Below are 259,718 nucleotides of genomic sequence, written 5' to 3' on the forward strand. Positions count from 1 at the left end.
AGGAGTCCTTGGAAAAGGGACATATTTGTCCATCTTTGTCCCCTCTGGGAGCAGGTTTTTTTTTCGTGGCAAAAAAAGATGGTTCCCTGAGGCCTTGTATAGATTATCGCCTTCTGAATAAGATTACAGTCAAATATCAGTATCCATTGCCATTATTGACTGATTTGTTTGCTCGCATTAAGGGGGCTAGGTGGTTCACTAAGATAGATCTTCGCGGTGCGTATAATCTTGTGCGGATAAAGCAGGGTGATGAGTGGAAAACCGCATTTAATACGCCTGAGGGCCATTTTGAGTATTTGGTAATGCCTTTTGGACTTTCTAATGCTCCTTCAGTCTTTCAGTCCTTTATGCACAATATTTTCCGTGAATATCTGGATAAGTTTATGATTGTGTATTTGGATGATATTTTGGTGTTTTCTGATGACTGGGAGTCTCATGTTCTACAGGTCAGGAAGGTGTTTCAAGTCCTGCGGGCCAATTCTCTGTTTGTGAAGGGCTCAAAATGTCTCTTCGGAGTCCAGAAGATTTCTTTTTTGGGGTACATTTTTTCTCCTTCTACTATTGAGATGGATCCCGTCAAGGTTCAGGCGATTTGTGACTGGACACAACCTACATCTGTTAAGAGTCTTCAGAAGTTCTTGGATTTTGCTAATTTTTATCGTCGGTTCATTACTAATTTTTCCAGTGTTGTTAAACCTTTGACTGATTTGACTAAAAAGGGTGCTGATGTTGCTAATTGGTCTCCTACGGCTGTGGAGGCCTTTCAGGAACTTAAGCGCCGGTTTTCTTCTGCTCCTGTGTTATGTCAACCAGATGTTTCACTTCCTTTTCAGGTTGAGGTTGATGCTTCCGAGATTGGAGCGGGGGCGGTTTTGTCACAGAGAAGTTCCGATGGCTCGGTGATGAAGCCATGTGCGTTCTTTTCTAGAAAATTCTCGCCCGCCGAGCGCAATTATGATGTGGGTAATCGGGAGCTTTTGGCCATGAAGTGGGCATTTGAGGAGTGGCGTCATTGGCTTGAGGGTGCTAGACATCGTGTGGTGGTCTTGACTGATCACAAAAATCTGATTTACCTTGAGTCTGCCAGGCGTCTGAATCCTAGACAGGCTCGTTGGTCGTTGTTTTTTTCTCGTTTCAGTTTTGTGGTTTCATACCTGCCAGGTTCAAAGAATGTGAAGGCAGATGCTCTTTCCAGGAGTTTTGTGCCTGACTCTCCTGGAGACTCTGGGCCTACTGGTATCCTTAGGGATGGGGTAATATTGTCCGCCGTCTCCCCAGACTTGCGACGTGCATTGCAGGAGTTTCAGGCGGATAAACCTGATCGTTGTCCACCAGAAAGACTGTTTGTTCCGGATGATTGGACCAGTAGAGTCATCTCCGAGGTCCATTCTTCTGTGTTGGCTGGTCATCCTGGAATATTTGGTACTAGAGACTTGGTGGCCAGGTCTTTTTGGTGGCCTTCCTTGTCAAGGGATGTGCGCACCTTTGTGCAGTCTTGTGAAGTGTGTGCTCGGGCTAAGCCTTGCTGTTCTCGGGCCAGTGGGTTGTTGTTATCCTTGCCTATCCCGAAGAGGCCTTGGACGCACATTTCCATGGATTTTATTTCAGATCTCCCTGTCTCACAGAAAATGTCCGTTATCTGGGTTGTGTGTGACCGCTTTTCTAAGATGGTTCATTTGGTACCCTTGCCTAAGTTGCCTTCCTCCTCTGAGTTGGTCCCTTTATTTTTTCAGAACGTGGTTCGTTTGCATGGGATTCCGGAGAATATCGTTTCTGACAGGGGATCCCAGTTTGTGTCTAGATTTTGGTGGACGTTTTGTGCTAAGATGGGCATTGATTTGTCTTTCTCATCTGCATTCCATCCTCAGACGAATGGCCAGACGGAGCAAACTAATCAGACCTTGGAAACTTATTTAAGGTGTTTTGTTTCTGCTGATCAAGATGACTGGGTTGCCTTTTTGCCACTGGCCGAATTTGCCCTTAATAATCGGGCTAGTTCTGCTACTTTGGTTTCTCCTTTCTTTTGTAATTCGGGGTTTCATCCTCGTTTTTCCTCTGGTCAGGTGGAGCCTTCGGATTGTCCTGGAGTGGACGTGGTGGTGGACAGGCTACATCAGATTTGGAATCAGGTGGTGGACAATTTGAAGTTGTCTCAGGAGAAGACTCAGCAGTTTGCTAATCGCCGTCGCCGCGTGGGTCCCCGACTTCTTGTTGGGGACTTGGTGTGGTTGTCTTCTCGTTTTGTCCCTATGAAGGTCTCTTCTCCTAAGTTCAAGCCTCGGTTCATCGGTCCTTATAAGATCTTGGAGATTCTTAACCCTGTATCTTTTCGTTTGGATCTCCCAGCATCGTTTGCTATTCATAATGTGTTCCATCGGTCGTTTTTGCGGAGGTATGAGGTGCCCGTTGTTCCTTCGGTTGAGCCTCCTGCTCCGGTGCTGGTGGAGGGAGAATTGGAGTATGTTGTTGAGAAGATCTTGGATTCTCGTGTTTCCAGACGTAAACTCCAGTATTTGGTTAAGTGGAAGGGTTATGGTCAGGAGGATAATTCCTGGGTGGTCGCCTCTGATGTTCATGCGACTGATTTGGTCCGCGCCTTCCATAGAGCTCATCCTGATCGCCCTGGGGGTTCTCGTGAGGGTTCGGTGACCCCTCCTTAAGGGGGGGGTACTGTTGTGGATTCTGTTTTTGGGCTCCCTCTGGTGGTTACAGCTGGTACTGGGTGACTTTGGTGGGTTGCGGTCTCTGGTTTCCACCTGTCCATCAGAGGCTGGGTGTTTCCTATTTATCCTGGCTTTCCTGTCATTCCCTTGCCGGCTATCAATGTATCAGTGTGTCTCTGTTACCTTTGCTACCTGCTCCTAGGCCTTCAAGACAAGCTAAGTCTGGATTTCCCTGTTTCATGTTTGCTTTCATGTTTTTAGTCCAGCTTGCAGATATGTAATTCTCTGCTGCTGGTTGCTCTAGTGGGCTGAAATTACCACTCATGTACCATGAGTTGGCACATGAGTTCAAGTAATTTCAGGATGGTATTTTGAAGGGTTTTAAGCTGACCGCGCAGTTCACCTTTTGTATCCTCTGCTATCTAGCTTAAGCGGGCCTCATTTTGCTGAATCTGTTTTCATAACTACGTTTGTGCCTTCCTCTCATTTCACCGTCATTATATGTGGGGGGCTGCTATTTCTGTGGGAATATTTCTCTGGAGGCAAGATAGGTCTGTGATTCTTCTGATAGGGGTAGCTAGATCTCCGGCTGGCGCGAGACGTCTAGAGTCCCCCCAGGAACGTTCCCCGGCTGCTGTTAGTTGAGTGTTGAGGTTCAGGATCGCGGTCAGCTCAGGTTCCATCACCCTAGAGCTCGTCCTGTTTTTGCCCGTGTTATGTGTTTAATTCCCTGCCATTGGGAACATGACACGGAAGGTATGAAACCACGAAATCAAAACGGGAGAAAAACAGCAACCATCGAGCTTGTCTAGGATTTAACCGCTTGGCAGACTCGAGATAAATCAAATTCTTGTGATCCGTCAAGACCACCACGTGATGCTTGGCTCCCTCAAGCCAATGTCGCCACTCCTCGAATGCCCATTTCATTGCCAACAACTCCCGATTACCAACATCATAATTCCGCTCGGCAGGCGAAAACTTTCTAGAAAAGAAAGCACATGGTCTCATCACCGAGCCATCAGAGCTTCTCTGTGACAAGACAGCCCCTGCTCCAATCTCAGAAGCATCAACCTCGACCTGAAAGGGAAGAGAGACATCAGGCTGACGCAAGACAGGAGCCGAAGAAAACCGACGTTTCAGCTCCTGAAAGGCCTCAACGGCCGCAGAAGACCAATTAGTCACATCAGCACCCTTTCTAGTCAAATCCGTCAAAGGCTTAAGCACACTAGAAAAATTAGTGATGAAGCGACGTTAAAAATTAGCAAAGCCTAAGAACTTCTGAAGGCTCTTCACCGATGTAGGCTGAGTCCAGTCATAGATGGCCTGGACTTTAACTGGATCCATCTCGATAGTAGAAGGGGAAAAAATAAAGCCCAAAAAGGAAACCTTCTGGACTCCAAAGAGACATTTAGAGCCCTTCACAAACAAGGCATTGGCACGCAGGACCTGAAACACCATCCTGACCTGCTTCACATGAGACTCCCAATCATCAGAAAAGACCAAAATATCATCCAGGTACACAATCATGAATCTATCCAGATACTCTCGGAAGATGTCGTGCATGAAGGACTGAAAAACGGAAGGGGCATTAGAAAGCCCAAAAGGCATCACCAAGTACTCAAAATGACCTTCGGGCGTATTAAATGCTGTCTTCCATTCATCGCCCCGCTTTATACGCACAAGATTATAAGCTCCTCGAAGATCTATCCTGGTGAACCAACTAGCCCCCCCTAATCCAAGCAAACAGATCGGACAGCAGAGGCAAAGGGTACTGAAATTTGACCGTGATTTTATTTAGAAGGCGATAATCTATACAGGGTCTCAGAGAACCATCCTTCTTGGCCACAAAAAAGAACCCTGCACCCAAAGGTGACGAGGAAGGACGAATATGCCCTTTCTCCAAAGACTCCTTTATATAGCTCCGCATAGCGGTATGTTCTGGTACAGATAAATTAAAAAGTCGACCCTTAGGGAACTTACTACCAGGAATCAAATTTATGGCACAATCACAATCCCTATGAGGAGGTAGGGCACTGGATTTGGGCTCATCAAATACATCCTGGTAATCCGACAAAAATTCAGGGACTTCAGAATCAGTAGAAGAAGCAATTGACACCAAAGGAACATCGCCATGTACCCCTTGACATCCCCAACTTGACACAGACATCGCTTTCCAATCCAGGACTGGATTATGAACCTGCAGCCATGGCAGACCCAACACGACAACATCATGCAAATTATGTAACGCCAGAAAGCGAATAACCTCCTGATGTGCAGGAGTCATGCACATAGTCACTTGAGTCCAGTACTGAGGCTTATTCTTGGCCAATGGTGTAGCATCAATTCCCTTTAGTGGAATAGGGAATTGCAATGGCTCCAAGATAAAACCACAGCGCCTGGCAAATGACAAATCCATCAAATTCAGGGCAGGGCCTGAATCCACAAAAGCCATAACCGAGTAGGATGACAAAGAGCAAATCAAAGTAACAGACAAAATGAATTTAGGCTGTACAGTTCCAATGGTGACAGACTTAGCGAACCTCTTTGTGCGCTTAGAACAATCAGAGATAACACGAGTGGAGTCACTACAGTAAAAGCACAACCCATTCTGACATCTGTGATTTTGCAGTTCAATTCTGGTCAGAATCCTGTCACATTGCATAGACTCAGGCCTCTGCTCAGAAAACACCGCCAGATGGTGCACAGGTTTGCGCTCCCGCAAACGCCGATCAATTTGAATGGCCAAAGACATTGACTCATTTAGACCCGCAGGCGTGGGGAACCCCACCATAACATCCTTAAGGGCTTCAGAAAGACCCTTTCTGAAAATCGCTGCCAGGGCACACTCATTCCATTGAGTGAGCACAGACCACTTCCTAAACTTCTGACAGTAAACCTCTGCTTCATCCTGACCCTGAGAGAGAGCCAGCAAAATCTTTTCTGCCTGGTCTACTAGATTAGGTTCCTCATAAAGCAATCCAAGCGCCAGAAAAAACGCATCCACATTTAGCAATGCAGGATCTCCTGGCGCCAAGGAGAATGCCCAATCTTGAGGGTCACCACGCAACAAAGAAATAATAATTTTAACTTGCTGAGCAGGGTCACCAGAGGAATGAGGTCTCAGAGAAAGAAACAATTTGCAATTATTTTTGAAATTCAAAAACCTAGATCTATCTCCAGAGAACAGCTCAGGAATTGGTATTTTAGGTTCTGACATAGGACTGCGAACTACATAATCCTGAATGCTTTGTATCCTTGTAGCAAGCTGATCCACACAAGAAGACAGACCTTTAATGTCCATATCTGCAGCTGAGTCCTGAACCACCCAGAGATTAAGGGGAGGAGAGAGGCTAAACACACTGCAAAGGAAAAAAAAAACCTCAGAGCTTCTCTTATCCCTCTTTTGCGATGCATTAACACTTTACGGGCCTGCTGTACTGTTATGATCCTGGTGGTAAGGAACACATGAACTGACCTGATGGGTAAACCAAAAATAAGGACAAGCTCCGGGAATGTGGGAACTTTACTGACCGCAATTCTGATCCTATCAACAAACACTATAGGCAGCCGTGGAGCGTTCCTAACTCGGCCTAGACGCCTCGTTCACAGCCTGAGAAACTAGCTACCCCTATAGAGAAATAAAGCCTCACTCGCCTCAGAGACATTTTCCCCAAAGTGTAAGCAGCCCCCCACAAATAATAACGGTGAGTTTAAGGGGAAAACACAAACATAGAAATGAAAATAGGTTTTAGCAAATGAGGCCCGCTAGTAACTAAATAGTCAGAAGATAGCAAGGAATCTGTGCGGTCAGTATAAAATACTACAAAAGTATCCACGCAGAGAATACAAAAAGACCCCCACACGACTCACGATGTGAGGGACGCAACTCCGCACCCCAGAGCTTCCAGCTAGCAATCAAATAGCATATAAGCAAGCTGGACTGAACTCATAACATACTGAGACACATTTTCAAATAGCAATGAACAAAAATGGACTAGCATGAACTTAGCTTCTCCACGGGGAGACAGGTCACAAGGGAAGTCCCAGAGAGATCTGAACCAGTACTGAATACAACGACAGCAGGCAACAAGTAAAGGTCCAGATGGAGTTAAATAGGCAGCAGGCCTAGCAGGAAACGAGGCAGCTGAAGTCCAGCTACAGACCAGCCGTAACACTAAAAGCCACCAGAGGGAGCCCATGAACAGAACTCAGAAAGTACCACTCATGACCACAGGAGGGAGCCCGAGAACGGAATTCACAACACATACCCCTGCGATGGTATTGATATTGAGCTTAAGATATTCCTGCACCATCCTCTCCAGTCATTCACTGTGTGTCAGACTTGTACTCTGTTCTGCTGGTGCACGGGCTAGTCTAAAAAATGTGTGAAATGATTCACAGAAATTTCTTTTGTCACTTACACTGCTACTGCTAATGTTTTTGCACTGACGACTCAATGTTCCCAGGGTTGGAAGTCTATAACTGTGATGCACACTGTGTGCCTCACTGCTGTCTTGGGAAAAAACACTCTTAAGATTGTCTATAAGCATATTTCGATACTCCAGCATGTGTGAGTCCCTTTCCAGGAGGATAAGCATCTGGCAAAATTTACTCTTGTACAGTGGATCTAACAAAGTGGCAATCCAGTAGTCAGCACTATTTCTAATCCTAACAATACAGGCATCAAGTTGCAGATAGTGCAGCAAGAAGGCCCTCATGTGTTGGGCGCTTACATGAGGTCCAAATCCCTGGTGTGTTGGGGGCGGGGTAACACTCAAGCTTGCTTCCTCCATCCCCTCCTGCTAATCACAACAGAGAGGGGATCGTTATCCTCTTCATCTCCTGACTGTTGCTCGCCCATTACCTCTTCCTCCTCCATTTGTTCCTCGGCTCCTACACCTTCACTAACAGTTTGTCTGGTACAATGAGCCACAATCGATCGCTGTAATCCACCTTCCCATGGCACCCACCTGTGCGACGACAGTCCGGAACTTAGAGATATTGTTATCCCTTCCACATCCTCCTCTGCTTCCTCCTCTTGTTCTGGGACCACCATCTTCTCCCGCAGACTATTCAAAGTGTGCTCCAACATGTAGCTGACAGGAATAGTGATGCTGATGATGGCATTGTCAGAAGCTAACCATCTTAGTATGCATTTCCAAACTGTGCAGAAGGGTGAAGAGGTCCTTCATCTGTTCCCACTGTGTAAGCGTGATTTCCGCCATGTTCGTACTGCATTGCCCCAGGCTATGCAAAAAAACATACTGCACTAGGGCTTGTCGCTCCTGCCACAGTCTCTGCAACATATGGAGAGTGGAATTCCACCATGTCAGCACATCGCATATCAAATGGTTAACCGGTAGGCCAAAAGACCTCTGTTGCGATTTAAGTTGATGACCTGCGGGGTGCGATCGGCAGAAGTGACTACACAGTGACCGTGCCTTCATCAGCAGTGCACCCAGACCAGGATAGTGGCGGCGAAATTGCTGTACCACCAGGTTGAGGACGTGAGCCATGCAAGGCACATGTGTGAGGTTGCCCTTGCTGCCACCATGTTCGCACCATTATCGCACACTGCCTTCCCTGTCTCCAGGTTCAGTGCAGACAGCCATTGCACAAACTCTGCCTGGATAGCCGTCCACAACTCTTGAGCTGTGTGACTGCAGTCTCCAAGGCATATTAATTTAAACATTGCCTGATTGCGGTGAACCCTGGCTGTGCACTACGGAGGTGGGGGGGATTCTCTCTGCACCGTTGACAAAAGCAGAAGCCAAAAAGGTGGACGCATCCTTGGGACTTTCCTGGACCCCATCGCACCCGCTATTTGCTTTCAGGTAGATATTACATGGTATTATAGCAATTTTGTTCACGTAATGGCCACACTTTCTTTTGCACTGTCCATAAGGCCACCAATGAATAAAAGTGACAGCATTTTTCTTCTCTGCCACATATTACATTTATTTTTTTTGTGGGTCCACCCTTACTGATTTCTCTGTCACATTTGCAGCACCTTATTTTTGTATATTGCGCCTTATTCAATGTTTCACTATACTGTGCCATGCTGACAGCAGTAATATTTATAACATTTACTTATTTGTCCCTTGTGCATTTTGTCCCCTTTCTTGTTTCTAGAGCATCTGGCTCCTCCCTTACCCTTGTTTTATTATATTAAAAAAAATAAAATATCTCTTTTTTACTTTATTGGGTATAAATTCAGTCTTTTTCTTTTGTTTATCATTTATCTAGGCTCATCATTATATCCATGTTACACATGTGGTTGCACTATTAAGTAAATACTTAATCGGTTACTATTAATTACTATTGCTGTTATCCATCTCACATGTGTATGTTATTTTGTTGAGATCATTGAGATTAAATTACCGTTGGAACTTGTCTCTCATTAAGGCCAGTCTCACACGTCCAGATAATTTCGATACCGGAAAAAATCGGGACCGGAGTTATCCGTGTCCGTGTGTCCGTGAGCTCACGTAGGCCATCCGTGTGGCACACGTGCGGCAGCTGTGTGCCACCTGGGTACCACACGGACCGTGCAGGAGAGACAGCGCTAAAGTTTCGCGCTGTCCCCTGCATCGTGCTGAAGCCGCGATTCATATCTTCTGTGCAGCAGCGTTTGCTGTAAAGAAGAGATGAATAATCCATTTTTTAGTGGTATTTCGTGTTTAAAATAAAGCTCCATGTCCCCCCCCCCTGTGCGCCCCCCCCCCCCGCTGTTCTGAAAATACTCACCCGCCTCCCTCGCAGTGTCCTGTCCTGGCCGCAGCTTCTCCTGTATGCGGTCACGTGGGGCCGCTCATTTACAGTAATGAATATGCGGCTCCACCCCTATGGGAGGTGGAGCCGCATATTCATGACTGTAATCAGCGGCCCCACGTGACCGCATACAGTAGAAGGTGCGGCCAGGACAGGAAGCAGCGACAGCCAACGAGGGAGCCGGGTGAGTATTTTCAGAACAGCGGGGGGGCGCACAGGGAGTGGGGACATGGAGCTTTATTTTAAACACGAAATACCACAAAAAAAATGGATTATTCATATCTTCTTTACAGCAAACGCTGCTGCACAGAAGATATGAATCGCGGCTTCAGCACCATGTGGGGGGGACAGCGCTTACTGGAGCGCTGTCTCCTGCACGGCACATGGAGAACGTCCATGTGCGGTACGTGTTTTACACGGACCCATTGACTTTAATGGGTCCGTGTAATACGTGCGCTCCCACGAACACTGACATGTCTCCGTGTTTGGCACACGGAGACACGGTCCGCAAAAAATCAATGACATCTGCACAGATGCATTGATTTTAATGTGTCTACGTGTGTCAGTGGCTCCGGTACGTGAGGAAACTGTCACCTCACGTACCGGAGCCACTGACGTGTGAAACCGGCCTAAGCGAGAGGTTGAGGGTTCAGGCATAGGCCCTAGAGGATATGGAAGCAGAAGTAGTGGAGGAAGTGTTAGACACAAGTTTGTCCCTCAAGCCTTGGGGGTGCGAAGACTTGGTGTCTATTAACACTTTGGTGTCTAGTGGTTTTGTTCACTATCTCTTAGGCTAGTTTCACATTTGCGTCTATGTGCGCAGCGTATCATCCGCAACTGCAAACACATGCAAAAACACATGCAAACGCATGATAATGCTGCATTTTTTATCCGCATCAGCTTACACATGACGGCAAAAAAACGCAGCATTTGTATGCGTTTTTACATGCGTTGGTGTCTTTTTATGCACATGCGTTTGATATTTCCAGGAGGGCGTGTCTCAATGGGCATGTCTAAATCAGTTCCTGGACATGCACAGTCCAAAGTATGCAAGTGCATCAAACGTGTTCCCATAGACAGTAATGCGTTTTTTAATGCACTCATCCGCATGCGCATGCCTGCGCATATTTGACAGAAATTTGCGCCTCAAAAATTCCAACATGGTGCGTTAGCCGCGCCCTGCTGCACACTGTGAAAAAAACGCATACGTAAGCAAAAGCGGGCGAACGCATGTAAACGCATGCACCTGCGTCTACAATGTTAAAGATAGGAAATCAAGACGCATGCGGATGTATGCGTCAGAAACACTGTGGACACAACTGCAAATGTGAAACCAGCCTTAGGCCGGTTTCACACGTCAGTGGCTCCGGTACGTGAGGTGACAGTTTCCTCACGTACCGGAGACACTGACACACGTAAACCCATTAAAATCAATGCATCTGTGCAGATGTCATTGATTTTTTGCGGACCGTGTCTCCGTGTGCCAAACACGGAGACATGTCAGTGTTCGTGGGAGCGCACGTATTACACGGACCCATTAAAGTCAATGGGTCAGTGTAAAACACAGACCGCACACGGACGTTCTCCGTCTGCAGTCCGTTTGCGTGCAGGAGACAGCGCTACAGTAAGCGCTGTCCCCCCCACATGGTGCTGAAGCCGCGATTCATATCTTCTCTGCAGCAGCGTTTGCTGCAGAGAAGATATGAATAATAGTGTTTAAAAGACAGATCTATCTGTCCGCCGCCCTTCCACCCCCTGTGCGCCCCCCCCCCCGCTGTCCTGAAAATACTCACCCGCTCCCTCGTTGGCTGTAGCTTCTTCCTGGTCTGACCGCGGCTTCTCTACTGTATGCGGTCACGTGGGGCCGCCGATTACACTCACGAATATGTGGCTCCACCTCCAATAGGGGTGGAGCCGCCTATTCATGAGTGTAAATGAGCGGCCCCACGTGACCGCATACACTAGAAGCCGCGGCCAGACCAGGAAGAAGCTACAGCAAACGAGGGAGCGGGTAAGTATTTTCTGACCAGCGGGGGGGCGCACAGGGGGTGGGAGGGCGGCGGACACATAGATCTTTATTTTAAACACTATTATTCATATCTTCTCTGCAGCAAACGCTGCTGCAGGGAACATATGAATCGCAGCTTCAGCACCAGATGCTCCTACGTGTGGTACCCAGCACGGTGCGTGTGGTACCCAGTGGGAACACGGGCGGCACACGTGTACCGCAAGTGTGACACACTGATGTACACAAGAAACGTAGGGGCACACGGACACGGATAATTCCGGTACCGATTGTTTCCAGTACCGGAATTATCTGGACGTGTGGGACAGCCCTTAGTTTGAAGTGGTTTAGTTCCTTATCCCCTGGTGTGTAGTGGTTTAGTTCTCCAACCCTAGGTATTTAGTAGTTTAGCAATCCAACCCCTGTTCTCTAGTAGTTTAGTTCTTCTTCTTGTGTGTAGTGGTTTAGTTCTCCAACCCTAGGATTTTAGCAGTTTAGTTCTCAAACCCCTGTTGTCTAGTGTTAAATATGCTTGTTTTGCACATTTATTTAATCAGGACTCTTTACCAGATGCGTTACTCTTAAAGAAAAAATGTCATGATATTTTCATTAAAAATGTAGTGATTTATTGTCCACAGAAAATCCACATTGCAGCAAAACATAAAATAGGTGAAATAGTTACGAACAGATTGTCCATTTGTTCCTGAGATAGTAAAAAGCATCTGTCTGTCATGGAGTAGAAATCATCATGGCTACAAGTTGTTCATTCCTTCTGTGAGTAGTCTGAAGTCCATGGAGAATGATGGAGAAGCAGGCAGGAGGTGACAGCCCCACGTAACAGCCCCATGTGACCGTCCCTCCACCTCCTAAGAGACGTGATTATATATACAGTTATATGAAAAAGTTTGGGCACCCCTATTAATCTTAAGCTTAATGTTTTATAAAAATTGTTTTTTTTTTGCAACAGCTATTTCAGTTTCATATATCTAATAACTGTTGGACACAGTAATGTTTCTGCCTTGAAATGAGGTTTATTGTACTAACAGAAAATGTGCAATCTGCATTCAAACAAAATTTGACAGGTGCATAACTATGGGCACCCTTATCATTTTCTTGTTTTAAATACTCCTATCTACTTTTTACTGACTTACTAAAGCACTTTTTTGGGTTTTGTAACCTCATTGAGCTTTGAACTTCATAGCCAGGTGTATGCAATCATGAGAAAAGCTACTTAAAGTGGCCACTTGCAAGTTGTTCTCCTGTTTGAATCTCCTCTGAAGAGTAGCATCACGGGCTCCTCAAAACAACTGTCAAATGATCTGAAAACAAAGATTATTCAACATAGTTGTTCAGGGGAAGGATACAAAAAGCTGTCTCAGAGATTTAACCTGTCAATTTCCACTGTGAGGAACATAGTAAGGAAATGGAAGAACACAGGTACAGTTCTTGTTAAGGCCAGAAGTGGCAGGCCAAGAAAAACATCAGAAAGGCAGAGAAGAAGAATGGTGAGATCAGTCAAGGACAATCCTCAGACCACCTCCAGAGAGCTGCAGCATTAACTTGCTGCAGATGGTGTCACTGTGCATCGGTCAACTATACAACGCACTTTGCACAAGGAGAAGCTGTATGGGAGAGTGATGCGAAAGAAGCCGTTTCTGCAAGCACGCCACAAACAGAGTCGGCTGAGGTATGCAAAAGCACATTTGAAGAAGCCAATTTCTTTTAGGAAGAAGGTCCTGTGGACTGATGAAACCAAGATTGAGTTGTTTGGTCATAAAAAAAGGCGTTATGCATGGCGGCCAAAAAACACAGCATTCCAAGAAAAACACTTGCTACCCACAGTAAAATTTTGTGGAGGTTCCATCATGCTTTGGGGCTGTGTGGCCAATGCCGGCATCGAGAATCTTGTTAAAGTTGAGGGATGCATGGATTCCTCTCAGTATCAGCAGATTCTTGACAATAATGTTCATGAATCAGTGACAAAGTTGAAGTTACACAGGGGATGGATCTCTCAGCAAGACAATGATCCAAAACACCGCTCCAAGTCTACTCAGGCATTCATGCAGAGGAACAATTACACTGTTCTGGAATGGCCATCCCAGTCCCCAGACCTGAATATCATTGAACATCTGTGGGATCATTTGAAGAGGGCTGTCCATGCTCGGCGACCATCAAACTTACCTGAACTGGAATTGTTTTGTAAAGAGGAATGGTCAAAAATACCTTCATCCAGGATCCAGGAACTCATTAAAAGCTACAGGAAGCGACTAGAGGCTGTTATTTTTGCAAAAGGAGGATCTACTAAATATTAATGTCACTTTTCTGGTGAGGTGCCCATACTTATGCACCTGTCAAATTTAGTTTGAATGCAGATTGCACTTTTTCTGTTAGTACAATAAACCTCATTTCAAGGCAGAAACATTACTGTGTCCAACAGTTATTAGATTTATGAAACTGAAATAGCTGTTGCAAAAAAATTTTTTTTTTATAAAACATTAAGCTTAAGATTAATAGGGGTGCCCAAACTTTTTCATATAACTGTATGTCCCACAGAGCACGTGTTCTCTCTATATGGTGTTATCTTACTCTGAGCTATATACAGAAATAACTCATGTAATGTCAGCGAGAGGCAATGTGCTCAGTACAGAACTGAGAATAAGAATAATTCAATTAAATATTAATATTTAACATCTAGGGCCAACAGCCCGAAACACCGTGTCTGCGAATTGAGATACTGATTTGGCTTTTATCCTAAGTCATATTGCACGACTCGTTAAAGGGTTGATTGTGGCTTGTAGGATCGCTACTTCCAACAGGTGGCGCTATAGAGTTTAGTCCTCTTTTTCTCAGAAGAGGCAATTTGCATATTTAATTTCCCAGAGGAGCATTGCACGGCGAATAAGCCTCCTTACCTTGACAAGCCAGATGGTATGTCACTCTCCATAAGGAGAAACGTTACCCCTTAAACCCCAGTCCGGAGCCTCTCACCTAGCCAAATCAGTTCTCATGCTTCGCACTGACGAGGGCCAACAGCCCGAAACACCGTGTCTGCGAATTGAGATACTGATTTGGCTGTTATCCTAAGTCATATTGCACGACTCGTTAAAGGGTTGATTGTGGCTTGTAGGATCGCTACTTCCAACAGGTGGCGCTATAGAGTTAAGTCCTCTTTTTCTCAGAAGAGGCAATTTGCATATTTAATTTCCCAGAGGAGCATTGCACGGCGAATAAGCCTCCTTACCTTGACAAGCCAGATGGTATGTCACTCTCCATAAGGAGAAACGTTTCCCCTTAAACCCCAGTCCAGAGCCTCTCACCTAGCCAAATCAGTTCTCATGCTTCGCACTGACGAGGGCCAACAGCCCGAAACACCGTGTCTGCGAATTGAGATACTGATTTGGCTTTTATCCTAAGTCATATTGCATGACTCGTTAAAGGGTTGATTGTGACTTGTAGGATCGCTACTTCCAACAGGTGACGCTATAGATTTAAGTCCTCTTTTTCTCAGAAGAGGCAATTTGCATATTTAACATCTAGTAATTTAGTTCTCCATCCTCTGGTGTGTAGTGGTTTAGGATTCCATCCCAAGCACCCTGCAAGCTTTGAGAATTCAAAGACTTGTGGAGCAGACCCTTCTCCGCCTGCCCCCACAGCTACCATTCACCCAGTGCCCAGTCACCGAGATGTAACGCCTCTGGCCATGCTTGCTCATCCAGGTGTCAGTGGTGAAATGCACCCTGTCAGACATAGATTTTTTCAAGGAGCGGGTGATGTTGTCTGCAACATGCTGGTGTAGCGCATGCACATCTTTCTTAGAAAACTAACAGCGAATGGGCAACTGGTACTGGGGGACTGCGATGGCCATCAGCTTTCAGAAAGCTTCTGCATACACCAGTCAGAAAGGCAGCATTTCCGTGGCCAACAGATTGGAAATGATGAACTTAAAGCTCTTAGGTTTGGCATGTGTAGGGGAAAAAAATCTTTTACGTGACCACTGCGGGACCCAGGGCTGGCCGCTGTGCTGAGAGAGGGTGGAATAGGGTGAACACAACAAACTGCTGGACTGTGAATGAGGCGCAGGTGGAGATGTTATGGTGGATTAAGAAATATGTGTTGTGCTCAGTTTCTGAGATTGGTCAAAAACACCAGGCATGTCCACTTCCGTAACAGCTGATGGGCTCTCAATCACCCTGACTGTAGCGGGTAAACAAGTGGAGGTCCTACAGTAGGACCTGTGCGGGAACACTTACCATGGTGACCTAGGAGGAAAAAGCAGCAGATGCTGTTGTTAGGGCGGCCGGTAGTTGGCTAGGTCACATATTAGCGCAGTGAGATTACCAAACTAACGCATTTTGATGCATATAGTAGTCAAATTATTGGAATTTTTGTCTCTACTGAGTCTTTTTTTACAAAGTTGGCAGATTACATGAGAAGGGTCATCCTTTTTGGTCTCAAAAAAGGCTCAGGCTAGGCAACCCTTGCTGCTCATAAGAACTGCAGCCCCCCAACCACTGCTAGACACAGCCAGAGTTGGGTTCAACTCAGCCAGAGTTCCCACTGGGTTCACACCAAGTGGGATCTACAACCTCATTGTCATCCTCTCTGTTCTCCCACTTTTCGCACTTAGAGTTTCCCTCCTCCTCTTCCTGCCCTGACAGCACAGTAGAGTCTGCTTGCGCCTCAGGTATCTGAATCTTATCAGAATCACCTCCACCCCCGGAGATTAACGTCTGGTGACGAGGGTCTGGATTCTCCTCAGACCCTACTTTGTCTGGCCCGGGATCCAATTTAAAAAAAATTTGGCCATCAGTGCAGAAACTTTCCTCCTCTTGAGTCTGTGAATCTTTTGAGATCTCTGATGCGCATGAAAAGAATTTGTGAACAGCTCTGCAAACTTGCCCATCTATGGTTCCCCACAGTCATTTAGGCGTTTGGAGAGTTGCAAGCGGGGGAAAACAAGGGGAATTGGGATGCAACCTCTCAGAACTGTACTGTGTGTGATGTTAAGGTGGAGGAGGAGAAGCCATTTGATGCGGGCGTCCCACAAGCTTGCTGCCTTGAGGTAACCCTGGACTCTGATCTCTCCTTCAAAACACATATCCATGCCCTTTCCACTTCCTGCTGACTATAACTCAAACATATTTCCCAAATCCGTACATTCCTTAATCAAGAATCTGCAAAAACCCTAGTCCATGCACTCATCATCTCCTGCCTCGACTACTGCCATCTTCTGCTTTGTAGCCTTCCTTCCAACAGTTTTGCACCCCTCAAATATGTCCTACACTCTGCTGCCTGACTAATTCACCTATCGCCCCGCTATTCCCCAACCTGTCCTCTCTGTCAATCCCTTCAATTACTCCCAATTACCCAGAGACTCCAGTTCAAAACCCTAACCATTGCATACAAAGCCATCCACAACTTGTCTCCACTATACATCTGTGACCTAGTCTCCCAGTACTTACCTGCATGCAACGGCCGATCCTCACATCATCCCTTTTCTACTCCACTCTTGTCCTCTCTTCCAACAATCACATACAAGATTTTACCCGTGCATCCCCTCTACGCTGGACCTCTCTACCCCAACATATCAGACTTTTGCTTACCATGAAAACCTTAACTCCTTCATGGCCGGAGCTTTTTTTGTTTTTTTCCGTTTTTGTTCTCCTTCCCAGAGCCATAACGTTTTTTTAATTTTTCTGTCAATATGGCCGTGTGAAGGCTTGTTTTCTGCGGGACGAGTTGTCCTTTTGAATGACATGTACTAGAAAATGGGAAAAAAATTCCAAGTGCGGTGAAATGGCAAAAAAAGTGTAATCACACACTTGTTTTTTGCTTGGCTTTTCTAATAGGTTCACTAAATGCTAAAACTGATCTGCCATTATGATTCTCCAGGTTATTATGAGTTCATAGACACAAAACATGTATAGGTTCTTTTCTATCTAAGTGGTGAAAAAAATTCCAAACTTTGTTAAAAAAAAAAAAAATTGCACCATTTTCTGATACCTTTAGGGTCTCCAGCTTATTTTTATTAGAGCTTATTTTTAATGATACCATTTTAGTGCAGATATGATCTTTTGATCGCCCGTTATTGCATTTTAATGCAATGTCGCGGCGACCAAAAAACGTAATTCTGGCGATTTCACTTTTTTTTTTTGCTACACCATTTAGCAATCAGGTTAATTCTTTTTTTTATTGATAGATCAGGCGATTCTGAACGCGGCTATTCCAAATGTGTGTATGTTTGATTTGATTTTTATTGTTTTATTTTGAATGGGGCGAAAGGGGGGTGATTTGAACTTTTTTTTACTTTTGGCATGCTTCACTAGTCTCCATGGGAGACTACAATCAGAAAGGAAACCAATTGTATATAAAATTATGCTTGTCATGCACTAGTTACCACAAAAAATCCTCCACAAAAAATGTGCAATAAAAGACAATATTTTACTCAAAAATTTTTTAAACTTTATTGAAAAGTAATATCACATATAAAAATTAGTATTTCTATTTTTCTATACAGCTGATAATAGGAGCCCATATAATAAAGGTACCGAGCGAGCCCAATATTTAAAAAAAAATGTACAAACATACCATGCTAAAAAAATGTAAATATAAAAGGATATATATATAAAAATATATATAATATATAAGAATTTGTATAAATAATACACTAGCACACAATGTGAAATAAACTTTTGTCAAACATAATAAATATATCAAAATCTAGTGGAAAAGATAAAAAATAATAAATAAAAATATACTGCATATAAATAATTATAATTAATAATATATATTATCAAATGTGCAACTGCGCGAAATCATGTGCCAACTGTGCTTGATACCACAATAAAGGTTAATAAAAAAGGCAGTGGTGCTAATGTTGTAAATGACACTGGGTAAATCTCACAATAAATGTGATAAAAATGTCCAACTGTGCAAAATCATGTGAAAACTGTGCTTGGTACCACAATAAGGGTTAACAAACAAAGGCAGTGGTGCTAATGTTATGAATGACACTGGGTAAATCTCACAAGGAAGGAAGCACTTAATAAGCAGCAATGCTGTATAATGAAAGTGCTATTGTGCTGTGCAAATGCTCATATAAAGTGCTACAGTGCCAAAACAAAATATACAATAGAATAGCAGGTAAATACAAAGACAATTCAAGGACTCCTCATACCTATAGCGCTATTAGGAGCACTATAGGTATGAGGAGTCCTTGAATTGTCTTTGTATTTACCTGCTATTCTATTGTATATTTTGTTTTGGCACTGTAGCACTTTATATGAGCACTAGCTGAAGAGCCCGGCGTTGACTGGGCATAGTAAATATCTGTGGTTAGTTATAGCACCTCACTTCTCTTATTTTCCCATCATGCCTCTCATTTTCCCCCTCACATCTTTCATTTTTCCCCCTCACATCTCTCATTTTCTCCCTCACACCTCTCATTTCCCCCCACTCCTCTAATTTTCCCCCTCACTCCTCTCATTCCCCCCTCATTCCTCTCATTCCCCCTAACACTTGTCATTTCGACCTCACATCTGTCATTTTCCGATCACTCCACAATTTTCCCTCACTCCTCTCATTTTGCACTCACACCTTTTCATTTTCACCTCACACCTGTCAGGACTCTGAACATTTTTTTATTACCTTTTGTGCATTACTGCCCTTTTCCAAGATGGCGTCTTTGGTCTAATGTGCACTGTGTCTTCCTGCTATAAAACTCCACCCCAGCCTTCAGTCTGTGCTAGAGTATTCTGCCTTGCATCCAGCTCCTGACCTCTGGTGACTCCCTGGCTATATACCTGCTCCTGTGAACCTGTGGGGTTATCCTGCTACTCTGCTCTGAGTTCCTGCTGCATACACCAGTTCCAGTAATCCTCCTTTATCTGCTGCTCGTGTTTACTTCCATCTGCATTTGCTGGACATGTAAGCTGTTGCTGCTCTGCAAGAACCTGAGACTATTACCCAGGCCTCCCTGGTTGAGCTAAGATATTATTTGAACTGCCTTATAAACATATCTATCTGTGTTTTGGACTAAGCAAGGACTTATTCGTGTCAAGTATCCTCAAGAATAATTGTGCTTCATAGACTTTCTGCGTGATTGCATTTTCCTCTGAAGTTTCCTATAGACTGCTAAGCTGCGTTTAATATTTACTCCAAGTGTTGTGGACTTGAGTTTCTCTCTGCACCTGTTTGAATCACCATGTGATAATATAGACTTTACCACTTATAAAACTGTGTCCTGTAGTTGTCTTGTTCCATGCAAAGAGTCTCCTGAGTTATCCCCTATAATTATTGCAGGATACTCTAGCCTAAAAAAAAAAAGGAGACTGCTGGAACAATGACTGCAGAAAGCAGACTAGAGCTGGTGTTTTCCATAATTAGATCACTGCAGAAAGATGTGGAAGATCTGCAAAAGAAGTTTGGAAGCTTTGAACACAATCAACAAGTGTTTGGGACAAACTTTGCAGGACTTAAGCACCCGTATGGCAGCCCAGGAAAACAAACTTGCTGGCATAGAGTCCCAGTATGGACGGGCTTTTCAGGACATAAGCACGCAAATATCTGCACAAGCGACTTTTCCCTCTGGGCAACCGCCACCAGCTAGCCCACCTAAGTTGCCCCCATTCAGATTTAATGGTGATCACGACAAATTTCATGGCTTTGTGAATCAATGTATGCTATACTTTGATGTGCATGCTGACCGTTTTTCTAATGATAGATCCAAAGTATTGTGTGGAATAATGCTGCTGACCGCACGAGCGCTCGCCTGGGCGAATCCGATGATTGAGTCTCGTGACCCATGGTTAAATAACTTGGATGATTTCTTGGCCGCTATGGCATTAATGTTTGATGATCCTAATCGCCGTGCAACCGCTGAATCTGCTTCATTGTCTTTACACCAGGCAAAACGTTCTGTTATTGAGTATGCTACTGAATTCAGGAGATTAGCGGTAGATACCAATTGGGACAGTTATGCACAATTGCCTATTTTTAAAAGGGGTCTGTCTAGTATTGTAAAAGATGAACTAGCTCGCTCTGAGTCACCACAAGAGCTAGAGACATTTATACAGCATTGTGTGCGCATTGACATTCGCCTTACTAAGCGTAGGCAGGAGAAGTTTGCTGCATATAACCGTATTTCTAACTTTTCCCTTCCTTCCAAAGAGCCTGCAGGTAAAACATCTCGGGAGGTGGAGGAGGTGCCCATGCAAATTGATTCCGTTCAGAGGAGCGAGATCAATGAGCGCCGGGAGCATCGCCTTCGTGAAAGTCTATGTTTCTACTGCAGCCAGTCTGACCACTTCTTGATCAATTGTCCTAAGTGTCCTAGACGGCCTAACAAGGTGCTAGCAGCAGTAGGGGAGTATGGCAACTGTGATGATGAATCTGACATCTCTGAATGTAGCCTGCCTTTAAACGCTGTATTCCATACACTTTCTATGACTTCACCCCCCAAGGAGCTTAAGGAAAAGAACTCTCACTGTTCTCTCCCTATTAAGATCCTGTGTTCAGGACAGTGGATTTCCAGTGCAGCTATGATTCACTCTGGTGCAGGTGGCAATTTCATGGACATCGCATTTGCCAAGGAACATGGTATTGAAATTCAGAAAAGAGCCTCTCCAATTACCATGGAAACAGTGGATGGGTCACCTTTAATCTCTGGGCCTGTGGATCAAGAGACCGTACCCCTTGAAATTTTGTTGGAGCCTAATCATCAGGAGCAACTTTCTTTCTTGCTAATTTCTTCTCATTTTCCTGTGATTTTAGGCATTCCTTGGTTGCGTTCTCAGAACCCAATTATCAACTGGGAGACCAAGGAGATTATCTTTCCAACAAGGAGCAACTCAGCGTTAACAGAAGCTGTCCCTGAGTCCACGGCTACGGAACCACATGTACAGGTATTTTCTTTACCTCCAGCATATAAAGAGTTCTCTGACATCTGTGACAAGAAGAATGCAGATCAGCTTCCTCCACACAGGCATTATGACTGTCCCATTGAGTTGCTTCCTGGGTCAGCTATTACTTTTGGTAACGTATACACTTTGGCGGCACCTGAGCTTCAAGCCTTAAAGGAGTATATTGATGAAAATCTGGCCGAAGGCTTCACACGTCCTTCTTCCTCACCAACAGGGGCACCTATCTTTTTTGTAAAAAAGAAGGATGGGACCCTGAGACCCTGTGTTGACTATCGGGAATTCAATAAGGTAACCGTACGAAACCGTTACCCTTTGCCTCTGATTCCCGAATTACTGGAAAGAGTCCGCCATGCTAAGGTGTTCTCTAAACTGGATCTTCGTGGGGCTTATAATTTGGTGCGTATTCGTCCAGGGGATGAGTGGAAGACAGCATTCAGATGCTGGTATGGACACTTTGAATCTCTTGTGATGCCCTTCGGGCTTTGTAACTCCCCTGCAATGTTTCAACTCCTTGCAAATTACATTTTCAGAGATTTGTTGGACCAGTTTGTAGTGATCTATTTGGAAGATATACTAATCTTTCTGACTCTCTACAGGAACATGAAGAACATGTCAAAACTGTTTTAAGACGTCTGAAAGAGAACCATCTGTATATTAAGCCGGAGAAATGCGAGTTCCATTGTTCTGAGATACAGTTCTTAGGTTATATCATCTCTTCCCAGGGGCTGAACATGGAATCTGGTAAGATTCAGGCTATCCTTGACTGGCCGGTACCCAAGAACGTTAAGGAGGTCCAACGTTTTATTGGTTTTGCAAATTTCTACAGACGCTTCATTCGAAATTTTTCTGATATTGTCCGTCCCATTACTTCCTTGACAAAGAAGGAAAAGCCCTTTAAGTGGTCACCACAGGCTCAAGAAGCTTTTGATCGGCTTAAAGGGACTCTGTCACCCCCTCCAGCCGTTATAAACTAAAAGAGCCACCTTGTGCAGCAGTAATGCTGCATTCTGACAAGGTGGCTCTTTTAGTTATTGGTGCAGTCAAAGCAGAAATAAAGCGTTTTATAATTTCGCAAAAATACCTGTCTTTAGCCCTGGAGGCAGGTCTTAACCCCCCTGCTGCACACACCACACTGCCGTCACTCAAGGCTTCTTCGGCGCCGGGCACCGCCCTGTTATGACCCCAATGGCAGAGGGTCTCAGGAATAAATACCAAGTCTGCAAACACAAAAAAAACAGCTCATAGGGCAGTGGTAACTGGGCTGATCATATATCTAATCCTAGCACCACAAATAGAAGTAGTCGGGGAACGTGCCTACGTTGGTTCTAGACGTCTCGCGCCAGCCGGAGAACTAACTAACCCTAGAAGGGAAAAGAAAGACCTTTCTTGCCTCCAGAGAAAAGACCCCAAAAGTTGGATACAAGCCCCCAACAAATAATAACGGTGAGGTAAGAGGAAAAGACAAACATAAGAATGAGCTAGGTATTTAGCAAAGAGAGGCCCACTAGCTAATAGCAGAATATAGTAAGATGACTTATATGGTCAGCAAAAACCCTATTAAAATATCCACGCTGGATATTCAAGAACCCCCGAACCGTCTAATGGCCGGGGGAAGAACACCAGCCCCCTAGAGCTTCCAGCAAGGTCAGAAATCACATTTAGTACAAGCTGGACAAAAATAGTAGCAAAGCAAGTAACTCAAAAAACAAAGAAGCAAGACTTAGCTTAATTTTGCAAGAGCCAGGACCAGCAGTCAGGAGCAACAGAAGGATCTGATTACAACGATGCCAGGCACTGGACTAAGGATCCAGGAAGTTAATATAGCGACACCCCTGGACTAACGACCCAGGTGAGTGCCAAACAGAAAAAAGACAATCCCAGAGTAATACCACTAGTGACCACAAGAGGGAGCCAAAAAGTCTAATTCACAACAGTACCCCCCCCTTAAGGAGGGGTCACCGAACCCTCACCAAGACCACCAGGGCGATCAGGATGAGCAGCGTGAAAGGCACAAACTAAATCGGCCGCATGCACATCAGAGGCAACCACCCAGGAATTATCCTCCTGACCATAGCCCTTCCACTTGACCAGATACTGAAGCCTCCGCCTGGAGAGACGAGAATCCAAGATCTTCTCCACCACGTACTCCAACTTGCCCTCAACCAACACCGGAGCAGGAGGCTCAACAGAAGGAACCACAGGTACAACGTACCGCCGCAACAAAGACCTATGGAACACGTTGTGAATGGCAAACGACACAGGAAGATCCAAGCGAAAGGACACAGGATTAAGGATTTCCAATATCTTGTAAGGACCGATGAAGCGAGGCTTAAATTTAGGAGAGGAGACCTTCATAGGAACAAATCGAGAAGACAGCCATACCAAATCCCCAACACGAAGTCGGGGACCCACACCGCGGCGGCGGTTGGCAAAACGCTCAGCCTTCTCTTGTGACAACTTTAAGTTGTCCACCACATGATTCCAGATCTGCTGCAACCTATCCACCACAGAATGTACCCCAGGACAGTCAGAAGGCTCCACATGTCCCGAGGAAAAACGAGGATGGAAACCAGAGTTGCAGAAAAATGGCGAAACCAATGTAGCGGAACTAGCCCGATTATTAAGGGCAAACTCCGCCAACGGCAAGAAGGTCACCCAATCATCCTGATCCGCAGAAACAAAACACCTCAAATAAGCCTCCAGAGTCTGATTAATTCGCTCCGTTTGTCCATTAGTCTGAGGATGAAAGGCAGACGAAAACGACAACTCAATGCCCATCCTAGCACAAAAGGATCGTCAGAACCTGGAAACAAACTGGGATCCTCTGTCAGACACAATATTCTCAGGAATGCCGTGTAAACGAACCACATTCTGAAAGAACACAGGAACCAGATCGGAAGAGGAAGGCAGCTTAGGCAAAGGTACCAAATGGACCATCTTAGAAAAGCGATCACATACCACCCAGATGACAGACATGCCCTGAGACACCGGGAGATCTGAAATGAAATCCATGGAAATGTGTGTCCAAGGCCTCTTCGGGACAGGCAAGGGCAAGAGCAACCCGCTGGCACGCGAACAGCAAGGCTTAGCTCGAGCACAAGTCCCACAGGACTGCACAAACGACCGCACATCCCGTGACAAGGAAGGCCACCAAAATGACCTAGCCACCAGATCTCTGGTGCCAAAAATTCCCGGATGCCCTGCCAACACCGAGGAATGAACCTCGGAAATGACTCTGCTGGTCCACTTATCAGGAACAAACAGTCTGTCAGGTGGACAAGAGTCAGGTCTACCAGCCTGAAATCTCTGCAACACACGTCGCAAATCCGGAGAAATGGCTGACAAGATAACTCCCTCTTTAAGAATACCAACTGGTTCTGCGACTCCCGGAGAGTCAGGCACAAAGCTCCTTGAAAGAGCATCAGCCTTCACATTCTTTGAACCTGGTAAATATGAGACCACAAAGTCAAAACGGGAGAAAAACAATGACCAGCGGGCCTGTCTAGGATTCAGGCGTTTAGCAGACTCGAGATACATCAAATTTTTGTGATCAGTCAAGACCACCACACGATGCTTAGCACCCTCGAGCCAATGACGCCACTCCTCAAATGCCCACTTCATGGCCAACAACTCCCGATTGCCAACATCATAATTCCGCTCAGCAGGCGAAAACTTCCTAGAGAAAAAGGCACAAGGTCTCATCACAGCGCAACCAGGGCCTCTCTGCGACAAAACGGCCCCTGCCCCAATCTCAGAAGCATCCACTTCAACCTGAAAGGGAAGTGAGACATCAGGCTGGCACAAAACAGGCGCCGAAGTAAACCGGCGCTTCAACTCCTGGAAAGCCTCCACGGCTGCAGGAGCCCAGTTAGCAACATCAGAACCTTTCTTGGTCATATCCGTCAAAGGTTTAGCAATGCTAGAAAAATTAGCAATAAAACGACGGTAGAAGTTAGCAAAACCCAAGAACTTCTGAAGACTCTTAACTGACGTGGGTTGAGTCCAATCATGAATAGCACGGACCTTGACTGGGTCCATCTCCACCGCAGAAGGGGAAAAAATAAACCCCAAAAAGGGAACCTTCTGTACTCCAAAGAGACACTTTGAACCCTTAACAAATAAAGCATTCTCACGCAAAACCTGAAACACCATCCTGACCTGCTCTACATGCGAGTCCCAGTCATCAGAAAAAAACAGAATATCATCCAGATAAACGATCATAAATTTATCCAGATACTTCCGGAAAATATCATGCATAAAGGACTGAAACACTGAAGGAGCATTAGAGAGCCCAAAAGGCATCACCAAGTACTCAAAATGACCTTCAGGCGTATTAAACGCGGTTTTCCATTCATCTCCTCGCTTAATGCGCACAAGGTTGTACGCACCACGAAGATCTATCTTGGTGAACCACTTGGCACCTTTAATTCGGGCAAACAAGTCTGACAACAGAGGCAAAGGATACTGAAATTTAACAGTGATTTTATTCAAAAGCCGATAGTCAATACAAGGTCTCAAAGATCCGTCCTTCTTGGCCACAAAAAAGAATCCCGCACCAAGAGGGGAAGAGGAAGGACGGATATGCCCCTTCTCCAGAGATTCCTTGATATACGAACGCATAGCGGTATGCTCAGGTACAGACAGATTAAATAGTCTTCCCTTAGGAAATTTGCTACCTGGAATCAAATCTATGGCACAGTCACAGTCCCTATGAGGAGGCAGAACACTGGACCTGGACTCGCTGAACACATCCTGATAATCAGACAAATACTCAGGAACTTCCGAAGGAGTAGAGGAAGCAATAGACACCGGCGGGGAATCACCATGAATACCCTGACAGCCCCAACTTGAGACAGACATTGCCTTCCAATCCAAGACTGGATTATGAGTCTGTAACCATGGCAACCCCAAAACGACCAAATCATGCATTTTATGCAGAACAAGAAAACAAATCACCTCCCGATGTTCAGGAGTCATGCACATGGTTACCTGTGTCCAAAACTGCGGTTTATTTTCCGCCAATGGCGTAGCATCAATACCCCTCAGAGGGATAGGATTGACCAACGGCTCAAGAACAAAACCACAGCGCTTGGCAAATGACAGATCCATAAGACTCAGGGCAGCACCTGAATCCACAAACGCCATAACAGGGTAGGAGGACAATGAGCAAATTAAAGTCACAGACAAAATAAATTTAGGTTGCAAATTACCAATGGCGACAGGACTAACAACCCTTGTTAGGCGTTTAGAGCATGCTGGTATAACATGTGTAGAATCACCACAGTAAAAACACAACCCATTCTGACGTCTATGATTTTTCCGCTCATTTCTGGTCTGAATTCTATCACATTGCATCAAATCAGGTGTTTGTTTAGACAACACCACCAGAGGATTAGCGGTTTTGCGCTCCCGCAAACGCCGGTCAATTTGAATAGCCAGCGCCATGGAATCATTCAGACTTGTAGGAATGGAGAAACCCACCATCACATTCTTAATGGCTTCAGAAAGGCCATTTCTGAAGTTTGCGGCCAGAGCACACTCATTCCACTGAGTAAGCACGGACCATTTCCGAAATTTTTGGCAATACACTTCAGCTTCATCCTGGCCCTGAGAAATAGCCAGCAAGGCTTTTTCTGCCTGAACCCCAAGATTGGGTTCCTCGTAAAGCAATCCGAGCGCCAGAAAAAACGCATCAATATTTGCCAATGCCGGATCTCCTGGCGCTAGCGAGAAGGCCCAATCCTGAGGGTCGCCCCGTAAAAAAGAGATAACAATTTTAACTTGCTGAACTGAGTCTCCAGATGAACGGGGTCTCAGGGATAGAAACAATTTACAATTATCCCTGAAATTCCTAAACTTAAATCGGTCTCCAGAAAACAGTTCAGGAATAGGTATTTTAGGTTCAGACATAGGACTACTGGTAACAAAATCTTGTATGCTTTGCACACGAGCAGCAAGCTGGTCCACACTTGTAATCAAGGTCTGGACATTCATGTCTGCAGCAAGCTCAAGCCACTCAGAGGTAAAGGGGAGGAAGAGAGGGAAAAAAAAAAAAAATTCAAAATTTCCTTTCTTATATCCCACTTCTGCAATGCATTAAACATTCAATGTAGGCCTGGCATACTGTTATGACCCCAATGGCAGAGGGTCTCAGGAATAAATACCAAGTCTGCAAACACAAAAAAACAGCTCATAGGGCAGTGGTAACTGGGCTGACCATATATCTAATCCTAGCACCACAAATAGAAGTAGCCGGGGAACGTGCCTACGTTGGTTCTAGACGTCTCGCGCCAGCCGGAGAACTAACTAACCCTAGAAGGGAAAAGAAAGACCTTTCTTGCCTCCAGAGAAAAGACCCCAAAAGTTGGATACAAGCCCCCAACAAATAATAACGGTGAGGTAAGAGGAAAAGACAAACATAAGAATGAGCTAGGTATTTAGCAAAGAGAGGCCCACTAGCTAATAGCAGAATATAGTAAGATGACTTATATGGTCAGCAAAAACCCTATTAAAATATCCACGCTGGATATTCAAGAACCCCCGAACCGTCTAATGGCCGGGGGAAGAACACCAGCCCCCTAGAGCTTCCAGCAAGGTCAGAAATCACATTTAGTACAAGCTGGACAAAAATAGTAGCAAAGCAAGTAACTCAAAAAACAAAGAAGCAAGACTTAGCTTAATTTTGCAAGAGCCAGGACCAGCAGACAGGAGCAACAGAAGGATCTGATTACAACGATGCCAGGCACTGGACTAAGGATCCAGGAAGTTAATATAGCGACACCCCTGGACTAACGACCCAGGTGACTGCCAAACAGAAAAAAAGACAATCCCAGAGTAATACCACTAGTGACCACAAGAGGGAGCCAAAAAGTCTAATTCACAACACCGCCCCCTCCGCGCTGTTTTCAAATCAAATCCGGCGCCTGCGCTGTTTTGTTCTGCCTGGGGCAGGCGCAGTGAATGCTGCCTGTCTGACCTCAGATGCAGTCTCGCAGACTGCGCCTGTGCGGCCACCCAGCTTGTGAATCCCAGCCCCGCAGTGTGTTATGCATTATGCATAGTGCGGGGCTGGGATTCACAAGCTGGGTGGCCGCACAGGCACAGTCTGCGAGACTGCATCTGAGGTCAGATGGGCAGCGTTCACTGCGCCTGCCCCAGGCAGAACAAAACAGCGTAGGCGCCGGATTTGATTTGAAAACAGTGAGGAGGGGGCGGCGCCCGGCGCCGAAGAAGCCTTGAGTGACGGCAGTGTGGCGTGTGCAGCAGGGGGGTTAAGACCTGCCTCCAGGGCTAAAGACAGGTATTTTTGCAAAATTATAAAACGCTTTATTTCCGCTGTGGCTGCACCAATAACTAAGAGAGCCACCTTGTCAGAATGCAGCATTACTGCTGCACAAGGTGGCTCTTTTAGTTTATAACGGCTGGAGGGGATGACAGTCCCTTTAAGAACTGTTTCACATCAGCACCGCTGTTGATACACCCAGATCCAACACTTTCTTTCATTGTGGAGGTGGACGCTTCTGATAATGCTTTGGGGGCTATTCTCTCCCAAAGAACTTTAGAGAAGGGTCTGCTACATCCTTGTACTTTCTTTTCCCGTAGACTAACCTCAGCAGAGAAGAATTACGACGTGGGAGACAAGGAATTGCTGGCTATTATTGCGGCTTTCAAAGAATGGAGGCATCATCTGCAAGGAGCTGCACAACAGATCATAGTGCTAACTGACCATCGCAATTTAGTTCCTTAGATCCTCTAGATGTCTTCCTCCTCGTCAGGCTCGTTGGAACTTATTTTTAAATCAATTTAACTTTGTTATCTCGTACTGTCCAGGTTCTCGTAATGCGAAGGCTGATGCTTTATCCCGAATCCATGCTGTGGATTCCGTACCTGGAGCCCCATCCAAGACCATTCTATCTGATGGCAATTTCATCGGAGTTATCCACGATCAGGACTTGTGGAAGGAGTGCAGGGAGGCCTATGACAGTGATGTATTTCTGGCCAACCCACCTGTGGATATTAATCTTGTCTTTAACCCCTTCATGACCGTGGGATTTTTCGTTTTTCCGTGTTCGTTTTTCACTCCCCTCCTTCCCAGAGCCATAACTTTTTTATTTTTCCGTGTGAGGGCTTATTTTTTGCGGGACGAGTTGTACTTTTGAAAGACATCATTGGTTTTACCATGTCGTGTACTAGAAAACGGGAAAAAAATTCCAAGTGCGGTGAAATTGCAAAAAAAGTGCAATCCCACACTTGTTTTTTGCTTGGCTTTTTTTGCTAAGTTCACTAAATGCTAAAACTGACCTGCCATTATGATTCTCCAGGTCATTATGAGTTCATAGACACCTAACATGACTAGGTTATTATTAACCTAAGTGGTGAAAAAAAAATCCAAACTTTGCTAAAAAAAAAAAAATTGCGCCATGTTCCGATACTCGTAGCGTCTCCATTTTTCATGATCTGGGGTCGGTTGAGGGTTTAATTTTTGCGTGCCGAGCTGGCATTTTAATGATTCCAATTCGGTGCAGATACGTTCTTTTGATCGCCCGTTATTGCATTTTAATGCAATGTCGCGGCGACCAAAAAAACGTAATTCTGGCGTTTCGATTTTTTTTCTCGTTACGCCGTTTTTTCAGGTTAATGCTTTTTTTTATTGATAGATCGGGCGATTCTGAACATGGCGATACCAAATATGTGTAGATTTGATTTTTTTTTTATTGATTTATTTTGATTGGGGCGAAAGGGGGGTGATTTAAACTTTTATATTTTTTTTATTTTTTTCACATTTTTTTAAACTTTTTTTTTAACTTTTGCCATGCTTCAATAGCCTCCATGGGAGGCTAGAAGCAGGCACAGCACGATCGCCTCTGCTACATAGCAGCGATCTGCTGTTCGCTGCTATGTAGTAGAAAATCAGGTGTGCTGTGAGCGCCGACCACAAGGTGGCGCTCACAGCTACCGGTGATCAGTAACCATAGAGGTCTCAAGGACCTCTATGGTTACAATGGAGAAGCATCGCCGACCTCCGACCATGTGACGGGGGTCGGCGATGCCGTCATTTCCGGCCGCCCGGCCGGATGCGGTAGTTAAATGCCGCTGTCTGCGTTTGACAGCGGCATTTAACTAGTTAATAGCGGCGGGTGAATCGCGATTTCACCCGCCGCTATTGCGGGCACATGTCAGCTGTTCAAAACAGCTGACATGTCCCGGCTTTGATGCGGGCTCACCGCGGAGCCCTGCATCAAAGCAGGGGAGCTGACATCGGGCGTACTATCCCGTCCGATGTCAGTAAGGGGTTAAGGGTTGCATGTGGTTCAGAGATCGACGTATCTATGTCCCTGAGGTCGTCCGTCTGCAGATCCTCAAGTTGGTACATGACTCCAAGTTGGCTGGTCACAGGGGGGTACAGAAGACACAAGAGTTACTGAGCCGATTCTTCTGGTGGCCAGCTTGCCTGAAGGATACCAAGGACTATGTTCTCTCTTGCGAGGTATGTGCTCGTTACAAGACTCCTCATGTGGCACCTACGGGTCTTCTACAACCATTACCTGTTCCGTCCCACCCTTGGGGGTCTATATCAATGGACTTTATTGTGGAGCTGCCTACATCGGGGGGCATGAATACAATCATGGTGGTAGTTGATCGCCTGACTAAAGCTGCTCATTTTGTTCCGTGCACCGGCCTCCCCTCAGCTAAAGATACAGTGAACTTGGTTATACAGAATGTATTTCGGTTGCATGGGGTTCCGGATGAGATCATCTCTGACCATGGAGTGCAGTTCACTTCAAGATTCTGGAAGGGGTTTTGCTCTGCACTCAATATTAATGTCTGTCTCTCTTCCGCTTACCATCCCCAGACAAATGGTCAGACTGAGCGTACCAACCAGACGCTGGAACAATATCTAAGATGCTATGTCAGCCATCTCCAGGATGATTGGTTGGAGTTGCTGCCGTTAGCCGAATTTTCATATAACAATTCTCAGAGCGCCTCCACTAAATTTACACCTTTCTTTGCCAATCTGGGTTATCATCCGTGTATCTTACCAAGGTCTCCAATTAATTCTCTGGTTCCGGCAGTGGAGGAAAGGCTAACTGCGATGAGGCAAAATCTGGAGGTTCTGAAGGAATCCCTGACCACAGCTCAAGAACGTTATAAGAGATCGGCTGATAGATTCCGTAAACCTGCACCCATGTTCAAGGTAGGAGATTCCGTGTGGTTAGCAACTAATAATCTGAAGTTAAACGTTCCTTCACAAAAACTTGGACAGAAATTCATTGGCCCTTTCAAGATCAACGGTATTGTGAGCTCTGTGGCCTGCCGGCTGAAGCTGCCTAGGACTATGAAGGTACACCCAGTTTTTCATGTATCTTTACTAAAGCCTGTATCGCCTAATACCTTCCAGGGATGTGTTGTGCCACCTCCGCAGCCTGTGGTGATTGATGGGCAAGAACAATTTGTGGTGGAGGAAATTGTTGATTCCAGGATTCGCAGGAATCGGCTCCAATATCTGATAAGATGGCAGGGATATCCCCCTGGGGAAGACTCTTGGGAACCTGTGGAAAACATCAATGCCCAACAGAAGATTTCTTGTTTTCATCAGAGATTCCCTGAGAGACCAGGTCCAGGATCGTCCTGAGGCCACTTCTAAGGAGGGAGTAATGTCAGGACTCTGAACATTTTTTATTACCTTTTGTGCATTACTGCCCTTTTCCAATATGGTGTCTTTGGTCTCATGTGCACTGTGTCTTCCTGCTATAAAACTCCACCCCAGCCTTCAGTCTGTGCTAGAGTATTCTGCGTTGCATCCAGCTCCTGACCTCTGGTGACTCCCTGGCTATATACCTGCTCCTGTGAACCTGTGGGGTTATCCTGCTACTCTGCTCTGAGTTCCTGCTGAATACACCAGTTCCAGTAATCCTCCTTCATCTGCTGCTCCTGTTTACTTCCATCTGCATTTGCTGGACATGTAAGCTGTTGCTGCTCTGCAAGAACCTGAGACTATTACCCAGGCCTCCCTGGTTGAGCTAAGATATTATTTGAACTGCCTTATAAGCATATCTATCTGTGTTTTGGACTAAGCAAGGACTTATTCGTGTCAAGTATCCTCAAGAATAATTGTGCTTCATAGACTTTCTGCGTGATTGCATTTTCCTCTGAAGTTTCCTATAGACTGCTAAGCTGCGTTTAATATTTACTCCAAGTGTTGTGGACTTGAGTTTCTCTCTGCACCTGTTTGAATCACCGTGTGATAATATAGACTTTACCACTTATAAAACTGTGTCCTGTAGTTGTCTTGTTCCATGCAAAGAGTCTCCTGAGTTATCCCCTATAATTATTACAACACCTCTCATTTTCCCCTCAGTATATACATGTTTGTCATCTCCCTTATATATAGTATACACCTGTATGTCATCTTCTGTAAATAGTATATACCTGTATGTCATCTCCCCTGTATATAGAATATACCTGTATGTCATCTCCTCTGTAAATATTATATACCTGCTGTATGTCATCTCCTCCTGTATATTGTATATACCTATGTGTCATCTCCTAATATATAGTATATACCTGTATGTCATCTCCTGTATATAGTATATACCTGTATGTCATCTCCCCTGTATATAGTATATACCTGCTGTATGTCATCTCCTCTATATACCTATGTTTCATCTCCTCTTTTATATAGTATATACCTGTATGTCATCTCCTCCTGTATATAGTATATACCTGTAGGTCATCTCTTCCTATATATAGTATATACCTGTAGGTCATCTCCTCCTATATATAGTATATACCTGTATGTCATCTACTCCTGTATATGGTATATAACTGTGTGTCATCTGCTCCTGTATATAGTATATACCTGTGTGTCATCTCCCCTGTATATAGTATGTACCTGTATGTCATCTCCTCCTGTATTAGACCTCGTTCACATGTTATTTGGTCAGTATTTTTACCTCAGTATTTGTAAGCTAAATTGTCAGCCTGATAAATCCCCAGCCAACAGGAAGCCCTCCCCCCTGGCAGTATATATTAGCTCACATATACACATAATAGACAGGTCATGTGACTGACAGCTGCCGTATTTCCTATATGGTACATTTGTTGCTCTTGTAGTTTGTCTGTTTATTAATCAGATTTTTAGTTTTGAAGGATAATACCAGACATGTGTGTGTTTTAGGGCGAGTTTCATGTGTCAAGTTGTGTGTGCTGAGTTGCGTGTGGCGACATGCATGTAGCGACTTTTGTGAGATGAGTTTTGTATGGCGACATGCGTGTAGCAACTTTTTGTGTGTCGAGTTGCATGTGACAGGTTAGTATAGCAAGTTGTGTGCAGCAAGTTTTGCGCATGGCGAATTTTGCGCGTGGCGAGTTTTATGCGTGGTGCGTTTTGAGTATGTGCAAGTTTTTTGTGAAGCAACTTTTGCATGTGTTGCAACTTTTGTGCATGTGGCGATTTTTCCGCGTGTGCAAGTTTTGCGTGTGGCGAGTTTTCCATGAGGTGAGTTTTGCACGTGAAGCTAGTTTTGCACGTGAGGCTAGTTTTGCATGTGGCGAATTTTGCGCGTGGCGAGTTTTGAGCGGTGACTTTTGTGTTTCGACTTTTATGTGGCGAGGTTGGTGTATGTGTGGTGAAATGTGTGCTGAGGGTGGTATATGTGTTCAAGCACGTGGTAGTGTGTGGCGCATTTTGTATGTGTGTTCATATCCCCGTGTGTGGTGAGTATCCCATGTCGGGGCCCCACCTTAGCAACTGTATGGTATATATTCTTTGGCGCCATCGCTCTCATTCTTTAAGTCCCCCTTGTTCACATCTGGCAGCTGTCAATTTGCCTCTAACACTTTTCCTTTCACTTTTTCCCCATTATGTAGATAGAGGCAAAATTGTTTGGTGAATTGGAAAGCGCGGGGTTAAAATTTCGCCTCAAAACATAGGCTATGACGCTCTTGGGGTCCAGACGTGTGACTGTGCAAAATTTTGTGGCTGTAGCTGCGACGGTGCAGATGCCAATCCCGGACACACACACATACTGTACATACACACATTCAGCTTTATATATTAGATTTGCACAGCACAATAGCACTTTCATTATACAGCATTGCTGCTTATTAACCCCTTTACCCCCAAGGGTGGTTTGCACGTTAATGACCAGGCCAATTTTTACAATTCTGACCACTGTCCCTTTATGAGGTTATAACTCTGGAACGCTTCAACGGATCCCGGTGATTCTGACACTGTTTTCTCGTGACATATTGTACTTCATGATAGTGGTAAAATTTATTTGATTGCGTTGCGTTTATTTGTGAAAAAAATGGAAATTTGGCAAAAATTTTGCAATTTTCCAAAATTTGAATTTTTATGCAATTAAATCACAGAAATATGTCACACAAAATACTTAATAAGTAACATTTCCCACATGTCTATTTCACATCAGCACAATTTTGGAACCAAAATTTTTTTTTGTTAGGGAGTTATAAGGGTTAAAAGTTGACCAGCAATTTCTCATTTTTACAACACCATTTTTTTTTAGGGACCACATCTCATTTGAAGTCATTTTGAGAGGTCTATAAGATAGAAAATAACCAAGTGTGACATCATTCTAAAAACTGCACTCCTCAAGGTGCTCAAAACCACATTCAAGAAGTTTATTAACCCTTCAGGTGTTTCACAGGAATTTTTGGAATGTTTAAATAATTCTCAGAAGAGGCAATTTGCATATTTAAATTCCTAGAGGAGCATTGTACGGCAAATAAGCCTCCTTACCTTGACAAGCCAGAGATGGTATGTCACTCTCCATAAGGAGAAACGATACCCCTTAGACCCCATGTCCAGAGCCTCTCACCTAGCCAAATCAGTTCTCATGCTTTGCACTGACGAGGGCCAACAGCCCGAAACACCGTGTCTGCGAATTGAGATACTGATTTGGCTTTTATCCTAAGTCATATTGCACGACTCGTTAAAGGGTTGATTGTGACTTGTAGGATCGCTACTTCCAATAGGTGGCGCTGTAGAGTTTAAGTCCTCTTTTTCTCAGAAGAGGCAATTTGCATATTTAAATTCCTAGAGGAGCATTGTACGGCAAATAAGCCTCCTTACCTTGACAAGCCAGAGATGGTATGTCACTCTCCATAAGGAGAAACGATACCCCTTAGACCCCATGTCCAGAGCCTCTCACCTAGCCAAATCAGTTCTCATGCTTTGCACTGACGAGGGCCAACAGCCCGAAACACCGTGTCTGCGAATTGAGATACTGATTTGGCTTTTATCCTAAGTCATATTGCACGACTCGTTAAAGGGTTGATTGTGACTTGTAGGATCGCTACTTCCAATAGGTGGCGCTGTAGAGTTTAAGTCCTCTTTTTCTCAGAAGAGGCAATTTGCATATTTAAATTCCTAGAGGAGCATTGTACGGCAAATAAGCCTCCTTACCTTGACAAGCCAGAGATGGTATGTCACTCTCCATAAGGAGAAACGATACCCCTTAGACCCCATGTCCAGAGCCTCTCACCTAGCCAAATCAGTTCTCATGCTTTGCACTGACGAGGGCCAACAGCCCGAAACACCGTGTCTGCGAATTGAGATACTGATTTGGCTTTTATCCTAAGTCATATTGCACGACTCGTTAAAGGGTTGATTGTGACTTGTAGGATCGCTACTTCCAATAGGTGGCGCTGTAGAGTTTAAGTCCTCTTTTTCTCAGAAGAGGCAATTTGCATATTTAAATTCCTAGAGGAGCATTGTACGGCAAATAAGCCTCCTTACCTTGACAAGCCAGAGATGGTATGTCACTCTCCATAAGGAGAAACGATACCCCTTAGACCCCATGTCCAGAGCCTCTCACCTAGCCAAATCAGTTCTCATGCTTTGCACTGACGAGGGCCAACAGCCCGAAACACCGTGTCTGCGAATTGAGATACTGATTTGGCTTTTATCCTAAGTCATATTGCACGACTCGTTAAAGGGTTGATTGTGACTTGTAGGATCGCTACTTCCAATAGGTGGCGCTGTAGAGTTTAAGTCCTCTTTTTCTCAGAAGAGGCAATTTGCATATTTAAATTCCTAGAGGAGCATTGTACGGCAAATAAGCCTCCTTACCTTGACAAGCCAGAGATGGTATGTCACTCTCCATAAGGAGAAACGATACCCCTTAGACCCCATGTCCAGAGCCTCTCACCTAGCCAAATCAGTTCTCATGCTTTGCACTGACGAGGGCCAACAGCCCGAAACACCGTGTCTGCGAATTGAGATACTGATTTGGCTTTTATCCTAAGTCATATTGCACGACTCGTTAAAGGGTTGATTGTGACTTGTAGGATCGCTACTTCCAATAGGTGGCGCTGTAGAGTTTAAGTCCTCTTTTTCTCAGAAGAGGCAATTTGCATATTTAAATTCCTAGAGGAGCATTGTACGGCAAATAAGCCTCCTTACCTTGACAAGCCAGAGATGGTATGTCACTCTCCATAAGGAGAAACGATACCCCTTAGACCCCATGTCCAGAGCCTCTCACCTAGCCAAATCAGTTCTCATGCTTTGCACTGACGAGGGCCAACAGCCCGAAACACCGTGTCTGCGAACTGAGATACTGATTTGGCTTTTATCCTAAGTCATATTGCACGACTCGTTAAAGGGTTGATTGTGACTTGCAGGATCGCTACTTCCAATAGGTGGCGCTGTAGAGTTTAAGTCCTCTTTTTCTCAGAAGAGGCAATTTGCATAAATAAAAATGAACATTTAACTTTTTTTCACAAAAAATTTACTTCAGCTCCAATTTGTTTTATTTTACCAAGGGTAACAGGAGAAAATGGACCCCAAAAGTAGTTGTACAATTTGTCCTGTGTACGCCGATACTCCATATGTGGGGGTTAACCACTGTTTGGGCGCATGGTAGAGCTCGGAAGCGAAGGAGCGCCATTTGACTTTTCAATGCAAAATTGACTGGAATCGAGATGGGACGCCATGTTGTGTTTGGAGAACCCCTGATGTGCCTAAACATAGAAACCCTTCACAAGTGACACCATTTTGGAAAGTAGACCCCCTAAGGAACTTATCTAGATGTATGGTGAGCTCTTTGACCCATTAAGTGATTCACAGAAGTTTATAATGCAGAGCCGTAAAAATAAAAACTCATATTTTTTCACAAAAATTATCTTTTCGCCCCCAATTTTTTATTTTCCCAAGGGTAAGAGAAGAAATTGGGCTCAAAAAGTTGTTGTACAATTTGTCCCGAGTACGCTGATACCCCATATGTGGGGGTAAACCACTGTTTAGGCACATGGGAGAGCTTGGAAGGGAAGGAGCGCCGTTTGACTTTTCAATGCAAAATTTACAGGAATTGAGATGGGACACCATGTTGTGTTTGGAGAGCCACTGATGTGCCTAAACATTGAAACCCCCAACAAGTGACACCATTTTGGAAAGTAGACCCCATAAGGAACTTTTCTAGATGTGTGGTGAGCACTTTGACCCACCAAGTGCTTCACAGAAGTTTATAATGCAGAGCCGTAAAAATAAAAAATCATATTTTTTCACAAAAATGATCTTTTCGCCCCCCAATTTTTTATTTTCCCAAGGGTAAGAGAAGAAATTGGACCCCAAAAGTTGTTGTAAAATTTGTCCAGAGTACGCTGATACCCCATATGTGGGGGGGGGGACCACCGTTTGGGCGCATGGGAGAGCTCGGAAGGGAAGGAGCAACATTTGGAATGCAGACTTAGATGGAATGGTCTGCAGGCATCACATTGCGTTTGCAGAGCCCCTAATGTACCTAAACAGTAGAAACCCCCCACAAGTGACCCCATATTGGAAACTAGACCCCCCAAGGAACTTATCTAGATGTGTTGTGAGAACTTTGAACCCTCAAGTGTTTCACTACAGTTTATAACGCAGAGCCGTGAAAATAAAAAATCCTTTTTTTTCCACAAAAAATATTTTTTAGCCCCCAGTTTTGTATTTTCCCAAGGGTAACATGAGAAATTGGACCCCCAAAGTTGTTGTCCAATGTGTCCTGAGTATGCTGATACCCCATATGTTGGGGTAAACCCGTTTGGGTGCATGGGAGAGCTCGGAAGAGAAGTAGCACTGTTTTACTTTTTCAACGTAGAATTGGCTGGAATTGAGATAGGACACCATGTCGCGTTTGGAGAGCCCATGATGTGCCTAAACATGGGAAACCCCCAATTATAACTGAAACCCTAATCCAAACACATCCCTAACCCTAATCCCAACGATAACCCTAACCACACCCCTAACCCTGACACACCCCTAACCCTATTCCCAACTGTAAATGTAATCCAAACCCTAACCCTAACTTTAGCCCCAACCCTAACCCTAACTTTAGCCCCAACCCTAACTGTAGCCTTAACCCTAGCTCCAACCCTAACCCTAGCCCTAACCCTAGCCCTAGCCCTAACCCTAATGGGAAAATGGAAATAAATACATTTTTTTATTTTTTTTTATTTTTCCCTAACTAAGGGGGTGACGAAGGGGGGTTTGATTTACTATAGTTTGATTTTTGTGAGGCAGAATGACCAAAAACCAGCTATTCATGAATTTGTTTTGGGGGAGGCGTTTATACCATTCCGCGTTTGGTAAAATGGATAAAGCAGTTTTATTCTTCGGGTCAGTACAATTACAGCGACACCTCATTTATATCATTTTTTATGTTTTGCCGCTTTTATACGATAAAAACTATTTTATAGAAAAAATAATTATTTTGCATCGCTTTATTCTGAGGACTATAACTTTTTTATTTTTTCGCTGATGATGCTGTATGGCAGCTCGTTTTTTGCAGGACAAGATGACGTTTTCAGCGGTACCATGGTTATTTATATCCGTCTTTTTGATCGCGTGTTATTCCACTTCTTGTTTGGTGGTATGATAATAAAGCGTTGTTTTTTGCTTTTTTTTTTTACGGTGTTCACTGAAGGGGTTAAATAGTGGGACAGTTTTATAGGTCGGTCGTTACGGACGCGGCGATGCTAAATATGTGTACTTTTATTGTTTGTTTTTTTTAGATAAAGAAATGTATTTATAGGAACTATATATTTCTTTTTATTTATTTTATTTTTTTAGGAATTTTTTTTAAATTTTTTTACACATGTGAATATTTTTTTTTTTACACTATAACATTGCCCCAGGGGGGGCATCATGTTATAGTGTAAGATCGCTGATCTGACACTTTGCTGTGCACTGTGTCAGATCAGCGATCTGACGTGCACTCCTGCAGGCTTACCAGCGCTTGCTCTGAGCTGGCACTGGTAAGCCACCTCCCTGCAGGACCCGGAAGGCCCCCCGTGGCCATTTTGGATCCGGACCTGCTGCAGGGAGGAGGTGATAAAAGACCCTCGGAGCAACGCGGTCACATCGCGTTGCTTCGGGGGTCTCAGGGAAGCAAGCAGGGAGCCCCCTCCCTGCGCGATGCTTCCCTATACCGCCGGTACACTGCGATCATGTTTGATCGCAGTGTGCCGGGGGTTAATGTGCCGGGGGCGGTCCGTGACCGCTCCTGGCACATAGTGCCGGATGTCAGCTGCGATAGTCAGCTAACACCCGGCCGCGATCGGCCGCGCTCCCCCCGTGTGCGCCGCCGATCGCTATGATGTACTCTTCCGTCGGTGGTCATACGGGCCCACCCCACCTCGACGGGATAGTACGTCACATGTCAGAAAGAGGTTAAGTGCTTCCTTCCTTGTGAGATTTACCCAGTGTCATTCATAACATTAGCACCACAGCCTATTAACCTTTATTGTGGTATCAAGCACAGTTTGCACATGATTTTGTGCAGTTGTAAATTTGATAATATATATTATTAATTATAATTATTTATATGCAGTATATTTTTATTTATTATTTTTTATCTTTTCCACTAGATTTTGATATATTTATTATGTTTGACACCAGTTTACTTCACATTGTGTGCTAGTGTATTATTTATACAAATTCTTATATATATATTATATATTTATATATATATATATATATATATATATATATATATATATACATATATATATATATATATATATATATATATATATATATATATATATATATATATCCTTTTATATATACATTTTTTTAGCATGGTATGTTTGTACATTTTCTATTAAATATTGGGCTCACTTGGTACCTTTATTACAGTATATGGGCTCCTATTATCAGCTGTATAGAAAAATAGAAATACAAATTTTTATATATGATATTACTTTTCAATAAAGTTTAAACATTTTTTGAGTAAAATATTGTCTTTTATTGCACATTTCTTGTGGAGGATTTTCCATGGGAGACTAGAAGTTGCCACAACCCGATCGGCTCTGCTACAAAGAGGCGATGATCAGATCGCCTCTATATGGCTGGGGTCACACTAGCGAGGAATACAGACGAGTGCTATGCTATAAAAATCGCATAGCACTCGAAACACTGTTAATCTATGGGGCATCTCCCATCACCGTGTTTTTTCTCGGTCGTATTATACGTGCAAGTAAAATCGCAGCATTCTGCAATTCTACGCGTATATCGTCCGAGACTCGGCAATGCAAGTCTATGGGTGCGAGAAAAAAAAAAAATCGCACACCACATGGACCATCCATGTGATTGCGAGAAATACGCACCGGTGTCTTAATTTAAACTTAAATTCAAAGCTCTAAATGCTGGCCCACACCATGATACCTACTGCATGGCCATGGCTGACTGCTGCTGTGCCATGATCAAATTTTTACTGTGGGTCAATTGATGATGTCTGCCCCTAATTTTTAGAAACGTTTGTACTCCAAGTTTGGTCTCCTTCATGTGTGTTGCATGAATTTAGCAGGGCTAAACTCCTGGATATGTGAACATAGCCTAACATTGAAGTCTATGGAAAACAGATGCGTTAATTAGCCATCCGTTTTTTGCTTATTGGATCAGTAACAAAGAGAGGATTACTTGAACGTCCATACTTCCAGTAGTACCGTATATGTTAAATATTATTTTTCCACCTTCAGTAAGAAAAAAAAAGATCCTTTTTAAAGAGAATAACGGAGGGCTATTTAAAGGATCTGTTTTCCGTAGACTTCAACATTAAAAAAACTGATCCACTTGCAATAATTTTTTTCAGGTGGACAAAAGAGTTGTGACTGCACAACTGTTGTCAATGAATAGCTAGTGGATACTTTCTAAAGGATGATGACTGGACATGTGAACATAGCCTAATAGTACAGTGTTACAATTTACCAGAGCTGTCACTCAAAGAGGAGAGCATTTCCTGCTAGAGACAGCCAAGGAGACTGCATTGCTTTGAACTGCTCAAGAGACTTGCAAGTACCTCTTTAACCCCTTCACCCCGAACCTGTTTTTACCTTCATAACCAGCCAAATTTTACTATTCTGACCATTGTCACTTTATGACGTAATAAATCTGGAACACTTCAATGGATTCCACTTATTCTGAGACTGTTTTTTCATGACTTATTGTACTTCATGATAGTGGTAAAACGTACTGGATATGACTTGAGTTTATTAGTGAAAAAAAATGAAAATTTGGTGAAAATTTTGACATTTTCAAACTTTTAATTTTTATGACCTTAAACCAAAAAGCTACAGGTACTTCTCACAAAATTAGAATATCATCAAAAAGTTAATTTATTTCAGTTATTTAATACAAATAGTGAAACTCATATTATACAGAGTCATTACAGAGTGATCTATTTAAAGTGTTTATTTCTGTTAATGTTGATGATTATGGTTTACAGCCAATGAAAACCCAAAAGTCATTATCTCAGTAAATTAAAATACTTTATAACACCAGGTTGAAAAATTATTTTAAAATCCAAAATGTTGGCCTACTGAAATGTATGTTCAGTAAATGCACTCAATACGTGTTCGGGGCTCCTTTTGCTTCCATTACTGCATCAATGCAGCGTGAAAGAACCAAAAACAAATAATGTAGGGGTATACTCACTCTATAAACCAAAAAAAAAAAACAACCCTAAAAAATGTATCCTTAATAAACCATGTTAAAAATCTACATATGAATAATAATAACCAACACCAAAACCTAAGATCAGAGCGGGGTATTGATACAGCAATATATATATATGCCAGGGAGTCCTAATATGGAACAGGCAGTCCTAACTTATCCCTAATTGCTTCCTATTGGACTGAACCTTCCTGGCAGTGGAGGATGGCACCCTAAATTCGGCATGGCGCCCCCACTCTGCGTCGGCTGTCCCTTCTGGCCCTATACAGACCCTAACCACTACCCACGCCCAAATCCCAACACCATACACACAACCACAAATACTTGGTCAAACTAAAAAGACTCGTTAAGTAAATTTGCACAAGATAATGTATTGCACTGAAAGCCTATTACACTTGTGTCCGCTTTTTATCCAGGATTGTTCCCTGAGCTCGCCCTTTGTTCAAAACAGGATGTATATATAGTAACCTAGATTGTCAAGGGCATAAAGAGGAAGCAAAAAGATCTTCAAAGTCCAACTTTTTGCAAAAAAAAATATAAAGTGCTCTTGTGCTCAGAAACTATTTACATTCTACTGCCATAATTGGCTGCATAGTTAAGTCATCACGACCAAGTAATGTATTTATAGCAAGCTAGAAGGAAACATCACATATATATAGTTTCACTAGTCTCTCATGGCCACAGCGCAACATATTGTCATGTTTATAGATATCACTGCCATAGTAAAACAAAAGCATGCTACTGGAACCATAATAAGTTACTTATCTGAATGATATGACATGATTTGTCCAATGTCTCCGTCCCTATGTGTTTCGCCCCCTCCTAGTATAGGGGCTCATCAGGGGACCGTGTTTAGGAGCAAGCCATAGTGGCATCATAGTGGATGTGAATGACTAGAGGCGATCATAGTCTCTTTATAGACTCTGTTATCGTAGTCCACCTAATTGCCTATCATTTCAGAGTGCTTGGTTAATAAATCTGTCCTATTGTCAATTCAGGCACTTGCGCTCATATTTAGTAAGATATGGTACGCTCACCTGTGCCATCAAGTGAGACACACGCTGTCTTGTACTCCAAGCCTCCTTCTGTGTACTACGTGTGGACTTCTGGTATTGCGCCCCACGTTTCCTTATAATGGAACGCAAATGCGTCTCAGAGTTGTGGACATGCACAGAACGGCCCACCGTGCAGAGCGCACGCCCACCAGTATTCCACGCCTCCAAAAACCTCCCAGTTATCGGCTTCTGCTACAACGCTAGATAATACCTTGCCATGGGTATACCAAACACCTCCCCTCCATGGGTATACGCACATATGGCAAAGTATGGAGCCTGCCGGAAAGATACCATGAATACATTTATACAGATTATAGGCAGGCATCGGTGCAGGTAGCCCAGCTTAAAAGATATAGATGCGTGTTTGCTCTTATATTGCCAAAATAATTCTAGCAGCTGGTATCCACATCCAAAATTGCAGATAAGTAATCCTGCATATCTTGTTGTAACAATGAGGGTCTAAGACCAGATTTAGAAATACCCTCATCGGCTAAATGGTGTAAGTAACGCTGCATGAATAAAATTAAACTGCAGCCAGAAAAAAATCTAAATCAGTTTACATTTGGACTAAATGGGTAAACTACCATAAATAAAATCCCAATATGAAACAGTTTTATATGAAGCATGTATAGGTGAGATACTCATTTATGCCTCCAGGGCTCATGCTCTCCATCCAAAAAATCCACCTGCACTCACGCTGAAGGAATTTTGTTGTCCCAATCCCCCTGCCTAGTTGAGGGACTAACCACCTCAATAATCTTAAAAGTAATGCTCTCCATGTCACCATTATGTACAGAGTTTACATGCCTCGCCAGGGGGGTGTCTCTCTTGTTTCTGATGTCACCCAGATGTTCCCCTATCCTTACACGTAATTGCCGTTTAGTTTTTCCCACGTAATCCATGGGGCAGGAACATGTGCAGACATAAATAACTCCCTCTGTTTTGCAATTTCCAAAACACTTATTTTTATATATCCTTTTTGTGACTGAGCTTTGAAACGTGTTGGATGGTGTAATGCACTTACAGAAGCTACAGTGACCGCACTTAAACGTACCCACCGACCTGTTGGCTAGCCATGTCTCCTCTTTCTTGGGGGAATTATAGTGACTCCTCACTACAAGGTCCCTAATGGATTTCCCCTTCCTGTACGTAACCGAGGGGTAGGGGGAAATCCATTTGTTCAAGTCCGGGTCCGTTCTTAATATACCCCAGTGTTTTCTCAAAATCCCCATGACTTTTGTCTGCTGGTCATCAAACGTACCAATTAGCCTAGTTCTTGATATTTCATTATCTCGCACACGTGGGTGAAGTAATGTGGCTCTATCAGTCATTCTGGCATTATAACATGCTTCGTCCAGTAGAGCTCTAGGGTAGCCCCGGTCAGAGAACCTTTGTTTAAGGTCCCTGGCTTTGTTGTTATAATCCTTGCTCTCTGAACAGTTCCTTCTCAATCTCAGGAACTGTCCCTTGGGTATACCGCGCTTCAGATGGGTGGGATGATGGCTTTCCCATCTTAATAGGCCATTGGCTGCCGTAGGCTTTCGGAACAGGGTAGTTTTAATTGAGCCATTTCTCAATTGATAATCTCACATAAAAGAAGGCTATATCATCTCCTCCCATTTCATATGTGAATTTGAGGCCCAATTAATTGTCATTCAGGGATTCCATAAATGAACGGAAGGCAGGTACATCTCCCGTCCAGAGGACGAGGATGTCGTCTGTATAGCGGCCCCAAAATTGAATATAGGGCCCCCAGACGGTATCCCCGTCCCTGAAGACCACTGTGTCCTCCCACCAGCCCAGGAGCAAATTTGCATAAGTGGGTGCACAAGGGCTACCCATTGCGGTGCCCCTGAGCTGGTGGTAGAACCTGCCATTGAACAGGAAAAAATTGTGATGTAGGATATAATCCAAAAGTTCCAGCACAAAATCATTATGTGGAACAAGGTGATTCCCTCTCATATTCAAAAAGTACTCCACTTCCTTCAGCCCCGCATCATGGTGTATGCTGGAGTATAGGGCCTCAACATCAACTGAAAACAGTGTCGTGCCTTGTTCCACTATTATCCCATCCAATTTTGTTAACAAGTCAGTTGTATCTCTTGTGTAAGAAGGCAAGGCTTCAACAAATGGTCTCAAAATTTGGTCGAGATAGAAGCTACTGTTCTGGGCCAGGGCGTCTATTCCCGACACTATAGGTCTCCCTCTCAGCAGTGGGTAGCCCTTGTGGATCTTTGGAATTGCATAAGAAGTTGCAATCACAGGGTTCTTGGGTAAGAGATAATTAAATTCATTCTTTGAGATCAAGTGGGCTTCTTTCGCTCTAGTTAGAATATCATTCAACCTCTTTTTATAGGTGGGCGAAGGGTCCTGACGTATAACTTCATAAGTGGTCTCATCTGATAATATGTCCATACACATTTTGACATATTCTAGTCTATTCATCAGCACAGTATTACCCCCTTTATCTGAAGGTTTTATTATTAATGAAGTGTCAGATTGAAGACTTTTTAAGGCATTTTTTTCTCCCTCAGATACATTAGAGATAGCGGGTCTATATCTGATATTAATCCTTTTGATGTCCTCCACAATCAGTTTTTGGAAAGTGTCTATGATCCCTTGGTCCCCCAATGGTGGCATTTTAGTACTATTTAACTTAAGATCGGTGAAAGGACCTTCCCCCAGATTCCTGGCTCCCTCATCCGCCAGGTCTGCAAGGAGGCGTACATAATCATTATCCGGCATTATGCCTAGCTGTTGACATTTATTGCGATCATTATGGGCAAAGAATTTTTTCCATCTGATCTTCCTCAGAAATAGATTAATGTCTTTAAACCACAGGAAGGGATCAAACTTGGTTGTGGGGACAAATGACAGACCTGCCTGTAGTATAGTTTTTTCCTGCCTTGTCAGGACATGATCTGATAGATTGATAATATTTTTTCCTTCAGCCCCCCTATGTCGTTTTGAAATCACATCATCAGTAAGCCCAATCATTTGTGTGTCACCGTTCATCCCCGGAGGTGATAGCGTATGTACCTGTTCTCTAAAAAACATGGCGTTGTTGAAGAGGTACCAGAAGATGATGGCATACCAGTGTCCCCACATTCTGGTCCCCGCCATCTTGCTGTATTACCTCTCTTCCCTTTCCCCTTAAACCTTCTATATGGCCTAAAGGTTTCCCTCGGTTGGTAATTAGGATCCGATGACTCAATGTCAGAGGAAGAGACTTCAGCTGTGGTGGGTGGTCTACCATTGTTAGTGGTGTTTTCTGAAAAAAAAAGTAGGCTCTTTTTTCTTTAAATTCAGTTAGATCCCTTAGGAATTTTTTATGTTTTCTGTCCTTGAGAGCAGTTTTATATTTCTCTATTGCTGTTTTCAAATTGTCTTCCTTACTGGCAAAATCACCTGTTAATTTGTATTTCAGAATCTCATCTATTTGTTCTTTTAATTTTTTTAGACGAGATTTCAAAAGTACCTTTCTTGGAGGAGAAACGTACTTTTGAAATCTCGTGAATTAATTTACCGTATATACTCGAGTATAAGCCGACCTGAGTATAAGCCGACCCCCCTAATTTTGCCACAAAAAACTGGGAAAACTTATTGACTCGAGTATAAGCCTAGGGTGGAAAATGCAGCAGCTACCGGTGAATTTCAAAAATCAAAATAGATGCTCCATACCGTTCTTTATGGCCCCATAGATGCTCCATATAAAGCTGTGCCACATATAATGCTCTGCACCGTTCATTATGGCCCCATAGATGCTCCACATAAAGCTGTGCCATATAGAATGCTCTGCACCGTTCATTATGGCCCCATAGATGCTCCACATAAAGCTGTGCCACATATAATGCTCTGCACCGTTCATTATGGCCCCATAGATGCTCCATAGAAAGCTGTGCCATATACAATGCTCTGCACCGTTCATTATGGCCCCATAGATGTGCCATAGAAAGCTGTGCCCCATATACAATGCTCTGCACCGTTCATTGTTGCCCCATAGATGTGCCATAGAAAGCTGTGCCCCATATACAATGCTCTGCACCGTTCATTATTGCCCCATAGATGTGCCATAGATAGCTGTGCCCCATCTATAATGCTGCTGCTGCTGCAATAAATAAAAAAAAATGACATACTCACCTCTCTTGCTTGCAGCTCCTCAGCGTCCCGTCTCGGCGTCTCTCTGCACTGACTGTTCAGGCAGAGGGCGGCGCGCAGGTTAGTGCGTCATCGCGCCCTCTGACCTGAACAGTCAGAGCAAGAGGACGGGAAGACAGAAACGCGCCCAGCGTGTGGAACGGGGACAGGTAACTATGTAATACTCACCTGCTCCCGGCGTCCCTGGCTCCTTATCCCGGACAGATGGTCTCCGGGTGCCGCAGCCTCTTCCTCCGTCAGCGGTCACCGTTACCACTGATTAGAGGAATGAATATGCGGCTCCACCCCTATGGGAGTGGAGTCCATATTCATAACTTTAATGAGCGGTCCCACGTGACCGCTGAACAGGGGAAGAGCTGCGGCACCGAAGACCGTGGGACGGGCAGGGGGAGCACCAGGACTAGGTGAGTATGCGACAGCCTCTCTCCCCCTCACCCGCCGACCCCACCGCCGATGATGACTCGAGTATAAGCCGAGAGGGGCACTTTCAGCCCAAAAATTTGGGCTGAAAATCTCGGCTTATACGCGAGTATATACGGTAATTATCTCTTACCCAAGAACCCTGTGATTGCAACTTTTTATGCAATTCCAAAGATCCACAAGGGCTACCCACCGCTGACAGGGAGACTTATAGTGTCGGGAATAGATGCTCTGGCCCAGAACAGTAGCATCTATCTTAACCAAATTTTGAGACCATTTGTTGAAGCCTTGCCTTCTTACACAAGAAATATAACTGACTTGTTAACAAAATTGGATGGGATAATAGTGGAACCAGGCACAACACTGTTTTCAATTGATGTTGAGGACTTATACTCCAGCATACACCATGATGCGGGGCTGAAGGCAGTGGAGTACTTTTTGAATATGAGAGGGAATCACCTTGTTCCACATAATGATTTTGTGCTGGAACTTTTGGATTATATCCTACATCACAATTTTTTCCTGTTCAATGGCAGGTTCTACCACCAGTTCAGGAGCACCGCAATGGGTAGCCCTTGTGCACCCACTTATGCAAATTTGCTCCTGGGCTGGTGGGAGGACACAGTGGTCTTCGGGGATGGGGATGTCATATGGGGGCCCTATATTCAATTTTGGGGTCGCTATATAGACGACATCCTCGTCCTCTGGACGGGAGATGTACCTGCCTTCCGTTCATTTATGGAATCCCTGAATGACAATCAATTGGGCCTCAAATTCACATATGAAATGGGAGGACATGATATAGCCTTCCTGGATGTGAGAATATCAATTGAGAAAAATGGCTCAATTAAAACTACCCTGTTCCGGAAGCCTACGGCAGCCAATGGCCTATTAAGATGGGAAAGCCATCATCCCACCCATCTGAAGCGCGGTATACCCAAGGGACAGTTCCTGAGATTGAGAAGGAACTGTTCCGAGAGCAAGGATTATAACAACAAAGCCAGGGACCTTAAACAAAGGTTCTCTGACCGGGGCTACCCTAGAGCTCTACTGGACGAAGCATGTTATAATGCCAGAATGACTGATAGAGCCACATTACTTCACCCACGTGTGAGAGATAATGAAATATCAAAAACTAGGCTAATTGGTACGTTTGATGACCAGCAGACAAAAGTCATGGGATATTGAGAAAACACTGGGGTATATTAAGAACGGACCCGGACTTGAACAAATGGATTTCCCCCTACCCCTCGGTTACGTACAGGAAGGGGAAATCCATTAGGGACCTTGTAGTGAGGAGTCACTATAATTCCCCCAAGAAAGAGGAGACATGGCTAGCCAACAGGTCGGTGGGTACGTTTAACTGCGGCCACTGTAGCTTCTGTAAGTGCATTACACCATCCAACACGTTTCAAAGCTCAGTCACAAAAAGGATATATAAAAATAAGTGTTTTGGAAATTGCAAAACAGAGGGAGTTATTTATGTCTGCACATGTTCCTGCCCCATGGATTACGTGGGAAAAACTAAACGGCAATTACGTGTAAGGATAGGGGAACATCTGGGTGACATCAGAAACAAGAGAGACACCCCCCTGGCGAGGCATTTAAACTCTGTACATAATGGTGACATGGAGAGCATTACTTTTAAGATTATTGAGGTGGTTAGTCCCTCAACTAGGCAGGGGGATTGGGTCAACAAAATTCCTCAGCGTGAGTGCAGGTGGATCTTTTGGATGGAGAGCACGAGCCCTGGAGGCATAAATGAGCATCTCACCTATACATGCTTCATATAAAACGGTTTCGTATTGGGATTTTATTTATGGTAGTTTACCCTTTTAGTCCAAATGTAAACTGATTTAGAGTTTTTTCTGGCTGCAGTTTAATTTTATTCATGCAGCGTTACTTACACCATGAGGGTATTTCTAAATCTGGGCTTAGGCCCTTATTGTTACAACAAGATATGCAGGATTACTTATCTGCAATTTTGGATGTGGATACCAGCTGCTAGAACTATTTTGGCAATATAAGAGCGCTGGCCCCAGAGCCCTGGTCGTTGCAGTACTGGTGCTCCGCCGCTAAGGGGGGCTATGGTACGTCTGATGGCACTGAAGGAGTTCATCTGACCAGGTATCACAGACACCAATACACTTCACAGTCTGGCCTCCAGGGGGAGCTAAGGGTGCTATGTATTAGGCCACTCCTCACAGTCTGGTAAAACTGGGGGTTGGATAGGAAGTTAGTTCAGAAAGCTGACTGGGTTGGAACCAGGCAACACCTTGTGGCAGAGGGTGTTGTAGGGGAAGATTCAGAGGGGTCCCTGTCAGGGGTGGGATCCTGACAGAGGCCTAGCGACCAGAGAGAACGTTACGGGACCGCGCCTGCACGATATAGCGGCGGTACCCCAAGAAAGGACAAGAAGCGAGGTTTATTGTGCTGAGTGAGAAACGAGATCAACGCAACAAGGAGAATACCAGTAGGAGTCGTGCTGTAAGACGAGGCAACATCCTACTGAGGCGCGTAACCGGTGGCCGGAACGCCGAGGAAGTATAGAGCTCCAGGCCAAACTTCAAACCTACGGCAGGACAGTCAGTTATAGGCGGGCTGTCTCACCCAATTGACCTAGGAAGACACAGGGGGGTAACAACAGGAGTGGGGCGACGCTAGAGTCCCGAAAGAGCTCCGAGCCTCCCCATCATATGGGTGCGTCCTAACCATAAGATCTGGGGGGACGTGGAAGAACATCAGAATTGAGTTGTGAGGGAACACGAGAAACAGACACAACAGTTGTGAGGACTATCCCGTGGTGCTTAGCAGGGAAGGACTACAACACACAAGCGCTAGAAGGTAGGCACAGATTTCCACCTGCAAAGGGAGCTCTGGATGTGCCATCGGACCGGCCAGGCTTGCGCAGCCCAGTTAACCGTATTCCGGATTGAGGATCCTGAAGCCTTCAGTAAAGAAGTAAAGAGACTGCAACCTGGTGTCCTCGTTATTTACTGCAACCTGCACCGCACCACTACAACATCATCACCATCACGCACACCTATCATTGTACGCCCCTCAGCAGGGTCACGGACCGGGTCTAGCCACCGTGACAACCCCAGAACAGAGACTCAGAGGCCCGGTACCGGGTACCCCTCGGCCCTGCGGCAGTGGGGGCGCTACAACTTGGCGTCACGAACAGGATCTACTTAAGCCTGAAGAATCAGGTCATGTGTGCCTTGGAACTGTGATTTATTATACTTAAACTGTGACTTATTGCAAAGACTGTGCAGTGCCACTTGCCGCCAAAAACCGCCGCCATTACAGCGTTAAGGAGAGCGCAGGAGAAGAAGAGGGACGTGGAAGTGGGCGTAAACAAGCTGAAGAGCGCGAAAGACAATGGCCGCCCAGTCTAAATATTTCTGCACCGTGAGGACGAGTCCGTCAGCAGCCAAGATCCGCCTCCTGATTCTCAATGGTGGGCGGAGACAGAGAAAATGAAACCGCCCACGAAGGAGAGAGCGGGAAAAGGATCAGGAAGCGACCTGCGTGGAGGACGCCATGGCCAGCAGCTCGGGACCCGAATGTGGGGTTGAAGCAGAAGTCTCCCCCAACTACCCGGACGAGCACCGCAGCCCATTCTCCACGGACAGCGCTGATCTCTTGCAGGCTGAGATGGGGGGACTTGATCCACCAGCTCCTTCAGCTGAACGTGAAGGCCCAGGCTCCGCACCAGGTAGCACCGGAAGGAAGTCCTCTGACATCGGATCCTGTACCACTACCGGAGTTGTTGCAGAGACCTTCGCCGACACAGCCAGCGGAACCCGCCGCGGAGTAGGAGCCTGCATTGGCTGGTGAGTCCGCCGACCCCGTCCCACTGGCAGAGGGCTTGTTAGTAGGCCCCGTTGCGGCACCCCCTCTCCCTGGGACCCATAGACTCCAGCGCCTGTTACCATGGGGGGAGGCAACGGGTATGGAATACCTCCTGAAAGCCCCGATTCCGCCAACTACCCTGCTGTGTGAGGCCCATGCGGAGCACACGGTATGCCGCTGGGTGAACCCAGGATCCAACCTCATGGGGTTCCCCGGGGTGAAGACACGGGAAGGGGAGATGGTGCAGGCCCTGAGCTGGGAGGAATACCAGACCCAGCTGGAACAGCAGTGGGAGGAGAAGGAAAAGGCGTACCAGGCCGGGCTGGAGACCCACCATCAAAAAGACCTGGCGGTCAAGGACCGGGCCCGCAAGGACCCCACCGCTCACCAGGCCCCGCGCAGGCAGGGCACTATTGTCGCCTTCAAGCTCCGCGGAGGCTGGGGCTTTATCAAAGAGCCGGGCCTATACGCCGAAGTCTTCGTTAACCGGCGGGATGTGGAGTCGCATCTCAGAGAGGGCCACCCAGACCGGGATCTCTACCCGGGGGACGAAGTCACCTACACCCGGAATTTTGGGGAAAAGGGGTGGTTCGCCCTGAATGTCCACAAAAAGCGCAGCCCCGTGACACCCTCAACTAAGGTGTCGGCGAAACTGTCCCCCATAGCCAAGGTGCTCCCTTATGATCAGCCCACGGTCATCACCAAGACAACCGTGGTCAATCCAACGTGCACTATGGTCAAGACCACGACCTGCAGCATCGTCACCTCAACCACCCTCGTGGCCAAGGAGGCGCCACTTCAGGTGGGCGGTGCCCCTGCTGCTCCAGAACTGAAGACAGTGGGTACGCAGACCCCCAGATGGGACAACACTTCCCCTTACGCAGTACTAGGCGGTGCGCAATATCCTAGGGGGTTGCCTCCGCCGGTGCTGCCTCCTGAGTGGTTCAAGTAAATATCTTAACACTTTGCCAATGTAAATAGTTGACTGTTTGTTTCCTGTTTTTGCTGCTACAACCCGATCAGGGTTAACTCTTAAAGGGATCCCTTTGTTTACCCGGGATCCCTTATTTTGCTTTTTGTTTTGTTTTCTGTTTATTCATCATTGAAAGAACTGCTGAATCATGAACAATGCATGATTACAAACTTTTTGTACATAGTTTGCACCTTCTTAAAGGTGCTCTCTACTGGTTTTACACAAGGAAAGGACTCTTTGCGAAGACACTGGTCTTGGAACCAGCACCGGAGTCCTTGCTGCGAACAGACTTGCAGCTTGAGAAGTTGCACTACCTCATAGAGACTTGGTTCCCTCTTAAAGGGAATGTTCACATATTGCACTTATGAACAGTGTTGCCTTAAGATGGTTAAATGGCAATAATGTCTTGAAAGAAGAAGTTAAATGTAGCTAACTAGTTGATTGTGAGAAATGTTTAATGATGTTGATAAAAGAATGAGGACAGAAAGTGAACCCGTACGGGGTTAATCAGTGAGTCCTCCTAGGAGCCATACAGAGATGGCTCAGTAATCCTGAACTGAAAGATGGATGATAAGTTCTATACCGTGTATAGTAGTGGAAAGGCAGTAGGCCCGGGCAGAAAGGGGCGGTCCTGTAACAGAAAGGAGAGGCAGTAGGCCTGGAGCGGATAGGACAGGCGGTCCTGCAGATGTAAAGAAGGAGAATGCAGAAAAGTTGATTAGCCTTATAATGTTTTATAAGAGGGTCTTTAGTGGATTTAGCGAGTACGTCCTTAAAGGCAATGTTAAATTATTATTCAAAAATTTTGCACTTAGTAGAATACCCGGTTGGGTGAGAAAAGTTATTTATAGTATGTTATTTAATGTATTTAACCATGTTTGTAACGTTCAAGTGTCCTCACCTCCCATAAAGGGAAGCTCTGTTAAAAAAAAGTTTACTTGTACTTGCATTTTCAAAATTGTATGTCTTTTTGCTGACATGTATTGTTGTTTTCTTCCCAGTCCAGGAGTACTGGATTTAACCGGGGGGGAGTGCAGCGCCCCAGAGCCCTGATTGTTGCAGTATTGGTGCTCCGCCGCTAAGGGGGGCTATGGTACGTCTGATGGCACTGAAGGAGTTCATCTGACCAGGTATCACAGACACCAATACACTTCACAGTCTGGCCTCCAGGGGGAGCTAAGGGTGCTATGTATTAGGCCACTCCTCACAGTCTGGTAAAACTGGGGGTTGGATAGGAAGTTAGTTCAGAAAGCTGACTGGGTTGGAACCAGGCAACACCTTGTGGCAGAGGGTGTTGTAGGGGAAGATTCAGAGGGGTCCCTGTCAGGGGTGGGATCCTGACAGAGGCCTAGCGACCAGAGAGAACGTTACGGGACAGCGCCTGCACGATATAGCGGCGGTACCCCAAGAAAGGACAAGAAGCGAGGTTTATTGTGCTGAGTGAGAAACGAGATCAACGCAACAAGGAGAATACCAGTAGGAGTCGTGCTGTAAGACGAGGCAACATCCTACTGAGGCGCGTAACCGGTGGCCGGAACGCCGAGGAAGTATAGAGCTCCAGGCCAAACTTCAAACCTACGGCAGGACAGTCAGTTATAGGCGGGCTGTCTCACCCAATTGACCTAGGAAGACACAGGGGGGTAACAACAGGAGTGGGGCGACGCTAGAGTCCCGGAAGAGCTCCGAGCCTCCCCGTCATATGGGTGCGTCCTACCCATAAGATCTGGGGGGGACGTGGAAGAACATCAGAATTGAGTTGTGAGGGAACACGAGAAACAGACACAACAGTTGTGAGGACTATCCCGTGGTGCTTAGCAGGGAATGACTACAACACACAAGCGCTAGAAGGTAGGCACAGATTTCCACCTGCAAAGGGAGCTCTGGATGTGCCATCGGACCGGCCAGGCTTGCGCAGCCCGGTTAACCGTATTCCGGATTGAGGATCCTGAAGCCTTCAGTAAAGAGGTAAAGAGACTGCAACCTGGTGTCCTCGTTATTTACTGCAACCTGCACCGCACCACTACAACATCATCACCATCACGCACACCTATCATTGTACGCCCCTCAGCAGGGTCACGGACCGGGTCTAGCCACCATGACAACCTCAGAACAGAGACTCAGAGGCCCGGTACCGGGTACCCCTCGGCCCTGCGGCAGTGTGGGCGCTACACAAACACGCATCTATATCTTTAAGATGGGCTACCTGCACCGATGCCTGCCTATAATCTGTATAAATGTATTCATGGTATCTATACCCATGGAGGGGAGGTGTTTGGTATACCCATGGCAAGATATTGTCTAGCGTTATAGCAGAAGCCGATAACTGGGAGGTTTTTGGAGGCGTGGAATACTGGTGGGCGTGCGCTCTGCACGGTGGGCCGTTCTGCGCAAGTCCACAACTCTGAGACGCATTTGCGTTCCATTATAACGAAACGTGGGGCGCAATACCAGAAGTCCACACGTAGTACACAGAAGGAGGCTTGGAGTACAAGACAGCATGCGTCTCACTTGATGGCACAGGTGAGCGTACCGTATCTTACTAAATATGAGCGCAAGTGCCTGAATTGACAATGGGACAGATTTATTAACCAAGCACTCTGAAATGATAGGCACTTAGGTGGACTACAATAAAAGAGTCTATAAATAGACTATGATCGCGTCTAGTCATTCACATCCACTATGATGCCACTATGGCTTGCTCCAAAACACTGTCCCCTGATGAGCCCCTATACTAGGAGGGGGCGAAACGCGTAGGGACAGAGACACTGGACAAAAATCATGTCATATCATTCAGATAAGTAACTTATTATGGTTCCAGTAGCATGCTTTTGTTTTACTATGGCAGTGATATCTATAAACATGACAATATGTTGCGCTGTGGCCATGAGAGACTAGTGAAACTATATATATGTGATGTTTCCTTCTAGCTTGCTATAAATACATTACTTGGTCGCGATGACTTAACTATGCAGCCAATTATGGCAGTAGAATGTAAATAGTTTCTGAGCACAAGAGCACTTTATTTCTTTTTTTGCAAAAAGTTGGACTTTGAAGATCTTTTTGCTTCCTCTTTCAATCTAGGTTACTATATATACATCCTGTTTTGAACAAAGGGCGAGCTCAGGGAACAGTCCTGGATAAAAAGCAGACACAAGTGTAATAGGCTTTCAGTGCAATACATTATCTTGTGCAAATTTACTTAACGAGTCTTTTTAGTTTGACCAAGTATTTGTGGTTGTGTGTATGGTGTTGGGATTTGGGCGTGGGTAGTGGTTAGGGTCCATATAGGGCCTGAAGGGACAGCCGACGCGGAGTGGGGGCGCCATGCTGAATTTAGGGTGCCAACCTCCACTGCCAGGAAGGTACAGTCAAATAGGAAGCAATTAGGGATAAGTTAGGACTGCCTGTTCCATATTAGGACTCCCTGGCGTATATATATTGCTGTATCAATACCCTGCTCTGATCTTAGGTTTTGGTGTTGGTTATTATTATTCATATGTAGATTTTTACCATGGTTTATTAAAGATACATTTTTTAGGGTTGTTTTCTTTTTTGGTTTATAGATCAATGCAGCGTGGCATGGAGGCAATCAGCCTGTGGCACTGCTGAGGTGTTATGGATGCCCAGGTTGCTTTAATAGCAGCCTTCAGGTCATCTGCATTGTTGGGTCTGGTGTCTCTCACCCTCCTCTTGACAATACCCCATAGGTTCTCTATTTTGCTGACCAATCAAGCACATGATGCTGTTATTTTTAAACCAGGTATTGGTACTTTTGGCAGTGAGGACAGGTGCCAAGTCCTGCTGGAGAATGAAATTTCCATCTCCAGAAAGCTTGTCGGCAGAGGGAAGCATGAAACTCTCTAAAGTTTCCTGGTAGACAGCTGCGCTGACTTTGGTCTTGATAAAACACAGTGGACCCAGTACACCAGTAGATGAAATGGCTCCCCAAACCATCATTGATTGTGGAAACTTCACATTAGACCTCAAGTAGCGTGGCTTGTGTGACTCTCCACTGTTCCTCAAGACTCAGGGACCTTGATTTCCAAATGAAATGCAAAATTTACTTTAATCTGAAAACAACACCTTGGACCACTGAGCAACAGTCCAGTTCTTTTTCTTCTTGGCCCAGATAAGACGCTTCTGGCGTTGTCTATTGGTAAGAGTGGATTGACACAAGGAATGCGACACTTGTAGCCCATGTCCTGGATATGTCTGTCTGTGGTGACTCTTGAAGTAATGACTCCAGCAGCACTCAACTCCTTGCGAATCCCCCCAAATTTTTGAATGGCTTTTTCTTAACAATCGTTTTAAGGCTGCGGTTATCTCGGTTGCTTGTGCACCTTTTTCTACCACACTTTTTCTTTCCACTCAAGTTTCTATTAATATACTTGGATACAGCACTCTGTGAACAGCCAGCTTCTTTAGCAATGATCTTTTGTGGCTTATCCTCCTTGTGGGGTGTGTCAATGACTGCCTTCTGTACATCTGTCAAGTCAGCAGTCTTCCCCATGATTGTGGAGCCTACTGAAACAGAATAAGGGAATTTTGAAATGCTTAGGGAGCCTTTGCAAGTGTTTTTTTGGTAATTATTCTAATTTACAGGCTGGGAGGGGGGTGCAATTTCCATGGCTCTTTACCAGTCTAAGAATACAAGCCCCCAGCTGTCTGCTTTTGGGAGGCTGATTGTCAAAAATGGGGGGACCCCCACATCGTTTTTTTAATTATTTATTTAAATAGTTACAAAATATGGTGTGCGGACCCCTCTATTTTTGAAAACCAACCTTGCAGAAGCTGACAGCTGAGGGTTGAAGCCCCCAGCTGTGAGTTTTGCCTGGCTGGTTATCAAAAAACGGGAACCCACACAGGTTTTTTTTAACTTATTTATTTACAGCGCAGGAGCGGCTGATGAATACTCTCATTAGCCGCTCCTGCTCTCGCTGCTATTAGCGGCAGCAGGAGTCGGCTGAAGGGAGCAGTTGTCGTATCAGCTGACACCAGTGACAGGAGGTAAACTTTATACCTCTAATCACAGCTGCTGGCTCACGCTGTCTTTTTACAGAGTGGGAATCGCCGCTGTCTGACCGGCAGTGATGATTTTACCACCGATCAGAAGTGGTGTTTGCTGCGTTGTCATGCACATGACAGCGTGGCAAACACTGGATGTTCGAGCCCCCCATTCAAGTGAATGGGGTTCGGGTCATCTGCTTAGCATCTCTGCTGGATGACAGGCTGTATGGTCGCATCATGCAACCTGCCATCTAGATGCAGCAGTAGCAGACTGTGAAGTCACATCCTGCTGTCCTTTACTTTTCTGCAGCAAATACGCTGTAAAAAATTATACCTGCATTTTTGCAGCGTTTTTTTCACCACCCATTCAGGTCAATGGGTGAAAAAAGCTGAAAAAACACTGAAAGAAGTGACATGCTCTATGTCCAAAAAAACATGCACAGCACAAAATACTGATGACAAAAAAAACAATGTGTGTCCAGGAGATTTGTGAAATCTCATAGGTTTTACTGGTACTGTAAAAAGCAGCTGAAAATTAGCATAAAAAAACCAACAAAAAAGCACATCAAAAATGCCCAATATGAACATAGCCTTATAAAGCATATCAATGCACAAGCATTGCTATGCTTTATAAAATGTCAGTTCTATACCGACACACAAACTTGTTAGACCATGCTCTGAGCATGGTGTAACAAGTTTGCTAACACTGGTGACCTGGATGTCGTGACCTCTGCAATTACGTCACAGGGGCGTCGATGTGAGTGCAGAGGGGGCTCTCTGTTATGACCCCAATGGCGAGGGTCTCAGAGGAACGAGGAAGTCTGCAGAATACAAAAATCCAGCTCATAGGGCAGTGGTAACTGGGTTGACCATATATCTACTCCTAACGCCAACACTAGAAGTAGCCGGGGATCATTCCTACGTTGATTCTAGATGACACGCGCCAGCCGGAGAATCTAGCTACCCCTAGTAGAGGAAAACAAAGACCTTTCTTGCCTCCAGAGAAGGGGACCCCAAAGCTGGATAGAAGCCCCCCACAAATAATGACGGTGAGGTAAGAGGAAATGACAAACACAGAAATGAACCAGGTTTAGCACAGAGAGGCCCGCTTACTGATAGCAGAATAAAGAAAGGTAACTAATATGGTCAACAAAAACCCTATCAAAATCCACACTGGAAATTCAAGAACCCCCGAACCGTCTAACGGTCCGGGGGGAGAACACCAGCCCCCCTAGAGCTTCCAGCAAAGGTCAGGATATAGTTTTGGAACAAGCTGGACAAAAATACAAAACCAAAACAAATAGCAAAAAGCAAAAGGCAGACTTAGCTGATATAACTGGAACCAGGATCAGTAGACAAGAGCACAGCAGACTAGCTCTGATAACTACGTTGCCAGGCATTGAACTGAAGGTCCAGGGAGCTTATATAGCAACACCCCTGACTAACGACCCAGGTGCGGATAAAAGGAATGACAGAAAAACCAGAGTCAAAAAACTAGTAACCACTAGAGGGAGCAAAAAGCAAATTCACAACAGCTCTCTCCGCCTTCTAAATGCTGCGAACAATATCAATTGCAGCTTTTAGTGGGTTAAACTGCTGGGAGACTTATATATACTTCATCGGTCAGGAATTACTTCCCAACCATGACGTACACATACTCAACATGGCAATTTTCCATTTTTGTGCTATGTTTTTCTCCTCTGTTGTGAATCTGGATTCTGGGCTCCCCCGGTGGCTACTGGTGGAATTGAACTGGTGTCTTCATCTTCTCTGTTCACCTGTTCCCATCAAGATGTGGGAGTCGCTATATAACCTTGCTGCTCTGTTAGTTGCTTGCCGGTCAACAATGTTATCAGAAGCCTCTCTGTGCTTGTTCCTGCTCCTAGACAACTACTAGATAAGTTGGACTCTTGTCCATGTTTGTTTTTGCATTTTTGTTCCAGTTCACAGCTGTAGCTTCGTTACTGTGTCTGGAAAGCTCTTGTGAACAGGAATTGCCACTCTGGTGTTATGAGTTAATGCCAGAGTTTTAAAGTAATTTCTGGATGGTGTTTTGATAGAGTTTTTTAGCTGACCATGAAAGTGTCCTTTCTGTCTTCTGCTATGTAGTAAGTGGACCTCAAATTTGCTAAACCTATTTTCATACTACGTTTGTTATTTCATCTTGATTCACCGCCAATACATGTGGGGGGCCTCTGTCTCCTTTCGGGGTATTTCTCTAGAGGTGAGCTAGGACTAATATTTTCCTCTGCTAGCTTTATTTAGTCCTCCGGCTGGTGCTGGGCATCTAGAATCAACGTAGGCATGCTACCCGGCCACTGCTAGTTGTGCGTTAGGTTTAGTTCATGGTCAGCTCAGTTTCCATCTTCCAAGAGCTAGTTCCTATATATGCTGATGCTATGATCTCTTGCCATTGAGATCATGACAGTTTGACCGGCCCACTAAAGGGTTAAAATCCTTGGCTGAGAAAGGAGAGAAATAAGTAGTCTGCTGAAATTTTTTTTTTTTTTTTTTTTCTCTCCTTTGAATGGCTCTGTGTTCACCTGTTTGCAATGGATCTTCAGAGTGTAACTGCAGGTTTGAATAATCTCGCCACGAAGGTACAAAATTTGCAAGATTTTGTTTGTCATGCACCTGTATCTGAGCCGAGAATTCCTTTGCCGGAATTTTTCTCGGGGAATAGATCTGGGTTTCAGAATTTTCGAAATAATTGCAAATTATTTTTGTCCCTGAAATCTCGCTCTGCCGGAGACCCTGCACAGCAGGTCAGGATTGTGATTTCCTTGCTCCGGGGCGACCCTCAAGACTGGGCTTTTTCATTGACACCAGGGGATCCTGCGTTGCTCAATGTGGATGCGTTTTTTCTGGCCTTGGGGTTGCTTTATGACGAACCTCATTTGGAGCTTCAGGCAGAAAAAACTTTGATGTCCCTATCTCAGGGGCAAGATGAAGCGGAAATTTACTGCCAAAGATTCCGTAAATGGTCTGTGCTTACTCAGTGGAATGAGTGCGCCCTGGCGGCGACTTTCAGAGAGGGTCTCTCTGATGCCATTAAGGATGTTATGGTGGGGTTCCCTGTGCCTGCGGGTCTGAATGAGTCCATGACAATGGCTATTCAGGTCGATAGGCGTTTGCGGGAGCGCAAACCAGTGCACCATCTGGCGGTGTCCACTGAGAAATCGCCAGAGAGTATGCAGTGTGATAGAATTCTGTCCCGAAGCGAGCGGCAGAATTTTAGACGGAAAAATGGGTTGTGTTTCTATTGTGGTGATTCTACTCATGTTATATCAGCATGCTCTAAGCGCACTAAAAAGCTTGGTAAATCTGTTTCCATTTGCACCTTACCGTCTAAGTTTATTCTATCTGTGACCCTGATTTGCTCTTTGTCATCTATTACCACGGACGCCTATGTCGACTCTGGCGCCGCTTTGAGTCTTATGGATTGGTCCTTTGCCAAACGCTGTGGGTATGATTTAGAGCCTTTGGAGACTCCTATTCCTCTGAAGGGGATTGACTCCACCCCATTGGCTAATAATAAACCACAATACTGGACACAAGTAACTATGCGTATTAATCCGGATCACCAGGAGATTATTCGCTTTCTGGTGCTGTATAATCTACATGATGATTTGGTGCTAGGATTGCCTTGGCTGCAATCTCACAACCCAGTCCTCGACTGGAAAGCTATGTCTGTGTTGAGCTGGGGATGTAAGGGGGCTCATGGGGATGTACCTGTGGTTTCCATTTCATCATCTATTCCCTCTGAAATTCCTGAGTTCCTGTCTGACTATCGTGACGTCTTTGAAGAATCCAAGCTTGGTTCGTTACCTCCGCACCGAGAGTGCGATTGTGCCATAGATTTAATCCCGGGTAGTAAATACCCAAAGGGTCGTTTATTTAATCTGTCTGTGCCTGAACATGCTGCTATGCGTGAATATATAAAGGAGTCCTTGGAAAAGGGACATATTCGTCCATCGTCATCTCCCTTAGGAGCCGGTTTTTTCTTTGTGTCAAAAAAAGACGGCTCTTTGAGACCATGTATTGATTATCGGCTTTTGAATAAAATCACTGTTAAATATCAATACCCATTGCCGTTGCTGACTGATTTGTTTGCTCGCATAAAGGGGGCCAAGTGGTTCTCTAAGATTGACCTTCGTGGGGCGTATAATTTGGTGCGAATCAGGCAGGGGGATGAGTGGAAAACCGCATTTAATACGCCCGAGGGCCACTTTGAGTATTTAGTGATGCCTTTTGGTCTTTCAAATGCTCCGTCAGTTTTCCAGTCCTTTATGCATGATATTTTTCGCGATTATTTGGATAAATTTATGATTGTGTATCTGGATGATATTCTGATTTTTTCGGATGACTGGGACTCTCATGTCCAGCAAGTCAGGAGGGTTTTTCAGGTTTTGCGGTCTAATTCTTTGTGTGTGAAGGGTTCTAAGTGTGTTTTTGGGGTACAGAGGATTTCCTTTTTGGGATATATTTTTTCCCCCTCTTCCATTGAAATGGATCCTGTCAAGGTTCAAGCTATTTGTGATTGGACGCAGCCCTCTTCTCTTAAGAGTCTTCAGAAATTTTTGGGCTTTGCTAACTTTTATCGTCGATTTATTGCTGGTTTTTCGGATATTGCTAAGCCATTGACCGATTTGACTAAGAAGGGTGCTGATGTTGCTGATTGGTCCCCTGATGCTGTGGAGGCCTTTCGGGAGCTTAAGCGCCGTTTTTCCTCTGCCCCTGTGTTGCGTCAGCCTGATGTTGCTCTACCTTTTCAGGTTGAGGTCGACGCTTCTGAGATCGGAGCTGGGGCAGTGTTGTCGCAGAAAAGTTCTGACTGCTCCGTGATGAGGCCTTGTGCCTTCTTTTCCCGTAAATTTTCGCCCGCTGAGCGGAATTATGATGTTGGGAATCGGGAGCTTTTGGCCATGAAGTGGGCTTTTGAGGAGTGGCGCCATTGGCTTGAGGGGGCCAGACATCAGGTGGTGGTATTGACTGACCACAAAAATTTGGTTTATCTTGAGACCGCCAGGCGCCTGAATCCTAGACAGGCGCGCTGGTCATTATTTTTCTCTCGGTTTAATTTTGTGGTGTCATACCTACCGGGTTCTAAGAATGTTAAGGCGGATGCCCTTTCTAGGAGTTTTGAGCCTGACTCGCCTGGTAACTCTGAGCCCACAGGTATCCTTAAGGATGGAGTGGTATTGTCAGCCGTTTCTCCAGACCTGCGGCGGGCCTTGCAGGAGTTTCAGGCGGATAGACCTGATCGTTGCCCACCTGATAAACTGTTTGTTCCTGATGATTGGACCAGTAGAGTCATCTCTGAGGTTCATTCTTCTGCGTTGGCAGGTCATCCTGGCATTTTTGGTACCAGGGATTTGGTGGCAAGGTCCTTCTGGTGGCCTTCCCTGTCACGAGATGTGCGAGGCTTTGTGCAGTCTTGTGACGTTTGTGCTCGGGCCAAGCCTTGTTGTTCTCGGGCTAGTGGATTGTTGTTGCCCTTGCCTATTCCTAAGAGGCCTTGGACGCACATCTCGATGGATTTTATTTCAGATCTGCCTGTTTCTCAGAAGATGTCTGTCATCTGGGTGGTGTGTGACCGTTTCTCTAAGATGGTCCATTTGGTTCCTCTGCCCAAGTTGCCTTCTTCTTCCGAGTTGGTTCCTCTGTTTTTTCAAAATGTTGTTCGTTTGCATGGTATTCCTGAGAATATCGTTTCTGACAGAGGGACCCAATTCGTGTCTAGATTTTGGCGGGCATTCTGTGCTAGGATGGGCATAGATTTATCTTTTTCGTCCGCTTTCCATCCTCAGACGAATGGCCAGACTGAGCGGATTAATCAGACCCTGGAGACATATCTGAGGTGTTTTGTGTCTGCTGACCAGGATGATTGGGTTGCTTTTTTGCCATTGGCGGAGTTCGCTCTCAATAATCGGGCCAGCTCTGCCACTTTGGTGTCCCCGTTTTTCTGTAATTCGGGGTTTCATCCTCGATTTTCCTCTGGTCAGGTGGAATCTTCGGATTGTCCTGGAGTGGATGCTGTGGTGGAGAGATTGCATCAGATCTGGGGGCAGGTGGTGGACAATTTGAGGTTGTCCCAGGAGAAGACTCAGCTTTTTGCTAACCGCCGTCGTCGTGTTGGTCCTCGTCTTCGTGTTGGGGACTTGGTGTGGTTGTCTTCTCGTTTTGTCCCTATGAGGGTCTCTTCTCCTAAGTTTAAGCCTCGGTTCATCGGCCCGTATAAGATATTGGAGATTCTTAACCCTGTTTCCTTCCGTTTGGACCTCCCTGCATCCTTTTCTATTCATAACGTTTTTCATCGGTCATTATTGCGCAGGTATGAGGTACCGGTTGTGCCTTCCGTTGAGCCTCCTGCTCCGGTGTTGGTTGAGGGTGAGTTGGAGTACGTTGTGGAGAAAATCTTAGACTCTCGTGTTTCCAGACGGAGACTCCAGTATCTGGTCAAGTGGAAGGGATACGGCCAGGAGGATAATTCTTGGGTGAATGCATCTGATGTTCATGCCTCTGATCTGGTTCGTACCTTTCATAGGGCCCATCCTGATGGCCCTGGTGGTTCTGGTGAGGGTTCGGTGCCCCCTCCTTGAGGGGGGGGTACTGTTGTGAATCTGGATTCTGGGCTCCCCCGGTGGCTACTGGTGGAATTGAACTGGTGTCTTCATCTTCTCTGTTCACCTGTTCCCATCAAGATGTGGGAGTCGCTATATAACCTTGCTGCTCTGTTAGTTGCTTGCCGGTCAACAATGTTATCAGAAGCCTCTCTGTGCTTGTTCCTGCTCCTAGACAACTACTAGATAAGTTGGACTCTTGTCCATGTTTGTTTTTGCATTTTTGTTCCAGTTCACAGCTGTAGCTTCGTTACTGTGTCTGGAAAGCTCTTGTGAACAGGAATTGCCACTCTGGTGTTATGAGTTAATGCCAGAGTTTTAAAGTAATTTCTGGATGGTGTTTTGATAGAGTTTTTTAGCTGACCATGAAAGTGTCCTTTCTGTCTTCTGCTATGTAGTAAGTGGACCTCAAATTTGCTAAACCTATTTTCATACTACGTTTGTTATTTCATCTTGATTCACCGCCAATACATGTGGGGGGCCTCTGTCTCCTTTCGGGGTATTTCTCTAGAGGTGAGCTAGGACTAATATTTTCCTCTGCTAGCTTTATTTAGTCCTCCGGCTGGTGCTGGGCATCTAGAATCAACGTAGGCATGCTACCCGGCCACTGCTAGTTGTGCGTTAGGTTTAGTTCATGGTCAGCTCAGTTTCCATCTTCCAAGAGCTAGTTCCTATATATGCTGATGCTATGATCTCTTGCCATTGAGATCATGACACTCCTCCCCTTCTTCCAAGAACCACAACTTTTTCATATCTCAGTCTACATAGCCATACGCTTGATTTTTGCAGGACATGTTTCGGTTTTGAATGACACAATTTGTTTTACTATTCAATGTACTGGCAGACAGGCAAAAAATTCCAAGTTCAAAGAAATTGTGCAAAAAAAACACAGTTCCACTTTGTTAGAGCAGTATGATTACGGTGATAAAAAAAAAATCAAACAATTTTTGGTAAGTGAAAAAAAGTTTGATAATTTCTCAATTTTTTTGAGACCGAAGCGTTCTCTCTTTTTAGTCATTGGAGCTGTTGGAGGGCTTATTTTTGCATGGCAAACTAATGTTTTTGATTACCGTATATACTCGAGTATAAGCCGACCCGAGTATAAGCCGACCCCCCTAATTTTGCCACAAAAAACTGGTAAAACGTAATGACTCGAGTATAAGCCTAGGGTGGAAAATGCAGCAGCTACCGGTAAATTTCAAAAATAAAAATAGGTACCAATAAAAGTAAAATTAATTGAGATATCAGTAGGTTAAGTGTTTTTGAATATCCATATTGAATCAGGAGCCCCATATAATGCTCCATACAGTTCATGATGGGCCCCATAAGATGCTCCATATTAAAATATGCCCCATATAATGCTGCACAAAGGTTAATAATGGCCCCATATGATGCTCCATAAAGATATTTGCCCCATATAGTGCTGCACAAACGTTGATTATGGCCCCATAAGATGCTTCATAGAGATATTTGCCCCATATAGTGCTGCACAAACGTTGATTATGGCCCCATAAGATGCTCCATAAAGATATTTGCCCCATATAATTCTGCACAAACGTTGATTATGGCCCCATAAGATGCTCCATAAAGATAATTGCCCCATATAATGCTGCACAAACGTTGATTATGCCCCTAAGATGCTCCATAGAGATATTTGCCCCATATAGTGCTGCACAAATGTTGATTATGGCCCTATAAGATGCTTCATAGAGATATTTGCCCCATATAGTGTTGCACAAATATTGATTATGGCCCCATAAGATGCTCCATAAAGATATTTGCCCCATATAGTGCTCCACAAATGCTGAATATGGCCCCATAAGATGCTCCATAGAGATATTTGCCCCATATACTGTTGCTGCGATTAAAAAAAAATCACATACCTCTCGTCGCTCAGGCCCCCGGCACTTGCAATACTCACCGGTCCTCATTCCGGCGTCGCTGTGTCTTCCGCGTCCTCTGCACTAACGTTCAGGCAGAGGGGGCGCACTAACCACGTCATCGCGCCCACTGACCTGAGTGTCACTGCAGAGGACGCGGAAGACGGAGCGGCGCCGGAACCAGGAGAGGTGAATATCGCGCAGTGCTCCCCCTCCCCATTATACTCACCTGCTCCTGGCACGGATCCTGCATCTCCGGTCTCTGACAGCTTCTTTCAGCGTTGAGCGGTCACCGTTACCGCTCATTACAGTAATGAATATGCGGCTCCATCCCTATGGGAGTGGAGTCGGGTCCATATTCATTACTGTAATGAGCGGTACCATGTGACCGCTCAACGCTGGAAGAAGCTGTCAGCGCCCAGAGATGCAGGGACCTCGCCAGGAGCAGGTGAGTATGTCACAGCCGCCGCTCCCCCTCCCCCCGCCGACCCCCTGGGACAATGACTCGAGTATAAGCCGAGAGGGGCACTTTCAGTCTAAAAAAATGGGCTGAAAATCTCGGCTTATACTCGAGTATATACAGTATACCATTTTTTTGAAAGATACAGTGTTTTGATCACTTTAAGGTGACATTCACACTTTCAGTATTTCACATCAGTATTTGTAAGCCAAAACAAGGAGTGGAACAATCAGAGGAAAAGTATAAGGCCGGGATCACACATATGCAAGATACGGCCGAGTCTCGCAGGTGAAAACCCTCCTCTGGCGCCGGCACTCTGGAGCGGAGCGTGTTGCTATATGTATTGCTGTGCGGCTGCACACTCCGCTCCAGAGTGCCGGTGCCAGAGCTGGGTTTTCACCTGCGAGACTCAGCCGTATCTCGCATATGTGTGATCCCGGCCTAATAGAAACACGTCACCTCTTCATCATTTATTACCCACTCCTGGTTTTGACTTACAAATACCGAGATAAAAAGACACTCAATGTGTGCACGTGGCCAAAGAGTATAATTGGAGGTGGAATGATTATGAAAGTTGATTATGGCTAGGTCAAAGGGATTGTGAGGGGGGATGGGGAAGCTGCTTGGAGGTTGCAGCTCATTTACTAAAACCACCCACTCCTGGTTTTGGCTTACAAATACTGATGGAAAATACTGACCAAATACTGAATGTGTAAACATGGCCTTAACTGCATCCTTTTGGCAGGAGTTGCGGCAACAGTAGAAAAAAAAAATAATTTCTTGTGTATCAATTTTTGAATTTCTTTTTATGGCATTTGCAGGTTGCTTAATTTAACATTTTGATAGATCAAACTTTTACAGACGCGGCGATACTATATATCTTATTTCATTTTAATGGCAAAAAATGAACATATACGGTACATTTCTGTGTGACGTGCTGTTCTTATGTTCAGTCTTTTGAACGCAAGATACGAAATAGTTAAAGAGAAACTGTTACGTGAAAAAAATGCGATTAACCTACAGATATGGGGTTAATCTGCAGGTTAAAGGGACTCTGTCACCTGAATTTGGCGGGCTATGTAAATGCCCTGTGTCCGGTCCGATGTTTCTTCTTTTTGCCTCCACCCCATCCTTCCCCGCTGTCCACAATATTTTACAGAATTGGAGTAGGTGTCCTCCATACTTCGTGCGTGCACAATACAATCTTGTCTCGCGCATGCACAGTATGCTTTGCCCATCTGTGGGCAAAGCCGAAAAGCATTACTGCGCATGCGCCAGCGCACTATGTTCCGGAAGTATTTCTCTGTGTTCCGGGACATAGTGCGCCGGCGCATGCGCAGTAATGCTTTTCGGCTTTGCCCGCAGATGGGCAAAGCATACTACACGTACGCGATAAAAGATTGCATTGCACACGCGCGAAGTATGGAGAACACCTACTCCAATTCCGGAAAATATTGCGGACAGCGAGGAACGATGGGGTGGAGGCAAAAAAAACCCACTGCCCGTCGGACCGGACACAGGGCATTTACATAGCCCGCTAAATTCAGGTGACGGAGTCCCTTTAATAGTGTTCTGAACCTACCCAGCGCCTGCACTTAGCCCCCTGGGAGGAAATGAACTTCATTCCTCCCGGTAGCTAGGTTTCAGTCAGTGGGTGGCACCGATGCAGGATCAGACACCACCCAGTGTATAGAGAGCGGCTATAACCGCGCCCAGGGTCACACATTTGCGAGTGCAATGCAAGAAACGCACGTAAGTCTCTCACCTCAATACCTGGCACTGCTGCCGATGGTTCGGACCGGAGTGTTCAGCTGCATAGAAATACATGCAGCCGCACACTCTGGTCCCGAGTGGCAGGTATTGATGAGCGAGTTTCTCGCATTGCACTCGCAAGTGTGACCCAGGCCTTAACCTGGAGATTAACCCAATATCTGCAAGTTAATAGCATCTTGGATGTGACAGGTTCCATTTAAATGAAGGGATCTGATTATACTTCAGCTTGGAAGCCACTCGCTAATTAAAGGGAACCTGTCACCCCTCTCAGGCGTTTGTAACTTAAAAGAGCCACCTTGTGCAGCAGAAATGCTGCATTCTGACGGTGAAGGTGGCTCTTTTAGTTATGATGCCTGCACATGCTGAAATAACCGTTTATAAAATGTGCCCCCACATACCCTGAAATCGTCCCGGGGGCGGGACTTTCCTTCCTAATTAGACGCAGCACAGCCGTCACTCCGGGCCTGTGCGCGCCAGCGCCGCCTCCTCTTGCAGCATTATTTTCCCCGGCACCTGCGCATTACGGTTTTTTTTCAGGCGTGCGCAGTTGCGCTGCCCCGTTGTACTTACAGCACAGGCGCCAGGGACGATAATGCAGCAAGAGGAGGCGGCACCCGGTGCGCACAGGTCCAGAGTGACAGCTGTGCTGCGTCTGATTAGGAAGGAAAGTCCCACCTCCGGGAACATTTCAGGGTAAGAGGGGGCACATTTTATAAACATTTATTTCAGCATGTGCAGGCATCATAACTAAAAGAGCCACCTTGTCAGAATGCAGCATTTGTGCTGCACAAGGTGGCTCTTTTAGTTACAAACGCCTGAGGGGGGTATTCCTTTAATACAAGTTAAAAAAAACAAAACAAACAAAAAACACCAGTAGCCAGACACTGTAAGGGCTGTCCCACACGTCCAGATAATTCCGGTACCGGAAAAAATCGGTACCGGAGTTATCCGTGTCCGTGTGCCCGTGAGCTCACGTAGGCCATACGTGCGGCACACGTGTGCCGCGTGGGTACCACACGGAGCGTGTGGTACCCACGCGTGTGGTACACTGCATCGTGCTGAAGCCGCGATTCATATCTTCTGTGCAGCAGCGTTTGCTGCATAGAAGATATGAATAATAGTGTTTAAAAGAAAGATCTATGTGTCCGCTGCCCCCCCACCCCCTGTGCGCCCCCCCGCTGTTCTGAAAATACTCACCCGCTTCCCTCGTTGGCTGTCGCTGCTTCCTGGTCTGACCGCGCCTTCTACTGTATGCGGTCACGTGGGGCCGCTCATTTACAGTCATGAATAGGCGGCTCCACCCCTATGGGAGGTGGAGCCACCTATTCATGACTCTAATCGGCGGCCCCACGTGACCGCATACAGTAGAAGGGGTGGCCAGCACAGAACACTGCGAGGGAGGCGGGTGAGTATTTTCAGAACAGCGGGGGGGCGCACAGGGGGTGGGAGGGCGGCGGACACATAGATCTTTCTTTTAAACACTATTATTCATATCTTCTATGCAGCAAACGCTGCTGCAGAGAAAATATGAATGGCGGCTTCAGCACCATGTGGGGGGGACAGCGCTTACTGTAGCGCTGTCTCCTGCACGCCACACGGACTGCACATGGAGAAGGTCCGTGTGTGGTCCGTGTTTTACATGGACCCATTGACTTTAATGGGTCCGTGTAATACGTGCACTCCCACGAACACTGACATGTCTCCGTGTTTGGCACACGGAGACACGGTCCGCAAAAAATCAATGACATCTGCACAGATGCATTGATTTTAATGGGTCTACGTGTGTCAGTGGCTCCGGTACGTGAGGAAACTGTCACCTCACGTACCGGAGCCACTGACGTGTGAAACCGGCCTAAGGGTGTGGGTGTGTGCACACGTATTTTGGAGCTCTGCGGATCTTTCTGGCAGCGATTTGTGAAATCCGCATGTAAAAGGCACTGCGTTTTACCTGCAGATTTCCTGCGGAATTACTGCCGATTTATTGCAGAATTAGTACGGATTCCACTGCGGTTTTACACCTGCGGAAGCCTATTGAGGAGCAGGTGTAAACCGCAGTGGAATCCGCACAAAGAATTGACATGCTGCGGAATATAAACCGCTGTGTTTCCGCGCGTTTTTTTCCGCAGCATGGGTACTGCGGATTGTGTTTCCCATAGGTTTACATTGTACTGTAAACGCATGGGAAACTGCGGCGGAACCGCTGCGGATCCGCAGCAAAATCCGCAGTGTGTGCACATAGCCTTAAAAGAGGTTCTAGGAAAAACTAAAAATGATTAAAAAAAAGTTTATAGAAGCTCAGCTCCCTAGCATGCATCGAATAGGGGAGCCCTAGCTGATGTATCAGGTGGTCAGGAAAGTCTTAGGGTATGTGCACACGTTGCGGATTTGCTGCGGATCAGCAGCGTTTTTTGAGGTGCAGAAACGCTGCAGATCCGCAATTGATTTACAGTACAATGTAAATCAATGGAAAAAAATAATGCTGTGCACACTTTGCGGAAAATCCGCTGCGGAAATGCTGCGGTTTAAAAGAAATAGCATGTCAATTCTTTTTTTGTGAATCTGCAGCGTTTTTGTAACCACTCCATTATAGAAAACCGCAGGGGTAAAAACCGCAGCAAATCCGCAAGAAAACCGCAGCAAAAATGCACAAAAAAACGCAGGTGTTTTTTCTGCCAGGAGAGGCAGAATCCGCACCAGAAATTCCTAAGCCTAATCCGCAACGTGTGCACATAGCCTTAATCTGATTATGCTTGTTTGATTATGCTTGCTCATCAGGTGAAATGATCTTTTCGTGTGTACAATCCATTACAGTTCGCTCAGTGCACATCATTTAGGCCATGTGCACACGTTCAGTATTTTTTGCGTTTTTTTTGCGTTTTTTCGCTATAAAAAAAGTGATAAAAACGCGAAAAAAACACTTACATATGCCTCCCATTATTTCCAGTGTATTCCGCATATCTTGTGCAAATGTTGCACTTTTTTCCGCGAAAAAATCGCATCGCGGAAAAAAAGCAACATGTTCATTAAATTTGCGGAATTGCGGGGATTCCGCACAACTAGGAATGCATTGATTTGCTTACTTTCCGCATGTGGCTATGCCCACCATGCGGGAAGTAAGCAGATCATGTGCGGTTGGTACCCAGGGTGGAGGAGAGGAGACTCTCCTCTACGGACTGGGCACCATATAATTGGTAAAAAAAAAGAATTAAAATAAAAAATAGTCATATACTCACCTTCGATGGCCCCCCGGAGTCTTCCCGCCTCTCAGGTGCACGCTGCCACTTCGGTTCCTATAGCTGGTGTGTGTGAAGGATCTGCGATGACGTCGCGGTCACGTGACCGCGACGTCATCGAGGGTCCTGCACACACCATCTATAGGAACGGACGCCGCTGAGGAGATCGGCTGTCTGCAGAAGGTGAGTATAACCATTTTTTTAAATTATTTTTAACATTCTATCTTTTACTATTGATGCTGCATAGGCTGCATCTATAGTAAAAAGTTGGTCACACTTGTCAAACACTATGTTTGACAAGTGTGACCAACCTGTCAATCAGTTTTCCAAGCGATGCTACAGATCAATTGGAAAACTTTAGCATTCTGCAAGCTAATTACGCTTGCAAAATGCTAAAAAAAGTGAAAAAAACGTGAAAAAAATGCAAAAAGAAACATGCGGATTTCTTGCAGAAAATTTCCGGTTTTCTTCAGGAAATTTCTGCAAGAAATCCTGACGTGTGCACATACCCTTACTGCCATCTGCCTATATAAATAGGATATTAGACGACTGCGAAACAAGCAGATGATCGCTGGTCGTTTCGTGTCGCTGACTGGTTATCGCAAACGGACTCACTTCCGCATCAGAGCGGGAATAATCGCTAAGGCTACTTTCACACTTCCGTTTTCTGGGGTCCGTCGTGGTGCAGTAAAGAGAGAGAGAGACTTGAAAATCCTTCCGGGCATGCTCAGAAGGGAAAAAATGGATCCGTCGCTGGATTCCAGTGTGTGACGGTCAGTGACGGATCCTGCGTCCCTAGGCTTCCATTATAGCCGACGACGGGCAGCGCAGGATGCGTAGCTGAACGATTTTCCGACGTGCACAAAAAATGTTACAATGAACGTTTTCTCTGTCCGACGGACCGCTATTTTACGACGGATCCAGTGCACGACGGAGGAAACGGATGGCCATCCGTCACAATCCGTCGCTAATACAAGTCCGTGGGAGAAATTTTTTTGCAGGATCCTGCATTCTCAAAAACTGACGGATTGTGACGGATCTGAAAAGACGGAAGTGTGAAAGTAGCCTAATGGGTTAACCCTAATACCGCTAATAATAAACCCTAACCGCTAATAATGGGTTCTCTATCACAACCACCCACATCCCTTTTAGGGCCCTCATACGTGACAGATGATAAAACATCTCCCGCCATGGTGGAGCCTGTGGTGGCCATGCACTACACGGAGCCAGGCATGTGAATGGAATATAAAGGAGCTATGGCGCACCTGGCTGCAAACACGCCATGTGTGTGGCGATTGATTTACCACTCTTATTAAACCATAAACTCTACAATTTTTGTTTTCACAATTGCCCTTGTAACGCATTAACCCCCTCCAATATAATCTTTGGAGTGGGCCCACTATTTATGGAGCTTGAGCTGACCAAAGGCCGGCTCTTGTCAGAAAGAGTCCATATCTGCAGGCTTATCAGTGACTGAGGTAGATAATCAGCGCACTATCTGAAGTGCAAGGTTACGTCAGGGGACGCCATTTCTCAGCTAGGACACCTGATGACTGGCTTGTCCCGCCCGCTGTTCAGAGAGGACGGTAAGTGGGTGACGTCACGACTTTCGCTCATTACACAGAAACTCTGCTTCGGTGGCTCACTGCTTTCCCGCTCTTTTTTTTTTACAGCGTGCGCTCCTTTCCACATACACACCACGCTTCCGCGTCAGAGACAGCTGCAGCGTCCTGTCAGCTTGTCCACTTCTCTGCTACCCGCTCCGCCCTCCTCAAATTGGGAGCGCGCTGACCGCAGAGGGCACAGGTGCTGCTGCGCTGACAGGTGAGTGTCCGGCCTGCCATGCAGCCATGACTGCGGCGGGAGCTGTCCGTGTGCGCATCCTTCTAGCCCCAGCTCTGTATTACGTGCATGACTCCATGATTAACACCTCTGTGGTTTTTTTCTTATTTGTTTTATTTTGGACACTTTACACCTCACAGAAAGACTTGACAAAGCAAAAAAAACCTTCAGTTTTTTTCTGCTGGCCCCAAAATGGCACCAACACGCTACTACCCCAAAATGCTGTATTGTTTTACACAGTTTAGGATAAGCTGCTCCTTTTTAAAGGGAACCTGTCACCCCGTTTTTTCGGTATGAGATAAAAATACCGTTAAATAGGGCCTGAGCTGTGCATTACAATAGTGTAGTTTGTGTACCCCGATTTCCCACCTATGCTGCCGAAATACGTTACCGAAGTAGTCGTTTTCGCCTGTCAATCAGGCTGGTCAGGTCAAAAGGGTGTGGTGTCTTCCCCCAGATCTTGCGTAGTTTTCCGTTGGTGGCGTAGTGGTGTGCGCATGTCCAAGGTCCCGAATCCTCTGCCAGGGGTGTGAAAACAACAGCGATGTCCGTTATTCCATTGGTGGTCGGTGGGCGCGGCCATCTTGCTTTGGCCGCAGAATCGGCGCTCTGCTGGCCGCGGCTTCAGGAAAATGGCCACGGGCATCCGCGCGTGCGCAGATGGCTATCGCGGCGGCCATTTTTGTGAAGCCGAGATGCGAATTCTGCTTCACGAAAATGGCCGCCGCGATAGCCATCTGCGCACGCGCGGATGCCCGCGGCCATTTTCCTGAAGCCGCGGCCAGCAGAGCGCCGATTCTGCGGCCAAAGCAAGATGGCCGCGCCCACCGACCACCAATGGAATAACGGACATCGCTGTTGTTTTCACACCCCTGGCAGAGGATTCGGGACCTTGGGCATGCGCACACCACTACGCCACCAACGGAACACTACGCAAGATCTGGGGGAGGACACCACACCCTTTTGACCTGACCAGCCTGATTGACAGGCGAAAACGACTACTTCGGTAACGTATTTCGGCAGCATAGGTGGGAAATCGGGGTACATAAACTACACTATTGTAATGCTCAGCTCAGGCCCTATTTAACAGTATTTTTATCTCATACGGAAAAAACGGGGTGACAGGTTCCCTTTAAATGGGCTTTTTATGGTAACATAGATGTGTGAGGGCTTTTTTTTTTTTTTTTTTTTTTTTTTTTTCCCTTTTCTTTGCAGGGGGAATTGTAGTTTTGAATCTTACCGTTCATTTTATCATAAAATATACTGGAAACTGGTGGTGGGAGTGGATAAAGGGAGGAAAGGCTCCAATTCTGCCGTTCTTTGGGTTTTGTATTTATGGCATTTGTGGTGCGGTTAAAAACAAACGATCTGGCATCAGATGTCCTGGTCGGTGCAGTTACAGCGATGCAACACTTTGTATTTCACAAGTGTTGCCGATTTCTGAAACTTTCTTCTGTCAGTTGGAACTGGTTTTAAATATATAATTTTTTATTTTTTTTTTCTTGTGGGAGTGGGGAACTGCTGTGACTGAAAAGAGGCATTTTAACTTTTTTTTTTTTGTGTGGTAATTTAATTTAAAGTGTCTTTTTAGGTCATTCCATTTCTATTGATCCAAATCCTTATTTTATTTTTTTTTTTTTTTTCCTCCGTATGCGGATAAAGGCACAATAAGGAAAACTGCTACAGGATGGGCCATTGTTAGAAGAAGGGAACCAGGATGGGCACATTGCTACAAGATGAGGACTAGGATGGGAACTTTACTACAAGATGAGGCCCAAAATGGAAAAAGAATAGTCAGCTCACCTGAGTATAAGCTTTTCCTCATCTGTTTCTGCACAGAAAAGGGTTGAGCAGCCGGTTCAAACTGAAAAAATAGATGATGTATCCAGCAGGAACAATAGCTAAAAATCCAATTTTTATTCATCAATAGTAAAAAAGGGTTATTCTTACGGAAAACCACATGAAAAATATGAATAAATCACAGCATTATGCACATATCTGTGTTTTACCAACTCGTTTCGACAAAAGTCTTAATCATGGCATGCATAGAGTGAGACAGGATGAATCTTATACTTTACTCTTAGAAGTCATCACAGCTGATTTAGCTTCGATTGATTCCCCTTTAATTGACGCCCTATGCTAGCTGTTCCAATTTATGCTTAGATTTAAAACCAAAACCAAATTACAATATACCATATTCAAACTAAGTAGTCACCTATTGATTAAAAACAAAGAAAAGTGTATAAAAGCATGACTGAAGAAAAACATTGTTTAATAACAACATTTAATATTGCAGAATCAAATCCTGTCTATGATTCAGACCATGCAGATTTCCAAGGTGAAGATCCAGAAGGATTCCCTATTCAGTAGTTTCCTTCTGTGATCTCCACCTCCATACGGTTTATATACTTTTTCTATTGCGCAGAATGGAAATCAAGTTGTATTTCCCTTATGGACATTAGCAAAATGTTTTGATACGGAGTAAGATGAAACAGCTGCTGAATTGGGTACCCACATCAGACAAATGTTGGCGAATTCTTGTTTTTAAGGTACAGGTTGTACACCCCACATATTACAGCTTGAAAGTGGTGCATTCAATCAAATATACCACATAGGTGTCATTACAATTCATAAAATGTTTGATGCAAAATTCTTTTAAACTGTTGTGATTGAAATATATTCGACTTTGAAACAAATTCACATACTAGACATCGTTGGTCTCCACACTTAAAAAATCCTGTAAGATTCAGCAAAGTATTTTTTTCCTATTTTTAGTATTATTATTAAACAATCTTGGCGATAGAATAGAGCCTAAGGTAGGGGCTTTTTTGGCCACATATCGTATGTCTTTTGAAATTATGCATTTTAGTTTATCTTGATTTAGCATAGGGATATATCTTTTTATTATATCAACTATATCTTTGAATTGGGGACTATAATCTGTTGTCCCCATGAAGTATTTTTACTATATTTTCTATTATCCTTAAATAAGTGTTCCTATCCACCCCATCAATTCGGGCTTTTGCTTTATTCAAAGTCCAATTTGTGTGTCGTCTACTAGCAAGTCTATTACAGACTTTTTCCCTTTCCAATTGAAACGTTACTGGGTCTGAACAAATACATTTGGTTCTGATCAACTCCCCATATGGTATAGTATTTTATGTGTGGAGGATGACATGAAGTTGCTGCTAAATATACTGTTACTCGCTGTGGGTTTTTTGTAGGGGGTAATGTGGACTCCAGATTGTCTATCATCAGCAATTTTAGATCTAAAAAATAAATTTTGACTTTATCATAGAAATAAGTAAATTTAAGATTAAAATTGATGTTCAAATATTCAGCAAATTTTACCGCCTCTATCTGCGTGCCTAGCCATATAAACAGCAGGTCATCTATAAATCTACCAAACCATATGATGTTTCTAAAAGTGTTGTAATAATAAATGTTATTATTATACATCTTAAAGCGCCATTAATACCATGGCGCTTTACATGTGAACGGGGCAAATATAGACAAGTACAATAAACATGAGTAAAACAAGGCACACACAAGTAAAGGAGGAGAGAGGACCTGCCCACGAGGGCTCACAGTCTACAGGGAATGGGTGAGGATACACTGAGAGGGATAAGTATGAGATTGTGTAAGTATGTTTCCTCCCATATCGCCATTACCAAATTATCTAGCTTGGGAGAAAATTTAGGTTCCATGCTCACGCCTTTCCTGCGTTCTGCGCTGCTGTCTTCTGGGGAGCATTGGCGTGGTGTCTTCTGGCGGCAAATGAGAAACCAACCTTACAATCGTTAGTAACAGAAACACCAAGCCACATAAGACATTTAAATTTGTAGTAGTAATCTTTGAAAACTTTATTTGGGAAAAAGAATACAGTTGGCTATCGTGTTATGTGGATGGACTTTATCCCTCCATTTCCCGTGATATAGCTAGGACCAGTTTATCATACCATTTAGACAAATTCAGTCTGTAGGATAGTTACAAAAGATTTTTTTATCTCACCAATTTATTGAAACATAACTACTCTAATTTTGATCGCTTTTTTTTTTTTTTCTACAAAACAGGCATGAGCATGGGAGTGATTTTTTTTTTTTTTTTTTTTTTCTCCCATGCTAGCTAATTTGGTAATGGTGAAATGGGAAGAAACATTTAAACAATGATGACCACCCTTTCAGAAATATATGGTTTGGTAGATTTAGACAACTTGCTGTTTATATGGAAAGGCACGCAGATGGAGGCGGTAAAATTTGCCTTCCCTTCCTCCATCAGATGGACCATGGCTGACTCCTCTTTGAGAGGTTCCTCAGCCAACAGCCAGCCCGTGCAATGGGCTCAGGGGGATTGTGTGCATGTCCAATCCTTCCCCCTGTCAAGCAGCCCAGGGTGGAAACTCCCCGGCGGCGAGTCCCTCAGCCCCAGAGACCAGTTGAGCGGACGTGCTCCTGGGTAGAGCAGCTTCCTCCCAATGGGGGGCTCTTGGCTTGGACGCCGGCCGGCAAAACACTGCTATTTCCAGAAGTCGCATGGTGGAGAAGGCCGTTGTGCTTCCGGTGACGTCAGAGCGGGGCGCCGGAACATAAGGTTGGCGTTAGTGATCTGTAGAGGAGGATCTTCACTACTTATTATCATGAACATAAACTGCAGCACAGATTCATCTCGGCTAAAAGTCTAGACCTTAGATAAGGAATAGGACAGACATTTATAGGACATTGCATAACTTTCCCAAATTCTCATGAAAAAAATATTCCCTACAAACTGCATTGGAATACTGTACCCAATTTATTATACATTTTAGGAGTCCATCCATTTTATACAGACTCAGACTCCACAGCCCTGCAGTAAATCAGTCATGTCACACAAAATGGTTAATAAATAACTTTTCCCATGTCTCCTTTACATCAGCACAATTCTTGAAACATTATTTTTAATAGGAAGTTAGAAGGGTTAAGTTGACCAAGGTGACTGTTTTGACTCATTTGCCAGAAACGAGCAGCAGTGGATGTTGCTAAGTGAAAACTGCAAATTTGCCATTGTAGTGCCTGTACATTGTGCCTAGCTCATGGTACTGGAGACACTAACCCCTTTCTGACCTCGGACGGGATAGTACGAAGCTTTGATGCGGGCTCCGGCGGTGAACCCGCATCAAAGCCAGGACATGTCAGCTGTTTTGAACAGCTGACATGTGCCCGAAATAGGCGCGGGCAGAATCGCAATCTGCCCGTGCCTATTAACTACTTAAATGCCGCTGTCATACAGACTGCGGCATTTAACTGCCGCTTGCGGCCGGAAATGATCGCATCGCCGACCCCCGTCACATGATCGGAGGTCGGCGATGCTTCAGCATTGTAACCATAGAGGTCCTTGAGACCTCTATGGTTACTGATCCCCGGCAGCTGTGAGCGCCACCCTGTGGTCGGCGCTCACAGCACACCTGCATTTCTGCTACATAGCAGCGAACATCAGATCGCTGCTATGTAGCAGAGCCGATTGAGTGGTGCCAGCTTCTAGCCTCCCATGGAGGCTATTGAAGCATGGCAAAAGTTTAAAAAATGTGAAAAAAATAAAAAAATATAAAAGCTTAAATCGCCCCCCTTTCGCCCCAATCAAAATAAATAAAATAAAAATCAAACCAACACATATTTGGTATCGCCGCATTCAGAATCGCCCGATCTATCAATAAAAAAAAAAGCATTAACCTGATCGCTAAACGGCGTAGCGAGAAAAATTGAAACGCCAGAATTACGTTTTTTTGGTCGCCGCGACATTGCATTAAAATGCAATAACGGGCGATCAAAAGAACGTATCTGCATCGAAATAGTATCATTAAAAACGCCAGCTCGGCACGCAAAAAATAAGCCCTCAACCGACCCCAGATCATGAAAAATGGAGACGCTACAAGTATCGTAAAATGGCACAATTTTTTAATTTTTTTTTTTTTTTCACCACTTAGATAAAAAATAACCTAGTCATGTTAGGTGTCTATGAACTCGTACTGACCTGGAGAATCATAATGGCAGGTCAGTTTTAGCATTTAGTGAACCTAGCAAAAAAGCCAAACAAAAAACAAGTGTGGGACTGCACTTTTTTTTTTCAATTTCACCGCACTTGGAATTTTTTTTGCCCGTTTTCTAGTACACGACATGGTAAAACCAGTGATGTCGTTCAAAAGTACAACTCGTCCCGCAAAAAGCCCTCACATGGCCAAATTGATGGAAAAATAAAAGTTATGGCTCTGGGAAGGAGGGGAGTGAAAAACGAACACAGAAAAATGGAAAATCCCAAGGTCATGAAGGGGTTAAGTTGTAAATTAGGCAGGCTTCCATACAGAAATGCCAATGTGGATGCTAACTGCGGTTTTAAGCACTGTAAGGCTACTTTCACACTAGCGTCGTGCACTGCACGTCGCAATGCGTCGTTGTGGATAAAAAACGCATCCTGCAAAGTTGTCTGCAGGATGCGTTTTTTCTCCATAGACTTTTATTAGCGACGCAGTGCCACACGTCGCAACCGTCGTGCGACGGTTGCATCGTGTTTTGGCGCACCGCTGCCACAAAAAAAGTTACATGTAACGTTTTTGTGCGTCGGGACCGCCATTTTCGACCGCGCATGCGCAGCTGAAACTCCGCCCCCTCCTCCCCGGACCTTACAATGAAACAGCGGAAGCGTCTTACGACTGCTTCCGCTGCCAATGTCGGGCATTTTCTTCACAGTATGCATTGGTACATCGGGCCGACGCAGCGCGACGGCCCCGTACCGACGCTAGTGTGAAAGTAGGATTGATGGACCTGAGTGAGGGCTTGCGTTTTTTTTTTTTTTTTTTTATTGGAACGTTTTTTCAAAATGCTTGGGATCACATTTATCCAGTGTTCTATGCTGAGCACTTACATTGGGGTTTCCATCTTCGTTTGCTGCCCTGAAACTGTCATCAGTGACGCTAGTTTCAGGGGCTGGTCCCTTCGATATCTTACTTGACCAATGTCTCCCTTGTGCAATGTCTGCCTCAGCACCCTGTGCAATGAACGCAGTGTCCTGTCTGTTGTCTGCTTAGCTGAATAGTAATTGCTGTATTCGTATTAGCAATCAAAGCTGGAATAGTTGATGTACCGGGACTAGGTAAAGAAAAAAAAAAAATCCAACAAATTACACATTTGTTATTGCCACATTCGGAACGACCAATCCTATAAAACTCACAATATGTAAGCCCTTCAGTGAACACCGTAAAAATAAATAAAATTAAAAAATGTCAAACTACCCCACAGCATTATGGATCCTCCATCATGCTTAACTGTTGGTAGTGTTCTTTACCTTTTAAATGCTTCATTGCGCTGTCTAAACAAACTGTTGCTTTGCATTACCAAAAAGCTCTATTTTTTGTTTCCTCTGTCCACAGAAGATTTTTCCCAGGATTGTGGTTTGTCAAGGTACTCTGCTAAAAATCAGTCTTTACTCTTTCTTAAGCAAAGGCTTCTTCCTTGGCCTTCGCCCATAAAGCTCTGCTTGGTTTAGTGTGTGGCGTATGTTACTTGTTTAAACCATGAACCCAGACTGTTCCAGGCTGGCCTTCAGGTCTTTAATAGAGATGAGCGAATATGTTCGAAAACTATCGCCAAAAATAAATTCAGCACGAATATGGTACATTCGGATTCATGATTGGAAACGCAAGGAAAAATTGGTAACATTCGTTAAAAAGTGCGCGGCAATATTTGCGTTGCCACTAAAATATTTTGAGTGCTTTGCCTAGGATAGTGGTGGTGTACAATGAGTGTGGGGCACGTGTCTCATGAGGGTAGGGGGTGGGGAGAGTTCAGAGGCGCGGCATGCTTGTAACTTTTTTTTTTTTTCTTCCTAACTTTGCAGCTCGTGCACACAATCAGGGCGCAGGTAACATCCACAATGTCCTGACACAATGGCTTGTATCATTGGCTGCTGAAATGGCATGTCCCTCTCCATGAAAAAAGCAGACATCTTGTTTTATCTCCGTTTTGTCACTAGCACAGCGCAGAGAGGCTGTTCCTGACACTAGGTCTGGGTGCTGATAGATTTTAGCTACTTAGCTAGGTGGTTGTTTGTAAGGGTACCGTCTCACAGTGGCACTTTTGTCGCTACGACGGTACGATCCGTGACGTTCCAGCGATATCCATACGATATCGCTGTGTCTGACACGCAGCAGCGATCAGGGACCCCGCTGAGAATCGTACTTCGTAGCAGATCGTTTGGAACTTTATTTCGTCGCTGCATCTCCCGCTGTCATCGCTGGATCGGTGTGTGTGACACCGATCCAGCGATGCGTTCGCTTGTAACCAGGGTAAACATCGGGTTACTAAGCGCAGGGCCGCGCTTAGTAACCCGATGTTTACCCTGGTTACCATCGTAAATGTAAAAAAACCCAAACCGTACATACTCACATTCCAGTGTCCGTCAGGTCCCTTGCCGTCTGCTTCCCGCACTGACTGTGACTGCCGGCCGGAAAGTAAAAGCAGAGCACAGCGGTGATGTCACCGCTGTGCTCTGCTTTCACTTAACGGCCGGCAGTCAGTCAGTGCGGGAAGCAGACGGCAAGGGACCTGACGGACACCGGAATGTGAGTATGTACTGTTTGTTTGTTTTTTTTACATTTATGATGGTAACCAGGGTAAACATCGGGTTACTAAGCGTGGCCCTGCGCTTAGTAACCCGATGTTTACCCTGGTTACCCGAGGACTTCGGCATCGTTGGTTGCTGGAGAGCTGTCTGTGTGACAGCTCCCCAGCGAACACGACTTACCAACGATCACGGCCAGGTCGTATCGCTGGTCGTGATCGTTGGTAAATCGTTTTGTGTAACGGTACCCTAAGTCAGATAGTTTAGATGGCTAGTGTCCTGTGTGGCTGTGAAATCAACCTTTCCAGTTTTTTTTTTTTTTTTGTGCTATTACCGAGGTCCATAGACATCAGGCACATTTCATAGAAGTGTGTTGTGCATTGCTTCTATTGTGTTCCATGCAAGAGTAAGCCTTTCTAAATCTGACTTTCTGTTGCTAAATGTGAAAAAAGCACGCCATATCCCCCCCCATGTCATTTTGTGGTGGTGAAATTGTTCCGACAAACATGATATATCAGGCTAGATCAAAATTTGAAATTGTTTTTGGAGCATATCTTAGTCATACAGGTCTCATCCACACTGAAACAATTCTTCTGTGACTAACGCGACTTAGCATACCATATTTCACCTTGTCATTTAGTGCCGCTGAAATTTAGCTGTGTAGAGCTGGTGCAGAGTAAAATCTTATTTTTTGTGGGCTATTACTGTGCTCCTACCAAACTATCTGAGCAACATGACGGGAAAAAGCAAGATCGTGGTGGAAGGGAGATTAGGCTTGGTGTATGTGGGGTAGGTGGTAATGTTAGTGAAAGCACTAGTGAACCAACAATGTCACATCCTTTGCAAAGACAGTTGACAACTTCTGTTACTGGTCAGGCTACTCCACTACCTTATGGCAGTTGCACATCGATACGCCATGTTGTTGAGACCCAGAAAGGGCATGTGCTCGAGTGGATGGCAAGTGCAGCTTCAAAAGGCCTCTGCTTCTCTTCCTCCTACTCAACATCACACACAGTACAGTTCACTCTGGTTCGTGTTTGGGCGGGGACGAACGAAACAAGCATCAGTTACCCAGCCACCTACACAGCAGCGGCTTGGAACTCATGGAAGAGCCTTACACAACCTTAAGAGAGGTTTTCTCCAAGACAGCAGTGAGACTGTGTGCATCACAGAGCGACTTAAGACCTCTGGCACATCAATTCATCAACACCAAAACATTAGCAGCAACAGTAGAGTAGGTGGCAGAAGCCCTTTGACCATCTCATGCTCCAGCACAAGAGTCCAAGTCTGACACGAATGCTGAAGATGGTGCAGGAGTATCTAGAACTGAATATCCATGCCATCAGAGTTTGGACCCTTTCACATTTTGGTCTTCAAAAATGGATGAGTGGCCTGAGCGTGCCTCTCATGCCTTGGAGGTTTTATCATGCTCGGCAGCTAATGTTCTCTCGAAACAAGTCTTCAGCTCTGCTGGTGGTGTCCTGACAGATGAGCGTAGCCGGCTGCCCCCTGAAAGTGTAGAACGCCTAACTTTTATCAAGATGAACAAGTCGTGGATCTCCACGAACTTTTGCACCCCCTATTCATGGTCAATACAGACTAAGCTATGTTGTTTTTGTGTGCTAAACTGAACTTGCATAATTGCGTCTGTGATATCTTTAGTGGGACTTCTGTGCCTACTGTTGCTGCTGAAGATTTTTACACTAATTTGTGGAAATGTCAACAGTCCTGGTTGGGTCTCCATGTGCTGGGTTGGCTGTAGTGGAAGACGTGTTGGTCCCTATTATAGCTATTTTTAATCTGGTAAAATTGAAGGCACTTTGGTGTCTACCCCTAATTATTTGAAATTTGAAGACTCTTGGTTGGGTCTCGTGTGTGTGTGTGTGTGTGTGTGTGTGTGTGTGTGTGTGTGTGTGTGTGTGTGTGTGTGTGTTGCCTGTAGCAGTAGTCCTCCGAGACCAGCAGGACTCCACTTCCTTTGATTCAATTGCCCGTGTTACTATCCTTACATTTTTTCCCTATGAATAGGAAGGTGGAGAGCCTGCTGAAAAAATCCTGGGAGACCTCCACTTCTTCACTTATGATGAATATAGCTTCCACCTGTGTTGCTAGATCCCTCTTTCGGTGGATGGATCAGTTGGAGAGTCACATATATCGAGGTACCTCGAGAGGGGAGTTGTTAGACTCCCTTCAGCTGCTTAAAAATGCAACTGGATTTTTGGCAGACTCCTCTCCTAAGTCGGTTTGCATTGCTACTAGGTCCCTGGTCCAGTCCAACTGTGCTAGGAGGGCCCTGTAGTTTAAAATGTGAAGTGGGGATGTCCCTTCTAAGATTAAACTTTGCTCCATCCCCTTTAAGGGTGAAAATGTATTTGGACCAGCCCTTGATGACCTACTGGGAAAAGCCACAGATAGACTCTTCCTGAGCGGAAACCTGCCAAGAAGCGGTTTTTCCAGGACGTCCCTCCTGACAGCACCACCAGGAGGTTGTCCTTCGTATCCTTGATAGGGACAGGAACACAGAAGATGTTAAATAGCCCCTCCACCCTTCAGTGTTATTCCTGTCCCTATCAGGGACAAACGCAGGAGAGAGTTCTCCAGAAGAGTACCTGGATTTCAGGGAGCAGAGGCTCCCAAAGGTGGTCCTTGCTCCAGGTGCGGGCTCCGGACCATGGGGGTCCTGATGGAGGGATTCCTGCAGGATCGCAGCAAACCGACGGAGGTCCCTCGACCCAGGTAGAGCTATGTGCTCCCATCAGCTGCCTCATCCCTTCATCAAAAGGGCTCTGAGGCAGCAGCTGCTGCAGCGGTGCCGGCAGGTCCCGGGCCTGTGCTCCATGTGCGGCAGCATTCCCCTGAACTTCCGGCTCCGGGGGCATCTACCAGGACTTCCGGCACTTGAGTCGGAGAGGGCGCGCTGGGGGATTGCTTTCGGGGGCGTGGCCAGCCAGATTCAGCGTCGCTGGCGTTTTCTGACATGAGGAGCCCGAACATGGCGCTGGATAGTAGGGGAAAGCCCGGGACGCTGAAAATTCAGAATCCCAGGCCGGTCTGTGCGCGTTACACATGACGCAGGCGCAGTACAGCTGGGACCGTCAATCACCGGGAATCTGCAGCAGCTGAGCTCGGAAGGAGGACTAATCAGATGATTAGAAGACAGGTGAGGTAGACTATTTAGGCACGGACAGTTGACAGCCCATTTGACCCAGTAGTCATGGAAGGTGCTAGTCAAGACGTGAAGTCCTCAGAGCTCGCCCCTGAACATGTAAGTGATACATAGTGGTGTTTAATTAGGACTAGTTGGATACAAACGACAGGGCCCTCTTATATGTCTATTGCAGGATAAAGAAGCGCCCAAGCGTACAGCAGCGGTGACTAAGCGTAAGACTGTTACATCATATGTCCTTTATGCTCAAGCAGACTACCAGAAGGACATACTAAAAAAACTAACGTTTGTATGTCAGGACTTTTCAAAGAAGAGCAGACCTCCTTTCTAGACAGCATTAGAAGTATGATCAGAGAAGAGGTACAGACTACGGTATCATCTATGATGCCAGCTGAATCCCCCCATCCTAAAAGACCCAGGTGGGAGCAGGATATTTCCTCAGAAGGAGAGATCTCAGTCCACTCTCTCAGACTCTTGGGAAGGCGAAGGTCCGTGAACCTCGTTCCCAGAAGAAAGGAAGAGCTATAGATTCTCTTCCGAAAACACGGACATACTCCTGCAGGCTGTTAGAAACACCATGAAGGTGGAAGAAGCCACAGAGCCTCTTAACAGTTCAGGATGAAATGTTTGGCGGGCTTGGAGCTTGCAGGAACAGAGTATTCAGAGTAAATCACCATATAACGGAGATGATTCTGGAAGAGTGGTAGGACGTGGGGAAGAAACTCATAGTCCCAAGAGACTTCAAACACCGTCTCCCGTTTGACCCAGATGAGACCAGAGTATGAAAATCTGTACCAAAAGTGGATATACCAGTGGCTAAGGTCTCTAAGAAGACAGCCATACCGTTTGAAGATTCGTCTTGTCTCAAAGACCCTGTGGATAATTGATCAGAAGCTCTCCTTAAAAAAGCCTGGGAGGCGTCGTCAGCCATCATGAATGCTAATATTGCAGCTACTTCAGTGGCCAGGTCAATGTCTCTATGGGTAGAGAAACTAGAAGACCAAATTAACAATAAAGTCCCTAGAGAGGAGATCCTAAAGTCGTTACCATTGCTGAAGATGGCGATGGACTTTATGGCTGACGCTTCGGCAGAACCAGTTAGTTTTGCAGCAAGGAACAATGCCTTATCCAGTGCAGCAAGGCGGGCTCTATGGCTCAGGTCATGGTCCGGGGACACACAATCAAAGAACAAACTCTGTTCAATACCATTCTCTGGCCTTCATGTATTCGGACCTGTATTGGATGAACTGCTTGAAAAAGCGGACAAGAAAAAAGGCTTTCCTGAGGAGAAACCAAAGAGTACGCCGCCATTTCGTAGGACTTGTTCCCATCCCAGACAGGACTATAGAGGGAAAGGGAAAAGTGGACGATGGAGCTGCCCGAAAGGGGGTAGAGGTACCTTCCAAGATCAAAAACAAACATCCAACAAACAATGACGCCAGGACAGTGGGTGGAAGACTCCAATACTTCCTACAGGGCTGGCAAGAAATTACTCAGCATTCATGGATCCTAAGTACGATAGAGCAAGGATACAGGATAGAATTCAGCCAGTTACCTCCCAAGAGATTCTGTCTGACTCAGACAGTCTCCGACAGTCCACCAGAGACTTCTAGACGATATACAGGACCTTCTCGAGTTAAAAGCCATTATCCCGGTACCCAACTCTCAAAGATTCAGGGGACACTACTCAAGCCTGTTCTCTATAAAGAAACCAGGCGGAGAACATCGTACAATCATAAATCTAAAACCACTGAACCAGTGGGTATCATACAAACAATTCAAGATGGAGTCCCTCAAATCTGTGATACCTCTAATTCAAAAAGGCTCAGTAATGTGCACACTAGACCTAAAAAGTGCCTACTACCAGGTCCCCATCTACTCTTCTCATCAACAATACCTAAGATTTGCTATAAGGAACCGAAACCACATAGAACATTTCCAGTTCAGGTGCCTGCCATTCGGCCTCTCATCTGCTCAAAGAGTCTTCACCAAGCTGGTGCCAGAAGTGATGGTCTTCCTCCGAGAGAGATTCTAATCGTTCTTAACCTGGACAACATTCTTCTTATAGCAGACTCCCCTCAACAGCTGGAAAGACATCTGGCAACAACCAGGTCAGTCCTAGAAAATCTGGGATGGCTAATCAATCTAAAAGTCAGATCTCAAACCAGAAACAAGGAAACTGTTTATCGGAGTGATTTTGGACTCCATCCAGGAACACTCATACCTCCCACAGCACAAACAAGAATCCATCAAAAAAGAGATTCAGATATTTCAGAGACGGAGGTATACCTCCATAAGGAAAAGGCCATGAGGGTGCTGGGCTTGATGACATCATGCATTACCAGTGTCCAGTGGAGTCAGTACTATTCGAGACCCGTACAGCAAGAAGTCCTTTCACTATGGGACGGCAGAGACTCATCTCTAGACAGCAGTGCTCTTATCCAGACAGGCAAAAAGATCACGGTCATGGTGGACCGAGGAAGTAAACCTTGAAAGGAAGACCCTGGAGAACATATCCATGTGTAAACATCACCACGGACGCAAGCCTCAGTGGCTGGGGAGCCCATATGGAAGGAAACTACTTGCAAGGGGACTGGCCGGAGTCAATAAGCAGCAGGTCTTCGAATTACAGAGAGCTCAGAGCAGTCTGGGAAGCCCTAAAGAGATATCAGGGAAATCTAAAGTGCCAACACGTTTGTGTCTTCTCGGACAATTCAACAACAGTAGACTTCCTACTTCATCAGGGAGGCCCAAGACCTCATCACTTACAGAACTTGTCAGACATAATCTTCTGGGTGGAACGCACAGTGAGGTCAATAACGGCAGTTCACCTGAAAGGCACCGAAAATCAAGTAGCCGACTTTCTGAACAGAAAAAAACTGTCCCACAGAATGGTCCTTAAACCACGAGGTCTTTCTTCAGTTAACCCAACGCTGGGGCTTCCCGGAAGCAGATCTATTTGCTTCAAGACAAAACACAAAGACAGAGACGTTCTCTCTAAATCCAGGAGACAGGCAGTCAGGGATAGACGCCTTGGCCCAGAAGCGGGACATGAACTTAGCTTATGCCTTTCCACCATTGGCTCTAATACCAAGAGTACTGAGATTCAGGAGAACCAAGCATCAGTAATCCTAATCGCACCATACAGGCCCAAAAGGAGCTGGTTTCCCTTACTGAGATGGATGTCCCTAGAAGAGCCAGTTCATCTACGACTAAGACCGGATCTTTTATTTCAGGGCCCTCTAGTTCATCAGAACCCGGGCCTACTACAGTTGGCAGCTTGGATCCTGAAAAGGAGATCCTGAGGTAAAAGGGCTTTTCAGAACCAGTCATTTCTACCATCCAGAATAGCAGAAAGCCGGTGACTTCTGCAGTATACAGGAAAATATGGAAGAAATTCTGCTCCTAAAATACATCTCCTGTATCAGTATCTGAGGGCCCAGATATCCCAAGAATTCTAGACTTTCTTCAATCAGGCTTTGATAAAGGTTTAAGACCCAGTACGCTAAAAGTACAAATTTCAGCTCTCAGTTCTTTACTGAGGTACCTCCCTGGGACCTCAGCCTAGTCCTGAACGAACTTTGTAAAGAACCATATAAACCACTAAATCAAGCAGATTTGAGAGCAGTAACCGTTAAAGCCCTCTTAGTGGCAATAACATCAGCGAGGTGTATTGGGGAAATTCAATCCTTCTCCATTAGAGACTCATATCTGATGGATTCAAGATGACTGCATCATCCTTAGACTGGATCCTGCCTTTCTTCCCAAAGTGGTATCTGACTTCCATATAAATCAAGAGATCGTTCTACCTACCTTTTGCCAGAACTACAGTAATGAGAAGGAGCGTTCTCTGCACACATTGGACGTTAAAAGAACAATACTCCACTACTTAGAAATCACAGACAGTTGTCTGGAAGAAACAAGGGGAAGAAGGCGTCCAAAGCTACACTAGCCAGATGGATTAAGTCAGCTATTAGTGCGGCCTATATCTCTACTTGGAAATCCCCACCAGAAAGCCTCAAAACGCACTCGCTGAGGGCAGTCTCAGCTTCATGGGCAGAAAGTGCTGGTGCTTCTATGGACCAGATCTGCAGAGCCGCAACTTGAGCTAGGTAAAATACCTTTTGTAAGCATTAAAGGTTGGATGTCATAGCAAACCAACAAACTTCATTCGGGAGGAAAATCCTCCAGGCTGTAATCCCACCCTAAATTAAGGAGTTATTTGGGATTTCTCCTGGTGGTGCTGTCAGGAGGGACGTCCTGGAAAGTAGGAATTAGTCCTACCGGTAATAGTGTTTCCAGGAGTCCATCATGACAGCACCCCTTATATACCCTCCCTTGAGTTTCCTGTCTGATAGTTGATGTAAACATGTGTAGGAAGGAAGTTCAATAAAATAGCGTTGCATCCATCCTGGTGTGGAACTTGGGAAAATCACTGAAGGGTGGTGGTGGGGAGGGGCTATTTAACCTCTTCTGTGTTCCTGTCCCTATCAAGGATACGAAGGACAACCTCCTGGTGGTGCTGTCATGATGGACTCCTGGAAACACTATTACCGGTAGGACTAAGTCCTACTTTTTTTGCTCCTCTCTTCCTCAGACCCCTTAAGCCAGAGGTAAAGGGAAGACCGGGAGGTGGAGCTACGCTAAGGGGAAAGGCAAGAATGTCCTTGTTCCCGAGCAGCAGCAGCACCAGGACGAGCTATGACTCCGACGCTGTGGGGCGGAAGCTTTCTAGATTATTCCATGAATGACTGGCGGTTTCCAATTGCCAGTGGGTCCTCAATGTTGTCAGGGAGGGCCTCCTTATAGAGTTTGAATCTTCCCCTCCTCTGGGTCTAAGAATCACCTCCCCTAGACATACTGATTTCAGGTCTCCAAGGTCTACTAATTAATCAGCTAGTGGTGGAATCCAACTAATATAACATGTATAGCGATATGGATTTAAAAAGTAACCTATAATTTATTAAAAATCTGCAACGACCATAAATGACAAACCAAATGAAAATTTGTGCAAGGTGCGAAAGACAAAGAAAGTACTTGCGGGATGCATCATACGCATATTAATAATACCAAATCACCCCTAATTTATGCAGTCTCCACATAAGGATGATCAGACACCCATTACTGTGTAAATAAATAAAAAATAGAACCACAGTAGAAAAAGCATTTCAAATGGGTGTAACTTATACTAGTCCAATGACTCTGTACATCCTTTTAGGGCCCAAGACCCTCCACAGAAAAGCCCCTCTCTTAAGACCACATCAAAAAATCAGGGTCCAAAATAAACGGGGTAACAATGTCAAACATGTCAATGTAGAGGTGATGTAAATTAATGCAACTATTTTATAGCTTATGTATATTCAGAGATTACCACCTTCCCCCTTAGAACCTCAAGGGGATTGACAAAGTAAACAAGGCATCCTAGAAAAACTGGAAAGGTCTCACCCGCATTAATGTCACAGGGACATAACCTTCATCCGGATACAGCGGTGGACCACTTCAAAAGAACTCTACCCGACGCGTTTTGCTTATGCTCTTCAGGGGATATAGTGGTGCCAGCATACTAGTGCCATCATAGAGACGCTGTAATAGTGTGTGGGCAGGCGAGAGTTGTCCGAACTTATACTCGTGCCCTGCAATCAAATGCTGCCATACCTCTGGTCATTACCATGCGTCATTTCCGCTCTTGAAATACATGCAAGATCCGGAAGTATGTGTGGAATGCAAGTCCAACCCGGAAGTTAAAGAAACTGTGTCTCCGGGTCCACTGTGGAACGCAAGCGCTGCTATAACAAACAAGCGCAGTCCACGGGTTCGCGCATGCACAACGCGCTGCTAGGTACTATACCCAAATGGATTGCTTTCCAAGAGAATTGCCCCTCATTTATAACGGCACATAAAATCAGCTGCTGGGCATTGTTATAGGTCATAAAAACACAATCCATAACAGTACCACTTTATGTGCAGGTTTGACACCAAGGAAATCACTATATAAGAGATCTAGGACAGAATGCTGTAAGACAGGGTTATTTGGGAGAAAAAAGTAATATCCCAACAAATTCCTTAAAAGGGAAATAAAATAAAGGTACAATATTGGAAAAACACCGGATTACGTACCGGTAATGCTCTTTTATAGAGCCACGACAGCACACACTGAGAGGGGATCCGCCCCTAGGAACAGGAAACCCTACGGAGAGATAAAAGGGGCGGTCCCCCTCGCTCCCACAGTTTGGGTTACAGAGATTGCGAGGAACTGCCCACCAGTTTTAGTAGGTCATTCTATATTATCATTTTATCTTAACTTAATTACGTATATTTACAAGAACCAATCACCCTTAATAGTGCTCATATGCAAACTAATATATAAGGGAGGGAAGTGAAGGGGTGCTGTCGTGGCTCTATAAAAGAGCATTACCGGTACGTAATCCGGTGTTTTCTCTTCGCCACGACAGCACCCACTGAGAGACTTTCAGAGATAGTTATTTGTGGGGGATTATTGTGTTAAGAACTGATCTACCGAAACACAAGTCAGTGGAGGCAGATAGATCTAGTCTATAGTGACTATAGAAGGTAGTAGGAGAAGACCAAGTTGCGGCCTTACATATGAGATCTATTGGAACCTCTGCCCGCTCAGCCCAAGATGATGCTATCGCTCTGGTGGGGAATGTGCCTTTACAGTCTCAGGTGGATCTTCCCCTTTAAACGAATAGGCCAGGTATATCGCCTCCCGAATCCATCGGGATAAAGTGCCTTTTGTAACACCAGCTCCTTTCCTTTGACCCTGAAAGGAAACAAAGAGAGCCCTGCTCTTCCTCCAGGCGCTAGTCCTGTCTAAGTAAGTCATTACAGCCCTTTTCACATCTAAGGTATGGTACTTCTCCTCTTCCTGATCTGTAGGGTTATTATAGAAAGTAGGAAGAATTATTTCTTGAGATCTATGAAATTTAGTACACATTTTAGGTAGGTAGGAAGGGTCTGTTTTCAGGACAATTCTATCTGGAAATATTGACATAAAGGGAGGAGCTACTGATAGTGCCTGTATGTCACTTACCCTTCTTGCCGATACTAAAGCGACAAGAAGAGCAGTCTTGAGGGAGATGTGTTTAATGTGAGCTGAGTGTAAGGGCTCAAACGGGTGATCTGTCAAGGCTTCAAGGACTAGATTAACATCCCAAGGAGGTAAGTGGGGAATTTGAACTGGTTCTGATCTCTGGCAGGCTGAAATAAATCTGGCTATCCACCTATCACCCGCAATGTTGTGACTATACAAGGCTCCTAGTGCAGAAACTTGTACTTTTAAGGTACTAACTGAAAGGCCTAAATCACGTCCTCTCTGGAGAAATTCGAGAATAATAGAGACCGGAATTTCATTTGACAGGGCTGATGGATAGAGGCTTAAGAATTTTTTCCACACTCTTACTTAGATAGATGTAGTGGATCTTTTTCTACTTAGCAATAAGGTATCAATTACTTTATCAGAGAAGCCTCTTAGTTTTAACAGCTGCCTCTCAAATTCCAGGCTGTCAACCGTAGTCCCTTCACATGAGGGTGGTTGAAGGACCCCTGGAAGAGAAGATCCTGATCCTCTGGGAGAATCCATGGATCTGAGATGGACATGGCTCTGAGCAGGGAAAACCATGGTCTCTTTGGCCAAAACGGGGCAATCAAGATTATATTCGCTCTGTCCTCCCTTATCTTCCTGATTACTGTTGGAAGAAGAATCAACGGAGGAAAGGCATATGCCTTCTGAAATGTCCATGGAACCTGGAGGGCATCGAGAACATCGGGGTTGTCGGTTCGGAACATTGAGGCGAATGTTTTTACCTGCCTGTCTCTTGTAGCGAAGAGATCTATGTCGGGTATACCCCATATTGTGGTTATCATCTTGAATATCTGATGATTTAACACCCACTCCCCTTGGTGGAGGGTATGACGACTGAGAGAGTCCGCTTTTGAGTTGTCTACTCCTCGGACATGTAGCGCTGACAAGGACAGAAGATGATTCTCGGCTAGAGTTAAGATGTCTTCGGCTATAGACATGAGAGTGCCTGATCTTGTTCCTCCTTGATGATTGATGTAAGCCACTGATGTCATGTTGTCTGAAAGAACCCTGGTATGTGTCCCGTGTAGCTGTGGAAGGAATTCACATAGGGCATGATAGATAGCTTTTAGCTCTTTTATTAGATGAGTCGTCTGACTCCGTAACCGACCATAGCCCTTGGACTATCTGGTCCCCTAAGTGTGCTCCCCAACCATTAGGACTGGCATCCATAAATATTATGTTTGAGGATTTAACCACCCAGGGAACCCCGCTAGTTAGATGATTCGGATCTAGCCACCAGGTTAGAGATTGGATTACGTCACTGGAAAGGGAAATTTTACCGTCTAATCGCCCTTGTAATTTTATCTCCTCATGTAAAATTGCATACTGTAAACACCTTGAATGGAACTGAGCCCATGGAACAGCTGGTATACATGACGTGAAGGAGCCAAGTAGGGACATGCCTTCCCGCAGGGAAATTATAGGTTTATCTAATACAGACTGAACCTTATTTCTAAGTGTTATATTTTTGTTTTCTGGGAGGAAACATTTCTGTTTTAGAGTCTAATATAATCCCCAAAAATGTTTGCAGAGTTGTTGGGACTAGCCTAGATTTTTCCGAATTTATTAACCACCCTAACTTCTGCAAAGATGAAATTATATCACACAATCGTTGCTGACATTGTGAAGGGGATTTTCCCACTACCAAGAGGTCATCTAGGTATGGGATTATGAGGGTGTCTTTTGATCTTAGATATGACATTACCTCTGACATCAGTTTAGTGAACACCCTTGGAGCTATTGATAGTCAAAAGGGCATCGCTGTATACTGAAAATGTCGTATACACCCATTTAGTACAATTGCCACGCGGAGATATTGTTGATGTTCCCTAAAGATTGGTAGATGGTAATACGCATCTTTCAAGTCAAGAACCGTCATAAAGCAATGGGGAAACAGGAGTTTTATGGTGGACCGGATGGATTCAATTTTAAAGGTTTGATTTTCTAAGAAGGTGTTCAGCTTTTTAAGATTTATAATGGTTCTGAATGATCCATCAGGTTTTGGAATTAAAAATAAAGGGGAATAGAACCCTTTCCCCTCCTGAAGAAATGGAACTTCCACCAAAACTCCTTTTGACAAAAGATTCATTACTTCTTGTTCTAATGCCTCCTGTTGAGACGGCGATTTTAAAGAAGTCAATAGAAATGAGTCCGGAGGGACTCGGGCAAATTTTAACTTTAAGCCAGAGGTGATGAGACTATTTGCCCAAACGTTTGATGTTATTTTCCTCCATTGGTTTGAGAAGGAGGACAATCTACCTCCCACAGGTAGATCTGCTCTAACGGGGTTTGTCTTCAGTTTTGAAAGGGCGCTTCCCAAAGAATGCACCCCTTTGTTTGGTATCTCTAGGGGTCCAGCGGTCTTGGTTCTTAAACTCCTTTTCTTTTATTAAACACGGGCTTCCGGAACGCTCTCCCTGACATGGGAGGCCACATAATTTGGATTTCGACTGGGGATCACCCTTCCAGCCATTAAGCCACAGGGCTCTACGTGCTGCATTCGTGAGACCTGCTGACTTGGCTGCCAAGCGTATGGAGTCGGCAGATGAGTCCGCCAGGAAGGCTGTAGCACCCCTAATTAAGGGTATAGAGGACCTCAATTTGTCTCTAGAAAGACCGCCTTTTAGTCCTTCCTCTAAGTCATTTAGCCAGACTAACATGGACCTAGCGGTGCATGTTGCCGAAATAGCCGGTCTAAAAGCTCCCGTACATGACTCCCAGGCTCTTTTTAACAGAGTCGGCTTTACGGTCCATTGGGTCCTGTAATGAGCCTGAATCCTCTACAGGTAGCAAGGATCTTTTTGATGTGGATGCTACTGCTGCGTCCACCTTCGGGGCTTTTGTCCATGCTGAAAACTCTTCATCATTGAAGGGATAACGCCTTTTTGAGGATGGTGGTAATCCCCTTTGTCCCTGACTCTCCCACTCTTTTTTGACTAGGTTTTTTACCGCTGCTATTATCGGAAAGGAGGGTCTTTTCTTTTCCGATAAACCAACGAACATTATGTCCTGCTGCGTTTTAGGGACTTTCGAATCCTCGATGCCCATGGTGTTACAAACGGACTTCACAAGGTTATCGATACTATCGGTGGGAAAGCCTGTATCCTGATCCTCATCTGAGGAAACATATTCGTGGGTAATATCCGAGTCTGCCTTCTCCATATCAGAAGACTGATCAGATACAGGGGACACGTACCCCTTTTTTTCCCTTGGTACGTGGCTCCTTATCAGAACTATGTAGGGCTCGTAATTCCTGTCTAATCATGAGTCTGATATCTTCTGATTTAATTGCGGCTTCATCCCGTAAGGTAGAATTAATGCATGATTTACAAAGCCTCTTTTTGTAACTATCCGGAAGGGGCTGGATACATAACGCACATTGCTTGTGTTTCGTCTTTTCAGTTTTCTTTGCCTAGGGTGTATAGAAGGAGAGGGAACAATAAGCAGCCTATCAGGGTAGATGCACACTCACCCCAGTGAAGCTGTCTGTTTAAGGTACCGACTGACGAGGAGGAGACTGTGGCAGAGAAATAGCTCGGTCCGACTTCTTCCTAGAAGATCTGCTCTGATTAGAGCGACTGCTGCCGATCCGGGTGGATTTCCATGAGCCAGGAACCCCTGCAGTTCTGGCCTCATGGTGCCTGCCAGCAGAGGGGGGACGCTGAGAAGAGGACCCCCGACGCTGCATCCAGCTCTGGAGCCCTTGCCGTCCTCACAGGTAAACTGCGCAAGCGGCATCCAGGCTAGGCATCCTCTTCTCCGTGGATTCCCATAGGAACAGGAAACCAAACTGTGGGAGCGAGGGGGACCGCCCCTTTTATCTCTCCGTAGGGTTTCCTGTTCCTAGGGGCGGATCCCCTCTCTCAGTGGGTGCTGTCGTGGCGAAGAGAAAAGAAAGATGGACCATATGGGCCATGAGCCAAAATTAAATTGTAGGTATAAGGTAGTCAAACCGTACGTGCGCTTCCGACCGACCCCTCGGGCCCTTTCGTGCATAAACAAATAAGTCAGGACAAGTGTGGGAGATGGGCGTAAACTTACCCTAGTGCGTACTATACTATCTGCACCCTGCCTAACGCGGAGGTTGGCACCCTAAACCTTCGCAGTGGCGCCCCCACTCGACTACTGCTGTCCCCCTCTACAGTCCCTAAGTACCACTGACCTATAGGAAAGAGAAGGAAAGTTGGTCATTAAAGGGACTCTGTCACCCCCTCCAGCCGTTATAAACTGAAAGAGCCACCTTGTGCAGCAGTAATGCTGCATTCTGACAAGGTGGCTCTTGGTGCAGTCAAAGCAGAAATAGAGATTCTGTCAATACCTACAAACTTGATCTTATTTGGATTACCCTGATGATATCTGTTAGCATGATTGGATATTGATGTATCCCTCTTGTTGACAACATGTCACGTACATGTTCTCTAATCCTTCTACAGAATTCTCTTTTTTTTTTTCCTGCATATTCCAAGCCACATTCGCATGTGGCCTTGTACATGACCCCTCTTGTGTGGCAGTTGATAAATTGTCTAATCGAATATACTACCTGTATTATTCCCCCTGGATGTTTAACTGCTTTGTGGGGAGCCACATTCCCTGCATTTACCACACTTAGGCTATGTGCACATGTTGCGGATCCGCAGCGGATCTGCAGCTGCGTATCCGCAGCAGCTTCCCATGCGTTTACAGTACAATGTAAACCTATGAAAAACGCAATCCGCAGTGCCCATGCTGCGGAAAAAAACGTGCGGAAACGCTGGGGGTTACATTCCGCAGCATGTCAATTCTTTGTGTGGATTCTTCAGCGGTTTACACCTGCTCCATAATAGGAATCCGCTGGTGTAAAACCGCAGGTGGAATCCGCACAAAATCCGCAGGTAAAATGCAGTGGGGGGGGGGTGGTATAGGTGTGAGCAGAGCATTTCAATCCCTAGTAAGAGATGATCTATATGCCTCGTTCAACACATTGTCCGGGTACCCTCTCTTCCGAGACCTTTCTCTCAAATCATCTGCCTGTAATTTAAAATTAGTCAGATTGGAGCAATAAGATATTCTCCTTTGGAATTCCCCTTTTCAGAGGCGCTTAGGATGACAACTCTCCCACCTCAGAAGGGAGTTAGTGGCAGTTAGTTTGCGATAGGTCTTCGTGATGATTTCACCACCCACACCCCTCTGGACCAGGACATCAAGGAACGCAAGCATCAATCTGTTTGCCTCAAAGGTGAATTGTATTCCCAGATAGTTAGCGTTTAGGCCCTCCACAAAATCAACAAAATCAATCTCCGTGCCTCTCTAAATGACAAACACATCGTCAAGATAGCGCAACCACAGCGCTATTCTGTCCTCTGTGACAGTAGAGGCATCGTTAAACACGACTTTTTCCTCCCACCAGCCCGGGAACAAATTTGCATACGTAGGCGCACATGGACTCCCCATTGCAGTGCTCCTGAGCTGGTGGAAGTATTTGCTGTCAAGCAGAATTCTAAGGCCTTCAGTATGAACTCATGTCTCTTAAATTGGCATCCTCTTGTTTGCAGGTCCACAGCCATTAGACCCATTTTGTGAGGAATAGATGAATATAGGGCCTCAACGTCAATGCTCCCCAAAATCATGTCAGTATCTAAGCAAATGCCGTCGAGTTTCCCAATGAGGTCGTCGTGTCGCGCACGTACGAGTTAAAGGCCATAACAAACGGTCTAAGAATCTGATCAACGTAAAGGCCAAGATTGTCATACCCTTGATCCCTGCCACTATTGGTCTGCCCTTTTAAAGGATTGATACCTTTTATGGACTTTTGGTAGGCAGTAGAAGGTAGCCATAGTGGGATGGATAGGGATCAAAAAGTCTCATTTGTGTCTAAAACGCCCATCTCATAGCTCTCATTAACAACATCCTTAAGTTTCCTCATGATTTCATGAGTGGGATTGTATAATAGTTTTATACCCATCTAAATCTGCCAGTAGTGATATACAGAGTCCTATACTGGGAGTTATCCATCACCACCACATTGCCCCCCTTATCGGAGGGCTTAATTGTGATGCTCTGATCTTTTTCCAAATTATTCAAGCTCAATACCTCTTCCCTAGAAAGATTCCGTCCCTTAAAGTTCACTGATCTAGGTAATCTCAAGAGTTCTTCCGACACCAGGTTGACAAAAACATCAGGGATTCTCCAGAGCAGTTCAGAGATTAAAGCCTTTAATAAGGAAATTTGTCCCGCCTTGGGACCTTAATGATTTATGCAGACACCCGTATGATCTAGCAGAGTACCTGGAAATCAGCAGATTTTCAATTAAAACTGCATTTTTAGTGGCAATTAAGGCCATGTTCACACGTTGCGGTTTTTACCGCGGATCCGTGGCATTTTTGACGCTGCGGATCTGCAGCAGTTTTCCATGCGGTGTACAGTACCATGTAAACCTATGGAAAGCCAAATCCGCTGTGCACATGTTGCGGAAAAAATGCGCGGAAACGCAGCGTTGTTTTTTCCCGCAGCATGTCAATTCTTTGTGCGGATCTGCAGCGTTTCTGCACCCATTGACTTGTATTGAATCAGGCACTTCCGCAGCAAAACCGCAGATATAAAAAAGATCTGCGGTTTAGCTGTGGTGAAACGCTGCAGATAGGGAGGGGGGACGAGTCTGGGCGGAGACTGTGGGGGTCTGTGCGGGCCTCTCGGGGGTCTGTGTGTATGTGCAGGCATCGTCCGATGGGACTACAAGTCCCATCGGGCTATGCCTGCTACAATGACAGTGATTGACCATTAGCCAATGATGGGACAGTAGTAGTCCCATCATCCGGCGAATGTGTTGAATGTAAAAACAAACAAACGCGTACATACAGTACATATAACAGAGTACAAACTCACCATCACTTGTCACTTTGATCCCCGAAGCCAGTGTCACCTGTAAAAAATATTAAAATAATAAACACTATACTCCCTCATCTGCAGATATCCAAAGGAGTGTCCCACGACGATCTCCCGTGGAGAGCATCAGCTGATGCGACCGCTCTCTAGGGGCTCCAGGAATACAATGATGGGAGGTATCCTTCTGCACTGTATTCCTCCGCTAAAAAATAGTCCCTAGTCTCACTTGTGGCATTGCTGTGAGAAAGTTCCCACGCAGCAATGGCATAAAGTGAGACCAGTGAACTAAGGTAACCTCTCAGTGATGCACTCAGGAGCCATTGTCTCCTGTCAGTGTGTCACTGGAGGTCCTATAGAGCAGTGACATCACTCGGTCACTGTTCTATAGGGGAGATCGTCGTGTGGCCCTCGTTATTAATTGGACTGCGTCGGACAGGGGATATACGGTTTATTTTATGTTTTTTGCAGGCGCTCAAGTATGGTAAGTAATGGTGAAACTAAGAATAATAAAATACTTTTTTATTCGGACTCCCATGACAGCACTACGAGAGAGGGGATCCGCCCTTCAGGAACAGGAAACCTGCAGATATAAAAGGGCGGCACCTCTCCCTATGCATCAGTTGGTTTCCTGTTCCTGGAGGGACAGATGCCTACAGATAAATCCTAAAGGCCCAGGCCGGCCGGCCGAATCGGGTAGCGAGGGGTCTCCTACCTCGGCCGGTGCGGGAATCCCTGGAGACGCCACGGTGGTCCTGGCAGGACTGCACGGCGGTGGCGTGTTGCAGCAGGGAGCAGAGTCCGGAGGATTCCTGATCTCTAGCGCCGGTAAGTCCAACGCGGCTCGTAGAGCCTTATGGTTGAAGTGTTGGTCTGGTGACATTCAATCGAGGTCCAAACTCTGCGCTATCCCCTGCAAGGGGGAATATCTCTTCGAGCCAACTCTGGATGAGTTACTTGAGAAAGCAGGGGATGACAAGAAAAAGTTCCCTAATTTGCCTTCAGCATCTTACCGTCGTCCTTTCAACAGAAGGAGATTTGGCCGTGGAAGAAAACGCGTATCCTCACCTTCTAGAGATAATTTTAGATGGGAGGATAGACGCAGGAGAGGTACGGGCTACATGTTTCGCCGTTCCTCAAAAGAACGTAAAAAAACAGACCAATGACTAGCAATCCCTGTGGGAGGGAGATTGGCAGCCTTCTCTTCCGCATGGTCTGACATCACAAGTAGTGACTGGGTCCGAGGCATTATTTCAGACGGTCTGAGACTGGAGTTTAATCACTGGCCTCGTGATAAATTTAAATTAACCCCCTTACGTTCCTCCACTGTTGAACAGACAGCTTTGGAAGCAGAAGTCATGAATTTATGTCTTTAAAAGAGTGTTGATTGAAATCCCAGATTCAGAAAGAGGAAGTGGGTTCTACTCTCCTCTATTTCTGATTCAGAAACCCGATAAATCATTTAGAACGATCATTAATCTTAAGTCCCTTAATGAGTTCCTGGTTAATAAAACCTTTAAAATGGAGTCAATCAGTTCTACAATAAAGATGTTGTTCAAACACTGCTTCATGGTAGTTGTAGATTTAAAGGATGCATACGATCATATACCTATCCATGAGAACTTCCAGAGGTTCCTAAGAGTTGCGGTGTCTATAGGGGGAATTGTTCGTCATTTTCAATTTAGAGCCCTTCCCTTTGGCATTTCAGCAGCACCTAGGGTGTTTACTAAAGTAGTTGCTGAGGTCATGGCGCATTTACGGGAATTCAATATCCTCATTATTCCTTATCTGGATGATTTCCTTATTGTGGGGAATTCAGCAGATCATTGCCTTTAACAAGCAAAGACCGCTACGACCAAACTAGAACGTCTGGGCTGGATTATAAATTATGAGAAATCCCGTTTACAGCCCCTAAAAATTCAGAGATTCCTTGGGGCTGTTATTAAATCCAGAGACCCAACAATGCTGTCCTCCACCTGATAAATTGCTCCACATTCAACAACAGGTGTTAAAGATTAATAGACCGTCCATGACCCTTAGGCAGGCTATGTCACTGTTAGGATCCCTAACTTCGTGTATTCCCGCCGTCCGTTGGGCCCAATTCCATACCAGACCTTTACAGTTTGAGGTTCTGGATAATGATGGAGCCTTACAGGGGTCCTTGCAGGGTCAGGTAACGTTAAGTCCTGTAGTTCTTACATCTCTCAGATGGTGGCTAGAAGAAAACAATCTGTCAGCAGGAGTTCCCTGGGTGACACATGTGACTCGTGTAATAACAGACGCCAGCCCTACGGGGTAGGGGGCACACATGGGTGACATCGTAGTTCAGGGGCTATGGGACCCCTAAACATCTGCCTCTTCTAATCAGAGAGAGTTAATGGCAATTGAAGTTTCAGTTAAGGAACTCCTCGTATATATCTACAGGGTCACCATGTCAAGATCCTCTCCGACAACCAGGTGGCAGTGGCCTACGTAAATCACCAGGGTGAAACACATTCCGAATCTCTGATGGAATTAGCGGACCGCCTGCTCCAGACAGCAGAGAGCCATTTACTATCTTTAACTGCACTGCATTTAAGAGGGAAAGAAAATATAAAAGCAGACTTTCTAAGCCGCAACACCTTAAGACAAGGGGAATGGTCTCTGAACAGACATCTTCAATCAGATTGTCCACATGTGGGGTCATCCAGAGGTGGACCTGTTTGCTACCAGGGACAACAGAAAAACAAAAAAGTTCTGTTCCCTAAATCCCAGGGAGAATCCGTTGGCAGTGGATGCTTTCCTGATCAGATGGGATATCCATTTGGCTTATGCATTCTCCCCACTGGGCCTATTGCCTCTTGTGGTCAGAAAGATAAGGGAGGATCGAGCAAGAGTCATACTGATCGCCCCGTTCTGGCCCAGAAGGGCTTGGTTTGCCTGGCTCAGGACCATGTCGGTGGAAGACCCCTGGCTACTCCCAGACATTCCGAATTTACTCCATCAAGGTCCGATCGGCCATCCGCAAGTGAAGGGGCTCCATTTGACGGCATGGAGTTTGAGAGGTCGTTGTTAAAAAACAGAGGTTTTTCCCCAAATTTAATTGATACCCTTATGAAGAGTAGGAAACATATAACAACAAAGATCTACTCTAGAACCTGGAGGAAATCGAAGAAGGGATACCAATTAACCAGATTTTAGAATTCCTGCAGAAAGGGTTAGAGCTAAATCTATCTACAAGTACGTTGAAAGTACAAGTCTCAGCCCTAGGGGCCCTGTTTTCTTGTAACATTGCTAATAATTATTGGGTATCAAGGTTTATAAAAGCATCTAGTAGAGCTAGACCTATACACAAGAACAGGTCGGTGCCTTGGGATCTCAACCTAGTCCTTTCAGCCTTGACTAGAGAACCGTTTGAGCCCTTACATTCAGCCTCAATTAAATTATTGTCCCTCAAAACAGCTTTTTTAGTAGCAATAACATCTGCTCGTAGGGTAGGGGACATACAAGCGCTCTCTAGACTCTTCCCTTATACAGAGTTTCTACAGGACAGAGTAGTCCTCAAACCGGACCCAGCCTATTTGCCAAAAGTGGCCTCACATTTTCACAGATCACAGGAGATAGTTTTATCATCATTTCTCCCTAATCCTTCTAATACTAAGGAAGAACTGCTCCATACATTAGATGTTAGGAGATGCCTGTTAGAATATATCGCAGTCACTGACGCTTGGAAGAGAGAGAATGCGTTATTTTTATCCTTCCAAGGTCCTAGTAAAGGGCTTAGGGTACCGTTACACTAAACGATTTACCAACGATCACGACCAGCGATACGACCTGGCCGTGATCGTTGGTAAGTCGTTGTGTGGTCGCTGGGGAGCTGTCACACAGAGAGCTCTCCAGCGACCAACGATGCCGAAGTCCCCGGGTAACCAGGGTAAACATCGGGTTACTAAGCGCAGGGCCGCGCTTAGTAACCCGATGTTTACCCTAGTTACCATCGTAAATGTAAAAAAAAACAAACAGCACATACTCACATTCCGGTGTCCGTCAGGTCCCTGGCCGTCTGCTTCCCGCACTGACTGTGAGCGCCGGCCGTAAAGTAAAAGCAGAGCACAGCGGTGACGTCACCGCTGTGCCCTGCTTTCCGGCCGGCACTCAGTCAGTGCGGGAAGCAGACGGCGAGGGACCTGACGGACACCGGAATGTGAGTATGTGTTGTTTGTTTTTTTTTTTACATTTACGATGGTAACCAGGGTAAACATCGGGTTACTAAGCGCGGCCCTGCACTTAGTAACCCGATGTTTACCCTGGTTACAAGCGAACACATCGCTGGATCGGTGTCACACACACCGATCCAGCGATGACAGCGGGAGATCCAGCGACGAAATAAAGTTCCAAACGATCTGCTACGACGTACGCTTCTCAGCGGGGTCCCTGATCGCTGCTGCGTGTCAGACACAGCGATATCGTATGGATATCGCTGGAACGTCACGGATCGTACTATCGTAGCGACCAAAGTGCCACTGTGAGACGGTACCCTTAGAGTATCGAAATACACACTAGCAAAATGGATTAGGGAGGCTATCTCTCTGGCTTATACTGCAGGTGGAGGTCCAGCTCCGCAGAATCTGAGAGCGCATTCCACCCGGGCCATGGCTACACCTGGGCGGAAAGATCTGGAGTATCAATCGACGACCAGATATGTAAGGCAGCTACGTGGTCGTCCCCTTCCACCTTTTTCAAACCCTATCGGTTGGACTTGGGGTTGTCCTCTGATCTCACCTTCGGGTTAAGGGTGCTACAAGCTATAGTCCCTCCCTAAGGTAGTTTTACATCTCTGTAATTCTCTCGTAGTGCTGTCATGGGAGTCCGAATAAAGCATTAAGCTACTTACGGGTAGCGGCATTTTTCGGAGTCCCATGACAGCACCCTTAGTTCCCTCCCTTTTCACGTGGGGGTTGCACTTCCTATAATGTATATAATGAGATATATAGATCTCACGTGTGGTATCTAGTTATAATGCAATGGATTAATTTTGTATATAAAGCGTATATAATGTATATTTGTGTGCTACTAACCGCGGTTAGTCCTCTCAGGCTCTAATATACAACTGATGCATAGGGAGAGGTGCTGCCCTTTTTGTATCTGTAGGTTTCCTGTTCCTGAAGGGCGGATCACCTCTCTCGTAGTGCTGTCATGGGCCTCCGAAAAATGCCGCTACCCGTAAGTAGCTTAATGCTTTCTGGCCGTGTCTTAATTTTTGTTAACTCTTTCACTACTCTAGGATTAATAATGGATAGGCGTCTTATTGACGCCTCTCTATTATTAACCCGGCTTAATGTCACCTTACAATAGCAACGTGACATTAACCCCTTATTACCCCATATCCCACCGCTACTCGGGAGTGGGAAGAGAGGGGCTAAGTGCCGGAATTGGCGCGTCTCACAGATGCGCCATTTCTGGGGCGGCTGCGGGTTGGTATTTGTAGCGGGGGGGGGGGGGGGCAATATCCATGGCCCCTCTCTGGGCTATGAATATCAGCACGCAGCTGTCTGTGTAACCTTTCTGGCTATAAAACATAGGGGGACCGGGGACCCCACGTCATTTTATTTTTTTGCGGGGTCCCCCTATTTTAATAGCCAGTAAAGGCTACGCAGACAGCTGCAGGCTGATATTCATAGCCTGGGAGGGGCCATGGGTATTAACCCCTTCCCAGGCTACAGATATTGGCCGTCGGCTTTCCCCCTCTGGCGCAGAAAATTGCGCGGGAGCCCATACGCGTTTTTTTTTTTTTTTGTTTTTAATGAAACGTTCATTAAGAAACATCGGCCTTGCAATTATATATCTATCTATAGATATATTTATAGATACATAGATGTATCTATCCATATATCTGGCTGCTTTCACACAGCAGGTTTTTGCCGTCAGGCACAATCTGGCGAGTTTTGAAAAAGACGGATGCATTTCTTCCGCCGGATCCCTTTTTTTTTTTTTTTCTGAGTTGGATTAGCGCCGGATTGCGCCTGATGGCCACACGTTTCATCCGATTTTTGCCGGATCCGTCAGAAAAGCGGTTTCCGGCGGATGGAGAAAACGTACAGAACGTGTTATATTTTTTTTAACCCCTTCATGACCTTGCCGTTTTTTGCCATTCTGACCAGTGTCCCTTTATGAGGTAATAACTCCAGGAACGCTTCAACGGATCCTAGCGATTCTGAGACTGTTTTTTCGTGACATATTGGGCTTCATGTTAGTGGTAAATTTAGGTCGATTAATTTCTGAGTTTATTTGTGAAAAAAACGGAAATTTGGCAAAAATTTTGAAAATTTCGCAATTTTCACATTTTGAATTTTTATTCTGTTAAACCAGAGAGTTATGTGACACAAAATAGTTAATAAATAACATTTCCCACATGTCTACTTTACATCAGCACAATTTTGGAAACAAATTTTTTTTTTTGCTAGGAAGTTATAAGGGTTAAAATTTGACCAGTGATTTCTCATTTTTACAACAAAATTTACAAAACCATTTTTTTAGGGACCACCTCACATTTGAAGTCAGTTTGAGGGTTCTATATGGCTGAAAATACCCAAAAGTGACACCATTCTAAAAACTGCACCCCTCAAGGTGCTCAAAAACACATTCAAGAAGTTTATTAACCCTTCAGGTGTTTCACAGCAGCAGAAGCAACATGGAAGGAAAAAATGAACATTTAACTTTTTAGTCACAAAAATGATCTTTTAGCAACAATTTTTTATTTTCCCAAGGGTAAAAGGAGAAACTGGACCACGGACGTTGTTGTCCAATTTGTCCTGAGTACGCTGATACCTCATATGTGGGGGTAAACCACTGTTTGGGCGCACGGCAGGGCTCGGAAGGGAAGGAGCGCCATTTGACTTTTTGAATGAAAAACTGGCTCCAATCTTTAGCGGACACCATGTCGCGTTTGGAGAGCCCCCGTGTGCCTAAACATTGGAGCTCCCCCACAAGTGACCCCATTTTGGAAACTAGACCCCCCAAGGAACTCATCTAGAGGCATAGTGAGCACTTTAAACCCCCAGGTGCTTCACAAATTGATCCGTAAAAATGAAAAAGTACTTTTTTTTCACAAAACAATTATTTTAGCCTCAATTTTTTCATTTTCACATGGGCAACAGGATATAATGGATCCTAAATTTTGTTGGGCAATTTCTCCTGAGTACACCGATACCTCACATGTGGGGGTAAACCACTGTTTGGGCACATGGTAAGGCTCGGAAGGGAAGGAGCGCCATTTGACTTTTTGAATGGAAAATTATCTCCATCGTTAGCGGACACCATGTCGCGTTTGGAAAGCCCCTGTGTGCCTAAACATTGGAGCTCCTCCACAAGTGACCCCATTTTGGAAACTAGACCCCCCCAAGGAACTCATCTAGAGGCATAGTGAGCACTTTAAACCCCCAGGTGCTTCACAAATTGATCCGCAAAAATGAAAAAGTACTTTTTTTTCACACAAAATTTTTTAGCCTCAATTCTTTCATTTTCACATGGGCAACAGGATAAAATGGATCCTAAAATTTGTTGGGCAATTTCTCCTGAGTATGCTGATACCCCATATGTGGGGGTAAACCACTGTTTTGGCACACGTCGGGGTTCGGAAGGGAAGTAGTGACGTTTTGAAATGCAGACTTTGATGGAATGCTCTGCGGGCATCAGGTTGCGTTTGCAGAGTCCCTGATGTGCCTAAACAGTAGGAACGCCCCACAAGTGACTCCATTTTGGAAACTAGACCCCCAAGGGAACTTATCTAGATGTGTGGTGAGCACTTTGAACCCCCAAGTGCTTCACAGAAGTTTACAACGCAGAGCCGTGAAAATTAAAAAATAATTGTTCTTTCCTCAAAAATTATGTTTTAGCAAGTAATTTTTTATTTTTGCAAGGGTAACAGGAGAAATTGGACCCCAGCAGTTGTTGCCCAGTTTGTCCTGAGTATGCTGGTACCCCATATGTGGGGGTAAACCACTGTTTGGGCGCACGTCGGGGCTTGGAAGGGAGGGAGCACCATTTGACTTTTTGAACGCAAGATTGGCTGGAATCAATGGTGGCGCCATGTTGCGTTTGGAGACCCCTGATGTGCCTAAACAGTGGAAACCCCTCAATTCTAACTTCAACACTAACCCCAACACACCCCTAATCCTAATCCCAACTGTAGCCATAACCCTAATCACAACCCTAACCCCAACACACCCCTAACCACAACCCTAACCGCAACACACCCGTAACCCTAATTCCAACCCTAATCCTAACCCTAATCCCAACCGTAACCCTAATCCCAACCCTAACCACAACTGTAACCCCAACACACCCCTAACCCTATCCGTAACCCTAACCACAAGCCTAATCTTAACCCTATTTCAAACCCTAGCCCTAATTCCAACCCTAAGGCTATGTGCCCACGTTGCAGATTCGTGTGAGATTTTTCCACACGATTTTTGAAAAATCTGCAGGTAAAAGGCACTGCGTTTTACCTGCGGATTTACAGCAGATTTCCAGTGTTTTTTTGTGCGGATTTCACCTGCGGATTCCTATTGAGGAACAGGTGTAAAACGCTGCGGAATCCGCACAAAGAATTGACATGCTGCGGAAAATACAATGCAGCGTTTCTGCACGGAATTTTCTGCACCATGGGCACAGCGGATTTGGTTTTCCTTAGGTGTACATGGTACTGTAAACTTGATGGAAAACTGCTTCGAATTCGCCGCGGCCGATCTGCTGCGGGACCGCGGCCGATCCGCTGCGGATCTGCGGCCGATCTGCTGCGGATCTGCGGCCGATCTGCTGCGGATCCGCGGCCGATCCGCTGCGGATCCGCGGCCGATCCGCTGCGGATCCGCGGCCGATCCGCTGCGGAACCGCAGCCGATCCGCTCTGTGTGCACATGCCATAACCCTACCCCTAACCTTAACCCTACCCGTAACCCTAACCCTACCCCTAACCCTACCCCTAACCCTACCCCTAGTTCTAACCCTAGTTCTAACCCTAGTTCTAACCCTAGTGGAAAAAGAAAAAAAAATATTTTCTTTATTTTATTATTGTCCCTACCTATGGGGGTGATAAAGGGGGGGGCGGGTTTATTATTTTTTTTATTTTGATCGCTGTGATAGAACCTACCACAGCGATCAAAATGTACTTGTAATGAATCTGCCGGCCGGCAGATTCGGCGGGCGCACTGAGCATGCGCCCGCCATTTTGGAAGATGGCGGCGCCCAGCGAGGAGACGGACCGACACCGGGAGCCTCGGTAAGTATAAGGGGGGGGGGGGGAGATCGGGGCACGGGGGGGGGGGGGCGTCGGAGCACCGGGGGGTGACATAGGAGCAGGGGGGGAGCGGGCAGGAGGACGGGGGAGCGGAGCACAGGACGGAGGGGACCGGACCCCATAACGGAGCACTGGGGGGGCGATCGGTGGGATGGGGGGGGGGTCACTTCAGGTTTTCCAGCCATGGCCGATGGTATTGCAGCATCGGCCATGGCTGGATTGTAATATTTCACCAGTTTTTTAGGTGAAATATTACAAATCGCTCTGATTGGCAGTTTCACTTTCAACAGCCAATCAGAGCGATCGTAGCCACGGGGGGGTGAAGCCACCCCCCCTGGGCTGAAGTACCACTCCCCCTCTCCCTGCAGATCGGGTAAAATAGGAGTTAACCCCTTCACCCGATCTGCAGGGACGCGATCATTCCATGACGCCACATAGGCGTCATGGGTCGGGAAGGGGCGGATCCGGCAAAAAATGGCTGAAACATGTGGCCATCTGGTGCAATCCGGTCACTAATACAACTCTGAGAAAAAAACGGATCCGTTTTTTTTTTTTTCAAAACTCTCCGGATTGTGCCTAACGGCAAAAACCTGATGTGCGAAAGTAGCCTAACTATCCATATCTATCTGTCTGTCTGTGTAATATTGTGGGTAGGACAAATGTAAAAGAGGAGGTTGGACAAGACATGACATCACAAATCTTTTTTTTTTTTTCTGTTCAATAACACATCTTTATTTAGCTTTCAAAAACGCATACAAAACTGCATCAAAAACGCACCTGCGTTTTCTGCCAAGACCTGCGGATTTAGTGCAGAAAAATCTGCAGGCAAATCTGGAACGTGTGCACATAGCCTAAATCAGCACAAAGGCTAGGAGAGCTTCAAGCTTTCCTTTCAGAATCCGTATTTGCAGGTGTTCCATGACAGGCTAGTCTTGAGACTGAATCCAGCTTTTCTCCCAAAAGTTGTCTCAGATTCAAATCTGAATGAAGAGGTTGTACTTCCCTCTTTTTGCCAACTCCCTAAAAACCAGAAGGAAAGTTTTTACCATAATCTGGATGTGAGGGAAGCGGTACTCAGACGCAACTAGGCCCTGGAGACAGGATGATAAACTAGTTGTTCAGTACAGAGGCCCAAATGATGGGAGAAAAGCATCAAAATCAACTATTGCGAGATGGATCAGATGCACAATTAGCTTAGCCTATGAGGCGCATGTAAAGAGTCCCCCAGTTAGTCTTAAAGTGCATTCTTCTAGGGCCATGGCCACTTCATGGGCAGAGAAAGGGGGGGCTTCGGCAGAACAGATCTGCAGGGCCGAATCCTGGTCCAGCCTTAGTACCTTCTCTAGACATTATAAACTAGATGTGGTGTCAACACAATTAGCTTTCGGCAGAAAGGTGCTTCAAGCAGTACTCCCACCCTAGTACCAATGTCCTCTGGTATTTATCCATGGTGCTGTCAGGTGGTGACCTGAAAAACAGTAATTAGACCTACCGGTAATTGTATTTCCAGGAATCCATCCTGACAGCACTATTAGTTTCCTCCCTACTGTAATCTTTCCGTACTAATGTGACGTCACATTTGTATGATAAATTCTTTGGTTGAATAAATCTTCTTTTTGCATCCATCCAGATGTTACTTTGATAAGCACTGATGGGTGGTAGGGGGAGGGTCCTTTTAAACTCTCGTGGTTTCCTGTCCCACTGTGGATAAGGAGGACGTCCTACATGGTGCTGTCAGGATGGATTCCTGGAAATACAATTACCGGTAGGTCTAATTAGTTTTTCCCTTGAAATAGGCTGAGCTGTGCATGCATGGTAATGGGTATGCTGGGAGATTAGCTCTGTTAGGCTGGGCTTATACTGCGTTTTAGGCGTCCGTTAGACGTACTACGTTACACCGCGGCATAATGCGGTATAACTCAGTCTGTTAGCGCCGCCATTGAGTCCAATGTCGGACGCATCGCTAGCGCACACCCACAATAGGCGTGCGCTAGCGATGTGCCATTGAGTGACGGACCCTGGGACGCAGGCTGCAGCATTTCCGGGTCCGTCACTGCTAGTGCAGATAGCTAGCGCGATGACATACCGGCACTTACGTTTACAGCAGCCTATCAACGCATGTGTTGAACGGGCTGCTGTTAACGCAATGTGAACCTGGCCTTATTTATATGAATGTTCCAGCGAAAATAACGATCACCTAATCTAGTGATAAATAAGGAAGCCACTATAAAGCACTGTGCTCTGCTATTCTAGCTGCGGGTTTGTGGTCTACTGTTCTGATCCAATAGGTTGGAGTTTGACTGTTGGGATCCTATTTAGTATTATTATCCTGATGGACAATAAATTCTTCACTATGTAAATTTTGAAAAATGCATCACCAGTAATGTTACGAGAGGGTACCTCACAGGTGTAATATGATAGAATGTGAATTAAGACCCGATATGCCCCATATGTCAGACTTATAAGTCCTGTCCCTTGGATGCACAACAAATTCCTAAGGTGGGAATTTCCTTTAAAGGGAACCTGTCACCCCAACAGGGCAGACAAAGTACGCCTGCGCCGCAGCCGCGATGTGAAGACCAGAAGAGGACGTCATGGAATGAAGATGGGAGGCTCCGGACTGGACCTGAGACACCCATCGGACTCGTACCGCAGCGGGACTGCCCCGGGTGTGTATAATCTAACCTCTTTTTCTCCTCTTTTAGGTAACATCGGGGGCTTCTCTACAGCATTACAGAATGCTGTAGATAAGCCCCAGATGATGGTGAGCTTTACCTCACCGTCGATTTTGGGGGTGACAGGTTCCCATTATTATTTATTATTATTATTTATTGTTATAGCGCCATTTATTCCATGGCGCTTTACATGTGAGGAGGGGTATACATAATAAAAAGTACAATAGTATTTTAAACATTATTTCTGTTTTTGTATAACTTGATGATGCAAAGTTATATCAAATGCAATAAAAGGTTACATATTTTTTGTTGCCTTTGCAAACTTGTTTTTGATTTTTAAAAAGAGAATGACTTCAGGCTCTGTCTGAGTATATTCCCTGTAGGTTAGTTTAGTTGTCATAGGCACAGTTGTCATGGCCTTTTTAAACTAAAGTCTGAATAGATTAGATTATGGTTATTAAGCAGACTATTGTCAGGTTGTGGTAAGTTTTCTTTCTGTAGACTCTAGAATTTCAGTATTTCCTTACCCTATTTTATGTTCTGCTCCAAATATTAGTCACATGCTTAGACATGTATAAAGTGGGCTATGTTTACACTCATTACTGCTTCTGTTTACAATAGGAGCTATGTATTTTCTACTGGATTTTACATAGCACTGATACAGGCTCCTGCCTTACCTCAGTGTGGTATGAACTACATAAATTGTGGTTCTTAGGGACTTTTTTTTCATATCCTTAGACTTTAGCTTCTGTACCGTACACGCGTGCTATAAACCTGATATATATATTTTTTAAACTACTGTATATGTAAATAACCAGTATGAATTTGCTTTACCATATGTTGACAACTTTATTGTAGGCAAGATTGAGGGCCTGATTCATCAAGCTTTCTGCTTCCTGGTTTTGAAAATGGGGGTTGCTGAAGTCACACACCTGATAAATGGGTGCATGCCTCTTAGTGAATCTGTAGTGGCTCGTGTCTCCGTGTGCTACACCAGAAATCTCACTCGAGTTGGGTACAGTACTGTAGTGAGAATTCTGGAGTAGGGTGTACCCTACAGCTCATCATGAATTAGAGAGCTGTGGCGTTCTGCCTTAGCTCAGCTCATTTTGTTGGAGCGGAGAGAAACTGACGTGAAAACTCAAAGTTGCACCATTTTTAGGTGCAACTCTGAGTTGCATTTAAAATTTAAAACTTTTCCAAGCTTTTTCAGCAGAGTTATGGCTTATCTTTGACTTGAACTCAGAGTTTCTCCAGTCACCTTCCATAACAGCATAAGCGGTTGTCTCGACACCCTAATAGGGGACAGGAAGCACAGAGGTTAAAAGCCCCTCCCACCTCCTATTCACTAGTGTATTTCCTGTCACCCATGAGGCATGGGGAGTTTTTTTGTGTATGCTGCGTGGCCGGCGCTGCAGTGTATCTGTATTATGTAGCCGGACAGTGGTGGTCCTGGGCTCTGCCTTCCTCCTCCTTTCAGCCCCTTCTCCCCGCTTGCGGTGGATTCTGGACCCTCCTGGGCCTCGGCTGGGAGTTAAGTGGGCCAGTGATCCCGGCCGGAAGTCTCCAGACTGGTCACAAACTTGGACAACCCCTTTACCAGGAAATCTCATGTCCACTCTGCTTGCGTTGACACCCACGGCTTCCCTGCGGAGACTGACATGCAGTGCGTTTTTCAAGACTGCAGCATGTCTGCATCCATCCCCTAATCTCCTAACTTTCTTCCTCATATTGTCTCAAAATTTCTTCCACTCCATATTGTCTGCACCTGTCCCTTCCTTGCTTCGCAAATTTGGGTCCTCAAATCATCCCCCTTTACACAAAATCTCACCCAGCCCCATCACAGTAAATCTCCTTCAGTCCTGTTACAATAAATGCCCCCTCACACACAGCAAATACCTCCCCCACACAATAATTACTTCCCCACACTAAATACCCCTACACACAGTAAATGCATCCTCCCCCACAGTTCACACCCCTTGGGATGAAATGCCTCTCCAATCAGTAAATACACCCTCCCAATATCTTCGGTGTCTTCAGCTCCACTGATATGGAGCACTTAGCAGCAATCTGCACCTCTGCAATGCTGGTGAGTGACGTCAGCAGAGTGATCACATGACATGATAACGCTGCTGGCGTCACTCTTACCTGGCAGGCAGAGCTTCAAATGTACTCACATGATTGACATCCGTCTCGGAAAGCTGCCAACTCAGTGTGGGCGGGTCTCAGAATGCAGCCGCCTGGGGGAGATACTGCAGACCGCCGCATTGGGCATTCCGACTGCCCCCTTCCGCCCCAGATACGCATCTGCTCCTTACTGTCATTTTTTATCCTCTTGCTGATGAGATAATGGCAAAAACACACTGGTTGCATTGTGGGATTGCAGCCTCTACATAGAGTTGAAAATTACATACATGAATATTCAGAAAGGCTTGCAGGGCTGTAAAGTAATGAGCAGCTGTCATGTTAATTGCAATTAAAGGGAACCCGTCAGGATGATTGTGCACAGTAATCTACAGATACTGTCAGGGTGGCGCAGTTATACTGATTAAAATGATGCCTGGGTTGATATGTCTTATGGTTGTTTAATTCTTATTTTCAGTTAATTATATACTTGTGCTTGGGGGGGGGGGGGGGGGTTGTCGCCGGGTGTCGTTGTGGCGCGCTGCTTAGATATTCAGGCTGATGGCCCCCTATTTTTACATACTGAATATATTAACCCCTCTCTGCCATCAGATGTACTATTCTGTCTGTGACCTGGGTCTTACTTCCCATGGACGGAATAGTACATCACAGGTGATCAGCCGTGCTCACGGGGGGAGCGTGGCTGATCGCGGCCGGGTGTCGGCTGATTGTCACAGCTGACATCCGAAACTAAGTGTCAGGAGCGGTCGCGGACTGCTCCTTGCACTTTGACCCCTGAAATACTGCGATCAAACATGATCGCAGCATTCCGGAGCCGGCATATAGAAGCATCATGCAGGGAGGGGACCCCCGGCACCAAGATGGCTGTGGGGTCCTTCTGGGTCATGGAGGGAGGTGGCTTCTCAGTGCCTGCTGAGAGCAGGCAGCGGCAAGCCTCCTTCACTGCCTGCCTGATCGCTGATCTGATACAGTGCATTTAAAAGTGTCAGATCAGCGATCTGACCTTATATAGTGATGTCCCATACTGGGACAATGTTAAAAAGTTAAAACAAACAAAAAAAATATATATATTTTAAACAAAATTCCTAAAGAAAAATAAATATTTTTCCAATAAATACATTTCTTTATGTAAATAAAGTACACCGTATCGCCGCGTCCAAACCCACCCAACCTATAAAACTGTCCCACTAGTGAACCCCATAAAAAGGCAAAAAAACAGTGCTTTATCATACTGCCGAACAAAATAACACATTTTTTCGCGTCAAATGTTACAGCTCTCAAAATAGAGATGCAAAAATAATTTTTTATACACTGCTCAAAAAAACAAAGCGAACACTTAATTCCCACATCTTAGATATCTCACAGAATGAAATATTCAAGTTGTAAATCTTTATTCATTACTTAGTAGAATGTGTTGAACAATAAAACCTAAAAATGAGCAACGTAAATCAGAACTAATATCCCACGGAGGTCTATAGTTGGAATGATGCTCAAAATCAAAGTGGAAAATGAAGTTACAGGCTGATCCTACTTCAGTGGAAATGCCTCAAGACAAGGAAATGATGCTAGTAGTGTGACCTCCCACGTGCCTGTATAACTTCCCTACAATGCCTAGGCATGCTCCTGATGAGGCGGCGGATAGTCTCCTGAGGGATCTCCTCCCAGACCTGGACTAAAACATCCGCCAACTCCTGGACACTCTGTGGTGCAATGTGACGTTGGTGGATAGCGCAAGACATGATGTCCCAGATGTGTTCAGTTGGATTCAGGTCTGGGGAATGGGTGGACCAGTCCATAGCTTTAATGCCTTCATCTTGCAGGAACTGCTGACACACTCCTGCCACATGAGGTCTGGCATTGTCCTGCATTTGGAGGAACCCAGAGCCAACCGCACCAGCATATGGTTTCACATGGGGTCTGAGGATCTCATCTCTGTACCTAATGGCAGTCAGGCTACCTCTGGTGAGCACATGGAGGGTTGGTCGACCCTCCAAAGAAATGCCACCCCACATCATTACTGACCCACTGCCAAATCGGTCATGCTGAAGGATGTTGCAGGCAGCAGATCGCTCTCCACAGCATCTCCAGACTCTGTCACGTCTCAAATGTGCTCAGTGTGAAGAGCACAGAGCGCCAGTGGTGGCATTTGTCACAGAACCCCAGGATTTGCAAATTCAAGTGTCCTGCACGGCGTTGGGCTGTGAGCATATCCCCCATCTGTAGATGTCGGGCACTCAAACCATCCTCATGGAGTAGATTTCTAACAGTTGGTGCAGACATGCACATTTGTGGCCTGCTGGAGGTCATTTTGCAGGGCTCTGGCAGTGCTCCTCTTGTTGATCCTTGCACAAAGGCTGAGGTAGTGGTCCTGCTGCTGGGTTGTTGCCCTCCTACGGCCCCCTCCATGTCTCCTGGTGTACTGACCTGTCTCCCGGTAGCGCCTCTGGACACTACACTGACAAGCACAGCAAACCATCTTGCCACAGCTCGCATTAATGTGCCATCCTGGATGAGCTGTACTACCTGAGCCACTTGTGTGGGTTGTAGAGTCCGTCTCATGCTACCACACGTGTGAAGGCACAACCAACATTCAAAAGTGACCAAAACATCAGCCAGAAAGCATTGGTAGTGAGGTGTGGTCTGTGGTCCCCCACCTGCAGAACCACTCCTTTTGAGTGTCTTGATTGCCAATTTCCATCTGTTGTCTATTCCATTTGCACAACAGCATGTGAAATTGTCAGTGTTGCTTCCTAAGTTTGATTTCACAGAAGTTTGATTTACTTGGAGTTATATACTGTTGTTTAAGTGTACTCTTTTGTTTGTTTGTTTTTGAGCAGTGTATAAAATAGTTTTAATTGTATAAAAGTGGCAAAACATAAAGACATAGATGAGGTATCGCTGTAATCGTACTGACACAGAGAATAAAACTGCTTTTTCAATTTAACCACACGTGGAATTGTATAAACGCCCCATCCCCCAAAGAAATTCATAAATTGCTGATTTCAATTCGTTCTGCCTCCCAGAAATCATAATAAGTGATCAAAAAATGTCATGTGCCCAAAAATGTTACCAATAAAAACGTCAACTCGTTCCACAAAAAAACAAGACCTCACATGACTGTGGTCCAAAGGATGGAAAAAATTTATAGCTCTCAAAATGAGATGATGCAAAAACTATTTTTTGCAATAAAAAGCGTCTTTTAGTGTGTGACAGCTGCCAAACCAAAAACCCACTATAAAAAGTAAATCAAACCCCACTTTATCACCCCCTTAGTTAGAGAAAAAAAAGTGTTTATTTCAATTCTCCCATTAAGGCTCCGTCTCACATAGCGAGATCGCTAGCGAGATCGCTGCTGAGTCACAAGTTTTGTGACGCAACAGCAACCTCAGTAGCGATCTCGCTATGTGTGACACGTACCAGCGATCAGGCCCCTGCTGCGAGATCGCTGGTCGTGTCAGAATGGCCTGGACCTACCTTTGGTCGTTGAGGTCCCGCTGACATCGCTGAATCGGTGTGTGTGACACCGATCCAGCGATGTTTTCACTGGTAACCAGGGTAAACATCGGGTTACTAAGCGCAGGGCCGCGCTTAGTAACCCGATGTTTACCCTGGTTACCAGCGTAAATGTAAAAAAAAAAAAAACAGTACATACTCACCATCTGTTGCCTGTCAGGTCCCTTGGCGTCTGCTTCCTGCTCTGACTGAGCCGCCGTAAAGTGAGAGCACAGCAGTGACGTCACCGCTGCGCTCTGCTCTCACTGTACGGCGGCTCAGTCAGAGCAGGAAGCAGACGCAAAGGGACCTGATGGGCAACAGATGGTGAGTATGTACTGTTTGGTTTTTTTTTTTACATTTACGCTGGTAACCAGGGTAAACATCGGGTTACTAAGCGCGGCCCTGCGCTTAGTAACCCGATGTTTACCCTGGTTACCCGGGTGCTGCAGGGGGACTTCAGCATCGTTGGAGACCGTTTCAACGATGCCGAAGTCGTTCCCCTGATCGTTGGTCGCTGGAGAGAGCTGTCTGTGTGACAGCTCCCCAGCGACCACACAGCGACGCTGCAGCGATCAGCATCGTTGTCTGTATCGCTGCAGCGTCGCTGTGTGAGACGGGGCCTTTAGGATTGGGGTTAAATTAGGGTTGGGATTGCGTTTACTTTTGGGATCAGGGTTAGGGGTGTGCCAGGGTTAGGTTTGTGGTTAGGGTTGTGTTGGGGTTAGGGTTGGAGTTAGAATGGGGAGTTTCCACTGTTTAGGCACATCAGGAGCTCTCCAAACGCGACATGGCGTCCGATCTCAATTTCAGCCAATTCTGTGTTGATAGTCAAACTGTGCTCCTTCCCTTTCGGGCTCTGCTGTGCACCCAAACAGTGGTTTGCACCCAAACAGTGGTTTACACCCACATATGGAGTATCGGCATACTCAGGACAAATTGGACAACATTTTTTGCTGTCCAATTTCCCCTGTTACCCTTGTGAAAAAAATTTGGGGGCTAAAAATCATTTTTGTGGGGGAAAAAAATGATTTTATTTTCACGGCTCTGCTTTATAAACTTTAGTGAAACACTTGGGTTTCAAAGTTCTCACAAGACATCTAGATAAGTTCCTTGGGGTGTCTAGTTTCCAAAATGGCATCACTTGTGGGGGGTTTTACTGTTTAGGCTCATCAGTGGCTCTGCAAACGCAACATGACGCCCGCAGACCATTCCATCAGTCTGTATTCCAAAACATCACTACTTCCCAAGGTATTGTAACCTTGTTTTTTTCTGTTTGTGTTAATGATGGCTTTCTTTAGATTTTCTGTATGTAAATCCCATTTCCTTTAGGCGGTTTCTTACAGTTCGGTCACAGACGTTGACTCCAGTTTCCACCCATTCATTCCTCATTTGTTTTGTTGTGCATTTCCTGTTTTGGAGACATATTGCTTTAAGTTTCCGGTCTTGACGCTTTGATGTCTTCCTTGGTCTACCAGTATGTTTGCCTTTAACAACCTTCCCATGTTTGTATTTGGTCCAGATTTTAGACACAGCTGACTGTGAACAACCAACATCTTTTAACATTGCGTGATGATTTGCCCTCTTTAGGCCGGGATCACACATACGTGAAATACGGCCGAGTCTTACAGGTGAAAACCCAGCTCTGGCGCCGGCACTCCGGAGTGGAGCATGCAGCTCCATGTATTGCTGTGCGGCTGCACTTTCCGCTCTGGAGTGCCAGCGCCAGAGCTGGGTTTTCACCTGCGAGACTCGGCCGTATCTCGCGTATGTGTGATCCCAGCCTTAAGAGTTTGATAATCCTCTCCTTTGTTTCAATTGATATCTCTCGTATTGGAGCCATGATTCATGTCAGTCCACTTGGTGCAACAGCTCTCCAAGGTGTGATCACTACTTTTTAGATGCAGACTAACGGGCAGATTTAATTTGATGCAGGTGTTAATTTTGGGTATGAAAATTTACAGGGTGATTCCATAATTTTACCCCTATGCTTGGTTAAAAAAGTAACCATTACTGACTACCAAATTTTTTGTTCTTGATTTCTTTTAGTCTTTCTTAAAGCCAGAAAGTTGCCATTTGAAATGACTTTAGTTTTGTGCCATGTCTGTGATCTGCTTTTTTTTTTCCTACAAAATCAATCAACTGAATGAACATCCTCCAAGGCCAGTGATTCCATAATTTTTGCCAGGGGTTGAAGAAATCAACACCTATCTCTCCCAGAATCGCTAAAGGGCCCCAGCCATTATTCTTTGGTATTTCTCCTGTGTGCTGTTGTGGCGGGGATTAGAGAAAATAGAATTACACTTACCTGGTTTCAAAGACCCTCCACGACAGCAGTGGTTAACTCCCTCCTCCCCCCAAAAAAATTCTGTTCATTTGATTCCTAAAAAAAAAAATTTCAAGCATTTATTCTGTGTGGTCCTTGGAAAACTGAGGATAGAGGGAAGGGGAGGGCTATTTAAACCTCTTGTTTCCTGTCCCTAATTAGGATGGGGAGGCAACCTACTGTGTGCTGTTGTGGAGGGTCTTAGAAACCAAATTACCGGTAAGTGTAATTCTATTTATTTATTTTATTTTTTTAGTGGCCGCTTCACATTTGAAGTGACTTTGAGGGGCCTATATGACAGAAAATATCCAAAAGTGACACCATTCTAAAAACTGCACCCCCTCAAGGTGTTCAAAATGCATTCAAGAAGCTCAGGTTGTTCACAGCAATTAATGGAATGTGGAAGGAAAAAATAAACAGTTTACTTACATAAAAATTTTCCTTTTAGACCTAATTTTTTATTTTTGTTATGGAAGGATAACAGTAGAAAATAAACCATACAATTTGTTAGGCAATTTCTCCTGAGCATGCGGATACCCAATATGTGGAAGAAAACCACGGTTTGGGTACAGGGCGTGGAAGGGAATGAGCGCCATTTGACTTTTTAAATGCAAAATTTGCTGGAATAATTAGCAGACACTATATCACGTTTGGAGAGCCCCTGATGTGCCTAAACAGTAGAAATTACCCACAAGTGACACCATTTTGGAAACGAAGTTCCCTAAGGGGCCTATCTTATTGAGCACCTTGAACCCCCTGGTGCTTAATAGAAGTTTAAAACGTTGAGCCGTGAATCTAAAATCACATTTTTCTCACATCTTTTTTTTTTTTTTTTTTTTTTTTTTTTTACTCCAAATTTTGTATTTTTACAAAGGTAACGGGAGAAATTGCACAACAAATTGTATGTCCATTTTCTCCTGAGCACACAGATACCCCATATGTGTTTGAAAACTACTTTTGAGGCAAAGCTCAGAAGGGAAGGAGCACCATATTACAGCACAGATTTTACTGCACTGGTTGGTGGGTGACATGTTACATTAGCAGAGCCCCTGAGGTGCTAGTACAGCAGAAAGCCCCACCCCCCATATAAGTGTCCCCATTTTACAAATTAAACCTCTTAATGAATTTATCTAGGCATGCTGTGATTATATTGACACCACAGGTATTAAAGAATTTTATACCATTGGGCAGTGAAGAAAAAATAATTACATTTTTACCACCAAGATTGTGTTAGCTCCAAGTTTTACATTTTAACACTGGGAAATCCGTAAAAATGGCACCATAATGTGCCCCACAAATTCAGCTGAATATAGAAATGCCCTGTATGTGGATGTACAGTACTGCTTAGCCACACGGGAGGGACGGAGCGCTATTTGCCTCCTGGATCGCAGATTTTTCTTGAATAGTTTGTGGACTTCATGCAAAGAGCCCCAGAGTGCTTGAAAATCGGAATTCCCCCCCCCCTCCCCCCTCAAGCGACCCCATTTTGGAAATTGTACCCCTTTGGGAATTTATCTGCATGTGTAGTGACTGTTTCTGGAACACTCCCATGGAGTCAAAAATCAGTAGTGGACGCAAACTGCCAATGTAGTGACCAGTACATTATACCCAGCCCATGCTTCTGGAGACAGGCACCTGTAAATTAGATGGGCTCTCATCATTACAGAAATGCCAAACATGTGGGTGCTAAATGTGGTTTAGGCACACTGGGGATCAGAAGGGAGGGTGCATTTGGATTTGGGAACAGAGAATTTGTTGAATTTCTTTTGGCAGTCGAAGAGCCATTTTGCTTTTCCAGAGCCTTTGTGCTCTCCGTAACGTGGAAGCCTGATATATTTCCATTTACAGATTACAGGCCTGAGTGGGGACTTCTTTTAAAAATTTTCTGTGGGTTGAGTTGAAGCTTTTATTGGGAACACTTTTTTGCATAGCGTTTAGGATCCCTTTCATCTGGCGCTCTACGCTGAGCTCTGGGGGTTTCCATCTAAATCTGAGTGACAGATGAAACCCCGAGGGTTTTTTTCACTGAGGCAGCAGAGTTGTGGTGGACTCCGTCTGGCCTCTGGTCAGCGTTGTCCTTTTCAGAAGTGCACAACACTGTGGTTGATCGCACTTTTATACTCAACTAAAAAGATGGGACACCGCCGTATCACAGGCCAGACGGGTCCTCAGTGCCTCCATCTGCCTCATTATAGGGTATCTTCCTCCCAGGGGTTCCGTTGGAATCACGAATTTCACAGATTTACACGGAAACCCCGGAAACTTTTGTTAGCCCCTTCCCGACATGCGCCGTTCTAGTATTGCTCTGTGGGAACTGCATGACATGATATAGTAATGTCCCAACTTGGGACAATGTTAAGTAAAAAAAAAAAAAAAAAAAAATCTGTGTAAAAAATATATTTTTTTTTTAAATCCCCAAATAATGAAAAAAAATAAATGTTTTAGATAAATGGATTTATTGGAAATTAAAAAAAACAAAAGTACACATTTGGTATTGCAGTGTCTGTAACGACCCGCTCTATAAAACTGACCCACTAGTTAACCCCTTCAGTGAACACCATAAAAAATATGCAAAAACAATGCAATAAAACGTGATCAAAAAGATGGATGTAAATAAAAATGGTCCTGCTGAAAACTGCATCCTATCCAGCAAATAAACAAGCCGCCATACAGCTCAATCAGCAGAAAAATAAGTTATATCTCTCAGAATAAAGTGATGCAAAAATAATTTTTTCTATGAAATAGTTTGTGTAAAAGTGCCAAAACATGAAAAAAATATATAGGTGAAGTATCACTGTAATCGTACTGACCCGAAGAATAAAGCTGCCATATCAATTTTACCGCACGTGGAACTGTATAAAAAAAAAAAAATTAAATAAAAAAAAAAATTCCTGAATTGCTGGTTTTTGTTCATTCTGCCTCCCAAAAATCGTAATAAAAAGTGATAAAAAAAAGTCATGTGCCCGAAAATGGTACCAATAAAAAAACGTCAACTCGGCCCGCAAAAAACAAGACCTCACATGACTCTGTGGGCCAAAATATAGATAAATTATAGCTCTCAAAATGTGGTGATGCAAAAACTATTTTTCGCAATAAAAATCGTCTTTTAGTGTGCGACAGCTGCCAAACATAAAACCCCACTATAAATAGTAAATCAAACCCCCCTTTATCACTCCCTTAGGGCTGGAGTTCTGATTAGGGTTGGGATTAGAATTGGGGGGGGGGGGGGGAGGTTCCACTATTTATGCACATCAGGGGCTCTCCAAACGCAACATGACGTCTGATCTCGATTCCTGTCAATTTTGCATTGAAAGTCAAACGGCGCTCCTTCCCTTCCGAGCACTGCCATGCTCCCAAACAGTGGTTTACACCCACATATGGGGTATCAGCGTACTCAGGACAAATTGCACAACTTTTGGGGTTCAATTTCTCCTGTTACCCTTAGTAAAATAAAACAAATTGGATCAGAAGTACGGTAATGTTTTTGTGAAAAAAAGTTAATGTTCACTTTTTTTTTTTTTTTACATTTGAAAAATTCCCGTGAAGCACCGGAAGAGTTAATAAACTTCTTGAATGTGGTTTTGAGTACCTTGAGGGGTTCCGCTTTAAGAATGGTGTCACTTTTGGGCATTTTCTGTTGTATAGGACCCTCAGTCACTTCAAATGTAAGGTGGTCCCTTAAAAAAAAAAAAAAAAAAAATGGTTTTGCAAATTTTGTTGTAAAAAGGAGATCGCTGGTTAACTTTTAACCCTTATAGCTTCCTAACAAATGATTGTTTACAAATTGTGCTGATGTAAAGCAGACTTGGGAAATGCTATTTATTAACTATTTTGTGTGATATGACTCTCGAACACAAGTCGTATTGAAGAAATTTTACCATTGTCATAAAGTACAATATGTCACGAGAAAACAGTCTCAGAATCACCAGGATCCTTTGAAGCGTTTCAGTTATTATCTCAGTGACAGTGGTCAGAATTGAAAAAAATGGCCTGGTCAGGAAATTGAAAGCAGGCTTTGGGGTGAAAGGATTAATCGTGCAGAGCACAGGATAAATGTGTGCTGAGCCTTAGGGTATGTGCACACGTTGTGGCTATGGCTGTGGATCTGCAGAGGATTTGGCCCTGCGGATCTGCAGCAGTTTTCCATGTGGAGTACAGTACCATGTAAACCTATGGAAAACAAAAACCACTGTGCACATGCTTCGGAAAATTCCGCAAAGAAACAGACGTTTATTTTTCACAGCATGTCAATTCTTTGTGCTTAAACACAGCTTTTCTGCACCCATTGACTATTCATTGAGTAAAGGCCCCGTCTCACATAGCGAGATCGCTAGCGAGATCGCTGCTGAGTCACAAGTTTTGTGACGCAACAGCGACCTCCATAGCGATCTCGCTATGTGTGACACGTACCAGCGATCAGGCCCCTGCTGCGAGATCGCTGGTCGTGTCGGAATGGCCTGGACCTTTTTTTGGTCGTTGAGGCCCCGCTGACATTGCTGAATCGGTGTGTGTGACACCGATCCAGCGATGTCTTCACTGGTAACCAGGGTAAACATCGGGTTACTAAGCGCAGGGCCGCGCTTAGTAACCCGATGTTTACCCTGGTTACCAGCGTAAATGTAAAAAAAAACAAACACTACATACTCGCCTTTCGGTGTCCAGGTCCCTTGCCGTCTGCTTCCTGCTCTCACTGACTCCCGGCCGTACAGTGAGAAGTGAGAGCACAGCAGTGACGTCACCGCTGCGCTCTCAGTGTACGGCGGCTCAGTCAGAGCAGGAAGCAGACGGCAAGGGACCTGGACACCGAAAGGCGAGTATGTAGTGTTTGTTTTTTTTGGTAACCAGGGTAAACATCGGGTTACTAAGCGCGGCCCTGCGCTTAGTAACCCGATGTTTACCCTGGTTACCCGGGTGCTGCAGGGGGACTTCGGCATCGTTGAAGACAGTTTCAACGATGCCGAAGTCGTTCCCCTGATCGTTGGTCGCTGGGGAGAGCGGTCTGTGTGACAGCTCCCCAGCGACCACACAGCGACTTACCAACGATCACGGCCAGGTCATATCGCTGGTCGTGATCGTTGGTAAATCGCTTAGTGAGACGGGGCCTTAAGGCAAATCCGCACATCAAAAAAGGCAAGACAAGCCACAACAAATCAGCAAGAAATCCGTATCCATTCCGCATTAAATCCACAACTATTTTGGCCTGCGTTTTCTGCCAAGAGAAGCGGATTCTGTGTTGAAAAATCCGCAGACAAATCCGCAACGTGTGCACACAGCCAGACTGCGAACTTTGGGAGGCAGAATGAAAAAAAAAAATCATCAGCTAGTGATCAGTTGGTTTTATTTATTTACTATGCTGAGATCTATCTATCTATCTATCTATCTATCTATCTATCTATCTATCTATCTATCTATCTATCTATCTATCTATCTATCTATCTATCTATCTATCTATCTATATAGAGATAGAGAGATTATATCTATCTCTATCTCTGTCCTCTCTGTCCTCTCACAACTTTATTCGATTACAGCGATGCCAGATTTATTTCGTGTCTTTGTTTGGCTGCTGTCACAAACTAACAGATTCCTTTTATTGCTAAAACTAGTTTATGCATCCCCATATTTGGACTGCTTTTAGTTTTTCCATATTTCACCCAACAGTCATGTGATGGGTTCTTTTTGCTGGGCGAGTTTACTTAATGACCGGGCCAATTTTTACAATTCTGACCACTGTCCCTTTATGAGGCTATAACTCTGGAACGCTTTGACGGATCTTGGCGATTCTGACATTGTTTTCTCGTGACATATTGTACTTCATGTTAGTGGTAACATTTATTCGATATAACTTGCGTTTATTTGTGAAAAAAAAGGAAATTTGGCGAAAATTTTGAAAATTTTGCAATTTTCCAACTTTGAATTTTTATGCCCTTAAATCACAGACATGTCACGCAAAATACTTAATAAGTAACATTTCCCACATGTCTACTTTACATCAGTACAATTTTGGAACCAAAATTTTTTTTTGTGACGGAGTTATAAGGGTTAAAAGTTGACCAGCAATTTCTCATTTTTACAACACCATTTTTTTTTAGGGACCACATCTCATTTGAAGTCATTTTGAGGGGTCTATATGATAGAAAATACTCAAGTGTGACACCATTCTAAAAACTGCACCCCTCAAGGTGCTCAAAACCACATTCAAGAAGTTTATTAACCCTTCAGGTGTTTCACAGGAATTTTTGGAATGTTTAAATAAAAATGAACATTTAAAACTTTTTTTCACACAAAATTTATTTCAGCTCCAATTTGTTTTATTTTACCAAGGGTAACAGGAGAAAATGGACCCCCAAAGTTGTTGTACAATTTGTCCTGAGTACGCTGATACCCCATATGTGGGGGTAAACCATTGTTTGGGCGCATGGCAGAGCTTGGAAGGGAAGGAGCGCCATTTGACTTTTCAATGCAAAATTGACTGGAATTGAGATGGGACGCCATGTTGCGTTTGGAGAGCCCCTGATGTGCCTAAACACTGAAACCCCCTACAAGTGACACCATTTTGGAAAGTAGACCCCCTAAGTAACTTATCTTGATGTGTGGTGAGCACTTTGACCCACCAAGTGCTTCACAGAAGTTTATAATGCAGAGCCGTAAAAATAAAAAATCATATTTTTTCACAAAAATGATCTTTTCGCCCCCAATTTTTTATTTTCCCAAGGGTAAGAGAAGAAATTGGACCCCAAAAAATGTTGTGCAATTTGTCCTGAGTACGCTGATACCCCATATGTGGGTGTAAACCATTGTTTGGGCACATGGCAGAGCTTGGAATGGAAGGAGCGCCATTTGACTTTTCAATGCAAAATTGACTGGAATTGAGATGGGACGCCATGTTGCGTTTGGAGAGCCCCTGATGTGCCTAAACATTGAAACTCCCTACAAGTGACACCATTTTGGAAAGTAGACCCCCTAAGGAACTTATCTAGATGTGTTTTGAGAGCTTTGAACCCCCAAGTGTTTCACTACAGATTATAACGCAGAGCCGTGAAAATAATTTTTTTTTTTTCTCAAAAATGATTTTTTAGCCCCCAGCTTTGTATTTTTACAAGGGTAACAGAATAAATTGGACCCCAAAATTTGTTTTCCAATTTGTCCTGAGTACGCTGATACCCCATATGTGGGGGGGAACCACTGTTTGGGCGCATGACAGAGCTCGGAAGGGAAGGAGCGCCATTTGGAATGCAGACTTAAATGGATTGGTCAGCAGCCGTCACGTTGCATTTGCAGAGCCCCTGATGTACCCAAACAGTACAAACCCCCCACAAGTGACCCCATATTGGAAACTAGACCTCCCAAGGAACTTATCTAGATGTGTTTTGAGAACTTTGAACCCCCAAGTGTTTCACTACAGTTTATAACGCAGAGCCGTGAAAATAAAACATCTTTTTTTCCCACAAAAATGATTTTTAGCCCCCCAAATTTTTATTTTTCTAAGGATAACAAGAGAACTTGGACCCCAGAAGTTGTTGTTCAATTTGTCCCGAGTACGCTGATAACACATATGTTGGGGTAAACCCCTTTTTGGGCGCACGGGAGAGCTCGGAAGGGAAGGAGCACTGTTTTACTTTTTCAACGCAGAATTGGCTGGAATTGAGATTGGACGCCATGTCACGCTTGGAGAGCCCCTGATGTGCCTGGACAGTGGAAACTCCCCAATTCTACTTGAAACCCTAACCCAAACACACCCCTAACCCTAATCCCAACGGTAACCCTAACCACACCCCTAGCCCTGACACACCCATAATTCTAATCCCAACCCTAATCCAAACGTAAATGTAATCCAAACCCCAACCCTAACTTTAGCCCCAACCCTAACTTTACCTCCAACCCTAGCCCTAACCCTACCCCTAACCCTAAACGTGACTGAAATACGTGGCACTGAAATACGTGGCACTGAAATACGTGGCACTGAAATACGTGGCACTGAAATACGTGGCACTGAAATACGTGGCACTGAAATACGTGGCACTGAAATACGTGGCACTGAAATACGTGGCACTGAAATACGTGGCACTGAAATACGTGGCACTGAAATACGTGGCACTGAAATACGTGGCACTGAAATACGTGGCACTGAAATACGTGGCACTGAAATACGTGGCACTGAAATACGTGGCACTGAAATACGTGGCACTATGACTGTCAGAAAATGTTCATTAAACGGTTAGGGGTGAGGTTAGGGGTAGAGTTAGGGTTAGGGTTTGGATCCCTTTATCACCTTGATGGTGGTGGGTGGCTTTTCAGTGTGTTTTCTGTTTTTTTTCGATAAAAATGCATGCGTTTTTAACGCAAACAAACGCATGTGCTTAAAAACACAAGAAAATACTGCAGGTTGTATTTCTGAAAATGAACGCATGCAGAAAAAAAACGCATGCGTTTGAAAACGCGACCAAACGCGTACAAAAAAACCGCATGCGTTTTCAATGTTAAATATAGGGAAAAAACGCATGCGTTTTTTTGTGCAAAAAACGCTGCAGACAAAAACGCAAGTGTGAAACCAGCGACGCTTTTTATAGCAAAAAAGTTTTTGCGTCTCCATTTTGAGACCTATAATTTTTCCACATTTTGCTCCACAGAGTCATGTGAGGTCTTGTTTTTTGCGGGACGAGTTGACGTTTTTATTGGTAACATTTTCGGACACGTGACCGTTTTTGATCGCTTTTTATTCCGATTTTTGTGAGGCAGAATGACCAAAAACCTGCTATTCATGAATTTCTTTTGGGAGAGGCGTTTATACCGTTCTGCGTTTGGCAAAATTGATAAAGCAGTTTTATTCTTCGGGTCAGTACGATTACAGCGATATCTCATTTATATCATTTTTTTATGTTTTGGCGCTTTTATACGATAAAAACTATTTTATAGAAAAAATAATTATTTTGGTATCGCTTTATTCTCAGGACTATAACTTTTTTATTTTTTTGCTGATGATGCTGTATGGCGGCTTGTTTTTTGTGGGACAAGATGACGTTTTCAGCGGTACCATGGATATTTATATCAGTCTTTTTGATCGCGTGTTATTCCACTTTTTGTTCGGCGGTATGGTAATAAAGCGTTGTTTTTTGCCTCGTTTTTTTTGTTTTTTCTTACGGTGTTTACTGAAGGGGTTAACTAGTGGGGTAGTTTTATAGGTTGGGTCGTTACGGACGCGGCGATACTAAATATGTGTACTTTTATTGTTTTTTTTTTTTTATTTAGATAAAGAAATGTATTTATGGGAATAATGTATATTTTTTTTTATTATTTATTTAGGAATTTTTTTCTTTTTTTTTTTACACATGTGGAAAAAATTTTTTTTAAACTTTTTTACTTTGTCCCAGGGGGGGACATCACAGATCATTGATCTGGCAGTGTGCACAGCACTCTGCCAGATCTGTGATCTGCTGTGCAGGGCTGCAGGCTTACCAAGTGTCTGCTCTGAGCAGGCACTCAGTAAGCCACCTCCCTCCCTGCAGGACCCGGATGCCGCGGCCATCTTGGATCCGGGACCTGCAGCCAGGAAGGAGGTAGGAGACCTTCGCAGCAACGCGATCACATCGCGTTGCTCCGGGGGTCTCAGGGAAGCCCGCAGGGAGCCCCCTCCCTGCGCGATGCTTCCCTATACCGCCGGTACACTGCGATCATGTTTGATCGTGGTGTGCCGGGGGTTAATGTGCCGGGAGCGGTCCATGACCGCTCCTGGCACATAGTGCCGGATGTCAGCTGCGATAGGCAGCTGACACCCGGCCGCGATAGGCCGCGCTCCCCCCGTGAGCGCGGCCGATCGCGTATGATGTACTATCCCGTCGGTGGTCATACGGGCCCACCCCACCTCGACGGGATAGTACGTCTGATGTCAGGAAGGGGTTAACAACTCACCCGCTGCCCCATTGTAATGTCTGGGGAGGAGGAGGCGGAGTCTCGGCCGCGCATGCGCGGTCTAAAATACATAGTTATATAGTTATTAAGGTTGAAGGAAGACTTTAAGTCCATCTAGTTCAACCCATAGCCTAACCTAACATGCCTTAACATGTTGATCCAGAGGAAGGCACACAAAACCCATGTGGCAAAGAGTAAGCTCCACATTGGGGAAAAAAATTCCTTCCCGACTCCACATACGGCAATCAGACTAGTTCCCTGGATCAACACCCTAACAAGGAATCTAGTGTATATATACCCTGTAACATTATACTTTTCCAGAAAGGTATCCAGTCCCCTCTTAAATTTAAGTAATGAATCACTCATTACAACATCATACGGCAGAGAGTTCCATAGTCTCGCTGCTCTTACAGTAAAGAATCCGCGTCTGTTATTATGCTTAAACCTTCTTTCCTCCAGACGTAGAGGATGCCCCCTTGTCTTTGTTTCCTATACCTGAGCTAGCTCTCTGCCCACTTACACATATTTTACCCTATCCCCATTATTCTCATTTTATGTATCAACCTTTGTGTGGCACCGTATCAAAAGCTTTTGAAAAGTCCATATACATGGAACGCTTTTTTGTGCCGATGGTCCGCCAAAACACGACGCATCCATCGCACGACGGATGTGACATGTGGCAACGCGTCGCTAATGTAAGTCTAAGGAGAAAAAGCGCATCCTTGCGGGTAACTTTGCAGGATGCGTTTTTTCTACATAGCGACGCATTGCGACGTCCATCACAGAACGCAAGTGTGAAAGTAGCCTTAGGATGGGACAACACTGTATTGTGACAGATTGCTAGTCTGATATTCTACCATTCTGATTTTTCCATCTTGCAGTCGGAGGTCACAATGGAGACAATCAGCACAACGCAGTCGGAGGTCACAATGGAGACCATCAGCACAACGCGATCGCATCACATTGTGCTAATGGAAGAATGGAAGAACACAGTGAGCCCCCTCCCTGTGCAGTCTCCTCTATGTTGCTCTCACTACTGACATCGGCATCTGAGGGGTTAATTACCCGTGATCGGTACTATCACTGATCATGGGCATTGCTGCAGGATGTCAGCTCACACACAGAGCTGACACGTGCACCTGATTGTGGCGGCGCTCAGCGTGAGCCTCGGCGATCGCAGCGCTGTACATGTAAGGCGCTACGTTCCCACAAACTGTAGAACATGTACAGCGGATGCCGGGAAAGGTTTAATAGAAATTGAGTGCCACCTGCTTTTTCTTTCTAATAAACCAAAATCTTTTTTTTTTTTTTTTTTATTTATTTTGTCTTGCTTGCAAGCCTCACTTCATTAGTCTTTAGCTAGCATATGCGCTAGTATCGGCACGGGTGGGCCTAGTATCGGCACGGGCGGGCCTAGTCTCGCAGTTTGCGATGGCGATTGTTGTGCCCCTGTGCATACCCTCACCCCTTAACACGAAAATTGCTTGGAACAGTACACTTAATGGCAGTAGTTAAACATACCGCAGCATTTCATCATTCATTTAATAAACTATCCAGTTTATTAAATAAAACCATAGGTGAATTTGTGAACGGTCTGATGTTTGCATGTAACTTTACACTGGTCTCACAGTATCGGTGTTATTGGTTGGGCCCTGGCACCCCATTCTGACACTAACTGGTATAATTATATGTAATTTTATTTTATTGCCTAATCGTGAAAGTCAGTTGAAATTAACTTTGTTACTTACTGGTGTTGACTGTTAACATTATTGCTTCACTTGCAGACAAAAAGGGTAAAGTCAGGATATTTTGATATTTGTATTGTCTGCATGTCCAAGTTCAGAAGGGCAAAGTGTCTCGATTGCCCTCCGTTGTGAAATGGTAGAATGGTTACTGGTTGTGCACTACTTATTCTGGCTAGACAAATTCCTATTGCCAGTGAAAGGTGTAAACCAAATATTGTACAAAGCCAAATATTACAGGGATTGATCAGAATCGGATACATGACTCCTTTCCTTAACTGGCACTACACCTAACTATGGGTTGTTCTGACATTGCAGCTTTACCCTGTTTAGATAATGGAACTGAGCTGCAAAGCCAAGTACAATACATATTACAAGTGTTCTCTGAGAATTCCTACACACACTAAAATAAAATATATATATATATATTGTCTAAGGGTTTTTCCGTCGGTCTGTCTTTCTGTCTGTCCTGGAAATCCCGCGTCTGATTGGTCGAGGCCGCCAGGCCTCGACCAATCAGCGACGGGCACAGTATCGACGTAGATGTCATAATGGTTGCCATGGCGACGATGTCATAAAGGTTGCCTCGACCAATCAGCGACGGGCACAGTATCGACGTAGATGTCATAATGGTTGCCATGGCGACGATGTCATAAAGGTTGCCTCGACCAATCAGCGACGGGCACAGTCTGCCGCGAATTCTGGAATCATCATTGTCCATATACTGCAGGGACATGCATATTCTAGAATACCCGATGCGTTAGAATCGGGCCACAATATATATATATATATATATATATATATATATATATATATATATATATATATATATATATATATATATATATATATATATATATATATATATATATATATATATATATATATATATATATATATATATATATATATATATCTTGTAAATTCCCTCATCCAGCAAAAGAAAATGTCTTTCCTTTCCCCAAGACTGCACCATGGAGAGAGGATCTGCCCCCAAGGACAGGATACCTACAGTGGTTTCCTGTCCTTGAACAAGAGACCTACAGTTTCCGGCATCTGCCAGGGGGAAAAGATCTTCTGCTGGGAGAAACCTCCCTGGGCCAGACTTCTGTGAGAAGCAGGACTTGGTGCAGCGGCAGAGGACATCCCTTAAGGTAAGGGAGTAAATGGCCTGTTATGGCGCAGTGTATCCCTGGGAGGTAGAAAACCAGTGCACTATCTCTTGAGGGAGCACGACCTGAAATGGAAGTGTCTCCACGGGGGGGGAAGGAATATTCCTGGTGGCAATCTGGAGGGAGAGGAAGCATGGAGTGGTGCTCTCTGCAGCCCTATGAAAGGCCAGAACAGGAAGTGGAAAGATCACTCTCGGAGTCTAGGTGGGATCATTTCAGCAGGAGGAATATAAATTCAACTCATAGCAAAATCCTAGCTGGAGAAATATTCTTAAATGGATGACAGAAACCAGCCAGGAGAACCTATGGAAAAAGCATACAGCCGGCCTTGGTAGTTCCTGCGTTAGTTGGGGTGAGTCTAGTGGTTCCCCTGCACAGATTATCTTTGTCTGTATTTTTCCTTGTAAATATTATAGGACAAACGTAGAAAGGCTGAGGCCTAAGCATAAGGAGTGCTCGCTATGTAAAGAATAAAATGCCATCTGCTTGTATTGAAAGAACTCTTACTGACTGTGGAGAGATAGGGGTCAGCGGGAACTCTAGTTTGCTGGCTTGAAACTGCATGGGCTGGGAATCGTCCCACTGAACGCCCGCTTTCCTTTTACAGTGGGCATAATACTACTCGAACAAATCGGGGTGAGGATTAAACAGAGGGCAATACTTTATTGAACCACCAAACAGTAATAACCTAGAACAGAGACGCAACGGACCATAAGACGCGCATCAAATTTTCAGAAGGAAAATGGGGAGGGATTGTGTCAACTGGGGGTCCGTCTTACAGTCCGAACTCAACTTACCAGAGGGTCGGCAGCGCTGGTGGAGTGCTGTCATAGGAGGCCTTAGGTTGTCCGGCGATGATCTGACTCCATCCCAGGCTGGTGCGGCAGTATTCGGTGTTGCGGCGTCTCTGCCGACATTGTGAAAGCCTGGAGCCCCTTCGCTTCTATTGAGGCAATGTGTTGGCCTCCTGGAAAATGGCCGGAGGCAGTGCATGCACAGATTGAGATCTCTGCTGCCGCCACACTCCTGGGAAGTACATTCAGAATATAGGATGCACCCCTATTTTTTTTTTTTTGTCTGAAAAATACTGTATCTTTAACCCCTTCCCGACCTGTGACACAGCGTATGCGTCATGAAAGTCGGTGCCAATCCGACCTGTGACGCATATGCTGTCACAGAATGATCGCGTCCCTGCAGATCGGGTGAAAGGGTTAACTCTTATTTCACCCGATCTGCAGGGAGAGGGGGAGTTGTACTTCAGCCCAGGGGGGGTGGCTTTGCCCCCACGTGGCTACGATCGCTCTGATTGGCTGTTGAAAGTGCAACAGCCAATCAGAGCAATTTGCAATATTTCACCTATGAAAATGGTGAAATATTGCAATCCAGCCATGGCCGATGCTGCAATAGCATCTGCCATGGCTGGAAATCATGTTCTGCCCCCCCCCCCACCGCCCCCGATCTCCTCCCCAGTCGTCCGTTATGTGGCCCGGTCCTCTCGGTCCTCCTGTCCGCTCCCCCGACCTCCTGCCCGCTCCTTCCTTGCTCCGATCCACCTCTACTGTGCTCCGATCCACCTCCCCTGTGCTCCGATCCACCCCCCGAGCTCCCCCCCTTACCCCCACATACTTACCGAGCCTCCCGGTGTCGGTCCGTCTCCTCCCTGGGCGCCGCCATCTTCCAAAATGGCGGGCGCATGCGCAGTACGCCCGCCGAATCTGCATGCCGGCAGATTCGTTCCATGTACATTTTGATCACTGTGAAAACCTATCACAGTGATCAAAATAAAAAAAAATTTAAATGACCCCCCCTTTATCACCCTTATAGCTAGGGACAACAATAAAATAAAGAAAATATATATATATTTTTTTTTTCCCCCCACTAGGTTCAGAACTAGAATTAGGGTTAGGGTTTTCTGGTCCTCTATGGATTTTTCCTTAGGGTTAGGGTATTCTGGTCCTCTGTGGATTTTTCCACAGCACATTTGATAAATTCGCAGTGTAAAACCGCTGCGGACTTATCGCGGATTCAACGTGGTTTTTCTTCGGATTTCACTGCGGTTTTACAACTGCGGTTTTCTATTGGAGCAGTTGTAAAACCGCTGCGGAATCCGCAGAAAGAAGTGACATGCTGCGGAATGTAAACCGCTGCGTTTCCGCGCAGTTTTTTCCGCAGCATGGTCACAGCGTTTTGTGTTTCCCATAGGTTTACATTGAACTACAATCTCAAGGGAAACTGCTGCGGACCCGCAGCGTTTTCCGCAGCGTGTGCACATAGCCTTAGAATTAGGCTATGTGCACACGGTGTGGATTTGGCTGCGGATCCGCAGCGGATTGGCTGCTGCGGATTCGTAGCAGTTTTCCAACAGGTTTACAGTTCCATGTAAATCTTTGGAAAACCAAATCCGCTGTGCCCATGGTGCGGAAAATACCACGCAGAAACGCTGCGTTGTATTTTACGCAGCATATCAATTCTTTGTGTGGATTCCGCAGCGTTTTACACCTGTTCCTCAATAGGAATCCGCAGGTGAAATCCGCACAGAAACCACTGGAAATCTGTGGTAAATCTGCAGGTAAAACGCAGTGCCTTTTACCTGCGGATTTTTCAAAAATGGTGCGGAAAAATCTCACACGAATCCACAACGTGGGCACATAGCCTTAGGGTTAGGGATGGAATTAGGGCTAGGGTTGGAAATAGGTTTAAGATTAGGCTTGTGGTTAGGGTTATGGTTAGGGGTGTGTTGGGGTTAGGATTGAAATTAGGGTTGGGATTAGGGTTAGGGGTGTGTTGGGTTAGGGTTGTGGTTAGGGGTGTGTTGGGGTTAGGGTTATGGCTAGAGTTGGGATTAGGGTTAGGGGTGTGTTGGGGTTAGTGTTGGAGTTAGAATTGAGAGGTTTCCACTGTTTAGGCACATCAGGGGTCTCCAAACGCAACATGGCGCCACCATTGATTCCAGCCAATCTTGCGTTCCAAAAGTCAAATGGTGCACCCTCCCTTCTGAGCCCCAACGTGCAACCAAACAGTGGTTTACCCCCACGTACGGAGTACCAGCATACTCGGGACAAACTGGGCAACAACTATTGGGGTCCAATTTCTTCTGTTACCCTTGTGAAAATAAATAATTGCTTGCTAAAACATCATTTTTGAGGAAAGAAAACGTATTTATTATTTTCACGGCTCTGCGTTATAAACTTCTGTGAAGCATTTGGGGGTTCAAAGTGCTCACCACACATCTAGATAAGTTCCTTTGGGGGTCTAGTTTCCAAAATGGGGTTACTTGTGGGGAGTGTCTACTGTTTAGGCACATCAGGGGCTCTGCAAACGCAACGTGACGCCCGCAGAGCATTCCATCAAAGTCTGCATTTCAAAACGTCACTACTTCCATTCCGAACCCCGACGGGTGCCCAAACAGTGGTTTACCCCCACATATGGGGTATCAGCGTACTCAGGAGAAACTGGACAATAACTATTGGGGTCAAATTTCTCCTGTTACCCTTGGGAAAATAAAAAATTCAGGGCTAAAAAATCATTTTTGAGAAAAGAAAAATTATTTTTTATTTTCATGGCTCTGCGTTATAAACTTCTGTGAAGCACTTTGGGGTTCAAAGTGCTCACCACACATCTAGATTAGTTCCTTCGGAGGTCTAGTTTCCAAAATGGGGTCACTTGTGGGGGAGCTCCAATGTTTAGGCACACAGGGGCTCTCCAAAGGCGACATGGTGTCCGCTAATGATTGGAGCTAATTTTCCATTCAAAAAGCCAAATGGCGTGCCTTCCCTTCCGAACCCTGCCGTGTGCCCAAACAGTGGTTTACCCCCACATATGGGGTATCAGCGTACTCAGGAGAAACTGGACAATAACTATTGGGGTCCAATTTCCCCTGTTACCCTTGGGAAAATAAAGTCCGGGCTAAAAAATCATTTTTGAGGAAAGAAAAATTATTTTTTACTTTCACGGCTCTGCGTTATAAACTTCTGAGAAGCACCTGGTGGTTTAAAGTGCTCACTATGCATCTAGATAAGTTCCTTGGGGGGTCTAGTTTCCAAAATGGGGTCACTTGTGGGGGAGCTCCAGTGTTTAGGCACACAGGGGCTCCAAAGGCGACATGGTGTCCGCTAATGATTGGAGCTAATTTTCCATTCAAAAATTCAAATGGCGCTCCTTCCCTTCCGAGCCTTGCCGTGCGCCCAAACAGTGGTTTACCCCCACATATGAGGTATCGGTGTACTCAGGAGAAATTTCCCAACAAATTTTAGGATCCATTTTATCCTGTTGCCCATGTGAAAATGAAGAAATTGAGGCTAAAAGAATTTTTTTGTGAAAAAAAAGTACGTTTTCATTTTTACGGATCAATTTGTGAAGCACCTGGGGGTTTAAAGTGCTCACTATGCATCTAGATATGTTCATTGGGGCGTCTAGTTTCCAAAATGGGGTCACTTGTGGGGGAGCTCCAATGTTTAGGCACACGGGGGCTCTCCAAACGTGACATGCTATCCGCTGAAGATTGGAGCCAAATTTTCATTCAAAAAGTGAAATGGCGCTCCTTCCCTTCCGAGCCCTGCCGTGCACCCAACCAGTGGTTTACCCCCACATATGAGGTATCAGCGTACTCGGGACAAATTGGACAACAACGTTCATTGTCCAGTTTCTCCTTTTACCCTTGGGAAAATAAAAAAATTGTTGCTAAAAGATCATTTTTGTGAATAAAAAGTTAAATGTTCATATTTTCCTTCCATGTTGCTTCTGCTGCTGTGAAACACCTGAAGGGTTAACAAACTTCTTGAATGTGGTTTTAAGCACCTTGAGGGGTGTAGTTTTTAGAATGGTGTCACTTTTGGGTATTTTCAGCCATATAGACCCCTCAAACTGACTTCAAATGTGAGGTGGTCCCTAAAAAAAAATGATTTTGTAAATTTTGTTGTAAAAATGAGAAATCACTGGTCAAATTTTAACCTTTATAACTTCCTAGCAAAAAAAAATTTTGGTTCCAAAATTGTGCTGATGTAAAGTAGACATGTGGGAAATGTTATTTATTAACTATTTTGTGTCACATAACTCTCTGATTTAACAGAATAAAAATTCAAAATTTGAAAATTGCAAAATTTTCGCCAAATTTCCATTTTTTTCACAAATAAACGCAGAAATTATTGACCTAAATTTACCACTAACATGAAGCCCAATATGTCACGAAAAAACAATCTCAGAACCACTAGGATCCGTTGAAGCGTTCCGGAGTTATTACCTCATAAAGGGACACTGGTCAGAATTGAAAATAACGGCAAGGTCATTAAGGCCAAAATAGGCTGGGTCATGAAGGGGTTAAAGGGTAAGTGCAGAACCCAAAAGTAGATTCCAATTAATGAATCTGTAAAAAAAAAAAAAAACTTTTTGTAATTTAAGTCATGGTGAAATTCCTTACCATTCCCCCTGTACTACAATGTAGAGTTTTGTTTTATATTACCTGCTTTCTAGGACTGTTCGTTTGAGCATCCCAGTGCATGATGGGATACTCAAAACGTGTTCTGTCATCTGCTGGCTGAAATTGCTGTTGCTCACCTTTTTGCCGTGAAACGGTCATCTAAAATGGGCTGGGACTTCCCGTCACTGCCTGTTTACGTTTGTTGCCATGAAAGGAAGTGTAGTAAGGGACTATCCTTTATGGGTATGTGCACACGTTGCAGATTTGCCTGTGGATCCGCTGCGGATTGGATGCTGCGGATTCACAGCAGTTTTCCATCCGCATTACAGTACCATGTAAACCTATGGAAAACAAAATCCGCAGTGCACATGCTGCGGAATATACCACGCGGAAACGCTGCAGTTTATTTATTCGGACTCGCATGACAGCACCACAAGAGGGGATCCGCCCTTCAGGAACAGGAAACCTAGAGATACAAAAAGGGCGGCACCTCTCCCATTCATCAGTTGGTTTCCTGTTCCTATAGGGACAGGATCCTACAGATGAATTCTAAAGGATCCCAGGCCGGCCGAACCAGGTAGTGGGGGGGGGGGGGGGGTCTCCTACCTCGGCCGGTGCGGGAGTTCCTGGAGACGCCACGGTGGTCCTGGCTGGGCTGCACATCGGTGGCGCTTTCAGCAGGGAACAGAGTGGAGGATTCCTGTCTCCACCAACACCAGCTCCGGTAAGTATTCCCCCATCCTCTCCTGGGTCCGCGCGGTATGCGGTGCAGCAGGGTTGCGGAGTACCGGTGTCAGAAGGTGGGTGCCGTCCGGAGTGCTGCTGGCCATGCCTGGCGTCCTGCACTGCTCTCAGTGCGAGCTGGAGCGTTTCTGGGCTGCGGTGACGTCAGGGGCGGAGCCTGCGAACGCTTCCAGGTTGCTGCGCATGCGCAGTCGATCCAAGATGGCGGCGCCCACCGGATCCTGAACGCTGGGTTCAACGCAGGCCTTCTGACCTCCCAGCTGCATCCTGGACTATGAGAATCAATGGGGACAGTGCGAGGCAGTCTGCTGAATGGAATAAAGGGGGATTTTTAAGCAGGTGTCAAATTCAGAACCCTGCTTTTGCCTCATTTCTTCATGGAGAGTGATGGTGATCGGCAGCCTCAAATGTTGGATGAAGTGCGACAAAAGACCAAGGAGAAGGAGCATGTCAGGAGTGACCAGTCAAGTCGTAAGAGCTCATCCAGGCAGGGATCTAGTGGATCGACTGGGAAAGAACCCCCTTGTATTCCGGTACCTTTTTTCTGCGGTCACTGGTAAGTGATCTACGCAAATGTTCACTCAGTGATGCAGGCCCCCGTATACCTTGTCATTTTAGGGGAAGAAAAGTATGGGCAAGACGAAACTTAAGGAATGCACCCTCTGTGGAGTCCCCTTGCCAGATTCTTGTCCCAAAAAATTATGCACCCCCTGTATACAGCAGACAGTGAGGTCTACAGGAGGGGTGGGGGTGGAGTGACCTTAGGTCAGAAAGAAGATATCACCTTTACTGTCCTCCCCCAGGTAGCAGAAGAATCTATGAATGCGGCTAACTTAAAGGAAATGATCCGAGTGGAAGTAAGGGAATCCCTGAGGTTCCTATCCCAAGCGGGAAGTTCAAAGTATAAGGCCCCCTTGAACTCTGATTCTTCAGAAGGAGAAAGAGAAGAGGGTTACTATGATTCTGTTCCCTCTTCCTCTTCATCAGAAGAAGACTCTGGCTGATTCTGTCTGCCTCTGGACCGGGTAGACAAACTAGTAAAATCAGTCAGGGGTACAATGGGCATAGAAGAGCCTAAAGTGCAACCTTCCAAACAAGAGATGATGTTCAGCGGATTAGATCAAAGAAAACGTAGGTCTTTTCCATTGAATGACAAGACTCGGGAACTAATTCTTCGGGAGTGGAAAAAACCTGAAAAGAAAGGCTCTTTACCACCAGCTTTGAAGCGCAGATACCCCTTTGACGATCCAGCTGTTGATACCTGGGACAAGGCCCTTAAATTAGATGCTGCAGTAGCGAAAGCATCAAAGAAAGCCTCACTACCATTTGAGGACATGGGGACCCTTAAGGATCCTCTTGATAGGAAGGCAGACACCTTTCTTAAGGGTACCTGGGAAATGGCAGCCGGATTTGAGACCGGCAGTAGCTGCAACTTGTACGGCTAGATCCTTAATGGTCTGGCTGGATCAGTTGGAGTCCCAGCTTAAAGAGGGTGCTTCCAGAGATGAATTACTGGTAGAGCATTCAGAATTATAAGAGGCCGCTGCCTTCCTGTCGGACGCTTCAGTCGATTCGGTTAAAATGGCGGCCCGTAGAGCCTTAGAGTTGAAGTGCTGGTCAGGAGACATTCAATCAAGATCGAAACTCTGCGCTATCCCATGCAAAGGGGAATATCTCTTCGACCCAACCTTGGATGAGTTGCTGGAAAAAGCAGGGGATGACAAGAAAAATTCCCTAATTTATCATCAGCATCCTACCGTCGTCCTTTCAACAGAGATTTGGTCGGGGAAGGAAGCGCGAATCATCACCCTCTAGAGACAATTTTAGATGGGAGGATAGACGCAGAAGAGGTACGGGCTATATGTTCCGCCGTTCCTCAAAAGAATGTAAGAAGCCTGACCAATGACTAGCAATCCCAGTGGGGGGGGGGGGGGGGGGAAGATTGTCAGCTTTCTTTTCAGCATGGTCAAATCACGAATAGTGATTGGGTGCGGGGCATAATATCGGATGGACTGAGACTTGAGTTTAGTCACCTGCCTCGAGATAAGTTTAAATGAACTCCCTTGCGTTCTTCCCCCCTCGAACAAACCGCATTGGAAGCGGAGGTCGTAAGCTTATGCCTTTAAAAAGGTTCTAATTGAAGTTCCGGAATCGGAGAGAGGGTTCTACTCTCCTCTATTTCTAATTCAAAAACCAGACAAATCGTTTAGAACCATTATAAACCTTAAGTCCCTTAATGAGTTTCTGGTTAACAAAACCTTTGAGATGGAATCAATCAGTTCAAGCACACTTTCATGGTAGTTGTAGATTTAAAAGATGCACACTATCATGTACCTATCCATGAAGACTTCCAAAGATTTCTAAGGGTAGCAGTTCTTATGGAAGAAATAGTTCGCCGTTTTCAGTTTAGAGCTCTTCCCTTCGGTCTATCAGCAGCGCCTAGGGTGTTAACAAAAATAGTTGCCGAGGTCATGGCGCACATAAGAGAATCTAATATTCTTATTATTCCTTATCTAGACTATTTCCTTATAGTGGGGATTTCAGCAGACCATTACCTTTCACAAGTAAAAACGGCTACGACCAGACTAGAACACCTAGGCTGGATTATAAATTATGAGAAATTCCGGTTACAGCCCCTTAAAATTCAGAGATTCCTAGGTCTACTATTAGATTCAGAGGCCCAGTAATGTCGTCTTCCGCTGGATAAGTTAATGCATATAAAACAGGTGTTAAAAGCGATTGATAGACCCTCCATGACCCTTAGATAAGCTGTCGCTGTTAGGATCCCTGACTTCATGTATTCTCGCTGTCTGTTGGGCTCAATTTCACACCAGACCTTTACAGTCAGAGGTACTGGTTAACCCCTTCATGACCTTGGGATTTTCCGTGTTCGTTTTTCGCTCCCCTCCTTCCCAGAGCCATAACTTTTTTATTTTTCTGTTAATTTGGCCATGTGAGGGATTATTTTTTTGCGGGACGAGTTGTACTTTTGAACGACATCATTGGTTTTACCATGTCGTGTACTAGAAAACGGGAAAAAAATTCCAAGTGCAGTGAAATTGCAAAAAAGTGCAGTCCCACACTTGTTTTTTGTTTGGCTTTTTTGCTAGGTTCACTAAATGCTAAAACTGACCTGCCATTCTGATTCTCCAGGTCAGTACGAGTTCATAGACACCTAACATGACTAGGTTATTTTTTATCTAAGGGGTGAAAAAAAAAATTCCAAACTATGCTACAAAAAAAAAAAAAAAAAAAGCGCCATTTTCCGATACTCGTAGCGTCTCCATTTTTCATGATCTGGGGTCGGTTGAGGGCTTATTTTTTGCGTGCCGAGCTGGCATTTTTAATGATTCCAATTCTGTGCAGATACGTTCTTTTGATCTCCTCGTTACGCCGTTTAGCGATCAGGTTAATGCTTTTTTTTTTTTATTGATCGGTCGATTCTGAACGCGGCGATACCAAATGTGTAGGTTTGATTTTTTTTTTTATTGATTTATTTTGATTGGGGCGAAAGGGGGGTGATTTAAACTTGATATATGTGTGTGTGTGTGTGTGTGTGTGTGTGTGTGTGTGTGTGTGTGTGTGTGTGTGTGTGTATATATATGTATGTATGTATGTATGTGTGTGTGTGTGTATATATATATATATATATATATATATATATATATATATATATATATATATATATATATATATATATAAATATTATAATTTTTTTTATTTTTTTCACTTTTTTTTTTTTTTTTACTTTTTCCATGCTTCAATAGCCTCCATGGGAGGCTAGAAGCAGGCACAGCACGATCGGCTCAGCTACATAGCAGCGATCTGCTGTTCGCTGCTATGTAGCAGAAAATCAGGTGTGCTGTGAGCGCCGTCCACAGGGTGTCGCTCACAGCTGCCGGGGATCAGTAACTATAGAGGTCTCAAGGACCTCTATGGTTACTATTCTGAAGCATCGCTGACCCCCGATCATGTAACGGGGTCGGCGATGCGCTCATATCCGGCCGCCCGGACGGATGCGGTAGTTAAATGCCGCTGTCTGCGTTTGACAGCGGCATTTAACTAGTTAATAGCGGCGGGTGAATCGCGATTTCACCCGCCGCTATTGCGGGCACAGGTCAGCTGTTCAAAACAGCTGACATGTCCCGGCTTTGATGCGGGCTCACCGCGGAGCCTTGCATCAAAGCAGGGGAGCTGACCTCGGACGTACTATCCCGTCCGAGGTCAGTAAGGGGTTAATGACAGGGCCTTACAAGGGTCCTTGCAGGGTCAGGTGATATTAAGTCCAGTAACCCTTGCATCTCTTAGATGGTGGCTAAATGAAGACAAATTATCGGCAGGTGTTCCCTGGGTGACAATGTGACTCGCGTAATAACCACAGACGCTAGCCCCTCGGGGTGGGGGGCACATATGGGTGACATTGTGGTTCAGGGTCTATGGGACTCCCAAACATCAGTTTCCTCCAATCAAAGAGAGTTAATGGCAATTGAACTTTCAGTTAAGAAACTCCTTGCATATCTACAGGGTCACCATGTCAAGATCCTCTCGGACAACCAGGTGGCGGTGGCCTACGTAAATCACCAAGGTGGAACGCATTCCGAATCTCTGATGCAAGTGGCGGATCGCCTATTCCAAACAGCAGAAAAACATGTTCTATCTTCATATCAGAGGGAAGGAAGACGTAAAGGCAGACTTTCTGAGCCGCAATACCTTAAGACAAGGGGAATGGTCTCTGAACAGACATCTTCCATCACATTATCCGCAAGTGGGGTCAACCAGAGGTGGACCTCTTTGCCACCAGGGACAACAGAGAAGCAAGAAAATTTTGTTCCCTAAATCCCCAGGGAGAATCCTCTGCCAGTGGACACCTTCCTGATAAAATGGGATTTTCTGTTGGCTTATGTGTCCCCCCCCCCCCCCATTGGCCCCGTTGCCCCAAGTGGTCAGAAAGATCAGGGAGGATCAGGCAAGAGTCATACTGATTGCCCCATTCTGGCCCAGAAGGACCTGGTTCACTTGGCTCAGGACCATGTCGGTAGACGACCCCTGGGTGCTTCCAGACATTCCGGACTTACTCTATCAGGGGCCGATCAACCGTCCACAAGTGAAGGAACTCCATTTAACGGTATGGAATTTGAGAGGTCATTGCTAAGACAGAGGTTTCTCCCCAAATTTAGTAGATACCCTTCTGAAGAGTAGAAAACAAATAACAACAAAGATCTACTCTAGAACCTGGAAAAAAAATCCTGGCCTCTTCAGATTTCAATATTGATGAAGGGATACCCATAAGTCAGATCTTAAAATTTCTGCAGAAGGGTTTGGAGCTAAATCTATCCACAAGTACGCTAAAAGTACAAGTCTCAGCCCTGGGGGCCCTGTTTTTCTTGTAACATTGCTAATAACTATTGGGTTTCAAGGTTTATTAAGGCAACTAGTAGAGCTAGACCCATACACAAGACTAGGTCGGTACCTTGGGAGCTCAACCTAGTCCTTTCAGCCTTGACTAAGGAACCATTTGAACCCTTACATTCAGCCTCAATTAAGATGTTATCCCTTAAAACAGCATTTCTGATAGCAATAACATCTGCTCGTACAGTAGGAGACATCCAGGCGCTTTCCAGACTTTCCCGGACCTGGATTATTTGCCAAAATTAGCATCACATTTTCACAGACCACAGGAAATGGTTCTACCATAATTTCTCCCTAATCTTTCTAACTCTAAGGAAGAAAGACTCCATACATTAGATGTCAGAAGATGCCTGTTAGAATATATCTGTCACTGATGCTTGGAAGAGAGAGAATGCATTATTTTTGTCCTTCCAAGGTCCTAGGAAAAGGCTTAGAGTATCGAAATACACACTAGCAAAATGGATTAGGGAGGCTATCTCTCTGGCTTATACTGCAGGTGGGGGTCCGGCTCCTCAGAATCTGAGGGCGCATTCCACCCGGGCCATGGCGGCATCATCCTGGGTGGAAAGATCTGGAGTGTCAAATCAACCAGATATGTAAGGCAGCCATGTGGTCGTCCCCTTCCACCTTATTTAAGCACTATCTGTTTTACTTGGGGTTCTCCTCTGATCTCACCTTTTGGGTTAAGGGTGCTACAAGCTATAGTCCTTCCCTAAGGTAGCTTACATCTCTGTAAATCTCTTGTGGTGCTGTCATGGGAGTCCGAATAAAGCATTAAGCTACTTACCGGTAGCGGCATTTTTCGGAGGCCCATGACAGCACCCTTAGCTCCCTCCCTTTTCACGTGGGGGTTGCACTTCCTAAAAAAAAGTGTGTGTGTATATATATATATATATATATTTTTTCTATATCTATCTCATGTGTGGTATCTAGTTACAATGCAACAGGATGTTTTTGTATATAATGTATATTAGTGTGCCACTAACCGCGGCAGTCCTCTCAGGCTCTGAAATATAACTGATGCATGGGGGAGAGGTGCTGCCCTTTTTGTATCTGTAGGTTTCCTGTTCCTGAAGGGCGGATCCCCTCTCTCGTGGTGCTGTCATGGGCCTCCAAAAGATGCCCCTACCGGTAAGTAGCTTAATGCAGCATGTCAATTCTTTGTGCGGATTCTGCAGCGTTTTACACCTGCTCCTCAATAGGAATCCACAGGTGTTAAAACGCAGGTGAAATCTGCACAAAAAAACGCAGGAAATCCGCTGGTAATCCGCAGGTAAAACTGAGCGGAGAAATCTGCACAGAAATCCACAACGTGGGCACATAGCCTAAGTAGCCCTTACATCAGCCAAATGGTTTGGAAAATTGCAGGCTCTGGTAGCAAACAAACCGTTTCCATCTGAGCATACTTAGACCTGACCCAGCCTTCATCTCTAAAGTCGCCTCAGTATTTCATAGGTTCCAAGAGATACAAGTGCTTCTCACTAAATTGGAATATCGTCAAAAAGTTAATTTATTTCAGTTCTTCTATAGAAAAATGGAAACTCATAAGTTATATAGTCATTACTAACAGAGTGATGTACGCTGTGTGCAGAATTTTTAGGCATGTTGTATTTTAGAGGATTATTTTTATTATTGATCAATAACTATGTTCTCAATCAACCCAAGACTCCTAAACCTCAAAGCTTAATATTTTTGGAAGTTGGAGTTTTTTTTTGTTTTTGTTGTTTTTTTTAGATTTGGCTATCTTAAGACCTGTTTGTGCAGGTAACTATTACTGTGCAGAATTATTAGGCAACTTAATAATAAAAACCAAATATATTCCCATCTCACTTGTTTATTTTCACCAGGTAAACCAATATAATTGCACAAAATTTTGAAATAAACACTTCTGACATGCAAAAAGAAAACCCCAAAAAATTAGTGACCATTATAGCCACCTTTCTTTATGATGACACTCAACAGCCTTTCATCCATAGATTCTGTCAGTTGCTTGATCTGTTTACGATCAACATTGCATACAGCAGCCACCACAGCCTCCCAGACTCTGTTCCGAGAGATGTACTGTTTTCCCTCCCTGTAGATCTCACATTTTATGAGGGACCACAGGTTCTCTATGGGGTTCAGATCAGGTGAACAAGGGGGCCATGTCATTTTTTTTTTTCTTCTTTGAGACCTTTACTGGCCAGCCACGCTGTGGAGTAGTTGGAGGCATTGTCCTGCATGAAAATCATGTTTTTCTTGAACGATAGACTTCTTCCTGTACCACTGCTTGAAGAAGTTGTCTTCCAGAAACAGGCAGTAGGTCTGGGAGTGGAGCTTCACTCCATCCTCAACCCAAAAAGGTCCCACAAGTTAATCTTTGATACCAGCCCATACCAGTACCCCACCTCCACCTTGCTGGCGTCTGAGTTGGAATGGAGGTCTCTGCCCTTTAGTGATCCAGCCTCTGGCCCATCAAGTCACCCTCATTTCATCAGTCCATAAAACCTTTGAAAAGTCAGTCTTAAGATATTTCTTGGCCCAGTCCTGACTTTTTATCTTATGTTTCTTGTTCAAAGGTGGGTTTTTTTTTTTCAGCCTTCCTTACCTTGGCCATGTCCCTGAGTATCGCACACCTTGTGCTTTTTGTTACTCCAGTAATGTTGCAGCTCTGAAATATGGCAAAACTGGTGGCAAATGGCATCTTGGCAGCTTCACGCTTGATTTACCTCAATTCTTGGGCAGTTATTTTGAGCCTTTTTTGCCCAACATGCTTCCTACGACCCTGTTGGCTATTTGCCATTAAATGCTTGATTGTTAGGTGATCACGCTTCAAAAGTTTGGCAATTTCAAGACTGCTGCAACCCTCTCCAATGCATATCACAATTTTGGATTTTTTCAGAGCCCGTGAAATCTCTCTTCTGACCCATTTTGCCAAAGGAAAGGAAGTTGCCTAATAATTAAGCACACCTTATGTAGGGTTTTAATGTCATTAAACACACCTCCTCATTACAGAGATGCACATCACTTTATTTACTTAATTGGTAGTCGGCTCTCAAGCCTGAACAGCTTGGAGTAGGACAACATGTATAAAAAGTATCATGTGATCAAAATACAACTTGCCTAATTCTGCACACAGTGTATTTCAAGAGCTTATTTCTGTTAATGTTGTTGATTATGGCTTACAGCCAATGAAAACCCAAGTGTCATTATCTCAGTAAATTAAAATAATTAACAAAAAATTGCAAAGACTTCCTAAGCGTTTAAAAAGGTCTTAGTCTGTTTCAGTAGGCTCTGCAATCATGGGGAAGACTGTTGACTTAACAGATGTCCAGGAGGCAGTCATTGACACACTCAAGGAGGGTAAGCCGCAACGGGTCATTGTTAAAGAAGCTGGCTGCTAAGAGTGCTGTATCCAAGCATATTAACCCCTTTCTGGCATTGGACATATTATTCCTTTGATGTGACCTGGGCCTTACTTCCCATGGACGGAATAGTGCATCATACGTGATCAGCCACGCTCACAGGGGGGATTGCGGCCGGTTGTCAGCTAGTCCCAGGTGTCAGCTATGATAAAGTGCCAGGAGCGGTCACGGACTGCTCCTGGCACTTTAACCCCTGGAACACTGCGATCAAAGAAGATCGCAGCGTTCCGGTGGCATAGAAAAGCATCGCGCAAGGAAGGGGCTCCTTGCGTGCTTCCCTGAAACCCTCAAAACACTATGTGATAGCGTTCTGAGGGTTCTCCCTGCCTGCAGAACCCCTGGATCCAAGATGGCCGCTGGGTCCTTCCGGCTCCTGCAGGGAGGTGGCTTGTCATTGCCTGCTGAGAGCAGGAGCCTCCTTCACTGCCTGTCAGATCGCTGATGTGACAGTACTGTGCAAGGTGTCAGATCAGCGATCTGACTTTACAGTGATGTCCCACCCTGGGACAATGTAAAAAAGTTAAAAAAATATATACTGTGTAAAAATATTGAAAAAAATTCCTAAATAAAGAAAAAAATGAATATTGTTCCAGTAAATACATTTGTTTGTCACAAAAAAAGTACACATTTAATATTGCCGCGTAACGACCCGACCTACAAAATTGTCCCACTAGTTAACCCTTTCAGTGAACACAGTAAAAAAATAAAAACCGAGGCAAAAAACAATGCTTTATCATACCGCCGAACAAAAAGTGGAATAACATGCGATAAAAAAGACTAATATATACATGGTATCGCTGAAAACGACATCTTGTCCTGCAAAAAACGAGCTGCCATACAGCATCATCAGCGAAAAAATTAAAGTTATAGCCCTCAGAATAAAGCGCTGCAAAGTAATAAGTTTTTATATAAAACAGTTTATATTGTATAAAAGCGCCAAAGCATAAATAAATTCTATAAATGAGGTATCGCTGTAATCGTACTAATCCGAAGAATAAAACTGCTTTATCAATTTTACCACACGCTTAACGGTATAAACGCCCCACCCAAAAGAAATTCATGAATTGCTGGTATTTGTTCATTCTGCCTCCCAAAAATCGTAATAAAAAGCGTTCAAAAAATGTCATGTGCCCGAAAATGGTACCAATAAAAACGTCAACTCGTCCCGCAAAAAAACAAGACCTCATATGACTCTGTGGGCCAAAATATTTAATAAATTATAGCTCTCAAAATGTGGTGATGCAAAAATTATTTTTTGCAATAAAAAGCGTCTTAGTGTGTGACAGCTGTGAAACATAAAAACCCACTATAAATAGAAAATTAAACCCCCCTTTTATTTATTTCCATTTTCCCATTAGGGTCAGGGTTGGGGCTAAAGGTGGGGTTAGGATTTGGATTACGTTTACAGTTGGGGTTAGGGTTTTGGTTAGGGTTAGGTGGTGTTGAGGTTAGGGATGTGTTGGGATTAGGGTTAGTGGTGTGGTTAGGATTAGGGTTGGGGTTAAAGGTGTGTTCGGGTTAGGGTTGGAGTTAGAATTGGGGGATTCCACTGTTTAGGCACATCAGGGGCTCTCCAAGTGCGACATCGTGTCCAATCTCAATTCCAGCCAATTCTGCACTGAAAAAGTAAAATGTTGCTCCATCCCTTCCGAGCTCTGCCTTGCGCCCAAACAGTGGTTTAGGCTACTTTCACACATCAGGCTTTTTCCGTCAGGCTGGATCCGGCGTCACGACGGATCTGGTGTAAATTGTGAAAAACTGACGAAACGGATCTGTTTTTCTACCGCATCCAACTAGCAGAACCGGCAAAAAACTGGAACAGTTTCATCAGTTTTTCATCCATTTTTTTTATCCGTTTTACGATGGATCCAGTTTTTAAAATCGTCCATGGGGGCTCACAAACGTGATTGGCTACTGAAAACCTATATATACAGTGTTCCAACAGCCCAACTTTGACAGGTTGTAGAGGAGCAAGTGGCGAAGATGGAAGGCGTGATTGCAAACATTCTGAAGATTACTGTGTATTTTACTGTTGAGGCCAATCGTTTGAAAGCGATTGTTCTGGAGAAGGAGCGAGAGAGACAGCGGTGCATCAGCGCCGACGACGTTTGTGGATCCACCCCATCACAGCAGAGAGAATGACGTGTGGAGGTGTATTCTACACTATACATGGAGCAGGTGCAGATGCAAATGGAGAACTTTGATTTATTGCTGGAACGAATTGGACACCTTATCAGAAGTAGTGACACATATTGCCGCTTCTCGGTTTCACCGGCGGAGCGTCTGATGGTGACTCTTCGGTAAGCCATTTTTATTGTATCTCCTCCTGTTAAAGCACACTTATAACTGTAATGTTGCTGGATGTTTTTAATAATTTTTATTGTATCCTACTGTTAAAGCTGACTTATAACTGTAATGTTGTTGCTGTTATTTTGTACTCCTCCCCCCCCCCCCCTCCACAGATTCCTTGCAACTGGAGAATCCCTTTCGTCACTCCATTTCCAGTTCAGACGTTGGGTTTCTGCCATATCCGTAATTGTGAAGCACACCTGCCGTGCATTGTGGGACTCTTTACATGGCGAGTTTATACCACATCCCACAACGGAGAGCTGGCTGGAAATAGTGGACAAATTCCAACAAATCTGTCAGTTTCCCAATTGCTTGGGTGCAGTGGACGGGAAACATATCCACATTGTCAAACATGCTGGATCGGAATATTTTAACAATAAAAAAATATTTCTCCATTGTGCTCATGGCCATCTCTGACGCTGAATACAAATTTATAGCGGTCGATATTTGGGCCTATGGCCGCTCCAATGATTCACAAGTTTTTATATTGTCTGCAATGGGGCATCATCTCTATGGAAACACCTTCCAATTTCCACGCCCAAGACCGCTGCCTGAAACCTCAGGGCCACCAATGCCATTTGTATGTGTTGGAGATGAAGCCTTCCAACTCTCGGAACACCTGCTGAAACCATACTCCAGTAGTGGATTGACACCAACTAAAAGAATTTTTAATTACCGCTTCACACGAGCACGAAGAATGGTGGAGTGCGCTTTTGGGATTCTAACAGCCAAATGGCGAGTTCTATTGATGCTATCTGAAGACTGATACAGTGGACGAGGTTGTGAAAGCTTGTGTGGTCCTGCACAATTTTGTTATATGCAAGGAACAGATTTCCATTGATGACCGCTCTAAAGTAACCACCTAGCATGATTATCATAACATTACTTTTAGAAGTTGTCAGTTTCCAGAATGAGGGACAAATTTGCTGAATACTTTATTTCACCTCAAGGAAGAGTAGACTGGCAGGATGAGAGCGTTTGGGTAAAGAAGGTCCAAGACAAATGTTTCAAACTCTTATTTTACCTTTTTTTTTTTGTTTACCCAAAGTAGTGTACCAGGTTGGGTTTTACCCAAAGTATTTGACCTTGTTTTACCCACAGTATTGTACCTTGTTTTAACCAAAGTATTTAACCTTATAATTTAATAAATGAAAGACAAAATTTTTAAACCAAAAAACTGTTTTTTTTAAACAAATTTTTAACAAACAATCTATAAATTTAGTGTGGGGTGGAGAGAAAACTGGAGGGGCTGTCAGATTGGGACACTTCGACATTGGGAGTGTGGAGAAAGGAATGTGGTGGTGATGGATCAGTAGGTAAAACAGGTGAAGGGGTGGAGAAAGAAAGAAAGAACCGGTGGACATGAAACCGGGAGTAGTGTTGGGAATTTGGAAGGTTTGAGGGGTGGAGTGGTGGGATTGGGAGGCAGAAGAGGTGGTGGATGGAGAAGAGGGTTTGTGTTTGGGGCATGATGGGTGTTGAATGAGACTGGTGGTAGTGGGCAGGGAGTTGAGGTTGGGCAGGGAGTGGAGGCGCGTATGATCTTGGGAACTGGTACGGAGAAGGATACTGGTATTTTATAGGAGAGGGAGGAGGGACAGTGGCTGGAGGGGGGGGCAGGTGCGGGAGTAACTACTGAGGTAGGTGGAGGGGCTTGGGAGCTAACATGCGCTAGAGCAAACAGGCACGCTTGCATTACATGCATCTGCTGATCAGGAGATAGCTTGTCCATGCGCTCGAGTACTGAATAGAAAAAGGTGTGGGTTGGAGATTTACTTGCATCTGAATGTATCCTATCCAGGCGTGTGTGCAACTCAAGAATACTGTTGCTGAGCAAATTAAATCCTACAGTCATTTGCTCAGACAACAGTTTGAGACAGTTCTGGAAGGCTGCATTCAGATGCAAGAACTCGGGCGCATAGCTCTTTTCCTGACCCCTCTGGCGCTGCCGCCCAGAACCCACAGGTGTTCTAGAGGTGGCAGCATTAGAGGGGTGGGGTAAAGGAAAAGCTGTATCCTCACCAGCGGCTTCACGTAGCGCAGTTGGCCACGATGCTCCAGCGCTGGTGGATGGGACCGAAGGCTCAGAGGTGAAGGAAGGATGGGAAGGTGCAGAGGGGCCGGGACTGTTGAAGTGTCCCTCGGTGGTAGACTCCTGAGGGATCGCCCCAGAAGGGTTCAACTCTGCAGGCTCCCGAGTGCTGCAGACGGTGCTTTAAAAAAATAAAAAATAAATTGATATTGCTTGGCCCTGGCTGAAACCCAAAAGAAGTGTTAAACATGTAAACATTTTTTATTAAATGGGGTGGGTAATATTTACCTTCTGCTCACTATCGTCGACCGGAGGAACGACCGCGCTCGAGCATGTTTGTATTTGCTCCTGCGTCCTCCTGATCCACTCGGGGCCTGCATCTCCTTGTTAAACGCCTTCTTGAAGCAATCCCTGATTGACTGCCACCGCTTGACAACTCTCGTCTCTCTCATCTGAAAAGTGAAAGCACAAGTTGGTTAGTATATAACACATTACATCCAGCAACATAACTGAACTGTGAATACTTACACGCTTGATTCTGGGCCCGAACATCGAGGTCCTCCCAGTTGTCCACCAGTTCGTGGCATACTTGCTCCCAGAGTCGACGGGTCACAACAAGATCTGTGTGGCGGTAGTCCCACAGCGGGTCCCGTTCTCTGATTAGATTGATGAGGAGGTCGAAGTTTAGCCCGGCCTCCTCACCATCCGACTCAGGAGCACGCTGTGAAGCCTGTTAAAAAAGAAAAAACAAAGACTCAAAACATAAAGTTGACAATTTTTTTTTTTTAAAAAAAAGGTACTTGATGGCGACCACCCTGACGCTCATGCCGGTGACCCTGGGAGGTGCTTTAAGGACCTCTGGATCGACCCCCAAAATCAGAGGACTATAAAAAAAACAAACATGTGCTTGGATGTAGGCTTATGTGTTGATGTCTGTAATCTATTTTTGTGTAGTGTGTACTGTGATGATGTGGTTCTGCAATGCATGTAAGAAACTTGCCAATTGCCCGCTCTGGGTATCTCTCTCTGTTCATCTCCCTCTGGAGGCACCTCTTCTACTGCAGCTTCCTGTTACACACACACATACATTTTTTAATATATATTTTTTGTATGTGTGTGGAGATAGAGATAGTAGCCCGATTCTAACGCATCGGGTATTCTAGAATATGTATGTAGTTTATTTATGAAGTTTTCAAAATAATGCAATTTATACACAGGATTTGGCCGGCCGGGCGCGACCAATTATTGAAGCGTGGTTCACATTCCACGCCAATTCGTGGCCGGACTGCGCCTGTCGCTGATTGGTCACGCCCGGCCGTGACCAATCAGTGAAGCCAGGGCCAGCTCCAGGTTTTTGAGGGCTCCGGGCGAGAGTCTGTGGGCCCCCCTCTTTAACACATACCACGTTTCATGATGCACAGATACAGCAGAGAAATATAGCACGGCCCACGTAGCATATAGCACGGCCCACGTAGCATATAGCACGGCCCACGTAGCATATAGCACGGCCCACGTAGCATATAGCACGGCCCACGTAGCATATAGCACGGCCCACGTAGCATATAGCACGGCCCACGTAGCATATAGCAATGTGGGCACCATATCCCTGTTAAAAAAAAAAATAAAATAAATAAAATTTTAAATAAAAGATAGTTATATACTCACCTTCTGGCGGCCCCCGGATCCAAGCGAGGCGTTTAGCGATGCTCCTCGCGACGCTCCGGTCCCAAGAATGCATTGCGGTCTCGTGAGATGACGTAGCGGTCTCGTGAGACCGCTACGTCATCATCTCGCGAGACCGCAATGCATGGCCCAGAGCGTCGCGAGGAGCGGGAAAGGCGCCGGAAGGTGAGTATATAACTTTTTATTTTATTAATTATTTTTAACATTAGATCTTTTTACTATTGGTGCTGCATAGGCAGCATCAATAGTAAAAAGTTGGTCACACAGGGTTAATGGCAGCGTTAACGTATATATTAGTCTTAGTTACTCACTGGTTAACGGTGTTTTTCGGAGACCGTGACAGCACCACAGAGAGGGGATCCGCCCTTCAGGAACCTATAGATACATAAGGGCGGCACCTCTCCCACGCATCAGTTGGTTTACAGAGCACAAGAGGACCACCAAGGTTAATAGCATACTTAATAAACAATAATACAACTACTAACTATTCACTACCCGTGAATTATATAAACAAAGGAAGAGGTGTACACCCAGAACTTAAGAAGACGGGAGGGTATGTACGGGTGCTGTCATGGACTCTGAAAAACACCGTTAACTGGTGAGTAACTAAGACTCTATCGGTCGTCCATGACAGCACCACAGAGAATTACAGAGAGTAACTGTTTTAGGGAGGGACTACGGCTTGCAGCACCCTTACACCGAAAGAGAGGTCAGAGGAGGCACCCAGGTTTAATCTATAGTGGTTATAGAAAGTGTTTGGAGAAGACCAAGTAGCAGCCTTACAAATTTGGTCGATCGACACCTCCAACCTTTCCGCCCACGAGGCCGCCATAGCTCTAGTGGAATGCGCTTTTAGACCTTCAGGCGCCGACTTCCCCTTTGAGATGTATGCCAGCGAAATAGCCTCCCTGATCCATCTAGCTAATGCAGATTTTGATGCTCTATGACCTTTCCTGCTACGACACGAATAGGGTGTTATCTATTTTCCAAGGATCAGTCACTGCTAGATACTCCAGGATACAACTTTTTACATCTAAAGTGTGTAGTTTCTTTTCCTTATTAGTAGGATTAGGGAGAAAAGATGGAAGAACTATTTCCTGTGTTCTGTGGAATCTGTACACTGCCTTAGGAAGATATGCTGGATCAGGGGACAGTATCACTCTATCATCCCTAAGTTGCATGTAAGGGGGAACCCTGGATAACGCCTGGATGTTGCCTATCCTACGCGCTGACGTTGGGGCCACCAGGAAGGCTACTTTAAGAGACAGATTTTTAATAGAGGCTGAAGAAATTGGCTCAAATGGGGCCTCTGTCATGGCTGAGGACTAGGTTTAGGTCCCACGGCATGACCCTATTCTTCACCATTGGCCTAGACCGTTTTGTTGCCCTGATGAATCTGCTGACCCAGTAATTTTCAGCAATGTTGCAGCCAAAGAGGGCCCCTAAGGATGACACCTGTACTTTAAGAGTATTTGGGGATAACCCCATATCCAACCCCTTTTGCAAGAATTACAATATCTGGTCTATTGGTGTTGACTGACCCCAGAGTTTTGAAGAAATCTCTTCCAGATCCTCACATAAATTTTTGTGGTGATTATTTTTCTGCTCTTCAGCAGAGTGTTAATGAGGCCCGGAGAGAACCCCCTATCTTTTAACAGCGCCCGCTCAAAATCCACGCCGTCAGATGAAGGCCAACTGCCCGAGGATGGTAGACTGGGCCCTGGGATAGGAGATCCGGGATGTCTGGTAAGACCCATGGGTCGGATATTGACATAGTCTTGAGGCATGGAAACCACATCCTTCTGGGCCAGAAGGGGGCAACTACTATAACTGTGGCCTTGTCCTTCCTGATTTTCCTCACCACCAGAGGAAGTAGAGATACGGGAGGAAAGGCGCAAGCTAGCCTGAAGTTCCAGTCTATGAGGAGGGCGTCTACTGACAGAGGATTTTCTCTGGGGTTCAGAGAGCAGAATTGTCACTTTTCTGTTTCCCTTTGTGGCGAAAAGATCTACCTCCGGTTGACAGCACCTTTCCACAATGAGGTTGAAGATGGAGCCGTTTAGGGACCATTCTCCCTGCCTCAATGTGTTGCTGCTTAAGTAATCCGCCATAGTATTTTCTGCTCCTCTTATGTGAAGAGCCGTCAACGAGAGAAGATGTTGCTCTGCTAGCTGGAACAGACTATCTGCTACGTTCATTAGGGATTTGGAACGGGTTCCGCCTTGGTGATTTATATATGCCACGGTGACCCGATTGTCGGAGAATATCCGCACGTGGTGGCCCTGTAGATAGACAAGGAGTGTTTTAACTGCCTGTTCCACTGCCGTTAATTCCTTCAGGTTGGAGGACCTTTCCCTCTGACGCTGATCCCAAAGCCCCTGGACCAATATTTCACCCATGTGAGCCCCCCAACCAGAAGGGCTGGCGTCTGAGGTGACTATACGAGTTGCATTATATTCCCAGAGGACCCCCGTGGCTAGGTTCTCTCGGTCCAGCCACCATTCGAGGGATACAATATTGTCTTGGGACAAAGTCAGCTGGCTCTCTAGATGACCCCCCAACATTTTTTGTTGTGACAGCACCTTGCCCTGAAGTATTCTTGTATGATACTGGGCCCATCGGACCGCTGGAATGCAGGACGAAAGAGTGCCCAACAGAGACATCGCTTTCCTAAGGGACATGGTGGGGTTTTTAGAGGCATTCAGCACCTGACGGTGCAGGCGATCAATTTTTTCGTGAGGTAAACGGCATTCCTGAACCTTGGAATCCAAGGTCAGGCCTAAAAATCGCTGCACCATCATGAGCTGTAACCGTGATTTTTTGATATTTAGCAACCGCCCTAGACGCTCCAGGGTAGACATTACTTTATGTAATTGTTCTAGACAGTGATCCGCCGTTTTACCCACGATGAGATTGTCGAGGTAGGTGATTACCAGAAAGTCAGACTCATGTAGGTGGGCCATAACTTCAGCCATTACCTTAGTAAATACCCGAGGGGCGACCGATATTTCCAGTATAGGGCACTCCCTTTTGGTATGTTTGACCACCCCATCCAACCAGACCGCCACCCTCAGGAATCGTTGGTGTCCTGCATAAATTGGGATGTTAGTAGGTGTCCTTTAAATCCAACACTACCATAAAGCATAAATTTTTTAAACAGTAGCTTTATTGCGGTGTTAAGTCTCCATTTTAAACGATTGTACGGTCAGAAAATTAAGAGCCCTAAGGTTGATATTAGTTCTGAAGGAGCTGTCCGGTTTACATATCAGGAATAGAGGAGAGTAGAACCCTCTACCCCATTCTCCTTCCGGAACCTCTGATAGGACGTTCTTATTGAGCAGGTCGTGAACTTCCGTTTCCAGGGCCACCTGTTCTGCTGGAGAGGACCTGAGTGGGGTAACTCTGTAGAAATTGAGGGATAGAGGAGAACTCTAGCCGCAGCCCCGTAGCTATTATTCCCAAAATCCAATTGCTACTGGAAATTTTGGACCAGGCCGGGTAGAAGGCAGATAGTCTACCTCCCACCGGGGCGACTAGTCATTGGGGTGGTTTTTTGATCTCACGGGATGGTTCCTGACATCCCGCACCTTCAAACATAAATCCAGTACCTTTTTTTTTCTTTTTATCGTCCCATCTGCTCTGGTCCCTAGCCAGTCTTCTGCAAAAGAACCTTTTCCCTGTGAAGGGACGCCTATAAGAAGTGGTCGGTAGACTGGGAAATTTCTTTCTCGTCTCCGTCTTTCTCCAGCAGTTCGTCTAGGACTGGACCGAACAGGTTTTCTGTTTCGCACGGAATAGAGCACAGACGGGATTGAAGGTCACCTGGCCAACATTTCAGCCATAGGGCCCTGCGTGCCGCATTTGATAATCCTACCGCCCTAGCTGCCATCCTTGCAGAATCTGCAGATGCGTCTGCGAGAAAAGCAGCTGCATTCTGAATTGTTGGCAGGAATTTTAATATGGATTCCCTGGAGACTCCATCTTCCAATTTAGACCCTAGTTGATCCAGCCAGACCATCATTGATCTGGCTGCACATGTCGCAGCTACTGCAGGTATTAGGGCACCCGCCGACATCTCCCAAGTTCCTTTAAGAAACGAGTCTGCTTTCTTATCAAGAGGATCTTTTAAGGAAGCCATGTCATCAAAGGGAATAGAGGATTTTTTTAGACTCCTTAGCCACCGCTGCGTCCAATTTTGGTACCTTATCCCACGTGTTCACCAAGGGGTCATCAAAGGGATATCTCCGTTTAAGGGCCAGTGGAAGGGAGCCCTTTTTTTCTGGCTTTTTCCATTCCCTTTTGATAAGGTTCTGAACCTTGTCATTAAGTGGAAATGATACGCTTTTTGGGGTCTAGACCGCCAAACATCAGGTCTTGCGCTGAAAGCTCTGGCCTTTCGTCAGCCACCCCCATGGTGGATCTAACTGATTTAATCAGCTTGTCCATCTGGTCCAGCGGGAAGCAGAATCGATTAGAATCCTCTTCTGAAGAGGACGCCGAGGAGACTGAGGTTTCAGAATCATTTTCCTTTCTAGGGGCAGTGGACAAATCTGAATCTGAGACGTTAGGCTCCCTTCTCTTGGAAGGCTCCCCCCGGGACAAGGATTTTAGGGAATCTTTTACTTCTTTCCTGATAATCTCTCTAAGGTTTGAAGTAAACTCGGGAGACTCTTCCACCACCTATGGGAGCAGAAAAAAAACAAACCCCTATGTAATTTAACTGGTGCTACCGCTACACAATGTCCCATCGTTTTATTCCCTACCGTCTGTCGCACACACGACTGACAGTCTCTTAGGGTAGGCGTCTGGCAAAGGGCAACCGCATAGTGCGCACTCCTTATTCTTTACTTTACCAGTGCATTTTTTCCCCTAAGGAAATAAACATAGGAAAAAACTGCATCAGGGTACGTTCACGAAGATCTCTTACCCAGGCAGTAGCGGTAGGTACCGGATTGCTGGGGGAGCGAACCGGATCCTTCAGTCTAGATCTGTGACTGGGCTGGTTACTGCGTCCCTGCGGGTCTTCGGCTGGGGGTTTGCGTGGGACCTTTCTGAGGCTCTGTCCTGCTCCAGCAGACCGACGGCAGCTTCTGGCTCATCCATAGCTGCAGATGGGCTCACAAGCAGCCCTGCAGCGTTCTGTTCGGATATATATATATATATATATATATATATATATATATATATATATATATATATATATATATATATATATATATATATATATATATATATATATATATATATATATATATATATATATATATATATATATATATATATATATATCCCTTCCCCCGGATCCAGATTATGTGCAGATGTGTGGCCAGGGATCCACCCCTCCCTGTGCCAGTCACTGCCCCACCCCCTATGGCCTCTGACCGCTCCCCACGCTGCCATCACTGCATGAGGCCGCAGCACAGCAGCGCTCCTAGCCGAAGCCGGCCGGCGTTTGACTCCCAGTCCCGCCCCCTGCGCATCACTTCCAGTACCAGACAGCGCGTACAGGGATGCGCCGGGGCAAGGCGCCGTCGGCCGACCCCGCCGCCACGCCATCGCTACACGTGGCCGTAGCATAGCGGCGTTCGCAACAGAAGCCGGCGTTTGACTTCCGGCCCCGCCCCCTGCGGCGTCACTTAAGAGCACACAGTGATGTGCTGGGAAGCCTGGGCACAGTGCCACCGACCAACCCCGCCGCACGCCGCCCTGCCCCCTCCGGAGGACGATGATCAGACGCAGGGGTAGTAGATGCACCAGGAGACTGAACGGACCCCCAGGGGGGAGAAAATACTCATCTTCGCTGGCATCTTGAGACGGACCTCCTCTGGACTCCTCTCCTTCCTGTACCGCTCACTGTCGGTGAGTCCTGGTAGGGCTCCACGTGGCGCTTCCAGGGACCCGTAGCTTCCAGGCTCGCTACCTGAGTCGGACAGCCGGCCTGGGTATTTACAGATGAAACTGCAGATATCTGTAGGGCATCCTGTCCTCCAGGAACAGGAAACCAACTGATGTGTGGGAGAGGTGCCGCCCTTATGTATCTGTGTTTCCTGTTCCTGAAGGGCGGATCCCCTCTCTGTGGTGCTGTCATGGATGGATCCGGTGGGTCTGTTATTTTTTTTTTTGTTTTTTTTTCCCCCAAAATTCCCCGGATTGAGCCTGACTGCACAAACCTGATGTGTGAAGGTAGCCTTACCCCCACATATGGAGTATCGGTGTACTCAGGACAAATTGGACAATTTTTTCGGTCCAAATTCTCCTGTTCACCCCCCAAATTTTTAATTTTCCGAAGGTTAAGAGATCATTTTTGGGAAAAAATAAGAATTTATTTTCTCGGCTCTGCGTTAAAAACTTTAGTGAAACACAACACATCTAGTTAAGTTCTGGTGTCACTTGTGGGGGTTTCCACTGTAAAGGCACATCAGGGGCTCTCGCGACATGGTGTCTGATCTCAATTCCAGCCAAATTTGCTTTGAAAAAGTAAAATGGTGCTCCTTCCCTTCCGAGCTGTGCCATGCGCCCATACAATGGTTTACCGGCGTACTCAGGACAAATTGGACAAAAACGTTTGTGTTCAATTTCTCCTGTTACCCTTGGTAAAATAAAACAAATTGGATCTGAAGTAAATTTTGTGAAAAAGTTAAATGTAAATTTTTTTTTAACCCCTTTCTGTCATTAGACGTACTATTCCGTCCATGTGACTTGGGCCCTACTTCCCATGGATGGAATAGTACGTCATAGGCGATTGGCCGCGCTCACGGGGGGAGCGCGGCCGATCGCTGCCGGGTGTCAGCTGATTATTACAGCTGACATCTGGCACTATGTGCCAGGAGCGGTCACGGACTGCTCCCGGCACATTAACCCTCGAAACACAGCGATCAAACATGAACGCAGCATTCCGGCGGCATAAGGAAGCATCGCGCAGGGATGGGTGCTTCCCTGAGACCCTCGGAACAATGCGATGTGATTGCGTTGTTCAGAGGGTCTCCTACGTCCTCCTCCCTGCAGACCCCATATCCAAAATGGCTGCGAGGCTCCTTCCGGGTCCTGCAGGGAGATGTCTTGCAAGCGCCTGCTCAGAGCAGGTGTTTGCAAGCCTGGAGCACTGCCTGTCAGATCACTGATCTGGCACAGTGCTTTGCAAATTATCAGATCTGACGCTGTCACAGGGTGGGACATCATGCTATAAAGTGAAAAAAAAAAAAAAAATGTGAAAAAAAAAATATTGTTCCAATAAATACATTTCTTTATATTAAAAAAAACCAATAGTACACATTTAGTATTGCCGCGTCTGTAACTACCCGACCTATAAAACTGTCCCACTAGTTAACCCCTTCAGTGATCATTGTAAAAAGGCAAAAAAAACTTTATCATACCGCCAAAGTGGAATAACACGCTATCAAAAAGACGTATATAAATAAACATGGTACAGCTGAAAACGTCATCTTGTCCCGCAAAAAACGAGCCGCCATACAGGATAATCAGCAAAAAAATAAGATATAGTCCTCAGAATAAAGCGATAAAAATTTTTTTTTTTTACATAAAATAGTTTTTATCGTATAAAAGCGCCAAAACATAAAAAAATATATAAATTAGGTATTTCTGTAATCGTACTGACCCGAAGAATGAAACTGCTTTATCAATTTTATCAAACGTGAAAGTCTAAACGCCCCCCCCCCCACAAAGAAATGTCATGTGCCTGAAAATGGTACCAATAAACGTGTGACAGCTGCCAATCATAAAAATCCGCTAGAAAACCTGCTATAGAAGTAAATCAAACCCCTTCATCACCCCGTAGTTAGGAAAATATAATAATGGGAAAATGGAAATACATTTTTTAAATTTTAAGGTTAGGGTTGGGGCTAAAGTTCGAGTTGGGGTCAGGATTACATTTACGGTTGGGATTAGGGTTAGGGGTGTGGTTAGGGTTGGGGGTGTGTTTAGGATTATGGTTGGGATTAAGGTTAGGGGTGTGGTTAGGGTTATGGTTAGGGGTGTGGTTAGGGTTAAGGTTGGGATTACAGTTAGTGGTGTGTTTGGGTTAGGGGTGTGGTTGGGTTAGGGTTTCAGTTAGTATTGGGGGGTTTCCACTATTTAGGCACATCCGGGCTCTCCAAATGCGACATGGCGTCCAATCTCAATTCCAGCCAATTCTGCGTTGAAAAAGTAAAACTGTGCTCATTCCCTTCCGAGCTCTCCTGTGCGCCAAAACCAGGGTTTACCCCAACATATGGGGTATCAGCATACTCAGGACAAATTGGACAAAAACTTTTGGGGTCCAATTTCTCTGGTTACCCTTGGAAAAATAAATATTTGGGGGGTTAATCATTTTTGTGGGGACAAAAATGATTTTTTTTATTTTCATGGTTATAAACTGTAGTGAAACACTTGGGGGTTCAAAGTTCTTACAACACATCTAGATATGTATCTTGGGGGTCTAGTTTCCAATATGGGGTCACTTGTAGGGGGGTTTCTACTTTTTAGGTACATCAGGGGCTCTCCAAACTCGACATGACATCCCAACTCAATTCCAGTCAATTTTGCATTGAAAAGTCAAACTGCGCTCCTTCCCTTCCGAGCTCTGCCATTCGCCCAAACAGTGGTTTACCCCCACATATGGGGTATCGGCGTATTCAGAAGAAATTGGACCCCAAAAGTTGCTGTGCAATTTGTCCTTTTACCCTTGGGAAAATAAAAGATTGAGGGTGAAAAGAGGTTTTGTGAAAAAATGATTTTTTTATTTTTACAGCTCTACATTCTAAACTTCTATGAAGCACTTGGTGGGTCAAAATGCTCACCACACATCTAGATAAGTTCCTTAGGGGCTCTACTTTCCAAAATGGTGTCACTTGGGGGTTTCAATGTTTAGGCACATCAGGGGCTCTCCAAACGCAACATGGCGTCCCATCTCAATTCTAGTCAATTTTGCATTGAAAAGTCAAATGGCGCTCCTTCCCTTCCGAGCTCTGCCATGCGCCCAAACAGTGGTTTACCCCCACATATGGGGTATCGGCATACTCAGAACAAATTGTATAACAGCTTTTTGTGGTCCAATTTCTTTTGTTACCCTTGGTAAAATAAAACAAATTGGAGCTGAAGTAAATTGTTTTGCAAAAAAAGTTAAATGTTAATTTTTATTTTTTTTTAAACCCCTTCATGACTCAGCCTATTTTGACGTTAATGACCTGGCCATTTTTTTAGCAATTCTGACCAGTGTCCCTTTATGAGGTAATAACTCAAACGCTCAACGGATCCTAGCGATTCTGAGTTTTTTTCGTGACATATTGAGCTTCATGTTAGTGATAAATTTAGGTCGATAATGTTTGCGTTTATTTGTGAAAAAAATGGAAATCTGGCGAAAATTTGGAAAATTTTGCAATTTACAAATTTTGAATTTTTCTGTTAAACCAGAGAGTTATGTGACACAAAATAGTTAATAAATAACATTTCCCACATGTCTACTTTACCTCAGCATAATTTTGGAAATACATTTTTTTTTTTTGCTAGGAAGTTAAGGGTTAAAATTTGACCAGCAATTTCTCATTTTTACAACAAAATTTACAAAACCATATATATATATTTTTTTTTTAGGGACCACCTCACATTTGAAGTCACTTTGAGGGGTCTATATAGCTGAAAATACCCAAAAGTGACAACATTCTAAAAACTGCACCCCTCAAGGTGTTCAAAACCACATTCAAGAAGTTTATTAACCCTACAGGTGCTTAACAAAAGCAGAAGCAACATGGAAGGAAAAAATTAACATGAAACTTTTTAGTCACAAAAATCAACTTTTAGCAACAATTTTTTTTTTATTTATTCAGTCGCCATGACAGCACAACGAGAGAGGGGATCCGCCCTTCAGGGACAGGAAACCTCAGACACAAAAGGGCGGCACCTCACTCCCCCGCCAGTTGGTTTCCTGTCCCTGACAGCGGAACCTCTTCAGACAGACCTTAGGAAGAAGGTTGAAGAAAAAAGATTTCCCACTCCTGACAGGCCAATGCAGGTAGCGGGGGCCCCCTACCTCGGTCTGGTCAGGAGGCAGGAAGCACCACACGGCAGGGGGACTGCTGGTGTAGGTGGCAGCAGGAGGAAGCAACCTACGGTGAAGGGGTTAGCTTCTTGGTGTCCGCATTGTCGTACCTGGTAAGTAGGCCGTGGTACCATGTCTGCTGGGCCTCTGGGGTCTGTCAGCCGCTGCCGCTGCGGTCTGCCTTGGCTGGGGAGCGCTGCCATCCTTGTTCGGCACGTCTGCCCTCAGCGCCGCAGCCGTAACCGGAAGAGGCGTGTCCGGGTGACACGGCGAGCGGCGCAGGGTGATGACGCGGTTGCGCATGCGCGGTAGCGCAGATTTTCCGGCTAATGGCGGCGCCCAGTGTCAGGGAAAGGATTTTGGCCCCAGGGAGTCCGGCATTCATCATGGCGGCGCGGCTCGCGGTGGACGGAGCCTATCGGCGTAAATACCGATCAGCGACACCTGGAGGAATTTTCCCTGCTGACCCCCATCCGGGGGTGGTACCCAGGGGGAGTAATTTATGAGCTGCACAGACGCCTCTGCATGTTCCTGTCCTGTCTTCCTGCATGGAGTCACCGGAAGGAACACCGCAGCTGTGCGGTGAACAGCAGCAACCACTTGAGCAGCCTCAAACAAGGAAGTCTCTGAGAAGCTCCCAGCAGCGTTCTAGTGGCAGTAGTCGCGCTGGTGGAGCTGGAGCCGCTCAGAAATCTACCAATTCCTCAGGCCGTAAGAATTCTCCGGCTAAGAAGGACCCCCCCGATCACGGTACCATTAGCTGAAGGGATGGGTAAGTGAGCTACGTGAAAGTACGCTTTCTGATTGCTGTCCCTCCTTGTATTCCCTCTCTCCTTATTAGGGGAGAAAATGTGCTTCCAAATCCAAACATAGGGAGTGTGCCATGTGTACAGAGCCGCTTCCAGATGGGCATAAAAAGAAGCTGTGCAGATCCTGCATACAGCGTTTATTCGAGGAGGAGGCCCCTGACCTAACGTCTACTCTTAGGGACATGGTTAGACAGGAGGTCAGGGATTCCATGAAGTCCAGGTCTCAGAAAACAATTTCCAAAAGGAGGAAGGAAATTTCATCCCCGGCGCCAGATGTGGATTCAGAGTCAGGCAGTGTGAGCCCGGATTCTCTTCCGTCATCATCATCCTCAGAGGATATGGAGTCCAACCGGGCCTGTCTGTCACTAGATAGGGTTAATCACCTAGTGAAGGCCGTCAACAACACCATGGGGATTGAAGAGACCCAGTCAGAATGTTCCATTCAGGACATTATGTTCAAGTGCATAGACCGTAAAACCCGAAGGGTTTTTCCGGTAGTAGAAAAAATCAAGTGACTGATTACGAAAGAATGAAAGAAGCCCGAGAGGAAAGGTTCACTTCCACCAGCTTTCAAAAGGAGGTATCCTTTCGAGGAAGAGGCTTCATCTTCTTGGGACAAGGTCCCGAAACTGGATGCAGTGGTGGCCAAGGCGTGCAAGAAGTCTTCTCTCCCATTTGAGGATTTAGGTAACCTAAAGGACTCGCTTGATAGAAAAGCTGTTGTGTTCCTTAAAGGGGCTTGGGAGACATCTGCGGGATCCCTGAGACCAGCAATTGCGGCCACTTGCACGGCCCGGTCATTGATGGTGTGGCTAGGCCACCTGGAAGACCAACTTAAGGATAAAGTTCCTAGAAGTGAAATCCTATCATCTATGTCCGTAATTCAAGATGCTGCAGCCTTCCTTTCTGATGCGTCAGCGGATTCTGTTAGGCTGGCCGCAGGATCCTCAGCCTTATCCAACGCAGCCCGAAGAGCACTCTGGATAAAATGTTGGCCAGGAGATTTACAGGCCAGATCAAAATTATGTGGCATCCTCTGTGAAGGGGTTCATTTGTTTGGTCCAGTGCTAGATGAGCTGCTTGAGAAGGCAGGTGACAGTAAAAAACGATTCCCTCTATTGAGAAGACCCTTTTATAGGCGAGATTATACCAGAGGATGGTCTTATCGCCGAAGATCCGATAGAGATCCAAATAGAGATTCGACCAGATATAACAGCAGCAGACGAAGAGGTAGAGGATATATGTTTAACTCCTCTCGAGACTCTAAAAAACCTCAATGACTGGCGGACCAGGTGGGCGGTAGGCTTCTGGCCTTCTACCCAGCCTGGTTGAAGATCACCAATAGTCCGTGGATTCTCAGTATCATTAAAGAGGGTCTAAAATTCCAGTTCCATCATATACCTCAGGACAACTTTAAATTAACTCCTATCCGTTGTTCTCCCGCAGAACAATTGGCATTGGAGTCAGAGGTCCAAGATCTCCAACAAAAGGGGGTTCTGATTAAAGTACCCACGGAAGAACGAGGTAAGGGGTTTTATTCCCCTTTATTCCTGATAAAAAAGCCTGATGGGTCATATCGTACCATCATCAATCTTAAAGGCCTGAATGAATTCTTGCTGATCCCATCCTTTAAAATGGAATCTGTGAAAACAGCAATAAAACTTCTTTTTCACAATTGCTTCATGTTCGTCTTAGATCTGAAAGACTCCTATTACCATGTCCCAATACATGTAAATCATCAGCGCTTTCTCAGGGTGGCGGTTTCTCTTGCCGGCACAGTAGAGCACTTTCAATATCGGGCACTCCCTTTTGGTGTTGCAGTTGCACCCCGGGTTTTCATTAAGATCATGGTAGAGGTTATGGCACATCTTCACGAACAAAACGTACTAATAATTCCCTACCTAGATTTATTGATTGTGGGACGTTCAGAATCACACTGTAAAGACCAGTTGGAAAAGGTGATAGCAGCATTACATAACTTAGGATGGGTTATTAATCTCAGGAAATCGCGTCTTCAGCCCTTAACATCTCAGGAGTTTTTGGGTCTTATTATAGATTCGGGTCAGCAGGAATGTCGCCTGCCAGACTCAAAAGTGGACAGTATTCACCGGCTGGTCACTAGAGCAATTAATAATCCCGTAGTCTCCTTAAGAGGAGCAATGTCACTTCTGGGTTCTCTCACTTCTTGTTTTCCGGCAGTGCTCTGGGCGCAGTTTCACTCTAGGTCTCTGCAGTGGGATGTTCTACATAATTTTCGTCGGCTGGACGCTAACCTCGATAACAAATTTTCACTATCTGTTGAGACCACTAATTCACTAATTTGGTGGACACACATTCTGAATCTTCGTAGAGGGGTACCCTGGTCAAATCGAATAACGCGAGTAATTACAACTGATGCTAGCCCCACGGGTTGGGGGGCTCACTTGGAAGATAATTGCATTCAGGGTTTGTGGTCCCAGTCTGAACGAGCCACATCCTCCAATCTAAAGGAATTGTTGGCGGTAGAACGTGCTTTAAATGGGTTCCTTATACCTCTACAGGGTAGACATGTCAGACTACTCTCTGACAACCAGGTGACCGTTGCCTATATTAACCACCAAGGAGGTACGCGGTCTAGGTTGTTAATGGACGTTGCGAATCGTATTTTTCAGATGGCCGAGAATCACCTACTCTCCCTTACGGCTCTTCATATAAAGGGAAAATTAAATACCATGGCCGATTATTTAAGCCGCAACGAACTCAAACAAGGGGACTGGTCTCTAAAACCGGCTGTCTTCAATCAGATCGTACATTTGTGGGGATGTCCAGAAATAGATCTCTTTGCCAGTCGAAACAGAAAACTACATCAATTCTGTTCCCGAAGTCCAAGGGACAACCCGTATGCAGTCGACGCTCTCTCAATCTCCTGGAACTTCAGTCTCGCCTATGCCTTTCACCCTCTAAATCTGATTCCCATAGTTCTGAGGAAAATTCGGGCCCAAGTGATACTGATAGCCCCGTTCTGGCCTAGAAGGTCGTGGTTCCCATGGCTAAGAAACATGTCCATTTCCCAACCATGGATCCTCCCAGCAATACCAGACCTCCTCCTCCAGGGTCCAGTCCTGCATCCACGAGTAACCAACTTACACCTAACGGCGTGGAATTTGAGAGGTCACTTCTAAAAGGGAAGGGATTTTCTCAATCTCATAAATACACTCCTTAAGAGTAGGAAATCCTCCACGACAAACATCTATGTCAGGGTTTGGAGAAGATTCCTATCGGTGTTCAGGGGCACAAATTGATCAAAGACCTGATATTACGCAGATCTTAGAATTTTTACAAAAAGGCCTAGAGATGGGCTTAGCCACCAGTACCCTCAGAGTTCAGGTTTCAGCCCTGGGGGCGCTATATAATTCTAACTTAGCCAGTGATCACTGGATATCTAGATTCTTCAAAGCGGTTACCAGATCCAGGCCGGTTATTAACCAAAAATAGTCCCATGGGACCTAAATCTTGTGCTCTCAGCTCTAACACAAGCCCCGTTAGAGCCTATTGATACTGTTCCAATCAAAATCCTGTCTGTCAAAACGGCCCTATTAGTTGCCCTCACATCCGCGAGAAGGGTTAGTGATCTGCAAGCATTGTCTAGGCAACCTCCATATATGCAGTTTAGGGAAGATAGAGTGGTTATGAGACCTGACCCCCTTTATCTTCCAAAAGTTGCTTCAAAATTTCATAGATCCCAAGAGGTGGTCCTGCCTGATTTCTGTTCTAATCCCTCTAATGATAAGGAACATAGATTTCATTGTTTGGACGTACGAAGGTGTCTTCTCAAATACATTTCAGTAACAGACACCTGGAAAAAAGATCACTCCTTATTTTTATCCTACCAGGGAGTTGGGAAAGGGCTTAGGGTATCAAAAAATACACTAGCCAGATGGATTAGGGAGGCGATATCTCTCACTTATACCGCAGGTGGCGTGGAAATTCCAGAAGGTATAAAGGCTCACTCCACTCGTGCGGTAGCCACATCCTGGGCTGAGAGCAGAAGTGTCGATTGAAGACATTTGTAAGGCGGCCACATGGTCTTCTCCATCTACCTTTCTTAAGCACTATAGATTAGATCTAGGTGGCTCCTCCGACCTCACGTTTGGGAGAAGGGTGCTGGAGGCAGTAGTCCCTCCCTAGTCACTTTTTCACTTCTCTGAAAGTCTCTCGTTGTGCTGTCATGGCGACTGAATAAATACGTACGCTACTTACCTGGTAGCAGTGTTTTTTCAGGAGCCATGACAGCACCCTTATATTACCTACCCTCTTTGCTTATGGGGATCGACACTTCCTTTAGTTAATTCCTAAGTTTATTCACTGGGTGAATTGTACCATATTTTAATATTATGTGCTACTAGCCTACAAGGTCCTTTCATACTCTGTAAACTAACTGGCGGGGGAGTGAGGTGCCGCCCTTTTGTGTCTGAGGTTTCCTGTCCCTGAAGGGCGGATCCCCTCTCTCGTTGTGCTGTCATGGCTCCTGAAAAAACACTGCTACCAGATAAGTAGCGTACGTATTTTCCCAAGGGTAAAAGGATAAACTGGACACCTCATTTGTGGGGGGTGGGGGGGGGGGGGGGAAATCACTGGGCGCACGACAGGGCTCGGAAGGGAAGGAGCACCATTTTACTTTTTGAATGAAAAATTGGCTCCAATCTTTAGCGGACACCATGTCGTGTTTGGAGAGCCCCTGTGTGCCTAAACATTGGAGCTCCCCCACAAGTGACCCCATTTTGGAAACTAGACCCCCCAAGGAACTTATCTAGATGCATAGTGAGCACTTTCAACCCCCAGGTGCTTCACAAATTGATCCGTAAAAATGAAAAAGTACTTTTTTTTTTTTTCTTCACAAAACCATTCCTTTAGCATTTTTTTTTTTTTCATTTTCTCATGGGCTACAGAATAAAATGGATCTTAAAATGTGTTGGGCAATTTCTCCTGAGTACACCGATGCCTCACATGTGGGGGTAAACCACTGTTTGGGCACACGGCAAGGCTCGGAAGGGAAGGAGCGCCATTTGACTTTTTAAATGAAAAATTAGCTCCAATCGTCAGGACGAGGGAATTTAGTTCCGAAACGCGTGTTGGGTGTGTGCGCGTACTCTGGACGGCGTGGTGCCCTAAGGTAACGATTACTAATATTATCCCCGGACTATTCACTTTTAGCACTTAGCACTTTGGTTCTGTTTAGCACTGTGTAGGATCTGAGGGAAAGTTCCTATGTATATGAATGGACCAGTTCCCTAGTTTAATTACACTTAAGCACTTTTTGCAATATTGCACATTACTCTGGGAGTTTCTTTTATTATGATATAATAGCTTTTTCACTTGATATTTATTATTTTTTTTTTTTTATATATAAAATTTCAGGGATTTATATACCCCAATTCTGGGGATTGTTTACCTTGCATAACTATATAAGTGATTATCACCCTAATTATACTTATGGGTTTCCTTTTATCTATTCTTTATATACGCCGTCCTGTTTTGCACACTTTCTGTTAATATATTGATTTTATATTCTTATATCGCTGCTGTAATTAATAAAGATATTGTTTTTCATGATCCAGTCTGGTCTTCCTGGTGTGTCCTTGGGTCTGGTGGTTGGTTTGGTTTACAATTTTTCCTGAGTACGCATATGCCCCATATATTTGGATAAACCACTGTTTGGGCACACGTCGGGGCTCGGAAGGGAGGGAGCATAATTTGACTTTTTGAATGCAAGATTGGCTGGAATCAATGGTGGCGCCATGTCGTGATTGGAGACCCCCTGATGTGCTTAAACAGTGAAAACCCCTCTATTCTAACTCCAACACTAACCCCAACACACCCCTACCTCTAATCCCAACTCTAACCATAACCGTAATCACAACCCTAACCCCAACACACTCCTAACCACAACCCTAACCCTAATCCCAACCCTAACCCCAATCCCAACCCTAACCCCAACACACAACCAACAGTAATCCCAACCCTAACCATAACCCTAACCTCAACACCCCCCTAACCCTAATCTTAACCATAATTTCATGCGTGGATTTTTCCGCACCGTTTTTAAAAAATCGGCAGGTAAAACGCACTGCGTTTTACTTGCAGATTTACTGTGGATTTCCAGTGTGTTTTGTGCGGATTTCACCTGTGGATTCCTATTGAGGAACAGGTGTAAAATGTTGCGGAATCCGCACAAAGAATTGACATGTTGCAGAAAATACAACTCACTGTTTCCGCACGGTATTTTCCGCACCATGGGCACAGCAGATTTGGTTTTCCATAGGTTTACATGGTCCTGTAAACATGAAGGAAAACTACCACGAATCCGCAGCGGCCAGTCCTCTGCGGATCCGCAGCCAAATCCGCACCGTGTGCACATAGCCTAATTCTAACCCTAATTGCAACTCTAACCCTAGTAGAAAGATAAAAATAAATATATTTTATTTATTTCATTATTTTCACTACCTATGGGGGTTGATAGGGGGGGGGGATTTATTTACTATTTTTTTTATTTTGATCGCTGTGATAGGTTATATCACAGTGAGCAAAATGTACCTGTAACGAATCTGCCGGCCGGCAGATTCGGCGAGCGCACTGCGCATGCACCCGCCATTTTGGAAGATGGTGGCGCCCATTGAACATGCCGGATGAACACCAGGAGGGTCCCGGCAGATCGCCGCTGTCAAGTCGGTTGGGGGGGGGGGGGGTAAGATCGCGGTCTCCAGCGATGGCCGATGATATTGCAGCATCGGCCATGGCTGGATTGTAATATTTCCCCAAATTTCATAGATGAAATATTATAAATTGCTCTGATTGTCTGTTGAAAGTGCAACAGCCAATCAGAGCGATCGTAGCCACGTGGGGGCAAAGCCACCCCCCTGGGCTAAAGTACCACTGCCCCTGTCCCTGCAGATCGGGTGAAATTGGAGTTAACCCTTTCACCCGATCTGCAGGGACGCGATCCCTCCATGACGCCACATAGGCGTCACAGGTCGGATTGGCATCGACTTTCATGACGCCTATGTGGCGACACAGGTCGGGAAGGGGTTAACATCCCAAAAATTCCTGTGAAGCACCTGAAGGGTTAAACTTCTTGAATGCGGTTTTGAGCACCTTGAGAGGTGCAGATTTTAGAATGGTGTCACTTTTGTGTATTTTCTGTCATATATAGACCCCTCAGTGACTTCAAATGTGATGTGGTCCCTAAAAAAAAAAAAAGTTGTGAAAATGAGAAATCGCTGGTCAACATTTATAACTTACTAATATAAAAAAATTTGGTTTAAAAATTGTAATGATGTAAAGTAGATATGTGGGAAATGTTACTTTGAACTATCATGCCCTTAAATCACAGATGTCACACAAAGTTGGAGAGTCTGGACCCCCTACAAACTCTAAAGCACACTCTACCAGGACTGTATCCAAATCTTGGGCAGAGAAAGCGAATTCCTCTGAGATTTCTAGGCCAGCTACATTCTCTCCACCTTAAGCCCCCGTCTCACATAGCGAGATCGCTAGCGAGATCGCTGCTGAGTCACTAGTTTTGTGACGCAACAGCGACCTCCATAGCGATCTCGCTATGTGTGACACGTACCAGCGATCAGGCCCCTGCTGCGAGATCGCTGGTCGTGTCGGAATGGCCTGGACCTTTTTTTGGTCGTTGAGGCCCCGCTGACATCGCTGAATCGGTGTGTGTGACACCGATCCAGCGATGTCTTCACTGGTAACCAGGGTAAACATCGGGTTACTAAGCGCAGGGCCGCGCTTAGTAACCCGATGTTTACCCTGGTTACCAGCGTAAATGTAAAAAAAAACAAACAGTACATACTCGCCTTCTGATGTCCGTCAGGTCCCTTGCCGTCTGCTTCCTGCTCTCACTGACTCCCGGCCGTACAGTGAGAAGTGAGAGCACAGCAGTGACGTCACTGCTGTGCTCTCAGTGTACGGCGGCTCAGTCAGAGCAGGAAGCAGACGGCAAGGGACCTGGACACCGAAAGGCGAGTATGTACTGTTTGTTTTTTTTGGTAACCAGGGTAAACATCGGGTTACTAAGCGCGGCCCTGCGCTTAGTAACCCGATGTTTACCCTGGTTACCCGGGTGCTGCAGGGGGACTTCGGCATCGTTGAAGACAGTTTCAACGATGCCGAAGTCGTTCCCCTGATCGTTGGTCGCTGGAGAGAGCTGTCTGTGTGACAGCTCCCCAGCGACCACACAGCGACTTACCAACGATCACGGCCAGGTCATATCGCTGGTCGTGATCGTTGGTAAATCGCTATGTGAGACGGGGCCTTTACTCTTCTTTCTTTTTTTTTTTTTTTTCTTATATAGGCACTATAGGTTATATTTTGTCTCTTATGTCCATTTCTTCTTTGGGGAAAGTCCTGTCAGCAATGGTTCCTCCTTTAGGCCGGCGTCACACTAGCGTATTGCATCCGATGCGAGAGCATCTGATGCCATACGCTAATGACGCTCGGCTCCTGCTCTTGCGTCTGTGCTCCGAGCCTCTCGCAGAGAGCGGATTGGAGCACAGCTGCTGAGGAGGAGGAGAAACAAATTTCTCCATCTCCTCCATTGCCGGGGGTCCGCGTTTAGCGCACAGCACTCGGATGATATCCGAGTGATGTGCGCTGTCTCACTCGCACCTATAGGCTTATGCATGCTGCGATTTGTCTCGGAGCCAAGGAAAACGGCCGGCAAAAAATCGGCTGCTGGGAGCTGCCCCATAGTGTAACATTGGTCCGAGTGCAATGCGATTTTTTATTTTTATTTTCCCCCGCATTGCACTAGTCCGTTTAAGGCGCCAGTGTGACGCCAGCCTTAATGGATTTCTCTGTAACCTCTCTAGGGAAAATTTAATTATTTACAAATAATTGGAATTTCCAGACCCCCAACCGCACCCTTTATTTTTTCCTCTTCTTAGTCTTCCTTTTTTCTGTGGTGGTGTTACATGGTTGACTCACAGGGTGTTGCAAATACAGTTCTGTATAGATGGGAGAAAGTGATCATAAATATACAAGAGTACCTACATTAGCAAACCTGTACATATCGTATTTTCAGATTATAAGATACCCTTTCTCTGTCGCCCATGACTGCACCACGGAGAGAGAGGTGATCCGCCTACCAAGGACAGGAAACCTACAGATAAAAAGGCGGTACCACTGTCCCGCATCAGTTGGTTTCCTGTCCTTTATGGGAGACCTACGGACTTACCAGAAGAAGATCGACGTGGGATTCCGGGGCCAATTAGTCCGGCTCAGGCAGCTGGGGTCCCTCTGCCTCGGCTGGTGTGGTTACCCGAAGCGCCACCGCTGGGGCTAGTAGGCTTTTAGGGTGTGTGGGGGAGGTGACATGGAGTTCGCGGTCACCTCCCCAGGTAAGATGCAGCAGCTGCAACATCCAGGGGGGTCCCTCTGTGGTTGCGGGAGGTGCAGCGTGGCCCTCCCTGAAAAAGCGTCAGCCTGCACACTGCACTGCCACCCGGTGTGCAGAGCCGCGCGTTAAGGCCTCATAGGGCCGGGAGCCCAGCGGGCCACTCCATATGTGCTTTCTAGGGCGCCATCTTAGCCCGATGGCGCATGCCCGAGACTCGGCAGTTCTCTCGATAGCGCAGGAGCACTGGAGCTGCGCAGGCGCCGTTGGGGCGCATCTGCGCAGGCGCCGGCAGTGGATGCATCTGCGCAGGCGCCGGCGGATGGGCGCATCTGCGTGGGCGCCGGACGGCGCTGAAACTATGAGCGATCTGCGCAGGCGCAAATTCAAAAAAGCGGCGGGAATCTCCCATTTAAGAAGGGAACTGCACCAGTTACCCAGCGGCTCCGCAGCGTTACCCTCAGTGTTATCCGCAGCACGAGCCTCAAGCAGCAGCACGAGCCTCAAGCCACAGCGTGAGCCTCGTGTCACAGCATCAGCCGCCACAGTAGCAGAGCAACCGCAGCACCAGCCACAGCGCCAACTGCAGTATGAGTGACCCGGCATCACCCTTGCCAGAATCACCACCACCACCAGTATCGTCGCAGCAGCAGCAAAAATGGCGACAACAGAAAGGACACCAGGATACTACCGGTAAAGAACGCCAAAGGTCTCAGCATAGCAAGGAGTCCAGCACGGCGTCAGGAAAAAAGACAGACGCAGAGCATACCAACCGGGGAAGAAAAGCTTAGGAAAAACTAAGCATAGAATCTGTGCCCTTTGTAGAGAAGATCTCCCAGCTACCTGGGGAAAAAGACTATGTAATACATGCATACAGCAAACAGTATCTGAAAGCCTTCCCGGGTTCGCAGCCGATCTAAAAACCCTGATCGAGGATCAGGTAGAAGACACTTTTAGATCCCTTAAAAAAGGAAAAAAACGGAGGAAGACCAGGCATAGGTCCCCGTCTCCGGCATCAGATACAGACAGTGATAGTTCAAGCTCAGTTTCCTCTGACTCCTCTTCATCATCATCATCCTCTTCTTCCTCGGGGGGGCACAGTTGTTTCGCCATAGAAGTCACTGATGGCCTCATAAAAGCAGTGAGGAGCACTATGGGGCTGGTAGACTCCCACCCCAAAAGATCAGTTCAGGACATTGTTTGGGGGCCTAGAACAGAAAAAGAAGAGGGCCTTTCCACTTAATGACGCAATTTCGTCACTAATTAAAAAAGAGTTGAAAAAAACCCATAGTCACTGTTAACTCCGAAAAGAAAGTACCCCTTCGAGGACGAATCCTGCTCCTTCTGGGATAGAGCCCCTAAACTGGATGTCGCCATAGCTAAGGCATCAAAAAAATTTGCCCTCCCTTTCGAAGACATGGGGGTCCTAAAAGACCCTATGGACAAGAAGGCGGACGCCTTTCTCAAAAGCTCCTGGGAGGCAGCGGGAGGAGGTCTAAAACCGGCAGTGGCAGCCGCATGTACATCCCGCTCCCTAATGATCTGGTTAGATCAACTAGAGGGCCAGCTTAAAGGGAAATCATCCCGGGACTCTATCCTCAACACCTTGCCTGTAATGAAAGGGGCAGCGGCATTCTTGGCCGATGCTTCTGCCAATTCCATCATATTAGCTGCTAGATCAGCGGTCTTCTCGAACGCGGCTAGGCGCGCTCTCTGGCTTAAATGCTGGCCAGGCGATTTGCAAACAAAAACAAAATTGTGTACCATCCCCTGCGAAGGAGAATTTGTTCGGGTCCACCCTAGACGACTTCCTGGAAAAAGCAGGGGATAAAAAGAAATCTTTTCCCCCTCTGAGTTTCCCCTCCTATAAGAAGCCCTTTCGGAGCAAGAGGTTTTTCCGTAAAAAACCGGGGAGAGGCCAGGGAAGATGGGAAGATAAGAAAAACAAGAACAAGGGATTCATTTTTAACAAAAATCCCAACGATAACAAAAACCTTCCCAATGAAGGTTGGCCCCAGGTGGGGGGGGAGACTCACTCTTTCTCTCGGCCTGGGAAAGAATTACCTCCAGTCATTGGATTCTGAGCATAATAGAATCAGGTCTGGAATTGACATTTCAAAAATACCCTCGTCCCTCCTTTATGATGACATCTCCAAGGTCTTCAGCGGAAGAACAACTGGCATTGCAGAACGAAGTCATCGGGTTAGTAGGAAAAGGAGAGCTCCTGGAAGTTCCCCCACAAGAAAGAGGGCAAGGGTACTATTCCCCTCTGTTCCTGAGGAAAAAAACGGACGGGTCCTACAGGATGATCATAAACTTGAAAACCCTAAACAATTGCCTAGAGATTCAAGCATTCAAGATGGAAACAATAAAGTAATCTATAAAAATGCTGTTTCCTCAATGCTTCATGGTAGTCCTGGACCTGAAGGACGCGTATTACCATGTCCCCATGTCTAGCCATAGCCCCGAGAATTTTCACAAAACTGATTGCAGAGGTAATGGCTCATCTCAGGGGACAAAACACCCTGATTGTGCCATATCTAGACGACATTTTGGTGATGGGCTCCTCCCCACAACACTGCGAAAATCAGCTGGCAACAGTAATACACTCTTTAAAGGAGTTGGGCTGGCTAATAAACTTAAAGTCCAGACTATTGCCTTCCCAGGTCCAGGAGTATCTAGGACTCACCCTAGACTCCATAAAAATGGAATGTCGGCTCCCGGGGAACAAAATACAAAAAATTCAAAGTCTAGTATCAAAAATGCAATCTCTACCCTCCGTAACCCTCCGCCAGGCCATGTCCCTCTTAGGCCCTATGACTTCATGCATCCCCGCAGTCCAGTGGGATCAGTTCCATTCAAGAGACATCCAATGGCAAATCTTGTCAGAACAGGTCTCTCTAGGGGGCATTTAGAAGGGCGGTTAACATTATCTCCTCGCACAAGTCACTCACTAATCTGGTGGACATCACAGGAAAATCTTTCCCGGGGAGTCCCATGGGTGTTCCCAGTTTCAAAGGTCCTAACCACGGACGCAAGTCCCACGGGGTGGGGTGCTCATCTCGACGATCTAGTAGCCCAGGGCTCTTGGTCGTCAACACTAAAAAAACAAATCCTCCAATATGAAGGAACTTTTAGCGGTCAAATTTGCCCTGCGGGAATTCTTGGGACCCCTTCACTCTCACCATGTCAGGGTGATATCAGACAACCGGGTGGTGGTATCATACCTAAATCACTAAGGGGGTACTCGTTCACAGAATTTAATGGAGGTGACCAAGTCAATCCTACAAATAGCAGAGACCAACCTCCTATCCCTGACAAGCCTGCATATAAAGGGAGTGGACAATTTCAAAGCGGACTTCCTCAGTCGCTCCAGTCTAAAACAAGGGGAATGGGAGCTAAATCGGGCAGTATTTACCCAGATCACAGAAAGATGGGGTATTCCCAAAATAGACCTCTTCGCAAACTACCTGAACAAAAAAGTGGACTCCTTTTGCTCCATAGCTCCCCTGGGGAACCCAGTAGTAGTAGATGCATTCCTGATCCCTTGGCAACATCAGCTGGCTTATGCTTTTCCTCCTCTCGCTCTGATTCCGGCAGTGCTGAGGAAAATTCGGGAGGACGGGGCTCTTGTGATCTTGATAGCCCCGTTCTGGCCGTTCTGGTTCTCCTGGATGAGGAAAATGTCAATATCTGACCCATGGGTGTTACCAGACCTCCCAAACCTTCTATCACAAGGCCCGGTCCATCATCCACAAGTCAAGAGCTTACACTTGACAGCTTGGCTTTTGAGAGGAAGCTATTAGAAGGCAGAGAGTTCTCTCCGGGGCTAATTTCAACTCTACTACAAAGTAGAAAACCAGTCACAACAAAACAATATGGGAAAATATGGAAAAAATTCCTTTCAGGTGCGAAAATAGGGGAAGAAATCCCCCTTAAATCCATATTAGAGTTTTTGCAAAAAGGGTTGGAGATTGGTTTAGCCACGAGCACCCTAAAAGTTCATGTCGCAGCATTAGGAGCCCTATTCAATTTTAATTTAGCTTCAAATAGGTGGGTCTCTAGGTTTATCAGGGCAGCCGGGAGATCTAGGCCTCTTCCGGTAAGGGTTACCCCCCAATGGGATTTAAATTTGGTCCTTAAAGCCCTGACTAAACCTCCCTTTGAACCATTAGATGAAATCTCATTGAAAAAACCTATCTCTCAAAAACCTCCCTGTTGGTCGCCCTCACATCTGCCCGTAGGGTTAGTGACATACAGGCGCTTTCAGCTAACCCCCCCCTTACACACAGTTCTTAGAGGATAGGGTCATTTTAAAGATAGACCCAGCATGCTTCCAGATTTCAGATCTCAAGAGATATCGCTCTCCTCCTTCTGTCCCAACCCTAAAAATAGGGAGGAACAAATATTACATACATTAGATGTCAGAAGATGCCTCCTGCAATACTTAGAAGCTACCAGAGAGAGTAGGGAGGATGCCTCTCTTTTTGTGTGTTTCCAGGGTCCCCGAAAGGGGAAAAAAGCCTCCAAAGCCACTCTAGCGAGATGGATCACGGACGCTATCAGCCTGTCATACTCGGCAAATGGACTGTCCACTCCAGGGGATGTCAAGGCTCACTCAACAAGAGCAGTAGCAGCCTCTTGGGCGGAGAAGGCCGGAGCTTCTATTGACCAGATATGTAGAGCTGCTACTTGGTCATCACCTTCCACATTCTATAGGCACTATAGATTGGACCTTATCTCCTCTTCGGACCTTACCTTCGGTAAAAGGGTTCTAGAAGCGGTGGTCCCTCCCTGAATGTACAATCTATTCAAATCTCTCTGTGGTGCCGTCATGGGCGACAGAGAAAAATATAGTTCTTACCGATAACGGTATTTCTCTGAGCCCATGATGGCACCCGTACATTCCCTCCCTTCACTCATGGGTGTACACATCAACATAGTGTCATAGATTATTTGATATTGGGTCACGCGGTATCTTGATTATACTAAGTAATGTTAAAACTAACAAGCTTTTTCGTAGTCTCCCATCGTTCTCTATGTAAACAACTGATGCGGAAGAGTGGTACCGCCTTTTTATCTGTAGGTTTCCTGTCCTTGGTGGGCGGATCCCCTCTCTCTCCGTGGTGCCGTCATGGGCTCAGAGAAATACCGTTATCAGTAAGAACTATATTTTTTTTTCCCAAAAATTTTTTTGGGGGAAAATGGAGGTTCGTCTTATTCGGAATTGGCTTACTGGGGGTATTAATGGTGGTGGTGCGGGGTCACAGGAGGCAGGTGCCCAAAACAGGGAAACCAATGGGAATGGAGACTCCGCATAGCATAGATACCTTGTGAAAGCCTAGGGCTCGCAGTGCTGGGACACCCTCCTCCTCCCAGCATGGGGCCCGCAGCATTTCCCCAATCATGACGCTGCCAGCCTCCTGAAGCTTTGACCCTGCCTCCTGTGACTCCCTGCTACACTGGCGCCGCTGCTTGTGCTATATGGTGTCAGGTAACCAGCACTGGACTCGGGGAGGGCGAGTACCTGATGATTGTTTTTATATATTTTAAGGGCCAACTTTTCTGAAGGTAAACAATCTCTTAACCCCTTCACAACCTTCAAAGTATCAATACATCCAGGTTGGGAAGGACTCTCCGCTGGGTGTTTAGTGATTGACCACTGACACCCTGGTCCTGGCAGATTAACCCCTTAAACGCTTTGATCAATATCGATTGCAGCATTTAGAAGGTAGGGAGGGGGCTTGTGCCCCCATGACGTCATCGCGGTGGGGGGGCAATAGTTATGGTGATCATACGTCACCAGGACTAACAAGCTAGTTAAATCATGCATAGTGCATGGTCTAACTAGCTTGTCAGTGCAGCACTTTATAAAGCATTGCAATGCTCCTGCATAATGGGACTAGGTAAAGGTAAAAATTTATATATTTTACAATAACTATTTATAAAAAAGTACACATTTTGGCATCTCCACGTCCAGAAAGACCAGACCTATAAAACTATCCCTTTAGTTAACTGCTTTAGTGAACACTCTGTAAAAAAAAATGAATTGGAAAACCGGCAAAAAACAAAGCTTTTTCCTTACGCCGCCGAACAAAGTGGCAGAAAACGCTATCAAAAAGATTGTAAAAAAATGTAACTGAAAATGACATCTTGTCCTGCAAAACACAAGCCGCCATACTGCTTCCATAAGTGGAAAAATTAGTTATAACTACGAATCAAACAATGGAAAAATAATTTTATAAAAGTTTGTGTAAAAGGGCCAAAACATAAAAATGTGTTATCGCTGTAATCTTACTGACCTAAGGAGTAAAGCGACCTTATCAATTTTACCACTCCGCGAACGACTTTAAAAAAAAAAAAAAAAAAGACTGAATTGCTTGTTTTCGTTCAAGCTGGCTCCCAAAAATCTGATTAGAAAGCGATCAAAAAATATCATGCACCCGAAAATGGTACCAATAAAACGTCAACTTGTCCCACTAAAAAAGCAAGCCCTCACACGACTGTCACCAGAAATTTTGGAAAATGTATAGCTCTCAAAATATGGCAATGCGAAAGCTAATTTTTGGACTAAAAACCTTTGTTTACTATTATAGCAACCAAACAATAAAAAAAAATGCTGTAATCGTTCTGACCCAAAGAATAGTCTTGCAATCAATTAAACTGCACGAGGAACGGCCTAAAAATGAAATAAAACCAAACTTTCACCTGTTGATTTGTTCATACTGCCTCTCAAAGATCGCAGTATGGATTGGTGCACATCTATCCTGCGCTGAGCGCTTACACCGATGATTCCATGTAAATATCTGAAATACGTGCTTCAGACAGAACCCCCAACCGGATATTCCCTATGAGACAGATGGAGGCACTGTGGACGTTGTGTGGCCTATGATCCAGCGGTGTCCGTCTTCTAGGCGTGCATAAAAGTGCCGTCGGACAGTTTTGTGCACCTCTGAAAAGGACACCATTGAGGAGAGGCTAGAGTAACTCTGCTGTCTCAGATGATACCCCTGAGGGATCCATACACTATAATGAATCGTGTCATTCGGGTGACTACTGCATTTCCCTGATTCACCCAGTCATAGTATAGCTTGAGTTCAGCGAAGCATTTTGACAAAGAATAGAATGGACAAGGTAACTGTAGGGTGAATTCATAACAGGCTTAGTGATCTGACCAAAAGAGTGGTCATAAATAGCTGTACATCCAGTTGGAAGAATGTCTCAATTGGGGTACCACAGGGCTCTTTCCTGGGCCCTTTGTTAAACATCTTTTAGCAATGATTTAGATCAGGGGTCTCAAACACGCGGCCCCCGGGCCGCATGCGGCACCTGAGGCAGGCATTTGCGGTCCGCGGTGCACGCTAGAAGAGAGGAGGCGGCACAGAGCTCTGGGAGCCGCTGCTGGAGAGCCGCCCACAATGCATGACGCGTCGCCATGGATACGCAGAGTGACTTCCAACCGTCCAGTGGCCGGAGAATGAGCCTCGCGTCGCCAAGCAGGAAGTGTGCAGCACCTGTGATGGCGAAAGTGAATGAGCCTTCCTGGAGGCAGGAGCATTGCTGGAGGATGCAGAGCCTGGCTGGGAGGACAAGGTGTGGGCTGTGTTATATAGTACGTGGGCTGTGTTATATAGTACGTGGGCTGTGTTATATAGTACGTGGGCTGTGTTATATAGTACGTGGGCTGTGTTATATAGTACGTGGGCTGTGTTATATAGTACGTGGGCTGTGTTATATAGTACGTGGGCTGTGTTATATAGTACGTGGGCTGTGTTATATAGTACGTGGGCTGTGTTATATAGTACGTGGGCTGTGTTATATAGTACGTGGGCTGTGTTATATAGTACGTGGGCTGTGTTATATACTACGTGGCTGTGCAATATACTACGTGGGCTGTTTTAGGGGGCCAACTGAGACTCTTTCGCCCAGGGCCCTCAAAATCCTGGAGCCGGCCCTGCCTCTGGCGCAGAACACAGCAGCCTCATATATTGCTTTAACACGGTGTTCTTGCCCATGTTCGTTGGTCCCTTTTATATATAAAATGGGAATTGGACATATGTGCCGACGGGGCCATAGAATATAATATATTCAAAATATAATGGTGCTGACAGTCAACGTGTGCTCTGTCGTGCATAATTTTCAGGCGTATACACCTACTGGACACAGTCGACTCTATTATGTCTGAGTGTCTTCCTCAAGTATGCGAATAGACCTGAAAATGATGCCCGACAGAGCACATGTTCGCTCTGCCGACCCTATTATAGATTTTAAATTTTAGATGAAGGTATTGAGGGTAAACTGATGAAATTTGCTGATGACACAAAGCTAGGAGGCATGGCTAATATTAGAAAAGAGAGAATTCAAAAAGATCTAAACAGATCAAAGACTGAACATGAGTCAACAGTGTGATACAGCAGCAAAAAAAGCAAACCATTCTGGGTTGTATTTACGGAAGCATACAGTCACATGGTCACGTGAAGTAATTATCCCCCTCTACTTCTCTTTGGTCAGACCTAATGTGGAATACTTCGTCCAGTTCTGGGCACCACATTTTAAGACATGAGCAAACTGGAGTAAGTTCAGATGAGCGACCAGAATGGTGACCTGTCTGCAAACTAAGTCCTATGAAGAACGGTTAAGGGCTTTAGGAATGTTTAGCTTACAAAAGAGAATACCGAGAGGAGCCTTAAAAGCTGTCTCCAGTGTGACAGCCCTTGAGATATTTGTGGAGGGATCGGCTTTGTTCTCATTTACACATGGAAAGACTAGCACTAGAATGAACCTGAAAGGGAGACTATACAGATTAGATTTTAGAAAGAAACTTTTTGACCGTGAGGGTGATCAATGAGTGGAACAGGCTGCCACGAGAGGTGGAGAGTTCTCCTTCAATGGAAGTTTTCACAACAGAGGCTGGTTAGACATCTGTCTGAGATGGTTTAGTGAATCCTGCATTGAGCAGGGGGTTGGATACTATTAGCCTGGAGGTCCCTTCCAACTCTAACATTCTATATTTCAGCTGGATGTGCACCAGGATGCACACTCAGCTGAAAGGCGTTGTGGCAGAGAGACCCACCGAATACCCTCACTGCAATACACACCGCAGACCAGTCAGAAACTGGCAGGTGATGTCTGCGTACAAGTTACTGGTGGAACGTCGCAGTGATGTTATGAGCAGCCCGAAGCTTGCATGCTGAAGTTAGCTGCTGGATACAAAAGAGGAAGCGGAGCAAAGAGGGAGCTGGAGTAGAGTAGAATCTGTCTGGGATGATTTATTGAATCCTGCATTGAGCAGGAGGTTGGACTAGATGACCTAGGAGTCCCTTCCAACTCTACCATTCTATGATTTTGAGATTTAGATGGGAACCTGAATTCAAGTGCTGAGTGTAGAGCGCAGGATAAATGTGATCCCAAACGTTATGTAAAATGTTCCCAAATTAAAGCTTCAACTCTATCCACAAAAAAGAAAGTCCCCACTCAGGTCTGTTAATGGAAATATAGGGGGCATCCACATTGCTGGTAGTACAAAGGCTCTGGAAAAGCACTATTGTTCCTCGCCTTCCAAAAGAAACCTAGCGAATTCTGCACATCCAAATGCCCCACAGTGTGCCTAAGGCAGGGGTCACACTTGCGAGTGTGATTGTGAGAAAGTCGCGCATCAATACCTGGCAATGCCGCTGGCACTCGGACTGAAGCATGCGGCTGCATAGAAATACATGCAGCTGCACACTCCAGTCCTGAGTGCCAGCGGCAGTGCTGGGTATTGATGCAAGAGACTCACAAGTTTCTCGTATCACACTCGCAAGTGTGACCCCGGCCTAAATCATTTCGTGTCCACATGTTTTCAATTTCTGCAGCTATGAGAGCCTGCTTAACCCCTTAACGACCGCCGATACGCCTTTTAACGGCGGCCGCTAAGGGTACTTAATCCACAGCGCCGTTAATTAACGGCGCTGTGGAAAAAGTGAATAGCGCCCCCCAGAGTCGGATTTTCTCTGGGGTCTCGGTTGCCGAGGGTAGCCGAGACCCCAGAGAACATGATTCGGGGGGGTTTTACCGACCCCCGAGTTGCGATCGCCGGTAATTAACCGTTTACCGGCGGTCGCAACAAAAAAAAACGCGATTTGCCGTTTAATTTCTCTGTCCTCCGATGTGATTGCACATCGGAGGACAGAGAAATAGTGTCCCCGATGGCCCCCAATAGCCCCCCAATACTCACCTATCTCCCCCGGTGCTCCTCGTGGCTCCCGATGGGCGCCGCCATCTTTTTTCCGGGAAAAAATGGCGGGCGCATGCGCAGTGCGCCCGCCGCCCGGCACCCGGAAGATCTTTGGGGTCTCGGCTGCCGGGGGTAGCCGAGACCCCAAAGAACATGATCGGGGTCGGTTTGCACCGACCCCTGCTTTGCGATCGCCGGTAATTAGCAGTTTACCGGCGACCGCAAAAAAAAAAAAAAAAGCGATCAGTTATTTCTCTGTCCTCTGATGTGATCGCACATCAGAGGACAGAGAAATAGGGGGATTCGGGGACCCTATCATACTCACCCGGGGTCCCTGGGTCCTCTTCTGTCTTCTCCTGCCAGCCGGCTTTTTCATCATGGCGGGCGCATGCGCAGTGCGCCCGCCATCTGCTGCCATCTGCCGGCCGGCAGGAGAAGACAAGTTGGGGCTAAAATTATGGTTAGGGTTAGAGTTAGGGTTAGAGTTAGGGTTAGAGTTAGGGTTAGAGTTAGGGTTAGAGTTAGGGTTAGAGTTAGGGTTAGAGTTAGGGTTAGAGTTAGGGTTAGAGTTAGGGTTAGAGTTAGGGTTAGAGTTAGGGTTAGAGTTAGGGTTAGAGTTAGGGTTAGAGTTAGGGTTAGAGTTAGGGTTAGAGTTAGGGTTAGAGTTAGGGTTAGAGTTAGGGTTAGAGTTAGGGTTAGAGTTAGGGTTAGAGTTAGGGTTAGAGTTAGGGTTAGAGTTAGGGTTAGAGTTAGGGTTAGAGTTAGGGTTAGAGTTAGGGTTAGAGTTAGGGTTAGAGTTAGGGTTAGAGTTAGGGTTAGAGTTAGGGTTAGGGTTGGGGCTAAATTTAGGGTTAGGTTTAGGGCTAGGCTACTTTCACACTAGCGTTTTTTGGCTTCCGTCGCAATGCGTCGTTGGAGAAAAAACGCATCCTGCAAAAGTGCTTGCAGGATGCGTTTTTCTCCATTGGCTTGCATTAGCGACGCATTGCGACGGATTGCCACATGTCGCATCCGTCGTGCGACGGATGCGTCGTGCTTCGGCGGACCGTCGACACAAAAAAAACTACATGTAACTTTTTTGTGCGACGTGTCCGCCATTTCCGACTGCGCATGCGTGGCCGGAACTCCGCCCCCGCCTCCCCGCACCTCACAATGGGGCAGCGGATGCGTTGAAAAAACAGCATCCGCTGCACCCGTTGTGCGGCGCTTACAACGCTAGCGTCGGTACGTCGGCCCGACACACTGCGATGGGCCGAGTACGACGCTAGTGTGAAAGTAGCCTTAGGCTTCTTTCACACTTGCGTCGGTACGGGGCGGTCGCAATGCGTCGGCCCGATGTACCGACGCACGTTGTGAAAATTGTGCACAACGTGGGCAGCGGATGCAGTTTTTCAACGCATCCGCTGCCCAGTCTATGTCCTGGGGAGGAGGGGGCAGAGTTACGGCCACGCATCCGCGGAAATGGCGGACGCGACGTACAAAAAAAAGGTTACATTGAACTTTTTTTGTGACGACGGGGGCTAAAGTTATGGTTAGGGTTGGGGCTAAAGTTAGGGTTGGGGCTAAAGTTAGGGTTAGAGTTGGGATTAGGGTTAGGGTTTGGATTAGGGTTGGGATTAGTGTTACGTTTGGGATTAGGGTTGGGGTTAGGGTTAGGGTTGGGATTAGGGTTAGGGGTGTGTTGGATTTAGGGTTTTGATTAGGGTTATGGTTAGGGTTGAGATTAGGGCTGTTTTGGGGTTAGGGTTGTGATTAGGATTATGGATCGGGTTGAGATTAGGGTTAGGGCTGTGTTGGGGTTAGGGTTGGAGTTAGAATTGGGGGGTTTCCACTGTTTAGGTACATCAGGGGGTCTCCAAACACGACAGCCAATTTTGCGCTAAAAAAGTCAAATGGTACTCCCTCCCTTCTGAGCTCTGCCGTGCGCCCAAACAGTGGTTTACCCCCACATATGGGGCATCAGCGTACTCGGGATAAATTGGACAACAACTTTTGGGGTCCAATTTCTCCTGTTACCCTTGTGAAAATGAAAACTTGGGGGCTAAAAATCTTTTTTGTTGGAAAAAAATATATTTTTTTATTTTCACTACTCTGCATTATAAATTTCTGTGAAGCACTTGAGCTTTCAAAGTTCTCACCACATATCTAGATAAGTTCCTTAGGGGGTCTAGTTTCCAAAATTTGGTCACTTGTGGGGGTTTCTACTGTTTAGGTACATTAGGGGTCTGCAAACGCAACATAACGCCCGCAGACAATTCTATCAAAGTCTGCATTCCAAAATGGCGCTCCTTCCCTTCCGAGCTCTGCCGTGCGCCCAAACAGTGGTTTACCCCCACATATGGGGTACCAGCATACTCAGGACAAATTGGACAACAACTTTTGGGGTCCAATTTCTCTTGTTACCCTTTTGAAAATAAAAATTTGGGGGCTAAAAAAATCTTTTTTGTGGGGAAAAAAAATATTTTTTATTTTCACTACTCTGCATTATAAACTTCTGTGATGCACTTGGGCATTCAAAGTTCTCACTACACATCTAGATAAGTTCCATGGGGGGTCTAGTTTCCAAAATGGGGTCACTTTTGGGGGGTTTCTGCTGTTTAGGCACATCAGGGGCTCTCCAAATGCGACATGGCGTCCGATCTCAATTCCAGTCAATTTTGCATTGAAAAGTCAAATGGCGCTCCTTTGCTTCCGAGCTCAGCCATGCGCCCAAACAGTGGTTTACCCCCACATATGGGGTGTCGGCGTACTCAAGACAAATTGTACAACAGCTTCTGGGGTCCATTTTCTCCTGTTACCCTTGGTAAAATAAAAATTTGGAGGCAAAAAGATCATTTTTGTAGAAAAATGAGATTTTTTATTTTCACAGCTCTACGTTATAAACTTCTGTGAAGCACTTGGGGGTTCAAAGTGCTCACCACACATCTAGATAAGTTCCTTAAGGGGTCTAGTTTCCAAAATGGTATCACTTGTGGGGGGTTTCCACTGTTTAGGCACATCAGGGACTCTCCAAACGCGACATGGCATCCGATCTCAATTCCAGCCAATTCTGCATTGAAACAGTCAAACGGTGCTCCTTCACTTCCAAGCTCTGCGGTGCGCCCAAACAGTGGTTTACCTCCACATATGGGGTATCGGCGTACTCAGGAAAAATTGCACAACAAAATTTGTGGTTAAATTTCTGTTTTTACACTTGTGAAAATTAAAAAAAATGGTTCTGAAGTAAAATGTTTGCAAAAAAAAGTAAAATGTTCATTTTTTTCTTCCACATTGTTTTAGTTCCTGTGAAGTACGTAAAGGGTTAATAAACTTCTTGAATGTGGTTTTGAGCAGCTTGAGGGGTGCAGTTTTTAGAATGGTGTCACACTTGGTTATTTTCTATCATATAGACCCCTCAAAATCACTTCAAAGGTGATGTGGTCCCTAAAAAAAACATGGTGTTGTAAAAATGAGAAATTGCTGGTCAACTTTTAACCCTTATAACTCCCTAACAAAAAAAAAATTGTTTCCAAAATTGTGCTGATGTAAAGTAGACATGTGAGAAATGTTATTTATTAACTATTTTTTGTGACATATCTCTCTGATTTAAAGGCATAAAAATACAAAGTTTGAAAATTGCAAAATTTTAAAAATTTTCGCCATATTTCCATTTTTTTCATAAATAATCGCAAGTAATATCGAAGAAATGTTACCACTAGCATGAAGTACAACATGTCACGAAAAATCAGTCTCAGAATCAGCGGGATCCGATAAAGCGTTCCAGAGTTATAACCTCATAAAGTGACACTGGTCAGAATTGTAAAAATTGGCTCGGTCATTAAGTACCAAATTGGCTCTGTCACTAAGGGGTTAATTTACAGGTGCTTGTCTCCAGAAGCACGATCTGGGTATAATGTTCTGTGCACTATAATGTACGGGCACTACAATAGCAGATATTCAATTTTCACTACAACATCCTTCTGCTTGTTTCTGGAGAACCTTTTAAGTCAAAATCATTACTTGTAGAAAATTTCCTAAACAGGTTAACTAGTATAATTTCCAAAATGGGGTCACTTGAGGTGGATATTCTGCTCTTCTAGCACGTCGGGACTTTGTACATGGAGTCTAGCTATTCTAAGAAAATCTGTGCTTCAGGGGGCAAATGGTGCTCAGTCCCTCCAGAGTTTCACTGTGTGTCTAAGCAGTACTGTACAGCCACATATGGGGTATTTCCATGTTAAGCAAAACCTGTGACAAATGTTGTTGCCTTTTACCTATTTCCCCTTGTGAAAATGTAAAATCTGAAGATAAAACATTTTTTGTAGTAATTCTTTCCTCCCCACAAAATGTAAATTTGTGAGGCCCATGTGGTGTCAACATGCTCACTGCACCAATTTGCCCCATTAAGAGGTGTAGTTTATAAAATGGTGTCACTTATGGAGGATTCTGCTATTCTGGCACCTCAAGGGCTCTCCCAATGTGACATGGCACCCTCAAACCATTCCAGCAAAATCTGAACTCCAATATGATGCTTCTGAGCTTTGCACTGTGCCTCCAAAAGTAGTTTTCAACTACATATGGGACATCTGTATCCTCAGGGGAAATTGCGCAACAAATTATATGGTGCAATTTCTCCTGTTACCCTTGTGAAAATAAGAAATTAAAGCTAAAAACATTTGTTAATAATATTATTTAGCTGTGAAAATAAAAACATGTATTGTAGTAATGTACTAATCGAATGATCTGTGAAGCACCTGTGGGTTCAAGGTGCTCACCATACATCTAAATACATTCCTTGAGGGATCTAGTTTCCAAAATGGGGTCACTTGTGGGGGTTCCCCTCTTAAGGCACATCATGATTCCTACAAATTTTTGCGTTAAAAAATTCAGTGCTCCTTCCCTTCCGAGCCCTGCCATGCGCCCAAACAGTAGTGTTCCTCCACATATTGGTTATCGGTGTACTCCGGAGAAAATGGAACCCCAAAATTTTCTCCTGTTACCCTTGTGAACATTTTTTTAAAAATGGAGTCTAAATTTTAAAATTTTTGTGAAGGAAAAAAAAAGTGAAATGTTAATTTTTTTTTTTTTGCCTTCCAAATTGCTTCAGTTCCAGTGAAGCATCTGAAGGGTTAATACACTTTTTGAATGTGGTTTTGAGCACCTGGAGGGATGCAGTTTTTAAATGGTGTCATATATGCCCCACGATCACTTCAAATGTGGTCTCCCAAGAAATAAAAAAAAGCACATTTTTATGGAAAAATGAGAAATTGCTTGTCAACTTTGAACCCTTCTAATGTCCTGTCAAAACAATTGTTTAAAAAATTGTGCAGCTATAAGGTAAACATGTGGGAAATTTTCCTTTTTTATGCCCTTAAACCAGAGAGTTATGTCACACACAATAATTAACGTTTTCTCCAAATTTCCATTTTTATTTATTTTTTTTCACAAATAAATGCAAGTCATATTGAAGAAATATTGCCACTAAGTGCAATATGTCACGAAAAAATTGTCAAACCGTTGGATCTGTTAAATCGTTCCAGAGTTAACCTCCATAAAGTTACACCGGTCAGAATTGTAAAATTTGGCCTGGTCATCTACTATATAATTGTCTAAGGGTCACTTCCGTCTGTCTGTGCCGCAGTCAGTGTCCGCTCCATACTCCCCGCAGTCAGCGCTCACACAGGGTTAATCGCAGCATTAGCGGACCGCGTTATGCCGCGGTGTAACGCACTTCGTTAACACTGCTATTAACCCTGTGTGACCAACTATTTACTACTGATGCTGCCTATGCAGCATCAATAGTAAAAAGATCTAATGTTAATAATAATAAAAAAAAAATAAAAAAAAAGTTATATACTCACCATCCGTCGGCCCCTCAGATCCAGAACAGGCCTTTCCCGCTCATCGCGACGCTCCGGTGACCGCTCCATGCATTGCGGTCTCGCGAGATGATGACGTGCGGTCTCGCGACACTGCTACGTCATCATCTCGTGAGACCGCAATGCACTCTTGGGACTGGAGCACGCGAGGAGCATCGGTAAACGCTTCGCCTGCATCCGGGGGCCAACGGAAGGTGAGTGTATATAACTATTTTAATTCTTTTTTTTTTTTTTTTTTTTTTTAACAGGGATATGATTCCCACATTGCAATATACTCCGTGGGCTGTGCAGTGTACTCCGTGGGCTGTGCAGTGTACTCCATGGCCAGCCGCGAACAATCAGCGACAGGCGCAGTCCGGCCGTGAATTGCCACGGGTTTTGAACCACGCTTCGCTAATTGGTCGCGGCCGGCCGAATCCTGTGTATAAATTGCATTATTCTAAAATCTTCATAAATAAACTACATACATATTCTAGAATACCCGATGCATTAGAATCGGGCTACATCTAGTAACTGATAAAACGGGCTTGGGGATGAAGGGGTTAAGTAGGCCAACTAGCTGTGGTGGTGATCTGGTTTAATTCTTAGTTGCAGCCATGAAGTGTACATTTGTATTGAATGTCATGTAGTGTTCTTTCTCCTAATAAGAATATCCTGCTTTAGCTACCAGTATATTCCATGCACCTGTGTAATTCCTTTTGACAGGGCGTATTTCCCTTGGCTCTATTCTCATCTGACCGAGAGTAACCTCAGCTTGTGTACTAGTAGAAAAGGAAATGATCTGCACATCCTTGTGATGCAGCACAGTGTCGTAGTGCTAGGGGAGGGCTGTCAGCACATCCCTGACGTGTAGCCATACAAGCAGATGGTGCTGTGGGCTGATGGTTGCCTTCCAATTACAGAGAGGCAGCAGGGTGATGTCACACCACTACTAGGCATTTTGATGGGACTGCTTTTAACAGTCAATTCTACTGGCGTGGAGCAAGGCGGATACACTGATCAGTACACATTGCATTAGGGAACATTTGGCCAGCAAAATGCTATGTAAGTATTGCGAACACACCAAAACTGCTGCAAAATGGTTGCTTTATTAATCTATGAAATTAAGCAGCATACATAAACTAGTAGTTATGGCTTTATTGTAGTAACTGATGTCATAGTATCTGTATAGTACTCTCTTGTAAGTATACTTATGTGTAATCTCGATCTCCATTTTAGATTTAAAACCTTATAGAAAATATAAATATATACCGGTACATATTTTATACTATTTGAAATAATGAATTGCATGCTACCCCTCTCCATAAAGACCAGTGCTTTGGTCTGTATTGACGAGAAGTTTTAGCAATTTTTTTCCATGGGATAGTTTTTGTTTTTTTTTGTTTAACGAATTTGACAAAATACCGTAAATAGTTAATATTTTCGAGAGAATTTCATATTGGTCCAATACTTGCCCAGATCACCAAATATCTGAACCAAGACGCACTATATGGTTTGATACTAACAATTTTGTGGTATTTGTTTTGATACTTTAAGGAATCTGCAGTATTTTTTGTAACCTGAGGGCAACATGACATAAGGGTAGAGACCCTATTTTCAGGGATGTCACTTACTAGGCTGGGTGCTGTTCCAGTCCAATGAGTGTTTTATCATCAGGAGATGATTACTACAGGACTAGCTGCCAATGTGCATCATGGTCCAACTCTATACACAAAGCTGCTAATCAGGGGTGTGGGCATGGTTCGCTTTGGCAGTTTTTAGATGTAGCTATCACAACTGCTGCACCCAATAAACAGTGATACATTGCTGGGGTCTTATTCTAGATTATGCTGCTCTCAAATGAGGTAGCAAAAACCTGGTGACAGATTCCCTTTTAAATTAACAAATTACCTATAACTATTTAAACATTATAGTGTACTTCCTTGTCTGCTGGGATTCCGTACCTGTGCCTTATGGAGAGCTCCTAGTGATTAAGCTGAAGGGAACCTGACAGTAGATTCATGCTGCTTGAACCATGTGGAGCATGAAAGGGACACTGTCTAATTGTATCCATGTAGGCTTCACTGTAAAGCGTTGCAGCATTTCAGAGTAGACGTGTATTGAAATGCCGGCCAGGAACTGTATCTCAGATGCATGGTCCTTTCGGCTTCTCCCATCTCTGCTGTTCATGACTGACTGACTAGTATCTCCCAATGTGTGCATAGAGAGAGACTTGTACATCCTGGAGATCAGAGTGACGAGTAGTCTCCAGAATCCAATCTTGGACTGCTTATCTGAGACACAGTCCCCAGAAGGCTTTTCACAATGTATTCTCTGAAACACTGCATCAGATAAAACCCACACAGCTGCAATATTGCAGGGGGTTTCTAATTCATGCTGCCCATGATTCACTTTAGGGGTTCCCTTTCAAAATTGTGACCTACTATAGAGAAGCCAAATCTTAGACTGCTTCTATTTTGTTCTTGGGGCCCTGGCTGTTGGAGATACCATGATGTGCTAGAACCCACCCTGGACATGTACAACATGCAGTCTTAAAAGGTTATCAAATTGATTTCTCATGGCAAAGCTGTCATGCATTCTCTAATTAGTGTTATAATAGTCATTCATGCTTTCTGGAAATGAAACCTCTTATTTTGCAATGAACACTTAAAATAGAATTGTTTAGTGCTGCATTTATGATGCCTTACAATCACTGATTTAACTGTACACACTTAGTGGTTAGTCTACAAACTCGTCTTGACAAATCACAATTAGATAAATAATAAACGTCCTGTCACTGGACGTAACATCGCAGTAACCTTCACTAGGCCCATTGATCTGAAGAATTGAAGTGATGTCAACTGTTTTCATAGACCATCTCTAAGCTGCATAGATTTATCCCCTCCAATGTGCTGGTAGGTATGAATGATCTCAGGTCACATAAGCACTAACAATTATTCATACACATCACTTATCTTCTGACTAGGCAATGTGATGCTCATAGGCTACCCTATTTATAGTGTAACTATAGAGTTCTATAAATTACAGGAATTGCATATTATTGCAGATCGGTGGGTTACAGATTATAAAATCACCACTGATCAGTCAAAACTCTGCTCTTAAAATACAGGCTACAATCTATAATTTGACTGTTTGCCTAGTTTTTTAGATTAAATGGATATGTAACATGACTGACACTGGATTTTAACTTTCAGTGATGGCTGATAACTTGTTTGATGGGGGTCTGACCACTTGGATCCACACAAATTTGCAGATCTGGGCACTTTTATTCTTGATGGCATTGAGACACAATATACTTTCTTAAATGCCGCTCCATTCATTCCCTTGGAGGTTGCTGAGCGCTGCACTCTACTTCCCAACAGCCCTGTAGAAAATGGATAATCGGTCCCATATCTGACTACCTGCTACATTTTTTAACTGGGATGAGCTTCCTAACCAGAAAAAAAATTCCCTTCTCTACCTTTCGATGTTCATTTGACAGCCTTCGAATGATAAAATAAGTTACCACCTAACCACAGGTGATACTTTATGAACTAGACAAACCCTCTAAGCAGTCACATCACATGTAATTTCTCATTACGCAGATGACTCGTGACATCGAAGCCATTTGCAGTGACAAATACCAGGGTGGTTGTTGTGTGATTTCTCACAGGCTGTAGACCCTAAACTAGGAAAGCTGGTGCTGGATTATGGTAGGATACATAAGTATTCAAAGTGTTTAAATATACCATTTGAGTGTATTGGGATGTCATGTCTACTATACTTGCACTAAGAATGTGTTTTTGTCTTTGTTTTTTTTCTGTTTAGTGACACTGGAGTGTGATTCAGACAGGTCTGCTATGGAAGTACATGTAAAGCCACATGAGACCACAGAACAACATGTCTGCTTCAATGATAGATTTGTAACTTCCTCACAAAGGTGAGTTGCTTCTTAAACTAAGGTGTACTGTATTCTTATTTCACTGCCAATCTGCAGCAATTGAGTGGAGATGCTTTTGTTACACAACTTGGTATTTTCCTGTAACATAATTGTATTTTCAACAATTACATGTAATTGTGTATATAATGCTCCACAAAACACTTTATCCGGAATATTAACTACTCGCTCTTGGTCATTAAATTACTGGACTTTGTCCTCCATTTATGTTTCTATAGACAATGGTAACCGAGTAATGGTAGCACTGAGGTGCTGCTGCCTCATACACTGGAGCCCACTGTCTTGCACCATTTTGGTGGAATATGCCCGCTTCCATAAAGGTGATGGCGTGGGCACACCCTGCTTTATTTTTGTACATTGTATATTCCTCCCATATATTCTCATAACATACCAAAAAGCATTGCAACAGCTTAAATAGTTGTTTCCTAAACAATACAAATTTTTATATTAACCTTGTGCAGTCCCAGGCACACTTTAAGGCACACTGCATTTTTTTTCATTTGGAAATCAACTGGTTAAATGGCAATTCCCTTAACTGTTTAACACAAATATTTCTAAATCCTGTGACAGTAACCCCTTAAGAACCAGTGGTATTTCTGTTTTTGCAATTCCATTTTTTTTGCTCCCCTTCTTTCCGGAGCCATACTTTTGTTATTTTCCATCAATGTGGCCGTGTGAGGGCTTGTTTTTTGCGGGATGAGTTGCACTTTTGAATGGCACCATTGATTTTACCATATCGGAAAGCAGGAAAAATGATTCAAAGCGCGGTGAAATTGCAAAAATGTGCAAATGTAGACCCTAGGTTGTCATGCCAACCAATCGGCGACCCAGGGTCATGTGACATGAGTGCAGATTGACAGCGGCATTTAACAGCGGATCGAGATTCCACCTGTACCTGTTAGGGGCACATGACGACTGATCAGATCAGCGGGAGGTGTCCAATGTTGGATATATGAGTTATTGGACGTTACGGGTATGTTTTCAGTCAGTAAATGCTGCGGATTAGACGCTGCGTACAGCTGCAGCGGCCAGATGTTACAGCATAGTGGATGGGATTTTATGAATGTTCACTTGCCAAGAAAGCCATATTTTTGGACCTGTCAAGGGGATGCATAAATCCCCACTTTTAATGATGGAACATTTAGGCACCCAAATTCCTTTCCTTTTAATGACAAAAGTTTGTCTAGTTTTACTCTTTACTCAAATATATGTAACTTATACTGATCATGTTATTTCCAGTTATACTTAGTTTTTTTCCAACAAAAGAAAAAAAAAAAAAATTTTTTAATCAAAGCATTCCTATAAGCTAATATTGGGCTTCAGCACACTTACATCAGTGTAGTTGGGTTAACTGTCTGGCTTGAATTCATAGTTTAATATCCTTCCTGGTTAGGTTGCTGCATCAGTTCCTGTTATGCAATGTATTTTTTGTTTTTCTTTAAAACAGCAAAGAAGAAATGGTGCAGGAGCAGTCCAAAATTGATCCTGAACCTTCTGATGCAAACAGAATGGACCGACATGGTGGTGAAACAAAGGTTGAAGCAGAAATTGCTCCGGGGGATGGTATGCACCCATATGTTCTTATTGTCCTTTTTTTCTTGCATTACAGTTCATAATATTTTGGACTTTTAAATTTGCAGTAAATTATCTTTACAAAGATGTGGTTTATTGGGCAATGATGCAGAAAATAACTTAAAACATGCCCCCAAACAATCCTGTGAGCCGCGCCTCCTTGGTAAAGACAATAAAAAATGTAGTCCTAAATAAAACCCATATTTCTGGAACCACATGGACCACTTAAAGCAACAAAAACTGTATGTTTAGTAGAACGATAAAATGAGCAAGAGCTGGTGACTAGAGATGGGCGGTGACCTGGATGTTCGGGCCGGCGGCTTCTGCCGAACAGTTAAAAAATAAATAAATACAAATTTGGGTTCCAGAACAGTACCCGGACCCCATTCACTTGAATGGGGGGCCTGAACATTCACGGTTTGCCATGCTGTCATGTGCATGACAGCGCCGCAAACACTGCTTTTGATGGGTGGTAAAATCATTACTGCTGGTCACAGAGCTGCAGTTTCAACGCTGTCAGATGACAGCCTGAGCCTGCAGCTGTGATCCAAGGTATAAAGTATAGCTCGGGTAGCTGAAGTCAGTTGATGGAACTACTGCTCCCATCAGCCTATGCCTGCTGCGACTAATAACAGTGAGAGCAGGAATGGCTGATCAAGTATTCAACAGCCTGTGCTCCAAATAAATAATTATTAGCATCAGCAGTCATAGGCTGATAAGAGCAGTAGTCCCATCAGACACCAGTGACCAGAGGTAAACTTTATACCTCTGATCACAGATGTGCGCTGTCAGTGTGGGAACTGCGGCTGTCTGACCAGCAGTAATCATTTTACAGCCAATGAGATGCAGGGGTTGCCGCGCTGTCATGCACATGACAGCGCAACAAACACCCGTTTGGGGGGCTGAACCCGAACAGTAAGGCTGCCGTCACACTATCAGGGTATGCGGGGGCACATTTTATAAGTGTTTATTTCAGCGTGTGCAGGGAGCATAACTAAAAAGCCACCTTGTCAGAATGCAGCATTAGTGCTGCAAAAGGTGGCTTTTAGTTACAAACGCCTGAGGGGGTGACAGGTTCCCTTTCAGTAAACATCGAAAATAACTCCTCTTCAATATACTTTCTGCTGGCTCTAGCTTAAACCAGTTCTTGCTTAGTGTCTGTTGGAGGCACTTGGGTCTACTTTTATTTTCAAATCTAGGTTTTTATTTTTTTTATTTTTTTTCCCATTGGAGGAGTGTCGCCTCCCTGTATCCTCTCCTGCATCGCTCCTATGCCTGCGCTCATTCCAGGGGCGACGGATGCCCCTAGGGCTCCGTTCTCTCCACATCACCAACAGACGGGAACGTGGGGTGTCGCCCCCACGTACCCCTTTCTGGAGCCAGGCCCACAGCCGGACGTGACCCCTGTTCCATCCCAAGGGACTGAACCCACGGGATACACACAAGCCCCAGCGCCGTCCGTGCAGCTCCCACAGCATCACCACGATGTAAAGCGGATGTTGATGGGATGCAAATGATCCCTCTCCGCCTCCCGACGGCGACCAATACAGCTGGGGTTTATGTGGACAATGTCTACAGATGACAGGAGGGCTCCCTATGCAGCGCACGATCCAGGGCTTCCTACCTGATACACGCACTACATCGCTTTACTGCGATCGCGCGATTCTCTCCCCCCAGCCACCAAATTTAGTCAGCGGCTTCGGGCCTGACTAGGCCGCACCTCGTTGTTACCCCGCCCACGGGAGCTTCTCCACCCATTTCTTTGGCGCTTCTCGTTCTGGTTGAGAAGCGCCACAGCGGTATTTTTGCCCGCTGGTCCTGACATCGCCCACACCTTCAGGCGCGTCTCGTTCCTAATGAGAAGTGCAAACCCTAATCTCGGCGGTCAATTCTCTGCCCTCACCGCAAGGCAGCAGCACGCACAGGGTGACGGCGGAGATGCACCCGTTAACTGAATTCCCTGGGGGCACAGGACCTGGGTAAGCTGCAGACGATTAACTCCTTCCCTGCAGTATCTCTGACCAACCAATATGTCTCAGCCTAAGTCCTATAAGAAGGCTGCTAAAACAGTGTGGTGTATACCTCATGTACCACATGTAAGGTTTCTCGGACCCCTGGCCACAGTATTTCATTCTGTACGGCCTGTGACCCTTCATGCGCACAGGAACCCTCCACTACTGCCGACCCTAGTGGATCTAGCCCCCCTGAATGGGCTACGTCTCTGGCACAGTCCATGGCTTCTCTAGCTAAGGTTAGAGAGTCCTTCCGTGATTCCTACTCAAGCCAGGGCATCTGCTTGCCTGTCGCAGAGAGCCCTTCAGCCATGCAAGAGACATCCCCTGACAGGAACCATCCCACAGCACGGAACACGCAAACTTCTAGAAAGCGACTCCATAGTCTGTCCCCCTGGCACTCTCGTGCACCTTGCGTCTACAAGTTCCGTTTCCTGCTCCCCCTCTCCAGAGGTTCGCAGCAAACACGACTCAGAATGAGTCTGATGTGTCTGTAGACCCGGACTCGCAAGAGTACCAGGAGTCACTGGATTCCCTCATCGAAGCGGTAAAAAAGCTCTGAGGGTGGACGAGGAGCCTGGGACTAGTCCCGATCACAGTCTTTTAAAAGAACTAAACGTCCTCACAGGGTGTTTGCTAACCACCCTGAGTTTACGGACATCGTCCAGGGGCACAGGACTCGCCCAGACAAACGATTCACTGGACTAAAGCCGCTTGAGACACGATATCCCTTTGCTCCTACTTTAAAGACTGGTCTGTCTGAATCCCCTTCAGTGGATCCCCCCCATATCACGTCTCGCTTCCAAGACCCTCTTGTCTTTTATCTGATGGCACTATAAAGGATCCCACCGACTGACAGATTGATAATCTCGCGCTGTCAATCTTTGAAGCTACTGGCGCAGCTCTTTCCCCATCCTTTGCCGCAACATGAGTTGCTAGAGCTATGGTAACCTGGGCGGAGGCCCTGGCTAAAACTAGCCAAGATGGTAATCTGCCTCCCGACAAGGTCAATTTAGCCTACCAGATTGCCCGGCCAGGGATTATGATGTTCGTTCTTCACTAGATGCAGCTAACTGTGCCGCGCTAGCAGCCATTACTATCAGGAGAGCACTTTGGTAAGGCAGAGAAGCAAGTTTTCTTGGAAGCAGAATCTGCTCGCCACTCTGAGCCAAAGTGGGCGTTTGTTGGAGATAAACTGTACCAAATTATCTCCGATGCTACCGGAGGGAAGAGCAAATTCCCACCCGGCCCTTTCGAAACCAACACCAGGTTCGTTTCCAGCCATTTCTTGGCACCACAGGCTGGTCCTCCACGACTGCCTCCTCTGGCTCAACCTGCCCTACACGTAGAGACAGGAATTTCCAGGCTTCGTACAAGCCCTCGCCTTCCTGGAAAAGCAGGCATACACGATCTGGATCCAAAGGAGCGAGATCCTCCAATTTCTCTGCACAATGACTCGTCTGGGTATCTGGAAGACAGACTGGGTAGGCGGCCGTCTACTTTTGTTCCTTCAAACCTGGCTTTCGGTCGTTCACGACCAGTGGGTCAGTGATCTCGTGTCCTCCGGATACAAAATAGAATTTGCGTCTCCTCCACTGGCACGTTTTTTCCTGTCTTCCCTGCCCAAGTCAGAGGCGCAAGCAGCCCTATTCCACCGAGCCATAGACGGGCTCCGCAAAGACGGAGTGGTCGTCTCGGTCCCACACAACGAAAGGTTCAAAGGGTTTTACTCAAACCTTTTCGTAGTTCCGTAAAAGGACGGGCCTATGCGCGCCGTATTCTGGATCTGAAACTTTTAAACAAATTCATCAAAGTTCGTCATTTCAGAATGGAGTCTCTCCGCTCAGTGATCAACTCGATGGAGAAAGGAGAATTTCTCGCATCCATCGACATCAAAGACTCTTATTTGCACCTCACAATCTTTCCTGCCCACCAAAGATTCCTGTGCTTCGCAGTCGGCAATGAGCACTTTCAGTTCACTGCCTTGCCCTTCAGACTTGCCACCACTCCCAGAATGTTCACCAAGGTCATGGAGGCCGTTATGTCCATTCTACACTCTCTCGGGGCATGGTGATCCTACTGTATTTAGACGACCTGCTCATCAAATGATCGTCTTTTCAGGCCTGTGCAGTGTGAGCGCTTCACCGTGGACATCCTTTCTCACCTGGGTTGGCTGGTGAACCTGAACAAGTCATCCCCGATACCAGCTCAGCGAATTTCCTTTTTTGGGGATGATCCTAGACACTTCCCGAGGGTTGGTCATTCTCCCTCCTGAAAAGGTTTCAGCATTGACACCGGGAGTCCGGAGTGTCTCTATTGCCCATCCTCACTCCTTACGGTTCGGCATGCAAGTCCTGGGCAAGATGGTGGCAGCGATGGAGGCGGTTCCATTTGCCCAACTACACCTCCTCCCTCTACAACAGGCACTACTGACAGCCTGGGACAGGAACCCATTTTCTCTGGACCATCGCTTCAGACTGTCCCAGCAGGTCAGGCAATCCCTCAAGTTGTGGATGCTGAGGTCCTCTCTGGATCCGGGGAAATCCTTTCTCCCGGTACATTGGCTTGTGGTTACCACAGACGCCAGTCTTCTAGGATGGGGGCGGTCTTCCCCCACCACACGGCTGAGGGACACTGGTCCACTCCAGAATTGCGTCTCCCAATCAATATTCTAGAAATCTGAGCAATCAGGTTAGCCCTTCTGCGATTTCATCTCCTTCTGGCAGGTCGTCCCATTTGGGTTCAGTCAGACAACACCACGGCAGTGGCATACATCAACCGTCGGGGGAACCTGGAGCAGAAGGGCGATGCTCAAAGTAGCTCACATTCTCCAATGGGCAGAAAGAAACCGCTCAGTCATCTCAGCTGTTCATATCCCAGGAATAGAGAACTGGACGGCAGATTTTCTCAGCCGTCGGGGTCTCTCTTCGGGAGAGTGGTCCCTTCATCTGGAGGTCTTTCAGCAGATTTGCCATCGCTGGGGGACGCCGGATGTCGATCTTATGGCCTCCAAGTTAAATGCCAAGGTTCCGGCGTTCATAGCTCGGTCCCGTGACCCATTAGCCATTGGGTCGGACGCTTTGGTCTTCCCGTGGCATCAGTTTTGTCTCCCTTACGTGTTTCTGCCCCTTCCGCTACTTCCGAGGGTCATCAGGAAGATCAAAGCGGAAGGAATCCTGGTTATTCTCATCGCCCCAGACTGGCCACGCTGAGCGTGGTATGCGGAACTAGTGCAACTCGTCGCCGATGTTCCCTGGCGGCTCCTGGGCCGCCTAGACCTGCTCTCTCAGGGTCCGATTTACCACCAGAACTCGAGGGCCCTGGGTTTTAATGGCTTGGCTATTGAATCCTGGATTCCAACACAGGTCGGCTTCTTCCAGCAGGTGGTCTCCACCATGATCCATGCCCGGAAACCGACATCATTACACATTTACCATCGCAACTGGAAAACCTTTTTTTCCTGATGCAGAGCTCGCGGAAGTTCTTCACTCGTGTTCTCAATTCCGTCCATTCTGGAGTTTCTCCAGGTAGGGTTAGACTTGGGCCTTGCGCTTGCTTCCCTCAAGGGTCAAATTTCTGCCTTATCCATCCTGTTCCAACGCAAGATAGCTACCAGATCGCAAGTCAAGACCTTCATGCAGGGAGTTTCCCATGTGGTTCCTCCCTACGAAATGCCATTGGAACCTTGAGACCTTAATCTGGTCCTAGCGGTTCTGCAAGAGTCCCCCTTTGAACCACTGCAGGACGTGGCTCTGACTCTTCTTTCTTGGAAGGTAGCCTTAATGGTGGCAGTAACGTCAATCAGACGAGTCTGAGTTAGCGGCCTTGTCTTGCAGGCCTCCGTTCCTGGTCTTTCATCAGGACAAGGTGGTCTTGAGGACGTCTCCGTCCTTCTTACCCAAGGTTGTCTCTTTCCATCTGAATGAGGACATCGTTCTGACCTCGTTCTGCCCAGCGCCGGTTCGTGTCGAGAAGGCCCTTCATACATTAGATTTGGTAAGAGCGTTTAGGAAACGTTTCGTGAATGGCACCTTTCCGCAGGTCGGATTCCCTCTTCGTGCTTCTAGAAGGGCACAGGAAAAGGTCTCCCTGCCTCTAAGGCTACAATAGCCAGGTGGATCCGCTCAGTGATCCAGGAAGCTTATTGTATCGGAGGACATTCCATCCCAGCAGGGATTAAGGCACACTCCACTCAGTCAGTGGGGGCTTCCTGGGCCATCCGGCACCAGGCTTCGGCTCAACAAATCTGCAAGGCTGCGACTTGGTCCAGCCTGCACACGTTTGTAAAACACTAGGCTTCTGCAGATGCGGCCCTTGGCAAACGGATTCCCACCCAGGGACTGCTTTAGGGCGTCCCATGGTCCTGTGTCCCCCAGTGAGGGAAGGAGAAATAGGGATTTTTGCATATTCACCATAAAATCCTTTTCTCCGAGCCACTCATTGGGGGACACAGGACCCACCCTGTTAGCCTGGTTGGCTGGTGTTTGTTATTTGGTTTTGACATATTGTACTCTTGTTTGCTAGTTATAAGCTCCTACTGCTTTGTAACCGAACTGGTTCAGGCAAGAGCCAGCAGAGGGTGTATACTACAGAGGAGGAGTTATTCGTTTCTATGTTTACTTAGTGTCCTCCTAGTGGCAGCAGCATAACACCCATGGTCCTGTGTCCCCCAATGAGTGGCTCAGTGAAAAGGATTTTACGGTGAGTACGCAAAAATCCTTATTTTTTTCATGGCATATGCTACCTTTGCCTTCAGTGTATGAACTTTTCATTACTTTAAATGCAGACATTATCTTCCATGTGTCTCTGCTGCTGTGGTGTTTTTAGTGATAAAGCCTTTAAAGTTAACCAGCAGGCTCCTTTAGTTGCATAATTCTCAGGAACTGCTGCTGATGAAGCATCTGTGGATGAAGTAAGGCACGATGGCAGTAGTATCTTTACTGTGTACAGATGCTGTTCACTGGCTGTCTACTCATTTCTTACATCACTGTGAATTCTGCTGGCTCTTAGGTAGCTTAAAGGGATCCTGTCACCCCCCCCCCCCAGGCGTTTGTAACTAAAAGCCACCTTGTGCAGCATTAGTGCTGCACTTCTGACAAGGTGGCTTTTAGTCCTTGGTGCTGTAACTGCAGAAATAATCGATTTTGCAATTTGTCCAAAATACATTGAAACAGTCCTGGGGGCAGGTCTTTCCCCCCCTAATGCAGACGCAGCACCGCTGTTACTCATACCCTCTTGGTGCCGCCTCCTCAGCGTTGTTTTGAACTGTGCCTGCGCGGTTATGTTATGCCTTGGGCATGCACAGTTAGCGCTGCCCGTCTTCTGACATCATTTGATGTCTAGCTGACTGCGCCTGTGCGGCCGTGCTGCCCAAGATCCCGCCCCACAGTGTCTTCTGATTTATTCACACTGCGGGGCTGGGATTCCTGGGCATGCGCAGTGCATATATTCGCCTCTCACTCATCTCCCTCCGCCTTCTTCAGACTGTGCGGCGTCAGCTGATCCCTAATCGCCGTGGCATTGCATTTGGGAAGGTTCCATGCGATGCCATGGCTATTATTTCTGCAGTTACAGCACCAAGGACTAAGAGGCACCTTGTCAGAATGCAGCATTAGTGCTGCACAAGGTGACTTTTAGTTACTAACGCCTGGGGGGGGGTGACAGGTTCCCTTTGTGTTCAAATTCTTGTAAAACTTTTGCTCTAATTACATGGCTGCTGTCTCATTGTGAATTTTGCAGTGTTGGTGGTGGGTTTTTTTTCTGTTGAGAAAATACATATGCATGTGAAGCTCTTAAATGCTTTCATGCCCTTTTGTACAGACACTAAAACCAACAAATATAGGTATTTGAGACGTTTTTACGCTTTGGTCTGATCACTTTTGGGAACCCACAGGAAGTGAGTCCTTTAATGGTTTCTAAGCTTGACTGTGTGGGTGGAAGTAGCTGCTAGTAAACTTAAATGTCTTGTGTCTCACTATTTTAGTTATTGTTGATGGGTAGATTTGACACTCTGGGCACATTATATTGATTTGTAATATAGAATAGATGCATTCAATAGTTAAATACATGGGTCATTTCACAACTATGATGTGGTTTCTTGCTTGATTGTACAGTCATCGCGAAAAGTTGAGGGTTTTCAAAGTTTGCTGCTTCGATGTGTTTAGATCTTTTAGACAGATATTTCTATGGTTACTAAAGTACAATTATAATCTTTTCGTTTTTAAACTGTGTGACCAGTGCATATTCTGCAGAAGTTTTGAAAAATGAGGCGTATACAATACTAGCTGAAGAGCGCGCCTAGGCTTAGTAAATATCTGTGGTTAGTTATAGCACCTCAATTCTTATTTTCCCATCACACCTCTCATTTTCCCCTCACTGCTCTTATTTTCCCCCTCACTCCTCTCATTCCTCCCTCACTCATCTCTTTCCCCCCTAACACTTGTCATTTCGACCTCACATCTGTCATTTTCCGATCACTCCACTATTTTCCCTCACTCCTCTTATTTTGCACTCACACCTTTTCATTTTCACCTCACACTTCTCATTTTCTCCTCAGTATATACAGGTTTGTCATCTCCCTTATATATAGTATACACCTGTATCTCATCTCCTGTGTATAGTATATACCTGTATTTCATCTCCTCCTGTATATAGTATATACCTGTAAGTCATCTCCTCCTGTATATAGTATATACCTGTATGTCATCTCCTCCTGTATATTATATATGTGTCATCTCCTCCTGTATTAGACCTCGTTCACACGTTATTTGGTCAGTATTTTTACCTCAGTATTTGTAAGCTAAATTGGCAGCCTGATAAATTCCGAGCCAACAGGAAGCCCTCCCCCCTGGCAGTATATATTAGCTCACACATACACATAATAGACAGGTCATGTGACTGACAGCTGCCGTATTTCCTATATGGTACATTTGTTGCTCTTGTAGTTTGTCTGCTTATTAATCAGATTTTTATTTTTGAAGGATAATACCAGACTTGTGTGTGTTTTAGGGCGAGTTTCATGTGTCAAGTTGTGTGTGTTGAGTTGCTTGTGGCAACTTGCATATAGCGACTTTTGTGAGATGAGTTTTGTGTGGCAACATGCGTGTAGCAACTTTTTGTGTTGCATGTAACAGGTTAGTGTAGCAAGTTGTGTGCATCAAGTTTTGCGCATGGTGAGTTTTGTACGTGGCGAGTTTTATGTGTGGTGTGTTTTGAGTATGTGCAAGTTTTGGGTGAGGCAACTTTTGTGCATGTGGCAATTTTTCCGCGTGTGCAAGTTTTGCGTGTGGCGAGTTTTCCATGAGGTGAGTTTTGCACGTGTGGAGAGTTTTGCATGTGGTGAATTTTGCGCGTGGCGAGTTTTGAGTGGTGACTTTTGTGTTTTGACTTTTATGTGGCGAGGTTGGTGTATGTGTGGCGAAATGTGTGCTGAGGGTGATCTGTGTTCAAGCACGTGGTAGTGTGGCACATTTTGTGTGTGTTCATATCCCCATGTGTGGTGAGTATCCCATGTCGGGGCCCCACCTTAGCAACTGTACGGTATATACTCTTTAGCACCATCGCTATCATTCTTTAAGTCCCCCTTGTCCACATCTGGCAGCTGTCAATTTGCCTCTAACACTTTTCCTTTCACTTTTTCCCCATTATGTAGATAGGGGCAAAATTGTCTGGTGAATTGGAAAGCGCAGGGTTAAAATTTCACCTCACAACATAGCCTATGACGCTCTCGGGGTCCAGACATGTGACTGTGCAAAATATTTTGGCTGTAGCTGCGACGGTGCAGATGCCAATCCCTCTGCTTCTTGGAAAATCCTGACTGATTGCAACCCAATCTTGTCTATTCAATGCTTGGAATGATCAAAACTTTAGGCTAAGTTCAAAGTAGGCATCTTTGCAGCATTTTTGTATGCAAAGTTTCAGCTGCATTTTACAGTGCCAGCAAAGTCTGCGACTTTGAGAAATCTCATGCACACAGCTTGTTTTGCTTTTTCTTTGTCTTCAGGATTTTGTGCTGTGTTTTTTGCACAATGGAGCATGAGACTTTTTAGCGTTTTTTCACCCATTGAAATGAATGGTGGTGAAAAAAACGCACCAAAAAACTCAGGTATCAGGTTTTGCTGCGTTTGTGCCAAAATCTGATTCTATAGAATAGGATTTCTTTTTTTTTTTCTCAACACTAAACTTTACCAGCATGCACAAGAGACAAATCTAGCATGCCAAAATCGCAGCGAGGAAAACGTGCTTTTTTTTTTTTTCTTCAGCTTCTTGCCTGCCGAGAGATCAAGTTTTGCTGCTGAAAGAAATCGCTGAAAAAAAAAAAAAGCCTAGTGTGTACTTTTCTTTACTGTTATGAATATGAAGGAGCAAACTATCTAAAAATATTTGAAATATATCAAGTTTTATTTAAATATTAAAAACATGATTATTTTAGCAATTAGCAATCTGGTTATCCTGATGCATAGCCCTTAGTTACTCAGGTACAGAAATCAATTATTACAGTAGTTACTGTCAAAAACAAATTGGTTATCATAACCATTACAATAATCAATACTATGACTAGAATACTGATTATAGTTATATATGTAAACCAACTTACTGTACTACTCATGCAAAGTGGCTGTAATGTTATATATGACTGCCCGAGACATCAGGAAGACTTCCACCAGGAGTCTTGTGTAATTACTAGGGATGAGCGAATATACTCGTTACTCGAGATTTCTCGAGCATAGTCGGGTGTCCTCCGAGTATTTTTTAGTGCTCGGAGATTGTTTTTCTTGCCGCAGCTGAATGATTTACATCTGTTAGCCAGCATAAGTACATGTGGGGATTCTCTAGCAACCAGGCAACCCCCACATGTACTTATGCTGGCTAACAGATGTAAATCATTCAGCTGCGGCAATGAAAACTAAATATCCGAGCACTAAAAAATACTCGGAGGACACCCGAGTGTGCTCGAGAAGTCTCGAGTAATGTGTAATTACTAGTGATGAGCGAATATACTCAAGACTCCTGGTGGAAGTCTTCCTGATGTCTCGGGCAGTCTGAATTAGGTTTCATCAAAGAAAATAACGTTTACCCCAGTCCTCTGCAGGCCAATCCATGTACTTCCTGCAGAATGTCAGTCTGTCCTTGATCGCTTTTTTTTTTTTTTTTTTTTTTTTTTGAGAAACCTAACTTCTTACTTGACATTCTAGAAACCAGGCCAACCTACAAAAGAATCCCTATTCATACAGATGCTCCTGCCATTCCTGAGCTAGATGTGACCAGACAAGTCAATCAACTTGGTCTGACTGAAACTCCTCACATGGGAAAGCCGCTTTTCTATTGAAGGAGGCTGTTGCAGGCTCAGACTGGCTCACTGGGGAACAGGTGAATTCTCTGGTATGCCTCTGTGAAATAGTAGGTCTTCCACATTCCATTAGCAGTAGTTGAAATAGTATACTTGAGTCTATGGATAGACAATGGCAGTATCTGATCATTTAGTGGATAGCACAGCAGCCTTGCAGCGCTGGAGTCCTGGGTTCAAACCTCACTGTCATCTGCAAAGAGTTTGTACGTTCTCTGTGTTTGCGTGGGTTTCCTCCGGGTACTCCGGTTTCCTCCCACACTCCAAAGACATACTGATAAAGAATTTCGATTGAGCCCCAACGGGGACAGCGATGATAATGTGTGCAACCTGTAAAGCGCTGCGGAATATGTTAGCGCTATATGCTAAATAATAATAATCTTTATTTTTAAAGTGCCCAGTTTATGTAGAAGCAGAGGTAGATCGGGGTACTGTAATATTTGTATGTAGCTAAACAGTGGTCACTCTAAAGTCATTGTTACTGTCGGGCCCTTGGCACCCCATTGCGGCACTTGGATGGTCACAAGCTCCTTCATTAGCAGCAGACTTTTGGTCTGGAAAACTAACAAGTGCAGGAGCAAAGTTTGTCATAGCTACAGAATAGTAAGTGCACACAATCCTAAACACAAATGTCTGTTTAAAGGGAGTGGCCACTTTATCTTTACTTTAATCTTCGTGGCCAGGCATGATTTTGCAATTCATCTGTTCTCGCTTCATAATAATCTAGAGTTAATGTAGATTCCGACTTTAAAAACTGACGCAGCAAAGTTTCTCACTAATTAGTACAGTCTTGGCCGAAAGTTAATACAATCAATCCTATGAATTTAAGGCCCACATATATGCTGACATTAGACTAAAGGTACCTTCACAATAAATGATTTACCAACGATCACGACCAGCGATACGACCTGGCCGTGATCGTTGGTAAGTCGTTGTGTGGTCGCTGGGGAGCTATCACACAGACAGCTCTCCAGCGACCAACGATGCCGAGGTCCCCAGGTAACCAGGGTAAACATCGGGTTACTAAGCGCAGGGCCGTGCTTAGTAACCCGATGGTTACCATTGTAAATGTAAAAAAACCCAAAAACAGTACATACTCACCTTCTGCTGTCTGTCACACGTCCCTCGCCGTCTGCTTCCCGCACTGACTGTGAGCGGCCCTGCGCTTAGTAACCTGATATTTACCCTGGTTACCATTGTAAAACATCGCTGGCATCGTTGCTTTTGCTGTCAAACACAACGATACACGCCGATCTGACGACCAAATAAAGTTCTGAACTTTCAGCACCGACCAGCGATATCACAGCAGGATCCAGATCGCTGCTGCGTGTCAAACACAACGATATCGCTATCCAGGACGCTGCAACGTCACGGATCGCTATCGTTATCGTTGCAAAGTCGCTTAGTGTTAAGGTACCTTAAGGGCCCCCAAGTGGTTTGGATAATCCTTCCGTGTGTCTACAAATAATGATTGTAATGTAGTCTATCAAACCACAACTTTTGAAAGACTCTTTCCCCTTTATGCTCAGAAGTACCTCTTTAGTGCCTTTACAAAGTGACCTTAGATGTGCTTTCCAATTTAAATATTTAGGGGTCCAGGTTTCCCCATTTTCAAAGCAACTTTGGCAGCTGAAACTAGAGCTTTTAAGAACTGAAACTGTGGAAGAGAAGACCACACCTTAAATTTCACTTATCTTGTTGGGTAGGATAAGCATATTTTAACATTATTTTAGCTTCTCGAGTCAATTTCTCACTCCCAAATCTTCAATGTAGATTTCAAGTAGCCTGGCTCTCCAGTTAAAAATGGGTCTCACTAAATCTGAAGTGTTGCTCAGAATATATAGAGTATGTATATATGTATGTGTATGTATTTATATATTTTTATTTTTTTAAGAATCCTATTTAACTCATATTTGAGTTTTTGCCACCATCTGCTAATAAACCTTTTTAGGGCGTCATCCCAGTGGTAGGAACACCAGACTAAAAGTATCCGTAAATCGTTAGTTCACCTGAGAACAAACGACTTTGTAATACATCTCTTCAGAGAAATCAAATTTCTTAATCTGCCAGGACTGATCATTCATTCTCAATTTACATGGAATATCTGTTTCATGAAGGCAGATTTTTATTTTACTGAGATAAAAGATGGTAATTGCAACTCTATGAAATTCTATGGAGGGGCAAGACCTAGAGGCCAAGCTTCTCCTTCTCCCCTCAGAATCTTACCAGTAGTAACTCTCATCTAGCTATCTCAGTAATGGCAAAAGTCTGTTTTACCTGTAAATTGAGTTTTGTGAAAAGTAAAGGTGGAGAAAACTGGTTTCTCTAAAAATATCTTACAATGTTGCTTAAGTGTACTATTCATTTTGTAAAGTAAAAAGGTAAATGGTTAATCTTTCAGGAATGATTGGAAGAGGTAGTGGAAACCTTTAGCCACCTTGTAGTCAGTGCAAAGTCAATGAGAATCCTGATGTGCTGTGCACATGATCAGTATTTTTCCTTTCAGGACTTGGTACTGCTTTTAAATCTGCAGCATGTCAATTCTTTGACTCAATTGAAGTCAATGGGTGAAAAATGTGGCAAAAACTCAGTCTTGTTTTTGCTTGTGCTTTTATGGACTTCCTATACCGGGTGTTTCCCACACTGTCACACAAACACCAGCAGCTGTGATCAGTGGTAAAATCGTTGCCGCCGTCAGAGCACTGCGGGGTCACGCTGTCAGATGTCGGCGTGAGCCTGCAGCTGTGACCCACAGTAAAAAGCTTACCGCTGGTCATGGGCATCGGCTGAGGAGAGACTACTACTTCAATCAGCCTATGTTTGCTGTCACTGATAACAGCTCACCTGCATCCAAACCGCTACTTTCTACAATACAAGCAAAGTGGTTTGGATTTACAGAAATCTCATGCCCACTGTGCTTCTATTTGACGCTGTGTAAACTCACCCGCAGCGTTGGTCTATGAGCCGCAGCATGTAAATTTCTGTTGCTGAGGTGCTCGTTTCCACAACAGAAATTTCCACAATAAAATCCGCATGGGTCAATGAACAATGTGTTTTGGATGCAGCGAAAATACGCTGCTATCTCCTGATCGTGAGCACATAGACTTGCTGTTTGGTTACAGCCCATGTAGATTCATTCTGTGAACGCTCCTGGTGACTGTGGGACATCGCTTTAACCCTTGGATTACAATCAGGCCTAGGGTGAGTATATAGGGATAATTTAAATGATTAAAAGAATGTCTGTTTTATTTCAAATAAAGTTTTATGCTGTGTTTTTAACTCTTTACTTACAGGTTTAGTAATGAAGGTGTCTGGATGACACCTCTTCATTACCAAACCTAGACCTTGGTGTCATTGACAGCCCAGACTCTTCCCCATGTCATGGTGCAGTTGCATCAGGGTAATGGGATTAGGGGTTGGTGTCAGCAGCTGAGTCAGAATTGGCGCTTCAAAAATGAAGTGCCATTCCTGGGTCAGCTGAGGACTGGTATTTTTAGCCTGGGACGGGCAAATAAGCATGAAAAAGCGGGTTAAGCAAGGAAATTGCATCACAAACATTTTTTTTTTTTTTTTTGTCAAAAAGTTTTTTGCACCAAAAAGCTTTCATTACTGTACAAAAATGCAGCAAAAAACACATATAAAACATGCATATTTTCCATTGCGTTTTTGCGGTCAACAATTTCCTAGAGATGCAGAAACTTTACAGAAATTTCTGCAATCAAATACTCCACGTGTGCACATAGCCGAAGGGTGATTGGAACAGAGTAATTCTTGAGTAACAGTGTGTTGTTGATGCCAGCCTTGCTATTGTACAATTTCACCACCTTTTTATATCTATCAAATCTCTAATAAGAACAATGTTTGCAGTAACAAGTCTGTCGCTAGAACGATCCCCTTCATCTTTCAGCCCTTAGTGGGGGTCTCTGGTTCTTCCTACTAGGCCACAAGTCCTTTTGTCAATCAATACTCTCTGGGCTTCCCACACTCTGGTACCCCTACCCTGTCTGTTGCACCACCCCAAAACTGTTCCTTCTACCGTACTTCAATGTTGGAAGTAACGGCCCGGCTCACTACTGCCTCTTATCACTGCAGCGGGCGTCCACTGCCGGATTGGAGTCTGCCCTTGATGGTTGTCTGGCGGTCAAGGACAGACGAGGGCTGGTCCTCTGGTCTTGACAGGTGTAGTCTGGTTCACGGATTTTGACCGGAGTAGGGCTAGGCCTCTGGTCTAGTCTGGCTCACAGGTCTTAACCGTCATCTGTGTCCAGTTTACTTGTGCTTGACTCCCCCTGGGCCCTTACTAATGACTCGGCCGTGGCGTCTCTGGTTCCAATGAGTGAGACCGGCAGGACGTGTGCAAACTGCTTCCCACCTTGTCACATTCTTTTTATATTGGAGAGCTGTGTCTCAGAAGTCACCTGACTCAGTGCTCTCGTTGGACTCGTCCTCAATGTAACACTTCTTCTTCTGGTTCTTCTTGAGCAGTAGATAAGTCTCTTCATATAGTGCACACCACTGAAGAACCTAATCTTCCATTAAACACTTGGGGTATGTGCATACGATCTGTAGACGCTGCGCACTTGTGCAGCGTCTTAACTCCCAGCGGCCAGATGTTACAGCATATTGGATGGGATTTAAATCCCATGCCCACTATGCATCCAGATGCCTGCAGATTACACGCGGAGATGGACATGCGGATCATCTCTCCAGGCCACAGCGTGTCAACGTCTCTTGCGGAGACTTAAGTTGTCGCAAGAGAAATTTCACCAAAGAATATATTGGATGCGGCGAATCCACACAGTTCAGTGAACACACATGCAAATTCACCTGTGTTAAATAAACTGCAGCTGTTAGGACACAACAAACATGCTTCGTCCAAAGCACTGCCACTTACGGATCGTGTGCACCCAGTCTCGCACATTCTGCATACTACTCTCCAGTTAGAATTAAAAGAATTGGGGTTTCTACTTCCGATGAGCGGTTTGTGTGGTCATGTTCCATTTTGGTAGAAGCCTTATGCATAATCTTTTTGATTTTTCTAAGAATTCTCTCCTCTAAGATCTGCCCGTTGGGTATTGTAGCAATTGTTCAGGAAATTTACAAGCAACAGTTTTTTTCGGTTGTTTTGGAAGTTGAATCTAACATTGCCACTTTGCACTGGATCACTCAGGTCAAGAAATGCACAGGTGGACAAAGTTGTTGGTACCCTTCTGTTAAAGAAGAACCCAAAATGGTCACGTAAATAATTTTAAACTGACAAGACATTTTCAATTTAAATTTACTAAATTTCAACTAACGAATATTAGATCAACAGAATTATGGGTCTGGTATGAGTAAAAATAGGAGAGAAGAAACATATAACCCAGATCATTACTACATACCACATCAAAATACTCAGATGGTTACGATTGATGAAATAGCTGGTGAGAATAGCCAATTGTTATCCCCCAGTGAGAGATTCTCCATTCACCTCACTTCAGATATGGATAATCTCACTATGAATGAAGGGAGTATCAACAGAGGGGCCATAGAAATGAGCATTAATAATAACAACACGAATAATCATAGTATCGCACCGGACATCTCCACCCCTTTATCTACGATTGAAGTACAGAATAGATTTGTAATACTTGATGATATTCATAATTCTCCCGAGAACTCACGTGAAGAGTGCAATCCACAACCGTTACGGACAAACTGGGTTCCACCCTGTACAGTAGTACCAAAGAGATCACAAATACAATTAAACACCAAGCTAAAAACCAAACAGTCATCTAACTCCTTTTTTTCAGACAGGTCAAAAAAAAAAAAAAAAAACACGAAAAAGGGGCTGTAGGGGCGGGAAATCAACAAAAAAAGAGGAAATTATGCCAACACCAGGATGACATCCCGACTCAAGTAGAACAGAAGATCTTCAATTTAAGTGATCATGTATTGAATAAAAATTGGTCTACTGAATAAGGGTCTCAAATTTGCACCAAGTACAAAGTTTGATGAGTTCCAAGCATTCATAGGGATCAAACAATTCATGAGGAAACTAGCAATCAAAAAATATTATATAAAGAAATTAATCAAGGAAAATGATGGCTCCTTAGATACATTTGATCTGTGTAACCACACCACCTTAAGAAAAAAATCTAATTTCAATCCCATCCAAGAGTACTCGGAAGCTTTTGATGCGTTTCAGAATAATGTCATACGCGACATCAGGAGCATCTCGGATAAAAAATGCTACAAATTTAAATATAATTTATCTAATCAAGAACGCAATGCCATTCAACAAATTCAAAATAATAAAAATCTTACTATCAGACCGGCCGATATAGGCGGTGGGATAGTGATTTTAAACACTGACTACAATAAAGAATCTTTACGTTTGTTGGGTGACGCATGTACTTACAAAAAGCTCGAAGCAGACCCAACAAGTCAATTTTTGGGTGAAATGCAACATCTGATCAAAACTGGTTTTCAAAAGGGGTTTCTGAACAAAAATGAGTTCGATTTTATTAATATTACCCACCCAAGAACCCCATATTTTTATTATTTACCGAAAGTGCATAAAGACCCCACTAATCCACCTGGCAGACCCATAATTTCTGCCATAGGGGGTCTTACATCTAATCTCTCCAGATTTGTAGACTGCTACCTGCAGAAACTGTCCTGAACTTCCGTCCTATTAAATATTTTACAAAATATATTATGGAAGGAACATTATATAATAGGGAACTTAGACATCATTTCCCTATACACTGTAATCGAACACAAAGGGTGCGAATCAGCACAACATTTTATGTCTAATAACAGTAAAACACCAGAGGATCAAACCACCTTCATTTTAGACTGTATAGATTTTATACTAACACATAATTATTTTAAATTTGGGACGAACTACTACTCCCAGAAGTGGGGTACTGCCATGGGTACCAGGTTCGCCCCCAGTTATGCCAATTTGTATGTTGGTAAATGGGAAGAAGAAACTATTTTCCATGGAGGCACACTGCGGGCGGGCCTGGTCCTATGGCAGAGATTTATAGACGATATTATATTTATATGGTCAGAGGGTCCCTTTTTTATTAAACAATTTTATCCAGGAATTAAATAAAAATGAGTATTTTTTAAAATTTACGGCTACGACCAGTAATAAAGAAATTAACTTTTTAGACTTAAAATTTTTTGTAGAGAATAACACAATCCAGACCCAGATATACCACAAACCTACTGACTCTAACAATTATCGCCAATTGCCACCTCCCAAGTTGGTTACTGAATATCTCGAAGAGCCAATTTATAAGAGCACACAGGAATTGCTCAAGGCCAGAGGACTATGATATAGAGGCAAATATGTTAGTGGAGAGATTTGAAACTAAAGGATATGACAAGCAATTCCTAATGGAAACTAAAGAGCAGGTTGAAACCACGTGCGGAATTGTTGACTCAGAAGGGCAAGGATAAAAACACTAATAAAAAATGGGAAATCGGAGAAATTCCAATCATAACACAATATAACTCCAGCAACAAACTTTTAAGCAGGATTGTCAGTAAACACTGGAACATTCTGAGGGAGGATAAAATAATTGGGGAGTCACTATCCATACGTCCAAGATTTGTCTATAAAAAAGCTAATAACTTGGGCAATATAATAGCCCCAACTAGTGGCAGATCTTGGGAGATGTCTAACTCTGTTTTATCCCAACATCTTAATGTTTTTTTTCCTTGTAAGAAATGTGCGCCATGCAAGAAATTGAACACTAAAAAACAGACTTCAATCTCCAAATCAGCGGTTATGAACATTAAAGATTTTATTACATGTTCCACCAAAGGCATAATATATGGCCTAACTTGTCCATGTGGAAAATTTATATATTGGCCGTACTATACGCCCTATGCATGTTGGAATTGGAGAACACTTACGGAACATCAGCAATAAGTTCATGGGACACCCTTTATCCATGCATTTTGCAATACACCACAGTGGCTCACTGAAGAACATCAAGGTCACTGGACTTAAAATAGTCAAACAAGATGGACGTGGTGGCAATTTTATTCATCAAGTGTCCCGGGCGGAAACCAAATGTATTTTTGAAATGAATACTCTGTCACCACATGGTCTGAATAGTGAAGTAGAACTGTTTGCTTTTAACTAATGAGGCACTAGTAAGAGATCTGGCACCTTATAAAAGGCACACATAACGCACACCACACCATCCCTGAAGAAGGAATCAGAGATTCCGAAACGCGTAGGATAAGTGTGGTTTGGTGTGCGCCCTGTAGCCGGTAACGTGATCTGTCACGTGTCAGTGACGTCACGCAAGGTCCTGCAGCCAGGCTGCGCCTTGCCGGCTCTATCTTAGGACGGAGCCTCTTCTGTCAGTGCACGGCAGATTTTTCTTTTCTCTCTGGGAGGTACGCCTGTCACCGGCTGGGATGGCTCCACCTAGACTATAGTTCTTTTGTTGCTTAGCATTTTACTGCTTATTGCCCTCCGGCATCTGACTGAATCAGGACACAGTAATTGAATGGACGCCATCTGAAGGACCTTTCCAGGACACTCGGGAGACTATTCACACACAGTCTACAAGATTGAGGTATTATATCCTTGCACCTTTGTCACTATCTGTGAAAGTTTAATAAGGTGGTATGCTCATATCCATGTTTTTATTAGGATTTTAGTGCGAATATTTTTACATATTTTTATATTGTTTGTTTTAGCGGATGAATTGAGTGGTTTTCATCCTTATATTTGCTGCTATTTATTTTCAGGTACTTGTGCAGCGCTTTCTGGATAATTGTTTTATTTCCTAATATTACACGTAGATAGGATCTTGGAGATGGGAAGATCACTTTAGTGTTTCAGTATTTGTGGGGTGTATTTTTTACGTTTTAATTTTGACTGCACATATCTTAAACTAAACACAAAAACACACAAAAAAAACAGTTTTTAAAGTTTATTGTGGCTTAGTTTTATAAACTATAGTTTAATATTTTGTTGCAGTTAAACTTGGCAAAAAAATACAATGCTTGTAATAACTTAAAGGGAACCTGTAATATCCCCAAACTCTAATAATCTGTAGATATTGGATTATATGCAGATTAAGTGTGGGGGGTCATGACTTTCCAAAACAAAATTTGGATAACTAATTTTAATTTGTGAAATTTCTACATTTTTTTTTTTAAAGGTGGCTCTTCAGACTTGAAGCTGTGGACAATGCTAAGGGATGGTGCTGTGCAGCTGCGTGTGGAAGAATCTGGTGTGGCCAGTCTGCCCCCAATAACAGTTCACCAGTTGTTTGAAGAAACAGTTCAAAATTATGGGGATTATGTTGCCCTTGCATCCAAGGAGGGAGAACACTGGACTAAACTCACATATAAGCAATATTATGAGCAGTGCAGACTAGCTGCTAAAGGCTTCATTAAGGTAAGTAGCAAAATGTTTAAACCTCCCCCTCCCCACTTTGGTGGTCTCTGTGTATGTTTATAATGTGGGGTTGAAGTGGTGGACTTACGAGCTGAGGCTGCTCAATTGGCAGCAGGTGACTGCATGCATTACAGGTGCTTCAACTGCTATCGATGGTAGCACCAGTTGTGGGTGTTTATTCCCTAGATGTTTTTTTTTTTTTTTTTATCTTCCTGTTCACCCCCTACATAGCTCTCCTGTAGTGATATGTGATAAAAAGGTGTTTTGGTTTTTTGTTTTTGCATTTGGTATCTCACAACAGAGAGGGGGGGGGGGAATAAGCAAAATTGGACACCCAAAGAAATGGGCTTTTTCTACTGCTTTTTATTATTCAGATCTTCAAAAGTTAGCTTGATTAACCCCTTAATCCCATATGACGTACTATCCCGTCAAGGTGACCTGGGACTTAATTCCCAGTGACGGGATAGTATGTCATATGCGATCGGCCGCGCTCACGGGGGGAGCACGGCCGGGTGTCAGCTGACTATCGCAGCTGACATCTGGCACTATGTGCCAGGAGCGGTCACGGACTGCCCCCGGCACATTAACCCCCGGCACACTACGATCAAACATGATCGCAGTGTACCGGCGGTACAGGGAAGCATCGCGCAGGGAGGGGGCTGCCTGCGGGCTTCCCTGAGACGATCGGTACAAGGTGATGTACTCACCTTGTACCGAGCGTCTCCTCCCTGCAGTCCCCGGATCCATAATGGCTGCATCCGGGTCCTGCAGGGAGTACTTCCGGGTGCAGACCAGGCTCTGGTAAGCCTGCACTACTGTATGTCAGATCTGACAGAGTGCTGTGCAAACTGTCAGATCGGCGCTCTGTGATGTCCACCCCCCCCCCCCCCGGGACAAAGTAAGAAAGTGAAAAAAAAAATTTACACGTGTAAAAAAAAAAAAAAAAAAGATTCCTAAATAAAGAAAAAAATATATATATATTCCCATAAATACATTTCTTTATAAAAATAAAATAAAAAAATAAAAGTACACATATTTAGTATCGCCGTGTCCGTAACGACCCAACGTATAAAACTGTCCCACTAGTTAACCCCTTCAGTGAACACCGTAAGAAAGAGCCAAAAAACGCTTTATCATACCGCCAAACAAAGTGGAATAACACGCGATCAAAAAAACGGATATAAATAACCCTGGTACCGCTGAAAACGTCATCTTGTCCCGCAAAAAACGAGCCGCCATACAGCATCATAAGCAAAAAAATAAAAAAGTTATAGTCCTCAGAATAGAGCGATGCCAAAATAATTATTTTTTCTATAAAATAGCTTTTATCGTATAAAAGAGCCAAAACATAAAAAAATGATATAAATGAGGTATCGCTGTAATCGTACTGACCCGAAGAATAAAACTGCTACCGGTATATCAATTTTACCAAACGTGGAACGTTATAAACTTCTCCCCCAAAAGAAATTCATGAATAGCTGGTTTTTGGTCATTCTGCCTCACAAAAATCGGAATAAAGTGATCAAAAACTGTCACGTGTCCGAAAATGTTAGCAATAAAAACGTCAACTCGTCCCGCAAAAAACAAGACCTCACATGACTCTGTGGACCAAAATATGGAAAAATTATAGGTCTCAAAATGTGGAGACGCAACAACTTTTTTGCTATAAAAAGCGTCTTTTAGTGTGTGACAGCTGCCAATCATAAAAATCCAATATAAAAAACGCTATAAAAGTAAATAAAACCCCCCTTTATCACCCCCTTAGTTGGGGAAAAATAATAAAATTAAAAAAATGTATAGTTCCGCTAGGGTTGGGGCTAAAGTTAGGGTTGGGGCTAAAGTTAGGGTTGGGGCTAAAGTTAGGGTTGGGGTTGCGGCTACGGTTGGGATTAGAATTAGGGGTGTGTCAGGGTTAGGGGTGTGGTTAGGGTTACCGTTGGGATTAGGGTTAGGGGTGTGTTTGGATTAGGGTTTCCGGTAGAATTGGGGAGTTTCCACTGTTCAGGCACATCAGGGGCTCTCCAAACGCGACATGGCGTCCGATCTCAATTCCAGCCAATTCTGCTTTGAAAAAGTAGAATAGTGCTCCTTCCCTTCCGAGCTCTCCCGTGCGCCCAAACAGGTTTACCCCAACATATGGGGTATCAGCGTACTCGGGACAAATTGGACAACAACTTTTGAGGTCCAAGTTCTCTTGTTATCCTTGGTAAAATAATAATTTGGGGGGCTAAAAATCATTTTTGTGGGGAAAAAAAAAGATTTTTTATTTTCACGGCTCTGCACTGTAAACTGTAGTGAAACACTTGGGGGTTCAAAGGTCTCAACACATCTAGATAAGTTCCTTGGGAGGTCTAGTTTCCAATATGGGGTCACTTGTGGGGGGTTTCTACTGTTTGGGTACATCAGGGGCTCTGCAAATGCAACGTGATGCCAATCCATCTAAGTCTGCTTTCCAAATGTCGCTCCTTCCCTTCCGAGCTCTGCCATGCGCCCAAACAGTGGTTCCCCCCCACATATGGGGTATCAGCGTACTCAGGACAAATTGGACAACAACTTTTTGGGTCCAATTTATCCTGTTACCCTTGTGAAAATACAAAACTGGGGGCTAAAAAATCATTTTTGTGGGAAAAAAAAATTTTTTTCACGGCTCTGCGTTATAAACTGTAGTGAAACACTTGGGGGTTCAAAGCTCTCAAAACACATCTAGATAAGTTCCTTAGGGGGTCTACTTTCCAAAATGGTGTCACTTGTGGGGGGTTTTAATGTTTAGGCACATCAGGGGCTCTCCAAACGCAACATGGCGTCCCATCATAATTCCAGTCAATTTTGCATTGAAAAGTAAAATGGCGCTCCTTCCCTTCCGAGCTCTGCCATGCGCCCAAACAGTGGTTTACCCCCACATATGGGGTATCGGCGTACTCAGGACAAATTGCACAACAACTTTTGGGGTCCATTTTCTCCTGTTACCCTTGGTAAAATAAAACAAATTGGAGCTGAAGTAAATTTTTTGTGAAATAAAGTTAAATGTTCTTTTTTTTTTTTTTTAAAACATTACAAAAATTCCTGTGAAACACCTGAAGGGTTAATAAACTTCTTGAATGTGGTTTTGAGCACCTTGAGGGGTGCAGTTTTTAGAATGGTGTCACACTTGGGTATTTTCTATCATATAGACCCCTCAAAATGACTTCAAATGAGATGTAGTCCCTAAAAAAAATAAATAAAAAATAAAAAAAATGGTGTTGTAAAAATGAGAAATTTCTGGTCAACTTTGAACCCTTATAACTCCCTAACAAAAAACAAAATTTTGGTTCCAACATTGTGCTGATGTAAAGTAGATATGTGGGAAATGTTATTTATTAAGTATTTTGCGTGACATATCTCCGTATTTTGCGTGACATATCTCTGTGATTTAAGGGCATAAATATTCAAAGTTGGAAAATTGCGAAATTTTCAACATTTTCGCCAAATTTCAGTTTTTTTCACAAACGCAAGTTATATCGAATAAATTTTACCACTATCATGAAGTACAATATGTCACGAGAAAACAATGTCAGAATCGCCAAGATCCGTTGAAGCGTTCCAGAGTTATAACCTCATAAAGGGACAGTGGTCAGAATTGTAAAAATTGGCCCGGTCATTAACGTGCAAACCACCCTCGGGGCTTAAGGGGTTAAAAACTTCAACTCATACTTCAATACTTAACTGAGCTCCAGCATATCAACAGATGTCTCAAAATATGGCAGTGTTGTTGTGTTTTTTTTGTGTGTAAAATGCCAGAAACCTATATCAATTCAGTATCACCATGACTTTAATTATCCACTGCAAGCTAAAAAACAAAACCCAAGAAGTAATTCTATAATTGCTTGGGTTTCTTTCTTACAAAAGTGCACGTAACGTCACTCCACTCTTCTACCCTTCAAAAAATATATACTTTGTGTAGACTAATGGTCAAATATACAGCTTTCAATTTATGAAAAGTCACCCATGAATACCATTTTGCGCTGTATATTTTTATTTATATGTCAAACAAAACTATTGTACTTGATGAATACCCTGAAGGGATACAGATTTCAAGACGAGCACACTTTTTAAGGTTTTTCATTGTACTGGTAGCTTAGAGGCTCTGCAAAATTGATACTGCCCCAAAAACGCAATACCCACTATCCAAAAGGCAAATATTAGTCTTCCAGTGAGTCCTGCATTGTGCCCAGACCGCAGTCCACATCCACAAATTTTCAGTATTTCAGAACTTTTGCATTCGCAAAAAATGGCAAAATGTACTATATGATAAAAGCCACTTAAGTTGAGAAGTCTCAGCTGACAGCCTCAGTAAACACACTTTTTCAATCTTTGTCCCGTTTTTCAAAGCTGATATGTCACTCTGATAATGTGTCCACAAGGCCAAGTCTGTGTCCTTAAATCCTTAGTGTTAACTTGTTCAGAGCTTTTTATTTTATTTTCTGTTTTTATAGTTGGGTTTGGAGCGATACCATGGAGTTGGCATTCTGGGATTCAATTCTGCGGAGTGGTTCATAGCTGATATAGGAGCTATACTTGCTGGGTAAGTTCAGATATTTTAAACTGGTATTTCACAGCCCAATATGTAGTATATAGTTCTTCTGATTTAGCTATGTTGCTTACCCCATGTGCAGGGCATTGCAGTAGCTTAGGTAACCATGGTTACAACCACTCAGTGATTGCAGTCATAGATGTCCAACTCACTATCAACTAAGCTATTGCAATGCCCTGCACATGGGGCAAGACATAAAAATGTAGTATAGTTCTTTTGATATGTGTAATCTCAGCAAATACTTCCAATTAGCATACTACATATTGGGATAAAATCTTGGAGATTGGAATACCCCTTTTTAATTGTGAAATGGTGTTTTTTTTTTTAATTTACAGCGAAAAAAAGTGATAAATGTGTCAGGTGAACATATGCTGATGTAGAAGGTAGCACTTTGGACGCAGCGTATATTCGCTGTGTCCGAAGCGCTGCTATTTCCAGATCATAGGCACCCGGCCTTACATTTATTAATGTCAGAAGTTAGGACCCGAGTTGTGCCACTAAGTAGGGTCCTTTTAGCCTGTTATGAGATGCCACAAGACTCTGCAGCCCTCTCCACTATCAAAGTGAGATCTAGCTTGTTATAACAATATCTCACACTTTGAACTGAATGAGCGTAGCTGCATCAGTAAAGGTATGTGCACACTAGTATTTGCAGCAGAAACTTCTGAACCAAAAAGTCTCTTGACAGGAAAAACTGTCAAATACCCTTCCTTTTGACCCTTTTATTATTTGCATGTATTTTTGATGTTTGTTTGGTTTTTTTTCCACCATTTGAATGTGTGTAAAACAATGAAATCTTCAACATGTCGATTCTTTCAGCGGTTTTTGTACTGTTTCAAATCGGAAAGGAAGCAATAAACAGCATGTGCTTGAGATTTCAGAACACAATTCATTTTGCTGGTTCTGTAAACTGCAGATTTTCTGCTGTAAATACTTAACCCCTTCACGACGTGCCATATATGTATGACAAGGACTGCCACTAGGAATTTCGGGGCCCCATACTGGCAAAATTTTTGGGGGTCCCCCTTGAGACTCCGCCCAGGCTCCACCCCGCGAACCATCCACAGTCCCACTGCCCTCGCTTGGAAAAACTCCACTTATGCACCACATCTTCACCAATCACACATTTACGGTTCCCATCACCACATACATAACCAGCAGCTTTTGTTTTGGCCAAAAGATTTTTTTAATCCATCACCAAGACAAGGTATACTCTTCTGGCCGGACTCTACTCTACTGTAACGTACAAAACATTTGTTAAAATATCCAATACAATTTTAGGTATATTTTTAATTATTCAATTTTTAAAATGACCAATAATATCACAAACAAGGAACAAATACCACTACACCATGATCAGACACCATATTACTACCACATAGTGACCTATAATACCACATACAGAAACAAATACCACCACACCATGTCCAGACCTCATATTACCACCACAGTGACCGAATAGTATCATTCAAGGGACAAATACCACCGCACCACGTCCACACCACATATTACCACCACATGATGACCAGTAATACCACATACAAGGAACAAATACCACCACACCATGACCAGACACCATATTACCACCATATAGTGTTCAAATAATACCACTTACAAGTAAAAATCGACACCCCATGACCAGACCACATATTACCACCACAGTGACCGAAAAATGGCAAACACAGGGAACAAATACCACCACATCAGGACCAGATCACATATTACCACAACATAGTGACCAAATACTACAATACTGATCATTAATAAAAAAACAATACTAATATAAAAATAAGTGCCATTATACACAGATCTGTACATCGTATAGTGTACGAGTAATAGAGATCACCAGTTACATTGTACACATGAGCTCTGTATAATGTCAGTGTGCAGATAATACAGTGATCACCAGTGACATTATACACAGGAGCTCTGTTTATAGATATGCAGTGTATAGTGTCAGTGTACAGGTAACACTGACTCACCGGTGACATCTCTAGTTGAAGTTCTTTATCTTTGCTTTTCATCTTCATCCAGCACACACCGCCATCAATTCTTCCAGCCAGGACTCGTCTCTGTAGAAAATAAGTTATCTAGAGCACATGCTCCAATTTTTCACCAACCTCCACACTACACCAGATGTAGAAAATAAGCGACTCTCGCCTTGCACAGTAACAGGATATTTCCTCCCCAACACTGAAACCACTATCCTCAAAATATCTTTTAATTGGCCCCTACAGTAATATCCCACTTGTCCTCCCCATAGTATAATGCAGCAACCCCATAGTATAATGCAGCAGACCAATAGGGATATAATGCACCCCATAATATAATGCAGCATCCCCATAGGGATATAATGCACCCCATAGTATAATATAGCATCCCCATAGGGATATAATAAACCCAATAGTATAATGCAGCATCGCCATAGGGATATAATGCACCCCATAGTATAATGCAGCATCCCCATAGGGATATAATGCATCCCCTTTTTCTCCCCCCATCCATAATAGTATAGTATGCTCCATACCGCGGCTTTACATAAAAAAGAAAAAGATTTTTGCCTACATGGCCGAGCTGCTGCTGTGTGTCCTCGGACCTCCTCTCCGATTCGGCTGAAGCACACAGCGTCGTTCCGACGTATGACAGTGACATCATACGCCTGCAACGTGCGCGTTGACGTCTGCTTCCGGCCTGTGATTGGCTGGCGTCTGTTAACTGTTACCGTGCGGGAGGAATCTCCTGCACGGTAACAGATTTTAACTGATCGTGCGTCGGAGGACGCGCGGTCAGTTACCGCTTGGGCCCGGTGATTAGAACAGAGGGGGCCAACTCCTCATCGGGCCCCATATGCCATTAAGGGCAGTAATGCCCTGATGTCGGCCTTGTGTATGACGCAAGTCTGAAGGGGGTGATGGCTGTGCGTTACAGCCAGGACCTCTCTAAGGCTATGTTCCCACTATGAGCTTTTGGTGAGGTGCTGACGCCGCAGAATGTCTGCACCTATTTAAATTGTTACTTGCATTTTTAACGTCTTTTTGTCTTTTTGGTTCGTCATGCTTTAAATAAAGCTGCTTTGCTTTTTCCTGGTATTTAGCTTTAACAACTTTATTGCCATATCCGGGTGTGGATAACATATTTTGTATGCGTTTCCACAGTGGAAATGCACTTAAAATGCTTGTGTGCTTTTTACCTGCAAAGTTTCCGCATCTAATGCAAGTCTATGGGGAAATTCCGCACAGAAAACTTGGTGCACCCCCAAGGGAAATTGACAAGCTGCAGATTTGAAATTATGGGAATAAAGCCTTAACTTTTAATTTGACAGTAGCAATTAACGTGTGTCGGCATGGATGCAAGTAATTCCATGCGCCCTTGATGTGATTGCGGGTCTCCATGGGTTACTATGACAGCCGTGGGTCTACTGTAGAGCCCCATGCTTACGAAGCTCTTTTGAAACCCTACCTGTGGCCAGGCTTGAAAGGAGACATTGATTTTTACTATATGCGGTGATGCTGTAGCGTTACTGTATATAGCGCAAGCGTTCAGATTATCACAGCTTCAAGACTGTTGAGAACAGTGAAAAGTAGAAGAAATAAAAAAAATAAAAAAAAATGGAAGAAAGCATAAGTTCAAATCACTCCTTTTCTGCATTAAAAATAAAAATTTAAAAATGAAACCCATTTGGTATCGCCAAGTTCAGAAAAATCTGAGCTATCAAAATTTTAAAAATGATTGACCTGATCTGTAAACATCAACAAAAATCAAGTGCCAAAATAACATTGTATCTGTTGCTGCAATTCCACGAAAAATGTTGCAACAAGTGATCAAAACATACCTGTCCCAAAATTATATAAATAAAAAAATTTGTCTCGCCACACAAAAAATAAGCAGTCACACAGCTCAATCGAAGGAAAAATAAAAATGTTACGGGTTTTGGAAAATAGCTACACAACCCCAAATATATATTTTTTTATTCTATCCACTAAAGTGAAAAATGGACATGTTTTGGTATTACCGTAATCACAATGGGATTCTCCTCATCACTACGAAGTCCTTTATACCACCATTAAAAACCATGTCAATTGGGTTTTGTTTTTTTTTCTTTTCCAGTTTCTCCCCACTGAATTTTTTTATCCATTTTCCAGTACACTGTGTGGTAGAATGAATGATGTGGTGTCATTCAAAAGTGCACCTAGTTGCTCAAAAACCAAGCCTTTTTATGTCTGGACAAAAAAGATTTAACTTTGGGAAGAAGGAAAAACAAAGGCTCAAATGGAAATTGGCCCTGTCATGAAAGTGTTAAAGCACCACGCCAGCATGTTTTTTTTTTTTTTTTACTCATAATGTTGCACTTGAGTGGTTCTACTAATGTAATACCCCTGCACATAAACTTACTCTTGCCATCCGCCATCTTCTGCTTTTATCCACGCCGCTCTGGTCTGTCTCCAGCAGTTTGTGACCTCCCGAATCTCTCAAGTGTTTGCTGGGCGATCCGGAGGTCACTTTTCAATGCAGTTCTATGAAAGCCTCGAACTGGGTCTGACTTGCATTAAGCTGCTACCGCTGACTTTCGATGAGTCAGAAGTTGCTGTCACATGATGGCAGCGTCGGACCGGAGAGGTGCTAGGAAAGCTCAATACACCGGGTGAGTATACTATTGGGTGCATGATCTTACATTGGTAGCACCAGTGCAGCCCTGCAATAAAAAAAAATCTGCTTAGCTAATGATGTGGCAGCTCTAGTTTCGTTGAAAGTATGAGTTTTTGTGAAACTTATAACTTTAGGCTATGTGCACATGTTCAGGAAAGTTAGCAGAATTTTCCTGAGCAAATCCGGACTACATTCACAGGAAATCTGCTCTTTTTTTTTTACAGATTTTTCCTGAGGTTCCCAATGCAATAATATAGCAAAAAATCCGCCAACTTAATGAACATGCTGCTTTTTTTTTCGCGGTGCGTTTTTTTTCACGGGAAAAAACGCAACATGTGCGCAAAAATTGCGTAATGCATTAAAATTGATGGGATGCTTAATGTAAGCATTTTTTAAGCATTTTTGCTGAGGAAAACCTTGAAAAAACGCGAAAAATTCGGAACATGTGTACATAGCCTGAGTGACATTTCAAGTATCCTGTGAAGTCTAGCGGGTCCAAAAGGTCTATTTGGCCGATAAGAGAAGACAAATGCTACTACAGACCTCTGAAAATTGTGGGCTCAATGTAAGATTTTTTTGTCTCTGGCAGGAATTAAACTTTAATTTATATGTACAAATTGCGCAAATTTTCTGTCTGCAGATTTGCTGTTTTCCAATGCCATTATAGTGGATGCGATTTCAAAAACGTATCCACGTGCTGCAGTAAAGGCCACCTAGTAAATTCACATTCAGCGAATGTCAAATCCTCTGATACGTTAACTAACACTATCAGCTTGGCGTTGTCGTTTGCTCAGTGTATCTCTGCATAAGCTGATGTGTCCAGACTGGTATAACTAGTGCTTTTGGTACTGATCAATTTATTGCATCTTTCGGTTCTAGAGGATTTGCTGTGGGCATCTACACTACAAATTCTGCAGAGGCTTGTCATTATGTGGCAGAAAACTGTGAGGCTAACATACTGGTAGTAGAAAATCATAAGCAACTGCAAAAAATATTACAGGTAAGTTGTGACTGGATTCTCCAGTTGCTGCTATATGTAGAGAATCTTTAGCTTTCTGAATATTGATGTGCTTTACATTCAGATAACTTGGACAGCGGCATCAGCTGGTAAGAGTTTGTTTGGATTCCATTAGACGTTTTAAGCTAGTTTTTTTTAACTCTGTATACCGCTGTAGCAATAGAAATACTGTATTCCTCATCCAAGGAACCCAGCTAACCTTACAATTTTAGTATTAAAAATGTAATAGTGCCCCTTCTGCAATTTGCCATGTAACAAAAGAGATGCGTCTTACAAGTTCTTGTGACTTTCAGGTTCAGGACCAGTTGCCACATTTGAAAGCCATTATCCAGTACAAAGATGAGCTAAAGGAGAAGAGAGCAAACCTTTACACGGTATGTATGCAAACCTTACTTGTGGCGCGGGGACAGTGCCCATACCTTAATCTAAATGTAACTTATTGTTCAAATGTGTGCACACTAGCAGTTTGGGAAGTCGAGATTTATACTGCAAAATATTCCATGGCTGCTTTAGCCACAGCTAAGGAAAATGGGTAAACCAATCATTGATTCATCACAACAGTGTTATGAATTTATTACTATTCAAATTTGTGTTTACTACTTGTACATTTATCTTCCACATTTTGTAAGTGACCTTTGGTCGTCTTCTCTGATTATTCAGTCTTTCCCATGAAAGACTTAAGTTGTTTAAGGACCATACTGACTTGATCATCGGCACAAGAGCAGACTGTTGATCCATTCAGCATAAAATGATCCTTCAGTTTATCAAAATGTGCGTGGTCTAATTGGCCAGTATTATCATGCTGCTGGCAGCTAATAGTAGCAGGCCATGTCCCCCGATGTATAAAGATAAATAAACCCGGCACTCAACTTGGATGCAATTCCAGCGTTTATTGCGTAGTACCAAAACGTTTCGGTCAAATGTGACCTTCTTCAGTTATGTACTTAGTAGCAATTAGGTACTGCTTGGTGGGACGTACTCAAAAGAGCAAGTTGGAATCACTGTTCATTAGATGCCCGAAGTGCAAAGGGCTAGGAGCTTGTGTGATCCGGAGCTTGATGCGGTGTCCGCCGCTTGTCTGGCTGCATGCCCGGAACATGCAGCCAGACAAGCGGCGGACACCGCGTCAAGCTCCGGATCACACAAGCTCCTAGCCCTTTGCACTTCGGGCATCTAATGAACAGTGATTCCAACTTGCTCTTTTGAGTACGTCCCACCAAGCAGTACCTAATTGCTACTAAGTACATAACTGAAGAAGGTCACATTTGACCGAAACGTTTTGGTACTACGCAATAAACGCTGGAATTGCATCCAAGTTGAGTGCCGGGTTTATTTATCTTTACCGTATTAGGGTGTGGGAACCTACCCGTGCACCTTGTGCTAGTGCTCACGGTTTTTCTTCAATGTCCCCCGATGTATGACGTGACGTCCCAGAAGGGAGGTGGAGCAGCTCCAGCGTCACACTGATTTGCGGTTACTGTGATGGGAAACAATATTAATGTTATCTTTACAGTTTATCTCCCCGGCGTAACCGTTTAAAAGCCCAGCCTTGGGAATGGGGAGTATTCTCCTAACCTCTTCCAACCAATGCAGAGGTGGGTTCTATGGCTATATCTTTAAAAGATATCTTTGAAAAATAAAAAATCCTTTCCTGCAACACCGTCAATCTTTATATTTTAAAATAAAGTGAGAGGTTTGTGGGTAGTGTGTGTAATTTTTTTTTTGAGTATTCTTCTTTCCCATTTCTTTATATGGAAGGGCAATTGCCAAGGTGCTTAAAGGGGTATTCTCATTTCCAAGACCCCTATCCCAATATGTAGTAGGTGTAGTAATAATAATTAGCAAATTCCTCCAGTTAGAAATGTAGTACAGTTTTTCTGATTCACCATTTCTTTTCTCATGTCCAGGCATTGCAGGACTTTTTGGGTTTCCATGGTTACGACCACCGATATGTCAGCTTAGCTAGCTAGTTGCTAATGATTGTAACCATGGATAGCTAAGGTCCAGCAATGCCTGGACATGAGGAAAGAGAAATAGCGAATCATAAAAACTATACTACATTTCTAATTGGAGGTATTTGTTATTATTGTTAATAATGATGATCCCTTTAAATGACACTTTTTTTATTTTTCTCTGCAGTGGGCGGAATTCATGGAGCTGGGAAAAAGTGTCCCAGATGTTCAACTGGACCAAATAATTTCTTCCCAGAAGCCTAACCAGTGCTGCACACTGATTTACACATCAGGAACCACAGGGCAGCCGAAAGGAGTAATGTTGAGCCATGACAATGTAAGCCTGCTTGTTGAAATTATGGTAAAGGGAATCTGTCACCAGGTTTTAGCCACATAATCTGAGAGACTTATAATGTAGAGATGGAGACCTTAATTCCAGCAAAGTCACTTGCTAGGCTGCTTGATGTACTTTTGATAATCGCCACAACCATGATTTTCCTCACTAGATGACTAGTAAATCTACTGCAATGTAGTCCTCCATATTCCTGAGCTCTGTATATCCCTGTCCCACCACTGATTGGCAGTTTTCTGTGTTCACTCTGCATAATCACAAAGCTACTAAGTGGTGTGGGCAGGGTCATATAGAGCTCTGCATTGGAGAACTGCTAGACCTGCGACAGAGTGATGTATCTCTTACTGCAAGCTGCAGTTATGATAAAATTACTTATCTCATTGAGGTCTTTGTCCCTACATCATGCTGCTCTGGGGTAGCAAAACCTTAGTGGCAGATTGCCTGTAAGTGCATTAGGGCCGGCTCCAGGTTTTTGTGGACCTCAGGGGGGGGGGAGAGAGAATCCGCGGCCCCTTCAACATACCGCGATTCATGATGCATAGATATGGCAGAACAATATAGGTATAGTGCAATGCCAAAGATTTCACTGACTTCTTACATTATATGAGTGATATCTATTGTAAATTCTACAATAGCCAAGAAACCAGTGAATTCTCACCGCACACAGTGTGTGCTCTGGGGGGATTAAAAAGTCTGCAGTCAATTTATGTAGTCCTCCATACAGCATTGTGCATCAGCAGTTGCCTGGGTTGTGCTGGGTGGTGACGCCGACCCTGAAGTGGAACTGCGACTTGTCAACATAGTTAGACTCCCGCTGTGGCATCCGTATGCCTTAATAAATATATAGACAGATTGTCATGTATAGACCCAACCTTAATTATTCTGTTTCAAATTAATTGGCAATTCTTTTATTCCAGATCACTTGGACAGCCACAGCAGCTGGAAGGACAGTTAGTCTCAAAGAGGCTACTGACCAACAAGAGGTAGTGGTCAGTTATTTGCCACTTAGCCACATAGCAGCGCAGATGATAGACATCTGGTTGACTATGAAGTATGGCGGAGCCACTTATTTTGCTCAGCCGGATGCTTTGAAGGTAACTCTTCCTGTACTCTTTACTGAACCATCTAGAGTTCACCTTATTAGAGAAGGAAAAGAACTATGGACCATCTTTTAATTTTGAAACCTTTTTTTTTTCTTCTCGTTTTCTCAGGGATCATTGGGAAACACCTTAAAAGAAGTCAGACCAACTGCATTTATGGGTGTTCCAAGGGTGTGGGAAAAAATGCAGGAGAAAATGAAGGCCGTTGGAGCTAAATCTTCAACAATCAAACGCAAGGTGGCTACTTGGGCAAAAGGTGTAGGCTTAGAAACAAATATGAAGAGAATGAATGGGTAAGACATTTATTAATAATAATAATAATAATAATATTTATTATTATTATTATTATTATTATTATTATTATATTTTTTTAAATATTAATTATTCTGGTACATTCTCTGGATAGTAAAAGAATCATCCCTAGGTATGGGAAATCGACTAATCTAACTTTTTCCTAATTGTCTTTAAAACTTGGTATGCTTGTAACCTAGAGACTGTCTTGGAATACATTGGCAATAATAAACAATAATTCAACAGGGATTGATAACGAATTTGTAATTGCTTCTTCAGAGCCTCCCCCCAGCCAATGAAGTATCATGTGGCTAAAAAATTGGTATTTAAGAAAGTATGCAAAGCTCTTGGCTTGGACCGCTGTACAAAATGTTATACTGGAGCTGCTCCCATTACAAAAGACACTCTGGAATTTTTCCTCAGCCTCAATATTCCTGTGTATGAACTCTATGGAATGAGCGAAAGCTCTGGCCCACACACCGTTTCTCTGCCAGATGCCTTCAGAATTACCAGGTATGTGTAATTTTTGAGGCCGTAGATCCTCTGGTAATTAATACTTTGACTACATGATGTTGCCTTGTGAAGATGGATTTCTAATACTTAAAGGGAAGGTGCCACCAGTTTTCTTGTAGTTTGTTTTTTTGTGAAATTAAGCTTAAAATAGTAAATAAAATGTATTAATGCAATGTTTGCACTGTTTGCAAACATTTCTATATGAAAAATATTATATATTTTCTTATAAATATATATATTGACCACTAGGGGGAGCATTTTCCGTTTTAGACCTCAAGCAGCTATAGTAAGACTTACCAGCTTTACTGTTAGCTGGAAAATCTGGGCAGTAACTGCTGACATCACCATTTCCCTCCCCTTTTGGGTGGTCTAGTATCCCTGGGGCAGAATGAAGAGCAGCATCACAGGGCAGAGCCATTTTGTGTGTGACTGCCCTGTGATCTGCTATCACCAGCAGTTTATAGTTTATGTGGTGTGTATGGAGCAGCATTGTCTGTGCAGAGCTGTCTGTGACTCATCCCTCAGTAAGATAAGAAGGAGCTCCAGGTCTGCAGTGAATGGCCAGGCATTGTGGAGGGAGGGGAGAGATACATTGTATGGCTGAGACAGGTGTCACCTCTCTCTGCAGGCTGGGAATGCAGCTTAATGGAGTGAATGGAGCTCCTGTGATAGAGAGTAAGTGGAGCTGGGCAGAGAGCACTGGGCTATAATAAAATGGCTGCTAGTCACACCTACAGCAGTGAGTTGTGCAGCCCACAGAGGCGTGCCCAGCTCACTGCTAACGCCTCTCCAATGTTAAAGATAGGGTCCTCGCCGGTCTATTATCTCCTATGTCCATGGGGTGCTGTAAAATGACACTGCTAGTGCCCTGCTACTGCTGCAAAACCAAGATGTCAGCCCCCAGTTCCTTCTTTAAACACATATAACACACGAAATCTGTTTCACATGCATTTAAAACTTGGTTATAGCAGCATGTTATGCTACATTACAGTGATTTATTAATGATCTACAAACGCGGTACCTTACCTTTAAAATAGTTTCAAGACACGACTTTATGTAAAACTTGTGTTGGCCGCTTTTTTACTTAAATGTATGAGTTTAAGGCTGAAACTCTTCTGCAATAAGGTTTAATTAAAAAAAAAAAATTTGCATTTTTGCTTTTACTGTACCTGTACATTCATCTTTGTGGTCTGTGGTCATAAGTCAGCTGATAGTAAGACTATCATAGTGGGCTGACTGACAGATTCACAGTTAACTAATTTCCCTGTAATCTAAAGTGCAAGAAGCTATAGAAGGTAAACAACTGTAAAATGTTTAATGAAACACAATCGCAAAAAAATTAGCTGCAAATATATTCACTTGAATAAGAAATAAAATGGTCGCAAAACACTTTTTAAATGAGATTATCCTAAAATGAGTAGTAAAAATTAGTTTGTTTGTTGTGTTTTTTTCTTTTTATAGTTGTGGAAAAGTAATATCTGGTTGCAAAACAAATATCTACCAGCCAGATGGTGATGGAAGTGGAGAAATATTATTCTGGGGCCGACATGTCTTTATGGGTTACCTAAATATGGAAGACAAAACAAAGGAATCCATAGATGAGGAGGGCTGGCTGCATTCTGGAGACATTGGAAAACATGATGACAATGGATTTTTGTACATTACCGGTAGAATTAAAGGTGATTTTTCTGCTTGGTCTTGTGGACATAATTATTTGTTCTCCAAGGGAAAATATTTAAAAAAAAAAAAAAAATCTATTGTGTAAACCATTTTCTGTACACATAGGGTGCAGATTGTATAACTCGCACTAACCCCTTAACTACCAATATGCCTTTATTTACTGTGCCGAGGAGTAAATAAATGGTGCGCTCCTAACCACTGTACACTATAGCTGACACCCTGTCGCATTGGCGACTATCAGTTTTGATTGTGACTGACATTTAAGTGGGTGAGGCCCCACTTTTTAAACCTGTCGGCATCTAGTGATTTTTGGGTCCAATAGTTGGCATGGCAGTCTGAGGCCAAGTAATGGCTTCACTTGCAGTGGACTGTTGTCCGATTAGACTTGGCCATAGCATGGCCGAAGTGTCAGTGTATATTTGACTTGTCCCATGCACTGCAGTACAGAAATTCTGCAGTGTATGAGACAGTGTACAATATTAAAGTCTGAAAGTGTAGTTTTGTTTTGATTTTTTTTAACCTTTATTCCAAAGGACATTGTGGAAAATTTCTGCCACTAAAAATGTTATGAGTAGATCACGTCCTCCTGGAAGATCTGGGATTTGAAAATCACTACGTATTGTGAATCGCAGATCTTCCATTTAGCCTGGGTTTGTGTGTTTCATATTAAATGGATTTTTGTTTCCTTTGGTGCTAAAGAAATTAACGACCCTTTCTATATGCTGGTTATAAACTTGCAGCTAAATCTCACAGCTGTTCCTGACCTGGTCATTTCCTCTCCTTTTAATATCTGGCCAGACCTTCGACTCAGCACAGCTACTCCTAGGAGCTAGGAGTAGGAGATGTTGCTGCTGGAGAGATTGTTGCATGCGGTTGTTGGGTGCTTTTCTTATTATCCTATTCCCATTTGGTTTGTACATTCTTAACCTTCCCTATATACCCTACCTTTTTGAGTGTTTTGTATGTTCCTTGCTTTTTGTTACCCAGTTTCTTGTGTTTTATACATTAGCCTTTCTGTCTGAGGCCCAGTGTGGGAGGGGCCAGTTTAGGTACCTTTTGGGAGCAGGGATAGTTGGGGTCCCAGCCATAGGGACAGTGCATTGCCCTTGTCCCCATTTAAGTCCAGTCACAGGATAACAAATTTGTATTGAGATATAATAGTACAAAGTTAGAATATATCTAACTTAGTGGTTTTAGTAGCTAAAGTCTTCCACTATCTTTATTTCCTGCTTTGTGGGTTAATATATGTACGGTATATATTTTTCCATTAAAAAAAAATCTTTTACTGCTAGCATAAGGTACAATGTGTCAAGAAAAAACAGTCACTGGGATATGTTGAAGCATTTGAGTTTTTATCACATAATGGAGTCCATATTTTAAATCTGATAAGCCAGTTTTGGCTTTAGTGACATGTCACGAAGTTGTTAAAGAATGTACATGCTGAGATTGTCTGTGTTCTATTTCAGAGCTCATTATTACAGCAGGTGGTGAAAATATCCCTCCTGTGCCCATTGAGGATGCCATTAAAGAACGCATACCAATAATTAGTAATGTCATGGTAGTTGGCGACAAGAGAAAATTTCTTTCCATGCTACTAACCTTGAAGGTAACTTTAAAGAAATAAGATCCACATGGGAAAAGTGTGTATAGATAGACTGCTCAAACAAATATAGGGAACACTAAAATCCCACATCCTAGATATCACTGAATGAAATATTCCAGTTGTAAATCTTTATTCATTACATAGTGGAATGTGTGGAGAACAATAAAACCTAAAAATGATCAACGTAAATCACAACTAATATCCCACGGAGGTCTGGAGTTGGAATGATGCTCAAAATCAAAGTGGAAAATGAAGATACAGGCTGATCCAACTTCAGTGGAAATGCCTCAAGACAAGGAAATGATGCTCAGTAGTGCATGTGTTGCCTCCATGTGCCTGTATTTTTATACTGTAATGTCTTTTGTCTGTACAAGTCCCCTCTAAAATGTAAAGTGCTGCGGAATGTGTTGACCCAGTGGAGTAACTACCACGGTCGCAGCGGTCGCCACTGCGACCGCGTCAGGGGCCCGGCAGGTCCGAGGCACCCAACACAATGTTGCAGTGCAGGAGATTCCTCCCGCACGGCAACAGTCCGAGGCGTATCTAGGGGGAGGGGGCAGCCGGGGTATGTGAGAGATAGGAAGCAGCTCCAATCAGCACGGTGAGACAGCTTCTCCTGCTCTTCAGCCCCGGGACAGAAGGTGAGAACGGGGGAGGTGCGGGACAGAACAGAGCTGCTGTAAGCAGGCAGGAGAAGCTGAGGAGCTGCGCCACGGTTATATCAGCCTCCCCAGTACCAGAGAGGAGAGTGTGAGATGTGTATATGAGCTGGTGTCGTGTGTGTGTCTGATATCTGTAGTGTGTGATCTGTAGTATGTGTGTGTGATATCTGTGTTGTGTATCTGTAGTGTGTATGTGTGTTAGGGGTGTAACTACCACGGTTGCAGCCGCTGCAACCGGCTCTGGCAGGTCAGGGACCCGACAGGTCAGAGGTACACAACTTCCCCGTCGCAGCCGCCGCAGTGAACTATACCGGCGTCTATGATGACGGTACAGTTCAAAGCAATGATGGAGGAGAGAGCATCAGCTGTCGCTCCCTCTCCCATCATTCCCCTCTGCCTCTGACACTGCGGGTGCGTGATGACATCACTTCATCGCACACCCGCTGTGTGCGGGGCCCAGGCAGTGCAGCATCTGCACAGGTGATGGTGGCCGCCATATTGGCAAAGCCTGTGGCGGCTGCTAGGACAGGGAACAGGCGGCTCCGGAGCTGGTGGGGGGCACGTGGACAGAGCCGCCCAGGAGGGGCATGCCGCAGTGGCTCAGCCATGGGGAGGATCCGGGGATGAACATGGAGGTGTACGGGACCGTCGGAAGTGAGGTGTGTCTGCTGCCCGTGTGTCGCCGTCCCTGGCCCCCTGTGACACCAGCCCCGTTTCCTCCCTCCTCTCCCGTGCCCCATGTCCTAGTAGGTCCCCAGATTCAGGTCATTGTGTTCCTCCGGGCCCCCCGTACATGCCTTGTTCCTCCTCCCCTGGTCCCCCAATGCTCCCCATCTCCCATGCCGAGTCCTCCTGCACCCCCCATGCATTCCCTGCCCCTTGTCCCCGTGTGACTCGTCTGCCCTGCTCTCAAGTCTCCCCTGTCCCCTTTCTCACCGTGTGTTCCCCATCTACCCTGTCCTTGTAATCCCTGCGCCCCCTTCTTCCCTCCTCCCAAGTCTCCCCCCTGTCTTCCCCTGTCCTCTTGCAGCCCTGTCTCCCTGTGCATTCCTACCTACTCTGCCCTCGGAGTCCCCTTGTGTCCTCTTTTGCCCTTCTCCCCTTCCTCCTAGTCCCCATGAGTCCCCTTGTGCTTGTGTCCCTTGATCCGTGTGTAGTCTTGTCAGTCTCCCTTGCCCACTAGTCCCTGTGTGTCCCCTTGTGCCTGTCTCCTTTGTCCCCTTGTGCTTGTGTCAGTCTCCCTTGCCCACTAGTCCCTGTGTCCCCTTGTGCCTGTCTCTCTTGCCCACTAGTCCCTGTGTGTCCCCTTGTGCCTGCCTCCCTTGTCCCCTTGTGCCTGTCTCCCTTGTCCCCTTGTGCTTGTCCCTGTGTGTCCCCTTGTGTCAGTCTCCATTGCCCACTAGTCCCCTTGTATCAGTCTCCTTTGCCCACTAGTCCCCTTGTGTCAGTCTCCCTTGCCCACTAGTCCCCTTGTATCAGTCTCCCTTGCCCACTAGTCCCCTTGTGTCAGTCTCCCTTGCCCACTACTCCCCGTGTGTCTCCTTGTCAGTCTGCCTGGTCAACTAGTCCCTGTGTGTCCCCTTGTCAGTCTGCCTGGCCAACTAGTCCCCGTGTGTCCTTGTCAGTCTCCCTTGCCCACTAGTCCCCGTGTGTCCCCTTGTCAGTCTCCCTTGCCCACTACTCCCCGTGTGTCCCCTTGTCAGTCTGCCTGGCCAACTAGTCCCTGTGTGTCCCCTTGTCAGTCTGCCTGGCCAACTAGTCCCTGTGTGTCCCCTTGTCAGTCTGCCTGGCCAACTAGTCCCTGTGTCCCCTTGTCAGTCTCCCTTGTCCCCTTGTGTCAGTCTCCCTTGCCCACTAGTCCCCGTGTGCCCCTTGTCAGTCTCCCTTGTGCCCGTCTCCCTTGTCCCCTTGTGCTTGTCCCTGTGTGTCCCCTTGTGTCAGTCTCCATTGCCCACTAGTCCCCTTGTATCAGTCTCCCTTGCCCACTAGTCCCCTTGTGTCAGTCTCCCTTGCCCACTACTCCCCGTGTGTCTCCTTGTCAGTCTGCCTGGCCAACTAGTCCCTGTGTGTCCCCTTGTCAGTCTGCCTGGCCAACTAGTCCCTGTGTCCCCTTGTCAGTCTCCCTTGTCCCCTTGTGTCAGTCTCCCTTGCCCACTAGTCCCCGTGTGCCCCTTGTCAGTCTCCCTTGCCCACTAGTCCCCGTGTGTCCCCTTGTCAGTCTCCCTTGTGCCCGTCTCCCTTGTCCCCTTGTGCTTGTCCCTGTGTGTCCCCTTGTGTCAGTCTCCATTGCCCACTAGTCCCCTTGTATCAGTCTCCCTTGCCCACTAGTCCCCTTGTGTCAGTCTCCCTTGCCCACTACTCCCCGTGTGTCTCCTTGTCAGTCTGCCTGGCCAGCTAGTCCCTGTGTGTCCCCTTGTCAGTCTGCCTGGCCAACTAGTCCCCGTGTGTCCTTGTCAGTCTCCCTTGCCCACTAGTCCCTGTGTGTCCCCTTGTGCCTGCCTCCCTTGTCCCCTTGTGCCTGTCTCCCTTGTCCCCTTGTGCTTGTCCCTGTGTCCCCTTGTGTCAGTCTCCATTGCCCACTAGTCCCCTTGTATCAGTCTCCCTTGCCCACTAGTCCCCTTGTGTCAGTCTCCCTTGCCCACTAGTCCCCTTGTATCAGTCTCCCTTGCCCACTAGTCCCCTTGTGTCAGTCTCCCTTGCCCACTACTCCCCGTGTGTCTCCTTGTCAGTCTGCCTGGCCAACTAGTCCCTGTGTGTCCCCTTGTCAGTCTGCCTGGCCAACTAGTCCCCGTGTGTCCTTGTCAGTCTCCCTTGCCCACTAGTCCCCGTGTGTCTCCTTGTCAGTCTGCCTGGACAACTAGTCCCTGTGTCCCCTTGTCAGTCTCCCTTGTCCCCTTGTGTCAGTTTCCCTTACCCACTAGTCCCCGTGTGCCCCTTGTCAGTCTCCCTTGCCCACTAGTCCCCGTGTGTCCCCTTGTCAGTCTCCCTTGTCCCCTTGTGCCTGTCTCCCTTGTCCCCTTGTGCTTGTCCCTGTGTGTCCCCTTGTGTCAGTCTCCCTTGCCCACTAGTCCCCTTGTATCAGTCTCCCTTGCCCACTAGTCCCCTTGTGTCAGTCTCCCTTGCCCACTACTCCCCGTGTGTCTCCTTGTCAGTCTGCCTGGCCAACTAGTCCCTGTGTGTCCCCTTGTCAGTCTGCCTGGCCAACTAGTCCCCGTGTGTCCTTGTCAGTCTCCCTTGCCCACTAGTCCCCGTGTGTCCCCTTGTCAGTCTCCCTTGCCCACTAGTCCCCGTGTGTCCCCTTGTCAGTCTCCCTTGCCCACTAGTCCCCGTGTGTCCTTGTCAGTCTCCCTTGCCCACTAGTCCCCGTGTGCCCCTTGTCAGTCTCCCTTGCCCACTAGTCCCCGTGTGTCCCCTTGTCAGTCTCCCTTGCCCACTAGTCCCCGTGTGTCCCCTTGTCAGTCTCCCTTGTCCCCTTGTGCCTGTCTCCCTTGTCCCCTTGTGCTTGTCCCTGTGTGTCCCCTTGTGTCAGTCTCCCTTGCCCACTAGTCCCCTTGTATCAGTCTCCCTTGCCCACTAGTCCCCTTGTGTCAGTCTCCCTTGCCCACTACTCCCCGTGTGTCTCCTTGTCAGTCTGCCTGGCCAACTAGTCCCTGTGTGTCCCCTTGTCAGTCTCCCTTGTCCCCTTGTCAGTCTCCCTTGCCCACTAGTCCCCGTGTGTCCCCTTGTCAGTCTCCCTTGTCCCCTTGTGTCAGTCTCCCTTGCCCACTAGTCCCCTTGTAACGTTCTCCCCTGCCTCCTAGCCCCCATGTGTCCCCTTGTGCCTGTCTCCCTTGTCCCCTTGTGCTTGTCCCTGTGTGTCCCCTTGTCAGTCTCCATTGCCCACTAGTCCCCTTGTGTCAGTCTCCCTCTACTCCCCGTGTGTCTCCTTGTCAGTCTGCCTGGCCAACTAGTACCTGTGTCCCCTTGTCAGTCTCCCTTGCCCACTACTCCCCGTGTGTCCCCTTGTCAGTCTCCCTTGCCCACTACTCCTCGTGTGTCCCCTTTGTCAGTCTGCCTGGCCAACTAGTCCCCGTGTGTCCCCTTGTCAGTCTCCCTTGTCCCCTTGTGTCAGTCTCCCTTGCCCACTAGTCCCCTTGTAACGTTCTCCCCTGCCTCCTAGCCCCCATGTGTCCCCTTGTGCCTGTCTTCCTTGCTCCCTAGCCCCCCTATATTACCCTTGTGCCTGTCTCCCCTAGCCCCCTTGTGTCCTCCCCTGCCCCCTCGTCACTATTTGCTTGTCTTTCTCACTGCCCCTGTATGGAGGGGCTGCATTATACTATGAGGGGGGCTGCATTATATTCTGTGGGGGTTACATTGAATTGTATGGCAGGGCTGCATTATACTCTGTGGGGTGGCTGCATTATACTCTGTGGGGTGGCTGCATTATACTCTGTGGGGTGGCTGCATTATACTCTGTGGGGTGGCTGCATTATACTCTGTGGGGTGGCTGCATTATACTCTGTGGGGTGGCTGCATTATACTGAATCGAGGACTATGGGGAATATATTGTACTATATGAAGAACTATGGGGTGAATTATACTGTGGGAAGTGAATTGTGCGACATGGATGACGATGGCGGTGTATTATACTATATGGAGCACTATGAGGAGTGTATTATACTATATGGAGGACTGAGCAGTGTATTTTAATATATGGAAGACTATGTGGAGTGTATAATACTAAATGGAGGACTGAGGAGTGTATTATACTATATGGAGCACTATGAGCAGTGTATTATACTATATGGAGGACTGAGGAGTGTATTATACTATATGGAGCACTATGAGGAGTGTATTATGCTATATGGAGCACTATGAGGAGTGTATTTTAATATATGCAGGACTATGAGGAGTGTATTATACTATATGGAGGACTGAGGAGTGTACAATACTGTATGGAGGACTATGGGGAGTGTATTATACTATAAGGAGGACTATGGGGGTGCATTATACTTCTTATATGGATCCCCATGACTTCTATGTTAGCCCCTGATGAGTATAATGGTTTATTTTCTTTTATACATTACATAACAATGGTAGTACAGGGGACAAATATATGCCAGGATGGGGCATCGGATAGTTATGCAACTGAGATCACACTATACAACTTTGCAATAAAGCTATAGTGTGCGAAATGAATAGGGAAAATGTGAATTTAGGTGGAAAATATTTTGGCATAGTGGGGGGGCCCCATTTGAAAGTTCGCACCGGGGCCCATAACTTTGTAGTTACGCCACTGGTTGCCGCTATAGAAATAAAAGGATTATTATTATTTAGACAGTCCCTTACACGCCAGCCTAAATAAGGAACATGGTGGAGTAAGATGTGCTGAATTCATTGAGCCGCGACAAAATCAGCACATGTTTTCATTGGTGTGCACTTTTGCGAGAAATGCTAAAGTGGCGTAAGGTAAATTCAATTTACGCCTCATTCTCCTCTAATTTCAGCACAAAAATGCCAAGTTGCAAGACTTCAGGGGAGCAATGGAACCCCAGGACTGCACCAATGTGCTGCAGACCCAGCTGTCAAAGTGCTCAGTCATTCACTCACAGTATAGTGAGCAGTGCTGTGAGCAGTTGACTGAAAGCCAATGCCTGCCCCCCTCCCCAACTGTTGCTAGGTTACAATGTAGTGCTATTTGCTGGCAGATTAACCCTATATGTGCAGCCAAGTAGCTTTTTACCATTCCCATTAAAGAACATCGTTCTGCCTGTGGAGCTGCTGTTCCTTTCTATTTTTTTTTTTTTCTTTTGCAAATTCACACATGCCCCCAATGCCAACTTCTAGCAAAAGTTTGGTCTGGCCATTTGGCTTGTGAGATTCATTGGGCACACCCTCACTGTGGCTCCATGAGATCTTGCTCTTTCAACTAAACTGGATCTGTCACATTGGTAACCAATCAGCAACTACTTTGTAAATACTCATTGAAAGATCTAATGCTGATGCATCCTTTTATGAAGGCTTTCACAAAGCAGGGGTATTGGTTGTGGGAACCCACGCCCTGAAAGTTCAGGCCCAACTTTCCACCATAATGCTGGTATTGGGGACACTTGCATGCATTTTTGATAAGTGTTTTTTAATAAAATCATTAAATCACCAATTTGGGCTGCTCATTGTTTTATTTAAGATCTGTCACCACTTCATCTTGACCTAGCCAATTAATTAATATTTTCAACCACTTTCACATGTTGGCTTCGTGTGTGGTTTTTTTTAATGTGTGTATGATATATATATATATATATATATATATATATATATATATATATATATATATATATATATATATATATATATATATATATATATATATATATATATATATATATACGCACACACACACTAATATATATAAATATAAATATATATATATATATATATATATATATATATATATATATATATATATTCTTTTATATATTTTTTTTCCTTCCGTCTGTTGTAGAGATATTAGGTTAACTCCTAAAGACTGGCACAGTAAGATGCACCAAATTCAGTGAATGACATACAAAAACTCCAAACCATGTTATATGGTTGCAGATATCCTTGGTTATTTCTAATCCTAATTGGTAAGCATTTTTCTAGATAAACTTGATATTTATTTTTTTTTCTGCTCTCTCAAATAGTGCAATGTAAACTTCGACACTGGAGAACCAGAAGATGAACTGACTACTGAAGCTCTAGAATTTTGCCAGAAAATTGGTAGTAAAGCTAATAAAGTATCTGATATAGTTGGACACAAAGACAAGCTGGTGTATACTGCTATTCAGGAAGGTGTAAATGCAGTGAATTACCAGTCCACATCAAATGCACAAAAGGTTCAGAAGTGGATCATACTTGACAGGGATTTTTCTGTTGCTGGAGGAGAACTGGGTAGGTATTAACAAGAGGTTCATCTAGGTTTCAAATTATCAATAGTGCTTGAAATCTTTTTATATAATCCTGTTTTTGGAGGCCCTTCAAGGAAATTAAGGCTGTGTGCACACAATGCGGATTTAGTGTGGATCCGCAGCGTTTTTTTCTGCGCTGAAACACTGCAGTTCCGCAATGTGATTTACAGTACAATGTAAATCAATTGGAAAAAAAAAATGCTGTGCTAATGGTGTGGAAAATTCCACATGAAAACCGCTGCGGATCAAAAAAGTAGCATGTCACTACTTTTGTTTGTGCGGAACTGCAGCGTTTCTGAACCCTTCCATTATAGAAATCCGCAGGGCTAAAAATGCAGAAAATCCGCAACAAAATCTGCATTTAAAAAAAGCGTCAAATCCGCACCTGCGTTTTCTGCCAGGAGATGCGGATTTTCCGCAACGTGTGCACATAGCCTAAATTCTGAGCATTCCCTAATATAAAATTGAAATTCTGATGAGGCTGTCAGAGCAACATTGCTCCTTTTTTAAGTGACTTTATTTATTCGTTGCAGTACAACTTGTAGCTATGCAGCATCAGATGTAGTGTATCATAAAGGCCTCAGCCAAGCCCACCAATATCTGTGAGATCGGCTACTAGTCTGATCTGTTTAGAGACCTCTGAGCCTAAATGTCCGATTTCAAGCAATCCTCTCGGGACGCAGCTAGAGGGATTTGTATCCAATGCATCTTCCACAGAAACAGAACAGCATATATGGCTGGTGGCCAGGTGCTCCTGTGTTCTCTAATTTGTATGGGGTGGGGGGGTATTTGTTTTTTTTAGATTTGTTGTGGAAGTTATTTCTAGCCAGGCATTGACATTGTAATATTTTCTTCTTTCATGCTTAAGGTCCCACCATGAAACTGAAGCGACCGGTGGTTTCCAAAATGTACAAAGACCAAATAGACCACTTTTATCTGGATGCTCTGACTCCAACTGATAATGTCATGTCGTCAAAGTAGTGCTTTTTCAGTTCAGTGTAATCATAGTGTTTTGTTTTCTGTGCATATTGGGTTTATCAGAAATGCTGTTCAGAAAACCCTTTTATTTTCTATGTCTCTGTTTGCAGTCATGTGAATTCTACATTCTTGGTGACCATTCAGCGGAGACCTAAAAAAAAAAAAAAAACCTTTTTGAAGGACAGAATCTGTTATGCATAAGTGCCTCCCAACTACTGCTGAAAATCTCCCTGAATCACATTAGTCTTCTGGTCTGGCAGTTATTTGTACGCATTTTATCGACATACAGTTTTAGAACCTCTCAAGATTGTGTCAAGTATGCATAAAATACTATAATAATTTCTGTTGGCTTATTGAAAAACCTGGAAGGCCTGTGGATATGAAGGAAAATGGTCCAGAAGTAGTTCTGAGCTGAATGTAAACATTGGATTCTTATCTTGTGCACCAAAAAATATTATGGTTGATGTATAAATGAAGTACTTTATTTAACTTTTCTCATATTTTTGTACATTTTATTGACTGTGAAACAAAATGAATACTGAATCTGTATAGAAGTTCATGTTTGCTCTGAGGTGTCCATGGTGTGTTGTGTGGATGGGTAGTTTGTTTTTGTTGTTTTTTTTTCTTCCAATTCTCCCCCATGCTAAATCTGTATGCTAGTGGCCTCAAACCACTTTGTATTGTAGATTTGCAGCAGCTGGAGAGCCATGGGATGGAGACCTCTGCGGCATACTGACATGTAAATGATTGTTGCCCACTGCTTTTTAAATGTAAGACTAGTGACTTATGACACTTTAACTATGTAGAGAAAGGATTGTACTTATGCATTGAAGATATAACTGCAAATCTTTTATTCCACATATTTAATACCTGTATTTATGTAGGATAATTCCCTATTCATTTTTGTCACACTGCAGTTGTTGCACAACTTTTTTTTAAAAAGGTTGTCACGTTTTGTACATGTATGGAATACACACAGGTACTGACAGTCCCACCAATAGAACACACCTCATTGGTGAAATGGTTGGAATTCCGATTAATTTGTCTGAAAATGCAGCCACTTACCCACTGAAAAAAGCATGTGACAAGGACCTAGGTAGAGGTTTTTTGCTTATCCTGTGTATGTCATAAGTGTATGAATCAAACCACCAACAGAACTGTTAAAAACGTATAATTTCATAGTCTGTAAAAGCAAAGAACGAAGCTGTATCAGAATTTTTGATCAGATTAAAAAAGTCCTTTAGAGGGAAATGTCATTCCAGTATGTGGATTGTTTGTTTTTTTACATATTTATTGTTAACTGATGCACTAGTCACACAGTATGAAGCTCTGTGACCAGCTTAGGACAGGTATGCAATACTGGTATTTTGATCCATGGAACTTGGTTAATTGTACTTATTTACTGAATAAAGATCATCTTCTTTACATCAACAGCCTCCTGTATGATTCTATGCCTCTTTAAACCAGTAGATCTCTTTTATTGAACAATGTTAAAAGGAATCTGTCAGCAGGTTTTTGCTGCCTCATTTGAGAGCAGTATGACGTAGGCAAAGAGACCCTGAATCTAACGATATATCACTTAGCTAAAAAGCTGTCAGAACCACTGCACCCAGTAAACTGTTTCAAGCTAAATCTGAAAACTAATGCCTCCCACACCAGACTCTGTATAGACAATGTCCATAGACAGTGAGCTGCTTATCACAACGGGGGTGGAGTTGGACCAGGGGGAGCAAGAGGTGCTGTGTCCAATCAATGATGAGTTCCATGGTTTTGTTTACTTGCAATAAGAGAGGCATCCATGAAATCTGTGTTTTAGCCCCTACAGCATTCTGTCTGCAGCTTACATAGGAAAAACCTGCTGACAGATTTCCATTTATTTTACTGACTTACACAGCGCCATTAATTCCACAGCGCTTTTACAGACATTGACCTGCCTAAGATCAGTGCTGTAATCGTCAATGGCGCCAATCGTTGCTCGCACCAATCACAGGGCACAGCCACAGTGTGAGCTCTGATCCTAGGCTGGTGCCTAGCAACACCGGCGTCACCAGGGCCAGCTCTGATTGGTGCGATCGATGTCATCAATCGCACCAATGACAGGTCACAGAGGCTGTGTGACTGCTCTCTGACCTCTCTGTGACTGCTCTGCAGGTTCTCACACTAGCTTGAGGATTCCTGCAGAGCGGTCACACTGCTAGATCTCCTGCTGTGCTGGGTCTTGTGCTACAGAAGCCTGTGACACCACAATCCCTGCTGAATAAAGGAAATACTACAACGGTAAGTGTTTTGATCCCTGCCCGATCTCTCTTCACCTACCCCCCTTGGCGCCGCGTCCGTGCATATTTAGCAGCCGCCAAGCATTGATTGGTGACGCAGTTCACCGATCAACACTCGTGATCGTTTTTTCTCACCCCACTTTACGCCGCCTCCGTGCGCACATCCAGCAGCCGCCGAATTTTGATAAAAGCGGATAGAATCAGGCTCCACCACTGTTAGGTGCTCAGGGGTAAAACAGTAAGACAATACAATCTATATAATCTATGACCTTTTTTTCCTTTTCAATCCTCGTGTTTCCCCACCCAATCACTACAACACCATCTCACTTTCACAAGTGGTTTCAGCATGCACACCATATAACATTATATAGTAATATCATATGTAGAATACGTAAGATAATTAAAACATGTACCTTTTGTTCTTTTCATTATTCTTTTGATTTTGATTGTAATATATGCTTTTTTTTATTACGTATGAACAGATAGTCTTCCTTGATGAAGGCTCATGCCTGAGCCAAAACGTTGGAAACCATTTTCTTTTGCACAAGATAAATTTAAAAAAAAAAAAAAAAAACTTTGAAAGGAACAGTTCTGTCAGAACGTTTTTGGAGAGTGCCGGGGTTAGATCTTTTATATTGCCGAACTTTGGCCCACCATGAGGTTAACAAAATCCTCACTTATCAAACTAATTTATATGCTCGTCAATTTTTGGCACAAAAACCCCTGTTCAGTTCATCATATTCAAACTGGTCTCCTGTAGACGCAGTTGAAATGATGCAGTTTTGGGGCTTGGTCCTTCACATGGGGATCCTGAAGAAGCCAGGACTTCGGCAATATTGGAGTGTTGATGTTTTATACAACACTTCACTGTGGATGGCCTCAAAACATGCCTGGGCCATAACCATTTGGAACAAATTCCTGCATTATACTGATAACGCACAGTGTACTCCACGAGATGACCCCAACTTTGACCGTCTGTTCAAAGTTCGGCCAGTCATCGAACACTTCAACAAAAAGTTTGCTGAAGTGTACGTGTCCCAAAGGAAGGGACATCTGGGTGGATGAGTCCTTAGTTCATTTTAAGGGAAGGCTCAAATTCCGCCAGTACCTGCCCAGCAAGAGGGCCAAGTACGGAATCAAACTCTATACGCTGTGAGGGAGTACCTCAGGGTACACCCACAGGTTTAGAGTTTATGAAGGAAAGGACACCAGGACTGAACCCCCTGAATGTCCCCTTGTCCTGGGAGTGAATGGGAAAATTGTGTGGGATTTGGTGCACCCACTGCTGGATAAAGGTTATCACCTCTACACCGATAACTTTTATACCAGCATCCCATGGTGGTGTCCAATCTCAATTCCAGCCAATTTTGTTTGAAAAAGTCAAACTGCGCTCCTTCCCTTCTGAGCTCTGCTGTGCGCCTAAACCGTGGTTTTCCCCCACATGGAGTATCGGCCTACTCAGGAGAAATTGTACAACAACTTTGTCTGCCCATTTTCTCCTTTTAACCTTGTGAAAAAAATGGTTGCTAAAAGATCATTTTTGTGACTAAAAAGTGAAATGTTAATTTTCTTCTTTTTTTTTCCTTCCACGTTGCTTCTGCGCCTGTGAAACACCTGAAGGGTTACTAAACTACATGACTGTGGTTTTGATCAGCTTGAGGGGAGCAGTTTTAGAATGGTGTCATTTTTCGGGTATTTTCTGCCATATAGACCCCTCAGTGACTTCAAATGTCAGGTGGTCCCTTTAAAAAAGAAAAAGGAAAAAAAAAGTTTTAAAAGTTTTGCCGTAAAAATGAAAAATTGCTGGTCAACTTTTAACCCTTATAACTTCCTAACAAAAAACATTTTGCAAAATTGTGCTGATGTAAAGTGGACATGTGGAAAATGTTGTTTATTTTCCACATTTTCGCCAAATTTCTGGTTTTTTTTTTTTACACAAACACAAGTTATATCGAAGAAATTTTTACTACTAACGTGAAGTACAATGTGTCATGAAAAAAAACTCAAAATTGCCAAGATCCGTTGAAGAGTTAGTTACTACCTCCGAAAGGGACAGTGGTCGGAATTGTAAAAAATGGCCCTGTCATTAATGTGCAAACCAACATTTGGGGGTAAAGGGGTTGTCCAAGAACAAGAAATGTAGCTCAATTGTCCCATATTTTAAATACGAGAATTTTATATATTTTCATGGCTTTAATTTTCATATTGTTCCATAGAAAGGAGGGAGAAGTAGCAGAAGCTATAGAGAACGGAGCATGCTTTGGAATACACACTTGTAGTCGCCTCTTATTTGCCATAATCTACAGTGCAAGTCACTCGGTTGGCTGCACTTACACCAGATGTAGTCACCATTCTGAGCAGCAGCAATGGTGTGTGTGCTTTTAGTAACCGGATTATGGCTGCTAATCGCAGTTCCCAGAGGTCCTGCTGCCTCTTTGCAGACCAGAAGGAAGTGGTCACCGTCTTCAGATGCCAGGGCAGCCTGTGCTGGATCATGGTAAAATGCTGGTTTGTCAGTGGCTTTATTTTTTTTTTTTTTTGCTGCAACAAGCCTCTGGTAAAGGGGTTGTCTGCATTTTCGGTTAACTGCTGAAAGATATTTCACTAGTCTGATTTCACGCCCCCTGGAGTTAGGAGCCTATGTTTCTTAGTGTTCTGTGTTGGAGAACAGGTGCTGAGAGATTGCAGCACAGAGTAGAATTGAAGGTGGAATTTGATTATGGGAGATGGTTATTGTAAGGCCAAAGGATTTGTGAAGGAGGGATGAGGAAGCTGCTTGGAGGTTGCAGCCTCATTTACTAAAATCACCCTACATTCTTGAGTGAACGTTGTATGGATTTAATTGTATAGAATGCATGTTAATAAACTAAGGCCTCAGTTGAGGACTGCTTAGTATGCTACTTAAAGAATCTGGCTCATCTTATCAAGGGCTTGTGCTTAGTCAGATAGAAATGTTAAGGTACCGTCACACTCAGCGACGCTGCGGCGATATAGACAACGAGCCGACCTAAACTAGATCGCTGGAGCGTCGCTGTTTAGGTCGCTGTAGAGACGTCAAACACAGCAACTCCAGAACGATGCAGGAGCGATCCAGTGACGTAACGGCGACTCACTTCTCGTTCTCGCTGGTTGTTAGCTCCATGTCAAACAGCCAGAGTGTACCGACTGGCTAGAAGGAGACGCTGCAACGCCCCCTATGCTCGTTGCTGGCGTCGTTGCTTTTGATGTCAAACATGACGATACATGCCGACCTGGCGACAAAATAAAGTTCTGGACTTCTACCTCCGACCAGCGATGGCACAGCAGGATCCAGATCGCTGCTGAGTGTCAAACACAACGAGATCGCTATCCAGGACGCTGCAACGTCACGGATTGTTGTCGTTCTCTTTGCAAAGTTGCTGAGTGTGACGGTACCTTTAGTCAGGAGTCCCATATCTGCCTGGCTTCTATCTACCGGAGTAGTCTAGAAAGCTTGGAATTTGTTACCTTTTAATGGCTAACTGAAAAGATGGTATCAACCACTGAGGACTCTCCATTATAAATATTTTTGTTTCTATCTAAGAATTGCTTGTCTGAAATTATTTTAAAATGGCCAGCAAACACATTTCTGTAAGGTGAAATTTAGTTTGTATGCAGGAAAACTGATTTTTCTTCATTTGTCAGATTTTGAACTAAACTAAGGCCTCTTTCACACTTCCGTCTTTTCAGACCCGTTGCAATGCGTCGTTTTGGGAAAAAAATGGATCCTGCAAATGTGCCCGCTGGATGCGTTTTTTGCCCATAGACTTGTATTAGTGACGGATAGCCACACGTCGCATCCCGTCGTGCGACGGATCCGTCGTGTTTTGGCGGACCGTCGTCTGGAAAAAACGTTCAATGTAACGTTTTTTTGTCTGCGTCGGGAAAACGTGTCGCGACGGATCCTGCGGCATATGTCGTTTACTAGAATGGAAGCCTATGGACGCAGGTTCCGTCGTGACACGTCGTATGACGGAATCCAGCGCTGGAATCTGTTTTTTACACTGAGCATGCTCAGAATCAGGAATTTGTAGCCAATTGGCCAGACAGGCCCCAAATCTATATAAACCTGGCCTGGGGCGTCACCCCCAAATGTGCCAGCAAGACTCCTGTTAGCCTGAAGACAGCCAGTCAATATATTGGTTTCCCTATTTTCCAGTAGCCAATCCCTTTTTTAGGCATGGAAAACGGACAAAACTGATGCAACGGATCCAGTTTTTCGATGGAACCCTCTAGCGGATCCGTCGAAATACTGGATGCGTTGCATCCGGTTTTCACTATTTTTGACTCATCTGTCGATACGTCTCGCCGACGGATTCAAAAAAACGGAAGTGTGAAAGTAGCCTAAGTGGGGTTTAGCACAAGGAAGAGTTGTGATCTACCATTGCACAACAGATTATAGTGTACACCTGAAATCCTACAACAGCTTATGGTGGGGGAAGATTTAAATTTTTGGCATCTCTGGTCACCAAAAAATGAGAATGTAGATGCATCAAATTAATTGAGGTGCATGAATCCGGATGGCTAAAGATTAAAGACTAGTACAAACACCAGTCTTAACCGCAGTTTTAAGGCATGTCGGCAGTCCTTAAGGGGCCTTATTGCCAATCGCAGTTATTCCTTCATCTGCATTTTATAAGTAAATGGCACCTGGGTGATGGCTCATTGCCTCAGGGGCCGATAATGCAGTACACAAGTACTGCAATGCATGGGACCTGAGATCAATGTAAAAAATATAAATGTCCCACAGTGGGTCGAAGTGAATTTTTTTTTTTTTATAAAGTTAAGCGCACACCATGAAAAGCTGATTCGCCACTAGAAACGTAGCCTTTGTGATATTGCAAAAAATAAAGTACACAATTGGTAGCCCTGCATCCGTAACTACCAGAACTATAAAACTGTCATGTTCCGTACGATGAGCACAATAGTCACCTTTTAATCATACTAACACACAATTTAAATAGCAATTAGTCCTATGTTAAGAGGAAAAAAAAGTAAATGAAAATGCCAAATGTCCTGCATAAAACAAGCCCTAATTTGGCAAAATATAAGTTGCAGCTCTGACGGTAATTCCATTTTTTTTTTTTAAATAAATTATTGATTAATGGTTAAATGTAGCAAAGCCTAACCTTTTTTTGGTGCCCTAAAATGTTACCAAAAACCTCCAACTAGTGCTGAAAAACCCTCCTACAGCTATTTGCCAAAAATAAGAAAGTTATTTTATCATTACCCTTTTTTTTTTTTTTTCTTATAAAATAAGCATTTTTACTGTGACGGCAGGAAAACACAAACTTGATTTATAAATCTGGTATCGCTGTAATTGCGTCAACCTGAAGAATGAAATCATCTTAGATTTACTCTTGCATGGTTTACAGTATGATATGAGTAATAAGAACTATTGTTGTACTGCTATCAGTTTTGTTTTTTTGGGAGGCAGAATGAAAAAAACTCGGCTCACCTTTATCCTGCACTCCATGCTGAGTGCCTACGTCAGGATTTTTGTGTAAATAGCCCCCAAAATTGTCTGTTCCGGCTGTGTATTTTTAGCGCACAAGTGATCAAAACATGTTATGTGCTACAAAGTCACCAATAAAATTAACTTATCGCTCACAAAACCAGCCCCCACTCGAGGCCATAATTTGTCACTGGAAATACTGTTAATGCACATTACTGGTAGAAGAGAGACTATGGAAAAGCCCGACAGCTCCCACCCCCTCAAGTAAAATCTGTACTCCCAAATACACCCCTTGTTCTGAGCACCACTGCAGATTTGCAAGCTAAATATATATTATATAACAAAAAAATTATTTGATGTCTGTCATGGATCCCCACTCCGTGGTGTCACTAATTTGTCACGTATCCGCTCTCGGCACATGACTTGGGTTTGTGTCTGCAAGGATTAATCGATCTCCCCACTCTCAATCTAGCATTCAACCTCTTTCCTATGCCATAATGGGAGCATAAATCACACACTAACCCATGCCACGCACCCACTCATACACGCTGCCACCACTCACCGAACACACGGGCGATGAGTCCCGGAAATATTCATAATGTCTACCACTCATAAGGCTCACACACCTTAGGCTATGGAGTCGTTAGAACATTCAAGGTTCAACTTGTTAAAGTTTATAATTTAGTACAAAAAGGTTCAGTGCTTACAGTAAGAAAAAGGTATAAAAATATAATAAAAAGACATACAACTTATGCAAAACAGTATAACATAAACAGGAGAAAACTTACAGAAATCATCTAACTTGGTAGTCTGCTTTCTGCTCCCTGAGTGGGGTGAATATGGAGTTGGTGGTACACATCAGCTTCTCAGGCTGCCCTCACATGTGAACACGATTCTAGGCATACAGGTCTAATTTACAGCTTTGGTCTGGAGTTCAGATTTCTAGACTAGCCCCACAGGTTAATATCATAATTGCTTGTTTTTGATTGGGCCGCGCTACCAATGAATAGATTATTTTCTCTTGAGATCCTTTGTGTAAACGTTCTCACAGAGATACTATCAGGCCGTAATTGACATCTCTCTTCCAAGAGCTAGGAGGTGTCAAGTGTTACCCTTTCTTCTTGGTCCTAGCTATACCCCCTGGTGAGATTTGGAGACAGAAGTCTGCTTGTCTCAGGAAAATACATATTAACACCTGGGTGAGACATGCAGCCTTCAGGACAGATGTTACTAGTCACACAATACCTACACATAGTTCACTAATATATATACATATTTCACCACACCTCCCTCCTTCTGAATGTGCATGGGGGTTGACTTACAGGTCAGCTTCCAAGCAGGTATCTGGTTCTGCCCCACCTTGGCGAGACAGGCCATCAGCATTGCCATGATCGACTCCCTTCTTATGCTGAATTGTGAAATCATATTGCTGTAATATCAGACTGCATCTAAGCAATTTCCCATTGTCCCCAACTACTGTGGAGCCAACTCAATGGGTTATGATGTTATCACGGTGAAGTTGCGCCCAGAGAGTTATGGTTGCAGCTTCTGCAGAGCCCACAGAATTGCTAAACATTCCTTTTCATTGGTGGCATAAGCCACTTTTCTGGGCAGGGGTTTCCTACTTGGGTAAGGAATTGGGTGCTCCTCTCCTTGTTGGTTCACCTGGCTGAGAACCGCACCTAGCCCAGAGGTGCTGGCAACTGTCTGCACTACAAACCTTCGAGTGAAATTTGGGGCCTGCAGGACGGGTGAACTAACCAATGCTGACTTTAGGGCAGAAAATGATTCCTCATACTGAGGACTCCAGGAGACAATTTGGGGAAGTTTCTTCCTGGTCAGATCAGCTAATGGTTTAGCCAGAGCACTGTAGTTTGGTACAAACCTATAGTAGCCAGCCGTACCCAGGAAGGACAGTATCTGCTTCTTGGTTCGTGGGGTGGCCCAGGCTGTAATGGCTTCTACCTTCCCTGGCTCAGGTTTTAGCAGTCCCTCCCCCCCACCCAGTGTTCTAGGCATTGTACTTCCCGCATGGCTACCTGACACTTCCCTGGCTTAACAGTAAGACCTGCAGTTTTAAGCCTTTGCAATACCTGAGAAAGATGTACGAGGTGTTCTTCTCAAGAATCACTAAAAATGGCCATATCATCAAGATAAGCGACAACAAAAGCAACACATCCTTCCAATAAGTGATTGAGCAACCTCTGGAAGGTGGCAGTGGCATTCTTCATTCCAAATTGCATCACCAGAAACTCAAACAGCCCGAATGGCGTTATAAAAGCAGACCTCTCCTGAGCTTCTCTGGTCAGGGGTATCTGCCAGTATCCCTTACTTAGGTCCATGATGGTGAGGTACGATGCTTTAGCTAGCTGCTCTAACAGCTCATCTATCCTCTGCATGGGGTAGACCTCACATGTAGTCAATACATTTAATTTCCTGTAGTCTACACAGAACTGGGTAGTACGGTCCTTTTTTGGGACAAGAACCACAGGTAAGGCCCAGGCACTCTGGGATTTTTGTATCACCTTGAGGTTCAGCATCTCCTCTACCTGTTCCCTCATGTGTGTCTTCACCTCTGCTGACACACGGTATGCAGGCTGCCGTACTGGGGGATTAGTACCAGTGTCCACCTGGTGAGCTGCTAAGTGCGTCCTCCCAGGCTCCCCTGTGAAGACTTTGGTGAACTCGATGAGCGCCCCCACATCTAGTAACAGATCATTCTCCCCCTCTTCAGGCAGGCTACAGACAGGTAAGACACAGGTCTCCCTGTCATGATGAGCCTTCAGCATATTCACATTAAATACTTTGACGCTTTGCATGCTCATCTAGTGTCACCACATAATTATAATCATTTAGCCGTTTATGTACAGTGTATGGTCCCTCCCATGCGGCCTGCAATTTATTCTGTAACATAGGGACCAACACCTAAACCTTCTGCCTCTCCTTGTATGCCCTCAGTCTGGCATTACAGTTGTACCAGACCTTCTGGTTGATTTGGGCCTGGGTCAAGTTCTCATGGGCCAGGTTGCTCCATTTTTGCATTCTCTCGCTGAGCCGCAGTACATATTCAACCACTGACACTCTAGTAGTTCTGGGGTCGTCCTCCCAACAGTCCTTAATCAAATCAAGTGGCCCCCTGACCCTCCTCCCATAAACCAGTTCAAAGGGGGAGAATCCTGTAGATGCCTGGGGTACCTCTCTGTATGCAAACAGATGGGGGAGGTACTGCTCCCAGTCTCTCCCTTCAGTCTCCACCAGCATTTTGAGCATTTGCATTAATGTTCCGTTAAAACGCTAGCAGAGTCCGTTGGTTTGGGCATGATAGTTGCTGGCCAGAAAATGCTGTACTTGTATTATTTCACAGAGGCTTTCCATCAGATCGGACATGAACTGGGTTCCCTGATCGGTTAGCATTTCCCTGGGGAAACCCACACGAGAGATCACAGTCAGTAAAGCATCCGCCACTTTGTCTGCTCGGATGGAGGACAGTGCCACAGCTTCCGGGTATTGTGTAGCATAGTCCACCACTGTGAGGATATACTTTTTGCCAGAGCTGCTAGGGATTGCAAGTGGCCCTATGATATCTGCAGCCACTCGCTGGAAAGGCTCATCGATCACAGGCAGTGGTATCAATGGAGTTTTTTTTGTATATTCCCGGACTTTCCAACTTTCTGACAAACTACACATGATTGACAGTAATTGGCAATATCTGTCCCCATCTTGGGCCAATAGAAGTTGTGTTAGGCAAGCTTTAAGGTAACTTCACACTGAACAACTTAACAACGATAACGATCCGTGACGTTGCAGCGTCCTGGATAGCAATATCGTTGTGTTTGACACGCAGCAGCGATCAGGATCCTGCTGTGATATCGTTGGTCGGAGCTAGAAGGCCAGCACCTTATTTCGTCGCTGGCTCACCCGCTGACATCGCTGAATCGGTGTGTGTGACGCGGATTCAGCGATGTCTTCACTGGTAACCAGGGTAAACATCGGCCCTGCGCTTAGTAACCCGATATTTACCCTGGTTACCATTGTAAATGTAAAAAAAACCAAACACTACATACTTACATTCCGGTGTCTGTCGGGTCCCCCGGCGTCCGCTTCCCTGCACTGTGTCAGCGCCGGCCGGCCGTAAAGCAGAGCACAGCAGTGACGTCACAGCTCTGCTTTAGGGCCGGCACTTACACAGGATGCAGGAGGAGTGCAGGGAAGCGGACGCCGGGGGACCCGACAGACACCGGAATGTAAGTATGTAGTGTTTGGTTTTTTTACATTTACACTGGTAACCAGGGTAAACATCGGGTTACTAAGCGCGGCCCTGCGCTTAGTAACCCAATGTTTACCCTGGTTACCCCGGGACTTCGGCATCATTGGTCGCTGGAGAGCTGTCTGTGTGACAGCTCTCCAGCGACCACACAACGACGAAACAGCGACGCTGCAGCGATCGGCATCGTTGTCTATATCGCTGCAGCGTCGCTTAATGTGACGGTACCTTTAGTCTTTTGTATTACAAGGTGTCCGGCCAAAGGAATTTCATGGGCAATTCTCAGTAATTGTTCCCTAAATGGATAAGGGACGATCAGCCGCTTTTCACAGTTCCAAGATTCTGTAGTACCTGTGGGGATAGTCTCTTTATACAGTCTGCTCTGGTCCCAATATACTCTCTCTGCCAGAAGCAGCAAGGGGTTGGTCTGCAAGACATCTGAGCTCTTCCAGACTGTCATCTGTCCTGGAAGCTCTGTCAGCCTGCAGGCCCTGGCCTAGTGTGACTGCCAGGCCCTGGTCTGAAGCTGAGTCTTCAGTGTCTGTTACAAGGGACCTTGTTGGGTCTGCCATGTGATTAGGCTCTGGGGCCACAGTAGGGGCCTCCTGTTCTGGCAGTTCTGTCTGAGACTCACCCTCTAATCTCTGGGCCTGAGTCTGAGCCGCAGCCTGGCTCTGGGTCACAGCTGTCACATATTTACAGTCTTGTGCACTGGGACATTTTTCCCTCCTCGCACGGGATCTCAGGTGGGTCACTTGCTTCCACCTTCTCTGTAGCATTTACTTGCAAGGGAGGAAAATAGTGGGACACCATCCACCCCAGGTCCGTGCCTAGCAACACATTGTTGGGAATAGCCTCTGATACTCCCACTTCTCTCAGTTCTTTCCCTGCTCCCCAGTCCAGGTACACACGGGGCATGGCAGGGCTGACCCCTCCAATCCTGGTTATAGACAGTCTTTCCTGGTATATCGGCAGGGGTTATCATGGCTGGACACACCAGGGTCACCTCTGCCCCAGTGTCCCTGAGACCAATGGTGACTATTGCCAACAGTGACAGATTGACAGTTCTCATTAGCCTTCTATGGGGTACATAGGGAGCTTCTGTGTAACAACTAGGGACACACAAGCACCAAACAGGACCAGCTGGGCAGGCTGACATCAAAGAGTTAAAGCCCATTGAAGCTGTTTACTGTGGCAAGAAAGTGCATAGTGCAAAAAATGAAAGTGCAAATCCTACAAGCCAGAGATCAAAACGGGGGAGAGAGACTCAGTCTGGGTGAGTGTGTGACACTCTAAAGGCCCCGTCTCACTAAGCGATTTACCAACGATCACGACCAGCGATATGACCTGGCCGTGATCGTTGGTAAGTCGCTGTGTGGTCGCTGGGGAGCTGTCACACAGACAGCTCTCCCCAGCGACCAACGATCAGGGGAACGACTTCGGCATCGTTGAAACTGTCTTCAACGATGCCGAAGTCCCCCTGCAGCACCCGGGTAACCAGGGTAAACATCGGGTTACTAAGCGCAGGGCCGCGCTTAGTAACCCGATGTTTACCCTGGTTACCAGCGTAAATGTAAAAAAAAACAAACAGTACATACTCGCCTTTCGGTGTCCAGGTCCCTTGCCGTCTGCTTCCTGCTCTGACTGAGATCCGGCCGTACAGTGAGAGCTGAGAGCAGAGCGCAGCGGTGACGTCACTGCTGTGCTCTCACTTCTCACTGTACGGCCGGGAGTCAGTGAGAGCAGGAAGCAGACGGCAAGGGACCTGGACACCGAAAGGCGAGTATGTACTGTTTGTTTTTTTTAACATTTACGCTGGTAACCAGGGTAAACATCGGGTTACTAAGCGCGGCCCTGCGCTTAGTAACCCGATTTTTACCCTGGTTACCAGTGAAGACATCGCTGGATCGGTGTCACACACACCGATTCAGCAATGTCAGCGGGGCCTCAACGACCAAAAAAAGGTCCAGGCCATTCCGACACGACCAGCGATCTCGCAGCAGGGGCCTGATCGCTGGTACGTGTCACACATAGCGAGATCGCTATGGAGGTCGCTGTTGCGTCACAAAACTTGTGACTCAGCAGCGATCTCGCTAGCGATCTCGCTATGTGAGACGGGGCCTTAACTGTACCCACCAGCCCAACTATACTACCCCAACAGCAGCTACCAACGGAGCTCAGACGACAGCCCCCCGAGGAAGCCCTACGCAAAACGTGCGTTTTGGCTGTGTGGACCCACACCAGCAGGCCTTATGGGTAAGCAAGCTGCTGTCTGAGCTCTGTTGTTAGGCTACGTTCACATTTGCGTTGTGCGCCGCAGCGCACAACGCAAACAAAAACGCGGCAAAATGCACGCTAAAACGCTGCGTTTTGCGCCGCATGCGTCCTTTTTGGCCGAAAGTTGGACGCAAAAAAAATGCAACTTGAAGCGTTTCTTGCGTCCAACGCTTGCGGCCATGCGGCGCAAAACGCAGCACAACGCATGTCCATGCGCCCCCATGTTAAATATAGGGGCGCATGACGCATGCGGCGACGCTGCGGCGCCCGACGCTGCGGCGCTGACCGCAAATGTGAACGTAGCCTTAACTGCTGTTGGGGTAGTGTAGTTGGGCTAGTGGATACAGCTAGTGTCACACACTCTCCCAGACTGAGCCCCTCTCCCCCGTTTTGATCTCTGGCTTGTAAGATTTGCACTTTCATTTTTTGCACTATGCACTTTCTTGCCACAGTATACAGCTTCAATGGGCTTTAACTCTTAACAATTTAACAACGATAACGATCCGTGACGTTGCAGCGTCCTGGATAGCAATATCGTTGTGTTTGACACGCAGCAGCGATCAGGATCCTGCTGTGATATCGTTGGTCGGAGCTAGAAGGCCAGCACCTTATTTCGTCGCTGGCTCACCCGCTGACATCGCTGAATCGGTGTGTGTGACGCGGATTCAGCGATGTCTTCACTGGTAACCAGGGTAAACATCGGGTTACTAAGCGCAGGGCCGCGCTTAGTAACCCGATATTTACCCTGGTTACCATTGTAAATGTAAAAAAAACCAAACACTACATACTTACATTCCGGTGTCTGTCGGGTCCCCCGGCGTCCGCTTCCCTGCACTCCTCCTGCATCCTGTGTACAGTATACAGCTTCAATGGGCTTTAACTCTTTGATGTCAGCCTGCCCAGCTGGTCCTGTTTTGGTGCTTGTGTGTCCCTAGTTGTTACACAGAAGCTCCCTATGTACCCCATCCAAAATAAGCTGTTTAAATGTTATGTTTGTCATGTTTTGCAAGATTGTTTAATAAAAATATATATTTTTAATACTTGGTTTGGACGTGTACTCCATGTTTTCTATAGGAATTGTAATATCCCACGGAGGTCTGGAGTTGGAATGATGCTCAAAATCAAAGTGGAAAATGAATTTACAGGCTGATCCAACTTCAGTGGAAATGCCTCAAGACAAGGAAATGATGCTCAGTAGTGTGTGAGGCCTCCACGTGCCTGTATGACCTCCCTACAATGCCTGGGCATGCTCCTGATGAGGCGGCAGAGGGTCTCCTGAGGGGTCTCCTCCCAGACCTGGACTAAAGTATCCTCCAACTCCTGGACAGTCTGTGGTGCAATGTGACAATGGTGGATGGTGAGAAACATGATGTCCCAGATATGATCAGTCAAATTCAGGTCTGGGGAACGGACGGGCCAGTCCATAGCTTCAATGCCTTCATCTTGCAGGAACTGCTGACACACTGCAGTGTGCCACATGAGGTCTGGCATTGTCCTGCATTAAGAACCCAGGGCCAATCGCACCAGCATATGGTTTCACAAGGGCTCTGAGGATCTCTTCTCGGTACCTATGGCAGTCAGGCTACCTCTGGCGAGCAAATGGAGGGCTGTGCGGCTCTCCAAAGAAATGCCACCCCACACCCTTACAGACCCACTGCCAAACCGGTCATGCTGAAGGATGTTACAGACAGCACATTGCTCTCCACGGTGTCTCCAGACTGTCACGTGCTCTGTCAGCCTGCTTTCATATGTGAAGAGCACAGGGCGCCAGTGGCATCTACCAGTGGTAGATGGACTTCACAACCCAAACAAGTGGCTCAGGTAGTGCAGCTCATCCAGGATGGCACATCAATGCGAGCTGTGGCAAGAAGGTTTGCTGGGTCTGTCAGTGTAGTGTCCAGATGCTGGAGGCGCTACCAGGAGACAGGCCAGTACACCAGGAGACGTGGAGGGGCCCATAGGAGGACAACAACCCAGCAGCAGGACCGCTACCTCAGCCTTTGTGCAAGGAGGAACAGGAGGAGCACTGCCAGAGCCCTGCAAAATGACCTCCAGCAGGCCACAATGTGCATGTGTCTGCACAAACGGTTAGAAACCGACTCCATGAGGATGGTCTGAGTGCCTGACGTCCACAGATGGGAGTTGTGCTCACAGTCCAACACTGTGCAGGACGCTTGGCATTTGCCACAGAACACCAGGATTGGCAAATTTGCCACTGGCGCCCTGTGCTCTTCACAGATGAAAGCAGGTTCACACTGAGGACATGTGGCAGTCTGAAGACACCGTGGAGAGCTATCTGCTGCCTGCAACATCCTCCAGCATGACCGGTTTGGCAGTGGGTCAGTAATGGCGTGGGGTGGCATTTCTTTGGAGGGCCGCACAGCCCTCCATGTGCTCGCCAGATGTAGCCTGACTGCCACTAGGTACCGAGATGAGATCCTCAGCCCCCTTGTGAGACCATATGCTGGTGTGGTTGGCCCTGAGTTCCTCCTAATGCAGGACAATGTCAGACCTCTTGTGGCTGGAGTGTGTCAGCAGTTCCTGCAAGATGAAGGCATTGAAGCTATGGACTGGCCCGCCCGTTCCCCAGACCTGAATCCGATTGAACACATCTGGGACATCATGTCTCGCAGCATCCACCAATGTCCTGTTGCACCACAGACTGTCCAGGAGTTGGTGGATGCTTTAGTCAAGGTCTGGGAGGAGATCCCTCAGGAGACCATCCGCCGCCTCATCAGGAGCATGCCCAGGCATTGTAGGGAGGTCATACAGGCACATGTAGGCAACACATACACAACTGAACATCATTTCCTTGTCTTGAGGCATTTTCACTGAAGTTGGATCAGCCTGTAATTTGATTTTCCACTTTGATTTTGAGTATCATTCCAAATCCAGACTTCCATGGGATATTCATTTTGATTTACATTGATCATTTTTATGTTTTATTGTTCTCAACATATTCAACTACAGTATGTAATGAATAAAGATTTGCAACTGAAATATTTCATTCAGTGATATCTAGGATGTGGTATTTTAGAGTTCCCTTTATTTTTTTGAGCAGTGTGTGTGTGTGTGTGTGTGTGTGTGTGTGTGTGTGTGTGTGTGTGTGTGTGTGTGTGTGTGTGTGTGTGTGTGTGTGTTTATATATATATATATATATATATATATATATATATATATATATATATATATATATACATATATATATATACATATATATACATACAGTGGGGCAAAAAAGTATTTAGTCAGTCAGCAATAGTGCAAGTTCCACCACTTAAAAAGATGAGAGGCGTCTGTAATTTACATCATAGGTAGACCTCAACTATGGGCGACAAACTGAGAAAAAAAAAATCCAGAAAATCACATTGTCTGTTTTTTTATCATTTTATTTGCATTTTATGGTGGAAAATAAGTATTTGGTCAGAAACAAAATTTAATCTCAATACTTTGTAATATATCCTTTGTTGGCAATG

The 259,718-nt window shown here is 44.9% G+C and overlaps 1 protein-coding gene and 1 long non-coding RNA gene across 4 annotated transcripts; one reads left to right on the forward strand and one right to left on the reverse strand.

Moving 5' to 3' along the window:
- Nucleotides 1–73,179: 73,179 nt before the first annotated feature.
- On the forward strand, nt 73,180–243,379 carry ACSBG2 (acyl-CoA synthetase bubblegum family member 2). 3 transcript variants are annotated; one of them, XM_077273417.1, is made up of 16 exons: nt 73,180–73,335; nt 73,423–73,573; nt 193,186–193,297; nt 194,763–194,878; nt 215,422–215,660; nt 220,133–220,221; nt 225,757–225,877; nt 226,189–226,269; nt 228,035–228,184; nt 229,117–229,293; nt 229,411–229,592; nt 229,870–230,103; nt 231,565–231,782; nt 233,250–233,389; nt 240,711–240,957; nt 241,843–243,379. In XM_077273417.1, the coding sequence occupies exons 3-16, from the start codon at nt 193,218–193,220 to the stop codon at nt 241,953–241,955; spliced, it is 2,187 nt and encodes a 728-aa protein (XP_077129532.1). In that variant the 5' UTR covers nt 73,180–73,335; nt 73,423–73,573; nt 193,186–193,217; the 3' UTR covers nt 241,956–243,379. The 3 variants fall into 3 exon arrangements, with proteins under 3 accessions (XP_077129532.1, XP_077129541.1, XP_077129523.1); XM_077273426.1 differs by lacking the exon at nt 73,180–73,335 and adding an exon at nt 192,963–193,070 and having other exon boundaries at nt 73,445–73,573; XM_077273408.1 differs by lacking the exons at nt 73,180–73,335; nt 73,423–73,573 and adding an exon at nt 190,174–190,422.
- On the reverse strand, nt 151,510–152,083 carry LOC143768062 (uncharacterized). Its single transcript, XR_013213786.1, has 3 exons — nt 151,923–152,083; nt 151,683–151,846; nt 151,510–151,575 (listed from the first exon to the last, which is right to left on the reverse strand). It is a non-coding gene; the product is annotated as an uncharacterized LOC143768062 (long non-coding RNA).
- Nucleotides 243,380–259,718: the final 16,339 nt, after the last annotated feature.

The sequence above is a fragment of the Ranitomeya variabilis genome, chromosome 1, assembly GCF_051348905.1.
Source record: "Ranitomeya variabilis isolate aRanVar5 chromosome 1, aRanVar5.hap1, whole genome shotgun sequence".
Lineage (NCBI taxonomy): Eukaryota > Metazoa > Chordata > Amphibia > Anura > Dendrobatidae > Ranitomeya > Ranitomeya variabilis.

What these genes read in the sequence shown, in the direction of transcription:
- ACSBG2 (XM_077273408.1), top strand. An exon ending in AGAAATTGCTCCGGGGGATG is followed by an intron (nt 194,879 to 215,421) that starts GTATGCACCCAT and finishes TTTTTTTTAAAG; the next exon opens with GTGGCTCTTCAGACTTGAAG. An exon ending in ATAGGAGCTATACTTGCTGG is followed by an intron (nt 220,222 to 225,756) that starts GTAAGTTCAGAT and finishes TTTCGGTTCTAG; the next exon opens with AGGATTTGCTGTGGGCATCT.